The sequence below is a fragment of the Tiliqua scincoides genome, chromosome 2 (genome assembly GCF_035046505.1).
Source record: "Tiliqua scincoides isolate rTilSci1 chromosome 2, rTilSci1.hap2, whole genome shotgun sequence".
Taxonomy (NCBI): Eukaryota; Metazoa; Chordata; class Lepidosauria; order Squamata; family Scincidae; genus Tiliqua; species Tiliqua scincoides.
Genome location: NC_089822.1, coordinates 212597293 through 212885650, shown reverse-complemented (window position 1 = coordinate 212885650; position 288358 = coordinate 212597293). Strand labels below are relative to the sequence as shown.

General features: G+C 42.3%; 3 protein-coding genes across 5 annotated transcripts; 1 reads left to right on the top strand and 2 right to left on the bottom strand.

The window, feature by feature from the left end:
* The first annotated feature begins 6720 nt into the window (after window positions 1–6720).
* VGLL4 (vestigial like family member 4) lies at window positions 6721–115444 on the top strand. Of its 3 annotated transcripts, none has more exons than XM_066617213.1 (5): window positions 6721–6790; window positions 79029–79215; window positions 105304–105520; window positions 110129–110252; window positions 112417–115444. In XM_066617213.1, the coding sequence occupies exons 1-5, from the start codon at window positions 6727–6729 to the stop codon at window positions 112686–112688; spliced, it is 864 nt and encodes a 287-aa protein (XP_066473310.1). In that variant the 5' UTR covers window positions 6721–6726; the 3' UTR covers window positions 112689–115444. The 3 variants fall into 3 exon arrangements, with proteins under 3 accessions (XP_066473310.1, XP_066473308.1, XP_066473309.1); XM_066617211.1 differs by lacking the exon at window positions 6721–6790 and adding an exon at window positions 45280–45766; XM_066617212.1 differs by lacking the exons at window positions 6721–6790; window positions 79029–79215 and adding an exon at window positions 91778–91856.
* A 10535-nt stretch (window positions 115445–125979) lies between these two features.
* Window positions 125980–271818, bottom strand: ATG7 (autophagy related 7). Its single transcript, XM_066613855.1, has 18 exons — window positions 271530–271818; window positions 268982–269036; window positions 267110–267227; window positions 264424–264501; window positions 262564–262680; window positions 257068–257217; window positions 255171–255259; window positions 252909–253030; window positions 251228–251318; window positions 249011–249155; window positions 248006–248164; window positions 240850–241044; window positions 239334–239537; window positions 237410–237525; window positions 235778–235853; window positions 229538–229618; window positions 207457–207579; window positions 125980–128393 (listed from the first exon to the last, which is right to left on the bottom strand). Exons 1-18 carry the CDS (start codon window positions 271690–271692, stop codon window positions 128361–128363), a joined length of 2115 nt encoding a protein of 704 aa, XP_066469952.1. The 5' UTR covers window positions 271693–271818; the 3' UTR covers window positions 125980–128360.
* Window positions 271819–281741: 9923 nt separating this feature from the next.
* HRH1 (histamine receptor H1) lies at window positions 281742–283190 on the bottom strand. The gene has a single exon (XM_066617342.1). The coding sequence runs from the start codon at window positions 283188–283190 to the stop codon at window positions 281742–281744; it is 1449 nt and encodes a 482-aa protein (XP_066473439.1).
* Window positions 283191–288358: the final 5168 nt, after the last annotated feature.

The following is a 288358-nucleotide window of genomic DNA, read 5'->3' as shown; positions in this document are numbered from 1 at the left end:
GCCACTGCTCTGGAGCGAGCCGGCGGCGCGGGCGGGCTGGTGGCTCACGCCCGGCTGCGCAAGAGCGGCTTGGCGGCCCCTGGAGGACGCAGCCGGCCCGCTCCAGCCTGGGCGCTCGCACAGAGCGCTGAGCCCCCAAGACCGTCAGGCAGCCCCTTGCTTCACACGGCAGCCCTCCTTCTTCCCAGCCCGTGCATGTCTACTCGGAAGTAAGCCCCGTGATTGTCAGTGGAACTTACTCCCAGGTAAGCGTGCATAGGGCTGCAGCCTCACAGCCCAACCCTCTCCACGCTTTCCTGGGAGCAAGCCCCACTGACCCAAATGGGACTTGCTTCTAAGTAGACATGCATGGGCTCGGTCTGAAAGCCTGCCTTGCACGTTCCCTTGGCAGGCGCTGGCCGCTGCCGGGGCTGCCATCCTGTGCGTGCTGCTTCCTGAATAGCCCGCCTGGGATCGCTCCACAAGTGCTTTCATTCCGCTTGAGCATGTTTGCACCTCCCGCTTTGTGGCCAGCGATGTGCTCGCTCAGTGTGGCATGCACAGAAGTTATCCATGCGGGAGCCGTGGGGGGGGGGGGTTGGCCAATGGGGGGTGAGGCGGAAGGTGGTGTGCGTTTCTGCATGGTTCCTGCCATCCACCTCGTTCCCGCCCTCGCTTCCTTTGCCTGGACTTGCTGTAGATGGAAAGCCTGGCAGGACTTGCTGGTCCACAGACTTCTATGTTGGCAAAGTGTGACTTGCTAAATCTTGCAGTGGCTGGTGTTCTCTGGCTGCGATCTATGCACTCTTTCCTGAGAGTAAGCTCCATTGAAGACAGTGGGACTTAGAGTAGACAAGCAAAGACTTGTGCTCTAAGGGCCCAATCCTACCCAACTTTCTAGTGCTGATGCACCCACAGTGCAGTCTTGAGGTAAGGGAAAAAATGTTGCCTTACCTTCAGAAGGCCTCCTTGGCTGCCCGCCCACTGCAGGATGCAGTGTATACCCCATTGGCACAGCTGCATCAGTGCTGGAAAGTTGCAGAGGATTGGGCCCTTAGTCCATTATCCCTGGCATGTGGGTGTCTTCAGTTACCTTGTGGCTCTCTTTTATAATGTGGCTTCTGTTATTTCATGACCTGTTCAATTTGTAACTTGACTTTCTCCTTTGTCTCTTGGCTGGATTTATGACTTCATGCCAATGGGAGTCATGCAATGACTTTGTAGTATTGTTCAATACTCTTTGCAATCCTTTGTCTAGCTATATGTACTAAAGGGCATCTCCTGATTTGGCTTACGTGAGAATTGATCTGTCAAAAGGATTTCCCCTCCAGTGAATGGTATCTGCCTTGTTGATGGACACACCTTCCTCCTAACAGCTGTGATGTAACTTCATTTAAATTTAGACAGTTCAGCTTCTGGTGTGGCATGGAGAATTTCTTAAAGCAAAACATCACCTGAGTTCCAAGTCACTGGCTGAAGAAATTGCTGTGTCTGCGAAGCTGCTTCCTGCCCCAATGGAATGTGAAGCTTGTAGTGTTCTGCAGAGCCGTGTTTTTCATAAACTGGAATATACTCCTGATTTCATGGCTAACATTCGTGGGATCTTCTAGAGAGCATTCAGAGTCCATTTGGCAGAGAGTGCCTTGTTTTTCATGCTGCATCTAAAACACTCTCTTCATGTTTTCTCACACAAGAGCAGTTGGAGCAGACTCCTCCAACAGGGTGAATTGGCAACATGATGGAATGCTGTGTCCTAAGGAAAGAAAACTAAACTAACCGGCCTGGTTTCGAAACTGAATCTGTGCAGGATTCATTCAGAATGGTTAACAAGTGCAGTTAGTTTACAGTGACAGTGAAGTAGGTTTGTAGGAGTGGAAAGACTTGAAAATAATTTAGTCCAACCCTCTGCACAGAAGTACAATCTGTTCTAATTAATGTTTCTAATGGATTTGCATATTTTAATTGAAAAGTGAAGACAGAGTGGAAAAAAAAACCAATAGTTCCTGTCATGAAGATAAACTAGAATGGTTGTTAGGTTTTGTTTTGTTTAATTTCAGGGGCGTGAGGGACAAAGACATTTGCTTAAATACCTTTTGGGGGGCTAAAAACATGCTTTTCATTTTATTTGCTGGCTTGTGGATGATAATGGCTTCTGAAAACTTATAATCTTGCTTCTCTGAAGTCGACTCTCCTGCAGCCAAACCTCTCTAAAAAATTGACTCCTATCCAAATTATAATTTGGTACAGTCAGCAAAGAAGAGAGGCCAAGGTGTTCCATTCTGTGAGCTGTTGGGAGATTAATATCTTATATAAATTTTAATTTCTCTTCTTCCCTTTTTGGGGAGGCTAATATAAAGTATTGGAAGTGCCAGGAAGGTATCCATTTTCTGTAGAAAAGAGAGAGATGTGACATTCTTTACCAGCAATAGGGTTTGTATATACTGTTGGCACCCTTCAGTCTCGGAAGACTATGGTATCGCGTTCTGAATAGTGGTTCTGGAACAGAGTGTCCTCTCCAGTGCATGTAGCCTGGGTAAAGTAGATATGGAGTATAGACTGTTACCCATGCAGCAAATCCTCCCTCTCCACGTCGCTGAAATGGTCCAATGGAAAGGCAGAGGCCAATACTGTTGGTTCCAGTGGCATTGCAGGAGTTGCCAGAACGTGATTGTGTTCAGCCATGAACTGCCTCAGGGACTCTGGCTCCGGATTTTGCCTCGAGGTTGACTCCTGAAGCCTTTTCCATAACTGGATGTAGCCACAAGGCAGTGGAGATTTGGGATCAAAGTTTTCCTTCTCTCAGATGAGCTGCCTTCCCAGGCTAACCGAGTCCCATCTACCTGTGGCTGTTTAGTCGCCTCTTACAAGTACTGCCAAACCAACGGCCTATTCTTATCCCCAGCCCCCAGGGGAAGGGTTTGTATAGTCAGCAGGGTTAGTTGAGCAATGCCAGTTTACTCTTTGTTGTGAGCACATTTACAGCACAATCCTATGCACATCTACTTAGAAATAAATCTTATTGTGTTCAGTGAGACTTATACCTAGGAAAGTATAAGATTGCAGCATTAGGGTAGTGCCAGACCAGATCTGTTTTGATCAGTGTGAAAGAGAGGGAGCATGCTTCTTAAAAGGAAGGGGAGGAAAGCAGGTTATAAATGCAGTATATAAATAAACAAAAACAAAAACTGTTCTTTTAATTTATTTGAGATTTCCTGTGAATATTTGTCATACTGATGTGGCAGGAAGATGGAGAAAGGAAATTTCTAAAATGTAGAGATTGACTCTTCCCTCCAACTCATCACCCTTATCAGACCTTCTAAGCCAGTGATTCTCACACATTTAGCACTGGGACCCACTTTTTAGAATTAGAATCTGTCATGGTCCACCGGAAGTAACGTCAGTGACATCATTAAGCAGGACAATTTTTAACAATCCTAGGCTGCAATCCTACCCACACTTACCCAGGAGTAAGTCCCATTTACTATCATTGTTAAAAGAACATAGACAGTAGCTTGTTAAAAGTACAGGTCTGTAACATTTCCCCAAACACAGTCACATACCATGGTAGCATCAAGTCTAACATATTAAAAATAAAATATTGAAATGAATGGGGACCCAACTGAAATTGGCTCATGACCCACCCAGTGGGTCCCAACTCACAGTTTGAGAAACTCTGTTCTAAACTGTGTAGGATCAACATATGAAGGGAGGAGGGTCCGAGTTGTAGGAGGCAGGCCTCCTCTCTGATCTTCAATTGTTGATTAGTTTTGGTTGTCCAGAATCTACACATGTGTAATTGGTGATCAGATTTTGCGTACAGAGCTTATGGGCAGTATAGCATGTATATATCTAGGCTCTGTACACACAAAACTGATCTGTGTGTGAAAGCTGGAGGTAGGATCTGCTTCCAGAATCCTAATTGCCTCCTCCACGTATTAATTCTTCACAATATAGAATGTCTGAAAAGGGCTATTATTCAACCATGTAGAGGCAGGCAGAGGCATCAGTAGTACAAACCTCCATAGGTCATTTTAGAGCTGCTGTGGGCTCCATGTGAGGAGCAGTTATCCATCTCTGCACATTGTTACCATTCATGACAGAAAGCCAGCAAGAACATCAGTAAAACTGATGTGAGACAAGCTGTTGGGTCTGGGCAGATATGCTGAAGTGTATATGGGGACAAAGATCTATTTGGTCTTGGAACTGCTCTGCTTTGTAACGTATATTGTGCCTCATTCATTTTGAAATATTGGTCTCTGTATTTTGGAAGAAATATTTGTGTGCTCTTGGCAGCACTGGGAGCATATTTCAGATTCTTAGGCCCCAGCTACAAATTTGTATGCGACTGGGACATTTTCAACCCTGTTTTCTGAATTGGAAGTTAAATCATCTGAGAGATGTATTGCATAGTAGTATGAGTTGGCTTACCCATGCAGTGCTCCTGGCATTTCAGTTGGCTTAAATCAGAGCCAAAAGCAGGGTTTCCCTGGATCTTCTAACAGTTCAGGGTCATTAAAAACAACAATGAGGTTGGCAAGGTAGCTGGATAGTCGGACTGTTACAAGCATTTCCCTTCCCTGATTATTCTTAAATAAAGACAACAGTGCTGTGATTTGGCTGCTGTAGATCCAGCTAATTTAGCTGAAGGGCTGCCATGAAATGAGCAAAAGTGGTGGGCCGCAGTTCAGCTACTACTCCCTAAAGTTGCTGCCAGGTAGTTCTGTTTCCACAATGGCCCTAAACCTCTTTTGCTTCTGGTCTGGCAACTGGATTCCCTGATTGCTTATGGAAGAGAATGGGATGGGTAGAAAGCTGGAAATTCCCCTTGCAGAGAGTGCAAGTTAGTTAGTCATTCCAGCATAACAGCCGTGATAAATGCCTTTTCAGCCTGGCACTGGTATAAGTGACCATGAAGAAGAAACCGCCCAGTTTATTTGCATATCTGACATGTTCATGATTTAGTGATGTAGGAATTATTTTAAAGAAAGAATACGGTAGAGACTGAAAATGCAGTTGTGTTTTCATTTTTGATAAACTCTTGTTATAATTTGATTAACCCAGTGGTTTTCAAACTGTGGGTCGGGACCCACTTGGTGGGTCACGATCTGATTTCTGATGGGTCACGAGAAGCTAGTGGCAGCCATCTTGGAAGATGGCAAAAGACCTAGGTGGCACCATTTTGGAAGTGGGCAAAGCCTGGGCATCACCATTTTAAACTTCCCGGCATTGAGATGTAACTAAGAGCAGCTTGCACATGTGCAAAGAAAGCAGCATGCCACTTTTCCCCAGAAAGCGTGCTGCTGCCGCCTTCCAGCTGGACCTCTGTCTGTACTTGGAGGCTTCCCTCAGAGGGACCAATTGCAGCCAGCCAGGCTTCTCCCCACCAACCTTTGTCAGCTTGGCTGCCTTGGGCTTGCAAGACAGAGCAGCTCCCCCCTCCCTGGAGCTGGACTGGGCTGGAGAGTATAGGTGGAGACCTGAACATAGGGCTTAGGTGAGTAGAGGCAGACCCATGTGATCTCCCCTCTTGTGAGCCTGCCTTGAAAGCAGCATCTCTGCCGCTGCCACCACCCCATTGCCGTTCTTGTCCTCTGCATCACGACCTCTCTCCCTCTCTGAAATCGCCTGGAAGCCACGATCCTTTCCTGCCCTGGCTTGCACATCCTCTCTTCATATCTTTGCTGGGGTGAGGGGGGATCCCTGATTGCCTGGCTGCCAAGAGAGCAGCCAGGAGATGGGGGAGGAGGGAGGGCAAGCCTGGCATGTGGGAGCGGAAGCATCCAGGGAGAGTGCTGCTTCCCGAGCTGCTTTTCTGATGGTGCACCCTTCCCCTCTTCTCTCTCAGGCTGCAATTCTGTCTACTCTTACCTGGGAGTAAGCCCCATTGCCAATAATGGGAGTCACTTCTGAGTAGACGTGCTTAGGCTTGGGGGAGATGAGGGGAAGCGTCCCTGGTTATCTTCCTACTGAGGGGGATACTACTGTTTTTATTGCCTTTATTTAAAAAAGCTCAAGCTACTTCTTGTATTGAGGTGCATGAGTAGGGTGCACTTGTTTCTGGCTAATGCTGAGTACAGTATCAATCGCCACATCAATGTTTGTTAGTTTCAAGCACAATACAAGAAGTAGCTTGAGATTTTGTAAATAAAGACAGAAATAAAAACAGTAGTAAATAAATACACAAATATTTTGTTCCAGATGTAGTTTTATTTTTTGCTTGATAGCAATGGTAGTGAGGGCAGGGAGAACTGGAAGAAGCTTCTGAGCTGGAATACTGTCTCTTGTCATTTACAGTTTGAGTTTCTAGGCAAGAACTTCCTGCTTGATGACATCACTTCCGGCTCTGACATCAGTGATGTCACTTCCAGTTTGATGATGTCATTTCTGGCGATGACATCACTTCCAGGTTGCTGACATCACTTCTGGTGGGCCCCAGTCAGATTGTCATTCTCAGAAGTGGGTCCCAGGCTAAAAAGGGTGAGAACCACTGGATTAACCTATTTTTGCCCAACCCACAGGTGTACACATTTGGTCCCTGTTGCATATATGCAACATTGGGCAGAAATGACTTCAATACTGCATATGTAGTTTGTAGAGTTTTTTTTGTTTTTTTGCAGAAGTCCTGACTGAATAAATCTTTGGTTTGTTGTTTCCTCTTATTTAATGAAAGAGAATTTTCTCTCTTTCTGTTATGTTAATTCTTCAGAAAGTAATAGCATTTCTCTTTCATTCAGGATCCTGCCAGGAATGGAGACTCCATTGGATGTTTTATCAAGAGCAGCATCCCTGGTGCATGCTGATGATGAAAAACGTAAGTTCCAAGTTGAGCTTTCATCCTGAACCTTGTGGCAGTAGACATTGTTTTATACTCTTAGGTTTTTCCTATTGTCTGCTGCAATTTGTATGTAAATGAAAGGATGATGATAATTGTTTTGGCATGTATGGAACAAAATGCTCTAGCTGATGTTTTGATGCATCCGAACTTTATTCAGCACATTCTTTCTCAGTTGGTTTTGTGTGTGTGAGAGAGAGTGTGAGACAACCTTGAAAATTCTGATAATTAAAAAAAGCATCTTGGAAGTTAGAGGGAAAATGTAACATAATGTCTGAAAGGAGTCAGAGATATAAAACAGTTGAGAATGAAACAAACTTAGGCCACAAAAGAGTATGTTGTCTGTGTATTGTTGGGATGAAACAGCATCTACAGCCCTTCTTGTTCTTAGTTGATTAAGACTGGCATCCATCACTCTCACATTCTTGCTAAAATAGTGTCATATTGTATCGTATATTATACTGCACTGTTTAATGCAGTATCAGGGAGAAGTGTTGATTGACTTACAGAAAGTTGGTGATTTGCTCATGTCCTATTGTAGGGCAGTGACTTGATTGGCTGTAGAAAGATCTTTAGTTGGTTTATTGTGTTTGGTCTTAGGATGCTTCACTTTCAGCTGAAAAGTGGATTTCCTTCAATGAATGAGAGAGAAAATAGATGTAGGAAATTGGAACACTTCCCATTTCAACTATGGCAAATACTGTGTCTGTGTCCATTTCCAACATGTTCTGTGCATTGTACAAATAGTTATCAAACAATAATGGTGGCTGCTGGCCCATTTCATCTACTGTAATCAGTACTGTATACATTCATGAATGTATTTACACATGATTTCTCCCATCTGCTTCATAATACTACTGTTGCCTGGCTTTGCCTTCTTGTCTGATTTTATATGGAGAATTTCTGTAATTAATTTTGAAAACAAGGCATGAGTTGTTCGGCTGTTATTACACTGTCTTGTTCTTTTATTGGTTTGTTTCTGCTGTTTTTGGTAAGCCAGGTATTCCATGTATATTTTTGTGTATGATGGCATTATTCCTTTTAGTGAATGATGGCATTATTCCTTTTAGTGACTGGGAAGATCCCATTTTGTTAGTTGCTTGCTAGTGCGATTCCTAGTATCCGTTGTTCCCAATTCATTCATAAATGGAACTTCATATGTGTTCACCCTTTTCCCTTTGAAGACAAATTAAAAGACTGCACTGAGAATGTTGGGGGAAGAAGCTTAATTGTACATACTACCTCATGAAAAGCCTGATGGGCTTATCTGGTTCCTCATTCAAATAATAATACAGGTATTTCTATACCGCCTTTCTTGGTCCTCAGATTTCTCTTTGGACTTTATTCAAGGCGGTTTACATAGGCAGGCTATTTAAATCCTCATAGGGATTTTTACAATTGAAAGAAGGTTCTATCTTCCAAGAATCACAACATTCATATGTTTCTTTCTGATCTGGTTTCACATTCTGGCCTCCATCCTCCAATGCTCAGAGCAGATGGAATAACTTGGCTCAGCTTGTTAGCTGCTTCAAGGTCGCACGGTGCCGGTGGCCTCGAACAGGCGACCTGCAGATGTTATCTTCAGGCAAATGGAGATTCTACCCTCTAGACCAGACCTCCTGCCCTTTGTACTTTGTACTGCCCTCCAAAGCCTTTGTACTTCTGATTGCAGTATTAGCCATACAGCACAATTCTCTGCACTCAGAAGTAAATGCCAGTGTGTTCAGTGGGGGTTTACTCCCAGGACAGTGTGCATAGGATTTGCAGAGCCTCAGGGCCCAATCCTATCCAACTTTGTAGTACTGATGCAGCCACAAGGCAGCCCCCAGGTAAGTGAACAAATGTTCCCATACCTTGAGGAGGTCTCTGTGAGTGCCTCCCCACCAGGATGCAGTGCACTCCTCATTGGCACAGTTGCACCAGCATTGGAAAATTGGATAAGATTGGGCCCATTGTCTCCAGGAGCAGAGAAATTTAGGTTGCAATCCTGTACACAGTTTCCTGGGAGTAAGTTCTATTGAATTCAGTGAGACTTATTTCTGAGTGTACATGCAAATGATTGTATTGTTAGAGGTGCCCTTTTCCCATCAAAGAAAAAAAAAATCATGGAGTTTCTACACAGTATCAAACAAATGTAAAGTCAGTGTATAACCCCTCTTGACAAATCCCACATTCCCATCAGGAAAAAGATATTAGAGTACAGATCTGTAACATCTGGCTTGTAGATACTAAACAATCACCCCTACAGCCTGCTGGGAGTGAGCATATAAACCATCCTAATGTACTAGCAGCTTTGTTTTCTCAGGAACGCATATAGATGAAAGAACAGTAAATTGTGGTGTTCAGAAAGAGCAGTATGGTCTAGATCAGTGTTTCTCAAACTGTGGGTCAGGACCCACTAGGTGGGTTGCAAACCAATTTCAGGTAGATCCCCATTCATTTCAATATTTTATTTTTAATCTATTCGACTTGATGCTCCCATGGTATGTGATTGCATTTGGGGAAATGTTACAGACCTGTACTTTTAATAAGCTGCTATGTATATTCTTTTAACAAAGATAGTCAATGGGACTTACTCCTGGGTATGTGTGGGTAGGATTGCAGTCTAGGATTGTTAAAAATTTTCCTGCTTAATGATGTCACTTCTCGTCATGACATCAGTTCTGGTGGGTCCTGACAGATTTTCATTCTTAAAAGTGGGTCCTGTGCTAAATATGTGAGAACCACTGGTCTAGATCTAAGTATTTAGGATTATTGCATGTACTTTTTCCATTTCAAAGTAGGAAACAAAAATAATAAAACAAAGTAAATCAACAAAATAAACTAACTTTAAAAACGCCTTCCTTGAAAACTAAACCTCATACAAAATTCAGATTTTTCTAGTGGGTTGAGATACTTGTTTGTTGAAATTCTTTAAACTATCATTTCCTTGTTAGGACGTCATGAGGTGCCATGGTTTAATAAGTCAATAAGCTTTGCATTTAGCCAGGTGCAGGAGAGAAGGGGGGGAAGGGAGCACCCCCATGCTTTTAGATTTATTCATGATCCAGCAAACTGGAACCAGGCCACTGTTGTTGCATTTTCACACCAATAGCAACACATTTTGTTGTTGTTAATCATTTCAATGGCATCACACAAAGGAAGCTGAAAGGCAGGCATTCTTCTCCATGAATTGTAGCAAGTATAGACTGCCAGATTGAATGGGAATGGTTAGGGCAGAAACAATTGGCATCCTCAAAGTGCACTGTCTTAACAGTCAGTTGAACCTCTTATGAGCATCTTCCAAAACAGATGTGAAACATCACTCAGTACGTTATGCTAATGAGCACCAAGTGCACTATGATGCCTAAAAAAAAAGAAGCACTAGGCACTAGAACACAGTTGTTCCATTTTCCAGTCTATTTAACACTTTGAAAACGTAACTGTCTGGGTAGTGTTTCTCCCAACCAAATCAGACTATGCTATCAACATACCAACTTTGTGTAGTTTCTAATGGAAACTCTAATGTTGAATTAGAGTTTGGACAAGTCAGGAATTTCCATGAACTTCCAATCAACAGTCTTAATTTTTCAGCTTTTTGTCTGTGGCGAAAATCCTGGTTGTAGTAATAGCGTTCAATCCTTTTCATAGTAAGAACACAGCCAAAACAGTAGTCACTGCTTGGTAATGATCACAATCTGGACTGTGTGTGTGCGTGCATGATGGCGGCTCCAGTTGCCACCTGTCACCACCCTCTGCCTTCAGCATTGTGTTACCCTTGAAGTGCTGTTCAATGGATGCCTCTCCCTGCATTCCATCTCTCAGTTCATTACCTCACCAGTCACCTGTGTTATTAGTGCAATTGTAGTCATAGGAGTTGTGATTAATATTTTGTTCAAGAAAAGTCTAGGGTAGGTTTGGATGATACCACCAGAACCAGCCTGTCCCCCTGCCATCTTGCTTATGTTCCTACTTCCAATTTACTAGTCTGGGTGGGCTGGCAGGTATGAACATCTCCAGTGCCCAGCAAGGGGATGAGGAACAACCAGTGTGAATTTTGTGCATGTGCCTCTCTTCTCAGCAGCTCCTTGCTATTACCTTCTTTTTGGTTCTCTTTCATTTTTCTCCATTCCCTCATCCCACTCCTTCCCTCTTGACCTAGTTTAGATTGTAATCTTTCAAGCTAGGAAGTCTCTTTCTCTCTTAACAATAATTGTAGGGTGCATCTACCTGCTCTGTACATCTGGGTTAGAGTGGATTAAAGATAAAAATGTTAATACTCAAAGCTTTCTATATTAAAATGAAGAATATAAAAGCAATCTTCCTATAACACGCAGTACAGTGCTCGTTGAAATAATTTTCTTTGCCTAGCCAGTAATAGCAAAACTCCAGTAAAACTCCTCCTTCAGTGTCTGCTTTTTTAATTTAGTGTTAAATGCCAGAAATCCTATAATAACAATTCTGCCTCAACATAATGAATCATAATTCTACTGCAGTGTGTAAAATAAATTTGCCTTATTGATAGTTCTATTACAGCAGGTTTTGCACTTGGCATATTGTGCAGTGAAAATCTGCTGTAACTGGCCACGCAAAGAACATTATTGGCCATTAAGTCCATGTTTCCTACTTCAGAGGACAAGTATCAGAAATCCATGCAAATCGGAGAGTTCAAACAAGTTGCAGCAAGTGAGTGGATCGGATCATGATGGTATATTTTTTATTGTCTGTCAGGAGAAATAAAACTTATGGCATGCTGCTGATAAGTAAACCATAAACTTCAATAGTAGATGAATGTCCACACTCCCAGCACAGTTGATGCTGTATTTAGAAGAGAGACTGTCTGCTTATAATAGAACAGTTGTTTGATTTAGCAACCAGTATCTTTTTTTAATTCCTTAGAAATGTCTACCCTACCCTAAAATTAGATCTAAATAGTATCATCTGTTTGGGTCACAGTGGCAGAATTAGTGAGTGAAACCATCCTGTTCATATATTTGTTTTTCTTCCATCGTTTTCATGACTCGGTCATTAAGCAAATTTACCTGGCAGACATGCTTTGAATAACCAATAGTGTCTGTCTTATCAGCATGGTTTAAACTAGGAGTTGTAAAACCAACTGCCAATAATATCTGATGTAATCATTAATGAATGTAACTTGTAACAGGAGCACAAACAAAGCACAAGGCAAACTTGTTCCTGCAAAGTTCAAGTCTGTTGACATAGGTGCATCTGAGAGGTGTTTGGAAAGATACAAAACAATTATGGGAAGTTTAAATAACTGGATGCAGGGGTTCTTTTCAAGAAAGCTGTTACAAGTTCAAAGCTTCTATAATGGTTGAAGTAGATTACATATGTGTGTTTGTGTATTAGACGAGTATGTTACATATGGGGAATATTTACTGAATTGTGTCCAAACACTTTGTTCTTGTCTTCTGCTTGCACAAGAGAGGAAGGGATGCATTTTTCTGTGATTCCCCCTTTCCCCTACAGCTCCCTGTATCCCACAAAAAAATTGCCCCTAAGAGTTCAAGGACTCTCTGGAGCAGATTTTCTAGGGGATGGAGAGGGAAGGGGGAATTGATATAACTTGCAGCCACTCTCTTACGTGAGAGAGGGCTTGTGAAATTGACTGTTCAGATTCAATTCATTGTCATTTGCACCAATTTAGAACTGCAAGGAATGCAAAGGAGACTTTGTGACAATGAAGAGAAAAACCTGACATGAACTTTGTCACTTATCTGAGAGAGGGTTAGGTTAGCCTTATCACTTACATTACTCTCATTTCATGAGAGTGGCTGGTTAGGGGCCAAGTCAGACAATACAGCAAGGGTGTGCAACCTTCACTAGAACTCAGATACCTAATGAAATTATCAGGTGAATTTAGAGTATGAAAGTACTTAGAGTACTTAGAACCAAAGAAAGTACTTAGTCAGGGAGCACATAGTTCATGGATTTCAGTGCCACATGGTGTTGTTGTGACTATTAGCTTAGATTGAGTGTCAAACTCATGTCATATAAGGGGAAAATTAGCATTTATGGTGCCTGCTGAGGGCCAGGAGTGACATCATTAAGCAGGAAGTGATGTTTGCAAATCTTGAACATATTTTCAAGATTTGGGAGACCCCAATTATCACATGGGTGATTACAGATAAAGAGCTTCTGCAGGCCATATCTGGCCTATGCCTTGAAAAATGGATAAATATGCAGGTTGGGACTCATTATTCAGGAGGGTTCCTTCCAAGAACTCACATGGATGGCAAAAAACGTACTTTAGCAAATCAATTTAAAGAACAAAGTTTCTTTGCTTGGGAGATTTAAAAACAGCCTTGCTGACCTTTGTAATGCACACAGAGACAATCAGTCTCTCTCCAGAAGCTTAGGCTTCAATCCCTCCCTTCACCAGGAGTCCCAGTGAGGGTGAAAGAATGGAGAGGGTGATAATCTCTGCCATTTAACCTTCTTTCACATGCTCAGGGGGAAGGGAGGAGAGAAGCCTGCAGAGAGAATGATTGATGGATTGTCAGCAGCCTGCCCTCTCTGGCATTATTAAAGGACTATTTTCCTTTAATTTAAAGGGCCCTTCTCATCAGTTTTGAGATAGAAAAATCTGTGAATTGTATTACTTGTATGACTGTCTCTCTGCAACAGTAAAAAGCAGTTTTTTAAACTGTAATTTTAAAGGGATGCATTTTTCCCCTTCTCCAGGGATCAGCACATTCCTTCTCATTTGTAGGGGCCATTCGGGTTGAATCAAATCTGTGTATAAAAAGGCTAGACCTGTACAGATTCATGAGAGAATAGTTCTATCAATGGCTATCTTTGCCATGATCATCATATGATAATGATCATATGATAATGATGATCATATGATAATTCCAGATTCAGAACCAATATACTAGTGTTTCCTGAACCTACCCTGGTCACAGTGCCTTTAGCATTACAGTAATTCTTTCACAGTGCCCCTACAGTTGCATTGCTGTAGGGTCTGCACACAATCAGAACTTCTGGAAAAATCTTCCAGTGCCCCTGTGAATTTGCTACAGTTTTCCATGGCACACAGTTTGGGAACTGCTGCAATATGCTATGAAATCTGATTTGCTGGGGTCCAACCACATGGGATCTCTCTCGTTTTTGTGCCCTGGTTTTGGACTTCCAGAAGCATTTGATTGGCCATGGTGAACAACAGAAATCTGATTGGATGAACCTTTGGTCTGATCCATCAGAGCGCTTCCTAAATTTTATATTTACTTCGATGTTAACTAATCATTTTTAAGTTATTTAATATTGTTCTGACTTTATTGTGAGAGAAACTCAGTGCCATAAGGTAGGAAATAAAATAATTGAAAGATGCATACATAAAGTTTCACTTCTTTTAAATTTGACATCAAACAAATGTTGTTTTGGGGGGGGTGGGAGTGGTGGGTGGAAGAGAATATGCACCAGGTATTCTAGGAAGCTGGGATACAGTACATTGATCAACGTATTTAATTACTTAAATAATCTGTTCGTTCCTTCAGAATTTCTTTGGCTGCCTTGTCAACTAGTGTAAAGTACAGTAGTGAATATCCAAGCAATTAAACTTGCATAAAAACTCATGAAATAAATTTCATAGCAATTACAAGCAATTCATAACAGTAACTTGGATGTTCCTAATGTTAGTTCAAGGGTCATTCACTGATTGTCTACAGCAAGGGTGTCCAAACATTTTGGCAGGAGGGCCACATCATCTCTCTGACACTGTGTCAGGGGCTGGGGGGGGGGATTAATTCACATCTAAAATTTAAATAAATTTACATAAATGAATATATTAGAGATGGAACATATAAATGAATAAAGGTCTTGCAATAGCTCAAGGCCTATAAAAGTCCTTGCACAAAGCAAGGCTGGCCTTTCCTTTGATGCCGCTGCTGCATCACAGGCATGAAACAGCGAGCAGTGGAGGGAGCCCTCGTCCCACAGCTCACACGAGAGGTCAGTCACCCTCACACTGAGAGAAGCTGCATTGGGCCAGCATGGGCTCCAGCAAGTCTCCAGAGGGCCAGAGACTCATTGACGACTTGGGGCTCCCTGCGGGCCGCATTGGGAGTCCCTGAGGGCTGCAAGTGGCCCTCGGGCCGGGGTTTGGGCACCCCTGGTCTACAGTGAACCACACTCTGATAAATTTGGGCTGGTGCCACTCGGCTTGAATCAGCCCCTATTTGACAGGTTCATTTAAAACAGCTAGCTGTTGGTGCGCCATCATAATGCTTGTTGTCCTGTCTAACTAATGTTAATGTTTTGAATATTTACTGTCTGAAACATGATTATTGTGTGTCCTTATTAAAGCCTTGAATAAAATACAAAACTGCTGTATCAGTTTGGGCTTGTTCACTACTATAACTTGTGAGTCCAATACTGTTAGTATGATTTGTTAGTAATTTACCAATGTATTGTGTTGTGCAGGCTGCCTGGTCAAAATCACTGAAGTCCCTTGATGAAAGTGCAGCTGAGTAGCTTTTAATAAGCTAGTAACTGAAGGTTTTTCAGAGCAGGAAGAAATATTTTCCCAGTAGCAGCATATTCCGTTCAGGCAGCTGTCTGTATCCATCCTTTTCATTTTTTCTGATTGCTGCAGTTTTGAGCAAAGCACTAAAATTCAGACAATAACTGTTGAGCTGTGCATCTAGCAGAACAGGATTGTTAGGGTTAGTGCATTTATGAAGGAAGTGAACACAAATGTATTCTGACACTTCTCACTAACTAGCCTACCAAATGCTTAATTGAAATTACTATCCATGGGATTTTTCTTGGCCCTGAGATTAAATTCTGTTCACAGAAATACAGACATTGTCTACATTCACCCCTCCCCCAATAAAAAAATGTGACAAAGTTTAGATTAAAACTTTAGATCTACTTTGTGAAATAGATGCCAGTTAGCAATCTGTGTAAACCTTATAGTGGGTTCTATCTCTGGACACTCCTCTCCCTTTTGTGTGGGTGTTTAACCTGGAAGAGACAGCAAACTACAGTCTATTCCCGCTTCAGGCGTTTTCGCCCTGACTCAAAGCTTTGCATTGGCTTTGGCAACCTATATTTTTCTGTACCAGGCCCCAAGGTAGAAGCTGAATTGCTATACCTCCCCCAAGTAAGAGAACCTTTGAAGTTAACTATGCAACCCAAGCCCAAGGGGTCACCAGCCAGCATCCCTAAGCGAGATAGCCGCTTGAGTTTAGTTCCAGTTCCCCTGTGACTCTTGCTTACCTCAGACCTCAGCAAATCCCTGCTCTCTTGCACTATACCTACCTTTTGTGACTCACTTGGCTAACAGCACCGCACCTTTAGAATAGTCTCAGGCTGGTGAAAAAGCTCATTAGCAAAGGCCAATTAGGTGAGGAACAAAAAATTCCTATGCAGTTCCTCAATGAATTGCCAGGTAGTCTCAGACTATTCCAATGGGAGTGTTGGAAGAGATTGCTGACAGGCTCAGCTAAACTGATCTTGGACAGTGAGCAGATAGCACAACCATGTTGAACATCAAGGAATGACTCTTTGCTTCCTCTCCCCTAATCAGCCAATGGGGTTTTAGGGATTTCCTGCTTTTCCTGGATCTGGACCTGGATTGATGCAGACTTGGCCCAACCTGAACCCTCTGAAGGCAACTGGAGCTGTGCTCCAGTTGCGTCTGGAGGGCTTTCTGAAGCCCGCAGAGGTTGTGCGCATCTGCCCATGGCCTCTGCAGGCCCTGTAGTACTAAAAAATGGTTCTGGTTTCCTGAGGGAAACTGGAAGTAGTGTTTTTTAGCAGCACTGGGCCATTCTGAAACCCACAGAGGCCGGGGACAGTTGCGCACAACCTCTGCAGGCTTCAGAAAGTCCTCTGGACGCAACTAGAGCGCAGCTTTGGTTGCCTTCAGAGGGGTCTGGTTGGGCCAAGTCTGGATCAATGTGGGTCCAGATCTGTGGAAAGAAAATGCATGGATACCGAGGCCCCACCTGCATATTTAAATCTATTTTATCCAGCTCTTGCTCATTAAAAAATTGCAGATAAACCCAGACAAAAGTGACTAACATCCCAGTCCTGTGCTTGAGATACTCCAGCATATGTCCATGTATGCCAGTGACGGTCCATTGGCCCAAATGTCTGCCTACCAGTAGATGTCCCACGGACACCACTGCAATGTCAGAAAAATGCCCTGTAATGTAACCCAGATGCCAGTGTTACACTGTGGCTGAGAGGCCAAAGCAGGGAGGAGATTGGTGCTTAATGTGGGAGAGTTGAGGAGAGGAAGACATGCTTGTGCATGTGGTGTCCTCGTGGCATCTCCCCATTATAGTTGGTGGTGACTGTTGAAGTGTTGCTCATTTCTGCGAGCTGCTGGGGGAGCATCACCCCAGCAGTGGCCACTTATTGGCCCTACTCCTGCCCCACCCTACATGCTGTGTTCCCCTGCTGGCTATTATCTCAGGCTGGGTGGATACTTTGACTCCCTGAAAGTTGCCTTCATGACAAACTAACATCACAGTAATGATGCATGAACATTATGACCTTGCTCCATGGGTGATGGGCTGTGTAGGGATTTCCATGGATGCTGTTGCTATTAGTGGGAGGGTTGTGTTTTTATTTTTCTGGGGAAGGAAGGAGAGCATTCATTAAAGTGTATTAGGGCTGCCTCATTCAAAGAAACTAATCATTTTATTTGTAAATAAAGACATAGATAAAAATAAATTTCTTGATTTTTATAAAAGTTTTGTAAAGCTAGGTGAATTCCGATAGTGTCATTTTTAAAAGTGGGTCCCAGTACTAAAAAGTACTGGGAACCACTCATCTGTGGCATTCATTGGGGGTCTTTGTGTCTAAAAATATTTTCTTTAATAGCAGGGAGTATATTTGTCTAGTAAGACAGATTCTTTCCATAGCGTTCTTATAGAAGTCTTGAGCTACAAGTTTCGTATTTAACAGAATTGAAACACAGTTCCTTCCCTTGAAGCACAAGTCCATGCCCTCAAATAACCACTTGTAGTTTTACAGTCACACCCGTACTTGTATGGAGGCAGTTTTTGCACAGATGAATAGGCGAGTGGCTATTTTCCAGCTTGGCTTCTCTTTTAAGCAAATATGTATAGGCTTGTGGCCTTTGTGCATTGTGCACAGGCTTTCTTCAGTGTTGGTGTCAGATTGCTGGGGACCTGAGGTAAAGACCTGCACTGGGCACACCCTGCTTGCTCTCTAATGGTGTGTTGGGTGCTATGATGAGTAGGGGTGGCCCCTCAACTGGTGTTCCACCTGGCCAACCTCTGACACCATCCCTGAATGGCCCCTTTTTCTTTCATTTTTATGCAGCAGTGGTAATTTCTGTGATGCCAGATGTGGACCTTAAGCTGGGAAACAGACCAATCCTAACCTACTTTCCAGTGCCAATGTAGCCATAATGCAACCCCAAAGTAAGAAGAAACATTCCCTTACCTTGTGGAGGCCTCTGTGACTGCCCACTGCAGGTTGCAGTGCATGCCCCATTAGCATGGTTGCTAATGCCCTATAGCATGGCTGGTTAGGATTGGGATGCAAGAGTGGGTTCGAAGTGCAGGATTTGCTAACCCTTCTAAAGGTTGTTTTTCATTTGTGAGCAGCCGCCTTGCTTCAGGAAGTAGTATTCAAGCATGTACGCTTTATTCGAGTTCAGTTGTCTGACAGCAACAATGAGATTAAACGTCAGATAAGCCTCCATAATTCCCTCTATTTGTTTGCACATTAGTCTGCATCCTGCTCAGGTTGCAAGTGGAAAGGAATTTCCCTGCAATGTGTTCTGTTTTTCACTAGTTTTGAATTCATTGAAGTCTGTTCTAATAATTTCAGTCTGCCTTCGGTTTGTAGAAAGGGTGAGATAAGAATGGAGGAGGACCCCTTCTCTAAACCCAGATTCCTTTGTAACCTGAAACGTAGTATAAGTGTTAAGTAATCTATAGTGGGAGAAAAAGGCATGCCTCTTATTACAAGGATCTAGTATAGGATCCAGAGATTTTCCAGTGGTTCCAGTCTGCATGTGGGAATGCTCTTCTTGATAGAAAGCGGGGTCACGTAATCTGAAGAACACCCTGAGGAGGGGCTGCTCTACTGGCCTGTGTGTAACAGGCTATCTAGAACAGTGGTTCTCAAGCTTTTTTGCACTGGGACCCCCTTTTTAGGTACGACAAACTGTTGAGACCCATAGAATGCATCCCATAGAATGCATTGTGGCTTCTCTGTGCCATTGCAGATCAAGGTGGTAAAGCCAAGTTAAATATTTTCAGAGTATTTGCAATCTTCTTCCCTGTGTGGAGACTTACCCATGCATGCATAGGGAAAGTGCGACTTGTTCCCAGCTGCTAAATTTCGCAAAACTAGTTTGCAAAGGGGCCGCAGCAAGTGCAGGGAGGATATCTTTCGTAAAGAAAGCATACTCATCATCAAATGATCACTCCATGAGCAACCGCTAATGCTCAGGATCTCACTGTGTTCTCTCTCTCCCACCACACATTCTCATGTTCTTAAGCTCTACCTTTCGAGGTGGCGGCAGATTGTTGTTCAAAAGAACCTTCCAAGATGGTGGTGCCCAGTTTTTCAAGATGGTGATACAAAGCTCTCTGCGACATGAAAACTGGCTCATGACCCCCAGGTTGGAAACAAATGATCTAGAACCTAGAACGCTTCAGAAGGTAGTTGGAGGTTGTTGTTGAACCTTTTATCCACAAAAAGAACCATGAATATATGTCCCCTACAGAATAATCCAGACTGCATTCAGAACAGATTGTGCCTGATGACTCTAGCAAGCGAGCCCAACCACATCTTAATAAATCACAAGTCTAGTACTAATCAATCGGACAAGGGTGTGCATTTTCTTTTCTGACACTGAGTACAAAGTGAAACCATATATGCTGAGTGCCTCCAAAAGTGTACTGGGCGCAAGCTGCCAAATATTTTGGCCCCATCTAAGGAAACTTAGTTGGTCCTATTATCATGAATGTGTCCCAAATGAATTTAGCAAGATTTAGGTAGAACTAACTTTTCTGCATCAGGGCCTCTTTGTGTAGTCGTGGCTGTAATTAAATTTTCAAGTCACCGATTGTTGTAGACAAGTGTTGCCAGAACCACCATTCAGAGCGCGATACCATAGTCTTTCGAGACTGAAGGTTGCCAACAACAGGATTCTCATGATTTAATTTCTAAAGCTGTAACATGGAGAATTCTCTAAAGGAAAATTTGGGAAGAACTCAAATGAATTGCATCTGAAAAAATGCACAGACTTGTAAGTTAAATCCACTAGGAAAAGCAGATATTAAAATTAATTTCCAAAATACATGTATAATTCTTACATATCCCAGTTACTTGACTTTGAAGAGAAACCTGTTCTTAATACTAGGAATGGAAATTAAACACAGCTTTCTTTCACAAGATTATTTGCAGTTGCTTTGACTGAATATTTTGCTCGTTAGTTTGTAGCCACCTGTTGCCTCTTGTCATCTGCTACAATTATAAGAACTTTAGAGCAGGGATGAATTTTTGATTGAATTATATATATCTGTATCCTATCTCAAGAAAAAAGAGGTAGAAACCTCTAGATGTAAGCAAAATAAAAAGAATACCTGCTTAGCATGTAAATTTTTGGTAACTTTGGGCCCAATCCTATCCAATTTTCCAGGGCTGGTACAGCAGAGCCAATGGGGCGTGCGCTGCATCCTTTGGTGGGAAGGCACACATCAAGGCCTCTTTAAGGTAAGGGAACATTTGTTCCCTTACCTCAGGGCTGCATTGCAGCTGTACCAGTGCTGGAAAATTGGACTGGGCCCTTTGTTTAAACCAGGGGTCTCTAAACTTTTCAACCAGAGGGCTGCCTCAAATATCTGGCATGGTGTTGAGGGCTGAAAAAATAAATGTTAAATATAAAATTTAAATAAATACATTAGAAAACCTCAGAAAGCTTAAGGTCTTCAGATGGCCCAAAAACATCACTTCTGATTTTTCAGGAAAACCAAGAAGTGATGCTTTTAGACCTTTAGAAGGCATTCTGAGGAAAGGCGCGTGGCCTCCCTGGCCCTCAGAACACCCTCTAGATGTGACTGGAGCACAGCTCTGGTCACATTTGGATGAGCGGGCCAGAGGCTTGCAAGGGACCAGAGGTTTGCTGCGGGCTGGATAGAGGCTTACCGTGGGCCGCATCTGGCCCCTGGGCTGGTGTTTGGAGACCCCTGATCTATATATATACATTATCTGTCTGTTGTGGTGCTTTTGCTCAGGCATAATAGTGCTAGGCTGGCAAGACCTTGGCAAGAACCAGCTTTTTTGGCCTAGATGTGTTGGGTATTTAACAGACCTCTAGAAAGGAACCAGTTTGTATGTGAGGACTTTTTGTATTCCTAAAGAGAGACATAATGGTGCACTCATATTTTTCAAAGCATAATAACAATGATGCCTAACACTTGTATAGTAGTTATAGCCCAATCCAAAGGTCCATTTGAGCAATCGCAGCCTCCCTGCATCGGCTCCTGTTGCGACATCCCAGTCTGAAAACCACTGTGTTAGTGTGTTGTCTTACTCAAAATCAACTGTTCGAGCATAAAACTTGATGTGACTATAAATATGTAAGTACACTTTGAGTCTCATTATTACAAGGGTTCTGTCCCAGGACTCACGTGGATGGCAAAAAACGCACTAAAGTAAATCAAAAATAGCCTTGCTGACCTTTTGAAGTGCACACAAAGGCCATCAGTCTCTCTCCAGGCGCTTAGGCTTCACTAGGAGCCCAGTGAGGGGGAAAGAATGGAGCAGGTGATAATCACTGCCATTAAGTGTTCTTTCACATGCTCAGGGGGAAGGGAGGAGTGAAGCTGGAGGGAGAATGATTAATGGATTGTCAGCCTATGCCCTCTCTTGCATAGTAATGAGGCTATTGTTAAAGGACTGTTTTTCTTTAATTTAAAGAGTACTTATCATAGACAAATCTGTGGATAATTAGGTTATACCTGTAATCACTTGCATGATTCTCTCTCTAAAACAGTAAAAAGCAGTTTTTTAAACTGTGATTTTAAAGGGATGCATTTTTCCCCTTCTCCAGGGATCAGCACATTCCTTCACATTTGCAGGGGCCATTTGTGTTGGGTCAAATCCATGTATAAAAAAATTCATGTATAACAAGGTTGGACCTGTAGTCCTTCCAGATGTTTTTATCTTTAAATTAATTAGCACTGGGGTGGGGATGTGTGAATTGGTCCAAAAGCATGGCAAGTAGGGGGGCTTTAGTTCTTCACTCCCTCCATTGTTCCAGTTTCAATTAGTTCCCCCAGTGTGTGGTTATTTATTGAAAAAGCATCCATTGGCTTTCTATGAAAAGTTTCCTCAGTTATAAATTGCAGGTCAGCTACTGGGTTTGGAACAATGTCAGGGCAAAGTATTAAAGCCCGTCACTGTGATTTTGTTCCAGTGTATCCCCCTGTACTATTTATTTTAAAAAACAGACGAACCTAAAATGACTATTTGTTTAGGGTCATGTCTAGTTTGGTCCTTAGAAAATTCAAGCAAACAAGGATGTAAAAATCAACCTTCTCATCCAAGAACTTGAATCTGTTGTTGAGTCCTAAGAATCAGAAACATGCTCTTCCAGAAAAATGGATGAATTGGTATTGCTCTTTGTTTTTCCAGTCAGTTGAACATTAAGCAATAAAACTACAGACTATTTTAGAACACAGCAGTGAAACTTTGTATTCCTTCCAAGCAGATTGTACTGAATGACTGCAGTTGGAGAATGTTATAAAATATTGTACCCAACAAATACCTGCATGCCAACATGGTGTTCTTGTAACTGATTATAATGTTACAGGGCAAAGAGATGGAAACTAGTCAGGGTGGATAACAATAATTTGGTTTTGTTTTGCTTCAAATTCCAAAAAATCAGATTGTTTTAATTTAAATTGGATTGTTCTTAATTTTTATTGTTAAAATGCTTATTGTTTCAATAAAGTCATATGTGATGGTGGTTTTAATTGTAGAGTTATTGCTCAAAGATTGCAGGTCTCAGTTTCTCTTATCTGAATTTTGTGCTTTAAGAACATTGGGGATCAGAGAGTGGTAGAATGATTGGATTCCTCTTTAAATCCAGATAGTGAGTGTGGTCAGTTGAATGTCTGTTCTCATCCTTCGAGATTGTCCATCATAGGTATGGGCAAAATGTCAGTCAGGTGAGATTTTAATGGACTGTGGTCTCAAAACCTGGGCAACTTTAATTCTAATTTTAAAGAAAATGGCCCTTCTCCCATATAATATGTCCTGCATGTTCATTGGAGAGTGCATGGGTAATATGAGATAGTGTAGTCATAATACTGGGTCTGTAATGGCCCAGTACTGAAGCAAAAGCATGATTTCAATAAGTCTTTTTCCCAGAGTAAGAGAGTTGGAGAAATGCCTGTTGCAGTTTCATCTTTTGGCTGGAGCCATGGAGGTTTAGTCTTGTGGGATCGCCAGATACACACACTGTTCTGAATGCCTTGTTATAAATACAGCATTCATAGAGTAGTACTGGAGCTTGGATACAAGAGGAAAAAGAATGCAGTCCTGACTTTTGAAAAGAGTCCAGGCACGTGACACTTACTACAAACTTGTCAGAGCAGTTTTCTTTCCTCCTCTGCCTACTAGTTGGCCCTAAGAGGAATTCTGACTCAGCTTCCTCATGGGAGCTGTTGCTACATTACAGCCTCCCCCCCCCCCCAAAGTGCCTGAGGCAGCAAAATCAGGAATCCAGTTCCCAGGTTTCATTGCTATGTCTCATAGCTATTCCCCCCCCCCCAATCCTAAACATGCCATTTTGATTCCATAGTTTCCAAATCCATACTTTTTGTAGTATCAGAATAAGTCCAGTTTTGCCTCGCAGCTAGACACTGCCTGTAACTGTGGCACTAGAGAAAAAATGGAATGAGAGTAAAACAAGGGCAGAGTAGGTTCAGAGTTGGGGTAGGCACTGTCAAGTGTTAGGAAAATGATGCTCTGCAGTAGGAGGACAAAAAAGGGGACTTCTTTGGAGGGCCGAGGAGAAGAGCAGTTGCTGTAAAGATATTAATTAGTGTGTGGAGAACAAGGTAAAACTCACTGGCTTGAGTCTGACTCCATCTTGTAGTCTGCAGCCATTTTGCAACAGCTGTTGGAACAGAGCTAGTTAGAAGGCTGAGAAGAAGGCACTTTAACTTGACTCTCAATTCCACCAGTGGGCAGCTGATAATGGGCTGGATCCTGCAGATGTTCGTAATTGGAAATGCTTTGCAGCTGTGAATCTCTGGTTGAGAGGGGTCAAAGTGAGTGACTGACAGTAGATGATGAGACCATTTTCCAGAGGCTTCAGCAGGTCCAAATCTCTGGTTGGCTTAGAGAGAAGTTAAAGTATTTTTTAGTTTGTTTTTTTTTTTAAAAAAAAACCCTGTTTGGGGAAGGGGGTGAGCTGCCCCTTGCCATTCTGTCACGGACGTCTGTTTCAGCTCTGGTACAACAGGTAGAAGAACTAAAATGTCTACACACAAATACTATATGTAACATTTCTAGCAGCCTTCGGAGCACAGGACCCTATTATTAATTACTATTAATAAATGTATTTCTAGATCTTTATATCATGTGGGTCGCAATAGATACTGCATTGCACACTGTTGCTGCCAAGTGTTGGTTTTTTTGGTTGATAAAGAGTCCTGAGGGTAAAGAGTCTATGGCCAAACCTGCTTACAAATCCCTCCATTGTACATGGAATGTGTCCAGACTCAACTACTGCAGATTTTTTCCCCCTTGCAACAATCACTTGCCCTGCTTTGTAGACTTGCTCCTTTTCAATGCCATTGGATACCTCTGGTAGCAGAAGAGGATTTGGGGTCTGAGGTGAAATAGCAACAGGGCACCTGCTATGGATGTCAGTATTTTCAGTGATGGTTTAAAGATGTAAAGCTTGTAAGAATTTCCCTGCTGAATCTGATAGTGTTCCCTATTGTTTTTTTTCTCTCATCTGGTAACAAGAGCTATACTCTCTCTGAATTATGGAAGCTCCTCATAGCTGTTACAGTTAAGTAATTTTCTTTGCAACTGTCATCTTATCATGAAAGCTTTATGAACATTTAAAATTCCTCGGTGTATTTAGCAGTATCGGAAAGTATTTCATGTCTTGAAATAGGAAACAAAGGCAAAGAAACACTTTTCTTTGTGCTCTGTGTGCAACCCCACATATGGATTCAGATGTTGGAGGAAGAGTGCTAGATTCTTGGCTAAAGCTTTATGTTGCTATCAGAGATGGCTCTATGCAGGACCCATGTCTGTGCTGGCCGAAGTGCCTCTTGAAGAATATCAGTTATGGATAAGCAACCTGTGTGTTCCTTTGTTTGAGATAATAAGAAAAAGAAAATACATGCCAGATCGCCCCAATGTTATGTGATCTGCATTGCTTAGCTTGTTGTTTTCCAGGCTCATTTCAAAGTGGTGATGATAATTAACTTTCAAGGTCCTCAGTGACTTGGAACCTATGCTTAAGCATCTCCTTCTCCCTTATATGCCTTCCTGAACACTCAGATCATCTTTAGGTAGGGTTACTATACATCCTGGTTTGACCAGGATTGTCCTGGTTTTGCAACCTTGTCCCTACATCCCTCCTGGTTTGAAATTCTGTCCTAGTTTACCCTAGGCATTGTTTAAAGAAAGGCACCAGAAAGGTGCCAAAATGCAATGGAAGAAACAGGTACTTTGTTGGGAGAGTGTGAGTGCCAGGGAGATGAGAAGGGAGGTGATGAAGAAGTCGCAGGGGAGGGTTAGGGTACAGGCACTTTCAAAGGTGTGCGTGTGTATATTTGTGTTCCATGTGGCACGCCAGGGGGCCAAGGCACTGCAGCCTGCCGGTGCTGCACCGCTCTGTGTGCTCTTACCCACAACTAATCCCATTCAGCCCCATCAGGATTCCTCCTGGTTAGTGAACACAGGACCAGTGCCCCCACCTTATAAAGAAGATGGTTTGCTTGCTCCCCCTCCACCGGAGCCGCTCTGTTCCCTCCAGTTCATCTCTCCCCTGGTGGGGGGTGGGGAGATGGCTCTGAGAAACTCTCAGCAAACCCTGATAGAAACACATCTGCAGTCCCAGGAGCAGACGTTCCCTTCCCAAATATACCGTCCCCCCCCAAGTCACAACCCCTTCTTATGCCCCTCTTATTCACTTGGTGGAACAGGGTTGCCTTCCCCATCTCTCTGTAACTTGCCTGCTAAATAAATTCACTTGGAGCCCAATTTTATGCATGTGAACTCAGACTCAGTCCCATTATAGTCAGTGGGGCTTATTCCTATGTAAGTGTGGATAGGATTTCAGCCTTGGTGGAACATCTGCCCTTTTTTCTGCAACCAGCTGGTTCCACTACGTGAATTTATTCAACAGGCTGTAGAACAGTGATTCCCAAGGCTTTAGGAGCCTTGGGACCATTGAGATACAGGTTGGGAACCAGTGTTGAAGAGAGAAGGGCAGATGGATGGAAGAGGAAATGGGTAGGTAGGTAGGTAGATGTCTCTCATGTGACAGTTTACAAATTCCAGGGCAGGGAGCTGCTTTTGCTTTGAAAACAGTGAAGAAGCTGGTGGCACCTAAATACTAGCAAATTCATTGCAGCATACTCTAGATCAGGGGTCTCTAAACTTTTCGGCCAAAGGGCCGCATCAAATATCTGGCACAGTGTCGAGGGCTGGGAAAAAAATTAAATATAAAATTTAAATAAATACATTAGAGATGGAACTTAGATGAATGAATAAATGAATGGACTCAAATGTCAAGGACTTCTCCAAGCATGAACACAGTCCAAGAAATAAAGCACAAGCTTAAATGAACCCCCGTTCTCCCACCCCTCAAGCACGACTCAGGTTGTGTTTGGTCATCGGGTCCAGAGGCTCTCAGGGAATCAGAGGCTGGCCACAGGCTGGATAGAGGCTTGCCATGGTCGCATCTGGCCCCTGGGCCGGGGTTTGGAGAACACTGCTCTAGATTATAAGCCTGTGAGCAGGGCCTGTTTCAGTCTGTAATTTTTGGTCCGTTCCTGGCAATTTGAGAGAGAGAGTAAATACAGGTGCAGCCTTGTTATACACAGATTTGACTCAATGGCCACTGCAAATGAGAAGAAATGTGTTGATCCCTGGAGAAGGGGAAAAATGCACCCCTTTAAAATCAGTTTGAAAAACTGAACAGTCCTTTAACAATAGGCTCCTTAATGAGAGAGAGGGCAGCTGGCTGACAATCCATCAATCCTTCTCTCTCCAGCAGACCCCTCCCTTCCCCCTGAGCACTGAAAGAAAGGTGATCCCTTTGCATTGGTGAAGGGAGGGGCTGAGTGTAAGCTCTCAGCTCTTTGTAAGCTCTTGGAGAACAACTGTTTGATGGATTGTCTTCTTAATGACTCTTATCTTACATCACAAAGGTCAGCAAGGCTGTTTTTAAATCAGAAACTTTGTTTTTTAAATTGATTTGCTATAGTGCATTTTTTTTGCCATCCATATGAGGGCTTGGAACAGAACCCACAGAATAATGAGGCTCAACCTGTAAAGGTTTTCACAGGAGGAGGGACAAGACAGGAGTGCAGGTTTCCTCCATGGTGGTGTTACACACACCCCTATTGCTGCGCCTGGTCATACTCTAATTCAACCATTTTCAACCACTGTGCCGCGGCACATTAGTGTGCCCCGAGTGGTCCACAGGTGTGCCACAGGGATTTGGAGGAAGATCATTTCTTAGTAGGGCCAATGGGGATGTGAGCTCCCCACTGGCAGCCTGGTGTGCCTTGTCAATTGTCAAAAACCTGATGGTGTGCCTTGAAAATTTTAATGCCTTATCAGTGTGCCATGAGATAAAAAAGGTTGAAATAACTGCTCTAATTGGTCCTGGGCGATTTTGGTAGTAGTACTGAGTTTATGGAACTTCCTCCCTTTGGAGGTCTGTAAGGCCTCCACTCTTCATTCTTCAGGGTGAACTGTCAAGATGTTACTGTCTCTTGTGCCTTTGTTTGACTACTTATTTGACTACTGGCATTGTTCTGTTTTTCTGTTTGTTTTTTTTAATCTTGCCTTTTTGTTTTTTGTTGTTCCCTGATTATATTTTCATTTTGCTATATGTTGCTTTTTGGTAGGAATGACTGCAAAATACAAGCAGTAGGGATTAAAAAGATGATTATGGAAAGAGGGATTTGGAAGAATCTTCTCCTCTCCAGTGACAGCTTATAAGTGTTTTAAAGTAAATAAATGTCAGTTATTTATGTCCATCTGACCTAGTGCTTTTTCACATAATAGTCTTAGATGTGACATCTGTTTCCTGCACACTTTAAAAATGTTAAAAAGCAATTGACGAGGGCAAGGCTCAACAGGAGTGTATCCCTGGTGCCCTTGCAACCATGGAGGTACTACTTAATGCTCACCTGTTGCCTCTTTCCCCATCTGCTGCCCTTTCTGCTCCCTCACCCCATCTTTTTAGCTCCCCAGAGTGCAGGAAGTGTGGAGAGCAGAGGTCAAAGCATTTTCCTCTTCCACTCCACTCCCTTCCCATCCTGGCAGGGCAGAGGGACCAAAATGGGAGTGTGGCACTGGTGACACAAAGTATGTACATGCCCCTGGGCCTTGGCACCCATCCCATTGCCCCCTTGCACTTTAGAATTGAGTACCTCTGGTCTAGGGATTCTTTTGCTCTAAGTGGATTTTGGTAGCATTAAGCATTAAGCACAGCACTTTTCTCTATTAGCTTCCTTTTGCAAAAGTAGTATGCCTCACCCATAGCTGTGAATGTCCCAACCATGGCATGTGAAGTGACCTGATGTGGAATTTTAAAAGGAATGTGTTCCCTTAAACTTTAAACCTGCATGAGGAAAAAGAGGTTAATACCCCTCCTGTCACTACTTACTCAGTGTTTAAAATTTAAGGCAGCAGCAGTGAAGGAGTGGCATCAGGCAACAGACCCAGATGGACTAGCCCTGGTTCCTACAAAATTAAATAATAAAAAGGATGGTTAGAGGAGTTTTCAAATTAGAGCTGGAATGAGAAAAGTGGATTGTATAATGTAATTAAGTGTGCCATGTTTAGAAAATGTCACTGTGTTACCCTATCTTATGAATGCTGTAGGATAAATGGGTTGTTGAGTTAGGTATGCCTGCACTTGTCTTAATTAGGAATTGTTTTCTGCAAGATTTCATTTAATTTTCTCAGTATTAGCTTAATCTTCTTAATCTACATTTAAGAAGCAAGGTCTAACATTTTGCTCCCAGAATGCGTTTAATAAAACATTTTTAAGCGAGTAGGAAAGAATGTATTTAATTTCAATTCATTAGTGTGGCAAACCTCTTCTTTTCACTTCAAGCCCCAGCAATTTTATTCTTTTGCCATAGTTACTTTTGTGGTATACTGTTCTATAGGAGTAGTTCTGCTGCACACATTATGTGCAAGCTCCTGATTTTAGAAGTAGGCTACCTCAGAATGCCAAATGCAGGGAAGGACACCAGGACGCAGAATATGTCTTGTCTTGTGTGCTTCCTGAAGCATTTGGTGGGTCAAAATGAGATACAAGAAGCTGGACTAGATGAACCTTTGGCCTGATCCAGTGGGACTCTTACGTCATTTTCATGCATTGTGTATATGTACAATCAATTCTCATTATCTGCTAGGGTTAGGTTCCTGGAAACCCTAACAGACAGCAAATTTGCAGATAATGGGGTTATATACAAGGGGTACCTGGGGGGGGAGGAAGGGGTACTTTCCCTGCCATCAGAAGAATCCATTAGAGACTCTCAGGGGAGTTCACAGTGTGCAGCAGGAAGTTCCAAAATATTTCTTAATGCTGCAGAAACCTTCCTGAGGCTGCAGGGACCTTCAGAATAGTGCCTGCAACCAGCACAGATCCTTTTGAAAGAGCCAGAGGAAGCTTCTGTCATCTGTTTTAAAGAGTTCAGTGCTGCTCGCAGGTGCCATTCTGAAGGTCCCTGCAGCCTCCAGTAGGTCTCTGTATAGTGGAAAATGAGAACAGAGTCTCAGATAATTACAGATTGGTAGCAACTCTTCCACTTGTGTTGTGGATAAGCAAATTCGCAAATAATGAATTTACATAAAAAGAGAACTGACTATATACATGTACAAGTGGACCCTGTTCGTGGAACCTTCGTGAATACTGAATTTCACGTGATACAAAGTCACATGAAATTCAGGATCCACCAAGGTCTAAATGTGACTGGAGCCTTCCTCCGGTTGTGTCCGAATCTGTTCTGAGACCCATGGAGGCCATGCACAGTCTCCTTGGGCCTTAAAATGGCCTGCGGAGGACCTAGAAGGCCACATTCAGTTCTTGGCCGAAAACTAGAAGTGCCTTTCTAGGACCTCCGGAGTCCTTTCTGAAGTTTGTAGAGTCTGCGCGTAGCCTCCACAGGCCTCAGAAGAACCTCCAGAGGTGACTGGAGCAGAGCTCTAGTTGCCTCCGGAGGGCTCAGGTGGGGCCAAGTCTACACAGGTTCTGGGGACCCACGTTGGGCCAGATTCACGGACAGAAATTCCATGAATAAAAAATTTCTGCCTGAATTTCTTATACATGTATCCATTTATATTGAAAACCAGTGTAGGAGGGCTGACCTGTTCATGAGACAGGGTGAAGTTGACTGTTCTGAATGGTGGGCTGGCGAGACTGACAGGCTGGGGTGCCCTCTACGCTGCATCTCTACTGCCTCCAGCAGCCCATCTAGCTGCTCATCCTGCCCTGATGTTCTTCTCATGTAAGGAGAATGAGTGAAGGGAGGACACTGGTGGTGATGGCGGCCTGCCCTTTCCTCCTGGTTTTAGAAGTAGGCTTCCTTAGAATGCCAGGTGCAAGGGAGTGGCAACAGGATGCAGGTATCTTATTGTCTTGTGTACTGCCTAAGGCATCTGGTGGGTCACTGGGAGATACAGGAAGCTGGAATAGATGAGCCTTTGGCCTGATACAGCAGGGCACTTTTTATATTCTCCTCTTTCAGTACTATGGTTGCAGAGAGCCAGCAAGAAGATTGCAGCAGGAAAGCCAGAGAAAGAGGTAGGGGGCTACTGTTATCACTACTACCACTCTCTTTATAATTATGGAAAAGAGAAAAACTTTTTACAGGAATACAGAAGGGCCCCCAAATTTGCAGATTCACTTATCGGGTCTGAACCCCACCCCTCGCACTCTCCCTCTGGAGATGAGGGAAGCTCTGCTCCCCTTGCCTCCAGAAGGTCCTCTGAGCCCAACAGAGTCCATGTCTCCGTCCATGGCTTTTGCTGGGCTCTGACTGAGCCTGACAGTGAAAAAAAATTCTGGTTTCTCTGTGAAACTAGGTGATGTTTTTCATGCCTTATAAGGCATTAGGAGGCCTGGGAAAGCTCAGTCTGAGCCCGGCAGACGGAGTCCAGACATTTACAGCCTCTGCTGGGCTTAGAGGATCCTCCTGAGGCAAGGGGAGCAGAGCTCCCCTAAACTGCAGAGGGTGTGGGGTGCCATTTGCCCGTACCCACAGTTTCACTTAACTGTGGGGTGTTCCAGAACGGAACTCCTGCGGATACGGTGGAACGCCTGTAGAATTGTGACAAAGAGTGTGACGCTGGATCCTATTCTGACTTTCTTCTTCAAGACTGGCTGGGCTGGGGGAAGAGAACCTCTTCCGATTCTGCTTTCCCAGCCTGATTGAGAAAAGAGCCAGGAAGAAGAGTGCCACAGCTGCTGTGAATACAGGAGTAGGGGTGCGTGTGCTAATGTACACCTTGAACATAAGAGCCCTACTGAATCAGGCCAAGAGCCCATCTAGTCCAGCTTCTATATCCCACAATGGCCCACCAGTGCCTCTGGTGGTACTTGTACAACAAGGTACCTGTATCCTACCGCCACTCCCCCCAGGGAGCAGAAAACTTTTACAACTTCAGACGTCAGTTGGCATGGCCTAGGCCAAGGGTCGGCAACCTTAAACACTCAAAGAGCCATTTGGACCTGTTTTCCAGAGGGGAAAAAACCTCAGGAGCCACAAAACCCTTTTGACATCTAAAATGAAGATAATACTGCATATATAGTTTTTTCCCCACTTTTATGCTCTTATAGGTCCCATTTTAATAATGTAGCCCCCTCTTGTAGCTTTTAGTTAGTTTTGTCATACATTCTTGTCCTGTGTTTTCAGATGCCTGGTCCTCTATGGTGTTTTGCGTGATTCCAAGGTCATTCTCTGCCTGGAGAATTATGCCCACTTTAAGCAAATTAGCTCCCCTTCATTCCTCCAACAAATGACCCTGGTTCTGCCCTGCACTCCTGCTGGACCCCACCTCCAGGGTAGCTTGCCTGTTCAACCTGCAGAGGTCCTCTCTCCTGGCAGCAGCCTCCCACCACTACAGCAGACCCTGGGTCCTCAGCAGGTCTTGGGCACAGCAGCCACACTTCAAACTCCAGTGTCCATTAGTCACAAAGTCAGACAGAGTATCCAGGGCAGAGTCCAAAGTCAATAAGCCAAGTCACAGTCCAAAGTAAGTCAGTCAAATCAGTCAGAGTATCCAAGTCAAAGTCAATAAGCCAAGTCTCCTCTCCAACCTGCACTCCTTCTCCAACCCACACCCCCTTCCTCAGGTGCTCCTTATATCCCTGAGGGCCCTATTGCCTTCAAGTGGCTGCAGCAGTACAGCACACTCTGCTGGATGCCCAGGCCTTACCCTTAAAGGGGCCACTGCTGACACCACATCTACCTCCTCACCAGATCTTCCAGGATTCCAATACATATGGTGGTTATGACATCTGCTTATCTTACATGGATACTAAAGAACTCTCCCCACCTTCCAGAGGCACCCTGCTGGAAGGAAAAAAGGACACAGACTCCAGAGGTGGGGAAGAGAAGAAGGGGGGGGCAGCCACAGGCCAGCTTCTGCCCTGCCTGCCTGCCTGCCCTCCCTCACTCAGGCTGCAACCCTCTCCACACTTTCCTGGGAGGAAGCCTCACTGACTACTTGTGAGTAGACCTGCATAGGAGGGGGGCTGAGGCTGCAGCCCTCCACACCTTCCTGGGAGGAAGCCCCACTGACTACAGCGGGGCTTACTTGTGACTTACAGCGGGGCTTACTTGTGAGTAGACCTGCACAGGAGGAGGCTGAGGCTACAGCCCTCCACACCTTCCTGGGAGTAGCCCAGGGACTACAGCGGGGCTTGCTCATGAACAGACCTGCCGGGCGTGGGCTCCCACTCACCCGTCCTTGCGCTTGGCCTTGAGCAGGCTCCAAGGCTGCCATCCCAGGCACCTTTTCCTGGGAGTAAGCTTCATCTGCTGTAATGGGGCTTACTACTGAGTAGACACACAGGATGTCTCCTCTGCTGTGGAGGAAAAGCCTCTCCTCGCACTGAGTGGGGACCTGCTCAGGGAAAGGCGGGCTGCAAGGGCTCAAAATGGCTGAGGAGGAGGGCAGCTCAGGATTGGCTGGTCGTCTGCCATTGGAGGAGGGTCGTCTGTTGGACCCTGAGCCATTCCAACAGAAAAAGCCAGGAGCCTGCTGGATGCTGATTAGCTGAGCCTGCTGGAGAGTTGGGGAAGGGAAAAACAGGGAGCTTAAGCCTGCAGAGCAGGCAAAATTGAAAAGGGAAACCAATGCGGGGCAGGTGGGGGTGAAGGGAGAGGAGGGCAGTGAGCTCAGGGGGGTGGAGGGAAGCAGCCTGCCTTCCCAACACAGGTGCCTCCTGTTACCCTCTTTGCCACTTTCACCGGGAGGAGCCGCAGCAGACAGCTGAAAGAGCCGCATGTGGCTCTAGAGCCGCAGGTTGCCGACCCCTGGCCTAGGCCTTTGTTGGCTAAAACCCAGGAACTCTGTGGCTTAGCCATAAACTCACTAATAGCCCAGTCCTTTGCAGAGTTGGGCATATATAAGCCCTTGTTGTTAATTGAGATTTTAGTAAACCTGAGCCAAAAGTTATTTTTTGAACTATTGAAGGCAGGAAAATTCTCCCAAATCCTTGAACCAATAGAAGTCAGCTCTGAAGCTCTTTATCTGTATGGGAGGCAACGGCAGCCAGACTGTGACCAGACTGTGAGAAGATGTAGTCAATTCTTGAAAGACAGAACTTTTCTGTTCGTTGTAAAAACTCCTTTGGGGGTTTAGAGAAAGCCTGCCCATGTAAACTGCCTTGAATAAAGCCAAAAGGAGCAATCCAATGGCCAGAATGGTGGTATATAAATACCTGTTATTATTATTTTATTTTTATTATTAGATTCCATTATTTAGTAGTTGAATATAGTATAGCATCTATACTAGTGTATTCTGGGGCGACAATGGGAGGAGCAAGAAACCTGGAAGTGGGTCTTAAAAGCTGTCTTTGCACTGATTTTTTTTAAATAAATCAGTGGATTTGTATGTTTCTGTGGACTACTGTCCACCGTCCCCCTTTGTAACTCCCTTGTAAAAAAAAAGAGAGAGAGAGAGAGAGAGAGAGACTCAGGCAGCAGTGCAGTGTACTGCATGTTGCCATGTTTTATGTTGAATTTGTGACCTTCAAGCAGAGATTGACCTGTTTGTCCAGTGTAGAAGGGCATTGTACTCCACAGCTGGCCTGAGAGTCACTATTTTGCTATAAAGGGACACTCCAGAGAGATACTGATGAACTATAATTTATCTGAAAGATTAACTGTATTTGGTTTGGTTTGAAGAAAGATAAAGCTGTCCCACTCACGACATTGTTAGATAACTTGGTTCAGCCAGATGTCATACATTTGGCTTCATGTAAGAACAGATGCTGACTGAACTTCTTGCATTCCATGCCCATTTGGGTTCAATTCACTGATTTAGGCTGTAATAGCTCACCATTCATTGTTCCTCCTCAGTTCATTAACTCGGCAAAGCCAGGGTGACTGCTTTAACTATTCATGTTGTTGTAAATGGTCACTGTACTTTACCACCTTTCACAACTTTGTTTCTGTTTCCTCTGTCCCCAAATGTTCATGAATATATACTTGCCCATTGAGAATTTCACTTCAGACATCTGAAGAAATAGACTGTAATCCAGAAAAGCTTTTGCTCGAATACATTGGTTAGCCTTTGAGGGGCTAAAAAACTCTTTGTTCTTTTTGCTTCAGCAGACTAGTTGGGCTGTCCCTCTGGTGGTAGTTACCATAAACATATTCTGGTGTTCTCAGTTTCATAGCTTCATGTGGGCCTGTTTGTGGGCTTTCCCAAAGACATCTGGTGGGCAATTATGGGAAAGAGGATGCTAGACTAAATGGGTCTTTGTTCTGATCTTATCCAACTCAAATTTTTATGCTCTCTTTTGACAGTTGTGTGTATGTGTGATTCAGCAGCAGTTCTAGGAGAGCAAAGAAATATGTGCGGTTTTCCCAACTACCTGTAGGTGACAGTGTTGCATTAAAGTTGGAGAAATTATTTTTTTAAATTCTAGAGGCATTATTACAGAAAATAAAGAGTTTTGTAGCTCTTCAAAGACTGTGGCATAAGCATTCACATGAACTAGAGTCTTTGTGAGATGCATGACATGTAGGTAACTGGCAAATGCATATTCACCCATGAATACAGTGGCCTAAAAAGGCTGTAAAATGTAAGGCATGCTGGTAGTAGTTCAGTGGCATTTCTATGTCCAAATGTTTGCAAGACAAGAACAAAGGGACCCATTCTCCAAAGCAGCTACTGTTAAATTAACACAGGATAACTTGAAAAGTTCTATTAACACCTGCAGTGGGAAAGGTACTCACACTCCCAATTAATGCTGCATAGAGGGGAACATGTGTATGTTCATCATACCTGCTGCACCATATTTGTCAAATTGAAGATGTTTTATGCACCTTATGAAGCTTTGTGGTTTTAGTCCATGAAAGTTTTTGCTACAAGAGACACCTTGAGCATTTCCCCAGAAAAAGGCAGGGGATGAATGCTGATATACATCATGAAGTTGATATTATCTGTTAGTTTTTAGGCTGCTCCAAGCACTATAGCATTATAAAATTTTGTAGCAACAAAAAACCCAAGTGGTAAATTCAGAGTAGCTAAACTGAAGAAGTGTTGTCAGTAAATGAAATATGCTGGTATTTGCCTTTCTCGTGTTCAGAGCATATTTTATAACCGCATGTGCTTAACGATGATTACATTTCAACCTGAGTTCCTTGCATATTGGTTTCATTTCCCACTGAATTGTTTTATACAACGAATCGTAATTTTTTCTTTGGAAAAAACAGATGAAGCATACTTCTTGAAGGAACTTTCCAACTTCTTTGCAATAACAGTTATTAATGTGTGAATGGTTGAAAGTGAATACATTACTTATTTGTTTCTATTATTTGTCTGATACGTAACATAATCAAACACTGATTTTACAGTATCATTTTATATGGTACTCTTCTGCAGTAATGATGGTTTGAGATGATTAATAAAACCAGATCAAAACAAAATAATTAAAAGAAAACAGTGTAGCAAATTTGATGGAGCTAGAATTCCAGTTATCATGGGGGATAAGTGACTTGGTGAGATGAAGGGGGCTGGGCAAAGTGAGAGTCAGTGTAGGAGCAGGAATACATCTGAAGGAGGCTATTGGTCCGAGCACCAGTCACTCTCATAAGCTTTTTCACTGTAGCTTTTTCACGTGTAGCTTTAACCCAGCCTTGGGATCCTGTAACCCCATAGTCTGGGATCAAATGTTTGTACGCCAAGTCTGTGGTTTTCTATGAAGCTGTGGCTGTATATAAGACCTACTTGATATGGGATAGATGTGTTCTTTGGGTGGACATGGAGGGACAACAAGGATCATGTTGTGGACTAGGTCACTGAGAGACTACAAAGCTCTATTGTGAGCTTCTTCTGTAAATGCTTTTGTGGCTGATTAGAAGATCTTGGGACTGCTTCTTGATCTTCAGAAAACTGGTAATGGCTGGGACTGCTGATTTTGGCTGGTACCCCAGTTGTGCCATTTCCTAGGCAAATCAGATATGACTATTGTCCTATGTGCCGAATTGAAATACTGTAACAAGCTCTGTGTGAGACTGCTTCTGAAAAATATTTGAAAGCCTCTGCTCATTCAAAGTGCAGTTGCTGGATTACTAACTCAGACCTGATATATGAATCATACAATTCAATAATGTATCATTATCTTCAATAGCTTCCAGTTTGTTTCCAAGTCAGGTCCAGTTCTGTGATGTTGTCATGGTGTTCCTCTCTACTGTTACTGCACATTGGCACTTTCCTTGTCTGAGATTGCAGAATTATAGGCCCTTTCATGTCCTGAAATGAAATGAGCAAAATATTGAGAGATTGAATGAAAATATGCCATACTAAGTCCATAAAAGGGAAAGCAGGGAAAGCAGCAACACAACACCCAGGATCCTGTCAATAAGGGAGGCTCAGAGACTAGCATGCACTTACCAGTCCCTGCTGCAGCTTCCCGGGGGTGTGGGGAGCCCGGCGCAAACCTCCGCAGGGTTCCCCAACCTTTAGAAAGTGAAAGCGGAGCGATTCATGCTCCGCCTCTGGTTTGCAGTCGCAAACCCCAGCACCCCTGGGAGGCTTCAGCAGGGACTGGTAAGTGCATGCCAGTTCCTGTGCCCCCATTAGTGGTGCAATCCTGGGGATTGCGTTGCTGCCCCTGCCCCTTAAGGGAGCAGAGTCCAGGGCCCACAGGCTGGGGTATCGAGATGTTTTTCTTATATGTCAGTGGTTCCCAAACTGAGCCATAGCTCCCCAGGGAATCACTCCCCAGGGAACCACTGAATCCTCATGAAAAACGTGCTGCCCTATACAATGTACAGGATTGTAGCCCTAATGGGGAGCCCCATCCAATGCCCAGTAGGTCAAGGGAGCCACCAGTTGAAAAAGTTTGGGAACCACTGCCATATGTGAAAATATGCAGTAAAAAATATGAGACCTACCTAGTACAATTCCTTGATCCCTGATGCACCCTTAGCTCCTGCCAAAACTACTGTACTTTCAAACTAAAAATCTGATGGACCAGCACAATTTTTGCCATATTACAGATAATCTGGTTGGTTGGTAAAGGAGATAGATCGGTCAGAGGGAGGAGTCAACAGCTATTTTTATATCCTTTCATGTAACGCTACTTGTAATTACAGTGGGCATATACCGTATTTTTCGCTCCATAAGACGCACTTTTTCCCCCCAAAAAAGTGGGGGGGGGGAAGTGTGTGCGTCTTATGGAGCGAATACTGCAAAACAAACAAACAAACAAACAAAAAAACTCCACCCCCGGCCCCGCCCCCTGCCTGCTCTGCTCGTCTTCCCAGGAAAGTGTGGGTGGGATGGCAGTCTTGCTGAGCAAGCCCTCCTGTCTACTCAGAAGTAAGTCTCAGAGTCACTGGGGCTCACTCCCAGGAAAGCGTGGGTGGGGTGGCAGTCTTGCTGAGCAAGCCCCTAGAGCAGGGGTGCTCATTATGTCGATTGAGAGCTACCAGTCGATCTCCAGGCGAAATGAGTCAATTGCAGGCTTCTCTCCCGTCCAAGCATCCCTAGGAGTGAGCCCCTGGCAGGCTTGTGAGCCCAGGGAGGGAGCCTAGGGAGTGAGCCCAGGGAGCCCAGGGAGTGAGCACCTGACGGTTCTGTGTGCAAGGGGTTTTGCACTGGTCTTGCTGTGATGTCTATACAGAGATCTTCTCTTCCCCACACCTTTCCCCTGCTTTTGCACTGGTATGTATGGAGATCTGCCCCCCCCCCACTTCCATCTGTTGGTTCTGTGTGCAAGGGGTTTTGCACTGGTCTTGCTGTGATGTCTATACAGAGATCTTCCCTTCCCCTTCTTCCTTTCCCCTGTTTTTGCACTGGTCTGTATAGAGATCTGCTTCCCCCCCCCTTGTATTGGAATCCAGGAAGATCTGGTGAGGAGGTAGATGTGGTGTCAGCAGTGGCCCCTTTAAGGGTAAGGCCTGGGCATCCAGCAGAGTGTGCTGCACAGCTGCAGCCACTGGAAGGCAATAGGGCCCTCAGGGATATAAGGAGTACCAGAGGCAGAAAAGGTTTGTGGGTTTTGAAGGAGTGCAGGTTGGAGGTAGGAGAGGAGACTGACTGGGTTTATTGAATTTGGAATCTGACTGTGGATTGTGACTGGACTTGGATACCCTGATGGATTTGACTGACCTACCTGGAACCTGACCTTGGACTGTAATTTGGCTTATTGGCTCTGGACTCTGATTTGGTAACTCTGATTGATGGGACTGATTTACTTGGCATCTGTGGACTGGAACTGGACTCACTTTTGCTTGCTGCACTGGTGAGTTGCACAAGGGGGACTGATCAGCCTTAAGCGGGCACGAGGCCTAGTGGTTTGGAATTTGGCAGAACATCATTGTAGCAGAAAGATAATGTGATCCCCTATTTGAGTGCACCTGCTTTTGTGAGCTTCATAAATTCTGACTCTAGCAATGATGAGTTCTTGGGGTTTCCAGAAAACTAGAGTACTCAAACCTTTTAAGTCTCTCCATTTGTTAATGACAGTGATAATGGTTCTTAATGCCACTGTTGACTGCTGTTCACTTTACATGGTTCAAATGTTATTCTGTTATAGTTTATTAAATATTTTATTACACTATTTGGTTCAGAATATTTTTTTCCTTGTTTTCCTCCTCTAAAAACTAGGTGTGTCTTATGGTCAGGTGCGTCTTATGGAGCGAAAAATACGGTAGTTATTGTCTTCCCATGTGTGGCTCGTTTTGACCCATTATGTCCTCTATCGTGACTGCTTCACTGAGGCATCTTGAAGTTTAGTGGGCAGGCTTAAGAGTCAAGGTCTTTTCTGTGGTGGCACAATGAAATGCTTTCAGAAGGAAATTGTTTTGGCCTTATTGTTGCTTGCCTTTCAACAAGCAGCAGACGTATGTTTCTGTCAATGATCTATTTCAAATTTTTTTTTCTTTAATTGTTCTGGTTTTTATTCTGATTTTTATTTTTACTGCTGTCTTCATTTGAATACTGATTTCTGTAACGTTATGTTTTAATTTTCTATCATATTTTTGCCCACTTTGTAGAAAGGTAAGAATTTTTTTGTAAGTAGAAATGAAGAGCTTGCTTTTCGAATGTTTGTATTACTTTTTTAATTTGGGAAATTTAAAAACGTGTGGAACTTCTTGGGGGTATGTAAGGTGTTGCCAATGCTGACTTTGATGGGCTGATTCAGTACATGACAGCTTGTCGTAATGCATTCTGGGGAAGAAGTAGCAAAGTCCAACTACTGATGCACCCTTCTAGAATGCTTTACAAGTCCTTTGACAGACTAGAAATATTGGCACATCTTGGTTTGAGGATCTTTTTTAAAAAATAAAATGAAAATCCAGGATCAAAGCATTATGGTGGACTTACCATATCATTCAGTTCTGAGCTCTGGACACAATCCTTTCTCCAGTCAGTTCTCACACAGTATCCTTGTAAGAACAAAAACTTCAAGGGTAGATTCCAGTTATCAAGCAACTTGCTTTATTGCCAAATTGCTTCTTACAATTAGAACACATTCTGTGATAGCTGAACTTTGTTTACTTTGCTTCAACTAATACTGCTTCTTATTTTTTCCTCAAGGGCCCTGATAACTCCCTGACCTCTTTCTTCTTTTTGGCAGCCTTTTGAAAACTGCCACCATATCCCTCCTTAATCTCTTATCTACATTTGTGATTCTCAAACAGTGCCATAGTTTATGCTGCCGCTACCACCCCCAAAACTGGAACACCTCTGTGGGAATTGTTCACAAAGACAGGCATCAGTACTATATTGCACATCTAGAATGGTATTGCCATAGCACAGAAGAAACAAGGACACAGAAGTTCCCCCAGGGCGTCAGTGTCAACTAATACAAGTATGCATAGTCAGAAACTACAAAGCTTCCCATATTGAAACTGGATAGAGAAGGAATCAGTAGTTTGAGAACTGAGCTGGAGAACTAAGTATTCTGAACCAGTTATAAGGCAGATGCACAAACTGTGCAAGGAAAATGCTCCTCTTCCCCTCACAACAGTTTACAGCTTTGTAGGGAAATCCATTTTACTCTTTAATATCCCAGGTTCCACATGGTGTTAGAATGTAGCCATTGTTTTCTATTTATAGTCAGTTATCCGCTAGGGTTAGGTTCCTGAAAACCCTAGTGGATAGTGAATTCACAGATGGGGTTAGGTACAAGGGATAGAGGGAAGGGGTATCTTCCATGCCATCAGAATAATCCAGCAGAGAGACCCTCAGGAAGCCAGCAGAAGTGCCAAAATATTCCTGAATGCTGCAGGGACCTTCAGAATGGCACCTGCGACCAGTGCGACCCTTTTAAAATGAGTAGCAGAAACTATTTTAAAGGGATCCATACTGGTCACAGGCACCATTCTGCACCTTCTGCAGCCTCCAGAAAGTATCTGCATAGCAGATAATGAGAACAGAAGTGTGAATAACTAGAGAAGGTAGCAATCCTGTCCCTCGCAGATAAGCAAATTCGCAGATAGCAAATTTACATATAAAGAGAACTGACTGTGCATGTTGGCATGGCACCTATCATCGCCTGCCCTGGCAACACTATACTGATCGAATGCTGCCAGTGCCACAAGGGTCAAATGCCAAATCTGTCCTAGCAAAGCAGCAGTGGGTCAGCCCTTTCCAGTAACATTTTCAGCTTCCATAGAAACACCAATACAGCCTGTTATCCATGAAATGGCATCCTGACGCTAGTATCATCATGATATTGGCATGTCTTGCTGTGTAGTCAGTGCGTCATCCATGTGGCATTGGTGGTGATTAAGGAGCCAGTCACTGTATCCAATCAGCCCAAACTCTGGTAAGTAGAAAAATGCTGCGAAAGGGAACCGAGCAGGGGGCAGGATCAGGACCAATGAGTGCCCAGTACTTGACGGACACCTCCCCCACCAGCCACTAGGAGGAAACATCACAGGCACCATCTCAACCATAGGGAAAATGTCTCAAGGTCAACACATGCAAATGCACACACAGCATGACAAGGATGCCTCTGTACCCCCACTTCTTGGTCAGCTACCTATGGGAATCCAGGTGAAACATAGCTGCCCTCTGAAGCCAGGGGGATGATGGCAAGGTATAGGGCCTTCTTGGTTGTGGCACACCTCTGGAACCAGCTGCCAGAAGACCTGAGGGCAACCTTCTCATTACATGGTTTCCAGCGGGTTTGAAGACCCATCTGTTGCCTGGCCTTTGAGGAGGTAGGTACGCCCTAGGGACCCTTCTGAACTTTTATGTTGCTTTTATGCTATGTTACATGCTAATCTGCTCTTTTATTGCTGTTTTTTATTTGAATGTTTTACTGTGATGTTTTTATCTTTTATGTTCTGTTGTACACTGCTTTGGGTTTCTAGAAAAGTGGTATGTGTGAGAAAAATAGTTAAAGGGATTACAATGTTATAAAAAAGCAGAGAAGCTCTTTCTAAAACCTATGTGGGGGGTAATTGGTCTATACAGTTGTTAAACTCTCCTCCTCTGCCCCTCCCAGTTGACAGTTGGTGACTGTTATGCAAATAAGTGGGTTCCGATTGGCTGCACAGCTGGAAGGTTTCATGAGACCAGCATATAAAAAAGAGAGCAAACTGCATCTTGGGGCGCAGAGTTCTCTGTGGGGCAAGGAAGGAGGCTGGCAAAGAGCCTCCAGGAGAAGGGCTCGCAGGGAGAGACCTCACCTGTCTGGAGGATCCACTTGAGCTCCAGCCAAGACCCAAATGTCCATCTGTGGTCCGTTACCTACCAGAGACTGCTCTGCCCAAAGATCCAGCTTTCCAGCAGCTGACTACCAACCAAAGGGGAAAACCATGCTTATCTTTTCCTTCCAATAACCTGCCCAGCAGAGGCTTTAGGAAGGGGGATAGCTAGGTATATATTCTGGGGGTCTTTTTTCTATATAACAAAGCTTATCTCTTTCTCAATAAAAGTCTTTGTTCTTGTTCAACTTCACCCCAGTGTCTGTGTGTGGTCTGTGCCTGTCTATTACCCACCTTGTTTAAAGGTGGCTCTCACTGTTAGGGCTTAATTCAGCAGCCAGTGACCAAACAGGCCATGAGAAATTTGGTTTAAGATATAGAAATATTTTAAATAAATAAAAACAGGGGGAGTTAACAGGGTCTTGAAAACAGCATCAGTCTTTCCTACAAGTTGAGATGTATACTTGGTATTTATGAGGGGGAGTGGTGCCAGCCATCATAGCATTTGTGCTGCGGTGACCTGTTGGGGGTGGCAGCACAGTGAATTGGACCATTACCTTTCCCTCTCAAGGGGAGGCTGCAGTGGAACTCTGCAGAGGACCAGTGTTCAACCACCTGTGACAATTATGCAGCCTTGAAAGGGGTTCTGATGCATATTTGGCCAGAAGTAACAATGGTTGGAGCCCTTGGAGCAGGCATTCTCAGCTCTTAGCTGTTGCAAGGGATGGTTAGGCAACACTGTTCGTTGTAGAGACACATGTGATAATGTTGAGGAGTCAGGAGGTAGAGACATGAGACAAAGATGCAGCATAACTGTGATGAGGCATGGAATCTCTCCTCCCCTTGCCTATCTGTGTGGGATGCATTGTGCTTGCTTCTCGTATTGGGGCAGTAAGGGAGTGGTCCAGTTTGGTTTCTCTCTGTGCAGTCCTCCTGAGGCAGAGTACCTGCAATAAGAATTCTGATTCTTTGCAAACTATTTTGCCATGCATGTTGTGAGACAAAAGGGTTGTTTGTGTAAAGCATTTACTCTGTGCACCATGTGCCCTTTCACCATAGTTTCCGTCACCAGATTTTCCCTTTGAGAGCCCGGAGAGGTCATGCCACACATTTTCTCATCTGAATTCTAGTCTTACTAGCAGGGACTTCTATACTGGGGCTGGAGTGCTGTGATTCGCTACCAAATGTATTTGGTATTCTATGCATAGGAAAGTGGGTTGGGAAGGGGATTGGCAGAAGGTGCAATTTTCTGCTGCTTTTCCCTTTCCCAATGTTTCTTATGGGCTTGCTCCTGACTACTCCAGCTCTGTTGTTGGCACAATGTTTTTCTGGCTTCAGGGACATGTCTGTTATGTGAAGAGGGGTTAGGATATGGTGTACGTTGACCCTTCTTGTCCCTCATTTGTCTTTCCCCCATTATGCCCCAGTCTTCTTCCAGTTTTGACCTCACCACCAGCAGAGTTGCGCTGGCATCCATGTGATGTCAAACTCTATCAGCATGACACTTTTCTAGCATTGTGCCAGTGTCCATGGTTCATCTATTGGTGGGTGGGCTTCTGTACTAGTGTGGCTATCATTTTACCAGAATACATGTGGATACAATGGCATATCTTGAGATAGGTTTGAACCTTAAGTCTAGTAGAAAAAAATATAAAAGTACAGAGGAAATTACAGTACTGTCAAAATCTGATTGCCTGAGTTGTCCCACCCCCGCCAATCATAGTTTTAATAAATAAATATTGTTTCCAGGCATTAATTTACTATAAATGAGCAACAATTGATTTTTGTTGATACAGGATTCACATAATGACACTCACTACAGATGTTTAATATCTTTATATTGATGCATGGAAATCATCTGAAAACTAGGAAAATTTGGGATCAAGATTTGAAGTATAGGAAAGCAAACCACATCCTGAAATGAGAACAGCAGAGAGAGAAATCCCTTTTGTTTCTTTCAAGACAGAGTAGGCTTAAATAGGAAACCCCCCTAGATATTAAAATAACACTTCTGAAACATTAAACAAAAATGGTCATGGTTCTGAAGATGCTTCAAATGTAGTAATTTACTGACCAACCATACTAGCTTCTGCCTTTCCATTGGACCATTTCAGCGACGTGGAGAGGGGGGATTTGCTGCATGGATAACAGTCTATACTCCATATCTACCTTACTCAGGCTTCGCACACTGGAGAGGACACTGTTCCGGAACCACTATTGAGAGTGCGATACCATAGTCTTCCAATACTGAAGGATGCCAACTGATTAAACCGTACAAAACAATCATATCCTGTGCTTCTTTTAACTCAAATGGAGGGCCATCCAAAAATAATCCTTACTTTTTTACAAAAGACTTACAGAATTGTTTAACAAAGATATACCATGTTTAAAATTTTAGCAGTATGTGATGCTGAAGAGAGATTAATTGTGAGTTACAAACATTTTAGTAGTAAAATTAAATGGAAGGAATATATGATGTAAAAATCAGTGAGAAAAGAAAGCAAAAAGTGGCTCCTGTGTCAGATGCTCAAAAAATCCTACCAGAAGAAAAAACTTCCTGCCTGTATATTAAGCTTGCTTGTATTCGACCCAGAACTCCTCCTTATTTCTGTTCCCCTCCCCCACCAATACTGAATTCTGCAGTGGCAACTGTGCTTCCTGCAAGGGCAGAATCTGGCACGGCCCCTTCTGTGCAGTGCAGCTCCTCCTCCTCCTCCTATGTCTTGCTTTCAAACACTCAATACGTTTAGAGACTGATCTTGTGCAGAAAATATCCCTGACATTTGAAGAGCTCCAGGGATTCACTGAGCATGCTCAGTCATCTCTGTCTGCTAGAAAGAGGAAGCTAGTTTACATAGGAGTCATACCAAGCATAGCCTGCATGTCAGTGCAGTGAACTTGCAGCAGGCTGTGAGGAGAACGAGCATGTCTTTGTCCTAGGAAATCTTTGCCGTTCCATTTTGCCCCCCCCCTCCCTGGTTTGGAGATAGATCTGTCAGCAATTTTGGTTGGAATTGGGGACACAATACACTTTAAATTCTTTGTCTCCAGTTTGAAAGCTTTGGAAGGGGATTTCTTCTTTCCTCATTCCGCTCCGTTTCCCCCCCTTCAATTTGCTTTTTGTATACTTTGTTTTGCTTAGTCGGAGGCTGGGCCTTGAGCTTGTGGAACAGGGAGAAGAGCCGGGAGCTCCTCAGCATTGTACGCGGAGGGTGGCAAAAGCAAGCAAGCTGGTATTCTTTGCTAGCCCACTCAATGCTTTTTATGAAGATGGACCTGTTGAATTACCAGTACTTGGACAAAATGAACAACAATATTGGAATTCTCTGCCAATATGAAGGTAACTTGGATTCCTCTTGCAGAGGAGCTTTATGCCTTTGGAGCTCTGTGTATAGTTTTCGCTGCATTGTAGTTCCCCCCCCCCCAAACAGTGTGTAAATAAGTTTTTAAAATGTAGTCTTTGTTTTCATCTGTTGGAAATGTGGTTGATTCCCTTCCACTACCAAAGCTGGACACACACTGCACCATTTTAAAATAAGAGAGTGTGTCTTAAATATGAAATGTTTATCAGAATGAGTGTAGTTGGGTGAGGGGATTATTGCTGAATGTGTTTCCAGCCATGGAAAGCGTTGCAATGTGCAAGCGGTTTTATCTTTTGATAGTCGTTGTTGTCCCACACATACTTCACTTTTTCATAGAATATACATGTATTGTCGTAAAGATTGAATCATAGGTTGGTAGACTTTTCTGGTTTTGTTTTTGTCTGACTGTGTTTAGGGTGTAATAAAAGAGATTTTATTAATCAAGTCCGGGGATCGAAGGGTGTCTGTGCTGCAGAATACAGAGTGGCCCTTTGTTTGACTTCTCATTTCCTGTACAGCTCTGAGAAAGCTCTGACACTGAGGGCTACCTCCCCTTCTCTTCCCCTCCTCAGTCCCATATCTCCTCTCTCAGGAACCGCGTCAACAGCCTGTCTCTAACTGAAAGAACTACACAGCCGCTAGAAACCATAACTTTATGGTCATCTTTTGGGTGGTTCCTCATGTTTTCCTCTCCCCATTCCCACCCCCACGTTTGTGTTTTGCTGACATAGGTGTGTTTGCTCTGAATAGTCTACTTTTACATTAGCAGGGTCCCCCCCTTAGATCCTGGCAAGAGTGGTTGCTGTTTTTTAACTCGTTGAGCTTTTATGTACGTGCAGTTTGAAAAAGCTGTAATGGCTTGGCTTAGCAAGAAAAAAAAGGCATCACTGAACTAATATGTCTTGGCACTAGGGCTGATTTGCTGTTACCACACACACAAATGTTGCACAAATCCCTGTTTCCAAACTTTCAGTAGGAATATGTTCTGTGTTTCTTAAGAGAGTAACTTCTAGTGAAGATGGTCAAGGAAGAATTTTTCAAAATATACTTTAATTGTAATTCTACTAAGGTGAACTGTGGATAAATGAGGCCTCTTCAAAATGTTCACTTTGGAAGCATGTCAGAAGGCCTTCATTTTCAGATTATTGTGGGGGGGGGGGCAATGGCTTGTATTATTTTCTCATCTGTTTTAGAGATGTGATTGCAACCTCTATTTAAAAGTGCAAACATTTGCGGGGATTGTTTATAACTTTGGAAGAATGGGGGAGGGAAGGAAGGTGAAGCTAGAGATGGACATGATAGTCAAATATCCAGGTTGTCTTGAGCGGTTGCTTGCTTTCAGACAAGTTTCCCAACTCTTTTTCCATAAAGCAACAGTATCTGCTAGTAGTACTATAGTCCTTTTGAAGACACTTTTGTCTTGAGTTTGTAATGTGCCATCCCTGCTATTTACTTACTATTTACTTACTATTACTATTTACTATATTGCTTCTTCTCTCCTGTTATCTTCATCACTAAAATTAAACAAGTATAAATTAACGGAGAAGGAATCTCGGAAGGGTTTTATAACATATAATTTATACTGTTCTGGGTTAAAAATTGTGAACTTTGCCACATGGACATTGAATGTTCCTCCATTGTATGTTCCTCCATGCCAGTGCCATAATTTCCTTTTACAGAAGGATAGCAATGATGGATGCCTCGGGCTGCAATTTAACTGCTTTTAAGTATCACTGATTCTAGTAAGAAAGTAACAAGCATGGTTTAACTTGCACACACTGGGGGGACATAAGATTTTGGTTGGACTTTCTTAGTTTTTCACAGAGATGTTGATTTGGAACAAATGCACTTCCTTGGGTATGTTTTTGTTGAGAATCATACTAGAACTTATCCATTCCTTGCAGGAAAGGACTTTGCAGATGCAAGTCTTGCATGACAATAAAATTAGAAAGATATCCAGAACTGTGTTAACTTGGTAACTTAAACCATTTTTGCATGAAGGGATATTTCAGCATAATGTCCTTTGTACATTGCTGTTACTGTCTAATGCCTCTACTGTCCTTTTTAAGAGAGGAGTTAAACTGGAAAGTGAACAAGAGAATAGACACTTCTTTCCTGACCTATTTGTTAATATTAAAGTTTCCAGAATAGTCTGCTCTGTATCTTCCCAGGATACAGAGGACAGTATCTTTGTTTCTTCTGTAGAAAACAGAATAGAGAACTTGGAATATACTTGCATGGCTTCCCTGAACATAATCTTCTTTGCAGAGAATGTACATAAAGAACTTTAAAGCAGTGAAATACACCCATTTGAACACTGTACTCCTATGAGCAAGGCCTTTCACTGTCTGAAGCTCTTAAGGGACTTTCTAAGTTACTGTTTTTGTTGACTCTCTTATATACTCACACTCAGACACTCACACACAAATGTATGCAGAGTACATGTGTGTAAGTGTGTGCACAGTTGTTCATTTGCAGGAGGGATCCAGCTGCCTTTTCTTAAAGTAGCTTTTCCATTGTTAGAGGTGCTACAGTTTACCAACACTCAAAACAGCAATATGTTGTTGCTTGGGGAAATATGATTCTCTTTTCCCTCTCTCCCTCCCCTGCCACTATCTGGCATGACAGTTGTTAATGTGTTGCCTTGTGGAAGGTGGTTGTGCACCTGCTGTTGCTAGTTATGATATGAAAAACCCAGCTATTTTGTGATTCCTCTATCTTTAAATTCTTTGCTGGATGAGTTCTATCCCTCCTTTTACATTTCAGAACTGGATTGCTCATTCATTTATATGGATCTGCTGTAAGCTGTGCATGTTACAACCTTTCCCTCAAGTTCCTCCAGTGACTCTTCTTCCTATAGAGTGCACAGCCATATAAGTATACAGTTGTTGAATTTCTTCCTTTCTTTCAAGAAGACCAAACAGCAACCAGTCTACTTCCTTACTGCAAGGCTATTGCCTTGTTATAATGCACATACAGGATATGATACCATGGTGAACTTGAAATATCTCACTATTAGTAAAAGGTGGTTGGGGAACGGCACACTGAGTAATCTTCTGGATAAGTTTTTTGTAAAGTATTTTTGCATAGCTTTGGGCAAATTGCCAAACCTCATCTTCATTTCCCCATCTCTATACTGGGAATGATATTCATAAACTTTAACATGAGAACATAAAAGGGATCAATCTTAAGGAACTTCCTAAGATCTAAGTCTCCATGCTTTCAAAAGGATTTTATGGTCTTACTTGTGTGGTTCAATCCTTCTATGTTGAATTGTACCCTAAGATTACAGGACACTTTGTTCATGAAGGGTGAAATATAGTGGAAAAGTCTTACGCACAAGCCATTGCTGTGAAATCAGTCCTTGTTAATGTGTTCAGTGCTTCTGAAGAAGGCAACGTACCAAAATGCATAGACTAAAGCACATTGTAATTTTTAATAAATGTTTCTACGTTCAGTGTCTTCTGAGGCTTTAGTTTCCTTGGTTTTATGCTGTCCCCTTTTTTTTCTATCCCTGTTAATGTCAATGCAGTCCGCTCTTGTGCCTAAGATTGTGAGTCACTGTAATCTCCATAGTTGGGACTTTGTGCATATTCCCTAAGTGTCCCAATACTTCCACCATCACTGTTCCTCCTCCTCGTCTTCCCATTGCAAAACTTGGAGAGGTGAAAAGGAAGTGAGGAAGTTAGAATGGTGGCAGCCCAGGGCATCTCTAGAGACATTTTGGTTGCTGCCATTTAACTCTCCTCACTTCTTTTTTGGGAGAAGAGGAAGGGAAGTTGGCCCTGGGTTATGCAGGTAAGCCACTGTTGGGAGGGTGGGTCCTGGGGTGCTTCATGCACTCACTTCACCTGGACAGCTCTGCCCTGTTTATGCACTTTTCTGTTAGATTGTACCCCAAAAGTACTATTTAAATATGGTAGATCTGAAAGCCTTCCTAGAAGTGTGAAGTTGTAATTACGTCTACATTTATTTGGAGAAATGAATTCTTAGTGTTACAATAAATGTATTTACTTTTTCTTCCTTCATGGATTTTGATTTTGCATTGTTAGTAACTCCAGATATTGAGTTGAATTAAATGGATATGGTCAAGCATGTTCTGTTTTATGCACAGGCCTAAAATGCAAATGATATTATATGTAAGAGACTGGGGGAGAAACACACACAATCAACTGCTATTTTTCTCATTATACACAATTTTGGTATTCTTTTGACCCATCTACAGAGATCTTTTACTTCAGATACTGTTTGCTTAATCATATATTTGGGGTTGGAGTCTAGTTTCTACAATATCAGTCAAAATAATGCAAATAATTTGGTCCTTATGTTGATAGGAATAGATGAAAGTGTGGCTCCTGTGGGGAAAAATTTTTTTTTTGGGGGGGTGGTTTTTTCCCCCTCCAATTTAATAGGAAACCATCTGAGTGTAGTTGTGATTTGAGTTACTGAAGGTGAAACTGTGGTTTGTGTGAAACGAGTTGTATTAAATAAGTTCATCCAGCAATGTGCAGTTGCAAACAGGGGAATAATATTCCCCATTGTAATATTATTACAATAATAATATAATAATATTATTACAATAATATTTCCTCTTTGTCCATTGTGACATGAACTGAGGCCCAGTGTAGTCAGAAAGGATAAAACACTACCAGTGAAAATGGCTGGCAGTTTGGAATCTGCTTGTAAAATTCCTGGTTGATATAGTCAGAGTGTTGGGTTGATATTCCTCAGTGGTCAGTTTCCTAATGGGAGGTGCTTGAGATAGATTTCTTGTTATATCTGAAATGTAGAAAGCCACCAGAATAAGTGACCCCTAAGCTAAGGGGAGGGCTCATGTAATATGCATAGGAATGTAAGGTATATGCATAGGAATAGAAAAATTTGCAGTTTGGGAGATAGACTGAAGCTGAGCAAAAGAGCTGAGAGCTGAGGAGGGGCAGGGTTGGTTGTGTGTGTGTGTGTGTGTGTGTGTGTGTGTGTGTGTGTGTGTGTGGAACTGATGTGAGGTAGTGAAATTGCTGCTTTGTAGTAGTTTGTATGCTGCTTACCTCAACCTATTGCTGAAGTTGTGTACTTATAAATAAGCAAACCACATATTTAAAAACACCTTAATTCTCCAGTTCTTCAATTCTCCATGTGTTTTAAAATATAATTCTCTATTTCTTCCAAAGGAAGCCAAAATCAAGCAGTATTGCCCTAGAGCATCTCACTGGTCATGGAAGAGGTTGGCATGTGATAGTATTGCGATGTGAGTCCTATATTACATGGCGAAAGGATTACTAGACAGCTACTGCTTAAAAAATCTTTCAACTCAATAGACAAGATGGATCAAAGAAATCAAGGAGTCAAACAAAGATTTGCTTAAAGTGCAGAAGCTTGTTGGGTCAAAGGTATAGAGTAAAATAAATTAAATCAGTATTATTGGTTAATGTGTTTGTACTTTAAACCACTGGATTTTTTAAAAAAAACTGAAGAGGGGCAAAGATACTGCTCATCTTAAATTATTCAATATGGTCCTTGAAGGGTGCCCCCCAGTAAAAGTACTAATGCTGTAGATTAAGTCGTCCAGAAGATAATTTTTTAAAAACAACTCTGGAATAACTATAACCAGTGGCATAACTGGGGGGGGTGCCCATGGACACTCCCATGTCACTTCAGGAGCTGCCAGCACCAGCTGTCTCCCTGTCCTGAGGTCTTCTGAGGGCCAGAGAGACCGTATGCAGCCTCTCCAGTCCTCAGAAGGATTTCTAAGGCCTCTGGAGGGCCTGAAAATGTCACTTCTGGTTTCTTGGGGAAACCTTTAGATTTTCTGGCCCTTAGAAGGCCTTCTGGGGAAGCTGGAAAGTGTGCTACTTCTGTGGACCTCAGAAGGCCTTCTATGTCCTCTGGAGCATGTTAAAACATCACTTCCAGTTTCCCCAAGAAACCAGAAGTGATGTTTAAGACCCTCCAGAGGCATCAGAAGGCCTCAGGATATGACCAGTGTGGGGGTGGCATTTTCCTCAGTGGGGGTGTGTGTGGCATTTTGCTCTCCTGGCCTTGGGCAGTACAGGGGCTAGCATTGCCACTGACTATAATTGCCTATTGATTTCTCAATGGGTCACGGTGGGGGTGGAACTTGTTTTGAAGAAATGGAAGAGCTGATTGGGTGTGTTATTGCAATCGTACTTTTAGGATCAAGCATACTTTTTACCTGTTTAATCTGTTTTACCTATTTCATGTTCTTCTTTCTGTAGGCCAGTCCTGTGGGGCACTGAGAGAGTAGTGAAGTTGGTAGGTATCAGAGCAATAAAGAAAAAATGGCAGAATGTTGGCATTAAAGTACAGTAGCTAATACCTAGTATCCACAGTTTCAGGTATCCGTGGGGGGAGGTTTCCAGAACAGAACCCCCATAGATACGGGGGCATGCCAATGTATTTTAACTTCACTAAAATCCAGATTTTTTTTGTTCACTTTGAATACTTGGTTATTGGATGTTGATGTCTAGGAATATGAAAATTTGTCATCCTCACGTATCAAATTTGTTGCACTTTGAGAAACTTGCTGTTGTAGTTTGAACGCTGGTTCTTAAAGCATTTGAAAACTCTCATTCATATTCACTGAGGGGAAAGGGTCACAAAGTTGGCCTTACTTAGGCTTTATATCAAATGACTGGCACTTGGTGGTGAACTTAAAGTGCAGAAGCTTTAAGAAGTGGAACCTCTAGATTGTGTTATGCTTTGGAAACTCACTTTTAGTTTCTAAAGGCTGTTTTGTACATTATTGCTTCCATTTGGAAACCAACATAACTACTTCCACATAGCGATGCTTTGTGGAGTGCTGGAATATATGGTATTGTGTATGATCAAACTGATGGATGTAGAAAGATGCCTATGAATGTTAATAGCCCTCGTGATGAACTCTTCCATTTTGAAACAGTGTTTGATATCTTCTGTGTGGAGGCTATAACATTTGTGTCACCCTGGCTTGATTCGGGAAACTGATTTTATACAGTTTCTTAGAGAGTGAAATGACTGTTGCAGTTGTGGCCAGCAGTAATCAGTGGAGATACTGCTTGTGAGAACTGGATCTTCTTTGTAAGGGCTGCTCATGGTACTGTAGCAAAATCAGTGCAATCGATGGTGACCCATAAAAGGGAGGTTTTGGTTCTTTCAGCTGGTGTCCCTGCATGAGCATTGCCAGATTGTATGTATGGTAGTGGCTCCTGTACATTTCAGAGCTTCTTGAGTTGGGTCTGGAGTTTGAAGCATGCCATAGTCTTTAATACATATGTGGAAGCATGAAATCTGATAAATAAAGGACATTTTGTAGTAGCTTTGGTTTATTCTGTGAACAGGAGTTCATGAATTTAGCATATAACCTACTGTTCATGCCTTCTGTAAGTGAGGCAAAATCTCTTAAATGTCAAATTGTGCCATTAAGCTGTCTTAATGGAGCATGAAGATGTGGAGTCTCTGTAGTGAAGGCAGATTTTGCTGTCCTTTTGCTCTTTTCCAGTGTTTTGTATTGTAGCATTCTCCAGGCCCTATCTTAAGTGAGAAATAAAAAAAATGCAATAAACAGCAGAGAACTCCCTTTAGGCATATAGAAGGTATGACTATTTTGAGTCTCACAACATCTTTTATGAACAGTCTAGAAGACTAGATTTTATAACAAAGGAAATTGAACCCATATGTGAAGACCCAGTACCACTATTTTTTTATTCCAGTTTTGTATGACATCTTATATTAGTTAGCTGCATGTTACATAATTACTTTACTTACTTCCTGTAGCAATGAAGCATTACTTGGCTGCAAATAATGGTTGGCAGGCTGGATCAAGGCAAACAATTTTTATGTATTTTTACTGAAACATTTTAGTTTGTAGATGTCCAATATCAAATGCAGAGCCTGGGAATTGATCAGTTTGCTTAAAGGCTATCTTGTTAATTTGCAAGTCAAATTTGTTACAGTGCCTGGTTTCTTTGTATGCAAATCCAAGAACTTTGGAAGACATTTGACAAAGCTTAAATTTCTCCAGATCCCAGACAATGTGCTGTATTGTGCAGAATATCTCTTACATAGCAACTGAAAGCTTAAATAAGTCTGCATTATATGCCAACTAAACTATGAATATAAAAAGTGGTATTACTTAATGTTTCTTCTAAGTCTGCTTTGTATTGTACGTAAATTGCTTTTTATTTTAAAAGATTAGTATAGAAGGAGCTTTTATGTTTTACTTCTGATGGCATAGGTATCAGGAGGGGACATGCTGCATGTAGAGAGTGTACCAAGTAACTTAGTACACTCTTTTTTCTGAAATGGTCATCACTAAGGACAGAGACAATAATTCTTCACAGGTTATGGCATTAAAGAATGCAAACTTATGTTTGTGCAGAGATGCTTACAAAATTATATTGTCTGCGTTCAGAGTGAAGAGGCATTCTGCTAATTTGAATTTTTTCCATCATTTAGTCTCTGCTTGTGCAAGTAATCTGTCTTGTCACCCTGTAAAGTAGCATAGAATTATTGCTTGATACAGAGATCTTTTGTTTGCCTTCCCTTTTCAGTGAAAGCCTTTGGAAGCACTTGGAAGATAATTGAGTGTGTGTTACATGGACGTGCTGGTTGAAGTCACGTATGCACAACTATGCTGCCAAGTGCAACTTCTTTGATAGTAACATTTGAAAAGTTGATCTTTACTTTCCACATAGTATCCAGTCTACATATCATCTTGTCTTCTAAAGATAAATACTTTATTTTGTGATTGACAAGGAAATTGCAGTTAACCTTATTCAAAAGTGTAACTATGTTGCCTTAAAACTTGGTTAACTGCCTCAGTTGTGGAGAGAACAATACAGACTGCTTACTTTTCTGATTTATTTTTATTTTTCAGAGGTTAATGTCCCTCTTTTCATGCAAGTGTAACTCAAGGTGGTTTACAACAGAATAAAAGAAAAAATTAAAAATAGAAATATATAACTATATAAAAGTAGCACTGTAAAAATAATTTAAAAAATAAGATCTAAGAATAGTTCATAGAACCCAACCTGCAAGAACATCCTCTTCAAACATAAGAACATCAGCCAATCTCAGTGGCAAGGCTTGTTCAGAAAGCCATGTCATTTGCTAATGCCTAGAAGAGTCAAGTGTGTATATGGGAGAACAAGCCATGAGATTAGTGCTATTCCTGAGAAGGTGATGCTCCAATTTCTCAGTTGCTTTTACTGTGTTTTTGCACATAGGGAGAACATAGTGATCCCCACCTTTTTAAAAAAATCATATATGCCATTCTGTTGGCCATTAAAATGCGTAAGCTGTTGTTATTTATCAACCCAGCATTCAGCAGGCTATGTTCCCTTTTCCTTCCTTGTCCCTGAGATCTTTATATTCTAATTGCAGTTCTTGGACATGAAATTCATCAGGGCATGCAATTAACAACATTAGATAATCAGAAAAAGGGCAGAATGTGTGTGTTTCTTGTTCTTTCCTAAAGCATACTGATAGGTAAAAATTTTTCAAAGTGGTATTTGAAGAAAGCCTTTGGGAATATCTCCTCTGATGGCCCCATTAGAATGAATAGGAGCTTCCACTACAGTGGCCGTGCAGTTCAGTGCTCTAGGACGGGGGTCTCCAAACCCATCCCGGGGTCCAGATGCGGCCAGCGGCAAGCCTCTATCCGGCCCGTGACAAGCCTCTTGTCCCCTGAAAGCTTCTGGCCCACTTGGCTGAATGTGACAGGAACTATGTGCTTGTTGTCTCTGGAGGATGTTCTAAGGGCCAGAGAGGTTGAATGAATGAGCCCATTCATTCTTTTATTTCACTCATCTAAGTTCTATCTCTAATTTATCTATATAAATTTTATATTTATATAAACACCTCAACACCGTGCTGGGTATTTGATGCGGCCCTCTGACCAAAAAGTTTGGAGACTCCTGCTCTGGGATTTTAAATTTATGAATCACATCTTCTAAGAGCCTCAATCTGTTTTTTCCATTGTGTTTGAGCTAGCAGAAAAGATGAGTGTGTACTAGAAGGATGGCGGCAGGAGAGACTATTCCTTGGAGTAAGTAATACAAAAGTCAGAGAAAGTATATGATCCTTCTGAAACAATACCAATAGTACTAAAAGATGGCCAGCCCAATTCTAACTAGCGTTGGTGCAGCCAAGCCACATGGCCTGTGCTGTACCTGGTGCTAACTGAGAACAGGAGAGGTGGAGATCTCCTCAGGATAATGGAATATTTCCCCCTTACCCTGAATAATGCTCCAGCCAGACTTATAGGGTTACTTGGATCTCTACCAGCTACTCAGCTGGTGGACATCCAAGTGGCTGTATGTAGGGCTGCCTGGTCTGGGAAGGGGGTTAGGATACAACAGAGGGCTCTCCCAATCCTGCCGTCCTCTCTGGGCCTGATCCACACCCCTTCACCCTTCCCTGCCCAGAAATGCTCTTTTTTCTGCTTGGCACCTGCCTGCACCAGTGGCCAGGGACTCCAAATGCAGCTCTAGTGGGGCAGCACCTGCCACTCTGTCAGTGCTTCTTACTTGTGCTGTGTCACAATGTGCCTTACAGCACATTTGCAGTACTTTCCATCAGTGCAGCTGCCACTGCGCCGGTGACACGAACACATAGGATGGTATTCTGCAGAAGTTAAGTGTACAGTACATGATTCATAATCCAGTACAGGAAGCTACTTCCATTGACCTGGCAACAGCCCACTGTCATTTGGCTCTTCTGTTCTAAGAATTGTGTCCTCATGCAGCCATTTCCTTCTGGTTGCTGAAAAAAGGAGAGTTAAGACACTAAAGCCCTCTCCACTGGCCTAATAAGAACCAAGTAATACCGTAATTAGGCCCAAATCAAATGACACATTCTTTCCTTGTTTTCCCTGGCTTTTGCTTTCTTCCCTTTTCTCTGTCTCCCTTGTATCTCTTTTTAGATTGGAACATTCTTCTCATTCTGTGTACAGTGCCATACACATTGATGCCACTGCATTAATAAAGAAATCTGTTTTCTGGTAGAAAGATTTTGATTTGTTAAAAAAGTTCATTTGGGCACTTGAAAGTTAGTTCAATATGAAAGTTCCCTTTAACCATAGAGCAGGGGTGCCAAAACCCCAGCCCTGCGGCCACATGCGGCCCTTGAGGCTTCTCAATGCGGCCCTCAGGGAGCCCCCAGTCTCCAATGAGCCTCTGGCCCTCTGGAGATTTGCTGGAGCCTGCACTGGCCCGACGCAACTATTCTCAGCGTGAGGGTGACTGTTTGACCTCTAGTGTGAGCTGTGGGATGAGGGCTCCCTCCACTGCTTGCTGTTTCATGTCTGTGATGCAGCAGAGGCAGCAAGGAAATGCCAGCCTTGCTTTGTGCAAGGCCTTTTATAGACCTTGAGCTATTGCAAGACCTTCATTCATTCATATAAGTTCATCTTTAATATATTCATTTATGTAAACTTATGCAAATTTATTCAAGTTTAATAATAATAATAATAATAATAATAATAATAATATAATATACAGTATTTATATACCGCCTTTCTTGGTCTTTATTCAAGACTTTATTCAAGGCGGTTTACATAGGCAGGCTTATTAAATCCACGCAGGGATTTTTGCAAATTGAAAGAAGGTTCTTTCTTTCAAGAACCACTACATTCAAGGTGTTACACTCCGATCTGGTTTAACATTCTGGCCTCCATCCTCCCACGCTCCGAGCAGATGGAACAGCTCAGCTGCAGCTTGTCAGCTGCTTCAAGGTCGCACGGTGCCGGTGGCCTCTAACTGGCGACCTTGTGGATGTTAATCTTCAGGCAAATGAAGACTTTACCCTCTAGACCAGACCTCCTGCCCTAACCTAAATAGAAGTTTAAAATGTAAATTAATTCTTTTTTCCCCCCCGGCCCCTGACACAGTGTCAGAGAGATGATGTGGCCCTCCTGCCTAAAACTTTGGACACCCCTGCCATAGAGGTGGGCAACTGGCAGAGTATCCTTCAGTATTGCACTTTCAGTCTGTATTTTGTAGAGTACTAATCCACCCACTATACCAAGGAGAACTCGTGTGTGTTACATGAGAAGGAGATTGGGGTGCAGTTTTTATGATTTATCGGACCTTTAACGTTTTTCGCATGTCCCTGACTGAGAAATTGAGGCCCATGGCTGTATAATATAATACAAAGAGGAAGCAAATAATTTCCAATTGTGCCAAAAAGTGGTCCCATTGAAAACTGGAAACTCTTCTCTAGTACATTATAATGAAGGGGTGGGAAGAAGGTGATGCCTACTGAATTTAAGCATATTGGCTTTTTGGATTAGATGCAAATATTTATAGCAAGGATTGGAAATTCTTTCTTATATGTTAAATCTTGATAAAAATAATTTTAGATGTTCTGTACTGACATCTGGTGTGCATTGCTGTTGTTCAGTCACCCACCCTGCCCCCAGCTTGCATGCTGTGGCATCTTAGAAAGCTATCACAGTCATTCTGTGGTTGGCTTAAGTTAAATCACATGGAGCCAGCTAGAAGAATGCTGACATACACAATTTTCATGCTGAACACACTGAAACCACAGACTGGAGTTAAAGAACTTCGCACTGTTTGAGTCTAGACACCAGGCTGCAGTGAAAAAGTGAACAAAAATGTCTGTAACACAAGTTTTTCCCTGGTAAAATTGATAAACTTTGCTTTTAAAATGGAAAACCTAAAACTTTTAGGGATCTTGAAAATTACTGAAGATGAGGACCTTAATACAGTAAATCTGCTTGAGCTTTGGGTATAGTACATATACACTGAACTCTTGTCAGCTGCATGCTGATAAACTCATCTAAATACTTGGCTATTTTAACGTGAGTAGGCTTCTGTCAAAATATGGAAAATGCATGGAGTGAGTATTTAAAAATACTTGCATTGTATTCTTGCATTTGATTGAAAAACTCTGTCTACAAGTAATTCAGTTTTAGAGCATCTTTGTGAATTAATGACATGATCAAGGAAGCTTATCTACTGGTAAAATCTGGAATTTTAAAATATAATTCTTTTGAACTTTTGTCTTCCTTAGCTCTGGTTAGATATCTGGCCTGGCTTCCAATAGTTGTAGTTTTAGTAGTAGCAGTTTGCATCTTGATCCACTGGCGTTCATGCCATATTTCTTGTTTCATCTTATATCATTGGAAATGTCCCCTTTGTTTATCTATTCAAATGGAATGAGAGTTATTCTAGCACATCATGAGGGGAACTTAATCTGAGATGTTAATTTGTTTGGAGATTTGTTTTGACACTGCCTGTTAACAAATCTAAACTGCAACAGAGTGTGAGAAATGTCTATGAGTTGACTGTGTCTGCAAATGAGAGCTGAGAATAAGGCTTCTGGAGCTGCATGACTGTAGTGTTGCTGCCCAAGATGATATGCTGGGCATGCAGAAAGATAGGCCCATTTAGAAGTGACACAGTGCATAAAAAAACAAGTTTACCTTTGCAAGGTTGCATGTGACCTGCATCAAGTTGAAACAAGAGTTGATCATTCCTACAAATGCCATATTAACATATCAGTAATCCATGACTCTGGTGTGTGTGCTGTTCTAAGCACTGCACATATAAGAAGTAGCAGCCCAGTTTAAATGTGATGGCAGTTGTTAACCTCCATGAGAACCTGATTGGGCTAAAGAAATGACCATTGGGCTTTGGTTATTTCTAAGTTAGACTACTATGATGAATTGTACATGAGACTGCCTAAGAAGAGCTTTCAGAAATGTCAGCAGGTTCAGAATAATTCAGCCAGATTATTAACTCTAGAGCAAACTGCATCTTCCTAGTTTTTAAAAAATTTGCTCTGGCTACCGGTTTATAGTTTTGATCTTTCAACCCCTTAAGTGTTTTGGGACTGAGGTTGTCTGAAAGTATGCTTGCTCTCGTATAAACTGGGTACTGGGTGTAGGAAGAAATTAAGATAGTTTCCTCTTTGGAGATGGGGGGAAACAGAGTAACTTAAGCAGCAGACCCCCCCCCCTTTTGGGTATCACCCCAGGGAATCTGCCTCACCTGGCTGACTGCTAATCAATAAAAAGACAAAGAGGCAATGGCTTGTTAAAGTTGCAAAGAAGTTATTTACTTAGTTTCATTGAGTATATATTTACAGCATCTGGTTAGGATCAGAGGTTCAGCTAATACTTAGGGATAGCAAGGCCCTAGAGCTGCCTAGCCCTGCATGCCTTGTGCTCAAGATGGCATGGGCTTCAGAGCCCTGGTGTGCACATCTTAACAAGTCAGTGATCAGAGGACAAAGGAGAGGTGTTCAGAGGGGAAGGGAAGGATAAAGGGGTAGGGTCACACCCCACAAGGATCATAAGGAGAACAGATAGAAAGGTCAGGGTCACTGTACCATAGTTTGACCCCTTTTTAGACAACATCCTGCTCCCTCTGGACAGCAGATGGAGTTGCACCAACTCCAACACTGGGAACAGGACCTCTTTTGGGGTGGCATCCAGGTTATAGAACATTCTTCTCAGGCGCATTCATTGGATGCCTATGATGTTGTATTTTTAGATGCTCATTGAAAGCTTCATTTCTCCAAGGTTTTGGCAGCATTTTATTTTTGATGGTTTTCATCATTTTTTGATGTTTTACATACTGCTCTTTTTGTTTGTTTTTATTAGAATGGTTAGTTTGCTTAAGAATCTGTGGTAAGCAATCTTGAGGTCAATATTGGTGGATAGGTGGGATAAAAGAAGAAGGTTTAATTACAGAAACTCTACACTGGTTTGGTGTATGCTAATAGCTAGTCAGTAACTGTTCGCTTGAGATGCTAACAGATACGCTCCAACCAGATTGACAGAGCAATTCCTACAATCCTAGGCATCCTGCCCCCCATGGCCAAACCAGTCATGAGGTAACTTGCTGTGGCTTGCATCAGCAACAGATGGTGGGGGGGACTATGGGGGAGTAGATTTGCATGGCCCTTCACCTCATGTCTGAGGTGACCAGGCAGGAGGTCTGGTCTAGAGCAGGGGTGTCCAAAGTTTTTGGCAGGAGGGCCACATCATCTCTCTAACACTGTGTCGGGGGCCAGGGAAAAAAAGAATTAATTTACATTTAAAATTTGAATAAATTTACATATATTTACATAAATAAATATATTAAAGATGAACATATGAACGAATGAATGAAGGTCTTGCAATAGCTCAAGGCCTACAAAAGGCCTTGCACAAAGCAAGGCTGGCCTTTCCTTTGCTGCCGCTACTACATCACAGACATGAAACAACAAGCGATGGAGGGAGCCCTCAACCCACAGCTCACATGAGAGGTCAAACAGTTGCCCTCACGCTGAGAGCAGTTGTGTTGGGCCAGTATGGGGTCCAACAAATCTCTGGAGGGCCAGAGGCTTATTGGAGACTGGGGGCTCCCTGAGGGCCGCATTGAGAGGCCTCAAGGGCCAGGGTTTGGGCACCCCTGGTCTAGAGGGTAGAGCCTCCATCTGCCTGAAGATAACATCCATAAGGTCGCCAGTTCGAGGCCACCGGCATCGTGCGACCTTGAAGCAGCTGACAAGCTGAAGCTGAGCTATTCCATCTGCTCTGAGCGTGGGAGGATGGAGGCCAGAATGTGAAGCCAGATCGGAATGAAACACCTGAATGTAGTGGTTCTTGAAAGAAAGAACCTTCTTTCAAATTGTAAAAATCCCTATTTAATAAGGGATTTAAATAAAGCCTGCCTATGTAAACCGCCTTGAATAAAGTCTTGAATAAAGACCAAGAAAGGCGGTATATAAATACCTGTTGTTATTATCATTATCATTATTATTATTATCATTATTATTATTATGTCTGCTACCTCCTCCCTCCAGCCTGCTATGCATGTGAATTGCATTGATTCACTTCATACTTGCTAAAAGTGAGCAAGAAGAAGATCCACTTCCATTCTCACCCCCCCCCCCCCCGATAAGGGAAGATTATCATGCTGAACCAAACCTGAGAAGTGCAGGGTCGCATCCTTGTCACTCTCAACTTCTTGTCCACCAGAAAGGAAAGGCAGGAGTGCTCCCTGTGGTGATTATGGTAAGTAAATTGATTGACCCCTGCCTGAGTTTGTAAGCCCATTTTTTCCCTACTGTGTCTCACAAATTTGTCTATTGATTGATTCAAAATCTGCTCTATCAGTTTGCCACTTCTTGGCCAGACACAATTTCCTTCAGATTCCTGGCCTAGTTTAACTTCCTGCCAGTAACTGCTTTAATTATATACAACAATGACCACTTTTCCAAAGAAAGCAACCTTTGGCCATTAGTTTGTACTGCCTTCCTGTAACTCATTCTTGATCACCAACCAGATAATGGATTGGAGCACTAAAAAGTAGGTATTCAGATTTGGTAGAAATAAAATCATTTGTTGATTGAATTAACCTTCACCAAGATGTAGAATCCTTAACTCTAATAATAAATTGTTAATACATTCCTAACTTTATAGGGCTTCATTTTTAAGAACATGTTTTCAGAAAGGTGAAAGGTGGACTTTATTCTTTGGTGGAGTGCATCCCATTCCACTTAGTACAATTTAATCAGGATTGCTTCATATTGTGTCTGAATCCTCCTCCATAGTATAAACTTGATCCTACAGTGTAACAGCCTAATCCTATGCTGGCCATCGACCTGCAGTTCTGCAGTGCCAAAACAGCTGCCACTGTTTCCCACAGGGCCTGCAGTGAACATTGGTTCCCTTATGCCATGCCAGGCCCTCGCAGCCCTTGTTGGTCTACTCAAATCTATACCAGCTCAGTAGCTGGCGCAGATTTGAGTAGCACGTGTAGGGTTTACAGGCACAGGGAGGGACAGGATGCCGCAGCAGCCAAGGCTGCCATCTCCTCCTCCCAGGCCTGAACTGTCCCCTGTTCTGGGGGAGAAACGCCTCCTCCCTGCCTTCCCTGCTTGACAGGATACTCACCATTGGTGGCTCCCCGGTGGTCATTCCACCACTGTAGAGGCTCAGCGCCAAGTGCTGCTGGCCTCTCCACCAGTGCCATTCCTTTCCCGGCCACCACAATGTGCTTTATGGCATGTTTGCAACGGCTGTTGCCAAGGTAGTTCATAGGAGACTGGTGTTGCCTGGCAGTAGCATTGGGCTGTTAACTTGCTTCCCTGGTGTGGTTACTGAAGGCCCAGTCCTATCCAACTTTTCACTGCTGGTCAGCCCTAAGATAAGTGAACAAGTGTTCCCTTACCTTGAGGAAGCCTCTGTAACTGCCACACCCCCCCTTAAGCAGGATGCATCATGCACTATTGGTATGAATTGCATCAGTGCAATTGGATAGGATTGGCCTTGTCAAGTTACTATAGCTATTGGATAGCTGCATCATCTTCTGGCCTGTAACAGGGGGTGCCTGCCTTGGTACTCAGAGAGAGGGGTTTGTTTGCTTGCTTTAAAAAAAATTGCCCTTGTGAATTGTTAACAGCTGTATTTCCTTCCCCCTCTACTCCATATGTTAAAATGGCATTGTATCCAAGTAAATGCTCTCTGTTCCTTATTTGTATGGGCAATTTTTTTTCAGATGACTTCTGGAAAAGCCAAACAAGAATACAAGTTGCCATAATTGGATGAATAAGGTGTTTGATAGAATCCTGAGAAGTTCAGCTTAAAAAGTAAGGGTGCCAAAGAAAGGGAGCTTAGAAATTCTAAGCACTTACAGAAGGATGTGCATGTGGCACATAATCTGGGTATAATCTTCAGAGCACTATAGGAAGGGCTAAGTAACTGAATACCAATCAGCCATTGAGTTCTTCTTGAGTCACACACAGAAATTTTAGGGACTTTCATAACTATTTTCTGAAAATCGTTTTATATTTCATCAGTCTTCTAAAATGAGTCATATTGGGAATTGTGGTCTAGCAGTGTGGCTATTTGAATTCCATGTAGTGTTTTCTTAATTTTTTTTGTCTTTTGCTATGCCCTTAAAAATAATCATTCAGTGTATATATTTTATTTATAGTAATAATTAAAGAAACAATAAACAAACAAAATAAAATACATAAAAATAGATAAAATATAAAAAATTAGAAAAAATAAAAAAGGAAACATTTTTTAAAAAATCATTGATATATTTTGCATCCTTTGTAGTTTGCTTTTGTATTTGCTTTTTGTGTTTTGTATTTTGCTTTTGTGTCATGACAATGTAACTACCTCTGTTTTTATGAGAAGAATCAATACTACCTTATGTGACCAAGAACTAAAACTGATTTTCCTCTATCCTTACGAAGTTTCTGATTCACACCATTTATTGTTTAGCTTGGATTTCTCAGTAGCATGGTTGTTAAGTGCTATCCTGCCTTTCGCATTAACTATGGGGGGGGGGTCACTTGCTAGACTTCCTCTCTACCTCTACTATTCAGATTCATAGAAGCAACACAAGGAGTAAAAAAGAACAGCTTGGTTTGTGTTGACTCTCGTAACACAAGATTTTTGTGGCTTGTATTGCAGCAACTGCTTTCTTTACTGGTGGTGTTTTTCCTCAACTTTCAGAGGGACTCCCTGCTACTTTTGTAGGCCCAAGTTAACCTTGTCTCTCTCTAGGACTATATAGTTGTTGTGAAAACTGAATGTACAGTCCATAACATTGACACTCCTACCGCCATATACCCAGTGGAACAAAATATTTGCAGGTGTAAAACTAAGCCAATCAGAAGAATGGTAGCTGCCTGAAATTACAATGACATGGAGGCTGCTCCATGTGGTAAGGGTTTAACCCAGGGGTCTCCAAACTCCGGCTCGGGCCAGATGCGGCCCGCAGCAAGCCTCTTTCCAGCCCACGGCCAACCTCTTGTCCCCTGAAAGCCTCAGGTCCACTCAACTGAACATGACCAGAACTGTGCTCTGATTGTGTCTGGAGGGTTTTCTGAGGGCCAGAGACATTCAGTAAATGAGCCCATTCATTTATTCACTCATCTAAGTTCCATCTCTAATTTACTTATTTAAATTTTGTATTTACATTTTTTTTTTTGGCCCTCCACACCACGCCAGATATTTGATGCAGCCCTCTGGCCAAAAAGTTTGGAAACCCTTGCTTTAACCTGAAATAATTCCCTATCCCATTCTAGCTTTTCATTACACCATCTAAATCCTTATTTTCTCCTTTTGTAGTCCATAACTCTGTGATAAAAATTGCTACAACTTGTGTAATGAGCCATTGATATTAACAACTTGTCACATCAACCATCCTTCACACAGTTGTATTTTCAAGCAGTTACCATATGTTGATTGCATATGTGATTGTATGGGAATTCATGTACACAGACAGGAGGGCTGCAAGCAAAGACAGATGAGTCATGGGTGCAATGTGTGAATCTGGGATAATTGAAACCATGGCAATTAAGTCTTCGGATGGGGGGCCTACTGTAATGGTTTTGCATTTCCATTCTCATGACAATTTCTTGTGCTTGGGTTGTGCCTGAAGAGAAGCAAATTAGGGGCATCCCTGGTCCCATTCCCCCCTCCCCATGCTCAGAAAGATTTTCATAATAGCACAGAAGAAAATGATCCTCTTTTCAAAGTATGACAGAATATTCTGGTTGAACCATAATCAGTTCCTAGTTACAAGATCCTAGTCACAGGTTGGGCTTTTCTTAACCATTCTCTGCTCTTGTCCAAAGTGAAAGTCTCAGTGCTTTTTGCTGATATTTGTTTTGGCTGGAAGTTACTGGAAGTTATTCTCTAAAACAGCAAGCCTTCATGAATTAGACAATTTGTTGTGCCAATCAGAAGATACCAGTAAACTAAAGTTGAACTATGAAGGGAACAAAGGATAGAATTTTAACTGTAGCTGATCTTCATGTTTCCCAGTTTTTTCTCCATGCCCTAGCAATAGCATGGTGTAGAGTGTTTAAAATTGACTTTAGCTGAATATGTTGAATGTCTGAGACTTAAGAAAAGCCTCATTCTAAAATGCTGACATTTTCATTTTCGGTTTTCTTCTTAAATATTTCCTGTAGGTTACATTCAAGGGGAAAGTCAACTTTGACAGAACACTTTAACATTTTATATTGGGCAGCCCAGTTCAATGCAAGGCTTATGTGGATGGATCTCACAATCCATTAGTGTAAGCCCCGTTCTAATGGTGTGAAGGTTGTGCCACTGCCAAGTGCTTTAAAGTCATTTTTTTGCACTTCAGAGCCACTGGTGCAAACAGCCAGAGGCCTTACACGTGCACCAGCAGTTTCCAGATTCTCCCTCTGGAGCAGGTAAAGTAGAGGAGGGAAAGGATCAAGGCAGTGTCTAGACCACACTGGAAGGGGAAGGAACTTGGCAGCAGTGTACACCAAGAACCTATCACCCTTTTCCTATCCTGACACGTCCCCTGATGCTCCTCGAACTTACACCAGTTAAATAGCTTGTGTAGTTCCTAAGAGACCCATTGATGGCCAAGTGGCCTACAGGGAGATAAGTTAAAAAGATTTTTACTTACCTCTTCTGGGCGGCCTTGTTGTCCCACCACCACCGTAGCATGCATTGTGTGCTGTGTCAGTGGTGCTGTATGCTATGGGCAGGTTTGGGATAGTATTGGACTGAAAAAATTAACAGCTGGTGGAAAAAATAGATATAGTTATTTGGATAGTGAGGGACATTAAATAATGGTGTTATTTAGGGCAACCTCTACTTGACAGTCTCTATGTTGAAACCTTATTCTAAATTCATATATTCAGTCTAAGTATATGGGCTCTTTTAATGAAAAGTTATTAAAATAGAGATTCCAAGAATCTCACCAGAGAAAAAGATCTTTTGGAAAGGCTGAAAGGAATATTACAAACCTCCAGTGTAGATTGAAAAACAGGAAATTAAAAGGGGTTCACTAAATCGAATCATTAAGAGTGATGAAAAGAGGTGGTTTTTGCATCATCTGAGAAGACTTTGACCCAAAGTTGTCCAGATAAGTTGCTCCTTCACAGTAGAAAGAAGGCCAGCTGTTCTAGTCAACCTCTCCTGCAACAGAACAAAATACAAATATTTTTTTCCATAAGATAAACCAAAGTTGATTTCACCATTTCAGCTCCTTTTTTCAACTTGTAAAACTGAGACTAATGTTTGGCATGGCAAAATGTGTCGAGATACCATGTGACCCACTATGATGCTATAATGTCAATTTATGTTTTTCTGTTGTAATCTTACTCTTACAGAAATTTACTTTTGGAGTGGATAGGCCATTGTTAAGCTTTGATCATGCCACCTAATGACAGACAGGCCTTTGATCAATTTACCTTTCCTGTGTCTTGTTTCAAGCCAGTCACTTCCTTGGATAACAGAGAAAAAGATGATAGGGATCCAGTAATGCTATGACTTTGGAAAGCACTAGTAAATTGAGCTCCATAGCTAATATGTTACATACCTAATGAATAATTCTGTTTAAGTTGTTTAAAATCACAGACTGCTTCTTAGGCCAGGTGATGCTAACTCATGGTTTAGTACTATGTGAATGACTCTGAGGGAACCATGGGTTCACATGCTGTCCCTTCTCTTTGGTATCAAGAGAGGAATAGGGAAAACTTTTGCTTTAAAAGAAACCACAGAGCCATGTTACACATGAACTTGGGAACTACAATTTGTTAATGAAGTAGAGTTAGAAAAAGCTATTCTGTAAGCTTATAACAGGATATCAGATCACTGACTTGTTTTTCTAGTTATTCTATGAGCCAGACTTAGTTTGTTTAATTTATTTGCAGGATTTATATCCCACCTTTCTTCCATACTGAAGGGGTTTCAAGGTGGCTAAGGACATAAAACTTGCACAATTCAGTAAAAATAATACTAAAAACATAAAACTTAGAATTTTTACAAACAAAGCAAAGAACGTGGATCACGCAACTGTTAAAATACATATCATTAAAAGCTTCAGCCCACAGTATCAGTTAAGTCTTCCTAAATAAAAAGGTTTGGGGACCTCATGTGTGTCTTGAGTACTCATTCGCCTGTGTACATAATGCAGAATTGCAGTTTCTTTTAAAGCAGAGGTTCTTAAGCTTTTGTGCTTCATGCACCCTCAGGAAAAAATGTTTGTGATTGTCCTGAATGTGATTCTCATTGTTTGTGATTCTGCATATAAGCTCTGAAAGCAGCCATCTTTGCAAGTAGCTGTTCTAGAGAACAATAACTAGATATGTATCCCTATCTGAATTGCAGTGTTTATGCAGAGACCCCATCAAACTGACTGAATGCACATTCTGATATACCATCTTCGGCTACCCATTTTTCACTACTATTTGTGCTAGAGGTAGACGGGGAATTGTATCAGTTTTCCATATCATACAGAAAGTACAAGTTTCTGCCTCCCTATGTACAGTAGTATGTTTGCCAAGTTTAAGTTTCCATTTAAGTTCTAAGATGGGGAAGGAAATGAATATTTAAACATTGACCTACTGCGATAATTAGAAGTTTTTTTTAAAAGAACTTCCTTTTTATAAATTTCAGATCTGAAATAATGAGTATACTCTCCAGTGATTTCAAAGAAGTTGCTAGTAAGATATTGTGATCAAAGAGGTTGCTAGTAACTTAACAGCACATTTCAAAAATTATTTATTTATTTATCTATCTATCTATTTATTTATTTATTCTATGCATATTTACTCAGAAGTAGGCTGCACTGAGGTCAGTGGGCATTACTTCCAGGTAAGTGCGGAATGTTTACTAAATGGATTTACAGCAAACTTAACAAATGACTGACAGCCCAATCCTGAGCTGCCCAGTGCACAGGGCTGCAGCAGTGCCAAAAATGGCTGCCACCCCATTCTGCGCTTTCCAGGCAGCTGCAGCCAGCTCCTCAGGAGAAGGGGACTTTTGTCCCCTTCCCCCAGGTAAAGCAAGTAACTCTGCAATGGGTTACTCGATTCTACGTCGACCCAAAGGTTGGTATAGACTCAAGAGCTTCCATGTCAGGCAGTGAGCCTGACATGGAGACTCTGGATCTGGTGGAACACTTCCCTCCTGCCCCGATCCCTCCCTGGGATCTGCCTTCCCCATCCCAGAATGCCTCCGCCCCCCTTTCCCCACGCCCCCCACCTCTCTGCTGCTCAGCGATCCATGTAACTGACAAGTGGTGGAGCTCTGGCACTAGCCTAGCGTTGGGCTAGCACTGGTAGAGCACCAGCGCTAGGGCCCACAAATACACCTTATGGCATGTTTGCAACAGTGCGTGCTGGTGGTGAGCCGGTGTGCCGAGCTCAGGAATGGGCTCTAAAACATTTGCTAGCTAAAAAATAATTTTAAAATCAAATCCTAGAGAATCCTTTTGAAGCGAGGGAGCAACAGTTGTATGGGAGATAGTTTGTTTTCTTGGACACCTCTTGCCCTTTGGGCCGAACAGCTGTACACTGTCAGTGGCAGTTAAAATGCAAATTGTGAATTAACTCTACAAAATCTATAATAGTGGGTTCTACGTGGGTCAAACCTAGCACCTTTTCGCTGTTGAAACTACTGTACGTTAGAATGCATATAAGACTACCTTTGAACTGGTTGGCTTCAGTTGCCTATTCATGAAAGAGCTGAATATGAATGACAGAGCACTGCCTCAGGAAGGAAGGCATCACATTAACTAAGCATAGCCCCGTTGCTAAGATTGCAGGCATGCACTCATTCACACTAAACTAGGTATCTAAATACCTATGTGCAGGGGCAAAAATAGGGCATCGAGTAGCACTGCATTTGAAACCTCAACTTGCAAATTATGGAGAAGCTATATGTTGACATGGAGATAGCATATCTTGCAAAGTATCTCATTTCTGAAATGAAAGCAGGTTTTTCTGTGTTGCAGTTGCCAGTTTCTGAAATGCCCTGTCTTAACTTTCATCCTGTTGACTGCATATGGAATTTGTACACATATTAGCTATAATGTCAACAGAGATGTGACTTTTTACCAAAAGTATCTTTTCTTCTCCAATATCATAGTATTTAGTGCAAAGTACTAGATCGCTTTTTGGGGTTCATATGAAAAGAGTTGCCAACTTTGAAGAAGCCTGTCTGTCTCTTTCATTGATTCTGTAATGTACATTGATTAGCAGGTGCTAATGTTTAGCTCCTGCCATAAAGATTCAACTGATTTCTGCACATCAATCCGCTGTTAAAGGGACTAGGACAGGACAGGCTGAACAGACAGGATCATGTTCGGTGTGGTTATTAGGCTACTTTATTTAAATATGGTTATGTGTACTTGTGAAATACACTGTACTGCCTACATTAAAATGGAATAGCCACTGAAAGCATAGTACTAATCTCTGAATTCATAAGGTAGGAGTAGTTTCAGATGTAAACATAAGGTGCTAAAGTCATCATATAGAATTTTTCACATCAGGCAAACTGATGGAAAACCTTAAGCAGCTGAACTGGGTCTTGATTGGAAGGATAGGGACTGTTGGCTAGATGGGCAGAAGGGGAACTGGTCATGGTAAGTATCATGGCCTAGTTCTCACAGAGATGCCAAACCTGTATCTGCACTGTGCTGTTGCAGATTACAGGTTGCAGCTCATGTGCCTGAATGTTTCTCCTGACAAACATTCCTGTGTATATAGAAAACTAGTACCTCAGGGAGATGTCGAGGCCAGGATATTTCCTTTGTGCAAGGAATGCTTTGAAGGGAGGAGCTGTCAGTCATGTGAACCACACCTGCAGTCCAAAGGTTTGCTCCTTCAGTGAGAAGTATATGTACTTGGTCAGGTGACATTCTGTTTCTTAAATCTTGACGAGAGTTGAGGAGCAGGCACACTTGTCCTTCATTGTCTGCCTTTGTCTTGTCTTAGCTGGGGAACAGGAGTGATCTGCTTCTTACGATAAAATGTGTGTACAGGTGAGAGGAGCTGCATCCTCTCCGGCCCAGCATCTTGCTAGTACTAGAGTCAGATGGTGGGGGGAGGACTTAAAGTATTTGGATGGGGTAAGGTTTTGGGGATTCAGCTGTCCTTACTCGCATGCATACATTTTTCTTGTTAAAACAAAAAACAACCAGACTCCCCATGCCCTGTGTTAAATGTGAATGGGGACAGTGTGAGAATAGACAAATACAGCTACTCAGCATGCCTAGTTTTGCCCTTTTTTTCAAGGTGTGACACAAGATAAGTCTACCAAATGTCCATCTTCCATCCTTAACTGGTTTTAATTTTTTAATTGTTTTAAGCAATTCAAAGATGATTTTATGGAGTTTTCAGCCAGGCCATGTAAAAATATGACTCTGAGAGCACAAGCCAAACATAGTCATTGCCTGCACAGCAGTTGCTGCACCAGTGGAGGGTATTACAAAAGTGTGTTTGTGGCACCCAGGGAGCAAGCAGCACTGGCAGGGAAACCTGCGCTGCTCTACCAATACTGCATCCAAGCCTACTGCCCAATGGAGCAGGTAAGGTCACACCTGGTGGTAGCAGGACGGTGGGGGTGGAATGGAGATGGAGAGGGGATGTTCTGGGGTGGGTAAGGGCAGAATAGGGTGGATTGGGCATGGAGAGAAGGTGGGATTGGCGAAGCAGACCTCTACCCTATCTTAACCGTCTTCTGGGCCTGCTGGTATTACATGGGGCTGCTCAGTCGCAGATTTGAGTAACCTCATAGGGTTGGCTGGGGAGATGTCCAGCCTGCTCAAGAGATGTGCTGGATATAATGAAGGCTGTGCAACCCTGCTGCACCAGGGCAGTTTAGGATTGAGCTGTGAATCATTGGCAGATCACAGCTGACTGTGATCATAATCAATCTGGCTTACTGGATTGATTATAAGGAAAAATATCTACCAATAACTACAAGTTGTTCTGTATGTGAAAGGGGGGGGGGGGAGATATTGTAGTCCTTGGCAAGTTAAATATATTCTTATGATCTTATCTCAAATCCATAGATCAATTTTTCAGGTAGAAAAAAATTCTGTGTGTTAACTTAAAAATGACCATACCTGAACTGTGTGCATCTTGTTCAGTGAATCTGTAGCTGTGTTGCTATGCTGATAATCTTACTATAAGTGCAGGCAGACAATACGTCACATTTTATCTCTGGTTATCTTGTTTATACTTTGTGTTGCCTAACATTCCAGGTCTTTAAAAAAGTTGATGACTAGAGCTATACGCTGAGCTATTCGAGAGATGCAGATAGGCCGCGCTGCAGCCCAGCTGCTTGCTGAAACAAAGAGAAGCATTCTGAGTGGTGCGGCGAATATGCATTGGGTGTGTGTGTGTGATTCTGTTGTAGACCAGACACAGGCCTGTGCAGTAATGAATTTAGAAGACTCGGGCAAGGCCCTTGGGATTTTTTAAAATCATTTGTTTTATCAGTATGTTACCTTGCCAGTGGGATGATGTCAGTCTGTTTACCATAAAATGTGGTCAGACAGAGAGAGACAAATGCAATGTGTGGTAGCATTTTGTTTTGGTAGGCTGGGCTGTGGTTTTTCCATCCCATTTTTGAAACTCTGATGCTTCAGAGAAGGAAATATTTTAAACTACATTTTGTGTACAGAATAGAGGGGGAGAGAAAATAGAGGGAGGGAGAGGTTGGGTGCTGTATGCTGTGTGTGTGTGTGTGTGTGTGTGTGTATTTGCTTGCTATACCCATTTCAGTGCCTACAGTAGTTCACTTGACTGTGGGGAAAAAAATTGCTTTAACCACTCTTATGGCACAAACCTGCTGACAAGTATGTGTCACTGTATTCAGTGGGGCTTACTCCCAAATAACTGTTTAGGATTGCAACCTTAATAGCATAGTTTTTAAATCTTATAAATATATATTTTAAAACGTTTATATCCTGCCTTTCATTCTTTTTGAGAAATTCAAGTTGACTTACAAGGCTAAAAGCATAGTAACAATATACAGCAATAATAGCAGTATCCCCCCAAAAAACAACAACAAAGAAGCCCCAGCATAAAAATAAAATAACAAAGCAGAAGAAACCACAGCAACCAACAATATCACTTACTACTGATCAACTAAAGGTAGGCAAAACAAAAACATTTTAATTCCCTTTTAGAATGCCAGCCATTAGAATGCCAGTTCTAATGGCCAACAGGAGAAAGTTCCAAAAATTGAGCCCCACAACCAAGATGGCCCTGTCCATGAATCACTGTCAACTGTACTTCTCAAGGAGTTGGCAGCTGCAACAGGACCTCTGTAAATATTCTTGTGAAATGGGCAGATTCATAGAAAAAGGAATGGTCCAATTATTTAGATCCCAAAAAGAACATAAGGGCCTTTGGATTGTGCCTTGAAACGTACAGACAGCCATGGCCCATGGAGGTGGAACTGCAGGGATATGTTATAGTCACAACCCCTGGCTCTAGTGAGCAACCTTGTGGCTGCATTCTGTACCAGTTATTGTTTCCAAATATTCTTCATAGGCAATCCCACATACAGTATGTTACAATAGTCCAACTTTGATGCCACTACTGTGTGGATAACCATAGCCAACTCTGACTGATCCAAGAAAAGTCACAGCTGATGTACCAACCTGACCACCCAAAGGCAGTCTTGGCTACAGTCAGTATCTAGGTAGTCAGGCTCAGAACCTGGTCCAAGAGTTCCCCACAACTGCAAACCTGATCCTTCAAGGGGAGTGCAACCTCATTTAGAACAAGTTGAAATTCCAGATACTGGGTGACAGGTGTTTATGCTCAAGGCACATCTCTCTAGTCTGGATTCAGTTTAAGTTTGTTCTCTCTCATCCAGTGAAGAGAAGGGGGCGGAGTGGAATTCTTTGACTTTTCCTACAGCAGAAGTGGTGATGTCATCAGCAAGAATGGTCAAATGCTGCCTCTGGAATTTTTTTTCAGATGATCTTATCTGAAAAGAAGAATTGGCCTCTACAAGTGGCAAACTGAAACGTTAGTAGTAGTAGTAGTTAGTAGTAGTAGTAGTAGTAGTAGTAGTAGTAGTAGTAACTTTACTGTCATTGTGCTACAGCACAAAGAAATTTATGCACCTTTGAGATACAAGCATAAATATATACTACAATTCCAACAATCACACTCTATACACTCACCCACACATTCTATACAACATGCATCATAATATAAAAACAGTATAACAGACCATAATGCCCAGGAGCATGGTAATAACTATATCGCCTTATTCAACGTAATTATGGCTTTGGGATAAAAACTGTTCAGGAGTTGTGTGGTGCGTGCTCTAATAGTTCTGTATCGTCTACCTGAAGGCAACAGTTCAAAGAACATAGAGCCGGATGGAAGGGGTCTCTCAGAATACTATATGACTTCTACAGACAGCGAGATGTATAGATGTCCTCCAAAGCTGGTAGATGAAGGTTGATGATGTGCTGCGCGATCTTAATAATTCTCTGCAGAGCTTTTTTGTCCCCTGCAGAGCAATTTCCGTACCACACCAAGATATCATAGGTTAGGACGCTCTCAATGGTGCAACGATAGTAAGACACAAGCAGCAGCTGTGACAAATTTAACCTCCCAAGCTTCCCCAGAAAATATAACCACTTTTGTGCCTTTTTTTATCAACATGCTGGTGTTAATGGTCCATGAGAGGTCCTCTGTGATGTAAATACCTAGGAATTTGAAACTAGCACCATGTATAATGGTGTGTGTACATCCCTCTTTTTAGACACAATAATTGTGTCTGTGGGCAGGAGGTCTGGTCTAGAGGGTAGAGCCTCTGTCTGCCTGAAGATAACATCCACAAGGTCGCCAGTTCGAAGCCACCGGCACCGTGCGACCTTGAAGCAGCTGACAAGCTGAAGCAATTCTATCTGCTCTGAGCGTGGGAGGATGGAGGCCAGAATGTGAAGCCAGATCGGAATGAAACACCTGAATGTTGTGGTTCTTGAAATAAAGAACCTTCTTTCAATTGTAAAAATCCCTATTTAATAAGGAATTTAAATAAAGCCTGCCTGTGTAAACCGCCTTGAATAAAGGCGGTATATAAATAAAAGCGGTATATAAAGCGGTATATAAAGAATGCCAGCGGTATATAAAGAATGCCAGCCATTAGAATGCCAGTTCTAATGGCCAACAGGAGAAAGTTCCAAAAATTGAGCCCCACAACCAAGATGGCCCTGTCCATGAATCACTGTCAACTGTACTTCTCAAGGAGTTGGCAGCTGCAACAGGACCTCTGTAAATATTCTTGTGAAATGGGCAGATTCATAGAAAAAGGAATGGTCCAATTATTTAGATCCCAAAAAGAACATAAGAGCCTTTGGATTGTGCCTTGAAACGTACAGACAGCCATGGCCCATGGAGGTGGAACTGCAGGGATATGTTATAGTCACAACCCCTGGCTCTAGTGAGCAACCTTGTGGCTGCATTCTGTACCAGTTATTGTTTCCAAATATTCTTCATAGGCAATCCCACATACAGTATGTTACAATAGTCCAACTTTGATGCCACTACTGTGTGGATAACCATAGCCAACTCTGACTGATCCAAGAAAAGTCACAGCTGATGTACCAACCTGACCACCCAAAGGCAGTCTTGGCTACAGTTGTTGTTGTTGTTGTTGTTTAGTTTTTTTGATGTTAAGTGAGAGATTATTTTCTTTGCCCCACAATAACAACTCCTGTACTTCCTTCCTATAAGCAGACTCATCATTCCCACTAACAAGCTCCACCACTGTAGTATCACCTGCAAATTTTATAATTATAATTTATAATTTGTAACATAATTTATAAGTTAAGGGCTAGGCCAGTGGTTTCCAAACTTACTGGGATCATCTTTTTCCTGGCTGCACTTAGTTCTGCCATCTTAGATAATCAAAGATGGCAGCACCCAAATCTCACATGATCCAAGATAGCAGTACCCTGGAGAGTCAGTAGGAGGTGCATCCAGGAACTTCCTGCGGTGCCCCGGTGAGTGTGACATGATGCCCTAAGGTGCCACAGTGCACAGTTTGGGAACTAGTTGTCTGTGCCTTTGACTAAGAGCTGTCTGAGAGAGACATTATGTCATTCATGTTATGTTTAGACTATGGTTCTATTCAAGCGTACATGGGAGTAAGGCCTACTGAACACAGTGAAGCATGCTTTTGGGTAAACATGCATAGACAAATATTCAGATTTTAAAAAAAAATATTTATCTGGGATTTTTTAGATTATCTTTTTCAGTTAGTATACATTTGCTTTGGGCTATTGAGATCCTCTTCAAGAGTTTGGAATCAAATGAATTAGATTTTTAAATGAAATGTAGTAAGTTCCAGAGTAGGAATAAGTGGCAGGAGAACACGTATTTCTTTATTAGGAAGTTATTTTCTTGCCATATAGTCTCAGTGGGGAGTGGTTATGGAAAGTGTGAGTATGGGGGTGTCATGATGAGACCACCAGTAGGCTGCATCTATAAGCCTGCACAGACTCCCCTTTCACTATTACAAGGACAGTGGTGCCAGGCAGATGCAGAAGTGACGAAGTTCAGCTGGTGCTGGTTCAGTAGAAACATTCAAAGCAGATCCAAGAAATTTAGTGTCCAGGGTCTTTAAAATATGAACCGTGCAATATATTTTCAGGTATATGCAGGAGCTGTTTAATTGTTTAGCACTGTTTTGAAATAGCAGTTGTGTCTAACATTTGACATGGGTGGTGAGGAAGAAGGTTCAACTTCATGGCACTAAACCCTATTTCATTTCTGTTGCTGAAAATAAAGTACTGTCAGATGAATAATGGACATTCCTATTAGATTTAGTTTTCTTCAAAGATCAGAAAACTTCAAAGGTGACCCTGAGTATGTAAGCGGGATGAAAGTAATGTGGGAAATATGACTGTTTCAAGTGACCAAGGTTTCATCTTTTGAAGTTGGTGCCAACTTGTCTCTCAAGGATTGCAAAACTGAGGGAATAGTCTTTCTTGCAGCTTTGGCATAGGTGATAGGAACAAATTTATTAACTATGAAACAAAAAGATTGCTGTCACAATGTTAACATAGTGCATGCGGTGAATGTTGTATTGCATTATCTTACATATGAAGGACATGAAATTCAAAATAAGAAAGATGTCTTTTTTGTTGAGCCTCTAATGTCGGTGTAGGGAGTCTGGAACTTTTGAGCTTCAGGGAGCTTTTCGAATGGAGTTCTGTTAGGCTACATGCTTCTACCCAAGTTGATTCAACTAGAGAGATTTCTTCCCGTATCTGTATTACCCTCACAGATAACATGGTATCAACAATGTGTATCAAATGACAAACACTGAAAAGAAATGCAACTTTGAATTGTATGGATTAGAAGGTTTAAGATCTATAAATATCTCTCCCCTAAAGCCAGTACATTGGGAGGAGCAGCCGAGTTAATCATAATCTGCATACTAATTCAGCAGGATGTCTAGATATTTAACTAGAATGCCTGGCTTGCAAGCATTTTTTGCTTTAGTATTCACATGGAAAGTTACAGTTTAGCTTGGTGCCAGAGCCTTGAATAGAAGTCCTGACTTGTGGTGTGTTTATAGGCCACAGAATATTTGCAAGTTTATATCTTGCCTACTAAATTGGCAAAGTGTTTATTTTTACTGGTAAACACAGTGGAGATTAGTCCCTTGTGGCTTCTTTCACAACAAAATAGTATTTGTTACATAGTTATTGAACTGTGCTCCTCTTTTTATAGGTCAGGTCGGACATGAAACTGGATGGTAGCAAACATTTCCTTATGTTTTATGAGTTACTAATGAAGTAGAAATGTACTAAATTTTGTAATTATACTGGGAGAAAAATGGTTTGGTCACCAGTGAGGAAAATGACATAAATCCCTTGAAGTAAGGTAACAGTGTATAAGTGTGTTATGAAACATTGTCAGCCTATGGTTTCAGTATTCTATGCAAAAGTATGTATGAAGCACAAAGAAGAACTTGCAGGAAAGATGGTTTTAAAAAGAGTTTCATTATGCAGTACTATGTCGAGTGGGTACTCTGCTGATACTTTTTAGCCATAGGATACTCTGTTGATATTCAGTGGTTGATAACTGCTAAATTAGAATGCACATCTTCACTGTTTTTGTTCTTCTTAGAATTTGAATGTCCGGGACTCTGGGTTTTAACCACAGGATCTGACACTTGGGTCTAGCTAGCTTAATGAGATACCATAGACTCTGTGCATGCGCATGTATGCACATGCAATTCTTAGAGCCTCCACAGGTACAAAATAGATTAGGTGTGTGCAACATCAGCCAATATGGTCTATCTGGACTAGTCAACTCTGGCCTGAACATCAGTAACCTGACATTCAACCCTTTCTTATCTACAAAACTGTTCACTTGCTGAAGTCCAAGCTGAATCTTCCAGCTCAAGCCACTGACATCAGTATTTGTGGTTAAAACACACCTTCCAGATCTAGATTCAGGCTATGGAATCTACCTGTGGCCCTAATTGGTCCTGACAGATCCCTACAATGACATCCCAGAGGCATCTGGAATTATAACTGCTCTTAGTGGTAATGTTGGTGGATCTAAGTCTGACCCAGTGAAGCTGAACGTCTTCTTTCCTTAAGTTTGTTGCCAGGCAATTGTGGCAATCCAGGCAATTTCTCTGGCAATAAAATATTGTTATAATCAATTCATATTTGTAAGTACTCATGTAGTATACTTGTCATGCGATTATTCCACATCACACAGGGCATGGGAATCATTCATTTTACAGTGTTTCATGTTAAGAGACTCACATGGAAGGCATGGATTCTGACTCTGCCTTAGTTTGTTAAAGCATTGTGATAATGTGTTGACCATGGCTGTTGACGTTGCTCAGCTTTTAGGAGGAAAATGGTTAATTGCTGTATGTTTCAAAGAAGCATTTTTTAAAACATGTTTTTTCCAAGCATATCAGTTTGTATTATCAATGGAACAATATTGGCTTGGGTTGAGAGAGAGGGAATGAATGAAACCTTAGAAACTAAAATGTATAAAGCTGATCACTGTGTTGATATCTGAAAGTAATGAATTCCAGTGTTGGATTGTTCCTTGCTATAAAAGTGGACTGTCTGCCAATAAAAATACTTGTAAGATTATTCATCAGGTTTGACTTTAAGGGTACTTGAGGTGAGTTAACCGTACTTCTCCACCCCACCTCTTCAGTTGCTGTTTTATTCCAATATTTATATTTTAGAAACTGAATCCTAACTAGTGTTTGGTTTGTGAAAGTCATGTTTTATTTTAAGCAGTTGAATGTTAACTTCTAGCCACATTTTAAAATGTCTTGAACAAGCTGGCAAGGTAAGCATCTTTTGGAATGTGAAGTTCTTACTTTAAAGACGTGCAGTTTATACCCTGTTGATACATTTGTAACTTTTCCTTTATAACAACAGAAACAACAAAAAAAGCTTTGTACATCTGCTTTTTCCCTAGGTGAAGCTGCTCTACGAGGGGAACCCAGGATGCAGTCGCCAGTATCCTCTGTTGTAACCAACCATAGGACAGGGCCACCCCTTGTTGGTCCTTGCAAGAGGAAGTTCAGCATGGACCAAGGAGATGATGAACTAGACTGTGAAAATGAACATGTCTCTAAAATGAATCGAATGTTCAGTCCCCATCTGTGAGTTTTTATTTTATCTTTACTGGTTTTTGTTTCACAGTAAATTAATGAAAGTGATCATTGTTTATAAATGATTTTGAATTGTGTTTTGTTTTGAAAAGTATTCTACATGGATCACACGTATGTAACATAATGGAAGTATGCATTTTAGAAGGCATGGGACTGCTGCCAATAGCAACAACTCCTTGTTGAACTCTCCCCTTCTCCCTGTAGCATGTTAGTACCCTGTGCTGTGCATTTCCCTGCCTGCCCAACAACTCCCCCCCCATGCGCGCAGCTGCTAAAGATGGAAGGAGAAAAATGCTTAGTGTCTCCCCACACCCTGCTGCTACAGATCCAGAGGGAAAAGTGTGTAGTGTGTCCTTCCCCCCCTACATTACATATTAGGGAAAGTATCACACGCCAAAGTAGATATGCCTTTGTAATGTGCTCTTATGTCTATTTGTCTTTGGTTTATATGCTGAGTTGAAACCCAGGTATTTAAAATATTTTTACTTGCGATGGGCTCTGCTGTTTTTGATCCTCACAAAGGAGAAACTGAACAAACAGCCAGATAAGAACAAGGGATTCTAAACCCCCTCCCCCCACCTTATTTCTGCTTGCTTCTGCTGACAGGAAATTATTGGGTATGTTTAAAAATACCGTTCCTATTTGCTTTAACTTTTACCCTCAGTAATCTCGTATGCCTTAAGTCTCCCTACCTAGAGAGGAGAAAAAAATACTTTTTTTTTAAGGGCCTGGAAATTTTGAAACAGCTGTTCTGCAGACTGCACTCTGACAGCTGCTTAGGCTATGGTTATTGCTAAACAGTTACATGCTTCCATTTTCACTTGCCAACATGCATTTTTCACTATGCAGGTAAAATATGGATTGTTGGAAACAGTTTTCCTCTGTTCCATCTATTTTCTGTGTTCATTCCAAAGAATGCTGTAGTAGTTGGCATGAAGTAGAAGCTGAAAGAATTCCTTTCATTCTTGACTAGAGGAAGTGATTGCAATGTTTCAGTCAGAGCCAGCTTGATAACTGTGTGCTGTTCCCTGCAGCCTCAGCTCAAGAAGCTCTCCACGTTCCACACATTCCATTCAGCATTGGATTGTTATGTTCAGTCATAAGATGTGGACTGAGGTATTTTATCCTCAAATAAATTGCAGCAGTGTTAGTCAGAGGCTTGTAGACTGCAGGCTTGGAATTTGCTACAAAGAAGGTTTCCAGTGCAAGAGCAAAAAAAAAATCTTACAAACAAGGATTTTTTTAAAATGTGCAATGTTTACACTGAGTTAGCTACTTCAAATCACTCCTTAGAAAGAGAATTGTGATCCTGATTGTTGTAGCAGTTACCTCATTTTAGATGGGAGAAATCAGGGTGTGTTTCAATTGTTGATTTTGGGAACAGAGGGAACATGTTTCCAAATTCACATAAATAGTAGAACTAAAAGACAACTTGCTTCTATTTAGAGTGTCCCATTTTTGTGGAGTTGTTTGAAGCTTGAATTGCCAGAGCCATATGAAATCTTCTAATTCGTATATCCAGAAACCATAAGAGAGAATTTCTATGGAGTACTCTCAAAATGAATATTTGCATTTATATATACATAAGCAAATTTGTGAACCAGGGCTAATGTGTACCATAGTGATAATATACATCCCTGTGTATGAGATTTGGGAAAACGCAGGTGGAAGCAGAGGACTACTTGATCGTTGTTTTGTGTTGTTCCTGAACCAAAACATGATACAGAGGTCTTATGAGCCATTAGTTAGCTCCAAGAAGGATTTTTGTTAGTGATTAAAAATAAAGGAATTTCAGCATGTATGAGAATCCCAGTACACTGCATATAATTATTTTTAGTATATTCTGTTTGTTTTGGGGGTACTGTGGTGCAGTTTGCTTAGATGAAGCTCCATTTCCACAGGAGCGGTGATGGGAAAAATCACTTCTGGGTGAAAGCAAAAATGATTCAACAGACTGAGCTACATGTTTGCAGTCCTGTATCAACTTTGGCTAGTGCAGAAAGTTGGAATTTGCATTCTATTTGCTGTTCTTTTATCTTTGGACAAAATGATAAGTGTAATTGGTGGCTGTGTTTTCCTTTGAATTCAATTTTTGACATAACTTTTTAAAATACTTGTTCTCATTTGTACTCTTTTTTTTAAAAAAAAATATTGAATTCATGGGAGTGCTTTGCAGCTGTTTCACATTATGTTAAATCATGCTTATGGTAAAAACTATACCTTTCAGTGAGATACACTCCATAAGTTGCTGACTGTAACTTTAATAGGCAGTGTTTATCAGACATTTAACAAAGTCTGATCTACTATAGGTTTTCTCTAGGCATGGATGAAAATACAGCCACTTTGTTACTTCTGTATCCAACCTATACAAACCAGGTTGGATAAACTTAAAAAAAAAAACTTAATGTAGCGAACTTTAAAAAGTACTTTGAAGTAAGCTTCAAAACTGTAACAAAGATATCCAAAATACTGTTACCTGTATTTCAGTATGGGACCTGTCTAGTGTACATAAGACCGATCTGGAATGGTATACTGTAGTTACCTGGCAACTACAATGCCAAGTAAAATATATTATTCTTTATTTCTGTATGCATGCACTTATACATTTAGCCTCAGGTATAGATTTAACTGTGTGGCAGAAGACATGGTTGATAGTAGCTCTTCAGACTATGCAAGGAAATGAAGATTATCAACCAAAGCCACAGGAATGGACTTGGTGTATCTTGCACATTTCTGAAGAAAGAGATTGGCAGTACCCAAAACCAGTAGGTTTCATGTTAGGCCTGAAGCTGCAGAGTGTCTGCAATTCCATGTTTATTCCTCCCAGAAGGAAAAGTGGAAAATGTTAATAACTTCTCTAAAATATTAAGCTGAGTAGTAATAATAAACTTGCAGCACTTCTGCAAATCCTGAGCTGCACTTGGTCCGGCACAAGTCCCTTGTGCCGCAAGGCATGTATGCACCTCCTCGTGAGTCTGCTAGGCCAGCGAACGGAGGCTGGAATAAGCCTCCGCGTCAGTGGAGACTGCACATCTTGAGTCGGCCGAGCTTGGCCAATGCAAGACTCTGGGGTGGGTGGGGAGGAGGTGGGAAGGGGCAGTGGGTGGCTCCGGGGGCGGGTGGGAAGGTAGTGGGAGGCGGGTCTGGGATCCAGCAGTTATGCTGGATCCCAGCCCCCATTCCCAGGGAGTTCAGAGCAGCTTTAAGCTGCTCCGCTCTCCTCTGACTTGTGCCACTTCAGGAGGTGATGCACGTCCAAGGAGACCATAGGGGCCAGGGTGGCTTACCCAAAGGTAAAGGAAAAAGTTTCCCCTTACCTCTGGCTGAGCCACTTTGGGCACCTATCCTGCACTGGATATAGTGCAAGCCTCTTGGCTTGCCTGTTCCAGCGCAGGATAGGAGTGCTCCCTTAGTTATATATGCCTAATGTTAAAAAGGCCCTGAATTTAAATGTTTCACATATCCTGTTTTGCCTCTCAGTAATGAATGATTTGATTTTTGAATACTATCCAGTGGTTCTCACACATTTAGCACCAGGACCCACTTTTTAGAATGAGAATCTGTCGGAATCCACTGGAAGTGATGTGAAAATCCATGACCAGAAGATCCAGCAGGAAAATTTTTAACCATCCTAGGCTGCAATCCTACCCACACTTACCCAGGACTAAGTCCCATTTACTCATTGTTAAAAGAATATACGTAGTAGCTTGTTAATGTACAGGTCTGTAACATTTCCCCAAATGCAGTCATATACCATGGTAGCATCAAGTCTAATATATTAAAAATAAAATATGGAAATGAATGGGGACCCACCTGAAATGGGCTCACGACCCCCCTATTGGGTCCCAACCCACAGTTTGAGTAACACTGCTGTAAACCAGAAATCCCTTCCTGGTCTTTTGGTTGAAGAATGGGAGAGGACCTATTCCTATTCTCACCTTAATCATGGGGTGACTTGATATACTTTTAGATATGCATCTGGTTGATTTGAAAGCAGCTTAAAAAATGTCTGGATGTTGCAGTGTAAGTGTGATGCTAATGAAGTGTTGTCCTTTTAAAAAGAGGTCTCAGCCCTGACCTATGTTGTGTGGGTTTCTTGTTTGTCAGGCTGGAGGTATTTTCTCATTTTCACAGTTCAGCTGAAAACAAAGGCCTCCTTATCCTTGCAGAGAGCTCTGAAGAGCTGACATCAGCCTTTTCCCAGCAGGCATCATTACTGCCTTAAGAGTCCTTGCAGAGAGACAGAAAGCTTGATAATTTCTCTGTAGGCCATTTTCTCTGCCAAGTAACAAATGCAACAAGCAAATACTATGGGCACTAAAGTGTTAAGAAAATAGGGGAAAAGTAATACCAGCTTGTTTTGTTTCTAGCTTATGCATATGTGGCTTTATCCTGGGTTTGTTGCAAGCTATGTAGCCAGGCTTCATTCAACACCTCACATTTATTTTAGGACATTATTTTTCATGCTATGGAACCTTCTTTAGTTAGCATGTTTGTGCCATAGTAGAGTAAATGTATGGTTGAGATTCTTCAAGAGTTTTCTGAGTTCTTTATTTAGTTACTGGTAATGTTGAATGTGCATTGTTTTGCATTTAAAGCTAAATTGCCAAAGTTCAAAAAATGGCAGAGCCACACCATAAGGGAGTTTCAGGTCCACCCTTAACAGCATTCTCTTGCCTTTTCCTCTGAGTGCTTGTGGCAAACGCAACTCCTCTCTACCTTCCATTCTGTAATGGCCAAGGCCAGCACCTGCCCTCCATAATGAGAACTTGGGCATAAACCAAGATCACAAAGACCAGGCCCATCCTCCGACACCTTGATTATGCTGCCCCTGCAGTGATCATTAATGGAGAAGTATATCTCTCCCAGCCTGATTATTGCCAGCTATGAACTTCGGCAACAGCCCAGGAGTGCTCTTCCATTGGCAGACAACTGACATATCTTGGCCAATTAGCACCCCACGTTCCCCAATATAGCCTCCCTACTCTAACCCAACATTTGCTTGACCCTCGACCTTCTCCATACCCCACACCATTCCACAAAGCTCGTAAGTCTCATTTTACTTTGTCTATTTTACTTGTGTACTTTGTTTACTTTGCACACTGGAAATAAAAAAATCTCTGCGCTTGACATGGGCTTGGCATACTCCTTTCCCCCAGTCTTTAAAAGAACCACACAGGCTGTGGGCTGGTTCGAGGTACATCCTTTCCCTCTTCTGCAAAGGACTACGGCAAGCTCAGGGTGGATGAGTGTGCCCCAGAAAGACATAGCCATGCACTGTTACTAACCATTGATTATCGCTGTACTGACCAGTGTTAACATTGTGGGCATCAAATAGCTGTTTAGGGAGCTACCAAAATTCCATTTCTTCTTTTTTTTTTTTTAAAGTCCCTTTTCATCCTCTCCTGTCCACTTCTTGAGCAATTGACCCTTAAGTTTGGGTCTTTTAAAGTTTTGATTTCTTTTCTTTTTCTTTTTATGGTCTATTATACGTGAAGCTATTTTGGTTTAGTAAGCATTCATTTTCATCAAAGTAATTAATAAAATGATATGCCAAGCCGAACTTGTGGTTGAAACTGAACTTGTGGCTTGCCTGATAATGGAATAAATGCAATTTCAGTGATGTATTACAATAATGGAAGTTAGACTGGGTATGGGTGTTTGAAAAAAAATTTTAGGTTCCTGTTTGGAAAGAACTCCTTCTATCTTTGTGCAATTAAATTCATGGCTAACTTCAGCCTTTTCTTAAGTTGAGAGTCACATTTTTTCTAACTGATAGTGATGTACCAACGCTTCACTGCGTTCAGGTGTGCTCATGGCTCGGTCTGTAGATTCTCTACCTCCAGATATATTCCAAGCTTTGAATAGCTGGGTGAGTGCATATGTGTGTGCATTGAAGAGCAAGGGAAAAGATCATGGGTTACAAAGGCCTTATTTGTAGTGTATTGACTATACATTGAAATGAGTGAGCTTCATACAAGTTTTAATCTAATTTCTGATGAAATTTTTTCCAAGTTGCAGTTTTGAACTTCAGTACACTATGAACTGTGCATATTTGGTTCAGAATTTGATGTCATGGGCAAAAAGGTCTGGTCTAGAGCAGTGGTTCTCAAACTTTGAGGGAACTTTACTCCCTCAGTAAGTTCTTGCGGGGAGGGTTTAAGGGGGACGGGGGTTGCTTTGCACTTTCAGAAGGCAGGGCTGCAGCAGGCTACAGGAGGTGCGGGGAGCACTGTGCAGGGCTGCGCAGTGCTCCCCAAGGCTTGGAATGTTAGCTAAAAGTGGGCGCAAAGCACCTCCTGCAAAGTGGGAGTGCTTTGTGCCTGCTTTTAGTGAAAGTGCCAAGTCTCGGGGAGCTCTGTGCAGGGCTGCCCACACCTCCTGTAGCCTGCTGCAGCCCTGCCTTCTGACCCCTCGCCCCCCTTAGCAATGCGATCCTGGGGATCATGTTGCCACCTTCCTCCCCTTCCCCCGCCCCTTAAAGGGACGGGGGAAGCGTTACACGAACTAGTGGGTTGCGACCCACCAGTTTGAGAACCACTGGTCTAGAGGGTAGAGCCTCCATTAGCCCGAAGATAATATCTGAAGGTCACCTGTTCGAGGCCACCGGCAGCTCCGTGAATGGTGAGACCTTGAAGCAGCTGACAAGCTAAGCTGAGTTATTCCACCTGCTCTTTGGTGTGCGCGAAGAAGCGTCTTGGCTGCCCTTCAAGTGAGTGATGAAGGAGCTGCTTGTCAGCCAGCATGGGTGACAACTGGGGGTCAGAACTGATACCAGACCGTGAAAGATCCATCTGAAATGTTGTGCAGTTCTTGAAAGATAGAACCTTTCTGTTATTGTAAAAATCCCCTCGGGGGTTTTGAGATAAGTGAACCGCCTTGAATAAAGTCAGAGGAGTAATCCGATGACCAGAAAGGTGGTATATACATACCAGTATTATTATTATGAGAATTTCACAGAGTTGTGTTTTTGTTTTGCTTAGAAGTTTTGATCTTTTTTGTTACATAGCAACACTTTGGCAAATTTGTACATACTGCCTTCTAAAGGCTAGGTATTCTTGCACAGAGAACATGTTTATGTAGTGAAAAGTATGCACACCTCATGAATGAACTGAACTTCTCTATTACTTGGAACTTTCTCTTGCTATGTTGGGAAAAGTGATCAGCCATGTGACTGGCACTCAAGTCTCACCTAGATAGTACATTGCTGACTGCTTCCTAGTTCTTAACAGCAGGATGTAATGCTAAGAGCCAACAGCATGTGCCCTGGGGAGTATCCTTTGTCATCCATGCTAACTTAAAAGGGCAGGCAGATCTGTTGGTTCACATGTTAGAATGGGATGGGAATGTAAGGGTGGTGTATACCAAAACTGAGTGTTGATGTGCAAATGCAGCACACAGACCAGCTTATCGGGAAGAGGAATTAATACTTTATTTTTCAATTGTGGGTCCTGTTGGTCCCTCACATGGCAAAGATTTTTCAACAGGAAACATAAATGGGTGAGTACATTTTGAGCCAATCTAAATTCTCTGCATTTTCTCTCTGTTCCTGGTCTTTTCTCTAGTCCCTACTTTAATAACATGTTCCCATGCATGTCTGGTTAGTAAGTTTGATTGTGTTTGGTGGGGCTTATTTCCAGAAAAGTGTGTATAGGATTGTAGCCTAAATCCCATGAGGCAAATGGCTCAATTTGGAGGAAGGAGAGGTTTTTCCACACTAGTTACAGAACAGAGTTGCATATCACTGAAAAAAAAAGGATTGGATTGTACCAACTGGAATACACTGTAGTTAAACTCAGTTAATACACTGTTAATACACATGTAGTTAATACACTGTAGTTAATTCTTACTTGATGATATAATAATAATAAGTTACAGTAGTAATATCTGTGAATATCCCAGGTTCTTGGGAAGGATCTTATATTCAACAGCCAAATCCGGCCGCCAAAATCTGGAGGACTGTGTATAAGAATGATGATAATTATAATCAGGACCAAACTTATTTATGATGTCACTTGCAGCATTTAGTCCCATGAGTGTGTTTTACATAAATAGGAGACAAAAGTCTCTTCTCTGATATGACTTGAGTACCAGGATAATGGCAGGAGCAAAGGGTTAAAGTCCCCCTCCACCCAATTAAGTTTGTCCCCTTAATATGTGATATTTTACCTACATGGGTATATGGCAGGAGTTCTTAGACTTAGAGTTCTTGGGAGTAAAACTCCCAAGGTAAGTTTGTGCAGGGGCAGTGAAAAAGGCAGTGACACAATCCTAGGTATGGGCTGCTGTGGGGCATGGGAGCTTTTTAAAACCTGCCTTACCTGCTGCCAGGGTCGGGGGATGCAAGGAGCCCCACAGAGCCCTCTGCTTGTAGGAAAGTGAAAATAGTGATTGCAACCCATCTACAAGACTATGCAAGATTGTGTACATACCTTTCACACATACTGTGTTTTCCCTTGCAAGCAATCAAAGTTGTACCTAAGTTACAAGCAACCAAATACATTCACCTACGCTCTTCATAGATCATGTTGTATATGAGTATACACAGGTGTCTTTCCGTCAGTGTAGGTGAAACATACTGCGTATCTAACCACATGCAGATGTTTTGCAATTTTGGTAGATATACATCTTCTGGTCCTGTTTATTTCAGGGAAACCTGGGTGCTTGTAAGCTGCATCGGATTGCAACCACAGAAAGACCCAGCCCCTTTAAAATTGTACTCAAATTTTGCTCCACAATCTTACAGTGAACAAAGTTTTAAACTTGCTACTTTTTGTTCAATCATTTTCCCAGATGTTTCCTGAAGTTTGACAGATGTACCATTTACTAGAAAGTTTCGCTCTTGGGAGTTAGAATGTTATGGACACGGTTGCTATAGACAATGACTGTAAAGTCGGGTTTGGAAGAAAACCTTATGCTTGCTTCTGGTTGAATAAGAATTTTTTCCCCAGACTAAAAATGATGGACTTGAGAATATCCTTTCATTTTCTCTTATACTGTAATCTACAATTTTTTTTCTTCCTAACTGGCATTAATTCTCTCTAAAACTGCCAAGTGTTAACACTTGCTCAGGAGCAGAATTCTGTTGTGCTAAAAGGTTGCACAAGTTGTTTTGGCTCTGTCTCTGAATCTTTAAGCCAATTAAGGTACTCAGGTTCAATATTTGACCCTGATTAATCTTTTTTATGATTGCCACCTCTTTATTACCTCATCTGAAAATAGATATGGAGAGACTACAAGCCTGCAGATATCTTAAAACGTGAAAAGGAGATGAGAACCGTAAAGGGGTCATTGGTAGGATATTAAGGTGGTTTTTTCTCTACCAATGGGGAAAAATATTTTTGATTAGTTATCATTAAAAGTCTTTATGTATTTTTTTACATTGCGTATAAGTGAATTTCGGATTTGAACTCAAATGGGAATGGTATTAGTTTTTTTTCTTTTCTTTTGTTAAGTTATTGGATGTGTACATGTAAAGATATATATTTTTCTAATTTTAATTTAGCCTCTCTTTTATTTTCCTGTTTACCGACATTATATTTTCTTGTTTTATTTCTTACTTGGAAAAAATAGTTATAGGACAATGTATCAAAATATTTTTGTGGTAGTGGGACAAAAGATCTCTTCTAATCTTGCCTCTTTAGACTCCAGCTGTTAATATCAATGCAGAAAGGTTTTAAAAAGCCAGAATGGCTCGGCTTGGCTCTGCTCCCCATTACACCCCTGAAAATTTGCTTCTTTGAGTTGGGGAATTAAATGGAACAGAATAGTTTGTGAAAGGGCTGCAGGAAGGAGGGAAATTACTGAAAAATCGAACACGCGCACATTTCACAAGTTGAAGTACCTTCTGTTTGTGCAACTGTACATTTACATCCAAATTATTGAACAAAGAAAGCATTATTTTCTTAATAGAGGCTAATTATTTTGTTATTTGGAAACTATATGTGTTCTGTCCATCAGGACAAGGGTAATTTCTTCACCAATGCAATCAGCACTGAACACTTTCGCTGACTGCAGCCTGATTACAAATCTACAAATTTGTACTCTGACTACCTGGTAAAGTATGCAGTATTCATAAATCAGATTAGTGACTTAAGCCCTCTTTTTATTTTATTGTTTATATTTGGCATATCTATAAATTGCTAAAATTCTGAAATTTGAGATATCACTTCTTGTGTACATTGAGATCTAATTCATGTATTTTAAAAACCAGGAAAAATCATTATAGTGTACACTGGTTTGATAGTGAATTGCTTATCATGAGCTTTTGTCTCATCAAAAAAGGTGACCACTTATGTGTGTAGTACTTCTTCCCAAGTGCTCAGAACACATCCCATACATTACTTAGAGGTGGTTGCATTTGCTATATGCTACTTGTGGACACCACCAGAAAGTCCTATTCTGTGGCCAGCCTTCTGTGTGTTGAGAAGTGATGCTTAAATGTCGTTATTGCACGTATTAGATGAAACATGTACAGTGTGTGCACATCAACAACAGTTGCTGTAGGGTTCTGTTTTTTGCTAGCTTATTTGTACCACTTTTGTGTTCAAAACAAAATTAAAGCAGTATGTTGTATTGATAGAAAAATGCCTCATGTTATACAGCAGGGGTGTCCAAAGTCCACATCATCTCTCTGACACTGTGTTGGGGGTCTGGGGAAAAAATAATTAATTTACATTTAAAATTTGAATAAATTTACATAAGTTTACATAAATTAATATATTAAAGATGAACTTGTATGAATGAATGAAGGTCTTGCAATAGCTCAAGGTCTATAAGAGGCCTTGCACAAAGCAAGACTGGCCTTTCCTTTGCTGCCGCTACTGCATCACAGATATGAAACAACAAGCAGTGGAGGGAGCCCTCATCCCTCAGCTCATGAGAGAGGTCAAACAGTCACCCTCACACTGAGAGCAGTTGTGTCCGGCCAGTGTGGGCTCCAACAAATCTCCAGAGGGCCAGAGGCTCATTGGAGACTGGGGGCTCCCTGAGGGCTGCATTGAGAGGCTTTGAGGGCCGCATGTGGCCCCAGGGCCGGGGTTTGGGCACCCCTGTTATACAGTGTCAAGGCGTTTGAATTTCATTGCCTACTGTGTGAACGCCAACAAAGGATAACAACTGTCCTTTTGGTAACAACTGCAGTGGTCACTAACTGAAAGTTTATACATGTTTACTTGGAAGTAAGCCTCACTAAGTTCAGTGTCTCTTACTCTCCAGTAAATACATATAGGAGGATTGCAGCCTCAGGGACATTACGCTCATATGTAATCTAACAGATCATGAAGTAGACCAGATTTATCATCTATTACAAAGAGATGAGACTTGAGCCTGGGGTTTCCAGCTATATAGCCTACCCTTTGTTTAACCACAGTACTTTCTTAGTGGCATGTGTTAACTGCTTTGCCTGGGGAGGTGGGAGCATACGTATCCCTCACATTTGCCATATAATTTGTCTGTGTTGATTGGATTGGAAGTTATACTTGGGATTGTCTTCCCAAAACAGGTCATTTCCTTTAATGTTACAGTTTACACCTGTAAAGTAATAAAGCACTGTTTGTCAGATCTCGTTCCTTTCTAATCCTCTTGAAACCAGATAATGAGGTTGAGCTAAGTTTCTTACTTCAGATACATAATACTTTCTAGAAAATGCACACCTAACTTTCATCTGTGTGTTTGCCTTCAAGGAAATAATTGCATTATAGTTTGCGTTTTCCTCTCCCCCTTTGAAAATGAGTGTGGGGGATTGATTGAACTTAAAATGTAAAATTGTGCCCTCAATGTGTGTACAAAATTTCACTACAATATCTTTGAGTTGGGCTGAGTTAACACATTAGAAATAGTCAGACAAACTTGCATATGGAATGCAGATCTGGTCAGTAGTTAATCCAAAAGCCACACTTTGCTCAGTCAGTTAAGATTGACTAGCAGTGACAGTGGATTAAACACCCACACCTGTCTGAGTAACACCTAGAATGGCCACTTGGCAAACTTAGCCAGTGTTCCAGGCTGCTGCTCCTCTTTCTATGCAACATAAATCACATTATGGAGAGCATCCTTGAGAACCAAAATAGTGCAGTGATTCTGGTGTTAGACCTGGAAGATCCAGGTTCAAATTACCCCTCAGCCACCAGGCTTTCTGGGTGACCTTAGGCATCACTATCTCTCAGCCTCACCTACCTCACAGGGTTGTTGTGAGGACAAAAGAAGGAAAGGAACTATATATTCTGTACCATCCTAAGCTCCTTGGAGGAAGAGTATAAAAATGTGAAAAATAAATATGATCTCCCTGTTTCATTGCTTGATGGCATAGTGCCATAGTGTGGGGGGGAGCAAAAGCCTATGTTTTAGGCTTATTGCTTTTACACACATGGACTCATGCATGTGCACATGCATACGTACCTGGAAAAAACATACAAATCTTTGTTCTGGGTCAAAGCTTTCCACAAAAGTGATGTTTTGCTAGCATTGAAGAAATCGGCATAGAAAAGCTTTCCTGAGACAGACTCTTATTTTGACATGACCTCTTCCTGCTGAGCTTTTTGTGCAGAAGACTGCTTGCCAAGTTTGTGAGGCCCAAGACTTTCTTGTGGGAGGACGCAGGGCTGTCTTCATGCTCTTTGGCAATGATTAAGGTGAGGTTAGTACAGAAAAGAATGGGGGGGGGGAGCTTTCATTTTATTCCCCAAGCCTTGCTTTTTCAAACCAGATGGCAATGCCATATTTTCAGCTGTAATTAATTTAAACTCTTAAGTGCTGAACAGAGAAGTGTATGAGTGAATCAGTAGCTCTGCTTTGGAAAAGCAGTAGTGATTTTCTTTCCAAATATGCATCAGATTCATGCTGCTAGCACTTTAATTACCCACCTCCAAAACACCAAGCCACAGAATTTACTGAACAGTGAACTGTTTACTGTCAAACTTAAGAAACATAAAGGGAGTTATTTATTTTTTAATTGGAAAGAGAGGATCAGGTGGTAAAGAACTGTTGTAGTCATCATGTAACAGCCTGCAACATGTAACTGCATTTTGAAAGCCAGGGTGAGGAGTTGTGTGATCTATTGAACCATTCACCTATCACTTTTCCTACACAGAATAATCTCTATGATGGTTGAGGTGTTTTGTGTTGTTTTTTGTCACCATGAATGCATTAATTGGGCATCCAACACTAGTAGTTTTCAATAGAAGCACCCCCTCCCCAAGAAAATAACCTCACATTTCAACATTGCAGCAGACACATGTTTTTCTGCATGGGGTTTATTACTCTGAAGGAAATAATGAATATATGAAGTAGCTCTTCTTGCCAGAATTTCTCCTACCTTTGGATAGGAGCGAGATGGATCTAAACCATTTTCGTTTAGTGTTTTTCCTAGAAGAAAAATTGCAAGAGAATTTCATTTTGGAAAAAGGAAAGAAGAAAAACTTGCTGTGACTGAAGTTTTTGATTTTACGTAGTTATTTGACAACTTCCTTTTAGTGGGAATTTTGCTGGACTCTGCTATTTTTTGTAGTTGCCACTGTGCAGAAAACATTCCTAATACACAGGTTCATAATGTGTGAGAGAAATGGAGCTGTCATTTCAAATTTTCTGCTTTGTTGCCATCCTTCATGTGAACTTTTTACAGTGTCCAGATTTTCTTTTTAAATCACTTAGTTACAAGGCAGCTTGTATAAAACACCCCAAAATTTAGCATATGCTCAAAATCTCCAAGATTGCTTATAAGTAATCTTGAACTTATACATGACTTTACATGACTACAGTTGCTTTGCCTGTATGGCTACATGCCAAATTATGTTGCTAAACCGAATTCCATTTACGGCCCTCCCCCTGCCTCCAATGGTTCAGCAGGCAGCTGACTTTCCTGCTGTAAATGTAAGGAGTTGTATGTGATTAATTATAATCCCAGAAGATAGGCAATGTGTGACCTCTGTTCTGAGTTTTACTTTTGTGTAGCTCCTAGGCTCTTGTTCAAAATCCAAAGAATTACAGATTATAAAGAAAACAAAACACACCAAGTGGAAATTTGGTTATGGATTAAACAGTGAGTAATGATATTTCGTGTCCATCTGTGGGTGAGGAATAGGAAACCCAGATTGCAAGGGAAAGGCACCCTCATAGCAACTGCCATGCAAATGCCAACACCATAAGTTCTGGGGCAGAGAAAAGACTTTGTTTCCATTCCCAAGTTACAGGCATTACTAAAATTGGAGCATGACGATACTGTGACTCACTTGTTTTATTTAGCTGTGTTCTATAGGTGAGGGTGGGATGGAAAAAAGATGGCTCCTTCCAACCCTAACACATTGAGTGTACATCCCGGCCCAAGCCCCCAAACTGGAAAGTGATAGTGAGCCTTGTCTCCAGTGCTCAGAGGTGCTTAATATTGGATTAGGGTTTGTATACATTTTCAGTGAAATATCTCTTGCATTGTCTCAAGAATCACACACATGAACCTATATGAAATTTACAGGGTAACATTTTGCTTCTGTAAGATAAATCTTTAATTATACTGGGCATTCTGAACAGGCAGGTGAGGAGCATGTATAATATGGGTGTCGAATTGGTTGGAGTGCTAAATTCCCTACTTGGAAGGTAGTTGGGGAATCACAGTCATTTTTTCTGTCAAAAATGCCAGTTACACTCAGACACTAACAATGAGTAGTCAGAGAATATTGTTCTGCACCTTTGTCATTGTGACAGAGTTCTCTATATAAGATTTGATGCACGCAGCTGCTGTTTCTGGGTACAGATGCTGTTGTCCACAGAATATTGCACAGAAATGAACATGGGAGGCTTACTAGACTTATTCTTGCTTGCAACTATTTTTTATGACACATACATAATTTATTATATGTGTCTCAAATAAAAAGACATCCTTCACCTTGCATTAGCCCAAATACCGTAGATACTCGCCTATAAGGTGATAAATTTGCACCCAGAAATGATGGGAGAATCGCCCCCTCGTCTTATCTGCGCAGTCACGCAGGCAGACTGAGGGGGCGAGGGGCCATCTGCACCCTGCCTCATTCAGGGAGGGACTCTGCGGAAGGAGGGGCAGCGGCGCCTCTTGAGGTCTTGCGTGGGGTTGTGGGATTCCTGGCAGCCTTGCCTCCCGTCAGGTCCCCCCATTGTGCAAGGACCCGGAGGAGCCCTGGAGGAGGCAGGGCGGTGGGGGGACAGCCTGCTGGCCTGGCGCTCCCCCGCGCAGCTGCTGCGTGCACACTTAAATCCTGCTGCCGATCCTGCAGCATCCTGCGCTGCCTGCTCCCCAAGAGATGCTCCCTGGGCAGGGGCAGCGTGCCTTCCTCCGTGCCCAACACAGACGCAGCCGTGTGCTTGGGAGTAGGCAGCACAGGTTGCTCCCTGCCCTCCATCAGTCTGGTGACGGCGTCAGTGGCAGCCAGCAAGCCCCTGCTCCGCTCCCTGCCTCCGCGCGTGGCAGGACTTAAGTGAGTACATGCAGCAGCTCTGAGTGGGCGCGGGGGAGCGCTGGGCCAGCAGGCTGTCCCCCCACAGCCCTGCCTCCTCCAGGGCTCCTCCGGGTCCTTGAGCAATGGGGGGACCGGCTGGGCGGGAGGCGAGGCTGCCAGGAATCCCAAAACCCCACACAAGATCCCAGGAGGTGCTGCTGCACCTCCTTCTGAAGAGGGTCTACATCTGAGTAAATCAGGTGCTGCTTTCCAATTTCTTTCACGCCCCTTCACCCCCCCCCCATCTGACTTCCTGCTTGATGAAATGAAACCCCATGTGCATCTAAATCTCCCTACTGTGCAGTGTCTTCCCTGGGCTCCCCAAGACTCCCTGCATGAGCTGGCGGAGCTCCCTGAGACTCTTTTTTTGGAGTGTGAAAAGCTCCAGTGACCAAAACCGTTTGAGAACTGCTGTACTAAGAGTTTAAATCGCAGGTTGTATAAGGAAATAGTGTTGCTAGTCTGCACTCCAACTATCTGCACAAGGCTGGTTGTTGCTTGTGGCTCTAATCTAGGTTATGCTTCTGGTACTTTGGGAGCTTATGTCTTCACACCAGACATTAATGTCCAAAGTGTCTCTTGCACAAACATGAGACTTGCTAACTGGACAACTGGTGGGAACAATTTTTATGTCTGTTAGGGTTGTTAATGTTCTATATGTGAAACAGCAGGGAGGGAAATGCCTCTATTCCTGTCCTTCCTCTCTGGCTTGTTACGGTCAATAGGGATTGATAATGCAGTAACACATGGATAAGAGACACCACTCCCTCAGGAGGAGTGGAGTCTTCTGTTCTGGTGCTGCTGAATTCTGTTCTGTAATCACAACCAACTATCCTGCAAACTAGAGTTGATGGAAGAACGCCTATACCCAAATTTAAGGAGAGGTCATCCCCTCCCCGTGTGCATAGGAACATAGTCAAATGGGAAAAGCCAGCTGCCTTATACTGAAAATCAGACCCTTAGTCCAGGGGTGTCCAAAGTTTTTGGCAGGAGGGCCACATCATCTCTCTAACACTGTGTCGGGGGCCAGGGAAAAAAAGAATTAATTTACATTTAAAATTTGAATAAATTTACATATATTTACATAAATAAATATATTAAAGATGAACATATGAACGAATGAATGAAGGTCTTGCAATAGCTCAAGGCCTACAAAAGGCCTTGCACAAAGCAAGGCTGGCCTTTCCTTTGCTGCCGCTACTGCATCACAGACATGAAACAACAAGCAGTGGAGGGAGCCCTCAACCCACAGCTCACACGAGAGGTCAAACAGTCGCCCTCACACTGAGAGCAGTTGTGTTGGGCCAGTATGGGGTCCAACAAATCTCTGGAGGGCCAGAGGCTTATTGGAGACTGGGGGCTCCCTGAGGGCCGCATTGAGAGGCCTCAAGGGCCGCAAGTGGCCCCAGGGCCGGGGTTTGGGCACCCCTGCCTTAGTCCATTTAGATCAGTCATGTCAACACAGACTGGCAGCAGCTCTCCAAATTTTCAGACAAGTCTTTTTCTCTGTTCTAATTTGGAGATGTCAGAGATTGAAACTGAGATCTTCTCCATGCAAAGTGTATGCTCTGCCACAGAGCCATAGCTATGCCCTACCTTCACTAATAGAGTTACCTCCTGTTGATGTGTCTCTTCACACTGATGTGTGTTCTTAGTTACCCCACACTTTTCTTCTGCATTAAGGATACAATGTTGTTTAGGATCTGAGCAGCAATGGAGGCATAAGGAATCAAGCTAGCTTGCAAGTGAGAATCTGGAAGGGCAGGGTAGGGGATAACGCTCTACTCACTTGTAGCAAAAAGAAAGGAGTTATTCTCTCCTGTTTATTGTTAACTTCTCAGATTACTGATGCAGCTGACCCTTTATGGATCCACTATGTGGTATGGATGCCAAACAAGTGACATGTGTTAGCAAAATACGGTACCGCTTTTGCCTTAGCTGTGGATATGGAGGCATTTACATGCCAAAGTTTTGTTTACTTGTATATTCCCACAAAGATTTTTTGGTTACATCAGTATTACATATTTCTGGCATAAACAGACCGTAAGAGATTGTATTCTAAATTCTGCAAAGGGCTACATTTAATCCAGTGCACAGAAGGACCAAATTGGAAACTTTCCAGAAGTGGTTTGTGCCTTTGCTTTTCATTGGTAGTCTTCACATTTGTGCCCTTTCCTTCTTGACAGTGAGAATTCATATGAAGGTAGTAGTCTACCAGGCTGCACATGCCTATGTTCGTTTATTTATGATACGTCACTGGCCTTCCAGTTTAGAAAAGCTGTCTTTCCTTGTACCATGGAAGTACAATAGCAGTAGGCTCCCAGCAATAGACTTCCAGAAGAATTTACAAGTTTAGTTGTAAATTAAACCTTGCAAGACGTGTTTTCCATGTAGAAATATTACGACTGAAGCTTACCTTGACTAAAAGTTGGTAGTACATCTAATGTCAGAATGCAAGTCTTAGAAACCAAAGGCAACTGAACATTATCATACTGTTTTAGAAAATACTGTGACTTTAAGCTGATGTAGTTACCTAAATGATATACTTCTCAAACTTTTTTTGGACATCTGTTAGTTCTGTATGCTGTTATATTCTATGAGAAGAAAACCGTTCAACAATAATAAGTTGCATGCAATATTTAAAATTAGACCCGCTTGCAAACCTTTTCTGCCTCACCTTTTGTTTTAAAACTTTCTTGATGGACATTGGAATGGATTCATCCAAATGAAGGAAGGTTTGGCATGAATCTCAGTTGCTGCAGTTCTTCACAGATAAAGTTGTGTTTACTACTGGGTTTTTAACTGGGTGGCCTCTTTCAGGATAATTATGTTTGTATATAAACAAATCAAGTACATCAGTTTATTTCCTTTTCCTGGCTTGGACTACACTCTTTTCTTACACAGAAAAAGTTAGTTTTTACGAGTACGCATAGACATAAAATGTCAAGTGTAGCTTATTGACTGTGCGAGGGAGGAGATTCTTAAGTTTGGGTTTTCCAGATAGAGGATATTGCTTGTGTGTCTAACTAATGTGTTATGTATTTGACCTATAGGTTTACTGTGGTAATAAATTTAAACAACTAAATAAATGTAATAACTAGGTATGTAGTTTTTTTGTTATAAAGTCTGTGCTTATGTGTGTTTTCTTGTTTTCACTATGTAATTAGTACCATTTAGTGTTTTAAAACTTGGAGACAGTTAATTCAAAAAAAGATTCTGTGTCTGTAGGTTTCCTGCCTGATTCTTCTAGGTTTTTCTGTAAAATTGAGCAGAATTGCTATATAAGTCTATTCTAGTATTGTGTAATGGTTTTAAGAATGCAATAACTGGCATCAGGATTACTCATTTCCTCTTCTAGTGTTTTAACTACATATATTAGAAAGGTGCAGTATAATAAAATGGCTCCTCTTGCAAGATGTTAAGACCTCTGGATAGAGTCAACAAGAAGGATTTCCAGTTGGCTAAGAAAACAAAACACATGTCCCCTTGAAACTTCCTTTTCTGCATGGATTCTGCTTGGCTTCAGTCTTGACTCTTTAAGAATTTTGACCATTAAAGTCATACTATGCTGCAGTTCAAAATAGGAAAACGCATTTTGTCTGGCAGGCTAGGATGTTCAACACTTGACTGGAAAAGTATCATTTAATTGACCGCCGAATAAGCTTCTGGCTGGCACTCTAAAATTCTGGGTGCCTTTATTGAGCCATGTACTCAGTCTGAGGCCAAATATGAAAGCTAACCACCTACTTGACGCTTCTTAACATAACTGAATGGCAAAGAACTAGAACTCTTGCCTGCCACAGTACTTTGTGAAAGTTTGTTTGCCACTAGTTTAGTTACACATTGCAGGCCTATGTGTACATTTTTAGTGGAACAGAAACTGGTACTTGGCTGCAAGAATAGGTGTTAATGGGTTGTTTTTTTAAATTTGTGCTGGAGGTCCCATCAGAAGAGAGCAAATTTTGATATCCTTACTAGTTTTTGGACAGTTAATGACTACTTAAATACAGTAGCTTCCAGAAAACTAAATTCAAGATACACTGACAGTGGATCTTTCAGCAGAAATTACTGAAAAAAATATTAGCCTGTTGCAGGCCTTTCAGGATGGTTAATCATTGAATAAGAGGAAATTGTGAAGTAGGGAGTTGGGAAAGGAATCTTGTGGGCATTTGAAAATGGGCTATTAGTCTTGCCATACCATTATATGAAGAGTAATGATTGTATTTAATTAGATTATGTAAAGAGCAAATTACACAGGTATTTAAAGATGAAACCTTCTGCAGGGTTCCCCAACCTTTTGGAGCCTGTGGGTGCAAGAGGAGTTCTGAGAAGAGATGGAGGGTACCATTGGTTGCCAACAAAATGGGGCCTGGCCCAAAGTAACTGTACAGGAGGCAAGCACCCATCCAGGTACATGAGCACACACACATTTTCCAGTCATCATCCACTACCAGTACCATCTCCTCATCTTGCCACTATCATGTTACCTCTGCTGGCCCTGCTTGTCACGCTACTCTTTGAACGTCTGCTTAGCCTGGTGTGCGGTGGTTCTGAGGGGAAGGTAGTGAAAGAGGATGCGTGGACAACAGGAGAGGGACGTGCTGTATGTTTCACCCTTCCTCTGTGCTCCTTCAGTCACAATGAAGCCTACATAGCAGGTGGGATGGAGGCTAGGCTGTGATGGCAGCAATAGGAGGGCATCACCAGATTACTCCAACACATTTGGGACTCCTGTCCTACTGAACCTACACATGCAATAAGAATGAGATGGTAGGAAGGACTTCATTACTTCAGGCAGGCTTTCAGTGGAACTTAGGGCAAAAGTACAAGTGGCAGTAAACATGTGATTGTACCTGCTTGCTTTTTGTAACTTGAACAGCAGCTATGAGGTCCCCACAAGGATCACAGCAAAGGGTTCTCCCTCTCCCATTCTGCAGCCCAACCATATTTCCTCCCACAGCAGCTGTCATTTAAGCAAGCAAATCTGCCCCAATTGCATTTTTAACATAAGATGCCTTTTGGCCCTTAGTCATGATGAACTTGAGTGAGAGCCATATTTGGCTGGGTTGGATGACACTTTAGCACCTCTAGCAGCCCCACACAGTTAATGATGTACATGCTCAGGCTGTGCATGAATCCTGACACCACCCTGCAGTATTTGTTTTGCTAATCATGTGGGGCCAGTTCAGACACAAACCTAACTTGCCCTTGGGCCAGCACAAGTCTCTTGTGCCCAGGAGGGTCGCAAACGTATCATAAAGTACATTAGCACCTCCTCAGGAGTCGACTAGGCTGGTGCAGGGACGTGCGCTGGCCCACAGAGGCTGAATCCAGCCTCCATGCCGACATAGTTACGGAGGCTTGCATCGGCCAAGCTCAACTGACATGCCTGGGGGCATGCAGGTGTGGGGCAGGGGTAGTACCTGGCAGATATGCCGGATCCCAGCCCCGTGCCTGAGCAGCGCAGAGTGACTGCAGGTTGCTCCACTCTCCTTGGACTTATGACACCACCAGAGGTGGTGCAAGTCTGAGGAGACCCATGGGGCCATGGTGACATACCCAGGGGTATTGTATTGGCAACCTTCAGTCTCGAAAGACTATGGTATCACACTCTGAATGGTGGCTCTGGAACAGCGTCTAGTGTGGCTGAAAAGGCCAATTCAGGAGTGACAATCCCTTCCACACTGGGAGCAAGTGCAGTCTGTCCCTGGCCTGTCTCCCTGGCTATGGGCCTTCCTTCTTTGCCTCTTAGCCTCAGACTGTTGGCCAAGTGTCTCTTCAAACTGGGAAAGGCCATGCTGCACAGCCTGCCTCCAAGCAGGCCGCTCAGAGGCCAGGGTTTCCCACTTGTTCAGGTCCACTCCTAAGGCCTTCAGATCCCTCTTGCAGATGTCCTTGTATCGCAGCTGTGGTCTACCTGTAGGGCGCTTTCCTTGCACGAGTTCTCCATAGAGGAGATCCTTTGGGATCCGGCCATCATCCATTCTCACGACATGACCGAGCCAACGCAGGTGTCTCTGTTTCAGCAGTGCATACATGCTAGGGCAGGGGTGCTCAATAGGTGGATTGCGATCTACCGGTAGATCGCGAGGCAAAATGAGTAGATCACGGAGTGCCGACCCCCCCCTTTAGGTGCCTCTGGGAGGAAACACCGGGAGTAAGGCCCATTGTACTCAATGGGGCTTACTCCCAGGTAAGTGTGGCTAGGATTGCAGCCCCACAGCCTAATCCTAGGTATGTCTATTCAGGAGTAAGTCCTGTTATACTCAGTGGGGCTCAAGGTACACCAACATACATTGTACACATAAATGTTATATGTTATGATGGCGCGAACATTGTAAAAAAAACTCTGGTAGATCTCCGGGCCTTGCTGGGTTTCAAAGTAGCTCTCGAGCCGAAAAAGTGTGAGCACACCTGTGCTAGGGATAAGGGAAGAGTTTTCCCTTACCTCTGACTGAACCACTTTGGGTCCCTGCCTTGCACTGGATACAGTGCAGGCCTCCTGGACAAGATAGGATTGTGCTACGTGTGTCTTCTGAGCTGCCTGTGTGTATTAAATGCATATATTTTAACCGTTAAAGTGCATCAGAAAGATTAAAAGAGACCTCCAAATTGATAGTCACCTGGTCAGCTTTGTAGTGTAAGAACAGTCTCTGAGTGACCAAACAGTCAAGCTTTCCAAGAGTTGAGGGTGTATGTTCTGTTTCTTTTATTTTTATTTTTCTCTTTTTTATTTCCCTAACTGAATTTAGGCGTGTAGGTCACATCCTCAGCTCAACAACTGAGATGGGGTTTTGTTTAGTGGTTGGTTGTTATTTTTACTACTAGACTGTGTAAATGAGTGTGTTGCTAATTGTCAAATGCATTCATGATTTTTCATGAGGCATGTATCTTAAAATATGGGTAATTTCATTAGAGGCTTTTTTTTTTAAAGAAGAGACTATGGAATGGTAGCTTTTAGTCAGCCGCTCATTTGGCTGCTCCTCTAAAAGGCTGTGTGCTGGAAATGAGCATAAGGGAACAATCCCCTTTTCTGGGCCTCTCTCTCTCTTTCCTTCCTTAAACAGTTGGCAAAGTTAGTCTGTTTCTCCAGCATGGGTGTGAATTACCCATTGCACTGTTCCAGTAAACAGAAAGGCAGCATTAGCCATTCTACAACACAAGAATTGTTGGGGGACAATGTGTTGTAACTTCCACTTGAATCTTTTAAAGGCCTGGGCTCCAAACACTGCTTTTCATTTAACAGGCAATGATGAGAATGTGCTGCAGTTTTGTTCTAACAGTCAGGATGTGTGTGGTTTTGGTATGTCATCCATCTAAGCACATGATGCTTTGGTAAGCACTGTAGCCTGGGTTATGATTCACTGGGGAGAATTATGGAAAACAATGTCTGTTTTAAACACAGGGAAAAGAGACGATTCAGGGGGAGAGATTTCTCCTGTATCATGTATAAAGGTTTGTGTTTCAGTATGAACTGTTCATGCATGAAAATATCCTTAAAGCTAGTATTTTAGAAAAACTAAAAGCAGGGGGCGTGTTGGAAACAACAACAAAACTCATAGGGTCAGGAAACTGGCACTTTTGTTAAAAAGTGAGCCAAATGCATACATATCCAGAGATGACAACAGGCAAAGAAAGCCCCCTTTATTAGGACCGTCCAGTGTTCATGGTTCAGTGTGTGAGTTTGTAACTTACACATAACTCTTTCTCCAGTAGATGTCCTTTTATTTTATATAGTATAGCAACAAAGCAGGGGAAGATGTTTGAGTGAGGGCATAGTTGTAAGCTGACAGCTCATTTCTAATATAGGAAGTTTTTGCGTCCTTTAGGTTAGGGCTGTGCTTTGTGTTTAAGATCCTAAGTTGCACAGAGACATGCTAGGACAGGGAAGGAGTGGAGGAGCTTCTTTTGGAAATACAAAAATAGCAGGAGCTTATAAGCTCTTTGTAAGAAAAAGAACAGAAACAAAGAAAAGCCACTCCCAGAATAGCTAAAACTCTCTCTCTCTCTCTCTCTCTAAATCTCTCTGGCTAAAGCTCTCTCTAATTTGGTTCTCCAGAATACTGCTCTTGCCAGCTAGGAGTGCATGGCAATAACAGGTTTCTGCATGAGTACAGCTACAGAGCTCTTGGGAATATCCTCTTGCTTCCTTTTCCAATACAGCTCAGTATAAAATCACATGAATCTTTAGTCTGTAGGAATCTCTTTATGGAACAAAAGTACAGTAAATGGCTTACCTGTAACAGCACAGTCAATGTTTATCTCATTAACAACTTCCTCACTGTTAGAGGTATGTGCTACCTTACCACACCCACAATGGAACCACTCAGACAAAGAACTTTCCAGGTATCTCCTCCAGTGGTGTTGGAGCAGCCATGGAGGTGATGGCAACTGTACTACTGTTACAAAAATGCACAACTTGGTAACCTTCCAGGACTACTAGGGCTCTAGTTTTTGTAGCCTGCCTAGGATTGCAAAAACTGGGGTGACTGGGGAGTCGCCTAATGCTTGGCAGGCCATAGTACTGTGTGCTGCACTTGGCTTGATGTGTCACAAGTTAGTCAGGCATCTTCTAGTGGTACTTATAAAGTCTTGTACCAGAGGATGCCTCTTAGGTGTATTTTGATAGTTTATTTAATAAGTTCCATTTTTAAAAAATTACTTCACAATAAGCATGTCACAATAAACATGTCACAGGGAGAAGGGAGAACAGAAAGAGGGTCTAACTTTATAATCATGTGGGCTAATCCAGTGTTTTGTGTTGCCTGTCCTTAGCCATTAGTTTCAGATGGGCAAGGTATTCAGGCTCTTGGTGTATTGAAAGATGAAATGCTGGATGCTATATAAATTAGCCCAAAATGGCATCACAATGGGGATACTTTGCTTTAAGAAGGGCTGCTCTTTACTACCAAGTTTTCTACTAGCAATCTGTGTTATGTAAAGGTCCGTTTCACTTGCTGCCCTCACATCTTTGGCAACCATAGAATTGGCAGAAGGATCTGATTAGCTAAGGTTACCTGCAAAGTGACTAAGGGTGATCTTGCTAAAATGTGGCCAAAGTGAGTTTTCTTCTTCATTAAAAATTCAAGAGGTGGAGGATTGGGGGGGGGGGCCACTGGTTTCAAATTGTGTTCATGGAATACTATTCCTCTCTTATGCAGGTTTCTTAACAAGATCAATAACGGCATGCAAAAGTTCCTGAACGTCAGCTTGCCCACTATTATCAGTTTCCCCCTGCAGTGTATAGTGAGAAGTGTACACTTAAGGCACACTCTCAGCTCACAGAAAGGCCATGCCTTGTGGGCCTATATGAAATGAATTTATAACCTAGAATATATTCCAAAATCTTCTGCAATGAGCAGGGCTCCATAGCAGGTGAGCAGGGTTCCTTGGCAGGCAAGCGAATGTGGAAAGGGTTTGTGGAAGGCTGCAGTTTTAAAAAAACAGTGGTTACAGGGCACTACACAACACCTTTTTTCATACCCAATGGGTGGATTCAAGGAGGTTATTGCTACAGTTATGCTGCTTGATTCCCAGACAACCTAATTTCCTTGGTATTCTTCAGTCTTTGAATCGCTTCACATGACAACCCTATGATATGACAGTCACTGCACAATCCTTGACAGTTTTGTGTATGGCCTCAGTTTCTTTATATGTTTCTGAGTGGTGGAGGAATGAGAACCTAATTGAGAATGATGGGGAGTATTATATAGTTTTTCCTCTTGAAAAAGCAAAACAGTAATTTTGATAATGGTTAATGAATTATTGCTTGGGCTGAAAGTTCTGTATGTCTGTTATAGTCTGCAAATTACAAGTTTTTTTAATAATCAGTGTTTCTTTGAAAGAATTGTATGTGTTAATGAAAAGCATGTGCCAAATGTACTGATACTTTATAAACAATTTTTTAAGTGCAGTTATAACACATAATTAGTGTGAAAAAGCTATATAGAGATCATTTCAGTGGTTCTCCTTAAACTTATAATGACTTTAGATATGTCATCTTGTGGAAATAGCTGGGTTATATGCAGGTTTGATGGTGTCAGTATTCCATCACAAAGCTGTATCCTACTGTCCAGTCCTCTGTTCTCTGTGGGCCTCTTTTTATAAGAGTGCACCTAGGATTTAAATGTATACCTTAAACATGCCAAACAGGTTTTTTCAATGTGCATCATGCAGTGCAGCCATCAAAGGGGTGGGATTAGATACAGCTCCCTGTTTGGGTGTACAGTCTTTGTAGTGAACCCAAGTTTATTACTGTGTAAAATGTGAATCAGCTTAGTTTGTGTGTATTGCACAAGCACCCCTTTTGTGCAGCCCTGTGTTTGATGACCTGCTTGACTGTTGTCCCAGGACATGCATATAGTCATAGACTTGGAAGGTTACCAAACAGGCCAGCAGTACCCAAGATCCTTCTGCTGCTCTAGATGGTTTATGGTGCCACAAAGTGGTGGTGAAGAGGGTTGCTGCGAATGGTGGTTTGGAGGGTGAATTTGTGTGCTTGAAAGACAATAGACAAACAAAAAACATGCTGAAATGTTTTCTTCCTCTTCTTCCAGAGTGTGCTCTTTGAATAAATGTGTATGATTTACATAATGGCCTGCTTCTCTCTTAGAATGAAGACAGCTAATGGAGACTACCGCAAAGAGCACAGGGAAAGAAGCCGCAGTCCAATAGAACGCGCTGCTGCACCAACAGGGAGCCTTCATGCTAATCACATGTATGCCTCAATCCCAAACATGGATCAACCTTTAGCACTGACCAAAAACAGCATGGATGCTACCCGCTCTGTAAGCATTGCTCCTACAATGACGGCGATGGAACGGCAGCAGGTACTTGCTTTCTTGATTGACAAGGCACCTACTCTTCTGGTTGGCTGTTTTGCTTATACTGGTAAAGTTTTTCATGCTGTATTTGTGCTTGATTGCTTATTTTCTGCCAGTTTCAAACATGCTGTCCCCTGCTGTCACTTGAAAGTTGAAGTGGTGCAGTCCAGACACAGTCCTCCCATGCATCTGCTATTGGTGTAGAACAGGCCACAGTTATAGCTGAGGACAGACTGGTGTGACGAGGTGGTGGTGGCGCTTTGCAGCTTCTTCCCCCTCTTTGACATTGGATGGAAGGCGATAGCAAGCCAGTCTGTAATGCTGTTCTTAATTCAAGAGGTTGATGGAGGGCAGGTTTCTCCCTTTCTCAGAATTCCAAACAATTGAGGACCCATCAGTCGGTTTGAGAGCAGCATTTGCAGTGAAGGTGGGGAGGGGCACGATGCCAGCAGTTGCTTTTCTAGGAATTTTTAAAGAACAGCTAGATATTGTCTTCTATAGAAAGTTATTTTAAGTCTAGCCATAGTATGTTTCACAACAAATCTTCATTGAAAAGCAAAAACGAGTCTGTAGGAGGAAAGAAGGGAGTTGCTTGTACTGTTTGGGGGCAGAATGTCTAGGTGCTCTTTCACCAGGGAAGATAAAGAACAGTGAGGGCCTGTTCTTCACTCGTGGTGCAAAAAGCTGTGGAGTGGTGGTCCCAGTCAGGGTGACCAGATGTCATAATTGCAAATCAGGACAAGGCATCCCAAAATGGAGGATATCCCTAAAAAGTAGGACGTGTCAAAATAAAAGCAAAAGCACTTGTATATTGATTTAATATGGTTAATTTAAACACTGTATTACTTATTATTAAATTTTAAACTATATTACATATAATTTATTACTTACAAGAAGGCTATGCACAGCTTGAAGGTGCCCTGCTCACAGGGAAAAGGAGGAGATTTAAGTTCTTTTCCGGGGCACAAGGCTGAAAAAAAGAGGACATTTCCTGGAGAAAGAGGACACCTGGTCACCCTGGTCTCAGTGCAGAGCCTGTAACACCCTTTTGCCTTCTTTGTGCTGATGGCTGAGAGAGCCATGTTTCCAGCTCCTGCTTGGAGATGAGAACCATTTTTCCCCTCCAGGTCTTCCTGTCCTGTAGTGTGGAGTAAGTGAATTCTTTTCCCTGTCATTCTTCATGCCTCTTTCTGCTCCTGCTTCTCCTAATGGAGAACATTTTTAGGACAATTCCCACAATAGCTGTCTTCACTTTTGCTACCCCAGCTTCCTTTTAGTCTCTGTGCAGAGCGGTGACTCCCAGCCTGCTGCCACTTCTCCGCTATAGTCTTCCCCACCTGATGGAGAATAAATAAACTGCTTTAAAGTTAGTGTTATATTGTATACTGCAATCTAAATGAACTGGGATGATGGCAGAAATGCCTACACATGCAACAAGATTATTCTTCTGTCTTTACTACAACGGTTAATACAGTTAACACACATGCCTTTGGAGCTTAGGATAACTTGTCATGAGTTTGGGGACCTTTGACTGCTTAATCCGTCAGCATTATTCATGTTTCTGTGGCCTTCTTTGGCACTAGAGGGTCATTTCATGCTTTTCCTGCAATCCTTGCATACTGTATGCATATCTGGGATGTGAGCTGAACTCCTGCTGTAAAGTGCCGGCATTATCAGTTGGCTTATTATTTTGTGTAACCCACTGTACAACCCCAACTGTGGCTGTTCTGCAGATACCTCCGCCTCTCCATGGTTGGTTCAGTGATGACAGATGAGGAAGGGAGAGGCTTCCACTGATGACATTAGGGCTCTTTGATAAATCTTACTATTGTTTCTCAACTTGCTGGCCAGCTCTGGCACCCTCTAAGTACTTCAGAAATTGTTTTTACTGGACAATACCCTGGTGATAATGGCCAGAGATTTTAAAATGCGGTTGAGTTTGGAGCATAGTTGGTCTATCTCAAGCATGATGCTTCAGTGGGACTTGTTGATATTATAGGAGAATGTTTAGTTGGGGTGTGTTTGTGTGGACACAAGCATGTTTAAATCAACAAACACAGTCTAGCAAACAGTAGTGTTGCATAGCCTTCATTATTTCATAAGGTTTCCGTACAAGGCATCTCTAGGGCATCTGCATGGGTGCTTCCTGTTTTGGAAACCACCCTGTCATCCTATCCCACACAGCTTCCTTTCACAAATGTGATTGGGCCGTATGGAAGCTGCTCCCATAATGTATAGTTAAGATATGAATTAGCCCATACCCTGCATATGCTGTGTTCCATCTTGCTTTGAAGAATACAAAGTGATTAATTCATTGGGTGATGTAACCTTTACTGTTCCTGATTCTCCTTTGTATAGCTTAAGTATGTTTGACTTTGCTGTTGGCCCAAGGAAGGTGCAAATATAGCATTTTCTCTGTAGAAGTTGGGCACACAGCAGCAACCTGTAGCCAGACTGATGTTTCTGCAGTCTAAAAACAGTAGCACCTTTAATCTTGCAGAAAAATCTGTTTTCAGGGTGCCTGTATTCAGGTAACCCTGTCAGCATGACTTGTAGCTAAAACACAGGAAATGAGATAAAAACTTGTGCTCTGTTTATGCCTATTGCTTACTGATTCTAAAAAGTTTTTTAAAAATTATCCTGACAGCTCAGGTATTTGAATTTAATATTTCAAAATCAGGTGTGGGTTCAAGTCCCACCTCTGTAACAGATTCATTGTGCAGCTTGCTTGCTTACTCTTTTTTTCCATCTGCGAAATCAGGAAAATTGTGATTTACTTAGGTTTGTTGTCTAGTGCCTTCTGGGAAGTCAGCCTTTGTTTAGACAAACTAAAGAATAACATGAATACTGAAAAATGATGATGATAATCTTTTTAATGATCAAGTCCTGTTGATGTTGATGATCTCAGGTGCTGTTTTTGTCTTTTGGGTACGCTACTTGACCTCAGTTATTATTTGAGTGGAAGACTCCATGTTGGTACACAGCAAACACTCCCAAAAGCTTTGCTGGTGACTTTTTCTTATCTAAGGTGTGCTAAAAAGGTTTGGGCACAAGTTGTACTTGGGTTGGATCCTTATACTTCAATGAGCAATTCAGGACAAATATACCATAAATGTAAATACAGCATAAATGTAAAGTATCTATTTTTTATGTGAAAATGTGACATGATTTCTTATTGCAGAAACCACTCGATATGGTATCATGAACATGTTTAGTGCTGGTCTTGTATGAAGGGAAAAACAAAGAACAGGGAGTGTGTGGGGCACGGCTGCCAAGAAAGTCATCTTGTGTTTAGTTCGATCCCCTTTGCAGTATCTAGTTTAGCTTATCCATGATTGCTGTTTTTCCCCATTCCCACTAGTCAACAGTGTGGACCAGTGAGGAGGAAATGCATAGTGTGATGTCAAAATACGGCTAAGTAGAAGTAGATATTATAGAGAGGTTGGGTAGAAGACAGAGGGCTGTTGTTTTCATGGACAGCCCTATGTGTTTTGTATCTTATGTTGCAGACTTAGGAATGGTTTACTAAGTGACAGCTTCTCAGTGGTTTCACTCTGTGACCCTATGGCAATCTCTTGCTTCATGCAGTCACCTTTCGCTGGGTTCAAGATACAGGGAAAGGAGTGGGTAGGCAAGACATGAGCCCCAGACCCAGAGGGTGAGATGGAACTGGTTTAACAGGCCCTTCACCTGAAGTCTGTATGTCTGACTTGGGATCAGTTGATACCAAATGGATTGTGTTTCTCTAGATGAGCAGCCCTAACCCTCTTTGAGGCATATAGCGATGAGGACAGATATAATGCGTATTGTTGGCATCCTTCAGTCTCAGAAGACTATGGTGTCACGCTCTGAATGGTGGTTCTGGAACAGTGTCCTCTCCAGTGCGTGAAGCCTGAGTAAAGTAGGTATGGAGGATAGGCTGTTACCCATGCAGCAAATCCCCCCTCTCCACGTGGCTGAAATGGTCCAATGGAAAGGCAGAGGCCAATACGGTTGGTTCCAGCGGCGTCGCAGGAGTTGCCAGAACGTGACTGTGTTCAGCCATGAACTGCCTCAGGGACTCCGGCTCCGGATTTTGCCTCAAGGTTGACTCCTGAAGCCTTTTCCATAACTGGATGTAGCCACAAGGCAGTGGAGGTTTGGGATCAGAGTTTTCCTTCTCTCAGATGAGCTGCCTTCCCAGGCTGACGAGTGATCAAATGATAAATGATGTGATATAATGCGTGATCAAATACATATCCAGTACCAATTCTGCCTTTAGTGACCCTCTTTAAACTGCTGTAATCACAGTAATTCCTACCAACCACGCCTGTTCAGTTCACCAGTCATGATGACAGATTGAATGTAAATCCAGGAACAGTCAGAAATATTTGCAGGGATAAGGTCTATACCATGTAAACCAGGTTATGGAAACAAGTTAAAACAACTCTAAGGAACCTTGTTCTCAGTAAATATTCTGCCCAGATAGTTTGATTTTCTTGCAAGTCCTCACTAGCAGCTTTCAGGCTGTTATTTACATTTTTTATTTTGTATTTTGCTCTGTGTTGAGATGAAGAACTGTTCATTTTACTTGGGGAAGCAGCTGTATTGACTGATCTTTTTTCTGGCCCTCAGAACCGACCATCTGTAATCACATGCGCCTCCGCAAGCAATCGTAACTGTAATCTCTCTCATTGTTCAATTGTGCACAGTGGATGTGGTACTGCCATGCCGGCTAGTTACCGGAGACCATCTAATAGTAAGTAATGCTTCATTTCCACTTCTTTCCTTCATAGTACTTGAAAGTACATACAGCCATCCAATAACTAACACATGTAATGAATTAAGCAGTAGTGTGGGATTGTAAAGGGGAGGGAAGGAGTATGTTAGGGTCAAATTAAATGTGTAACTGTGTACTGGAATGGAACTTTTATTGGGATCTTCCTCCCTGTTTTTGGCAGTGGGAAGTTTGATTCATGCCAGAATTATTGAGTACACATATTGGATAGAGAAAAATCTAGATTCCATGGTTAAATTTGTTCTTTCTCATTGTAATTGGAGACCTTAGAGCTGGCATTGCTTCAATCTTGCTTTGGGCATATTTTTTTAAGTCTGATTTCTATCTTACCTTTTGCTGTCTTGTATAGGATTACATGCACATCCAAGGCATTTAGTGTGGTATATAGCAGAAGTGCAATACTAGGCCCAATTAACTCATTAAAAGAACATACTCTTGGGTAAAACATATGCTCTGGTTTGCATAAGAGAAAGTCCTCAACTTCTCTTGATTTTGTGATGGTCAGTATTATGCAGGAAAGACGCAAAATATATACCAAATATGGAACATAAATGAGTTTGCTTTTTCTAAGAGAAAGTGAACAAGAAAACACAAATAATATAAAAGGCAGTTTATGTCTTTATAATAATAATAATAATACAGGTATTTCTATACCGCCTTTCTTGGTCCTCAGATTTCTCCTTAGACTTTATTCAAGGCGGTTTACATAGGCAGGCAATATAAATCCCCATAGGGATTTTTACAATTTGAAAGAAGGTGTCTATCTTTCAAGAAACCACAACATTCAGATGTTTCTTTCTTGATTTGGTCGCATGTTCAGGCCTCCATCCTCCCACGCACAGAGCAGATGGAATAGCTCGGCTCAGCTTGTCAGCTGCTTCAAGGTCGCACGGTGCCGGTGGCCTCAAACTGGCAACCTTCAGATGTTATCTTCAGACAAATGGAGGCTCTAGGAATGGATTTTTAAAGATTCCCATTCTCAGGTCTTTTGAAACCATTCTTTAAAAACCACATGATTTTCTGATGTCCAGCTCTCCTATATTCTGGCAATAGTATTGCATATATACAAATATTCTATAGGAGGGCAGTTATTAAGAACATTTATATGCCACTTTCAACAAAAAAAGTTCTCATAGCTAAAGAAATGGTTCCCTGTTCCAGAAGGGCTCGCAATCTGATAAGATGCAGGCAAACACCAGCAAATAGCCACAAAAAAGACACTATGCTGGGCTGAAGAAACACAGTTAGTTGTTATCCTCCTGCCTAAGTGTAAGAGAAATGCCACTTTACAAAATCACTTTGCCCAGCAGGGGTTAACTAGCAGGTAGCAGATTTATGCACAAGATCGTGTGAATATGCAAAAGGTAGTTGAAGACATGTAGCTCAGAAATTAAATTTTTTTTTTAAAAGAGGAAATTCTTCAGTGATAGATTATGCTTTTTCTTACTGCTCCTTCTTAGGAAAAAGGATTTACACCTGATATCTTCCTAAAGAATTTGTTTTTAGGTAGTAAATTTAACAGAAAACTGCATCAGAAGTCCAGGTCCAACTGATGTCAGAAAAATGAGGGATTGAATTAACCCTCTTTCTTTCTTCAAATACCAGTTGTAAAACACACACATCATTGTCTGTGTGATCTACTTTTTGTCCTAGAGACATTTTTTTCTGTTCATCTCCAGCAGTGGTTCTCAACTGTGGGTCTGGCACCCACCAGTGGGTTGTGACCCAATTTTTGGTTGTTTGTGAAACTGACAGGGCAGATTAAGCTATGTGCTTCAAGGGTTAAATAAGCTCCTTCTTGGGGGGGAGCACTGCTGCCCATTATAGCCACCCCTGTAGTATTTATTTATAATCAGGCAGCAATGTCTAGGGCCTCTAAAAAGTTTGGGAACCACATATCCCCAGGCAATGGATGTATTTAATTTGATAAAGATTTAAATTTACTATTCCTAGTTTAGTAAATATCATAAAACTTTCTGGATTATCAACATTCTTGTTTCTTAAAAAAATTAAGAAAAGTTTTCAGAGCTTACGTGGAATGCTGCAAGGAGAGCTACAGGCATTTTAAGTTAACCATCAGTCACTTGCTTCTTACTAGTTTCTGTTGTTTCTTTTCTCCATGTAGCCACCACTGCCTGTGATCCAGTGGTAGAAGAGCACTTCCGTAGAAGCCTTGGCAAGAACTACAAGGAGCCAGAGCCAGTGACAAACTCTGTATCCATCACAGGATCGGTTGATGACCACTTTGCCAAAGCACTTGGAGATACGTGGCTTCAGATTAAAGCTGCAAAAGATGGTGTTTCCAGCAGTCCTGAATCTGCCTCCAGGAGGGGCCAATCATCTTCTCCTTCCTCCCATATGGTCAACCATAATCATTCACCTTCCATAGTCTCATGAAGAGAGGACCACAATTTCTTAATCTAACGTGAATTTGCATGGTTTGACTGAGCCTGGAACAGGGCTCAAAATTAAATAGTATTTGGGAGGGAGGGTTTAAGAGGTGATTAGTTTTCAACACACATTTTTGTGTATTTGCTTGGTTTTTATACAAGTGTGCCCTAAAAAGAAGATAGCAGGACCTATTTGATTAAAAAGCAAATTCTATTATGTAGCACTCTATTTTCCCTGCCTCAGTTACCAAAGAAACCTCTGATGCAAATCTGCTGCCCCCTTTTCTAAAAAAAAAAGCAACAAAAACAAAAAAAAACCACACAGAAGCAAGTTAATGGGCAAAAGAACCCACCAAACATAAAGCCATTATGTACAGTTGGTTGACCCAAATGCTGTGTGCTTTGATTAGCTTCTTGAAACTAGAGATGATCTGGTTTTTGCTTCCATTGCTCTCTTCTCCCTTTGTGAAGTAACTTTGTATGTATATACTTGAAAAGAACTGTCATGTATGATTTGCACTATTGGAGGAGGTCTAGAGTTGCCTAGCGACATCATGCACGATGCTTATACTCGGAGGGCAAACTGCTTTGAAAAAAGTCTAAGATGACATTTCTGTTTCTCTTTAAAGCAAGAAAGCAAAATAGCGTAGGAAGGGGAAGTCTCATACAGGTTATAGGTCTTTCTCTCTTTAGATTTCAGGTGCTTCGTGCTTGCGACTGGACTGCATATTTGACCGACCATGGGCATTTACACTTTTCTGAACACTGCAGTTTGTTAGACTAGAGCTGAGGTCAGAGGGTTCAATAGTGCTTAAAGATGCATGTTTTATGAAAAATAGCTGGTATCTATTAATGTATAGACAGTAAGAAACATAATACTTATTAGCCTTTGTTGAGAACTAGTTTTATTTTATTTTTTTCAGTAACAGTCCTAGATAGACTTACTGCTGGTACAGTTGTACTCTGTTGTTTGTATTTGATATTCACTTTAGTAGCAGCCAGCAACCATGGACAGCCTCGGGTCAGGCCTCAAATGAAGCAGTTTCTACTCTCCCCAGTGCTGTGAGCTGTTGGATGCCATCATTCTGTTCCTTCTTGAATAAGCAATTGACACTTGCAGCAGCATCTGCTTTGTAAGAATTGGGTGACTAAAATTTTAAAACACCTAATTTCAAGTTCAATGAACTGCATGTCGTTAGTTGGAAAGCTAGCTTCAGTTAGTTGTGGAAACTGCTCCCTTAAAAAAGAAATTGTCTAAGCAACAGATTGTGGATGCAATCTTTTTGTTTTTGAGGCTCCTTAACCTAGGCAAAGGCACCATACATTCCTCCATTTAAAAATGACTTTTTATAAAGGTGTTACTTGCATTTATTTCATCTGCTATGTTAATAGCCGCTAACTAGGTAATAGAGGCAGGCATAAAGAACAGGCTTGAGTTAGTAGTCATGAGCTTCTCAGCTTTTTGTTTAAGTGCAGCACTCGCCCACTCCTTACCTCCCCCACACATTCCGCCATTCCCCAGTGCAGTCTCATCTAAGGCTTTTTAAACTGGGTTACCTAAAAAATAAACTGGCTCGACTGAGAGAATTTAGAAATAGCTGAAAGACAGAACTACATGTGATGTATTCTGGACTGCGTAACAGTATTGGGTCCATACTGGCTTTTACATTTTTAAAAAAATGTTAAGCTATTTAATATGAAAAAGGCACAGGGTAGAAAAGACCAGATGACCTGTTTTGTTTTTGTTTTTCCATGTTGAGTGTGGCTGGCTAATTTTAAAAGCAGGACAAGGGCAACAGAAGCTCCTCCCTTATCACCCATTTCACTATCATCTTACTGAGTAGCTGATGCTCAGTCTGCTTTGGCATTCAGTACCCTACTCCCTGTAAAGAAAATGACAGAAAAACACACACTTTTTTATATAGGTAACTTTAAGACCATCGTTACGCTGTGCGTAAAGAATGTACAGAGAAATTTGTAGGTATTTTTTGAGGAACAATTAATTTGTTAATGATATGTAGCTATTTAATTTTTCCCTTTCCTTTATTGTAATCATTCTCTCTTTTTTTTTGGTCTGTTTGGAGAAAAAAGTTGATCTTTTTTTGTTGTAGATGTGTCTGTAATACAGTAAAAGTGCAGGAACACAGTTATTCTATGAGAACACTGCATTAGCAATTAATAGCCACTAGTGTGTTATTGCTACAGGCTACTGAGCGGTCTAACAGGAAAGTACTAATGACTGTAGATGGACTCTGTGGGATCTGTAACTCCTTTGACATTTCTTTTAAGCACAATATTACAATGTCAAGTTTACTTATCTGTGATAGGTAAATGGATTTGTGGGGAGGCACAGATTGCCACCTCAGTCCTAACCACACAATACTTCTAAGTAATTTGTGTTCAGTTTGGTGGAAAGTACTTCAAAGCAAGTGTTTAAGATTATAAACTCAGTGTGATAAGTCCCGTGTATAATCATTTAGAGAAAAGAAAGATACTCCATGGGAAATATTGCTTTGAAAGCCAAAGGGTTAGGGTGGGAGGAGGAGGGGGGATATCAACCTCACTGTTACATGAAGTTTTATCACAGAGCCATGGTTTCTACAGTTCAGCTTGAACAATGCTCTCCATGTTTGTAAATCTGTAATATATCATTCTTTTGTGGCCTTGTTTCACCTGGAGATTTTTAAAAAAGGTTTGGCAGGCCATCTTTTTTTTTGTACTTAAAAGTAGCCTTAATGAACAATAAAGTGCTCTTAAATCTCACAGATGTGTGCATGTGGTGTTTTATTTCACACAGCTGCCAGCAGTTTGAGCTAAAAATCAAAACATCTGAGACACGTTTTGTCTTGCCCCATTCCAAATGATGCTCACAGAATAAATCTGCAGTGCCAACACCTGTTAACAGTGGTGTTTAAAGGGAGGCCCAACTGAGATCTACGTTTTAGAGGCTCCTGGACACAAGATGCAGAAACAAGTCCTTTTCTTCCATGGCAGACTTTTTATCATGCCACAGTCTAAATTTTCCTTGAAAGATGACATCCTAGTATCCAGCTGTTGTGTTTGCAAACAGAGTTTATATTTGTCAACCCTTATGTGAGCAGAGAAAAGAGCTCTGCAATCCATTTGTTCAGTGCTCTTTTCATGCACTCTCATGCAACAGAGCAGATGCCTCAGGAATGCCAGCAAAAGGAGCCTTATTGTTGCTAAGATGTAAGCTGTCCCTGGGCACTTGCTGGAGTTGCCATGAAAACATCATCACAGTGTTGCGAGTGGGGGTGTGTGCAGCAAGGATTATATGGAGAAGTGTTCTAAAGGGCAGCCCCACTCATTCTGAAGTCTACTTCCTTCTAATTATTCTAAATGTTCAGAAATACCTCTTTGAATATTGAGGACATTTGCACATCTGGCACCTGATAGCTGCCTGATACACACTTTTGATTGCTACTGTACTGACCAAGGCACCTGACCCATTATATTTGAATTTTTGACACACGGTATGCTACTACACATGCTACTATCCAAAACAGTGCCCATATTGTTATAAAATAAACGTATCCTCTGCCCATATCATCACTATGATTCTTAAATAGATAGAGTAGTAACAATAGATATGCATGCTTCTTGGAATATCAATCCATCCTACTATTTGGAGCTATTTGTTTACTTTGGATTGTACAGTATGCCAAATTTTATGCTTTTTGGCTCACAATCCAAGTTAATGTACTTGCACCCATTTGCTTTGCACCCTCCAAGGCCATTTTTCTTTTGCCAGTGTTGTTCAACACATCACTTCCCACTGAGATACTCAGCTGAACATTGACTTGAAGGAAGCTCAACCTGATAGGGATCTAGGTGTACAGTTCACTGCTATGCATCAGTCTTGGAGATGCTCTAGATCCAAGAACCAAAGCACCATGGAAAGCCTGGGTTATTCCACAGGGTTGGTTCAGACTTGGTAAGTTTGGAATAAGTTGTGAGAGAGCCCCAGTAAGACTCTGTTGCAGGTTAGCTTGTTGGTTTCCATTTGTTCACATTAAATGTGACGTTCTCCTGTTAAAATATCCTATTCAGTGTTGACTGTGCTCTTTGACCTGTGACATAATTGTTGTATGTTAGACTTTTTTTTTGATGCTCAGTACTGGAGTTCTGGTTACTCTGGTAGAAGGTGATTAGAGCTTTATTTCTTTTTCATTCCACATACTAACGTATATGGAAATAATGCAATACGGTGAATATGTATACCATAGATACTCGCCAATAAGGCGAGAAATTTCTACCAATAAATCAAGACACCTAGTCTTCTCTGCAGGTCACTCGGGTCGGTTGTGTCTCAGCAGCCAGGAGAAGCTTGGAGGCGCTTTGAAAGTGCCTGTGAAGCATCTGAGGGACATTTGAGTGATTGCAGACAGCTTACAAACAGGCAGCTTTGTTACGCTTTTGTAGAGCAGTGGTTTGTTCTCACTCCTTCAGCACCGGAACCCACTTTTTAGAATGAGAATCTGTCAGGACCTGCTGGAAGTGATGTCATGACTGGAAGTGACATCATCAAGCTGGAAAATTTTTAATTTTAATATTTTATATCTATATATGGATTTTTTTAAGCAATTCAATGCAATGTTCAATTATGTTGCTTTAAGGCGAGGGATGGCACACAGTATTACAGAAGTACCTTGTTCATGTGTTCAAAAAAAGTGGTGTGGTTCAGATTCTCCCCCCCCCCCATAACAGCTGAACACAGATGAGGCAGTAACTAGGTAAATAACTTTTTCTGGCAGCGAGAGACCTAGTATCCGGATTTAGCTAAACTGTTGGAAGTTGGCAAGGATCCATTACTTGGGTCCTTCACTTTCAACTTTTTTGTGTCCCCATTAGGAGAAATCTTCCTAATAGCAAATTATGACATTGCAATTACCATCTTTCTACAGCGGGGTATTTATATCCAACTGACAGACTTCTCTGTTAGCTGCAACTGGCGTGGGAGGAATCCTAAATGGATATTCTGGTGTTCACATATAACAGAGGTTGAAAAATAGAATTTCACTGACAATAGGCTGATTTTGATTTATGACAAAGCTGTTAGTCAGTGCCACCAAGAGCACACTTCATCCCATTGCCACAAAGTCATTTCAGCCTCTCTCATGTGATGCATGACTATCCATTGTTTGCCTGTATCTTCTGATGTCACATTCCTTTGGTTATAAGGCAGCTTTCATAAAGGCAATGGAGGATATCTCATGTTTTCCATTTGAAATTATGTTAATGTACTTGACCTTTTATATTTCTTTATTTCTAGTCCTACAACTGCCCTCTTGGATTAAATATGAGCTTGCAGCCTTTGCTGAATTGTCCTGTCATGTGACTGCTTATTGGTGAGGATCATACTTATCCAGCATGACAACAGAGATATCTGGGGGTATAAATGTAAAAGAGAGCAGCCAACTTGTGCAGGGTTCTGGGAGATTGTACAGATCCATGGCTTGTGGTGGTACGACATACTCATTATGGTTATCACTACAAATGAGTACAGTTCAGTATACACATGCCTGCTCATTGCATCATTAACATCTGTTAATGCCAAGACAATCAGAATGTTCAAAATGTACTCAAGCCTTAATGGACTTTGCAAAACAAACAATATTTAAGCAACAAATAAACTGTAGGACCCCCCACATAGTTTCTCTGTATCATCCCTGCCTTCATTAAGAAGACAGAAGTAGCCTTGAAAAGATAAGCAATAATAATTTTTTCTGCCTGCTGGAATTACCTTAGACTGTATTAGCTTCAAGTGGTGACTTGCCTGCATGAAGTAACCATCAAAAGTCAAACATCACCTGCACCACCCAGACACAAGTCTGCTTTAATGGAGACAGTTTACCTGTAAGCTGTGAGTCATCAAGAGACATACATGCATATTTGAATCAACTCACCATATCTGACTTGTAGTTGCTCAACAACATTGTTGTCTGAGGTCATGTTCCACAGCTGTTATGAAAATATGAACAGCAGAGGTCAAAGGCAGTTCCGGTTATTGTACAGAAAACCTTACCTTGATGAGGCACCACCCAACTGCAGGGTGCAGCATGTGCCCCACTGGCACAGCTGTGTGTGTGCTATAAAACTGTTTAGGATTTGGGCCTTAGGTTACTGGTAGTCTAATTCTGAGGCACTTTGAGGTTGTTTTGCACTGCTCACCCATGTCGATGATCCCAAAACGGTCAGATGCTGCTTAGTTTAACATCTTGCCCTAGAAGTATTGCTAATTCCCCCAATTTGGTTCAATTAGAGTTATAGTGTGTGTGCATGATACATGTAGGAACACACGGGTGTGGATAAGCAGTGTTGGCAACAGTGGAAAAGGCACCATCCGGTGTTGATTGATCATGCTAATAGGGAGGGAGGAGAGAGCGAGAGAAGTGTTTCACAGAGGTGCTCTCAACAGCCTCTCCCCAAGTATCTATACATAGAAAAGCCAGTATCCAACACTGCTTGCATGCTCAGTGCCCCAGAATGAAGCTCCGCAGATGACAGGATGCTTTCTATGTGCTCCATAGAAAGCAACACAAACTCAATCCTCAATGGCTTTTATCAAGGAAGTGAGCTGGTTTCAGTCTCCCAGAGGTGTTCTTGAGTGTACTCCTTGATTTTCTCCTATAAATCAAGGCAGCATTTATTTGAGGACGCAATCGCAGTGGCATCCAAGCCCTCTAGTCCTGAGCCAAAGAGTCTCAGTCCCCACTGAAAAGGTCCCTTCAGGGGACTGACGTGCATCTCCTGTGACGTACTTCTCTCTACTGTAACCTCGCCTATCCTACTGATGGACATTTTGCTACCACAACATGTTGACAACTTTGGCCTGAATGGTGAGTTCCAGTCATAGTTAGACATTTTTTATGCATCTGGTTCTTTGAAGCAATTTCTCATCACAGCTTCAGTCATAGCATAGCTGACTGTTGTTACTGCATAAACCAGCTAAAATAAGCAGCTGCTCTGGGCATCAGTACTGGAAGTTCAGCAGTGGCAGAGAAAAACTGCCTTTGTGCACAATATTTTATCACATGATGGTGTTTGTTCCAATTCCCCCACCCCCATCCTGCAAGCCTGCGCACAGGGCACTTGAGCATGATCACAACTTGTTATTGTAATCCCAGTCTGCGAAGAACAGCTACTTGTTAACTGGTTTTTCTCTCCAAAACTATGCTTTATATCATTTTGCTCTGAGTTTTTAAGCCAAGGTGCCTTACTCATAGGACTGTGCTCAGTCCCTTCCAATACAAAACATGGCATGAACAAAGGGAGTACCTTAAACCAGATCGGATAAATTGTCCGCTTAGAGATGTATCCTTGTGTAGTTAATGCTCTGGTTTACAGCAATGAAGATTCGGTCTACTGACTGCTAACCTAAGCCAAGGGATTGCAGCACTGGCTTAAAATTTGCTTAAGGGTCTGTTCATACTGGCCCTGTTCATATTGTTGAGGCCCTCACACTACTTTCTTAGTAGCAGAATGCTTAGCAGAATGCCTGCCCCTTCACATGTAACCAATGCATATTTGGTTTTTACCCACTTTTACAACACCAGAACCAGGGGACAGGCCCTGAAATGGACTGACAGGAGAGTCAGAACAGGCAATATACCCATCCTGTAATAAGCTGTGGAACTCCTTGCCACAGGCCTAGATGCCTTTAAAAGGAGATTGAACAGACTTATGGAGGAAAAGTCCCTTTCAGGTTACATCAGGATGGCTGAATCCAGCCTGGGGGCTTTAGAGGTACCCTCTTTCTGAATGCCAGGTGCAAGGAAATGAAACCGGATACAGGTATGCTATCAGAGACAACTAGCGGGCCATTGTGAGATACTGGAAGCTGGACAAGATGGGCCCTTGGCCTGATGCAGCAGGGCTCTTCTTATCATCTGTGGCCACTGATGGCACTACATGTGTTACTCTTCTCATGTGCCAACAAACTCTCTTATCACCAGAGATAGGTGTGATCATTAAGGCAGCTTCAACCACACAACTGCTGCTGCCCCATTACAAACTACATCTGGTCATAGAATTGTGTTTCAGCAGTGACATCCTGAGACTAAGTTGCTTGGTCTGGGCCATTTATTCAACTGTGCTTACCAGTCCATGGAGAGTTCACTGCTCCCCTTACCCAATCTTCTATTTAGCCTGTAATGCTGAGGGAGTTGTAGGTTTGTGCTTACGTGGCAGGGAAAGGATATCCAAAACTACATTCCTGGCACTGGACAGGACTTTCCCTCGCTTCACACCTCACTTTAAAAACCACACACACCAAGCACTAGACATGCATTTATTCAGGAGTTAGTGAACTACTCACACTTGAAATACTGCTCTTATAGGCACCCAAAGCAAGCTGTCAAAGCCCGAGCCAAAGGTTAATTTCCGTAGAGAGGGAGTTGGCTTTGAAAGCACTTTTGCCTTACATTAAGCATGTTTCCACTAGCTGGTCTTAATTCGTAGCTCCACACCCACAGTTAGACCATACTGGTTTGATTCAGAGTGCATCCTCTGGCACCTCTGGTCAGTGCCAAGAAGCCACACATTTCTGTTTGTTCGGATGATTAACTCACACACACTTAGACTAAGCAAATGGCTGCGGAGCATAAGCTCAACTGTGGTTTTCAAACTCCCAGGGAGCTTGAAAGCTGCAGTAAGTTCTTGCAGGGGTGGGGGTGGGGGCAGCCACGTGCTCCCTAGGATCATGCCACTGGGGGGGCTGCAGGGGCTTGGGAACACTTACCAGAGCCTCCTGGGGGTGTGGGGAGCCCTGCAGGGCTCGCTGATGCTTCAAAAGTGAAAGTGGAGCGATCGCGTTCCACTTCCTGGGGAGCGCGCCACTGACTCCTCCCTGCCTCCTGGCTGCCCCGTCCCTTAAGGGGAAACAGGTCAGGGCCCATGCCCCAGTCTGAAAAAAGCCCTGCCCTAAACAAAATCACCTATCACCTTGATTTTTCTTCACTAGCTGTGGAAGCATGCATTTGCTTCCTTAATACAGGAACAGTTTCTTGCTCATCAGAGGAATGTGACATGCAGGCTAGAAGTCTGCACACTAGCGGGAGAAGACTAACTAAAAGTTACCCGGAAGGACAGTTCCTGCTTTCTTTTAACATTCTGGTGCAGAGAATTATGGATAATTGAAACCGTGATACCAGATCTATGGATGCGGGGGGAATGCCTGTGTATTGAAGATTTGAGTATTGGTTGTTCTTGTCAGTGGATAGCTAATTTTAGTACAAAGTAAACATAGATAGGCTCCCAGTATAACTTGAAATTATTTCAAAATTCATGTATTGTTTTGCAGTATTTACAGCATACTAGATGCTTTTTTAAGAAAAGAACATGACTTCTGCCTGATGGGGGAAAAAAAAAACTGGGTTAAAATATTTGAAAAGAACTAACCCCATAATTTGCCACAGAATCTAGCCCTAAAATAATTGACTCATGAATTGAAGGTGGTCAAAGAAAGTACAGCGCTGTTGCCTTCATTTTGCATTCAAGATATGGTGGGGAAAGTCATGCTAAGTTCAAATTCATACAAAACTGCAGCAGTGACCATATGGTAGCATGTAGCAGTGTTGACTGGCCAGGATTCACTGGTGCCATATTTTAAGCTCTTAGTGTGTTCTCTTACATGTATTTAGGGAGAATGCATTCATTAATCCCTGGTCAAGGAGGGATTCAAGGAGCTCAGAAAAAAATGACATATAGATTGCCAGGCTGTTTTTGATTTAGGAAGCTTACAAACCATACCTGCCTAGCTTAGCACTAGGCCTGCAGTGCCTGCGTTCTGACCATTGTCTCTGCCCTGGATTATAGGAGGACTATGGCGATTGCAACTGATTGGAGGGGGCACTTTGCTGACCAGATCTGCTTTCAGGAGAGACTGTAGCTTATCACTGAAAATGTATTTGTGGTTTAGATCAGCTCTGTTTGCTAACTGAGGCCCATGTAGGGCTGTGTTTGTACTGTAACAGACTCCTGAACTGCCAGACACAATACCCTCCTTCTCATTGCTAGAAATAGCAAGGGCCTACCACTTCACAAATGTTAGGGAGAAGTAATCGACATGGACTGCTGAAGTGGGAGTGAGGAATGAGAGCAGCTCCCAGTTTTACACTGCCCTTCAGATCAGGAATAGAACAGAAAAAGGGTGAAGGCCCAGGCGACGTACAGCAAAATCCCAATACCAAGTCTGGCTGCTCCTCTGAAAGTTATTTTGAAAGAGACCAGAGAAAATCCCTACATCTTCATTTAACATTGTCACTGTGCAAACGAGTAAGCCTCTGTTTTGGAAAAAAAGGAAGCAAACATCAGGGGTGCCACAGAGTGGTTGCAAATGCTGGTCGTGTGGAACAGCTACCAGGAACACACAATTGGCGTGGATGCAGTTTTTTGTTTTTTTTTGCTTTCGTTCACAGGGCCCCCTAAACAAACAAGAACCTGCTTGAGAGAAGCTAAAAGCAACCAATGAGGAGAGACTGCACATCTCAGCCAATTGACGTCTGCTGATGTCCACGAAACACAAACACACCCTAAGCTGGGGAGTCTGTGACAACTGTCTTGGTAAAAGTGTCTTACAAGTGACAGAAATGTGCCTTTTTACTGCATGAACCACAAGTTCCCTAGGATAGACACAGCAGTCTCTTCAAATATTGCAGCTATATTTTGGGCACCTCTCCTATTCTCTCATCTATCATTCGCACACACACTTTAGCTTCCGGGCTAAAGTTTACATTCTTTCTCTCTCTGTGCTTGTATTTGTAGGTGTACTTATGCAGCATAAGCTTACAACCAAGAGCACTTTTGCATTTGTGTTAAATGTCAATGTGGTAGCTAAGTGAGCATTTCTTAAGGAAGTCCCACTATCTAGCTCCCTTATGCAATGGCAAAATTGTGTGAAAAGGCAATTGTGCACATACACAGGATGACATTGACTACAAAAACTCCTTTCTACATAATTCTATCATTGCACAATCAACACCTCATCAAGTGACTCAATCCTAAGGGAGGTTTTGAAGGTCAGTCTTTGCTCCAAGTGACCTTTGTGCAACTTCATTTGTATTCAACTGTAGCTCATCTGAATATTATTGTGCAGTAAGTAAATCAACCATTGTTACTCAACTCTCCAGTGCGCAAATACCAGAGCGTGATACCATAGCCTTCCGAGACTGAAGGATGCCAACCAACCAACTCAACTCAACTCTAGGTAACCCATGAGAATATTGCCTTGTGTGGTTTGTGGGGGCAGCAGTATTGTCCACCTAACACTTGTCCATAAATTTCTCACCTATAATTGAGAAAAAGTGCTGAATGTGTCAGAACCGACTTCAATTTCAGCTTCAATTCATTTCCAAGTAGCCCATGTGGTAGGCTGTGTTTTGCAGGAAGGCACATCGACTTACTCCTCAGTAATTATATGCCAACATGCCCAGGTTAACATAAGTAGCTAACAATAAGGACAGCATTTCTAGCTAGATGCAGTTAGGGAGTGCATTTAAGGTTTTGTTAATTGCTTTTGTTTGCTCTTTCCACTCCAAGTGAACCTGCAGACTTCCCTGATGTAGTGACCCAAGTGGTTACCTGGGTCCCCTGCTAGGGGTTTAAAGTTACTGCATTCAATTTGGACAATTATTTCTTTGTGTCCATCCAGCCACTTTAGCCAATTTCACCAGTCTGCTTATTGTACTTATTCCCACCCCTTGTTTTGTTTCAATTCCTTTAACTGTTTTTTTTTTTTTTTTAATAAACTGGTTATGTTTCAATGCCTACCTGGTGTTTTTCACTAGTAAGTCAGTGGATTGTTATGTCAGATAGTTCACCGGTAGTAGCTGGTTTTGAAACAAGAATCTTTGTGTTCGTGTTTTCTTGGGAGGGGAAGTTTTTCCCAGACAGCCCCCCTCTGCCTGAGTTTCTTGGGCTGTGATTATGTCTGCAGAAATACCTACCAACCCCCACTCATTCAATCACTGGCCCAGTAAATTGGTAAAGCTGAAAGAAATGAACTGAGTAATAACCACTAGGTGCTATGCCCTTGGTGAGCTTCTGGCTTCCCTAACAGCAACAACAGCAAGAAGTTCTTATGATGCTGGAAAGGGAAAATGAATTTTAAAAATGACTACAGGACTGCAGGGAAACATTCTCAGCCACATAATTCAATCTGTGTTCCTATGCAGAAGTGTTCAAGACAATTGACTGTTGTATGACCATACTCCAAAAGAGAAAATTGAAGTGAAGCAATATTAACAAAATGAGATTCTCAAGTGAGGCAAGTGACGTATTCAGGCAGCTTGTCACAGGCCCTACTGAGTGCCAGCAGTGACAATCTTACTGGCCTTGGTTTATCCTGGGTGGCCATCCTCAGACAGAACAAACCATGGTTCAAAACACAACTGGAACATCATTCTCCTAGGCAACACTTATTCAGGCTGATGTGGCAGGACCTTTGGCTTCAGACCTACAATGCCAGACTGCAAGCATGGCACGCAAGCCCGTTGGCAGCCTTTTACACCCTGAGAATCTGAACTAGAAGTGTTTCTGTGCACAGATAACTATTCCTACACAATGAATCAACTTTGTTGGACAGGAGAGAAAATTTCTTGTATTCTATGAATCAGCCAAATTAAGATTATGAGAGCAGTATGGACCTGGCACTTCACTGCGAGTGCCAGAGCACCTGCCTTTTCTGTAGAAGGACCCAGGCTCAATCCCTATCACTTTTTCTCCAAGAAATAATCACAGAAGAGACACCTCACACAGCCACTGCCAAATGCAGTCCATAGTATTGGGCTATGAACCTCAATACCCCCTTGAATCACAATGCAGAACTGATCCATTTTCCTCTGAAGCTAATGAACATTTGCCTGAATTATATTTGATCACAATACATCATGTGCAAGTGGCCAAGCGCTGTCTGACAAAGGGTGCCACTTGCACAGCTTTGAAAGTTCACCACATTCATATTAATCTCAGACTAACAAGGTAGCCTTAGATAAAGCCAGTTGTTCAACACAAAGCAAGCGTCTTAAGGGCTGAGACAATGGTCCATTTTCAAGAGGAGTTTTATCCTCTCTTTAGACTTAGGAAGGCGCGTCAGCAAAAAACAAATGCAACCCACACCCATTCCTTCCCCAAGCTCAAATTTCAACTTCCTCCAGTATAGAGCTACAACAGCAGATGAGAAGGAGATGCCAAGAGTCTGCCCTGTGTATACAAGGCATTGAATAAAAGTGCTTGGAAGTTCTTTTAATATGTTTCATTCATTTGAATAAAAGCTTCCATGATGTCCCCTTTAATTAAGCGCTTTAAACATTGTACAAAAAGAAAATTATTTTAGAAGTAAGCAAGTTAGCTAGCAAGAGTGCCGTTCTGGTTTGTCAGTGGAGAGGAAAAAACAATAAAAGTTAAACAACAGAAGGTTTTCCAAGTCACACTGGAGCACTTCTGCATAGCACAGACATCTGGAAAGCATATGTACAGGAAGCAACCTCAGCCTTATACAACTCTAAGCAAGGAAACATCATATTACCCTGTGCAGAAAATGACATATCTAGCTATATAGCTCTATGAAAAAACACCAATAGTTGACCAATTCAATCTTGATCATTCCACGTATGAAGATAGGAGACTCATGGGAGAATAACCCTGAGACACACCAGTCTGTTTTTGACTCTCAGCTAATCAAGGTGGTAAAATTTCAAAACAGTTTCCTGTTTCACTATCTACGAATGACGTCTATGCTGGTGACTCAGTGCAAGCTGCAGAGTACTAATTTTTCCCAGTGCATGTTCCAATCTGTCATCAGAGGAACTGAATTTCTTTGGCAAAGGGAGCCTAAAGGCTATTACGCAATTCATTTCATTAGTTTAAATTAAAAGATTGCCCTTGCATGCGAATGGGAACTACACTTTCCATTCCTGCTGTTGCAACCAGGCACCATGGTAGTGTTAACCATCTCTGACTGCATGCTTCTTCCCCAAGCATAGAGTACTTTAATTACAAGAAAAGATTTTGGTCATTTAGCCTACTGAAATATAATTTAGATTAGTCAGATTCACTGGATAGCGCTCCTCCATAGTAACTACAAGGTAGCAAAGGTAAAATTAAAATCAGCAGATTTGTCATCGTAACAGAAACAAAACCATATACGTATTTTGCTAGTTGAACTACAAGCATCATTAAAATTGAATTGTTTGAATGTTAAAGTAATTTGCCATGATTGGAACTCTCTCTGAGCCTCAATTCAGATCTGTGAGTGCAACTTACACCCAGGTTAAGAAAATGATCCAATTTCTGTATGTCAAACTTTGGCACAATGAAGGACACAAAATATTTCACATGCTGATCTGAACCTTTTGCTCGGCTATTTCATATGTTATGCACTGGAGGGAATGGTAGAAAATATTGTAAATAGTAAATAAATGTCCTTAAAATATGCACTAAAATTGGAAATAGAGATGCTGTATCCCTTTACTGCTCCACAGAACTCTTTAAGAATTAACATTTCAGAAACCGGATCCCTGGGTATGATTTTGAAATAATACCCAGATCAAAAAAGCTACTTTATGGCTCTCAAGAGTTTGAGAGCGTCCTTTGGAATTTTTGAATTTTTCTCTCTTTCTTCATGGTGTATCACAAACTACTTTTGAAACTACCCAAATTTCACAAGGCTTGCCATGGGGCTGGAAGCAGGGGGAGCTGCTGTTTCAGAAAACCAACTCCAGAGCTCCTTTTGACACACAGAACTACTGGCACAGCTATGGATCCAGGCATATGAAAATATTTTACCAAGTGTTTCAAGAATGGGAGATTTGCGCTGCTGATTATAGGGAAATTGAGAATGACATACAAGGACCAAGCCATTCCCTTCCAAACACAGACCAGCACTTGCAATAGGCCAGGTTTATATTACCAGTCAGTCTCTAGAGTTAGGAAGCTGCTGACCAGATGGGAACCAATTTGCAAACACACTACCACCGCACCAGAGACTCCAGCCATTACTTTCTCAGTATCCGAGGGAGAGTCAAAGTTTGGCAACATGGAGTCAATCATATTTCATCATTGACGTCAACTGTGGTAAAATTCCACCTCCACTCTTTAAAGGCCCTAAAAAGTTTTGTAAAGAAATCCGCACCAATAAGAGCGAGGTGACTCACAGAATAGCTAGAGGGCTATCCTGTTATAATGTCTCATTGATATACTAAGCATGTTAAACTTATTTGGTTTTGTAAATAATAATGCTGCTAACTTCTGATTGACCCACTTGGTAACAATTACACAGTGACCGCAACTCCTTAAAGTGTTTCAAAAGGTCATAATTTGTACATAACATATCCCTCTAAACCAGTATTCAAACGAGTAGAAAATGAAACAAAGAAGTTTACTTAAGATACACTTAAAATATAAGCTGTATTTAGAAGCTGAAAAAACATAGAATCTGACAGTCTTACAGGAAAGAGATCATAAACTACAATAAAGAGTTTCACTCATGATCACATTGCTTATTAAAATAGCAAAACTGTCCATCCTGATCAGAGATGTGGATTATATTTGTTTATATTTGCAACAGAGTATTACACAATTGTTAAACTTGTCAAGTGACTGATAAGACAACACCAACAGAAACTAAAGTAGGTCATCTTCAACTTCATTAACTGGGCTTTCAGAGTGTTTCATCATCGCTTATGTCCCAGATCTGTAACAAAATAGGAAAAATGTCATTTGGTATCTTATTTTTACAATAATGTTTGTTTCAATTTAATGCTGAAAATATTAATTTAAAATTTCCATTTTTATACTTGCTAAAGAAAAGACAGAATTGGTCTGGTCTTCTTCAAATTATGGAGAAGCAGAAGCCAAAGTCAGAGTTTTGAGCATGGGCAAACTTTTCCTGCTAAACATCACATTGGAGAGAAGGCAGTGACTGCCACAAAACTATCCTCCCCAAATTTATTTTATTATTTATTTAAAGGAATTGATGAATTGCAGATTACTCAATTAGCAACTTTTATAAAACTGGTAATACAGTGCTGCAGAGCTCTCCCTCCATTTAATCAGTTGGTATAAACTAATGTATGTAAGTCCAGTGTTGCAAGAGTTATTAACTTGGATAATACTAATTCATGACGATACCTCTGTTAAGCATAAAAAAAAAATCTATCTTTTTGACCTTCTGAACTTCAACCTATGGGTGTAATAATGGGTGTAATGTGTATGTAACCTTTTTTGTTTGTTTGTACGTCTCATATGCCAATAAAGGTAAATATATCAATGAATTTAAATAATTTATATCCTGTCTTTCTCGTGCACTCATGGTGGCTTACAGGATAAAAGACCAGTACAGATTTATAAATTTAAAACAATAAAACATAAAAATGACTATAACAATAAAACAGAATGGAGGGCTGCATTTCATTAATTAAAACCATCATCACTCCACAAGTATAGAAAGCATGTGACATAAGAGTATGGTATACAGTACAAGAATGAGACCAGATACAACTTGATCCATGGGTTTTCTAAAGTCTCATGCAAAATGGTAATGAAATTGTCAGAAGGAACAGTTAGTTGACAAAATGGGAAACATTCATCAGGACCAAGATATGGCCATCACAAATAAAGAGCGGCAGACTCAAATTCATGGTCAAGGACACAGAAAATAAATATGAACAAATTATTTTGAAATAGAACCTGTCGGGGTTTCCCTCCTCCCACAAGCCCCCAACTTACCCAGGGAGAAGGCTTCTGGGCCAGAGGATCAGGGAGGAAGCCGGTGGAACATGGGGCCACCTCCCCATAGGCTGCTGCCTGGGCACTCCTGTGGGCGGCAAGGCACAGCAGAGGAACACTGCGTGCCGAAGCCCCCGCTTCGCCCCCCTGCCTTGGAGGAGGGAGACAGGATGCAGGCCATTCGGCTGCTGGGCAACCGCCCCTCCTCCGCCTTGGGGGGAAGGGGAGCACTCCCTCGCCCAACCAGCCGGGGCCTGCCATGCCGGGCAGGGCACCTGGCTGTGACACCAGGAACCCACAGCTGGACCTCCCTGAGTTGTCTGCAGAGCTACAGGACCCAGGTGGGCAGGGCCAGTCCAGCCCCCAAAGGCAGAGACCAGAGCAGAGGCAACAGCCTTCCCGGCATCTCAGGAGCAACCCTGGCAGCTCCAGGTGAGAGGAGGTGGGAGGGAAACAGAGAGAGGAAGGGGGGGAGTTGTGGTAATCCCAGGGGAGGGCAGTCCCAGAGACAGGCCCTTTTTGTACCATCCCTGTGAGGGAAGGGGCGGGGCCAAAAGGGAGGGGTCTGCCCTACATAAACCTGGAGGCCAGGGATGACAAGGCAGTTGGGAGTCAGGAGAGCAGGCAGGAGGATCTGCTGCTAGCAGCCCCTGCTCCTGACTGGCAAATGCTGCCAACCCAAAGAGGGGGAACCGGGTGACATAAGCCCCCCTTCTTCTGGTGAACTGTTCTGAGGCCTCCACAAGGGGGTCCCCCTCGGAAAGGCCAGGCGGGCCCTCCCCTCCCCCCACAGGGAGGCCTCACAGAACCCAAGATCTCATTGGAGATAATCAGCGGTAAATTTATATCCACTTTAAGCAATACTTGACAGAATTTGAAAACCAGTCCTCTGTTCTTTATAGTATGAAAAGATAACGAGCACAAAGGAATATTGCCAAAAAATAGGGATCGCAAGCAAGCGGCTTGACTAGGAAACACTGTCACATTCAGAACTCTGCCAAATAGATCTTTCCTATTTCAGCACAGACACAAACAGGGATGGCTTCCCCAAGCTGTTTGGATAGTGTGAACTCATTTCTTCAGTAAGACATAGAAATTAAAAGGTATTTCATATCTGTTTTGTTTGGAAAGTAATTTTTGTTTAATTTTTCATTTTGGTAAAAGAAAAAAATCCATTTAAATACACAATAGAAACAGAACAAATGACTGCAAACAAAGAGCAATACCACTATCAGTATCACTACGAGGAGAAACCAAGATGTTTCTGCTTTTTCCAAACAAAATAAAACAAAAAAGGGAGAAGGAAAAAAGGCAATAAAGATAGTTAAGTGATTTATAGTATTGTGTATTTCACACACTATACAGTATGTATGTGTCTAGGAAAGGCTTCCAAAAATCCACAAATACACTGCTCAAAACAATAAAGGGAACACTTAAACAACACAATGTCACTCCAAGTCAATCACACTTCTGTGAAATCAAACTGTCCACCTAGGAAGCCACACCGATTGACAATTAAGTTCACGTGCTGTTGCACAAATGGAGTAGACAACAGGTGGAAATCATAGGCAAGTAACAAGACACCCCCAACAAAGGAGTGGTTCTGCGGGTGGTGACCACAGACCACTTCGCAGTCCCTATGCTTTCTGGCTGATGTTTGGGTGACCTTTGAATGCTGGCAGTGCTGTCACTCTAATGGCAGCATGAGGCGGAGTCTGTAACCCACACAAGTGGCTCAGGTAGTGCAGCTCATCCAGGATGGCACATCAATGCGAGCTGTGGCAAGAAGGTTTGCTGTGTCTGTCAGTGTAGTGTCCAGAGCATGGAGGTGCTACCAGGAGACAGGCCAGTACACCAGGAGACGTGGAGGAGGCCGTAGGAGGGTAACAACCCAGCATCAGGACTGCTACCTCCGCCTTCGTACCAGGAGGAACAGGAGGAGCACTGCCAGAGCCCTGCAAAATGACCTCCAGCAGGCCACAAATGTGCATGTGTCTGCTCAAACGGTCAGAAACAGACTCCATGAGGGTGTTATGAGGGCCCAACGTCCACAGGTGGGGGTTGTGCTGACAGCCCAACACCGTGCAGGACGTTTGGCATTTGCCAGAGAACACCAAGATTGGCAACCTCGCCACTGGTGCCCTGTGCTCTTCACAGATGAAAGCAGGTTCACACTGAGCACATGTGAGAGACGTGACAGTCTGGAGACGGCAGGGAGAACGTTCTGCTGCCTGCAACATCCTCCAGCATGACCGATTTGGCAGTGGGTCAGTAATGGTGTGGGGTGGCATTTCTTTGGGGGGCCGCACAGCCCTCCATGTGCTCGCCAGAGGTAGCCTGACTGCCATTAGGTACCGAGATGAGATCCTCAGACCCCTTGTGAGACCATATGCTGGTGCGGTTGGCCCTGGGTTCCTCCTAATGCAGGACAATGCTAGACCTCATGTGGCTGGAGTGTGTCAGCAGTTCCTGCAAGATGAAGGCATTGATGCTATGGACTGGCCCGCCCGTTCCCCAGACCTGAATCCAATTGAGCACATCTGGGACATCATGTCTTGCTCCATCCACCAGCACCACGTTGCACCACAGACTGTCCAGGAGTTGGCAGATGCTTTAGTCCAGGTCTGGGAGGCGATCCCTCAGGAGACTATCCGCCACCTCATCAGGAGCATGCCCAGGTATTGTAGGGAGGTCATACAGGCACGTGGAGGCCACACACACTACTGAGCCTCATTTTGATTTGCTGTATGGACATTACATCGAAGTTGGATCAGCCTGTATTGTGTTTTTCCACTTCAATTTTGAGTATGACACCAAACCCAGACCTCCATGGGTTAATAAATGTGATTTCCATTGATGATTGTTGTGTGATTTTGTTGTCAGCACATTCAACTATGTCAGGAACAAAGTATTTAATAGGAATATTTCGTTCATTCAGATCTCGAATGTGTTGTTTAAGTGTTCCCTTTATTGTTTTGAGCAGTGCATATCCATTTATCCTTGCCATCTGTAAGCCACTCGCTCAAAAGTCAATAAAGTCAAAAGGTCTTCAATCCATTGACCAATAGTAGGGGGCACTTATCTTTCCAATTTTGCAATATCAATCTTTTAGCTACCAAAAGGGCACAAAGAGTCCCACTGTTAACTTCCGTGATAAGGGGAAATAGTTCATAGGTATCAGCAAATGTGAAGTGATTGTTGCAGAACAACATCACTGAAGTAAATAACTTCTCCCCACCCCCAAAGTACTTCTGAACATGACCAGAGCATATGCATAAGAGGGGTGTCCAAGATATTACAACAGTACCATGGTTTGATAGCAATTCAACAATTGCGTCAGTTGCGCTGGAGAATTTTTTGGAAGTGGAAAAAAGCTCTTGCACATAAATGCCTGGTTGAAATCACTTCACTGTTACCTCATTCTAGGCTAGCTGGATGAGGACTGGGTTTCCTCATGATGTACTTCAATGATCTACCTCATGGAACACACACAGCCGGAAATAATAATAATAATAGTACAGATATTTATATACCGCCTTTCTTGGTCTTTATTCAAGACTTTATTCAAGGTGGTTTACATAGGCAGGCTATTTAAATCCCCGTAGGGATTTTTACAATTGAAAGAAGGTTCTATCTTTCAAGAACCACAACAGTCCAGGTGTTTCACTCTGATCTGGTTTCACATTCTGGCCTCCATCGTCCCACGCTCAGAGCAGATGGAAATGCGGTAAAGGAGTCAGAAGGGAAGGCTACTCCTGCTGAATGTTTTACTTCCTCACTTTCATCAATTGGAGATTGATACTGGCATCAATAAAACTGGATTCACCGTGCTATATTATTTGTTATATAAGTATAAGCTCATCTGATACTGAAACCTATTCAGCATTTCCACCAGTCAATACTACAAAACTACTACAATACTACTACAGTCAAAACTACTATTGGAGCCAAAAAGGTGTATGCAAAGGGATGACCCAACTGCTGCACTGACTGCATACACAGATACACACCAGTGTCAGCATTCAGGACTGTGCGCATTTTAAATTGCCTTGCAGCCCAAAATTCTCAGCTGCTGCAACAAGTGTTCTGGCAGCAAATCCTGCCTTACAGCAGTCATAAAAACCACTCTGAAGCCCCACACTGGCAGAATGCCAGAGGAGGTCTGGCATCAGCCCTCAGTGTGGGAGCATATTTGGGAAAGGTATGCTAACCCAGGCAGGTTGGCAGGAAGACAGAATAGGGAGGAGGAGAGTGGAACGGGATGGGGGATGATACTGGGCAAGGGAAACTTGTGCTGGATGCTTTCGCCCCTCTGACAGCAGCCAGCATGTCCCCTCTGTCTCCTTGGACTTGCTCTAAAGAGCTGGCTCAGGTCCAAGCAGACCCATAGGAGACCATGGCATAGCCAAAAGAGCAATCAGAACCTTGCCCTACTTCTCAAGCCTCCTTGGTAGAAGCAGTGGGAGGAAGGATAGGATTGGAACTGTTAGTTGTTTAAATAAATTAAATATATTCAACTGTTAAAATATAATAAACTGATGAAATATAAAGTTCTGTTATAAGATGCTGAAATTAAACTCTGTAATAAAAATATCGCTTTTTAAAGTTCTACATTACAATAGCTTCCAAAAAATACAGTCAATTCCCACTACCCGTTAGGGTTATTCTTGCAAATCCAAGCAGTTGTGAGTTTGTGGTACACCTGATTTCCTGTGGGATCAATGGGGTTCCATACTGGGGATTTAGAGAGGTGGGAGACTGACTTACCTGCTGCTGAATTGAAAGCACTCTGTGTTACTCACAGATGCCATTACAAATGTCCCTGCTACACAAGGAACTTCCTGAATGTATCAGGGACATTCAAAATGGCACTCGCAATTGACATGGAACGCTTTGAAGGGTCAGGGAAAGCCTCTGCACCAATCCCTGCTGCATTCAATGCAGGCACATTCTAAACAGCTAGAAGTCTAAACATTCTAGAATGCAAGGATATTCTAAACAATGCCCGAAATTGGTGTGGAGTGCTTTGAAAAGCCTTGGAGGCTTTTCCCATTCACTTCAAAAAGCTCGGTGCAAGCAAAGACTTTCCAGAGCCAGCAGTAATCTCCGTTAGTGAGACCCACTTGCAAATGGCACGGGGTGGCCTCAATGTAGCTCCTTGTGGATATGCAAATCCACAGGTAGTGAATTCGCATATGCCAAAGATTGACTATAATTCAAGACAGTGTTGAAAAGAATTCATAAGGGGCAAAACTGGATGGGGAAAGGGTGGAATGCGGGCGGGTGGGTGGGGAGGTTGAAGGAACGGGTGGATATGGTGGCAGTGGAAGATGATGCACGCTGGATTCTATCCCCTTTGTGGGCAGCCTCCATGCCCCCGTCGCCTCACAATCCCAGCAGGATATTGTGCACCTGTTTTTTGGCGGCAGCTGCACCAGCAGAAAGAGGAGGATAGAATAGGTTTTAAATCTACTTCTTAAAAGCTATGCAACCACTGAATTTGAATGCTACTCTCATTTTTAAATATTTTAATAGTGGGCTTTTGAAATATTGCTTTGAGATTCTTCATGTTACATCCATGCAACGTTATAGGCATATTTCTATTCATGTTTTATGAAAGTAGAAGAATTTTCTTGTACAACAGGAAGGAGTGGGGAGAAAAGCATTGTTTTCTCTCCTTTCCTGCTCATTCACTGCTGCAAAACAATTTTAGGTGAACTTAATGTTTTTGTGTGGAACAATAATGGCTTTTCACCTCCTTCCTGCAACAAATGTATGTGAAAAAAATTACTAAAAGGGAAGTGGAAAGACAGACAAGGATCAATGAAGTCAAATGTAAGAGTAGTAGTAGGCAACCTTCAGTCTCGAAAGACTATGGTATCGCGCTCCGAATGGTGGTTCTGGCACAGCATCTAGTGTGGCTGAAAAGGCCAATTCGGGAGTGACAATCCCTTCCACACTGGGAGCAAGTGCAGTCTGTTCCTGGTGTGTCTCCCTGGCGACGGGCCTTCCTTCTTTGCATCTTAGCCTCAGACTGTTGGCCAAGTGTCTCTTCAAACTGGGAAAGGCCATGCTGCACAGCCTGCCTCCAAGCGGGCCGCTCAGAGGCCAGGGTTTCCCACTTGTTGAAGTCCATCCCTAAGGCCTTCAGATCCCTCTTGCAGATGTCCTTGTATCGCAGCTGTGGTCTACCTGTAAGGCACTTTCATTGCACGAGTTCTCCATAGAGGAGATCCTTTGGGATCCAGCCATCATCCATTCTCACGACATGACCGAGCCAATGCAGGCGTCTCTGTTTCAGCAGTGCATACATGCTAGGGATTCCAGCTCGTTCCAGGACTGTGTTGTTTGGAACTTTGTCCTGCCAGGTGATGCCGAGGATGTGTCGGAGGCAGCACATGTGGAAAGCATTCAGTTTCCTCTCCTGTTGTGAGCAAAGAGTCCATGACTTGCTGCAGTACAGAAGTGTACTCAGGACGCAAGCTCTGTAGACCTGGATCTTGGTATGTTCCGTCAGCTTCTTGTTGGACCAGACTCTCTTTGTGAGTCTGGAAAGCATGGTAGCTGCTTTACCGATGCGTTTGTTTAGCTCAGTATCGAAAGAGTGTCAGAGATCGTTGAGCCAAGGTACACAAAGTCATGGACAACCTCCAGTTCATGCGCAGAGATTGTGATGCAGGGAGGTGAGTCCACATCCTGAACCATGACCTGTGTTTTCTTAAGGCTGATTGTCAGTCCAAAATCTTGGCAGGCCTTGCTAAAATGATCCATGAGCTGCTGGAGATCTTTGGCAGAGTGGGTAGTGAAAGCTGCATCGTCGGCAAAGAGGAAGTCACGCAGACATTTCAGCTGGACTTTGGACTTTGCTCTCAGTCTGGAGAGGTTGAAGAGCTTTCCGTCTGATCTGGTCTGGAGATAGATGCCTTCTGTTGCAGTTCCAAAGGCATGCTTCAGCAGGACAGCGAAGAAAATCCCAAACAAGGCCTGCACAAGAACACAGCCCTGCTTCACTCCGCTTCAGATGTCAAAGGGGTCTGATGTGGAGCCATCGAAGACAACAGTGCCCTTCATGTCCTTGTGGAAGGATCTGATGATGCTGAGGAGCCTGGGTGGACATCCGATCTTGGGGAGAATCTTGAAGAGGCCGTCCCTGCTGACCAGGTCAAAAGCCTTCATGAGATCTATGAAGGCTATAAAGAATGGCTGTTGTTGTTCCCTGCATTTCTCCTGCAGTTGTCTAAGGGAGAATACCATATCAGTGGTGGACCTGTTGGCTCGGAATCCGCACTGCGATTCTGGATAGACGCTCTCTGCAAGTACCTGGAGCCTCTTTAGTGCAACCCGGGCAAACAGCTTTCCTACTACGCTAAGGAGAGAGATGCCACGGTAGTTGTTGCAGTCACCCCTGTCGCCTTTGTTCTTGTACAGCGTGATGATGTTTGCATCCCTCATGTCTTGAGGTACTCCACCTTCTCTCCAGCAGAGACAGAGGATTTCATGCAGCTCAGTGACGATGATCTCTTTGCAGCACTTTAGGACTTCAGCAGGGATGCTATCTGTTCCAGGTGCCTTGCCAACGGCAAGGGAGTCCAGGGCCACGTGAAGTTTTTCTAGGGGTGGTTCACTGTCAAGCTCCTCCAGCACAGGAAGGCACTCAATGTTGTTCAGCGCTTCTTCAGTGACTACATTTTCTCTGGAACATAGCTCAGAGTAGTGCTGCACCCAGCGTTCCATCTGCTGCACCCGATCCTGGATGACCTCGCCTGTGGCAGACTTCAGAGGGGCAATTTTCTTCTGTGTTGGACCTAGGGCCTGCTTGATACCATCATACATCCCCTTGATGTTGCCCATGTCAGCTGCTATCTGTATCTGGGAACAGAGCTGGAGCCAGTAGTTGTTAGCACATCTCCTGGCAGTCTGCTGGACTTTGCTGCGAGCAGCTCGGAGAACCTGCAGGTTGCGCTCACTGGGACAGGCCTTGTATGCTGCTTGAGCTCTCCTCTTTTCCTCAAAGACTGGTGTCAACTCCTCAGAGTGGGCTTCAAACCAGTCTGCCGACTTGTTGGTCTTCTTGCCGAATATGGACAAGGCGGTGTTGTAAACGGCATTCTTGAAATGTTCCCATCTGTTGGATGCGTTTCCGTCGGCCGGGCCTGGAAGAGATTCCTCAAGCGCTCGTGCAAATTCCTCCACTTTTCTCTGATTCCGGGTCTTGCTGGTATTAATGCGAGGTCTTCCTTCCTTTTTCGTGTGATAGTCGCTTTCTTTGCAGTTTTACTCTGCTGCACACCAGGGAGTGGTCAGTGTCGCAGGCAACACCCTGATAACTGCGTGTGATCTTGATGCTGGGAAGGGTGGAGCGTCTGGTGAGAATCAGGTCGAGCTGGTGCCAGTGCTTTGATCTTGGATGTCTCCAAGAGACTCTATGTTGGGGCTTTGTGTTGAAGAACATGTTGCTGACACAGAGTCCGTGATGACAGCAAAACTCTAGCAGGCGTTGGCCATTTTCATTCATCTTCCCAGTGCTGAACTGACCTAAGCAAGTGGGCCATGAACTGTTATCAGCACCAACTCTAACATGGAAATCGCCGAGGATGAACAATGGCTCTTTTACGGGGATCTTCTTGATAGTGGTGGCCAGGTCATCATAGAATTTGTCTTTGGCTTCTGCTGGAGATGACAGAGTCGGTGCATAAGCACTGATGAGAGTGACAGGTCCTGCTGATGACTGGAGCTGCAGGGACAAAATTCTTTCACTTCCCACAGTAGGTGGGATGATGAATTCCAGCAGAGTATTTCTGACCGCAAAGCCAACACCATGTTCCCTGGTTTCGTTTGGTGGTTTTCCCTGCCAGAAAAATGAGAAATTTCTCTCCTTGACAGATCTTGAATCTGGCAGCCTCGTCTCTTGAAGGGTGACGATGTCCATCTACAGTCTGCTCAGCTCCATGTCAATGACAGCTGTTTTGCGTGCATCGTCTATTTCTTGCAGGTCATCAGAGAAGCCAGGTGTCATTGTCCTTATGTTCCAGGTGCCCAGCTTTAGGGCAGGAGTTTTCTGTTTTCTGTTGCATGGTGCAGAGTTGTCGATCCGCTTGTCGGTTTTCACCCTAAACCCCATGCACCCCGTGAGGTTAATGGACCGTGGCGAGGCAACACCTTACTGGCTGGGGATTGCCCAGCTTAAGGCGGGCGGTAGCTGCCCAGTGAGATGCAATGATCTCTCCCACCGTCGGAAGCAGCCCCTAGCGTCACGCTCTACGGCAATCGAGCGAAGACTTATAACCGGTAAACTGCTGCTTCCCATGTTGTGCCGACGCCGTATGGCGAAGTTGGAGTGTCCTCTCCAGTGCGTGAAGCCTGGGTAAAGAAGGTATGAAGGATAGGCTGTTACCCATGCAGCAAATCCCCCCTCTCCACGTCACTGGAATGGTCCAATGGAAAGGCAGAAGCCAATACGGTTGGTTCCAGTGGCAGGAGTTGCCAGGGTGTGACTGTGTACAGCTGTGAACTGCCTCAGGGACTCTGGCTCCTGATTTTGCCTCGAGGTTGACTCCTGAAGCCTCTTCCATAATGAATGTAGCCACAAGGCAGTGGAGGTTTGAGGTCAGAGTTTCCTTCTCTTAGATGAGCTTCCGGGTAGATGGGACTCGTCAGCCTGGGAAGGCAGCTCATCTAAGAGAAGGAAACTCTAACCTCAAATGTAAGAACACCATAGCAAATTTGTACAAAGAAATGCAAAGGTTACATGCGTAAAATAACACCCTATTCTTTGAACCTCAGATGTTATCAAATCTAGGGTGTCCACATCCATTTTCTATAATCCAGATCTCTCTAACTTAATTTCATCAGTAGTACAGGCTTTCACCATAAGAGCACAGGAATTGCCTTGCTGGATCAGACTAATGGAATGCAAAACTGTACCTATATAATCTATATAATAGCCAGATACATCTCATCATTCAGGCTGGGTAAAGGAAAACTAGATGGAATATACAGTAAAGTCACACTAGCCATTTCCACAAGTGGAGAGCATTTGGTATAAAGACTTTATGCACCGCTTGCCTTGAAGAAAACGCTAGCATTTGGGGCTATGCTGAACTCTTTGCAGAACTTCCAATATATCAATTATGCAGTTTTTTCTGACACTCTTATCTCAGGTACTGTCAGGGCAGCAGGGGAGGATAGCCCTTGCTTTCTGGATAGCAGAGTGGCACAGGAGTGTAGGGAGATAGCAAAAGAAGCAGGCAATCCCAAACAGAGCCAAAGAAGCAGACACAGGCTTGTTTGTTGCAGAAGCATGTATTGGTAAAAGGAGCAGGCAGAGGAGTAGTCAGTCAAACGGTCCAGAAGTCAGGGATACAGAGAGGCACAGTCAGGATAAGCAGTCCAAGTCAGTACACATTTACATTTCACTCATTCATAAAACTGATACTTTTTGACCTACGAAAATGTGTAAAATATATGAAGTGGCCCTGGTACTAAAAGGTTAGGAGACCCATAAGAACAGCCCTGCTGGATCAGGCCATAGGCCCATCTAGTTCAGCTTCCTGTATCTCACAGTAGCCCACCAGAAGCCCCAGGGAGCACACAAGACAACAAGAGACCTGCACCCTGATGCCCAAGGATGCTTAACCCCTGGGCTAAGCAATCCAATTTTCTTTCCCTGCTATCTTCATTGCTTCTTGCCCATAATTTTTTTTCTGCCTTTAGTTCTCTTTATTCCCCTCTTTACACCTACTCCATTCCATTAGTTTTGTGCCTAACATTTCACTCCAAAACTTGAACTCATTTACAATGCTTTTTTCCTGGTTTCTGAACCCCCTCCGTTTCTCTCTCTCTCACACAGATTCACTTTCTGAGCTTACAAATCTTCTCTCTTCCTCAGCACTTTCTTCTCAGCCGTTCTTTCTCTTGCAATTTTAATCTTCTTTTATTTGGTATTTTCTAACTGACCAGACAGAGCTTGCTTCTGCACTTGCAAAATACCCTCTCTTCAGCCTTCTGCTCTAGCACCCATTTTTCGGCTCTCTTTCTTTTCGTAACTTCTGGAACATGTTACCTACTCCTGCTCACTGGATCCTCTCCCTTTTTTCATAACCTAGTTTTCAGCCCTTAAAGTCCACTAACTGCTGTCACTAAAATCTCTAGTGTCTCCCTATCTTCTGCTCTCAACCACCTTTGATTCTTCAGCCATCCCCTTTGCCCTTACCTTTCTTTATAATCTTGGTTTCAGTATTTTGGCATTTCTTGGTTCCAGGCCTCGCTATCCACACATTTTTCTACCACTGGCAATGTCCCTTTCTGCATTCCTTTACTTATGTCACTGAGAGTCCTATTTTTGGGTGCTGACTTTTCACCATGTACAGGTTGAGTCTCATTATTTGAGAGGGTTCCATTCCAAGAACTCAGGTGGATGACAAAAAACGCACTACAGCAAATCAATTTAAAAAAACAAAGTCTCTTTGCCCTGGTGATTTAAAAACAACCTTGCTGACCTTTGTAGTGCACATAGAGTCAATCAGTCTCTCTCCAGGAGCTTAGGCTTCAATCCCTCCCTTCACCAGGGGCCCCAGCAAGGGGGAAAGAATGGAGAAGGTGATAATCGCTGCCATTTAGCCTTCTTTCATGTGCTCAGGGGGAAGGGAGGAGTGAAGCCTGCAGAGAATGATTGACGGACTGTCAGCCAGTTGCCCTCTCTGGCATTATTAAACTGTTTTCCTTTAATTTAAAGGGCCCTTCTCATCAGCTTTGACAGAGAAAAATCTGTGGATACTTAGGTTATACCTGTAATCACTTGTATGACTGTCTCTCTGCAACAGTAAAAAGCAGGTATTAACTTTTACCTAAATACTGATGGCATCCAATTATATCTTTCTTCTCCCTCTTCTCCTATTCACAATATTTTTAGATATAACAATCACATCAAACACAACATTAACTTGATGAACCACAATGGACTCTTTCTGGTTACATACCATTTTTTGTACAAGTAAATTTTTGCTGCTGTGCCTAAACCCTCAAAAATGAGTTGCACCCTACTGGCATAATCTGGCACTTAAAGAAATATGCACAAATGGTTTGTCTCAACTTATGAACACCACTCTTCCTTACTATATGCAATAAATGCTGCATTTACAGCTCTTCCCGCTACTCATCTAATCACATCCATGTACATTCTTTGCGTGTTCAAAGCTCATTTAGTGAAGAGATTCAAATCTAATGCTTACTCATCCAGAAAGCATCCATGCTAGATGAAAGCAGACTGCGGAACTTTGTAGCTTTTCTGGCTTAAAAGAAAGAAGGTCAGAAAGAATGTCAAAGTTTAGTTCCTGCTTTTTTTAATTACCAGAGGTTATGTGGTCAACAAGGAACAAAACTGTACAGTGGTGTGTTACTGTAAGCCAGGGGTGTCCAAACTTTTTGGCAGGAGGGTATACATCATCTCTCTGACACTGTGCCGGGGGCTGGGAAAAACAAATTAATTTACATTTCAAATTTGAATAAATTTACATAAATGAATATATTTGTGATGGAACTTATATGAACAAATGAAGGCCTTGCAATAGCTCAAGGCCTATAAAAGGCCTTGCAGAAAGCAAGGCTGGCTTTTCCTTCACTGCTGCTGCTGCATCACAGACATGAAACAGTAAGCAGTGGAGGGAACCCTTGTCCTACAGCTCACGCAGTAGGTTGAACATTCGCCCTCATGCTGAGAGCAGTTGTGCCAGACCAGCATGGGATCCAGCAAGTCTCCAGAGGGCCATAGGCTCATTGGAGACTGGGGGCTCCCTGCGGACCAGATTGGGAGTCCTCGAGGGCCGCAAGTGGCTGGGCCAGGGTATGGACACCCCTGCTCTAAGCAAAAACCATTATTACTGTCAAGTGCAGTGTTTCTTAAAGTATGCTCCCAGGATCCCTAAAACCCACTGAGGGGCTCAACGAGCTCAATATAAGTGACCGCCATCTGCCCTTGCCCAGTTTGCACATCCGTCCCTTCCCTCTCCTCTATTCATGGCTCTCCTTCCTCATTCCCCTTCTGTTCTGACTCGTTGCCAGTATTTGGTGTTGGACTAGGTACTGTACAACTCTACGCATGTGCTGGTGATCCAGGGCTCCCTGAGACCCTGTGCATGTGCTGGCAGGGCTCCCTGAGATTCCTTTTAGAGCAGCCATTTTCAACCACTGTCCCATGGCACATCGATGTGCCACAAATGGTCCCCAGGTGTGCTGTGAGAATTTGGGAAAGGGTCATTTATTAATAAGGCCATTGGGGGATGTGAGTCCCCCATTGTCAGCACAGTGTGCCTTGTCAATTGTCAAAAACCAATGGTGTGCCTTGACCATCCTAGTGCCTTGCCAGTGTGCCATGAGATGAAAAAGGTTGAAGATCTCTGTTTTAAAGTGTAAAAGATGCCAGAGACCAAACAGTTTGAGAACCACTGGTTTGATGATTAAGAGTCAAAAGGAGATGCTGAGAGAAAAGAGCACAAAACCAAAGTTTTACACTAAGAGTATGGGAGCAGTAAAGAAGCCGAGTAGGAACAAATTATGAAATCAAGGAAGAGAGACACAGAGGGAAGCAGGGATGGGAAAACCCAGCGCGGCACAATTTGAGTCGCGTCTAGAGTCTCCGCTCCTGCAACTCAACTCGAATATGGGGTCACTTGCCAAGTTACTCCTTCATGACTCAACAGAACTTGAGTTGAGTTGCCTCCCCCTTTAAAAAGCCTGTTGTGGCTCCGCAGAGGGAAATGGGGCTGCTGCCAGGGTGTGTGCACGTGTTGCAGTTCACTTTAAACACTTCCCTGCTGTCCCTGCCCCTCTGTAAACAGGGCAGGAAGGACTGTGACAGAGTGGGGACAGAAGCAGCAAGAGGGAAGAGGGTCACAAGCAGCAGTTGTGAGGCTAACCAGGACGAGCCAAACCTTAGCAGCTCTACTCAGAAATATTCCCACTGCAGCCAGTCATTCAATGAGGCTTCCTTCACTCAAGTAACAACAGAGCTCACAGCAGCCTTCCTCAGCCAATTATAAGGCAAGGACGCCCTTGGCGCCTCCTCCTTCCCTACCTCAGTCAAAGAAAATACCAGACTGCCCTTCCTTTGTCCAATGATCATCAAAGGAAAAGAGAGCCCAGTCCCACCTTCTGCCTCCCCCCCCCCAATGCAAAAGCAAACATTAACCTTTCCCTGCCTCCTGGCTGGAACCTCCCTGCTGCTCACCCAGTTTGTGAGCCCCATGATGTTTTTCACACTGTGAAAACAATAAGCGAGCACACCCAGACACAGGCAGACTCGAGTCAGCATGTGTGGGGACAAGTGGCAAATCAGGGGGCCCTTGACTCGAGTATTTTTCTGAGTCTTCTTCGCACATGACTCGTAAGTCAGCGAGTCAGAGAAAAACACGAATTTTTGTGACTTGAGTCCAAGTCATCCGAGTCAAGTTCCCAACCCTGGAGGAAAGAAACAAGGAGCAGTTGTAACTGGACAAAGCATGAGATTGGAATCTAGTTAAATGAAACAAACTGGAGGTAAACACGGGCATATCTAAAGATAGGAAAAATCAGATGAGCAACAGAACTCTGAACAGAAAATTGAGAAGAGGGAAAATCTTGTCAACTCAACACAAGAACCAGGACCAGTATGTGAGTGACAGAGAAGGAAAAGAGCTGTGTTTTAGCTCGACTGTAGAGGAAAACGAAACATAATCTTACTGCAGAAGTAGTATCTTGAGTGACAGATTGAAACATACAAGCCTGCAATCCTGTCCATAATTATTTTGAAAGAAGTCTCACTGAAGTCAGAGAGATTGATTTCCAGGTAAATGATGAAAGGATCAGGCTGTAAAATTACTTAACCAAGTCTGCTATGTATTTCACTGCAGAACAAAATAAGTGTCCACTTTTGATCACCATGTCAAATATGGCTACAAAACACTAAACAATTCTAAGGAGCTTAACTTACATGTTAAAAAAACTGGCATTTAAAGAAGTTGACACTTTTCAGCTCACCAGAGCACCAACACACCAATGATTTCTTCAGCAACACAGTTATTACATATTATAACATGCTGCAGAGCAGTCAGCATTGCTGAATATGCTGCAGATGTGAGTCAGTACCTTAAAGGCTTCCAACTGCTTACAAGCCAAACAGCTTGTTTCGGCTCTCAACACTCTCCCCATATGGAATCTACTTTGATCTTTTAAAGCCATTATACAAATGCAATTATGTTCATTTTATGGGATCAACAGGGACTAGAGAAAGAGCATACTAATCCCAGTGTGAATGATAGTGTGAGAAGCTACTCTCTGTAATTTGAATATAGGACTGCAAAGATCTTCAGTGTGTTCCTGAAATGGATTATGGCACAAATCTGCAAAACAAATTTTCTCTATAAACATCTTAATACAACCAGCAGATATGTAGCACTAGTAACATTCCTGGCTCCATTTTTCATAGATGTCCTCAATTCTGTCTTAATGTATTTTGAACAGTTAGAAAAATAAGGAACTCAGCGTTCAGAACAATGTTTTCTAATCTGTAGGACAGAAAGACATACTTCTGCTGAAAATTCATCTATAAGAATGATTTGTTTGTGTCAACACACACACACACACACACACACACACACAGGCTGCAATCCTGACCACACTTTCCTGAAAGTAAGGCATTGAACAAAATAGGACTGACTTCTGAGTAGACCTGGTTAGGATTGTGCCCAAAAGCATATAACTGTCCTTCAGATATTTGAAGAGCACTATCGTATCCCCTCTCAGCCATGCTAAACATATTAAGTTTCCTTAGCCTTTCCTCATAGGCTTGTTCTCTAGTCCTCTGATAACACAGGCCTATAAAACTGACGGTCAAAAAGGTTTTTCCCAAACTTTATGGTGGTTTGATATGAATTTGGGGTGCTGATTCAAAAAATGGCATCCGTTTTGCCCTATCACGTCTAGCTTTGGAGATATAGTATAGCTTCATTAGTGAATGGTTCAAGCAGCCTCCTCATGAGGAAGCCATGGTGTAGGCTTCCTCATGAGGAAGATGCTTGAACCATTCACTAAAGAGGCTATGCCATGTCTCGAAAACTAGACGTGATAGGGCAAAATGGATGCCATTTTTTGAATCAGCACCCCAAATATACGTAGGAATTGGTGTAACATTTAAGGAATCAAAATGTGTGTTGGCCTGTGTAATCCTCACTGCTTTTTTTTGAACCTGCTCCTATTTTGGTTACATCTTTTCTAAAGTGTGGGGCCCAGAACTGGACACAGTACTCCAGGTGAAGTATAACCAACACAGAGTGAACTGGAATCACTACTTCTTGCAACTCAGAAGCTATAGTTTTACTACATGACTTGCATGTCCCCACTGTTGTGGTTTCTCTTTCCATTTTCCGGTCCTCTTCATCAGCTTACTGAGCTCAGGACTTGTTTACTGCTAGGTTCTTTGCAGCTTGCAGTAAGCACAGCCCAGGATTAACCATTACACAAAATAAGCACATGCTTATTTTGGCATCAAGGGAAGGGGGGCATCAAGGGAAGGGGAAGCACCACAGAGTTTTTTCCAGTGCCAATTTACCATGGAGCATGAAGCAAAAAAACCACCCCAGTTAATCAAAACAAAATCTGGAAAAAGAAGGGAGAATCACTGAACCCTATATTAATTCAAAATTATTTTATCAATTATATATATATAATTTCGAGCTGGTGCCAGTGCTTTGATCTTGGGTGTCTCCAGGAGACTCTATGTTGGGGCTTTGTGTTGAAGAACGTGTTGCTGACACAGAGACCGTGAAGACAGCAAAACTCTAGCAGGCGTTGGCCATTTTCGTTCATCTTCCCAGTGCCGAACTGACCTAAGCAAGTGGGCCATGAACTGTTATCAGCACCAACTCTAACATTGAAATCGCCGAGGATGAACAATGGCTCTTTTATGGGGATCTTCTTGATAGTGGTGGCCAGGCCTTCGACCTGGTCAGCAGGGATGGCCTCTTCAAGATTCTCCCCAAGATCGGATGTCCACCCAGGCTCCTCAGCATCATCAGATCCTTCCACAAGGACATGAAGGGCACTGTTGTCTTCGATGGCTCCACATCAGACCCCTTTGACATCCGAAGCGGCATGAAGCAGGGCTGTGTTCTTGCACCAACCTTGTTTGGGATTTTCTTCGCTGTCCTGCTGAAGCATGCCTTTGGAACTGCAACAGAAGGCATCTATCTCCGGACCAGATCAGACGGAAAGCTCTTCAACCTCTCCAGACTGAGAGCAAAGTCCAAAGTCCAGCTGAAATGTCTGTGTGACTTCCTCTTTGCCGACGATGCAGCTTTCACTACCCACTCTGCCAAAGATCTCCAGCAGCTCATGGATCGCTTTAGCAAGGCCTGCCAAGATTTTGGATTGACGATCAGCCTTAAGAAAACACAGGTCATGGTTCAGGATGTGGACTCACCTCCCTGCATTACAATCTCTGCGCATGAACTGGAGGTTGTCCATGACTTTGTGTACTTTGGCTCAACGATCTCTGACACTCTTTCTCTTGATACCAAACTAAACAAACGCATCGGTAAAGCAGCTACCACGTTTTCCAGACTCACAAAGAGAGTCTGGTCCAACAAGAAGCTGACGGAACATACCAAGATCCAGGTCTACAGAGCTTGCGTCCTGAGTACACTTCTGTACTGCAGCGAGTCATGGACTCTTCGCTCACAACAGGAGAGGAAACTGAACGCTTTCCACATGCGCTGCCTCCGACGCATTCTCGGCATCACCTGGCAGGACAAAGTTCCAAACAACACAGTCCTGGAACGAGCTGGAATCCCTAGCATGTATGCACTGCTGAAACAGAGACGCCTGCGTTGGCTCGGTCATGTCGTGAGAATGGATGATGGCCGGATCCCAAAGGATCTCCTCTATGGAGAACTCGTGCAAGGAAAGCACCCTACAGGTAGACCACAGCTGCGATACAAGGACATCTGCAAGAGGGATCTGAAGGCCTTAGGAGTGGACCTCAACAAGTGGGAAACCCTGGCCTCTGAGCGGCCCGCTTGGAGGCAGGCTGTGCAGCATGGCCTTTGTGAGTTTGAAGAGACACTTGGCCAACAGTCTGAGGCTAAGAGGCAAAGAAGGAAGGCCCATAGCCAGGGAGACAGACCAGGGACAGACTGCACTTGCTCCCAGTGTGGAAGGGATTGTCACTCCCGAATTGGCCTTTTTAGCCACACTAGACGCTGTTCCAGAACCACCATTCAGAGTGCGATACCATAGTCTTTTGGGACTGAAGGTTGCCAACAGTGTCCTTCCTCTGTCACCTAAATGTGTTTCCTTGTCTTTAAAACTAATTTAAGAAATGTTTAGGAATATTTCCAACATTGTAAATAAGATCTGAACTACTTTCACTATAGTTTGCCAACTGAAGGTTGCCAACAACAATATAAATTCTGTTTTAAAGCAACAAATGGCTTAAGAAAATACAAGAATTTAAAATATCATTCAATATTTAAAACAATTTAACTGCACTATAGTTCAGGTCCTAAATTTAAAGATTGTACTATTTTTTAAAAAATAATTTTTTTTTGAGAAACTACATCCCCGGTGCCTCAAAAAAAAAAATAAATGATTTTTTTTTCTTAAATAGTACAATGGTTTTCCCAGTAGTAATGTGTGGCTGTGAGAGTTGAACCATAAGGAGGGCTGAGCGCCAAAGAACAGATGCTTTCGAATTGTTGTGTTGGAAAAGACTTTTGAGAGTCCACTGGACTGCAAGGAGATCAAATCAGTCAATCCTACGAGAAATCAACCCTGTCTGTTCATGGGAAGGACAGATACTGAAGGTGAAGCTTAAATACTTTGGTTATCTCATGAGAAGGAAGGACTCTTTAGAAAAGATCCTGATGCTGGAGAAAATTCAAGGCAAAAGGAGAAGGATGAGAGGATGAGATGGTTAGATAATGTCACGGAGGCAATGAGCAAGAATTTGGATAAACTCCGGATGTCAGTGGTAGACGGGGAGGCCTGGCATGCTGTGGTCCATGGAATCATGAAGAGTCAGACACAACTTGACAGAACAACAACATACACATGATACATATCATAAATATGCATGATTATAGTATTGAAGAGGTGAATATATTTTAACCCTATGAATCATCATGGATGATACGATACATACCTTAATTTTACCATTTAGTATTGTTTTTATTTTGAATTACATATATATGGGGGCACCATAATCTTTTCAGAGCACATGGCCTCTAAATGTCTTAATCCAACCCTGGGTAAGTACCTCTCTTAGTCGTGCCCTGTTCACCACAAAGCCTACTGGGATGTATACAGATGAGATGTTACTCCACCTCCAAATTCCTCTGCCTTCCATATCTAGATATTTTATTGGATGTGGTATTTATTGTTTATGGGTCCTTAGTTCCCTGATGGCTCATTTTACAGTATTGTATTGGCAACCTTCAGTCTCGAAAGACTATGGTATCGCGCTCTGAAAGGTGGTTCTGGCACAGCGTCTAGTGTGGCTGAAAAGGCCAATCCGGGAGTGACAATCCCTTCCACACCGGGAGCAAGTGCAGTCTGTCCCTGGTCTGTCTCCCTTGCTATGGGCCTTCCTTCTTTGCCTCTTAGCCTCAGACTGTTGGCAAAGTGTCTCTTCAAACTGGGAAAGGCCATGCTGCACAGCCTGCCTCCAAGCGGGCCGCTCAGAGGCCAGGGTTTCCCACTTGTTGAGGTCCATCCCTAAGGCCTTCAGATCCCTCTTGCAGATGTCCTTGTATCGCAGCTGTGGTCTACCTGTAGGGCGCTTTCCTTGCACGAGTTCTCCATAGAGGAGATCCTTTGGGATCCGGCCATCATCCATTCTCACGACATGACCAAGCCAACGCAGGCGTCTCTGTTTCAGCAGTGAATACATGCTAGGGATTCCAGCACGTTCCAGGACTGTGTTGTTTGGAACTTTGTCCTGCCAGGTGATGCCGAGAATGCGTCGGAGGCAGCGCATGTGGAAAGCGCTCAGTTTCCTCTCCTGTTGTGAGCGAAGAGACCATGACTCGCTGCAGTACAGAAGTGTACTCAGGACGCAAGCTCTGTAGACCTGGATCTTGGTTTGTTCCGTCAGCTTCTTGTTGGACCAGACTCTCTTTGTGAGTCTGGAAAACGTGGTAGCTGCTTTACCGATGCGCTTGTTTAGCTCGGTATCGAGAGAATGAGTGTCGGAGATCGTTGAGCCAAGGTACACAAAGTCATGGACAACCTCCAGTTCATGTTCAGAAATTGTAATGCAGGGAGGTGAGTCCACATCCTGAACCATGACCTGTGTTTTCTTCAGGCTGATTGTCAGTCCAAAATCTTGGCAGGCCTTGCTAAAACGATCCATGAGCTGCTGGAGATCTTTGGCAGAGTGGGTAGTGAAAGCTGCATCGTCGGCAAAGAGGAAGTCACGCAGACATTTCAGCTGGACTTTGGACTTTGCTCTCAGTCTGGAGAGGTTGAAGAGCTTTCCGTCTGATCTGGTCCGGAGATAGATGCCTTCTGTTGCAGTTCCAAAGGCCTGCTTCAGCAGGACAGCGAAGAAAATCCCAAACAAGGTTGGTGCAAGAACACAGCCCTGCTTCACTCCGCTTCGGATGTCAAAAGGGTCTGATGTGGAGCCATCGAAGACAACAGTGCCCTTCATGTCCTTGTGGAAAGATCTGATGATGCTGAGGAGCCTGGGTGGACATCCAATCTTGGGGAGAATCTTGAAGAGGCCGTCTCTGCTGACCAGGTCGAAAGCCTTTGTGAGATCTATGAAGGCTATAAAGAGTGGCTGTCGTTGTTCCCTGCATTTCTCCTGCAGTTGTCTAAGGGAGAATACCATATCAGTGGTGGACCTGTTGGCTCGGAATCCACACTGCGATTCTGGATAGACGCTCTCTGCAAGTACCTGGAGCCTCTTTAGTACAACTCGGGCAAACAGCTTTCCTACAACGCTAAGGAGAGAGAAGCCGCGGTAGTTGTTGCAGTCACCCCTGTCACCTTTGTTCTTGTACAGCGTGATGATGTTTGCATCCCTCATGTCTTGAGGTACTCCACCTTCTCTCCAGCAGAGACAGAGGATTTCATGCAGCTCAGTGACGATGATCTCTTTGCAGCATTTTAGGACTTCAGCAGGGATGCTGTCTTTTCCAGGTGCCTTGCCAAAGGCAAGGGAGTCCAGGGCCACGTGAAGTTCTTCTAGGGTTGGTTTACTGTCAAGCTCTTCCAGCACAGGCAGGCACTCAATGTTGTTCAGTGCTTCTTCGGTGACTACATTTTCTCTGGAATATAGCTCAGAGTAGTGCTGCACCCAGCGTTCCATCTGCTGCGCCCGATCCTGGATGACCTCGCCTGTGGCAGACTTCAGAGGGGCAATTTTCTTCTGTGTTGGACCTAGGGCCTGCTTGATACCATCATACATCCCCTTGATGTTGCCCGTGTCAGCTGCTATCTGTATCTCGGAACAGAGCTGGAGCCAGTAGTCGTTAGCACATCTCCTGGCAGTCTGTGGGGAGATTTTGTGTGGGAGTCTGTGGGGAGTCTGTGGGAGTCTGTGGGGAGTCTGCAGTCTGTGGGGAGATAAAATGTGCCCCATTTTACAGTTGGGCACAAGTTTTAAATGGGCTGAAAGCTCTATGACAAGCTGGTATCAGGATACATCTTTTTAAAAAGATACAATTTTCCTAAAAGCTACCAGGGCCAACAACTATCTTCACAAATTATGAGACAATGGGTAGCCAGAGAGATATACCACAGTTGATCAACTACAAAACATGTATTAGCATAATACCAAGATGATAAACCAGAGAACACTTCTTGGGATGATTTGTCTCACGAGCAAAGCCCGCTGGCTATCTTTAACAGTTTTGTTTGGATTTATGTCCTCTCCATAAGCTGTTTTGAGAGGCAAATTTCAGTGTGTTAGATTTAAATGCAGGAATACAGGACTGTACTGTATAGCAATAATGCAATGCCTTGGACTGGCAAATGCTCTATTCCAAAGTAAACAGGCTACAAGAACAGCTCTGATCATCGCTCTCTTTACTTTGGCAACCTTTAACACAGCTCCCTAAATATAGATCTTGTTTTGTGTAGATTGGCCAGTTCTTGCAACAGTGACCATTAAAATGCTCGATTCTGCTGTTCGGCTCCATATACGAACAGTTGAACCTTAACCCTTCTCAGCAATATACAAACTACTGGGCTCAGAGGTTTATCGTGACCTCTTGTGTGAATATTTTGCAAGAACTAGGAGAGCAGCATTCATTTGCCCAAGCCAGTTTACTATTGACACCTATAAAATCAACTAATGGAGTTTTGAAACCTATTTTTTATGATCTCTGCAAAATTTAAGGCACATTTCCCCAGATATTACAAAATGTGAACCACCTTTTTAAAAGGTAGATTTAAAAAAATCAGCATCATACAGGATAAAAATAACAGAAAATGCAAAGACATTTCTTAGCATTGCTGGTCTCTCATTTAAGTTGCACAAACAAATTATGACATTTGCTTGATAAGATCCACCTTGTTCAACCAGACTTCTAGAGTATCTTCTCTGATCCAGGAATGTTCCTTTTACTTTTACCACAACTGCCAATATGATCTTCATCACCAGCATTGTCCTAGTGACGAGCTCTATATTTATTTGGCCAGCTTGATAGTACTGGTTTCTGTATTATGGTACCCAGTCTGCATTCTAAGAGCAGCAAAGCTTGCAAGACAGTCAGCCTTAACAAGTATGTATCCAGGAATATCTGTAGATCTGACATTTGTATGTAGATTTCTAGATCTGATTTCTGCCTGTCATACCATCACACTGTTTTTCCCTGATCAGGCCCCTCTTAGGAATTTTCTATCTGGCCTACCTGCCTTTTTAGGATTCCCTACTCAGATATTAATATATCTTATTATGAGGTATAGGTTAGATTATTTAGTTCTAAGGCAAGAAGAAGGCATCCAGGATGTTTCCAGCTGTAATTGGTGCAGCTCTTGGAGGCCTAGAAGATATGACCTTATTACCAAGGCAGAATCTGATTAACAGATTGTGATTGTCCAGCAGAGCAGCAACCTGGAAAGGGTGGTGGACAGACGTTCAGGGGCCTTGTCAGTTCACCACCCTTCCAAGGATGCTGCTCTGCATGAACATTTCAGATGGTCAGGTTGGGTTGCCCCAGCTGACACCCAGCGCCAAAACCTTGGATGAACTCCACCAATGATTTCATGTAGATATAAAACAGTGCAAGGTTGGAATGGTACCCTGCGGCACCCACATTCCAAAAGCCATGGGAATGTCTCCAAGTTCTAGCCCAGTCAACTGACCTGGAAGGGCACCATGGTTGATGGTGTTGAGAGCCATCAAGAGGTTCAGCAGGACCAACAGGTACAAACTTCCTCAAGCTAGAACTCAGCATAGATCTTATCCACTAGGATGACCAAGGCTGTCTCCAACCTGAAGCCTAGGCTGATGATAGAGTAAAAGTTGGAGTGAAAGGATAATCTGCTTCATTCAGGATTGGCTGGAGCTGAGACACTACCTCTTGCCTGATCATCTTGCTTAGAAAAGAGAGGTTCAAAACTGGCCAATATGGTGAGGTCTGGGGAGGGTTTCTTCAGGAGGGAGTAAACCACAGCCACTTCAATACTGCTGGCAACATCCCTCCCTCAGAGAATAAGCAATCATCCCACTTCACAAGCCACTGTTGGGCAAATCGTATAAACCAAGCCAGACAGACAGAAGACACCACACTCCAAAGGATTCTGTCCATATACTTAGGTTGTACAAGATGGAAAGTACCCCGGACCAACAGACACCACAGGGCCATTGTTAAACATTGTAAATGTGGAGTTTAAGTCATGATAAATACGAGTAATTTCAACCTCCCAGATCATCAGCCTCTAGGAGCTGACCATTCAATTTGGTTCCCCACATCTGAAGAGCACACACACACAGGGTATCTCAAAAAATGTACATACATTTTTATGAGCTCCCTCTCATACAAACTTCACTGTAGAAAACCTGCAAAAATTGAACATCTAAGGGAAGTAACTGAAAAGATGTGTGAAACCATTTCAGCACACGTTAGTGGATGAATGCAGATCCCTTTGTCAACTATGTCACTGTTGTATAGATGCCAACGGGGAACATTTCAAGCACTTGGTCTAATTTATTAAGTAACTGGGTGAAGCAACTACTTCTATGTACACCACATGCAGTTTATGTGTGAATTATAGCATAACAAATTTGACACTATAAAGTATGTGCACATCTTTTTGAGATGCCCTGTGTGTGCGTGCACATGAAAATTTCATTTCTAAATTATTAAAAAAACCTCCAGGAAGGCAAGTCTAGGACACTGGTGGAAACTGCTACTTCGCTGGGGGAATTCCCACAATCCTTTTCTCTGCCCCTCACCTAGTTCATAACATCCTGGCAAAACAACAAGGCCTGTGTTCAGGCCCCATTACATTTCATATCAATCATGGCAGCTCACTGCAATTCATTCAAAGCTATCCAATGGCTAGCTACAAATCTTAGCTGGGATAGGATTTTGGCACCTTTTCTGGTAGATGAGAATTGTGAAAATGGATACTTTGATCTGTTCTCTGTCCTTCTCCCTAATCCAACATAGCACGCACACATACATGTGCATGCACACAGGGCTATTTAAAAGATACAGAACATATGGACAAATGACAGCAATTTCTGTAACAGGGACATAGCTGACAGTGAAGTTGTCAAATTGCTGCAAAATTCTGAAGGGCATCAGAGCCTTGTCAGACTTGGATTTGGCAACCCTAATTCAATATCTATACCAAAGATGGATCCAGAATTCTCCCAGGCTATTAACTTGCCTCTTCAGAAAAAGGCAGCTCCATCACTTCTAAATCATATGGAATACCAACCATCATCGTCTCCTCCCTGTCTGAATCCAGCTTTAGGTCTTCCTGAGGGGGAGGCGGGGGGGGGGGGAAGAAGCCAGCCACTGTTGATTCAAAAGAAAAGCTTTCATTGGGAACAAACAGGATAAGCCTGAAGCTCTCTTTAAACAGTGCAAACAGCATATCCAAGCTGAACATTACCTGCAACACACTCTAGGCTAAAACTATGCAGGAGCTAGCAGATGCTAACTTGTTCTGAGATGTTGACAAGATGGAAGGGCACAAAACATCTGTCCAATTACTGTTTTCAAATACAGCAAAGTTTGCTTTCTTGCTCAGTGCAAATATATTCTAAAACTAGGATTAAAACAAATTCAGAGGTTATGAAAATACTGACTTTTTAGTAATTTGACAATACCTATTCAATGCTACTTAAAATGATAGACTTCCAACAGCCATCACAAAATTTGACAAAAATACACAGAAAACTCACAGTAAGGTTAGAACATGCTGTAGCTTGCACAGGGTCCTAGTCGCTTTACAAGATCGATTTCACAACAATTTTAATTGTTCAGACAAAATGTGTTGAGTCATGTCTGTTGAGGCTAAACGATGTTGCAAAATATCTGTACAATGTCTTGCTACACAGACCAATTGCTTTTCATGGGCAGGTTTTTAAATAGCTACCTTCCAGCCACAATGCACCACTTTACAGGCATCTTCACAAAAAGACCCTTACTTTTAGAGAAGAATTTGCAATAGAGAATTTACAATATGAGTTGTTGAGTATTTATAGCTTATGTATAAGATTATGTGAAAAATGCATTTCATATTTTTGCAAGCAACATATCCAGTAAGGAATCTGGATATGAAGGAATAAACTTCCATCAAAAATACCATCGGCCTTTGTTTGTTTGTCCCTTGTCTGTCATTTATCCCTCTTTATTCATATGTAAAGCCTTGTTCTCTCCTACTTAAATCTCTTTGCCTTCCCCATAATGAAGACTGAAACGGTGCTTCTGGGGACAAATGGCTGGCTGTGGGGCAGTTTTGCCATTATAGTCACTGGCAAAGGAATGCCCCAGTGAGGCTACCAGCTACTGAATCCATTATAAACAGTAGCTCCCAAGTGGTGAATTCCTGAAAACAATTCCCCCTATCCACCCATGACCTACCAACCAAAGAAAGGTGGGTAGAGAGCCTCACCTTCAAAACCGAGTACACGTTAGGAACTGATGCCCAAGTCTGAAGTTTCTCTGCTATAATCTAGCATATTGTATGAGTCACAGCTTCCTTATGAAACCTGATGACACATGCAAACGTTTATGATTCATTATTGCATGTTCTGTCTAAAGCACATTTTGTAGTAATGGAGAAATCACATTTTACAAGCAATCATGCCACTAGCATCCTTCTGAGCGCCATCCGCCCAAGTGAAAGGGGGGAGGAGAGTGACATGCTAAGGTTCTAAGGCTAAACATATTTAGCTGAAACTAAATATGCTGTACCAAGTAGAGGTGCCAAACCATAGCCATGAATCACCATGCAAATTCAGACATGCATCCAAAAGCGATATCAACAAAAGTGTCTAGGAAATGGTCAGCGCCGATTCAAGTTGAAGGCATGGGGCTATTATGTAACTGTTTCTCAACGCGAGTAGGGTGAAGAATACCATTGTCACCGACATATTTTCCAAAAAACAAATATTTTTCATGTCTCCATTCTTGGTGTAAAATACCCACAGAGAAAAGAGAGAGAGAAAGCCCATAATTTTAATCTTAGCAGGATGACTGCTTGGCTCCACACACCAGCCCCAAGAGAGCATACAAACTGGTCTCCCAAGATTCCACAGAAGCAATATTTGCCTTAAAGCCAGGGACTTTACAGGCATTTAGTTTGGCCCTTGGCATCATAACTAGTTGAAAGGTCTTTTTAGGGCACACTCCATCAAGCACTGAAGCGCCGCAGTCTCCATTCACTGCAGCTTGGATTTTGCAGACAGCCACAGAAATGAATGTGGATGTTACAAATAAGCAAGTTCTTTAAAAAACACTGCAAACAGTTTCCTACAAGGATAGGGATCTTCTTCAGTTACTCAATTGCAAAGTATCTTCACACAAATACAAAAACTCTGGCATGGTTATCAATCACATTTCTAGTTCTTCAATAGCTGCATCTGATATGCATGTATTCACATGAGAACTGCTATTGTCCTCCTTCAAATAACAGAGTGAGATTCATGTTTTAAACCTTGGATGATTACAGTTGGCTGAACTTTGATTTTCAATTGTCCACTGAGAAACTGCCACTTTGCAACAGTCTGTAGGTGCAGGAAAGACACAACTTCAGACAGAGGTTACTACATTAAACTGTCTGATACATGAGGGGCATCTTCTCTGAATTTTGGGTGTTTGCTGTGAAACTTAAAAAAAACTGGAAGGATGGATGGCCAGATGGCTAATTAGGTGCCAAGTGGTTGGAGCACAGCTGAACAATTACAGGAAGATCAACAGTTGTCACTGTGATAAAAAGGGCTGCTTCAGCGTTCGGTTATTGAAGTCATATTCCCAAAGGCTGTGCAGTGGGAATTCCAATCAACTTCTGAGAATAGGCCTTTAATATTGTTGTGTCTGTTTTGGCCTTAGGCTGCATATTAGAAATGATAAAAGAAGTTCTTTCATACTTTTAAAATCTGAGCAGTTGCACTGCCAGTATCAACATGACAAAACGCTTTTGGCTAGAGAAACAGAGCAAAAGCTCTGCGGTAAGTACCCGACAAGTGTGAACAAAAACTTTCCTAGCCAATCAAAGCAGGGCCTTATCTCATTGCACAACATTTTTTCCCTTTTTATACTTCGGCTGGATTTAGTAACTGCTGCTTTGGCAGTAATTACAGAACACATTCAGCACAATTACTCTCTCATCAGAAGGTGAAGTTTTGTTTTCAGGGCCTTTTTTTCAGTCAGTTCTGTGCCAGTGTAACCAGAATGCTTCCTGCGTAGTATGTGAAAGGAAGTTACGCAGTAAAGAAACATAGTCAATATTTCCTTTGAATGGGAAAATGCAAGATTTTTTCTTCATTGTGGGCAAAAGGACATGGTTCTAAATTTTCCTGTTGAAATACTATGAAATCATTTCCAAGGATAGGATATGAAATTAAGTCTCCTTGCTAGGCAGAGAATGTAACAAACAGCCTACACAGGTATAGAATAATGGACAGTAGTAAACTGTGCTTGAAACCAAGGGCCATCTCAAAAGCAGTATGACATGAGAATCAGTTGTTAAAAAAAAAAAATAAGTCAATGGAATATGAACTGGGCTGGTGCAAGCTCCTTGCATGATTTTAATCCCCTGTCCAATGCATAATTCAGAAATATCTTAATGAATCGTCTACAGTTTTACACTTCTACATCACTGCTGCATTAATGTGCATGGTGATGTACAAAGTGACTAAACAGTATGTACAACTGCACTAGTATAGTATCACTAAGTTTCTATGCTCCCCCTCCCGCCACCCAGCAAAAAGTACATCTGAGGGACAATTCAGTTTGGAAAAACTGCCCAGGGACAAGGGATTAAATCCTTCTCTCCTAATATCATAGCTCCATCTGATCTTTTTTCTCCCCACCACCCTGAGTGTTTACTTTGGCTTGACTTAGTGGCTTGACTCAGGAAGGAATGAGTGGAAAGAAAAAGGAGCACAGCAAGACAAAATGGCAGACTGCACATCTCAACTATGTTTTCTTCTAGTTCCTCTCCTACTTGACGGCATCTGCTCCTCAGGCAGGAGGAAAGCTTCAATCACAGCTGAATGAAATACCACTTCTTGGCTAACTTCTTAAATCTACCTTTCTTCTTTAACTTTGTATAGGTCAACAGTCAAAAATAATATCCTTAAAATAATCAGGTTTTTTTTAGCATCCTCTCAGTCAAATTTCTAATAAAGACACTTATATCAATATCAACAACTATAAGCAACAACTTTATGTCCTCTGCTGTGAAGAGACTGGGAAGTACTCTGTGTACAAAAGTTTTCCATTCAGAAGCTCCATTAAATGATTTTAGGTCACAACTGCAAGAAAATCTAAATGCACACACAGACTACATTACCAGAGACTCAAATTGTAAAATTGCTATAGTTAAATAAGTTGTATAAAGTCCAAAATCCCTGTAAAAGAGCCATTGTTCATCCTCGGCGATTTCAATGCTAGAGTTGGTGCTGATAACAGTTCATGGCCCGCTTGCTTAGGTCAGTTTGGCACTGGGAGGATGAACGAAAATGGCCAACGCCTGCTAGAGTTTTGCTGTCATCACGGTCTCTGTGTCAGCAACACGTTCTTCAACACAAAGCCCCAACATAGAATCTCTTGGAGACATCCAAGATCAAAGCACTGGCACCAGCTCGACCTGATCCTCACCAGACGCTCCAGCCTTCCCAGCATCAAGATCACACGCAGTTATCATGGTGCTGCCTGCGACACTGACCACTCCCTGGTGTGCAGCAGAGTGAAACTGCAAACAAAGCGACTGTATCACACGAAAAAGGAAGGAAGGCCTCGCATTGATACCAGCAAGACCCGGGATCAGAGAAAAGTGGAGGAATTTGCACAAGCGCTTGAGGAATCTCTTCCAGGCCCGGCTGACGCAAACGCATCCAACAGATGGGAACATTTCAAGAATACCGTTTACAACACCGCCTTGTCCATATTCGGCAAGAAGACCAACAAGGCGGCAGACTGGTTTGAAGCCCACTCTGAGGAGTTGACACCAGTCATTGAGGAAAAGAGGAGAGCTCAAGCAGCATACAAGGCCTGTCCCAGTGAGCGCAACCTGCAGGTCCTCCGAACTGCTCACAGCAAAGTCCAACAGACTGCCAGGAGATGTGCTAACGACTACTGGCTCCAGCTCTGTTCCGAGATACAGATAGCAGCTGACACGGGCAACATCAAGGGGATGTATGATGGTATCAAGCAGGCCCTAGGTCCAACACAGAAGAAAATTGCCCCTCTGAAGTCTGCCACAGGCGAGGTCATCCAGGATCGGGCGCAGCAGATGGAACGCTGGGTGCAGCACTACTCTGAGCTATATTCCAGAGAAAATGTAGTCACCGAAGAAGCACTGAACAACATTGAGTGCCTGCCTGTGCTGGAAGAGCTTGACAGTGAACCAACCCTAGAAGAACTTCACGTGGCCCTGGACTCCCTTGCCTTTGGCAAGGCACCTGGAAAAGACAGCATCCCTGCTGAAGTCCTAAAATGCTGCAAAGAGATCATCGTCACTGAGCTGCATGAAATCCTCTGTCTCTGCTGGAGAGAAGGTGGAGTACCTCAAGACATGAGGGATGCAAACATCATCACACTGTACAAGAACAAAGGTGACAGGGGTGACTGCAACAACTACCGCGGCATCTCTCTCCTTAGCGTTGTAGGAAAGCTGTTTGCCCGAGTTGTACTAAAGAGGCTCCAGGTACTTGCAGAGAGCGTCTATCCAGAATCGCAGTGTGGATTCCGAGCCAACAGGTCCACCACTGATATGGTATTCTCCCTTAGACAACTGCAGGAGAAATGCAGGGAACAACGACAGCCACTCTTTATAGCCTTCATAGATCTCACAAAGGCTTTCGACCTGGTCAGCAGAGATGGCCTCTTCAAGATTCTCCCCAAGACTGGATGTCCACCCAGGCTCCTCAGCATCATCAGATCTTTCCACAAGGACATGAAGGGCACTGTTGTCTTCGATGGCTCCACATCAAACCCTTTTGACATCCGAAGCAGAGTGAAGCAGGGCTGTGTTCTTGCACCAACCTTGTTTGGGATTTTCTTCGCTGTCCTGCTGAAGCAGGCCTTTGGAACTGCAACAGAAGGCATCTATCTCCGGACCAGATCAGATGGAAAGCTCTTCAACCTCTCCAGACTGAGAGCAAAATCCAAAGTCCAGCTGAAATGTCTGCGTGACTTCCTCTTTGCCGACGATGCAGCTGTCACTACCCACTCTGCCAAAGATCTCCAGCAGCTCATGGATCGTTTTAGCAAGGCCTGCCAAGATTTTGGACTGACAATCAGCCTGAAGAAAACACAGGTCATGGTTCAGGATGTGGACTCACCTCCCTGCATTACAATCTCTGAGCATGAACTGGAGGTTGTCCATGACTTTGTGTACCTTGGCTCAACGATCTCCGACACTCATTCTCTCGATACCGAGCTAAACAAGCGCATCGGTAAAGCAGCTACCACGTTTTCCAGACTCACAAAGAGAGTCTGGTCCAACAAGAAGCTGACGGAACATACCAAGATCCAGGTCTACAGAGCTTGCGTCCTGAGTACACTTCTGTACTGCAGCGAGTCATGGACTCTTTGCTCACAACAGGAGAGGAAACTGAATGCTTTCCACATGCGCTGCCTCCGACGCATCCTCGGCATCACCTGGCAGGACAAAGTTCCAAACAACACAGTCCTGGAACGTGCTGGAATCCCTAGCATGTATTCACTGCTGAAACAGAGACGCCTGCGTTGGCTTGGTCATGTCGTGAGAATGGATGATGGCCGGATCCCAAAGGATCTCCTCTATGGAGAACTCGTGCAAGGAAAGCGCCCTACAGGTAGACCACAGCTGCGATACAAGGACATCTGCAAGAGGGATCTGAAGGCCTTAGGGATGGACCTCAACAAGTGGGAAACCCTGGCCTCTGAGCGGCCCGCTTGGAGGCAGGCTGTGCAGCATGGCCTTTCCCAGTTTGAAGAGACACTTTGCCAACAGTCTGAGGCTAAGAGGCAAAGAAGGAAGGCCCATAGCAAGGGAGACAGACCAGGGACAGACTGCACTTGCTCCCGGTGTGGAAGGGATTGTCACTCCCGGATTGGCCTTTTCAGCCACACTAGACGCTGTGCCAGAACTACCTTTCAGAGCGCGATACCATAGTCTTTCGAGACTGAAGGTTGCCAATACAAATAAAGTCCAATATCAATAGTTTTACCCTACTACTATAGTGTATTATTCTCTACTTAACAAACAGTTAGTGCCTAAGTATATAAATGGACAGCACAGAAGTAGTTTATGAATGGCAAGAATATGTTATATATTCTATCTTTCATGTATTTACTGGCCGTGAAAGCTGTGCTGGTGGGTGTGGGTCAGCCTGCCTATTTGAATCTTAAAAGTCTTGCTCGAACAGGTTTATGAAGAAACAAACTTTGACTTTCATTATAATCTCTCTCTCTCTCAGATCTCAATGAGTGCATGATTTGTGTTATATAATTTGCCAAGCTTTTGATTTCTATCATCTTTGATGAGATCATAACATTCTAAAATACAACACTTACTAGTTCACCCTGTTTAAGAATGAAAATATTGCAGTTCATATTATAGTAGTCTGGTGATAAAATGCTGCCTTGTTAAGCTTCTTGTTAAGAAATTTTGCACTTGAACCAAAAGCTGCTGCAGCATAAAATTCCAATAATTCATTATGAGAATGTTTGTAGTAAAAAGGAATGATGTTGAACACTCCAGAAATCAACAACATTTGTCACAAAAGAACAAAAATTTCCTGAAGGTGCAAGTGCAACACTATGCCATTATCAGCAGTACACTGGTGAATTCTCTGGGAAACCTGTGTATCTGAACAGTAGCACTAATGCTTATGGCCTTTGGGATTACCTGTGTAATGACTAGATGAGAATGTTGGATTATGCTTCTTATGGATGGAAAAATAATTCTGGAGGCTTACTGAGTGTCACAATAGTGACAAGAATGCTTTCAGTGCCCTTTTCCTCAGAACCTTGTTTACCTATCCCTAAAATTGAAGTTAGCCATCATATTCCCAAGAAAGAAACCTGAATACATGATCAAGTCCCTCTGGTTCTGTGAAATCAGTTTTATGGCATCTGTGTCCAGGAGATGCTGAATTGTGTACAGGGCAAGATTGTGTTCTTCCCATTTGTGGACCTTGGTAAATCCTTGAACTAAGTCCCGAGTTATCTTGCTGAAGTTCAGGAATTACATTTGGAATAGTTTCCTTCACCCAAACACCCTTGGTGACAGTTTCTCACTAGAATGCAAAAAAGAGTCACTGTTTTATTACTCAAATGGGATAGATGGCACAGGGTATTCTGATGTTAGGACATGAAGAGGGCTCCTGATGATTTTCATGAATTTCTTCTGAGCAACTGAAGGGCATCCCTTCAACTTATAGCAGGTGCTGTTTCAAGGTCTTGTTGACTACTGAGAGACTTTAATGGACTCTTGACTTTCTTTGCAGTAGGCAAGGTCTTCTTTATCTTTTAGTTTCTATCTACTCTGCACTACACTAAGGGCTGGTCAAAGAGTTAAGAGCTAGAGGTGCTCATTAGGTAAGCCTAGTTCCATCTCCCAGCACCCACAGCAGATATTCTTCTGGCCGTGATGTTGGCTTAGAGTCAATCTGTATGGCATCAAGGGCGGTTGATGGCAAGATGGACTGCTGGCAGAAACATTTTCTTCAGGATGTTGTTGGTCATCTTTAATGCAGACCAGGGTTTGAAGTGACTCCACTAATACCTCAAAGCTCTATTTCAGAACAGCTCCTGCCTGCTAGTCACAGGGATCTTTAGGCCCATCTTCACCTTACAAAGGAATGATGGTTGCTGAGGAGAATGTTGCCTCCAGTGCATTTGCAATAGGAATGTTAGGATGACAGTTTATGCTATCTTTGGTCAGAACATACAGCTTGTTTACTACCTCTGTGAGAGGCCTTAGATCCAGCTAGGTTGGTCCACTCTGCTTTGATGATTCTATCAAAGGATACTGAGAAAGAAATAGAGTGACTGGAAGAGCCCTTGAAGAAAGATCATCTTGGCCCTTTGGGATGCAAGTAATTCTGGTATTAGAGCTGCTGGTAGGGAGAAAACTGCTCAAAAGTAGCGGAACATGGCAAACAAAGGCCAGAGGCCAATAGAGCACAGGCATGCGCGTGCACACACACACACAAAGTTGCTCCTAACATCTGGCTTGGCTCCAGGATGAAAACGTGACAAGTTTCCCTAAATACATACTTCATCCTTCCATTGAAAAAAGTCACTACTCTGACTTACATCACAATATTCCTATTAAATCAGCTAATGTGCACAAGAGAATGGAAACAATAGTGGGTGGCGTTTCCTGGAAGGGAACAAGCCTACTCCAACTGATGGCAGTACTCCACCACACAGCTCAGTCTTCAGAGAAAAACTAGGAATGCAAACTGATCCTTCGAGCTAGAACAGATAATAATTGATCTCTCCCCCCAAATGAATGCATATTAATGTGGATAATAAAACAAACTTTTAAGTTTAATGTTTTGACTGCTGCCTTCTTGAGTAACATACAGCTTACATGGAATCACAAAATTGGAAAGGACCAAAAAGGTCATGGAGTCCAATCCCCTGCCAATGCAGGCTGTCCACAGCTACAAGAACCTTGAAATGGTTGGCAACCTTCAGTTTCGAAAGACTATGGTATAAGCCTACAGCACCTGGTATTCCCAGGTCGCCTCCCATCCAAGTACTAACCAGGCCTGACCCTGCTTAACTTCTAAGATCAGTTGGCTAGAGATCCAGTCGCTGGTTAAGGACCTCTAACAATGCAGAGTCTACACCTTCCAAGGCATACTGTTCCACTGCCAAACAGTTCGTACCATTAGGAAGTTCTTCCTAACATTTAGTCAAAATCTTCCTTGTTGCAATCTAAATTCATTTGTCCTGGTCCAACCCACCTGAGCAACCAAAAACAAATCTGCTCCATCTTCCACATGAAAGCCCCTCAGATATTTATAGAGAGTTATGTCACCTCCTAACTTTCACTTCTCCAAACTAAACATGCCCAACTCCTTCAGCCTGTCTTCACAGGATATGGTTTCCAGCTCACTCATCATCCTAGTCACTCTCCTCTGGATCTGCTCCCATTTGTCAAAATCCCTCTTAAACAGCAGCACCCAGAACGAGACACATTACTCCAGGAAGAGTCTTCATAAGCAAATACAGTGGTATCATTATTTCTCCATGTGCAAAATCCATTGCCTAGAAAGGCTTTCTTGGCACCTACTCTGATACAATTTCAGCACTGGGTAATGTGCTTTATATTTTTCTACATCTTTTAAATCCCTGAGGAGTTAAGGAATAGGATACAAATGTTATCCAGTAAACACACTTTAAAAGTGAACAGTATAATCTGTGTGCATATATTCAGTGAGGGTCCAGAGAACTACGTGCGAAGGTATCTTTGAGCTTGTATTTCTCACACTGTAACTGCCCTCTCTCCATAACAAGCTGCTTGTGAAACTGAGGGTGCTTTCAAAAGCAGTTTATGAAATTGTATGCCTGACATCCACAGGAAAAAAAAAACATCACTGAGCACACCCAAGACTTTGTGCGCTTCTGGCTCTTTAGATGCCTGCCCAATAATATTTAAATTATTTTCTTAAGAAAGACAGTTTTGCATCATAATTATACTATTTAATATTTTGAACATAATTTTTGTCTCATCAATTTCAAATCTTACTTCAAAGCAGCAGATATATTTGATACAAAAGCTAGTCATAACCAGCAGCATGTGAAAAATAAGAACCTAAGAAAAGCCTTGCTGGCTCAGGCCAAGGGCCTGTCTAGTCCAACTCCTTGTTGTTGGAGGGGCTGGCTAAGCAGACCAGCAGAAATACCTCCTCCAAGAGTCAAAATCATTTCCTACCACCCAGGCTGCTTGCAGTGAAAACAAATGGCACACATAAGAAAGGTGATGGAGGTGGAGTTTAAAATTAAAAAACAAAAACATTTATTCACAGTTCTTGAACACTTATATGTTCAGCATCTGGTTGAGAAGACACCAGAACCAGGGGACATCCACTAAAATTGAGTGTTGGGAGGGTTAGAACAGACAAAAGAAAATATTTCTTTACTCAGCATGTGGTTGGTCTGTGGAACTCCTTGCTGCAGGATGTGGTGACGGCATCTGGCCTGGATGCCTTTAAAAGGGGATTGGACAAGTTTCTGGAGGAAAAATCCATTATGGGTTACAAGCCATGATGTGTATGTGCAACCTCCTGATTTTAGAAATGGGTTATGTCAGAATGCCAGATGCAAGGGAGGGCACCAGGATGCAGGTCTCTTGTTATCTGGTGTGCTCCCTGGGGCATTTGGTGGGCTGCTGTGAGATACAGGAAGCTGGACAAGATGGGCCTATGGCCTGATCCAGTGGGGCTGTTCTTATGTTCCCAACAACTTTAAGGATGGGGAAAAACCTAGCTTGCTTATTATCCTTATTTTTGAGTATACTGGAAAAGTAACTGCCAAGAGAGCTCAACAATGCACATGTGTTCCGTTTGAAATTCAGGAAGATAACCAGTAACTGCCAGAGATGATTGGCAGGTTGGAAATGACATCATAGAACACCCCCCCCCCCACAAGATGTTCCATCATAGGTGGCTCCCACAGGCGATGTTGTGGCTCCCACAGGTGATGTTGCCCTGTATCTCAGAGTGATCCACCACAAGTTTCAGGGAGCACACAAGACAACAAGATACCTGTATCCTGTTGCCAGTCCCTTGCATCTGGCATTCAGAGATAGCCTACTAACCTGTAATAGATTTTTCTTCCATAAACCTTTCCAATAGCCTTTTAAAGGCATCGAGGTCAAGTGTCATCACAACACTCTGTGGCAAGGAGTTCTACAGATTAAGAAATATTTCCTGTTGTCTGTTCTGACTGTCCCATCAGTTAATTTTATTGGATGCCCCTTGGTTCTGGTGCTGTGCAAGAGCGAAAAGAACGTCTGCCTACTCATTCCATGCCTAATTTTATATGTCTCAATCAGGCGCCTTCTTTCTAGATTGAAGAGCCCCAAATTTTGTAGCCTTTTCTCATAAAGGGAGATGTCCCAGACCACTAATCATTCCAGTTGCTCTCCCCTTACACCTTTTCAAGTTACATTATATCTTTTTTGAGATGTGGTGACCAGAATTGACCATTTTATTTTCAACCTCTTTTTATGGATCCTGAGCATGGAGCTACCCTGGGTTGACATTTTCACCAAGCTTTCCATCACCACCCGAAGATCTCTCTTGATTCATCATAGCAAGTTCAGAAGCCACCAGCCTATATGTGAAATTATGATTTATTGCCCCGATATGCAAAATTTTACACTTTCTGACATTGAAGCAGATCTGCCATTTTTCTGCCCATTCCCCCAGCTTGATCCTTCTGGAGCTCTTCACAATCCATTGTAAATTTCACCACCCAGAAAAGTTTAGTGACATCCACATATTTGACCGTTGATGTTACTCAATGTTATATTAATAACAGGGCAGGAGGTCTGGTCTAGAGGGTAGAGCCTCCGTTTGCCTGAAGATAACATCCGCAGGTCGCCAGTTCGAGGCCACCGGCACCGTGAATGGTAAGACTTTGAAGCAGCTGACAAGCCGAGCCGAGCTGAGTGATTCCACCTGCTCTTAGTGTGAGCAAGAAGCATCTTGGCTGCCCTCCATGTGAGAGATGGAGCTGCTTGTCAGCCTGCGTGGGAGAACTGGAGGCCAGAAGGGAGACCAAACCAGGAAGATCCATTCTGAAATATTGTTGGTTCTTGAAAAAGAGAACCTCTATGATTGTAAAAATCCCCTTGAGGGATTTAGAAACGCCTGCCTATGTAAACCGCCTTGAATAAAGTCAGAGGAGTAATCCGATGACCAGAAAGGCAGTATATAAATACCTAGTTATTAGTTAGTTATGATTAATAGGTATGTTCGCAGTAGTAAATTACAGGCGCAATCCAAACTGCACCTTGGGCTGGCAAGTTGTTAGTAATCTTCCCTACATATCTACAGAAATGCAGAATTGGAGAGGGAAAAGGGAAGGAAGATAGGAAGGAGCTGCGTACTTGTAGGCTGAATGGCTTTTTGGAATCCGTAACAAAATTCCTCATCTACTCAGAATTATGCCTATTTGCAGTTACAAAGCTATGTCGTACATCAAGACCACACCTCCCCTGCTTCTCTCTCCTATTTCACATCCCTCTCTAGCACTATGTTTCAGGAAGGAAACAAGATCTATACTCAAAATAATTGCTTAATTTATAATTTACTGTAAAGTCAGTCACATGCCAGTAATTAAGTTGCATCTATCTGATGTTTGGACTGATACCCACTTTTCCATTTAGGCTTTTTCAAAGCAAAAACTTCAAACTAATTGATGTTTAGAGATGCAATATCAAAGAAATTTCACCATAAGATGTGCCTAATCTGCTTGTTCCAACCGGTAAACATAAAACTGCAAGCTGAATAAATGCCATGCTGGTGTTATAGAAATGCACACGAATATTTGCACATGAACGTTGTGCATCTTCATCAGCATCATCAACACCACTAACGAGCTTTAAATAAAATGAAAAAGGCAGGTCCCTGGAGTGAGAAGCTTACAATCTAGATATTAATATAAGGGAGAGCTTACAGTCAAACCCTATGCATATCTATTGACATTAAGTCCTATCAAGCGCAATGAAACTTAATCCCAGGTAAGTATGGATAAGACTTCAGCTTTAGGAATAATAGGAAAAAGAACTAAATGTGGCACCAAAGTCTATGCATAAGGGGCAGCAAGAGAGACAGGATGTAGTCAACTAAGAGGGCAGGAGAACTTTAGATAGTGGAGGATGGCAGAGCAGGAAGAGGAAACTGCACAGCAGGAGTAAAGGGGCTATGAAGCTGAGAGGTTAGGAAGGGCAAGTTGGATGCCCACAAGGAACTGTAGCACTGTTAGGAAAAGCACATGCTTTGCATGCAGAAAGTCAAAGGGTTACCCTGCAACATCTGCAGGCAGGGCTCCGAAAGACTCCATTTTGAAACCCTGGAGAAACAGCTGCTGGTCAGTGTACAGAACACTGAGCTAGGTGGCCTAATGGTCTGACTTGTTATTATGCAGTTAGCTGACTCATAATTTCATAAACAATCAGCCACTTTTAACAAGTTGATATTTGGGGACACCAATAACACAGATGTGAGACTTCATTCCTCTTGTGTTCCCTGGTTATTTACTCACTCTTCAGATGACATCCTGCTATAGTAAAAGTTTAGTTCACCAGCATCCACAGTGAACGGGGGTGGTGGTGGTGTTTACACAGTTAACCAAATACGCAGGTTCATTACACTTTTACTTAAAAGTTGCCCCCCTCATTTGCCAGCTGCCTCCTTCACTTATCAAGAATTAGCCCTGTGGTGCAACTCTGCCCTCCTTCCTTTCTCACAAACACTGATGAATGCAGACTCCATTTCCTAAGCAGGGCCATCATGAGGAAGGAAGTGGAAAGTCCCCATTCCTAGAGGAACTTGAAAGAAAGAAATGAGGGCAGAGCAGCACCACAGAGCTGAAACCTGTCCGATAAGCTTACACTGTATTTTGCTTCAGTAAAAAGGTTTCTGAAAACTGGGGTGCTGTTTTTAGTGTATTTCAATGGCGATTTGGTTTTCTTCCCTCATAATCCACAAAGGTCCCGTTCTTGTACCCCACATGGATACCAAATTCCACATGATATCAAATCACTTTGGGGTCCACTGAGCCCTGAATGCGACCAGAGCCTTGCACTGGTAATGTACGGAACTGTTCTGAGGTCTCCTCCACAGGCCTCAGAATGGCCTCTGGAGATCCTAGAAGGGCACCTCTGATTACTGGCATCGGTAGGGGGGTGCAGGCTGCACCGGGTGACACGCCGTGGGTGACGTGCCCTGGGGGAGGATGCGCTAAAATTATGGCATTATGAACTACTGTGTCATGCCATACACCGTTGGATGCGGAATATCCGGCGGAATACAATGCAAAAAACAGAATTGAAATAGCTCCTTTCCTTCAAAAGTTATGGCCAAAAAACCAGAAAGAAAAAAATGCATGGATCCCTATGGAAAGAGAAAGTGAGCTGTATCGCGCGTTTACTCGCTAGTAGTCATACTTGCCATAGTCCATCAGAAAGAGCAGGCTGAGAGGAATCCAATGACACCTGAATGGTCCCAATCCAATGAATGCAGTCCCCCAAAAAACAAAAGAGACAAGGCGGTCCCTGCCTCCCTCCCAGCTTTGTCTATTGAGCTTGAAATGAAGTCACATGGCCACGATTACTCGCGAGTAGGAGTACTTGCCATAATCCATCGGAAAGGGCAGGCTGAGAGGACTCCAAGGACGTCAGAATGGTCCTGATTCAAGGAATGCGGTTCCCAAAAACACAAAAGGGAGGAGGTCCCTCCCTCCCTCCCAGCTGCAGTCTATTGAGCCCTATGGAAAATGAAGCAGTCTCACAATTGCGTTTACTCGCAAGTAGGCAGATGTGCCTTGGCTGGTGGTCAGGCCAGGCAAAGGGGAATGTGAGAACACCAGAATGGTCCCGATCCGATGGAACAAGCACAACAAATGCTTCAGAAGGAAGCCCCCCCCCCCCCACTAAAAAGGACAAAAAAGAGGCTTCAACTGGTAAGGGGAATGTTTTCTATTTTGCACTTGCAAAGCCAGCTGGGTCTTTATCTTGATATGCCTGAAATAGAAGAACTTTAAACTGGGCACTGGGGAGGGTTGAAGATCTCACTGATTCTTTTTTGCGGGGGGGGGGGGGGGTTATTGCATGCAGGCTGCAGAGTAAGCCTCATTGACCACTATGGGACTTACTTCAGAGTATACCTGCATAGGATTGGGCTCACAGGCTGCAATCCTACCCACACTTTCCTGAGAGTAAGCCCCATTGACCACAGTGGGACTTACTTCACGGTAGATTCACTTGGTGAAACAGGACTGGCTCCCCCTTATTTAATTATTTATTTTATTTTAATTTATTTATAATTATTTTAATTTGCTTGATGATGTCACTTCTGGCCATGACATCACTTCCAATGGGTCCTGGACAGATTATCATTCTAAAAAGTGGGTCCCAGTGCTAAAAGATTGAGAACTGGTGCAATAAGGTGTTAGTAAGTTCACACAGGGTGTGTGTGTGACTCTACAAGTTTTCAAAATTACTAAAATCAGAGTTTGGAGGAATAATACCATCATGTTATATATCAATCAATGCACAATTCCATGCAGAATGCAATGAAACAAACCACATTGAAATATCTGTGTTCTAACAAAAGGTACAGCCAAAAAACCAGTGGAGTTGGGGTGATGGTACATCACCACGCCCACCACTTGGGGCGTTGCCCTGCCCACTGCATGGGGTGACGCACAGGCCTCCCGCACCGGTGGCTCGAATACTAGTGATGCCACTGCTTTTGATTTTCAGCTAAAAACCAGAAGTACTGTTCTAGGACCTCCAGAGGCTATTCTGAAGACCATGGAGGTTGCATGCAAAAAAAGAGCCCCAAAAGCATCAGAAGGCAACTTCTGGTCACTTCCAGAGGCTTCAGGTTGGGCTGAATGTGGCTCAACGGGGGTCCAAAGGACCTGTGCTGAGTCAAATCCACGAATCAAAAATCCATGGATAAGTAGGCTCAACCTGTGCTTTGTAGATTCCAGTCAAAACCTGCCTTGCATTATTCTCATTAATTATATACGCTAATGCCATGAACACCATTTCTTTTTTCCTCCATTAACTTTTCCTTTATCTTATCCCTTTTTTACCTAGGGCCACTTGATAGGAAGCAGTTTTCTAAACAATGTTTTAAAAATGAAGCAAAATGGTAACATTCAGCCTTAAGTAGTTTCTAAACGCGAGCATCACACAGACTGCAAATCGGCCAACTTCAGTCAAATAGCCATGTTCACCACTACAACCACTTCCAATACTTATGTACAACATTACTACTTTCCATTTCTTGTGAAAAAATAAAGGTTGTTTATAAGGTATTGAGGCACAAAACTAAAACGTAAACACTATAAAGTAAAATTAAGATCGATTCACTGAACACCTGCCTAAATAAAAATGCCTCTGCCTGCTTTCTAAACTTTTCAATTTCCTTTAACATAACATACAAAAAGAACTGTGTTTCAACTCCAATATAAAAGGCCTAAGGCATAGTTAATGCTGCAGTTGCCAAACACACACCAAATTTTATGTCAATTTTTGGGGAAGCCTTTGTACTGCATCAAACTATTCTGGAAGTCAATGAAAACAGTGGCAGAAGTTTTGTGGAGAAGGGCGTCTACTGGTATCACTCAGTGAAAGGAAGAGCAGTTGATAAGGAAGAAAGATCTTAGTTATGAGTATGACTGTAGTTGCAAGAATATTAATTGCTAGAAAAGGTCCTTTGTGGATAAATGATTGTAAAAAATTTGAGATGCTATCACCTAATTAGTAAATTATCAGCCATGGTGCACTGTCAAGCTACAGGGATAAATGCAATACAAGCATCTGTATGGACTGAGCCTTATTTATTTGTTACTGGCCTTGCTTCAGACAACATATAGAGACCAGGCTTTTTCTGTTCTGCTTTTGGGGAAGGGCTGATGGTTGGGTAAAATAAGCTGTGGAGTTCTCCACCTTTTTTGTGGTGTGCAGCTAACTGAACTGCCTTTGCTGTTTACTGTTCTCATTGTTTTGTTCTAGTCAAGGGAATTTGATGGAACATACGTGGTAAGCAGGTGTCTGCAAGTCTAAATGTTGCAAGTCTAGATAATGCTTCTTCCCATTGAGTTGACTGGAATCGGGGGTGGGGGCTCATAAGAAAATGTGTGTTACAGTTAATCGAAACTGACACTATAAAATCAGGTTACATGTAAAACTGAAACATGAACAACAAATTAAAATAAATAAAATGACTAAACAATGCAGAAACATGATAGATGTAAGCAATAATTCAGTACAGTTAACGATACAGTAGTGTTTGAAGTAGTATCAGTTGCTTCATCTTCAGCATATGGAAAACATTCAACTGGATATTTCCATTTCCTCTGACCTGACAGTACAGCTGAAAAACTCATCAGCGAACTATGACAGGCGTTTGAATGGAAAGCTAGGTAAGTGAGGCTTAATCCAGAGTCAAGGTTTGCAATAAAACTCCTAGATTGAAAATAGACACATGGATGCAGTAAGGGTTATTTTAGTTAGACAATGGGGGAAATGAACAACTTGCCATTCAATCTATTGGTCCAGCTCTCATATTTATGATGAGAATCAAGAGCCAAAAAAATGTTACCTTCCTCCCCATTTCTGGATAATTACTGTGATAGTAGCAGTATGTCTGTGAATACCAGTCGCAGGGCAATAATGGCAGGAGAGAAGCTGACTTCTCTTTGTGGGCTTTCCAGAGGCAGCTGGTGGGCCACTGTGGGAAATGATGCTGGATTAAATGGGCTTCTAGCCTGATAGGAAAAATCCTGCTATGTTCTTCTTATCCAAGGTAAAATAGCAAAGCTGCAGAATGGTATTTTCAGTGGACAGCTGTTCGCCTCTTTCTTGTAGTGACTTACCAAAGTATGGATTCAAAACAGTCCTATATTCTGTCTGGGAGTTCTTATATGGCCAGGGCCATGCTTACCTGAATCGCAGGGTCAAGATCTATTAAAATCTGGTTTAAAAGAAATCTTTGAACTGTATCAACCTAAAACTCAAAACCCTAAACCCAAAGCTCTAGGTTGGGGCAAGTTAAACTGTTGCATGTTATAGTCAATTTATAATTAACTGCCATTGCTAAATGACTGACAAGAGTAGAACAGAAAGTTTACTGAAGCAATAAGATCGGTGAATCTGTTTGGTCCCGCAAATAAATTTTTAGGTGCAAATTTGAAGGAGTGCATGAGAATTTTGACCTTCAAAACTATATTTTTTATGTTGCTTTCTACTAGGGAATAATTTTCATAAATGAAATTTAAGCAGAGTACTTACTTGTATAAACTATTATTCTTGACAAGAAACTTGGTTGGAGTTTGTTTCTTCTCTGTACATTTTGAAGAGGTCATACAAGTACTTAATTTTTGAAATATTACATACTGTCAGCCAATTGTGTGTCAAACAGCATTACCATAAGGTTCATTCTATACGATGGTCCACTGTGAAGGGGCACTCAAGGAGTTCCACTAGACAAACTTTGAATAAGAGCTTCTCTGTTCTTTTCCATGAGAGGGAACTGATAAACATAAGAACATAAGAACATAAGAACATAAGAACAGCCCCACTGGATCAGGCCATAGGCCCATCTAGTCCAGCTTCCTGTATCTCACAGCGGCCCACCAAATGCCCCAGGGAGCACACCAGATAACAAGAGACCTCATCCTGGTGCTCTCCCCTACATCTGGCATTCTGACTTAACCCATTCCTAAAATCAGGAGGTTGCGCATACACATCATGGCTTGTACCCCATAATGGATTTTTCCTCCAGAAACTCGTCCAATCCCCTTTTAAAGGCGTCTAGGCTAGACGCCAGCACCACATCCTGTGGCAAGGAGTTCCACAGACCGACCACGCGCTGAGTAAAGAAATATTTTCTTTTGTCTGTCCTAACTCGCCCAACACTCAATTTTAGTGGATGTCCCCTGGTTCTGGTATTATGTGAGAGTGTAAAGAGCATCTCCCTATCCACTCTGTCCATCCCCTGCATAATTTTGTATGTCTCAATCATGTCCCCCCTCAAGCGTCTCTTTTCTAGGCTGAAGAGGCCCAAACGCCGTAGCCTTTCCTCATAAGGAAGGTGCCCCAGCCCCGTAATCATCTTAGTCGCTCTCTTTTGCACCTTTTCCATTTCCACTATGTCTTTTTTGAGATGCGGCGACCAGAACTGGACACAATACTCCAGGTGTGGCCTTACCATCGATTTGTACAATGGCATTATAATATTAACCGTTTTGTTCTCAATACCCTTCCTAATGATCCCAAGCATAGAATTGGCCTTCTTCACTGCTGCCGCACATTGGGTCGACACTTTCATCGACCTGTCCACCACCACCCCAAGATCTCTCTCCTGATCTGTCACAGACAGCTCAGAACCCATCAGCCTATATGTGAAGTTTTGATTTTTTGCCCCAATGTGCATGACTTTACACTTACTGACATTGAAGCGCATCTGCCATTTTGCTGCCCATTCTGCCAGTCTGGAGAGATCCTTCTGGAGCTCCTCACAATCACTTCTGGTCTTTACCACTCGGAAAAGTTTGGTGTCATCTGCAAACTTAGCCACTTCACTGCTCAACCCTGTCTCCAGGTCATTTATGAAGAGGTTGAAAAGCACCGGTCCCAGGACAGATCCTTGGGGCACACCGCTTTTCACCTCTCTCCATTGTGAAAATTGCCCATTGACACCCACTCTCTGCTTCCTGGCCTCCAACCAGTTCTCAATCCAGGAGAGGACCTGTCCTCTAATTCCCTGACTGTGGAGTTTTTTCAGTAGCCTTTGGTGAGGGACCGTGTCAAACGCCTTCTGAAAGTCCAGATATATAATGTCCACGGGTTCTCCCGCATCCACATGCCTGTTGACCTTTTCAAAGAATTCTATAAGGTTCGTGAGGCAAGACTTACCCTTACAGAAGCCATGCTGACTCTCCCTCAGCAAGGCCTGTTCGTCTATGTGTTTTGAGATCCTATCTTTGATGAGGCATTCCACCATCTTACCCGGTATAGATGTTAGGCTGACCGGCCTATAGTTTCCCGGGTCCCCCCTCTTTCCCTTTTTAAAAATAGGCGTGACATTTGCTATCCTCCAATCTTCTGGTACCGTGGCCGTTTTGAGGGACAAGTTGCATACCTTAGTCAAGAGATCTGCAACTTCATTCTTCAATTCCTTAATAACCCTTGGGTGTATGCCATCAGGGCCAGGTGACTTATTGATCTTTAATTTATCAATGAGGTCTGAAACATCTTCTCTTTTAACCTCTATCTGACTTAACTCCTCAGTTAGGAGGGGCCGTTCGGGCAGCGGTATCTGCCGCTAGATCTGAAACATCTAGTCCTTGGAAATGACCTTCCAATGCATGGATTTTTTTTTTAATTTTCTGCTCTCCTAGCATGCACATATGCACATACTGTGATGCATTATCACATGCTGCTTTACTTTTCCAAGAATAACCTAATAAAATGAAAATACTTCATAACCATGAACTCTTGCATCTTAGAAGTCACACTTACTTGGCAATCTCCAAAAAGATCTTTTAAAATCTTAATTGTTTAGTGAAGGGGAAAGATAATTAAATAAAATATTTTCCTTTAACACACCAAACCTTTCTTCAAACATATTTTTAAAACTTACTATATATAAATTTTATTTACCATGGCCCAAATGCGTTTCACATATGTGAAGAAAATTGGCACTGACCACATGTGAAATAAACTCTTGGCAGGAAAAGTACAATCATGTGCCATTTAGGAGACTGGATTCAGAAGAAATGCCTTTTATTTTCTCCTCAAACTAAGGAACTGAGTAAAAGGAAGAGGATTTTTCAGGTAATGCTTTGTAGCAGAGCTATGTAAATCACCCTGAAAGCCTCATCCACTTAACTATCTCTGACCATCAAATCACTACTGATTCTGTGCCAACAAATAAAAATATAGGAGGAAATCAAGAAACTTCATTTCCATTCAAGTGACATTTGCAAAAGAAAAGTGATCTTTTCCCTACTGTCAGTTAAAAGAGCAAAATTCTAAATCAGCCATTCTTATCAGATAATTATATGTTCAAAGGATCTGGGCACATATTATTTGTAGCATTTATACTTGGGTCAGACCACTGTCTATGTGGTCTACCACAGGCTTCTGAACAGGAGGAAACCTCAAATGGAGCCACTCCTATAAGGAAGAGCTCCAAGTGACCATCATACAACAGGTGTGACATTTAAAGTCACTCCATTATCTGCAATGTAACACAGTATCTGCAACTGGTCACCAAGTGACATAAGAGTCTGGCAAAAAAAGAGTCACTAGTTTGAGTTTTCATGGAACTAATTTGAAATAGACATCTAAGACTTCCTTTTCAGAGACTGCTTTGTGGAAAGAGCCCCCTTGGCAATGAGAACAGTTCCAGGCATGAGGCCCTTTCCTATGTTATTCTGACACAGAGATTAATTCTGTAAAGTTTATAGGCAACACAACTGCATTGATCTCTATAGGGCAATCAAGTAAGAAGCCATTATGTGGATTTGTTTCCTAAAATATGGCAAAAGATACTTGCAGCACTACACAAACATACACACCCACACCCACCCCTAACACAGGTATAGTTTTGTTCTGAAAAATGTAACATTAATAAGTGAGAAAAATAGAGAATGGATGTTCTCTGTTCTTCCTACCACTCTGGCCAGGAAGATGTTGACCAGTGCCTGCTTGAAAAAGGAGGAAAAGTATGATTCTTGACCATTACTCACCAAGGAAATCATAATGCAAAACACAGGCAGCAACTCTGTCCAACGAGTGCTGATGATCACTCAGTCTCATAGGGGGAAGCTAAGAGTCACTCAAAAGAGCATTACCTCTAATAGAGGGTTTGATAATGGGGCACACTCCTTATAGGTAAGTAATTCAGCAGTTACCTTTTGCCATGGAAACTAGGAGTCAAAGCAGAAAGCGTATGTACGCCTGTGGATCTCACTTTTTCTTCCTTTCCTTACTGTTTTCATTAACTTATAACAGACCTGGCACAGTTTCAGTTTACTTTGCTATTTCAGCACCAACCATGCAACCTAGAAGAGCTCAACTACAATTTCTATGAAAATATCTTGCATTTTATTTTCTACACCTTCCAAGGTAATTGCATAAGGCAGGTAAGAGTACAGGAATATAACTGCTAATTCTATGCTAGTGATGAGTCTATTATATCTTCACCTGGATTTGCATCTCTTTACTTTTGTTATAACTTGATTCAGTTGCAATGTTCATTCATTTAAAAAATGCCTGCTAAAGAGTGAAAGAAGAACTCTTAAGGCTCACTTTCATTAAAAGCCTCAACTGGAAAAATGCCAACTAGAAACCTTGAATACATTTTCTGTCCTCACAATCCGTTCTTACCATTCCAAGGCATAGCATCTCAAGGATTAACTTGATGTGGGAATCAGCAGTGAGCTCTCATTTACACTCTTCTAAAATATTCATAGTTTCAATTATAGGAAGGGGAAAGGTGGTTGGTTAATAATCCCATTGTTTTAAAGCTGACCCAAGCAAACTGAACAGAAATACTGGCTAGTGCCAGCTTCACATTACACACAGCCCCAACACTGGGGAAGCATCGCACAATGCTCTAGCAACTGCTGGAGCAAAAGTGCCGTTAGGTGGAGAAGTAAGTGCCAGCTGGTGCTAGGCTTCTGCACCTGTGGGACACCAAGAGGAACGCATGGTGGTGAGTGCTCTGCCACTCAGTGGGGAGGCATTTTGGGGATGAGGTAGGGAGGTGGGAAGGCTGGGAGAAGCAAAACTGGGTGGGGAGAGGGGGCGGAGGGAGATTCAGGCCTGGGAGGGGAGCAGGCTGCCACTGAATCCTATCACCCTGAAAGCCCAACATGGGCTACTCAAATCTGCACCAGTGATTGAGCTGGTGCAAATCCAGGTAGACCCATAGAGGCTGCAGGTGTGCTACCAATACCTGCAGGTTTCCTTACCCTGAGCAGACCTGCAGCTGCTGCTCTGGTACTGCAGTATACAGAGGTGGCTATTTTAGGAGCACTGTACCATGTGGCCCCAGGCAAGTGTAGGATTGGGCCCACAATTAGCATGCTCCAATGAGGTTCACACAACTGGACAGAAAGAGAAAACTATCTAGAGGGGCCATTTTTCAAATCTGTTGTAGTGCAAGAGAAGCTGGTCTGCAAGACTGAAGCTTGGAACCAGCTGGGAACTAGAAACTGAAGATTGTGGAGAAATTGAGCTAATCACCACCATCACCTCTTGTAAATTCTCCCCTCCCTCTTTTCTTTGGTTACAATGAAAGATCCTCAATTCTAAGGCACTTTAGTGGATGAAGGCATGATATTTATTTATTGATTTATTTATTTATGGTATTTATTGAGTCTGGCTGCTGGCTTAAAAATTATAGCCCATATTTCCATCAAAACCGATGTACAAGACAGTTCACAAATCACTTTTCAGCTAGAAACTAAATGTTTGGGCAGGGCATCCCACAGTCAAGGCACCGCAACAGAGAAGTCTCTATCTCAGAAGACCATCCACCTTATTTGTGAAGGCAGGCTACACAGAGCAGGGCCAATGTCAATGAAGAGGCAGATTCATATGAAAGAAAGGTGGTCCTTCAGATATACAGGCCATTTCGGACTTTAGAGGCCAAAGTCAGCATTCTGAATTGTGCACAGAAATAAACTGAAAGCCAGCAAAGTTCTGTCAACAAGAGTGAAATATTATTTAAGCATCATGCATCAGTTAATAACTGACCTGTGTAGAGAATGTTCCATATCCTGGATTAATTGTAGGACACTTCATGTGTAGCCCCAAGTAAAAAGACATTGCTACAGTCACACCTGCACATTACCAAGGCATGGATGATTATGGTAAGGTAATTCTTTTGAGCCCTAGTAAAGTTTTTTTCAGCAAAAACCCTGTTTGTCAAATACTGTTACCTGGTGTTGGCAAGGCCATTGTTATTCATGTCTAGATCATATCATGGTTACACTATTCTAATAAACTTGACATCAGACTTTCTCTGAAAAGTATTTGGAAACTGTGTGGAATTTGGTGTGTAATGCTGCTCCCATAAGATTTTGCTTCTATGGGAAGATCTTCTGGAGAAGCTCTGCGCCATAGGCCCAACTCTAAAGTTTTGCTGACAAGCAAGCTGGACCAGCCCATTCCCCAGAAAGTTCAAGCTATTAAGATCAGAAAGAATGTGACATGGATGTTTCAAGCTTGTTTGTTTCATCATGCTCTCTGTCAGGAGCAATTTGGAAGAGGCTCCCCTACATTCGTCTGTTCTGTTTTTGTCTGTTACACTTGCTATTTTTATTATATATGGGTTTTTTGGTACCTTCTGTTTACCATGTTTTGTGAACTGCTTTGGGTTTTGTTACAGAATAGCAGGATAAAAAAGCAAAACCAAATAAAATATGGCTAGGAAAGTAAGATAAGGAATTATAGGGCAGTGGTTCCCAAACTTTTTAGCACCAGGACCCACATTTTAAAACAACACTCTATCAGAATTCACTAAGTTTACCAGACTTTAAAAAAAAAAGATCTAGAAGGAAATATTTTATTTATTTAAAAGTAATAATAACAAGAAAAAAAGACCCTCAAACATTTATCTCCCTATATTTACACATGCTTGCAGGAGCTGAGCTCTTTGTAGGGCAGTTAGCAGCTACAGTATCTATTTTTGAACAGCTTCAGAGCTTGAGGCAATTAGTTTTCTGATCTTTCCATCACCCTTTGGCTACCCACCAAAAATCAGGTCACTACCCACCAGTAGGTCCCAACATACTGTTTGGGAACCACTGTTATAGGGAAAACATGAAAAAACTGGGAAAAGGTTGATTTTTAAATTATTCCTCTATGCTTTATTAATAGGAATACATGAACACACCAACAATGGTGGGTTCTCCCGTTCTGTAGTTTTTGCCATAGATTAGCATGTAAGCTCATACTCCTGAAACAAGCCTGCTTGAAAACTGATCAAAAAGTTAGCACTGAAATAAAGGTTCATGTGAGACAATGGATTTTCAATTGAATGGAGAATGCTTCTCAAGAGAATTAATATACTAGAATTTCATCTGCATTGTAAAGCAAATTAGTACTCTACAATCCCTTTTCTTTAAAAAGAGGAAAGGGAATTTCATTCTAAGTCATAAACCTATGACCCCTCACTGAAAACATGCATAAATAGAAATTGAGAAGATTTTGATGATCACAGCTTAAAGGAAATGGTAATTACCATCAGAGAAACACCACATAAAACCCAGATCAACTAGCAGTTACTGTTACTATCCAGCCAAGGAAAATTTTGCAAACAAGTTAATGTCTCTGAATCTCCTAGAACTTTGAGAGTTTTTTCTATGAATATAAATATACTGGCCATATCATAGATTAATACTAGATTCAAATTTCTGCTTAAGTGCCAACAATATTTTAACTGACCAAAACTTTAATTCCTCCCTAGTAGCATGTAAGTTCTGCCATGATTAAAGCAACTAATTTGAGACTAAAGGCATCAAATGTCATGTTAATAGTATTACAACATGGGAATACCTGAGGCATCTCTCACTGGATTATTATTATGAAGATGAAAGCTACACATTTTGTAATGCAAGTGACAGATTAAAGTTAGAAATACTGAAAACACACACACACTAGCAACCATGCATCTTACAACTCTTGGGCCAAATTCTCAAATTGCTTGTTGAATTTCTATAAACATCAGTTGTTCCTGTGATCTTGGGCCCTGCAAGAAGTTTCTCCAGTGAACATACTTTGCTTCACAGAACCCGAGTCACCAACATTCTTCATTGAACAATTAGAATGGTGATGAATATGACATCAGAACATTCTAGCCAACAGGAGAAGGGGGTAGGATTACCAGCATTTGGTCAGTTGTTATGAGCATATTTGAAGAAGTATTGTTTTTTAAAATTTAAATATTCATAGGGGGTGAGCTTTTTAGAATTTGATAACAAAGCAGCTCAAACATTTATCATGTTATAAAACAGATTCAAGATGATCTAGAGAAATCTAAATACCTTTTAATGTTCTTCTCCTAATGAAAAGAGTGAAGTAGAGGGCAAGCCTGTATTAACATTGACCCTTATGGCACTTCTCAGGATCCCTTTTTCCCTGAGGGGCTTCACTTGGAAACATAAGGGTCAAGCTTGAAGCATAGCTTGAAGTGTGCACTGCAGGGGGAGCTGAGCTCTTTCAAATGGTTTGCCTGGAGCACACACAGGCTGCTCGATTTAGAGCTTTTCCCCTGTGCAGCAGGGTGCTGTGGCACTGCTACAGAAGAGCCTCACACAGAACTATCATTGTATGTCACAGCCCCCCACATTTAAAACATCAGGTACTTGATTTTTGTGGATGGAGTTGTGATATTTCTATTACCGTGTTGTTATTCTATTATGTAGCCTGGCAACGCAAAGGCAAAGCAAAATATAACATATATCATGGATACATCCAATAAGAGTGTCAAATGTGAAAATTGAACTCTGGAGGCCACTGCCACAAGGGCACCAGACAAACAAACAATAGTGACTATACAGAAACATTACTGACCAGGAGGGGCTAACTCATCTCACTGAGGTCATTTAACACTGTTATACTTCTGACCTTTTTCTCCAATTCATATACTTCTGTTAAACACAGGCCATATTTAAACATGACCCACAAAACAGTCCTCATTTAATTTCTCACGTGACTGGTATGTTCTGCACTGCTGCCTGGCTCTGCTCCATTTGGGTTTCAAACTGTCTGCCATGGTTTGGAGCTGGCTTTCTCTTTGCCTTTTTAGTTCCCAACAGTGGTTTCAACAGTCTCATTTTCTTTCAATTCAACAGTCTTCCAAAAGGATTGCTCAACTTAGTTTTGCTGACCACAGACAAACTATATGGGCTGTCCCCAAAGACTCAGCACAGACTGAATAGGCCAACTTTTCCCAACCCAATAATTATAGGAACAAGAATAAAGTGTCGTTGTCTTTGAAATACTGCTACCTATTGAAATTTGGTTAGTGTTTAACAGGACTTTTTGTTCCATGAAAATGAAATTAGAAAATTTATGCATTCTATGTTTGGTGATCATGCCCCTCTATCCAGCTTCAGGCACAAACTACAAGTTATGTGGCTCCTGACAACTGCTAAGTGTTTCCTTCTCCAGCCCAATTCATTGCCTACTGCTCACAGGGGCAGGGAAACTCAAAACTGCATTGGTGTTGCATAAGGCACCTTCTTCAAATTAAAAAAGAACCACATTTTCCTTGCATAACATGTTGTCTGGGTCTCACTTCCCCTTTTTGGAAATTTGTTTTGTAGCGGCCAAGAGACAGGTCCCTAAGGTCAATGTGCTTTTTCCCCTTACAGATATTGGTGCAAATGTTTTCTAGTCATCTTTTGTTGAATACTAGATTCCAAAAATATTTTTTTAATGTAATGATCTATGTACACAGCAAACAAATGATGAAACACAAATCTTCACATAATAATTGTTTAGGTTCCTTAATTATATAGGTTATACAGTTGGCCCTTCTCATCTGCAGCTTTTCATCTGTGGATTTGACTAACCATAGATGGCCACCACAGATGAGAAGGGCCTTTAAATAAAAGAGGGATCCCTTTAAATCACGATTTAAACCATTTCTGCCCAAAGTTGCATATGCACAACAGGGACCAAATGTGTACACCTGTGGGTCAGGCAGAAATGAGTTAAAAACCGCTTCTCTTACCATAGTAAAGAGGAAGATAGGTACTCTCCTGTGATTAGAATGGCTATTTACAGCTTGCACTGAGGTCATGACCCCCTCCCTTGGCCACCCCAGAATACAACTCAGAAGTGTTGTATCACTTCTGCATTACACTCTTCAGCCAAGGAAGAACGTCACCTACTTGTTATGACCTGAAAATATCCATTTTAACAGCCGGAGACTGCCCGCTTGCCAGTTTTAAAACCACAATTTAAAGAACATTATTTTTTGTTTTTTAGCAGATCTGACTACCCACAGTTTTCAGCATTCACAGGGGTTCCAGGAATGGGACCCCCCAAGGATGCTGAGGGCTGCCCTGAATTTTAAATAATACAGTTATATTCAGTAGCAAAGGGTTTATTAGAATTCAAAAAGGCATGATTTGCCTAGTGGTACTGGTTTCAAACTGTGTATTAGAGAAGGCTTGCATGTTATTTATGAAAAGAGGCCATCACTGAAAAAGGCATTGCTGAATTCTTTATAATGTCATTTTATCTATGTTGTGACATCAGCATATGCATTCCCATCCTACATCACTGGTGTGGGAGGGACTCAGGGTCATAGATATCATGAAATAACACAGAACAGGTGATCCTACACATTATAGGGCTGATATAAGGGAGAGGGGGGATTTGCTGCATGGGAAACAGTTTATCCTCCATATCTACTTTACCCTGGCTTCACGCACTGGAGAGGACACTCTGTTCCAGAACCACCATTCAGAGCGCGATACCATAGTTGTCTGAGACTGAAGGATGCCAACAAGGGATAAGGGTGTTACTTCTGTCAGTATAGTGGCATGCATACTTCCACTATAGTTTTCATGCTTGGTTGTGTGGGGGCTACAACACAACAGTCAAACTGATTCAGTCTTACCTAGCCAGTGGTAAACCCAACATTTCTTCACTCAGATTACACTAATCTAAGAGTTTAGACAGCTGCCAGCTGGAAATTTTGTGCAGGCATTCCCTTTGCATATAAAGCATTGTGTGAACAGGTTGAGCCCAAAGGTGGAGAAGAGAATGCATGATCCTAATACCTCACCATGCAAACAGAAGTTTGAGCTAGCCAGGAGGGTCACTACTCACCACCTATGTATGAAATTGAAGTGCCCTGATATACTCTAATATAAAACTCTAATATACACTCTACAGTGGTTCTAAACTGTGGATCGGGACCCACCAGTGGGTTGTGACCTGATTTTTGGTGGGTTGCAAAACTGACAAGCTGATAGCTGACAAGGAAAATGTATTGAGCCCTTTTGAAACCAAAATGGAGAAGTATGTTCACATTTACTCTTACACCAGAATGGTCCGGATTCAATGAATGTGGAGCTCAACAATGCTCCAGGAGGTGGTCCCATCTTCCCCAACAATACTAAAAACAAAAACAAAGCATGAGCAGCTGATAAGGTGAAACTTTTTTTTCATCTTGTAAAGCTACGAGTGGGTTCAGATAGAGTGTCGTTTGGAAGAGTGGGTCCCTGTGCTAAAAAGTTTGGGAACCACTGCTCTAACATAAAACTTTCTAAAGAAGTGTATGTGCAGAGAAAAATGCACACACTGTGACCATGAATCAGTAAACATGGACTATAAGAATACTCTAAAAATGTTGCATTTTAGGACTTTTCTCTAGTCATACATCCTTCTGTGTTCAATTCTGTTAATCCATAGGAGGTGGCATTCATACAGAACACAGTTACTTCATTAGCATTCAAATATTCAACAGTTTACTAGATGCAGACTTGCCTCAAGATATTCACAACACCTTTGGGTAAAGCAACACCACTACGTGTTTATTGAAATCGACATCTGGAAATAATTTCTACAGCTGCAAGCAAGTTTTTCGCTCTCCAAGTCTACAGGGGCCTATATACCAGGCAACTGTTCATGTATATATGGATGTACTTCCTTACAATTTATGTTCTTAATTACAGCAAAAGTTTTATCTGCATGTTAGACTATCTTACGCTTTGTATGAGAACAGAACCATCCCAGAATAACCTACTTCTTATTCACTGCAATGAAACATACAGCTAAATACATACAGTGTATTTACATTACATCTCTCTCCTTAGCGGCATCTCTCTCCTTAGCGTTGTAGGAAAGCTGTTTGCCCGAGTTGTACTAAAGAGGCTCCAGGTACTTGCAGAGAGCGTCTATCCAGAATCGCAGTGTGGATTCCGAGCCAACAGGTCCACCACTGATATGGTATTCTCCCTTAGACAACTGCAGGAGAAATGCAGGGAACAACGACAGCCACTCTTTATAGCCTTCATAGATCTCACAAAGGCTTTCGACCTGGTCAGCAGAGACGGCCTCTTCAAGATTCTCCCCAAGATTGGATGTCCACCCAGGCTCCTCAGCATCATCAGATCCTTCCACAAGGACATGAAGGGCACTGTTGTCTTCGATGGCTCCACATCAGACCCTTTTGACATCCGAAGCGGAGTGAAGCAGGGCTGTGTTCTTGCACCAACCTTGTTTGGGATTTTCTTCGCTGTCCTGCTGAAGCAGGCCTTTGGAACTGCAACAGAAGGCATCTATCTCCGGACCAGATCAGACGGAAAGCTCTTCAACCTCTCCAGACTGAGAGCAAAATCCAAAGTCCAGCTGAAATGTCTGCGTGACTTCCTCTTTGCCGACGATGCAGCTGTCACTACCCACTCTGCCAAAGATCTCCAGCAGCTCATGGATCGTTTTAGCAAGGCCTGCCAAGATTTTGGACTGACAATCAGCCTGAAGAAAACACAGGTCATGGTTCAGGATGTGGACTCACCTCCCTGCATTACAATCTCTGAGCATGAACTGGAGGTTGTCCATGACTTTGTGTACCTTGGCTCAACGATCTCCGACACTCATTCTCTCGATGCCGAGCTAAACAGGCGCATCGGTAAAGCAGCTACCACGTTTTCCAGACTCACAAAGAGAGTCTGGTCCAACAAGAAGCTGACGGAACATACCAAGATCCAGGTCTACAGAGCTTGCGTCCTGAGTACACTTCTGTACTGCAGCGAGTCATGGACTCTTCGCCCACAACAGGAGAGGAAACTGAGCGCTTTCCACATGCGCTGCCTCCGACGCATCCTCGGCATCACCTGGCAGGACAAAGTTCCAAACAACACAGTCCTGGAACGTGCTGGAATCCCTAGCATGTATTCACTACTGAAACAGAGACGCCTGCGTTGGCTTGGTCATGTCGTGAGAATGGATGATGGCCGGATCCCAAAGGATCTCCTCTATGGAGAACTCGTGCAAGGAAAGCGCCCTACAGGTAGACCACAGCTGCGATACAAGGACATCTGCAAGAGGGATCTGAAGGCCTTAGGGATGGACCTCAACAAGTGGGAAACCCTGGCCTCTGAGCGGCCCGCTTGGAGGCAGGCTGTGCAGCATGGCCTTTCCCAGTTTGAAGAGACACTTTGCCAACAGTCTGAGGCTAAGAGGCAAAGAAGGAAGGCCCATAGCCAGGGAGAGAGACCAGGGACAGACTGCACTTGCTCCCGGTGTGGAAGGGATTGTCACTCCCGGATTGGCCTTTTCAGCCACACTAGACGCTGTGCCAGAACCACCTTTCAGAGCGCGATACCATAGTCTTTCGAGACTGAAGGTTGCCAATACAAATTTACATTACATACAGTGAATACAATTTGCTTAGAAAGTTTAAACTTCAGGGAAGTGATATTGAGTAAATTCAAAAGAATTTTTAACAACATTGATAAATATGATTAAATTCTGATAAGCCAAACTAAAATTATTTTGTTCAAGTAGTTGTGGCCTTCTCTAAGAAGCTAAAAATATCAGACAAGTATTTGTAAAATTAAACCTGCTGAAAGATTGATTTTGCCTTCAAACAACTAAAATGTCTTATATGAAGACAAAAGAAAATATACTCAGTGTGTGGTTGGTCTGTGGAACTCCTTGCCACAGGATGTGGTCATGGCGTCTAGCCTGGACGCCTTTAAAAGGGGATTGGACAAGTTTCTGGAGGAAAAATCAATTATGGGTTACAAGCCATGATGAGTATGCGCAACCTCCTGATTTTAGAAATGGGTTATGTCAGAATGCCAGATGCAAGGGAGGGCACCAGGATGAGGTCTCTTGTTATCTGGTGTGCTCCCTGGGGCATTTGGTGGGCAGCTGTGAGATACAGGAAGCTGGACTATGGCCTGATCCAGTGGGGCTGTTCTTATGTTAAGAGCCTTAAAAATAGTGATCTTGTATCATTTCAAATAATTAATACAGTAAATTACAAGGTGTACCATGCCCAGAAAATGATGAAAAATGAACATTGCGATGCCCCAGCCCAAGGGCCCTGGATTCTTTCCCCTAAAGGCTGAGGTATACAATCTGTGTGTCCCACCTCCCTAGTGAGGCGTGGCTAGCCTCCAGGGGCATCCCCAGGCATCTTGGGGAGAGAGGTGGCTGCAGCTGCTCTGCTCAGTTCAGGTGCACTGGCTGCCTCCTGACTTGCTGCTTTTCCGAGGCTGAGAACAAGGTGGGTGGGGCAGTGTGAAACATGGTGAGGGGAGGTGGGAGAGAAGGCTGGCTGGGCAGGCAGAGGTGCCGCATCTCATCATGGTGCTCTCTCCATGTGCAACCTCGCCCCAAGGACCACATTTCCCAGTGTGTCCCTTGCCCTGGGCATCCTGGGATTGGTCAAGGCTGGAGGAGAGAAGAGTGCGGAGATGCTGCATCTCAGCACAGGGGTGCTCCTGGCAGGCTTCAAACTGGGAGGGAAGAGTAAGTACAGGCAGTGCAGCACTTTCCTCTGCTCCTAGTGGGGGGTATCCAAATGCCCCAGCCTGCATCCCTCTGTCTTGCCTGGGGGAACAGGGGTGGCATCTGCATGCTGGCTGTATGTGTGAGCAGCCCCTGTCTACTTTGGGGTGAGTTGTAATCTTGCTGTATGTGGCTGAAATCCTTTCCACACTTTCCAATAAGGGAGTAAGCCTTATTGACTCAAATGGGGCTTACTTCTGAGTAGATGTACATAGGCTTGGGTCTGTGTCAGTTTAACCCAGGATCTTCACCTTTCTCTTTCCCCCCTTCAAAAAAGAAAAAAGCCACTCTTGATGACTTTGTCTCCAAAAATTGATTAAAAATAAAAATCCCCATTCCTTTTTAGCCATTTCCCTTTTTCCTCCCGCCTCCTTTTTTGGGGGGGGAGGGGTACTCTGTTGACTGCTATTGTAAGACAAAAGGCACAATCCTAGCTAGGTCTACTCAGAAGTAAGTCCTATTGTGTTCCATGGGACTTACTCCCAGGAAAGTGGGGATAGGATTCCAGCCAAATAGTCTCTAGGTCTCAGTTTGCATCAGTTTGCAATTAGCAGATACACACAAAACAAAGTCTTCCCCTCCCCCAGCAAATTCATCACTTCCCCCCTCCCTTTCCAAAACCCTCCAGGTATGCTGCTAACAAACTCAGGGTATAATCCTAACCAGGTCTACTCAGAAATAAATCCTATTTTGTTCAATGGGGCTTACTCCCAGGTAAGTGTGGTTAGGATTGCAGCCTCAGAGTGCTGGCAGCCTTGTTTCTGGTGTATAATTGTAACACCTTCATTCCCATTATGGGGGTAACTGAGGTGTGTTGTAATGGGGAGCCGTGGCCAATGGCTACAAGGATCAGGGGAGGCACGAGTCGGAAAAGTTCGAGAACCACTGCCTTAAGGGATGGGACGGGGGGGGAGGCAGCGATGCGATCTCCAGTATTGCATCTCTAAGGGGGCTGCAGAAACTGGCATTTACTTACCAGACCCTGCTGCAGCCTCCCAAGGGTGTGGGAAGCCCTGCATGAACCTCTGTAATGCTTCCCAAGCGTCAGAAAGTGAAAACGGAGCAATTGTGTCCCAATTCCGGTTTTGCAGAGGTGGGATATGATCGCTCCGCTTTTGCTTTCTACAGCATGGGGAGCCCTGCAGAGGGTTGCATAGGGCTCCCCGCACCCCCCAGGAAGCTGCAGCAGGGACTCGTAAGTAAATGCCAGTATCTACAGCCTCCTTAGCAACACGATCCTGGGGTCGCGTTGCTGCTTCCCCGCCACCCCTGCTGCCTTCCCTGCTCCCACACAGGCACTTACTGCGGTCCTCAAACTCCCTGAGAGTTTGAAAACCGAAGAACTAGGGGACCAAGTATTCCAGTGATTCCCAAACTTTGGTATCCCATGATGCCTCTGTGTGTGCGGCTCGAGGAAATGACTGGCAATGTTATCATTGCCAGTCACTTCCAGGTTCTGAGATTAGCAGGACGCTAAAAAGGTCTTTCAGAAGGCTCCATGGCCTTCTGAGGAGGAGAGACCATATGTGACCTCCCCATGCTTCAGAACACCAACCACAGCCTTCTCAAAAGCTTATACATTGTTCCCGTTTCCAGTTTGGCTATCAAGTGTGGCCCCCCAGGGAGAGCCTTGTGATGCCCCAGGACGTCGCAATGCACAGTTTGGGAGACATAGCAAGTACTCGTAAGTCCAACAATCCATGCAATCTGATCTATATTGGGCTCATGCTTCTGAAAGGGTTTCGGAGTATGACACACCTTTAGACTTCCCAATACTCATGAACAAGATGTTACAAACATGTCTACTTCTGCCCAGCAAGCATGACTACTCACCAACTTGCAAGCAGCCTTTGTAGGCCATCAGAATAGACACATCTCTTCTCTGCAACTCCTCTGCACATCCTTCAAGTTCCACAACATTCAGTTCAAGTGATTATTTTTGTTAATGCAGCTTCTACCAACTTCTCTAGACCCCATCATGATTTTCTATACTCTGTCTAGCCAATGGAGGGACCATGACTGGCCCGAAAGTGGAACAACAAATCTGTCAGTAATAAAAATACTGGAGCTATTGCCTTCAGTAATCACTGTGTTGTCCCTGAACCCACGTAGGCAGCATGAGATTCTTTACCCAACATGCTACAATCCTCTAGTTCTGGGGTCTCCAAACCCCAGCCCAGGGGCCAGATGTAGCCCATGGCAAGTCTCTATCTGGCCCACGGCCAGCCTCTTGTCCCCTGAAAGCCCCTGGCCCACTTTGCTGAACTTGACTGGAACTGTGCTCTGGTTGCATCTGGAGGGTGTTCTAAGGGCCAGAGAGGTTGAATGAATGAGCTCATTCATTCATTTATTCACCCATCTAAGTTCCATTTCTAATTTATTTATATAAATTTTATATTTAAATTTGTTTTGGCCCTCAAAACTGTGCCAGACTTTTGATGCAGCCCTCTGGTCAAAAAGTTTGGAGACCCCTGCTCTAGTTAAACACACCAAGGGAAGATTTAGCAGAAAAAAGCTGGTTTATTGCTGGTTCCAGAGCAAGGTAGCAAGCAGGCGGCAGCCTCAGATCATGCGTAAAGTGCCAGCTGGATGCAGCCAGTTTTTTATACTCATTTCAAAGCAGTATGTTCAGCAGGCAAAAAGTTCAGAAAATTTCCATCTCTGCCTTACTCAAGCTCCCCCTTTACTCTTTCTGTTGGGGTTGTTGCTCTTGCCAGATAACACAGACTGGCTCTGTCTGGTCTTCAAGGACAAAGGTACTGGGGAACTGGGACTAAAAGCACTTAGTGAAGGTATGAAGGCAAAAGGTTTGTAAGTTGGCTCTGTGTTATTGTTATAACAAAGGTATTGGGTGAGGGGCAGCACACAGCTTTTTGCTAACAAGCATTTTAGGACCAGAGGCAGAGCTGATGTTATAATGGTGTTACTTTGGCCAGAGTTTAGCGAGAGCTCTTGGCTCACTGCATCAACTGAGAGATTGATGTCAATTCCTGGAAACCCCAGACCAATCATGGAGATTTTGACTCCCTAGTTGGAACTGTAGAAACAGAGACTCCTGGACATGCCAATGCAGTTTGTGTTTGAATGTGAGAATTCTTAGGAGCCTGTGCATACACAGTTGCTCATAGTCTAACCTATAAAGCTATTACATATACGGCACTGAACAGAGGATCAAAGAAGTACCTGCAGGTAGCAGGTTTCTTCTAGTGGTGCAAAGAAGCAAAATGTGGTCCCTGGAGAAGCCAGAAACATGTCTTGTTTGCCAATGCCCACTTGACTCTATATTGTCATATACTTATGCAAGGCATCCCAAACATGTAAATGGCAGGATATAAATAAATACATCAGCTAAACAAATATTTGTAAAATTTGAAACTATTAAGGACCAAATATAATAGTCCATTAGCTTTAATAATCCTATAGCAGTTAATTACTGTTAACATATAGAGAAGCCCAAACTACGATAGAATAAACAGATGGAAAACACTATCTCCAGCATAACATAATTCTGAATGAACTCAAGTCTGTAAAAATAAAACAATCGTTTTTAATGCAATTCCCAATTCCTAAAATATAAAGGCATAAATGATATTGCTTCATGTTTTTTGTGGCACCATATCATTACAATGTTGCAATTCAGTTCTACAGTAAAACTATAGTTACATTCACTCAAATAAAATTGTTACAGCTTATGTTTCATTATGCTTGCAAGATTATTGTACTGACCAATTGCCCCCTTGTGATTAGTTAGCTGTTTTATATCCCAGTCGTGTGGTTATATGTCTAAGTTACAAGTGGCCTGGGAAGAACAGAGACAGGAAATACAATTAAAAGCATTGCATGGTGGTTTAAGACTGTACAAAGGAGATTTAGATTCTCCATATCCATTGTTTATTTCAATTTCCTGGGAATGAACCCACAACATACATAATGCCTACAGGGGTTTTAAGATAACTTTTGGATGTCAGTTGTTATTTCTAAACTAAACGACATATAAAGTTAGCATTTCTTTGATTTAAAGTCTTCAAGTGCATAAAAATGAAGACAATTCTACTTATTTAAAGAAAGCCTTCTTACTACCAATTACTGGGAAAAGGGTAAGAAGCAGATTTTGCACCTCATGCAATACACAACTGTTCATATGCTTTCTGAATTGGATGTTAAATCAGGGAAGGACAGTATACAGAAATAAAATACTTCAAAAGATAATACAGTTTAGTCTTGGTTTTTATTTCTATGATAGAGTTTACAAATCATTTTGCAGGGACTTCACAAATCTCAACTTGATTACTAAGTACAGCCAACTCCATACACACACAGGACCTAAAATGAAAGTACTTGCAGGAAATAGCAAACTATGATTCATGAGCCACAATGGACCCTTAGATGTTCCAAGTGGGCTTGGCTGATCAAAAAAGTGGAAAAAGGACTAAAAATGACCATAGGAGGTCAAATAAGTAGAAATGTATGGTTGTACATGTGAAGGCAATCTGAAAGAAGGACTGCTGCTTCTAACATGCACACATCTCACTTCTGCCTTTAATAAACAGGTTTTGCAGGTTTTACTCAGCTCCGTGAACTTGTCAAACCACACACTGCAGTGTCACAAATGGGACACCCCTGGAAGGATTACCTTCTGTAAACTTCTTTCTTAAGAATGATTGTCCTGTTCCTGCTTAATAGACATTTTCCAGAGAAGAGCACACACTGGGGCCTGGGGTCAGCAAGTCAAAGGCAGCTGCCTGCTGCTGGGACAGGAAAGTATAGCAGTAGGAATTACAAAGGGGCCTATTTGAGTTGAAAGGACAGCAGTGATGAGGGCTGTGCATTTTGTGGTTCTCTGTTCAGTGAGGATTTTGGTATACAACTGTTCAAGTGCTGAAACTTGGACAGGCCCCAGTGTACATCACAAACATTTTTATGTAAGTAACACTGTAACCTACTTTCATGGAGCCAAGAGGGTGGCAGAAGCTAAAACTTATATCTATAAAACACTTCACAACAAAGCACAAAATTGCAAGGGATTTTACAGCTCTTAAATGTTACATTTATTACTGCATCACTTTTTATATGTAGGGCTAGAGGGAACAGGACACAACTGCACTCTCAGCATACAACTAAGCATGGATATAATGTATGTGCACCCCAAATTTATACATAGTGTGCTGTGCAAGAGAAAACATTTTGTGTGTTGCAAAGCTTAGTGACTCAGCTTAGTGCAAAGACTCAGTGACTAAATGGGAGGAGCAATCTAGATTCTGTGTGCATCTATTTTTTCCAGATATCTTTGTTTAATCTATGCTTAATTCCCATAAACACACCCCTCCAGTACTAACATTAAAAGCAATAAAACATCACTATTTGGTATTTATGTAGCACTTTTCCTGAGTGTCAAAAATTATTTCTCATTCAATAATTATAGCACTAAAAATAATGTCTAATATTTTAAGTGGATGCAAAAGGAGATTAAGTCTAATTCCTGACTAAAAATGGTCATGATGGCTATATGGAAGTACCATGCTTAGAGGGGGGATGCCACTGAATACCAGAGGAAAGAAGGCATTTACCTTCAAGCCCAGCATGTAAGCCTCTTACAGAGGAATCTGACTCAATGTGAGAAACAGGACATGGGACTAGATGGACTTTGGGTCTGATCTAGTAATGTGCATCATAGGTTCTTACTTTTATTTAAAACACTAGACAGCACTAAATATTGTTAATTTCTAAGACTTAATCGCATTTACTATTAAAGATTGTGTTAGCATGTGCATGAAAGTAAATTCTTATTGATAATCTATTGTATTCTCCTGTAGGTTGTGGTTTCTTTAACTTCATGAATGTTATTTTTTCCTGCTTTCCACTTAGGATAACCTGCATAAGGCCTGTGAATCAGGATACAGTTGAAGCATGGAAAATTCAACTGTGAAACAACAGATTAGACTGGATAACCTGCGTTTGTTCACATTTTAAAGAAATTACTCCATAGTTTTCCAAAAAATGGTTATATCATTTATGTACTAAATATGTGAATATCTACTTATTCAGTAAAATAGCTACAATCATAAACCCAGGTGTGAGAGCAGGAACGTTATGATCTGAAATACCTCATTTTATAGGAATACACTGTCACAACAACTCAGGCAATCACAGGTCTGCCTTTGAGACAGCTCTATTCTTTCTTCTTACCATTTCTAAGCAACAAGGATTTACTTGGATTGTGGCATATGAGGACTTCTTTCTTCTTATGAAAACACAAGTGCACAAACATGGTCAGTACTGCAGATGTGATGAGAAGCAATCTCCAAGAGATTAGAGTCATCTATAGGTTCTTTTTCCCCCTAGAGGGAAGTCATTTGAAAGTGTCATAAGAAATAGGTCTTGGCAGAAGCAGCATCTTCCTTTATATCTGGGGTAGCATTTCATAGCCAAAAATAATAGAACCTTCATAACACAGACTTTCAATTATGACTATTTTCTTTGGCAATTGACTGATGTTGAAAAGCTCTGTAGAGTAGCTGACTTGTCAGCAGGATTAGAAAAAATACTTCAGAGAAAGTAAAAAAAAACATGAAGCAGGTAGAAGCATTCACTATGTGCCTACTGCAGTCATATGTTGGTTTATGGTTAGAGTTAAGCTGCTGGCCATTAAAGTCCTAAACTGCTTAGGACCAACATAACTTAGAAATCACCTTTTAAAAATATTAGACTGTCCAAACTGGATCAAATTACACTACAACATGATTGGCCTAGGCATACTTGGTTTTTCCTTCCCAATAGGTGTGTGACCGAGTGATCTGGACTGGGATCACAGAAGGGGCAAATAGTTAAAGCCCTTTATGACATTTTCACAGCTGTTGTAAAATTTTGAAGTTTTTAATTATTTTCATGACTGTATAAACAAGCTTCAGCATAAACAGTGTAAACTGCCTAGACGCTGCTTTGTACATCAGTTGCAGAAATGCGGTTAAATTTTTAAAATGCATAAACAAAAAATTCAGAGGTAGGGCCTGACATGTCTGAAACAGGGATGACTACAACATAAAATTTAAAAATGCAAACACCCTTGATTTTCAAAACAAAAGGTAGAGGAGGGTTTTTGTGTTTTTTTTAAAGTTCTCTTCAATTGACATTCTGCCAGTCTTTAAAATTCTCTGGTCAGATCGTATGTTTGAACATTCCCCTGCATTAAAAATGTGCAGCAGGTAATAAAGCTAGGTTAAAATGCTACTCCCCATCATGCTAATTCTTCATGTATATGAACATTTTCTTTTTACATGGGGAACATTAAAATGCAATAATCCTCCCTGTTGTTTCCCCCCACTCTTTAAAAAAAAAAAACATTCATAGCTATCACTTCAGCATGCAAAGCCCATTGCTTAAACAGCAGCTTGCACATACACAAGCTTCCCTATTTACGAACATTCTGCTTACAAACAAACACTTTCAACACCAACTTCTGGTTTGCAGCCAACACTGCAAACCAGAGTATGGAAAACATTTAGGAGCATTCTGTGTGGCTCCAAACTAACAACATTTGACATGAAACTGGCAGCATCCCAAGTGAATCTGACAGCTACAGCAACAGAGATGGGGCCTTACTGGGCTTACAGACAGACCCCTGGAACCTAATTGTTCATTAACAGGGGAGCTTCTATAGTGAAAGTAGTTCAGATCTTATTTACAATGTTGGAAATATTCCTAAACATTTCTTAAATTAGTTTTAAAGACAAGGAAACACATTTAGGTGACAGAGGAAGGACACCGTTGGCAACCTTCAGTCCCAAAAGACTATGGTATCGCACTCTGAATGGTGGTTCTGGAACAGCGTCTAGTGTGGCTGAAAAGGCCAATTCGGGAGTGACAATCCCTTCCACACTGGGAGCAAGTGCAGTCTGTCCCTGTTCTGTCTCCCTGGCTATGGGCCTTCCTTCTTTGCCTCTTAGCCTCAGACTGTTGGCCAAGTGTCTCTTCAAACTCACAAAGGCCATGCTGCACAGCCTGCCTCCAAGCGGGCCGCTCAGAGGCCAGGGTTTCCCACTTGTTGAGGTCCACTCCTAAGGCCTTCAGATCCCTCTTGCAGATGTCCTTGTATCGCAGCTGTGGTCTACCTGTAGGGCGCTTTCCTTGCACGAGTTCTCCATAGAGGAGATCCTTTGGGATCCGGCCATCATCCATTCTCACGACATGACCAAGCCAACGCAGGCGCCTCTGTTTCAGCAGTGAATACATGCTAGGGATTCCAGCACGTTCCAGGACTGTGTTGTTTGGAACTTTGTCCTGCCAGGTGATGCCGAGGATGCGTCGGAGGCAGCGCATGTGGAAAGCGTTCAGTTTCCTCTCCTGTTGTGAGCAAAGAGTCCATGACTCGCTGCAGTACAGAAGTGTACTCAGGACGCAAGCTCTGTAGACCTGGATCTTGGTATGTTCCGTCAGCTTCTTGTTGGACCAGACTCTCTTTGTGAGTCTGGAAAACATGGTAGCTGCTTTACCGATGCATTTGTTTAGCTCGGTATCGAGAGAAAAAGTGTCAGAGAGGACAGAGGAAGCAAAGGAGGACAGAGGAAGGAAAGTAACTGTAAATCAATAGTGTTTCTCAGCATGTGGATAATGAAGCAAATAGTCCATGTGATTCTGTCAGCAATCCAACAGAGCTCTTATGCTCTTAAATGGAAAGAAATTATATTCACAACATCTTTCAGATACTATCAATAGCAGTCATTGCCACATCTTGCAATAGTGAATTCCATAGATGAATGAGGTCCCGTGTAAAGCACTTCCTTCTGTCTGTCCTGAACCTCCCATCAATCTTTTTACATAGAAAAAGCATGATTCTAAAGCTATAAGGAAAGAAGAAAAGCTTATATCATATATGGTCCTGGGAGCTGATCCTGGGGTTGCTGTGAGGGTTTCCTTTTTCTTTTAAGTTTACAAATTTCTATTCTGTATACCTAGGAAAACCTTGAAGACTGCAAAAACCCTTATAGTATTTTGGGTAAACAATTCTACACCCAAACCTATAGGCATTCAGTCTTCTGAGTTTACTCTCAAGAGGGAATGATGTGTGTTGCATTTGTATGGCTGGCAAATCAGAAGCAGACACAAATAAACACTTTTGCTCCAGGTATGTCCATTTCAACACAATTATCAAAAGGTAGGGCCAAAACTATGCCAATACAACAGCATTCTATAACTCTAACTCTACAATTCTATACAATAACATTCTATAACATTCTGTGGTATTACTGAAAATGGTATATAAGGTTTCCTTGAACTATAAAGTGCTGGACTATTTTCCTTTCTGAACTACAAACATTTTTAAAATTATGATCAGGATTTGATTGAAAAGATTCAAGTCCAAGTATCTCGATGTGTGAGGAGAAAGGCAAGGAAGATGTTGAAAATGTTAATTGGTTTGCTGTGCTCTGGAATCTTACAGTAAATGTAGCTGGACTTTCTGCCAAATGCAAGCTTAAAAACTATTCTCTCCAAGATACTTGTAATAGTTTTGAGTGTCTCAATCTCGATATTGTTTACTCATACTGTAAGTGAAATGCTCCACTGCAAATTGTGGATGGAATCCAAAGATCCCCATGCATGAATAGCGGTACTTTCACTCATGCAACAGGGTTGCCAATTCCCCCCTCCAAGCAGTAGTTTGTAGGGGTAACCTGGCAATTTAAAAAGCCACTCCGGGGGAGGGTTAGGGACCCACTAGAGCAACAAGCAATGTTGACAGGGTCAGTCTGCAGTCTGAAGAAATAGCTGTTGATGCTCCCAATCTCTATGAGCAGAAATGTCTTCCTTTCACATATGGGCATCTTTGGATCCAACTCATAGTTTGCAGTGAAGCATTTCAATTACTGTTCAAGTAAACAATACTGAGGCAGAGTCAGCTCAGAACGATTACAAGCATCTTGGAGAGAATAAAATGGTTCCTAAACCTTAACTTGGCAGAAACATTATAGTATGTCAGAACCCAGCAAATTAATAAACATTTTCAGCCACAGAAAACAAATGAGAAGCTCTGAATAAAGAAAGGGAAAAGAATGAAAAACAAGAAGAGTGTGTGGGATAATGGCCATCAGAGAAGCTTTGAGAGAGAAAAAACCACTGCAAGGAATTGGTCATTCTTCAGGTATTGAACATGTGTAAAAGATTAAATATAACTCTCAAACTTCAGTTTAGCACTGAAAACTTGCCAACTGCTTTTCCACACGTGACTTCCAAGCTGCCGACTAGGAATTAAGCTACACACCACAATTAAGCTACACATTGTTGAATTTGAGGGTTTGCAAGTTTTTATGAAACTTGAATTTTAAGTTGACAGAAGAGGGGATGGACAAGCGGGGGAATCCTAAGAAGTTGTAACCATTTAGGCGAGAGACTACTGAAGCATAGTACAAACAGAAAGGAATTAGCATCCTGGAGAGGTTGAGGAGGACATGGCAATGGCTTGGATGCGGAAAGAGAAAGAAAAGGAAGAATCTTGGATAATGCCAAGTTTGCATCTGAAAGAGAAATACAATCTATGTAGTACACAAAGAATTTGACAATCTTGCTGGAAAGACAGACTGCATGATTCACATTGATTTGTGGATGCTTCTTTAAAAAAGGCGACTTCTTTCTATTTGAGCATATTAACTAGAGGCTGTTAAAACCCACTTCCTCTTTGGCGCTAGCTCTAAAATCAAGTCATATACGAGTGAGTATAACTCGCCAAATAAATCAGTTCAGGACAGAAGCTACTGTCCTGTAGAATGGAGAGAGTATAAGCGGTTCTCAGTGTCAACAATCTCCAGTGGAACCAAGACTTTGTGGGAATTGTTGCTGGGATGAGCAGCCACAACTATTATAGAACCATATTTCTGATGAAACTATAAAAAAACATCTCTAGCTGTTTATAAAGCGACACCCCACAGAAGTCACATTAAAACTAGATGCAAGGAAAACACTGATTTTTTGAGATTTCCAAAATACATTATTTCCCAATCCCCAATATAAAATGGGAATTGTTTAAAATGTTTTACTTGATCGGTCAGTAAACTGTCATTTCAAATTAGCTACAAAGAAACCAAGTCAAAAGCTATGCAGATACTGCAACAGCCAAGCAGAGGCAGGCAGGCGTGAGAGTGAGTGTCCAACCTTACATCAAGGATACATAACATGTGCAAGAAGCTACTTAACAGTATATATCTACTATGCTGAAACTATTAGAAAGGTTCACTTTTGTGCAATTCCAATTCTTGCTTTTCATCTGTTTCTCATGTTACTTTCTAAATTGCCATTTCAAAAGAGATACATTTGCAAACCATATTAAACAAAAAATCTTACTCAACAGAAGGAGATAAAGAACATAAGAATTGGCTTGCTGCATCAAAACCCTCTAGTCAAGCTCTGGCCAGCCAGATGACTCTGAGCACTGACAAATGAAAATTTGACTCCTACATCTGGTATTTAGAGGCATACTGCCTCTCTGTCTCCTGCATCTGGTGAACAAACAAGAACAGGCCATTATCTCCAGGGAGATGAGGAGGAGGAGAACCCCAGGAAAGCATTCTGAAGAGATGTTCACAGTAGGCCTGATGCAGCAACTCTATGCAATTTCATACAATGCAATATCAAGAGAAGTGAACAGCAAGACTTCCTCCCACTTTGAAACTTAAGATGCCTGTGGCAATTTCCAGCATAGCACTATGAAGACCCACATTGACTTTTGTGAATTGATGTCTTCTCACCCTCAGATCATGTCAAACTGCACATACGAGGGTCGTCCAGAAAGTAATGCACCACATTTTTTTTCTCAGCCTACAGTAATGGTACGAATGCAAAACTTTAGATATACATTATTTGAATTTTCAGGAGTGCGCACACAAATTTTTGGTTTCTTCAGACAGATAGCGTAGCTGCAGTAGTGTTTCGAAATGGCGTCTGTAAGTGATGTACGTTACAAGCAGCGTGTCGCCATTGAATTTCTCACTGCGGAGAAAGAAACTGTTGGGAACATTCACTAACGTTTGTGTACAGTTTATGGAGAATCTGCAGTCGACAGAAGTACGGTTAGTCGCTGGGCACAGAGGGTGAGGCCATTAGAAGGCAGTTCGGCAGAGCTCCAAGATTTGCAGCGTTTGGGGCGGCCATCCACGGCTGTCACACCTGACAAGACGCAGCTTGCTGATGTGCTCATTCGCGAGGACCGACGCATAACGACTAGGCAGTTGGCGCTGAAGCTGTCAATCAGCAAAGGAAGTGTGGATGCAATCATCCGTGCTCTTGATTACTCAAAAGTGTGTGCACGATGGGTTCCGCGCTGTCTTACGGTGGACCACAAATCTCTCAGAAAAAACATTTCTTCTGAGTTGCTGAAACATTTTGAAGATGAGGGGAAAGCGTTCTTGTCCAGGATCGTGACAGGTGATGAAACCTGGGTTCACCATTTTGAGCCCGAAACAAAACAACAGTTGATGGAATGGCGTCATCCTCAATCTCCACAGAAGAAAAAATTCAAAGCAACTGCTTCCGCCGGTAAGGTCATGATCACTGTGTTTTGGGACTGTGAGGGCGTCATACTCATTGATGTGATGCCAAGAGGCAGCACCATTAATTCTGAAGCTTATGTGAAGACATTAACCAAACTCAAGAAGCGCTTCCAGCGACTTCGGCGCCATTACAACCCAGGTGAATGTTTGATTCAACATGATAACGCTCGGCCTCACACAAGTTTGGGGACTTCGGAACACATCACTAAACAGGGTTGGACTGTGTTACCCCATCCACCCTACAGCCCTGACCTAGTTCCCTCAGACTTCCACTTGTTTGGGCCATTAAAGGATGCCATTCGCAGAAGACATTTTGAGGATGACGAAGAGGTGATTCGCACAGTGCAGAAATGGCTTCGTGACCAGAACAGGGAGTGGTACCGACAGGGCATACATGCCCTTGTGTCTCCCTGGAGGAAGGCCATAGAACTGGACGGAGATTACGTGGAAAAATAGGGAGTGTAGAAGAAACATCATTCTTTCTTGTGTCTAAGTTTCATTGTGTTCAATAAATAATTGTTGAAGAAAAAAAAATGTGGTGCATTACTTTCTGGGCGACCCTCGTACAACATGCTCTGTCATACATATGTCTGATACACTTTTTGGGTCTGCTTGCCTATCAATAGTCAACATAGAGTTCCTTGAGAGGGGAAGAAGAAGAGGGACTGAATAAACCAACTTTCTTGCTTTGCTTCTCTCTCTGCTATCGTCTATTCTACACAACACACAAAGACCTTCTCTGGGTCGTGCCTGGCTGAGTAAGATTAACAGTATTGTGAACTGCACGCAAAAATCAACTGGCTGCCTTCTGCAGAAACAGCCTTGGTCACTCTGTTGAATGATGTACGCTGGGGACTGGACAGAGTGTGTGTGACCCTATTAGGCCATGGGCAGCCCAATCCTGAGCTGCCTGGGGCGCCCAGGCTCAGCGGCACCGAGAAGGGCTGCTGCCAAATCCTGTGCCTGCCGCGCTACTGCAGGAGGCGCCTCGGGAGAAGGGGATGTTCGCTCCCCTTCCCCCGAGTAAGGTAAGCAGCCCTGCAATGGGGCTACTCACTTTACCGTCGACCATAAGGTTGGCAGTAAGGTAAAGGCGCTCGTGTAGGGCGCACAGCCCTGCACAAGTGCCTTGGATCCTGCACGGATCCTCCTCCCTCTCTCCCCCGACACACCTCCCACCCGCCCCCTGGCACGCTTCTCTCTGCCCCTGCCAGCCTCCCCTTTATCTGGAATGCCTCTTCCCCGTCCCTGTCCACGCCCCTGCCTCCCATTCCACAGCTCTGTGGTCTGGGAAACTGCCAAGCTGGGCTACTGCCCCGTGCTAGCCCAGCACTGGCTGGTGCTGGGCTAGCACCGGCGGGAGACAGGTGATGAGCCCTGCAAACATCCCTTATGGCACATTTGCGACTGTGGTCAGCAGCATGGCTCTGTGCCGCCGACCACAGGATTGGGCTCTTAGTGGCTTTCAAACACCATCAGCCTTGGTATCCTGGGTCGGTTGGCCAGTCAGGTACTTGTAGACACTATTTTACAGAGGCTTGATCACTTCTGGCCAATAGATTCAAGAAGCTGGTGTTAAATAGACTATGGAAACCTCATAGACTGAAGGCAATAGGAGACTGGATGAGAACTAACAAGCTGAAATTAAATCTGGACAAAACAGATCCTCTTGATTTAGAATTCTGTAATGCAGCGCTATCAATCTGTTCTGAATGATGTTGCAAATTCTACAGGAGCAGGTTTGCAGTGTATGGATCCTCCTGGATTCTTCGCTGTTCTTGGATAAGCAAGTGGTAGCAGAGGCCTGATGGGCATTTGCCTAGCTTAGGTTAGTGTGCTTATTGCATCCTTGTCCAAGTCTTTCAGACCTGACTACAGTGGTGCATGTATTGGTGACATCAGGACCTGACATTTATAATGCACTTTACAGGGGGCTGCCCTTAAAGACCATTTGGAAATTGTAGTTTCCATCTCAAAGCTACTTCTGAAGCTGGATTGAAAGCAATCCAGATAATCAGTTTCATTCAGGAAATTCCAGAGCTGAGACCACCACTACCTGCCTAGTTACCTTGCTCAGAAACAGGAGATTAGAGATTGGCCAGAAATTCTCCAACACACTGGAATCTAGGGAGAATTTTTTTAGGAGAAAAGTGAACCACAGCCAGCTTCAAACCGTCAGCAACACCTCCTCCTTCAGAGATGCACTCTCCCTGTCCATTTGATAAGCCCATTTGTGCAAGGATCAAGCAGGCAAGTGAATGGACTCATGCACCACAGGATCCTATCTGCATCCTTCAGAGTGCAGAAATGGAAAATAATTCATAATAATAGGACTAACAGATGCAGATAGATCATCAACTGGAACTGTTAATGAGGCATCCAAGTCTTGGTGGTTTTAAGTCACTTTATCTGCAAAGTATCTCGCGAATTGATCACAGCAGGAGTCTGAGTTGTTCCCATCTCCTCCCTGAGGGGCCCAGCGAAGCAGGCCCCAAGCAGCCTGGAATAACTCAGTCAGATGGCTTTCTGTGGATGCAATGGTGGCAGAGAAAAAAGTCTCTTTGCTGTCATCACTGTCATGGAAAACGCTCTATCTCATGCTTGGTTAGATTAGTCAAGTTTTTCATCACTATCGCCAAGGTGCCTGTCAAGCCATTTCATTGCATGCAGCTCCCCAGAAAATGAGGGAACCTCCTCCCATCTACTCAAACCAAGTCTCAGTTATACACACCAGGGTAGTCCCTTGGATCAGGCATAGCTTATTGTTCACTCACCTAGCATTATACAGCAATAGTTTCAGGTTAAATGGGTCACTGCTAGGGATATCAGTGGTCTCAAGGTGGGGGGGGAATACAACCACTACCATTCCTCACCCTAGGAATGGTGGCATTAAATATATATTGGGGGATGCTATGAGTAATATATGACTTGCGCTGCAATCCTATGCATACTTTCCTGGAAGTACTTTCCATTGACTACAATGGTTTTACTTCTTCATAGACAGTGCCCATTGCACGACCAGCCTGTCACATCCTCCTATGCACAGCTCAGATTCCTAAGTCAGTCACAGTGTATAGAGAGAGCTTTCCTTCACTTAGGTGGGAAGAAAGGAAGGGGGAAAAAGATGAGAGAGTGCTTTTTATGACAGTGCCACATTAACTACTATGCTGAAAACGGTTAGAACTTCCAGACACTAACTGCTTGCCTATATCCTACTAGCTTTAACCTGGCCTTAAGTGTGCTTGACTTTATCAGGACTGCTCTCCTAGTCTTTTAGTGTTTATGTATTGAAATTGCTCAGAGTAATGGGGGCAGATACAACAGAGAGTGCCTAAAGAAACATACATCTAGGGAAACAAGTTGTTAAATGCTTAAAAGCAGTAAAGCTTCTTTTAAAACAAAACAAAACTCACAATGAACTTGCAGTTGGACAGGCAGTTCCTAGTCATAAGACACTGGAAAATTGTGGTTACCCATATTTGGAGGGGAAAAATTGCACTCTAACAACTATTCTCTGGTCATCATTCAAAACCAGTTTCCTGTAACAAAAAATGTCAAACTTCAACATTCATTCTCAATGCAAAAAGCTTTACAAAAATCATATCAAAAAAACTGATACTTACCTTGGTTGGTAGAGAGGCCCCATTCAACGCTTAATCAAATAAAGAAAGGTGCACTAACAGTCATATAAGAATCAGGAGATGGTCTATGTCTGCTAATCATGCTTTTATCCCACCTTCTCCCCAGGAGGGTCTAAAGATAGAAACATCTGGGAGGAGTCAGTCCTGCTGAATCCTCAAATCATAGTTCCATCATTATTACTTTTGCATGGGGACAGACCTTCTGAGTCACTTGGGTAAGGTTAAGACTTGAACTGTAATTGTAACAGAATAAACTAAGCCAAGTGGGTGATTTAAAATAAAAGAGTACCAAGAAAAATGCAACTCCTAACCCACTGTACCCACTTTTGCCAGACTTTCAGGCAGCCCTTCAGTTACTCACAGATCTATTACCCTTCTCAATCTGCCCAACTATCTTTTAACTGCCATTGCCCAACATTCAGTCTTTGATTCTTCTTACCACCAACCAATCCCAACTCTCATCACTTCTACAAACCAATCACCACCAATCCTAAGGCGTTCACATTCCTAACCAGCCAATAGGAAAGATGGGTTTTTTATTCCCTCTGCAACCCAAAGCTCCCTTTTCTGACATACAGGTTGTGCCCTGTGAAATCAGTGGGAAAATAGTTTTAAAGACCCACTTCTAGGTTTCTTGCTCCTCTATTGTCACTCCATAATGCGTTGGTATAGACATTATACCACATTCACCCACTACATGGGGTGAATAATGGGATCTAATGGAATGAATTTATAATTATGTAACAGCATGAAGGTAGGAAATAGGATTTTTCTTATCACAAGGCATTTAAAGGTGGATCTCGGTATCAGTGGTAAGTCAAATCAGTGGATGCTAAATCCATGGATACCGAGATCCCATCTGTATAAACTTTTATTTTGAAAAGAAAAAGAGATTAGATTAAATCATGCCTTCTGCATGCAAAGCAGTAATCTACTCAAAGGAAGATGGTTTTACACCCTGTCCTAGAAAGTTAAGCAATAAAGGTATGTACCAGTACTAGAGTCTGTGCAAGCAGAGACATGAGAATCATTACAGAACCTCATCTACTCACTGTGCAAACTCTTCCATAAGCACTAGCAGCACAATTTCTCTTCAGTCCATCATCCTTTAGATCCAATCAATTTTCGATAAATCAAAAATTTATCCTTTCATTTTCCCCACCCACTGTTGCCAGAGGCAAAAGAACAGAGAGAAACCCTAACATTAGAGGTTCTTGACTCACTTCTTAGTAATCCCCCAAGACAGCAGATAGGTTCTTTCCAATGTGTGGAACATACAAAGTCAGAGAGCAGGGGTCCTGAAAAAATGAGGTCTGGTGATCACCAGCATTTCTCAAAGCACAAATACTGTAGTCTCCAAGCCACAATGAAAATGGAAGAAAGGGCTAAAAACCTAGTAATGTTTTCCCTACTGTCAGAACTTACTGAAAAGGAAAGCCCCTTTTTAGTTTTAAACTCAAAACTGAAACTGCAAAGAAACCTCTTACTATGTGTACAATTTACGCTTATGTATGCATTTAGTGGTCTAGGGGGAGCCTTGTAGCTCCCTTGGAGAGAAAGTAGTAAAATAAGATTTAACACACAGAGAAAAAAGGATCAAATGTTGTGACCAGGAGGAAAAAATTTGCAACTCCAAATCTAAGAGAGGCTGGGTTCCCTTCTTCACCTACTTCCCATCTAAAGGAACCTCCAAAGACTGGAGTTTCCTCAGCACAGAAGTCAGATGATATATGAGTGATCTGGAAAGCCAAATGACCAGGCTAACCTAAATCCTCTGTACAGACACTTGGGTAGTGGAAGCTTCCTTGGGTGCCTTTTGGGGAGAAAGATGGAATACAAATCTAATAAATACATAAATAAGGCCTGAGAGGCTGTCAGGGATGAGAGGAGAAAGTCTTAGTTTCTCTGAACAGAAAGATTGGACAAGTAAAATCAAATTTAAAAAAGGAAAGGAATGGTGAAAATGAACAAAACAGGCACTTGCCCTTCGATCAAAACAGGTCTTAGAGGTACACAAATGACAGGTCTTATAGTTAGCTAAACAAAAACAGGTATCAATGTTAGAGGAAAAAACAGTTCTTGTAGGTCAAGGTAAACTGAAAACAATAAAATTCAGATGCAACTAGCTAGACATGGCCTTGCCTAGGTTAGCACTCACTTTTGTGGTAATTTTCTCATTTCTTCAACATCTTCCCCAGGCTAGAACCTGAAACAAATCCAGCAATCCTCCAGTGTGTCAGAACCAACAACAGCCCAAAGCAGCTTGGTACTTTGCCTCAAGTCACTCTGGTTAAAAGTGCCTTTATTCCTTCCTAAGCAACTATTGTTTGACTGCTACCAGATAAAGATGGTGACCAATAGCACAAAAATAGCTGATGAAGATGCACTATCCTTAATGGTAGAGAGTGAAAATGACTGCTAGAGTGCCTTCCATGTTAGACCTACCTCAGGTTTTCACTAAGGCAGCAGTTCTCAAAGTATGACTTCCTGGAGTCTCACAAGCAGCATGGAAGGGGATCACAAAGCTTTGAGGAACTAGGCTCAATCTCTGGAATCTCCAGTAGGGTTGGAGAAGACCCCTGTCTGAAACGCCAGAAAGCTGCCTATAAGTAGTAATACTACATGGAGCTAGATGGACCAACCCTCTTTCTCCAGGGATACTCAAAGTGTGGGTCATGGCTAGCTGTAATTTGAAGGGGCAGTGTCACATGCATTTTTTTTTCTAGGGGTTGCAATAACAAAGTCTGGGAAAACCTGCCTAAAGGAGGCAAAAGAAAGAAAAGGGACACAGTGACAGAGGACATATGGAGCATGAGTGTTTTAGTTTGGAAGACTTTCAAGCATCCTCCTGCACAGTGCTCATAAGGTAAGAAACAAGTCTATAAAAAACACCAACAAGAATAGTATTTTTTCATATAATGCCACTTAAGAAGCTTTATCCGCAAAGAAGCACATGTGACCCAATGAGCAAGGGCATACAACTAAACACCGTTAAACACTTTGCCCATGTAACCAGAGGATCTATGATTCTAGACTGCATGCAGAAGCCTGCAGTGAAAAAGACCAGGTACAACTGCTACTTAATCTCACACATAGCATGGTGGGGTGGGGAATTAGTCCAGAGCAGACCTTTTAAATTGTCTTACAAAGAGTTACGGGTAAAAGAAAAGCTGGCATGGAATGAAAAGCCCCATTAAAAAATCACTATTAAAAGATAATGTATCCATCTTAAATTTCTTGTTCTCTAGGACTAGCATGAGGTCAGCATGCTATGCACATTGATGGCACAAGATAAAAGATACACAACAGTAAAAACCATACAGTGCAATCCAATAAAAATTTTAGTAGCCATTGTACTACCCGATTACTAAATTTGTTAAACAGCTTTTGTTTCAGTAAGACAGCCATAAGCAATCGAAAAATTTTTCAACAGTTAAACATAATGCAAGATGTTCACTTTATTTGCCTATTTCAGCAATTAGAAGGGTCATGGTGTCAAAATTCCAAAATGGAACAGAGGCTTGACATTAACTCAAATATGAACTAAGAAATTTCTAACATAACATTAAAAGCAGCAACACGAAAGTCATTAGTGAAATCTTTGTTCACTCACAGTTTCTGGTTCTCATCACCAACTGCTATCACCCACACCTACTATATCTACCTACCTATGGTTTGTGCTTTAGTTTCAAATCATAACCACCTCAACACATCTAGTAGGTTTAACAAATTCAAACAGTACAAAGGCATATTTTGAAGTTACTATATACATATGGATTTAAGCAATCCAAAGAGTCCAATTTAAGAACATCTATCATATTACTGAAGCTGAAAAAGTAGTATAAGGATCTTCCGCTTTCTTTGTTGGGCCTTTAGCTTTGACATATCTTACCTCAGCAGCTTGGGTCTCCTGATGCAACAGTGTCAGACCTGTGAGATCTTCTAAGAAGGAATGTGAGGAATTAAAAACCTTTGCTAGGAAACTGAAGCCTTCCCTCTCATATTGATCAAGGACCTGCAAGAACAACCAGACAAGATAGTCATCCTTTCCAAATTATTCTAGAATGAAATCAAAGAAACTTGTCACATTACAGACCAACAAAGTAGTGTGAGCATTAGTAAAAAATTACAACACAATGAACAAACTCCTAATTTAACCTTGAACAGCATATGAAAATATTTTTGCCTATGCTGAAATGATAAAGTCATGATTACACACACTGTTATTTACATATTCCAATACTCATCTCTTCAGAAACCAATACATAGGAAATGAATTACTAATGCTGATTTAATCACATCTATTTGTGACATCCAGCAGTGCCTCTTGTAACCAGTGCAATTTATTTTCCCAGGTGCAGCTGTATATAGCAAGTATTATCTCTGTTAATCTCTGCATGAAACAAATCCAATGAGTGACTCATTGTGGGATATTTTACTTCACTTTAAATAAAAAACACAAACATTCAATGCTCTTGGCCTGTGCGCCATTAAAAAGAAGCTTTTATATCTTTTGTCCCATTTACATACATATTCAGTGAAAGTTAGCCAATGCTCTGTATTATTTTAGTTGCACCCATTGCTTGCCCACCCCTTTTGGAGTGGTTAACAACTCAGCTAGGCCTTAAACTAGGAAGCTGTGATGAATGATTTTCAATTGTAAATCTACAGGAAAATAGATCTTTCACATATGCCCCTATGAGCTTTGTTTGAGGACTGTTAATATATTTTAGTTAACTCTACTATATGGCTAATTATTCAAGGAGCCCATGATTTTGAGTCCAACCTAACTGCAGATATCCATTTTGTAGTACAAAGAGCAAATGCAAGTTAGGCTTCCATGTAATAATAAAGAGAAGAGCAGAAAGGCAGCAAAATACAAAGAAATAAATTAACCTATAAATGACAGGTTTTGAGCTGCATGTAAATAGAACAGGCACTACCATCAAAAATCTTCAAATAAATCTATTGACATGAATGGATGGGAAGAGAATCAATATTGACTTAAGAAAGTAAATATTTTGGTGTCATCAGTTCTATCACTGAGAATCACTTGAATGAGAGATTGTCTGGAAACCTTGTGCAAGTTCCTCTGAGATTCTTGTACAAAGAAAAGGTTTTAAGCATCAAATAAAATTTGATACTGTATATGTACTGATCTGCAATTTGAAGGAGTCAACTATTTGTTTACCACCACCACAACATAAAATGTTTAATATATATACTTGACCATATTGTCTTGAAGGTGGTGTAAAATGATTTTTTTTTTAAACATCGTAAGACAACCCTTGTACCTCTCCGTCTTTTATCCCTTCTGGACCAGAAGCTCCAAATTTGGGTAAAAAAACTGAATTTTAATCAGGCACTGAAAAAATTAAGTAATGCTAGGTGTATAGATCTGAGGAAGGAATTCCATAATTGGGATTCCAACCACTAAGGCTCCAACCCTGGTAACCACCCAACTCACCTCAGAAGATGGAGACAAATGGAAGAGGATCAATAGCACAGTAGGTACTACTCTAAATAGAGTAGTTCTTGCCCAAGCAGAAAAATTTCAGCAAAGACACTAAGATATAATGAAAAGTTTGATTTGGATAAGAGAAGATGGGCAGAATAGACAAGGTAAGCTGTGGGTAGGTCAGCTAAGGAAATGCTTCATCAAAGAAGTTAATTTTCAGGAGGATCATGAAAGAATTCACAGAAGTGATTCCAAGAAAGAGAAGAGCCTATATCAAGCACAGAGAAAAACATGGCAGAAAACTGGACAAAGGGAATCAATGCCCACAGGAGCTGATAATACTAAAATATTACTGAGTAGGGGGAATTTCAGAATAAAAACACCCTGTAAACTTAAGAAGCTTGTAGTACAAGAGAGAATATTGAACTGAATGAATGGATTATATGAAGAACAAGTAGAACAGCACCCTTGTCATATAGCTGTGGTCCTCGAGAAGTCCTACTACAGCATACATTTTTATATTTGATTCATGGAAAGGGTAAAGCAGAACCCAGGACATTATGGATGCTAGCTCCTATAAAGAAAGGCCAATGGGCTCCAACTCACTGTGTGGTGGGAGTTTTTATTGGTCTTATATGGTTTCTTTCCAACAGATGTATGGCAACTTTGAATATTGTAGATAATATAATCCCAATATGCTTCTCAAAAGACTGCAAAGAAAATTAGTTCTACTCTTGAAGAGTTAAAATGTACCCAAGTTACCTTTCTGTGTTCCACAAAGTCATCCAGATGTGTAGTAATTTTTTGCAGTTGTCTCTGTATTAGATGGTTTACAGAGAAATCAACTTATTAATGCAAACTATTATTCATTACTGCAATTTTATTAGTCTATCTCAGTTATCATCCTCAAATATGTTATTTACATACTTTGTTGGAAGCACAACACAGAGTGCATAACACCTGTGGCCAGATTCGTGTATAGATACATAAGAGTCTTAGACAAACCAATGTCTTACAAAGCAAATGGCCACAAAACATAGTGACTCAGATTCAAGGATCCCCTATATGAGCAGGTCACTTTCATTGCACAGGGGTGGATGGGAAAACTACCAATTAGTCTTCTACTGTTCCCTAAAAGTTGCTCCAAAAGGTGTGTGTGTGGGGGGGGGTGTTTTCTGGGACAGTGTGCCATGTGACACAGGGGACTGCGATAATGTGGGAGTGTGAAAGAGAGAGAGAGAACTGGTGCCCCCCATCTTGTGCACAAGTGAAGATATCATTTGATTAAACAGAGTCTTTAGATCCAACCATTGCTGCCAACCTTGGTTAACATAGCAAAGATATTTCATATATGGTCGTGTGCCACTTAATGACGGGGATTGGGACTGCGATCCCAATCATCAAGCAGAGCTTGATGCAATCTGAACCCTCCAAAGGGGAGGGGATAGTCAGTTCCCCTCCACTCCTGAGGGTTGTCTGAGCCTCGCAGAGGCAGTGCACATCCGGGTACTGCCTCTGTGAGGCTCAGACTGAGGGAAATCGCATCTCTTGCATGACTTTTGGTTTCATGGAGGAATCTGGAAATTGCACAAGACGTGATTTCCCTCAGTCTGAGCCTCGCAGAGGCAGTGCTCGGACATGCACTGCCTCTGTGAGGCTCAGACAAAACTCAGGAGGCAAGGGGAGCAGAGCTCCCCTCACACTCAGAAGGTGGGGGAGTGAGCCCCCAATGACCATGGGACCACATGTGGTCGTTGCATGTGCGATCCTGGCGTTAGCAGGAACATCACTAAGGGACACACACCTGTACTCAAATGCTAAAGAAAAAAAGGGGGGGCTGAAATGTCAAAGATGGAGTTATTTTTTCCTTATGTTGAAGAAGTAATCCCTTAAAAGCTTAAATGCTTATGCTCAGGAGATCTCTCGTATTACTTTTGTCCCTCTATGTTTCCAGGTTTATCCCCAGAGAAATGAATTTCCATTCCTCAGGTTATGTTCTTTTTCAGAGCCAGAGAACATTGGCATCAAGCCAGACATTTATTCCCTAATTTCAAACAACTACAATTTCAAATATGATTTGAACCTTTCCAACTTTTTTTTTTTTTTTTTGCCCAATGGGCCTAATATTTTCCCTTGGCTAGAACTGTACATATGAACTGCCATGCTTTATTTCACATATATACACTCCTTTCCCTCCAATATTCGCCTTTCCCTCAAATGACCCCTTGAATGTGCCTGGCTGTGTATGTGTCGTCTCAGATAATGCGCCTTTACATCTATGCACCTGGGCTCATATCCAAAACACTCAGGACTGTGTGAACATCAACCTGGAAGGGAAGGGAATTCTGTTATACAACTGAAATGCTACTTTCTTTCTTAGTGTTTTTGACTTTAAACACAACAAGAATATACAGGTCAGAGTCCTCCTCTTGGGAGTTTAAACCTTAAGTCGCAACAATTCTGCATTTCAGACAAGGACAATGCTCACAATCTAACAGTTACTTACAAAAATTGCTCAACTTCTTCTCTGAACTGTTTCTATGGCATCTGATCAGGACTGTGCTAAGAATCTGAGTTTAGTGATTATCTCAAATGCTATGAGGGTTATGCATCAATCCATTGCCTCGCAATATTTGGTCTACTACCAAATATTGGTAGGTGTCGCACTACAGAAGTAAAAAAAAACTATCCTTGTATTATGATAAATTCAGAATGTATTTACTTTGATTTATCAAAAATTCCAAAGTGTATCTGCACTTAAAAATGCAATAGATCTTAAAGCATGTGGGTATGTTCATCATTTGATGGCCTGCATGTGCGAATTAGCCACCTCAAATGAAATACAGCAAGCAGAATTCTGACATCACCTAAAAAAAATGACATGCTTTTCAACAAAACTTGTTTGCACATGTGGCCACAAGTCTTCAAGTGCTGAATAATCAAGAGAAGTACACGCACAGTATGTGTGAACCAGTGAGGACCCTGGAACTACACATTATCCAAACCACATTGCTGCCACCAAAACCAAGTTCTTCCTCTCATGGTGTTCTATAAGCAGTAAGACCACTAGATGTTGGAGGGGGGAAACAAAAGTTGTTTTTAGTTTTACCTCAACATGGTGCCCAGAGCCTGTGAACTGTATACCCCCTCTCTTCAGTAAGATTTAGTATATCTTACTTCATGTCATGATGTGCATTTCTCTGCACTTACTTCATACCGCTGGCTGCTGCCAATGATCAGATCTCCTTCCCCACCAGTGGCGTCACTAGGGTTCGCATCACCCAATGCGGGATGCCAGCACATCACCCCCATGCAGTGGGCAGGGCAACACCCCAGGTGGTGGGCGTGGTGATCTACCATCTCCCTGCCCCCACTGGTTTTTTGGCTGTACCTTTTGATAGAATAAAAGATATTTCAACGCAGTTCGTTTCATTGCACTCTGCATGAAACTACGCATTGGTTGATGTATAACATATGGTATTATTCCTCCAAACTGTGATTTTGGTCACTAGCGGTGTCACCCCCCCCCCAGGGTGTCAACTAACACCTTATTGGTGCAGTTCTCAAACTTTTAGCACCGGGACCCACTTTTTAAAATGACAATCTGTCCAGGACCCACTGGAAGTAATGTCATGGCTGGAAGTGACATCATCAAGCAAATTAAAATAAATTATAAATAAAGATTATTTTAAACAAGGGGAAGCCAGCCCTATTCCACCAAGTGAATTTTCTCTGTAGCCTGCCTGCAATAACAGCCCCCCCCCCCCCAAAAAAAAGAATCAGTAAGACTTTCAGCCCTATCCAGTAGCCAGTTCAATTTAAGTTCTCATATTTCAAGCATATAACTATCAGGACCCACCTGGCTTTACAAGTCTGAGAGCCCAATCCTATGCCTGTCTACTCAGAAGTAAGTCCCATTATAGTCATTGGGGCTTACTACGAGGAAAGTGTGGATAGGATTGCAGCCTAAAACAGAAAAAAATTCATTTTACCCTGTCAAACCTCTGTTTTATTCTTTTTTTTTGGGGTGGGGGCTGCCTTCTGGAGCTTTGTTGAGCTCCAGTTCCATCAGATCAGGACCATTCTGGTGGCCTGACATTTCCCTTTGCCTGACCTGCCTGGGAGCCAAGGCACAGTTGCTTACTCATGAGTAAATGCAACCATGCGGCTTAGTTTCACTTTCCAGAGGGCTCAATACATTCGCCAGCTTGGAGGGGGGGACCTCCTTCTTGGGTGGTTTTGGGGGGCTACATACATTGAATCAGGACCATTCTGGTTTCATTGGATTCCCCTCAGCCTGCTCTTTCTGATGGACTAAGCAGGTTCACCTACTCACAAATGCGCGATACGTCTCCATTTCACTTTCCATAGGGTTCCATGCATTTTTTGTTTTCTGGTTTTTTGCTAATAACTTTTGATAGAAAGGAGATATTTCACTCTGTTTTTTTTACTGCATTCCACTGCAAATTCCAACGGTATATAACATGATGGTATTATTCCTAACCACCACAATCTTAGCACGTCACCCCCCTTATGCATCACCCAGTACGGCCCGCACCCCTTAGTGAGGCTACTGCCCACCACTTCTCGGCTGAAAAATTGGACTCACTTGATGGCCAAAGAGGGAGCCCCTACACCTTCCTCTCCCCACAATTCACCCCTTTCCCAGCACAAAATGATAATAATGTATTACTGCCACCAAGGCTAAAACTAGACAGAGGGGAGTTTCTTTGGAGTTTCTCACTCCAGGATGCATGGTAGGAGCTACCAATCCTCAGGGAGTTCTCAAAAATAGCTGAAAATAATGTAGGGCCAGCAGCATGTAAAGCAAGAATAACAAGCAGGTGAAAGATCACAATAAAAAGGAAATTTATTGAATCCTTGGGTAGAAGCAAAGAATATAAGGTAGTTATGAAACAGATATATGTGTGAAAAGACTGAGGGCCCAATCTGATCCAATTTTCTAGTATCAGTGCAGCCGTGACAATGGGGTGTGCACTGCATCCTGTGGTGGGGGGTAGTCACAGAGGCCTCTTCAAGGTAAGGGAACATTTGTTCCCTTACCTTGGGGCTGCATTGTGGTTGCACTGGTGCTGGAAAGTTGGACATGATTGGGCCCTTAGACCATTAACAACCTTGCAATAATTCTGACAATGCACTGGTAAGAAAGTGGGACACTGAGTTTTCTTACTTTGTGATTGCATACAATGTGTGATCTGGCCCTCTGGATGAATCTATCTCCTAATGAACAAAATGACCAGCCAATCTATTATTACCACAACCCTTTGGTTTTAAATCACAAAGTATTAAGTTTTGTACAACCAAAACTCAGAAGGTATTAATGACAATAAACAGGGTATCAAAATGTGACCTTAATGCATACTACCAAGAAAAAATTGGTGCTAATTATCGTTAATAGGACTTGTTAGTAAGATTAGAGAATAAGGAAAAGATTTTTATAACCGCAATACATGTGGAAGGAAGGAAAAGGGATTATTCTTTTTAAACAGCTCATCTCAAACCCCCACACCAAGAGACCACACAAGCATTCTCTGCAGGTAGCAAAGATTAAAGCCAGCCCAAACTACTAGCTAGCATGCAATTCCAAAGAAAGACTTTCCAGCTGAGTCATTCCCCCCCGCCCCCCACTCTTCTCTTATTTACAACTGTGTTATGGAACAAGAATCTGAATACACAGTTGATGGCATGGGTGCACATTTCCAGGCCATAAGAATTCATTTCTGTTACCCAATTCTCCAAAGAAAATTAGCAAACATTGTATGTAGCTCATGCCTCCTTGTTTACAGTGTCAGATATGGACCAGGGAGATGTGAGTTTTAAGTTCCACTTCTGCCATGAACTATTTAGATGACCCTGGTAAAGTCACATTATTGTTTCCCATCAATTGATAGTTTCCTGTACAGTTATGAAGATCAGAAAGATAAACATTATTATTTTCAATTTGCAAACAGCTTTATGAGAGAATAGTATAACACAAAACATAATACATACAATAAGCCTATTCCATTCTTATCTCTCCAGTTCACACTAATCTGTTTCTCTCCATATATACAAATCAGATCAGGAAAACACCACAATTCTCTTAGGGCTAGATTTGAAACTGATAGGAGACCCTTAGCCCAATCCTAACCAACTTTCCAGAGCCGATGCAGCTCTAACCCAACCCAAGGTATGAAGAGGCCTACCTGACTGCTCCTACACCACAGGATACAGCATGCACCCTGACAACATGGCTGCATAAGCTCTGGACAGTTAGTTAGGAACGGGTTATGAGATGTAAAATGTGATGAACATTTATTAATAAAGCTTTTACCTCTTGAAAATGGTTCATCAACAATTTCAGCAGTATGTATTTATGCAGAGGCATCGCTAGGGGGTGCGGGTCGTGCCGGGTGACGCGCACGGGGTGGTGATGCGCTAAAATCACAGTGGTTAGGAATACCCCAACATATTATATACCATTGGATGCGGAATTTCGAGCGGAATGCAATGCAGAAAACCCGAGTGAAATATCTCAATTCTATCAAAAGTTATGGCCAAAAAACAAGAGAACAAAAATGCATGGATCCCTATAGAAAGTGAAAGTGAGTCGTATCACGCGTTTACTTGTGAGTAGGTGAACTTGTCTTAGTCCTTCGGAAAGGGCAGGCTGAGAGGAATTCAACGACACCAGAATGGTGCTGATCCAATGAATGCAGCCCCCAAAAACACCTGAAAAGGAAGTCCCTCCCTCCAAGCAGATGAATGTATTGAGCCCTATGGAAAACGAAACTAAGTCTCACAGTAGCATTTACTCGTGAGTAAGCAAACGTGCCTTGGCTGGTGTGGAAGATCAGGTGATGAAGAGTGCAAGACTACCAGAATGGTCCTGATCCTGTGCACCTGGAGCTAAACAAGTGCTCTAGAAGGCAGCCTCCCCCTCCCCCGCCACTAAAAAGGGTCAGAACAGAGGCTTCAGCTGATAAGGTGAACTTTTTTGAGACTTGCAAAGCCAGGTGGATCCTGACAGTGATCTGGTTGAAACAGAAGTTCTTAAATTGAACTGGGCACTGGGTAGGGTTGAAAACTTTATTGCATGCAGGCTATAGAGGAAATTGACTTGGTGGACCAGGGCTGGCTTCTGCTTATTGAATTATTTGTTTTACTTTAATTATTTATACTTATTTTAATTTGCCTGATGATGTTACTTCCACCATGATATCACTTCTGGTGGGTCTTGGACAGATTGCCATTCTAAAAAGTGGGTCCCAGTGCTAAAAGTTTGAGAACTGCTGCAATAAGGTGTTAGTAAGTTGACACCCTTGGGGTGTGTGTGACACCACTAATGACCAAAATCACTAAAATCATAATTTGGAAGAATAATACCATCATGTTATATATCAGTCAATGCGTAATTTCATGCAGAATGTGTTCTATCTTTGTTCTATCAAATGGTACAGCCAAAAAATCAGTGGGGGCAGAGTGATGGTACACCATCACGCCCACTACCTGGGGTGTTGCCCCGCCCACTGCATGGGGGGTGATGTGCTGGCATCCCGCACCGAGTGACACAAACCCTAGTGACGCCACTGTATTTATGTTAAAACAGTCTGCCACTGAAGTACAAACTTCTACTGCATCATTTATAGTAAAATAGTATTTTTAAAAGTGCGTTCACCCAAGGATTCTGACACTTCCAAACTATGCAACTAAGAACATTCATAATTTTTGCTAGTATTGTTAACATGTAATTTAGTTTAAAAGAAGTTTTATAAAATAGTTTCATAATTCTTGAAGTCATAAATCAGTTCTCAGAAGAGCATACTGATATATTTTTTTCCTAAAATTAAATTTGTCTTGATGCAAAAAAAAATTTCTGTGGGACTCACTATTTAATCTTCTTCCGTTTCAATGCCATTTTATAAAATTAAAACCACCATTTAGTATCACTCCCTAGGGACATGATTATTTCAGTTACAACAGGAAGCAGATTAACTGACTACAAATGGACATTTATCAAAGGGAGTTTCCCTGCCTAGTATATGAATGTGGTTGAGGAAATAGAGGATATGTGAGGCAAGTCCCTCTAGCAGCAAAGACTCCCTCTAAAAACACATGACAGTACTCCTTGATGAAAAAGCAATTATGATACTTCACAATTATGTATTTCATGGGCCAAAGGGCAATACCTAGTCCAACAGCAATTTACAACATACTGAAGTTGTGACCCAGACTTGAAAAGTAAGTAGAAGCATCTTTTGGCCTATGTCATCAGCAAATAAGAGGCTCTGAGGGGTTGTACCCCATTTCCCAGGATGAACATCACACCAAGGAAAATCATAACCTAGCCCCACAATCAGCCAGAGAACAGTTTGTTTCGCTCTGAAAGAATTCTGCTCCAGTTGCCCAGAGACAACAGAAATAAGTCAGAGTTCCTCAATTATTTTGCATTGTTACTGTTAGACATTTTAGAGGTCATTTTGATGGAAAGGTGGGGCACAATTCTAAACAGCATTTTGGAAGGGGGAGAGAAAATCTGATAATTCTCACAATTATATCAATTTATGATTATAGTAAGGAAGTGTTTCTCAAACTGTGGGTCACGAGCCAATTTCAGGTGGGTCCCCATTCATTTCAAAGTGTATTTTATTTTAATATATTAGACGATGCTACCATGGTATGTGAAAGCATTTGGGGAAATGTTAAGGATCTGTATTTTCACTGTGTTACACTTTTCACAATGATAGTCAAAGGGGCAATGGTAAGTGTGGACAGGATTTCAACCTTTGAGATATTTGGGGAATTTTTAAACCCATTTTTGCCTGGCTCACAGGTATATACATTTGGTCCCAGTTGCGTATATGCAATGTTGGGCAGAAATGGCTTAACTAGATCAGCAACTGCTTGGGAGGGTTAGGAGAGTTATTCTTTATTTTAAATACATTTTTAAACTTATACTATTATTTACTTAAACTTTTATTTACTTAATTTAATTTAATTGCATGGGAGTATTAAAAATTCCCTGCTTGATGATATCACTTCCAGTTGTAATATCACTTCCAGTGGGTCCCAACAGATTTTCATTCTAAAAAGTGGGTCCTGGTGCTAAAAAGTTTGAAGATCACTGCAGTAAGCAGTTAAACTGAATTTATTGCACTGATTACATTTTTGTCATTTCAGTGATTCTGTAATGAATCAACCACCTGAGAGTGAAGAGAAAGGACAGGCAAGTAACCATCTTCCAACAATGAGATCATCATTGCTTCTCCTGCTCAATATAACAGATTCTGATCATGAGAACACAATCCCTGGTAACGAGATCTAGCCTTGAAAGCTTGATCTGCGTACATCAAGGGGCAATCTCTCTGCTTCAGTGGTTCCTAACCTTTAGGAGCCCATTGGCCACTGAGACAAAAACTGGAGTTGGCATGGACCATTTGCAACCAGGGCCTCCAAGAGGAATTTTATCAGGGGGTACAATGTTTCCTTTGCATCCCTTCTGAAAAGGGAAAGGAAGGGGGTAAAACAGGGCAGGGGGAGCATGGTAATAGCAAGAAGAGTCTTTGGAGCCCAGGTCTACTCCGCTTCCTAATGCATAGCCCAGGTCTGCCTGCCCGCACAGTGTTAGCAGCTAGATACAGTAATACAGAAAACCAAACAAACAAAGTCTCTAACAGTTTTTAAATATCAAAAATCATTGCAGAAAATTAGTTCATCATATTTAGGCTCACACTAGAATGGAAAGTATGTACCAAAACGTACTTCTGCAGCAGCTGTAGTCCCAATGCTGTGCCCTTGATAAACTCCTTCAGGGTAAGCAGATCCACAAACCAAAGAGCTACTGTAGCAGACCAGTTTCGACAGTGTTCAGGAGTGTCATGTATGCATTCCTTCGCCCAACACATATGGCTTGTGGCTGCCGCAGCTGCTGTATGTCTATTATCCCACATGGACAGAAAGTCTGGGTGACACTGGAAAATATAAGATCCCAGGAAACTTCTGGGGGCCCTCCTTTGGCTCCTGGGTCCCCTTTTTGATCCTGGACCCAGGTCAAATTACCCTCTGGACCCCCTCTCATGGGCCCTGCATGCAACCACCAACATTTCACACATAAAATACAATTAAATTTATAATACATATTTATTAGATGTATTATTTATAGTGAAGATTTGTGGGTTGCTGCTTTGGTTGCTGGCTGGGGACAGTTCATTATCCACCCTCTCTGGTGGTTCGTGGGACCACAGAAGTAGTCAAAAGAAACTTTTTTCCCTGAAACTTCGTAGACTTCTAAGGGTCATTGTGGACCACCTGTGGTCTCTGGACCACAGGCTGGGAACCAGTGCTGTACTTGGACAGTGGAAGAATCAATGTTGTTTACATATGCGTTCCAGCAGATTTATACTCAATCCATTTGCTTCTTTGTTGATTCATACAACATGCATACTGATAGATTTGGTGACAAGTCAGATAGTCTTCCCAACATTAACGGATAAATACACAAAATACTGTTTTCTGAGCAGCCCCCAAACAATTATTAAACATTTGCATTATGAGAGAAACAGGTGCTACAAAAATACTGGAGGATGTCACTGCTCAGAAAAGCTTACAGAGTAGGAAGAGACTAAACAGGCACAGAAAGTAACTAAAGCAGGACAACAACCCTAGTAGCAATAGACCCCTCTCCTGAAATTAAGCCAAGTACAGCAATATTTTATCCTTCCAAAGTCATTTGCAAATTTTAATATTCCATGCAATTAACTCCTGTACTCACCATTCTTTATTATGAGAATATATGAGTGCATACATGAAATTACATCCGTATTTATTACATCTATAAATAGCCACTATTTAACTTTTATGACTGCCATAATAAAAATAAAGCTTAGGAAATCAGACTGCAGGCCAGGTGCAAACAGGAAAAGGGGATGGGGTAGGGAAGGAAAGGTTCTGTGCTGAAGCACTTGGACAGTTATAAGACCACAAGCCAGCAATGGCATCATTTTTGGCCGTCGTCCCCAAACTAGTGGATACTGAACTGTCTCCTCACTTTCCTGTAATTACTATTTTAAATAAAAACAATCAGTGTGTGGAAGAAAATGCCTGTGGATGATGCAACTATAAGAGCTTCCTGTTATTAATCCATCTATATGAAAGACTGCTGTTTGGATTTGCATAGGGAGATCTACAGTGATATGAAAATGCTTGGTCTGTTCTCCAATGGCTGTAAAAGTACTCATAAATGTCAATACTGAGAGGCAATGTAGATTATTTTTGTGGTGTGATTAACGGTAAGAAGTAGTAACTGCCTACTGTATGGCATGCTCAGAAAGGTAGATTGCCAAGCAATTGCAGCTTTGCCCCCCCCCCCCGTCTCATTTTATTTCAGTTTCCACTTTTGGATTTGCAAGACTCTCTACAAGTTTCAAATATCACTCATTTGTGTCATTCTGGCTTGCCGTGCTCTCAAGAGAGTCATATGCTGGCCCCATTTCCTGGCATGGTTTTCTGTTCATTATTCCTATGGAAAAAGACTTTCATGCCATCTATGTTGGGTAGATTAAAAATATGCAGCACTTATCTAGCTTCAGAAGCCTCTACTGCATAATCCCAAAAGAAATAAGTGGCGTTTACACAAGAATGTTCTTAGCTTTTCCAAATACAGAAACCTATCAAAGACTACATATTTTTTAAATGCCTCCATTATTTTTATTATTTTAAGACCTGTTCTTTTCTCTTTTTCTTCATTCTACCCTTTTACTTGGTCCTTTGCTCTCCCCAAAAGATTATCATGGCACCTAAGGTCAGGCTGCAATTCCGCTTTTTAACACAGGCCACATTATAAAGATCAATATTCATTAACTTAATTGGGCTTCATGCAAGAAACTTCTTAGTGGATTGTGCCTGCTTAGTGACATCTTGACTTCTACTCAAGCATTTTGTTCCTTGACAGTTTATTATTACAGAGCAGCTCTCTATGGCAGAAACAACCCCTTAGCAGAAAAGGCTAGCTACTCTAGAAGAGGCAGACCAAACAATAGGAAGGAAAAAGCATCATAGCCAAGTCACTGGCATACAAGTCCAAGAGGAATTATAAAATGGTAATGGATGCGAGCCAACAGCCCACCTCAGATATTTAGACATAGCTAAAACCAGCTGGTGAAGGTTGTTTCAGCTTGGTTTAGGATAGGAGGCTCCATGACAAAGCGCTTTCAGCCAATACAATGACAGACAAGACATTACACCCATAAAGACAACCATTCATCAAGTGGCAATTTACTACAGGGGACATGTAATGATTTGGTATGCTAGTTCATCTATACTGTCCTGCAAAGCAGCGAGGAAAACCTTGACCACCAAACTTCTGTGACCACCAGAAATTTAGAAAACTGAGGGAGTAACTCAAAATTTTGAGGCTCAAAATTATGCCAGGAAAGGACGAGAAAGTCACTGAATTAAATGAAAAGTCACTGAATTAAATGAAAATTAAATGCTGTGTTTCTTAACCTGCATCTTCAAGCACAGGCTTTAAAACTAAGAAAGGAAGTTCTGAGTCTCGAATCTTGCCCAATTGTAATGAATAAATGAAGCTGACAAATGCAACTGTCTAAGAAGAGTATTTACGTACAATATTCAGCGTGATGAAAATCTGACTTTACAAGTTCTGGAAAAGAACTACAGAAGCCATCCCCACCCACCCACCCACCCCCACATACCCTCTTCTCAAATTTGGCAGTAGTTCAGGGATTAGTGTCATCACAGAATACATATGTATTTGGTTTTTACCCATTGATTACTGTGCCCTCATTATAAATCTTTGTTTTGGAGGGGTTTGAAAGCAGGAATTTTTCATTTTAGTAAAAGTAAGGTTGAAGAGGCTTCTAAATTACTTGAAAAAATTGTACAGAGAAATAAAGGAGAAAACTAAGATCACAGCAATAGAAGAAATTCTCCCTACCACCCATATATACACTGGGATGGATCTGAAAGTGCAAGCAGAATAGCACTTTCATTCATGGTCCCATAAATTTTGTGAAGGCAGCTCATCTGAGAGAAGGAAAACTCTGATCCCAAACCTCCACTGCCTTGTGGCTACATCCAGTTATGGAAAAGGCTTCAGGAGTCAACCTCAAGGCAAAATCCGGAGCCGGAGTCCCTGAGGCAGTTCATGGCTGAACACAGTCACGTTCTGGCAACTCCTGCGACGCCGCTGGAACCAACCGTATTGGCCTCTGCCTTTCCATTGGACCATTTCAGCAACATGGAGAGGGGGGATTTGCTGCATGGGTAACAGCCTATCCTCCATACCTACTTTACCCAGGCTTCGTGCACTGGAGAGGACACTGTTCCAGAACCACCATTCAGAGCGTGACACCATAGTCTTCCGAGACTGAAGGATGCCAGCAGCAGAAATTTTGTGAATCCCCCCTTCCACTGGAGGCCCTTACAACCCACCCATTCTGAAGGGTCTCCCAACACTCAAGAACAGATTATGAAGGAGCAGAAGGGGTGCAGAGCAACAAAAGGACAGATAAGACCTATGGCATGACCAGAAATCTCCTCGTGCTGGTCTGGACCCCACTCTTCAAGTAAAAGAAAAATATAAAGTTACCCTAACATTGTTCAGTAGAGCCATTTATACTATCTCAAGCCAAAGTCACACTGGAACAAAACACATTTTGACTACTAGCATTTTAATCCACTTCATTATACAAGACCACACCGCTCCATAGACAAGAATTATTTTTAAAGACTGCCATTCTAAACACTTTTGAGATAATGCATATGGGATGCTTGAAGCATCTGAAATACAATACTAAATAATGAATTCTCTTTTTGCTACACTTTTGTGAAGTTTCAGAGTAGCATCAATTTTTCAATAAATGCTATCATCAGTAAATAGCAAGCTGCCTCCTTAGCAATGGCCTTTCAGAAATAAAAGCCTTGATTTCAGACATCTCACCATTCCCCATAGTTCTGTTTAAACAAAGCCAACCCCAACTACAAATCTATACAAATTATCCAAAATGCTTGTGAATGTTACCTTCCCACCCTCTTGCCTCATGAAGATTTCTGGAGAACTTGGAAGTTTGCTTTTCTTACTTTTTTTTTTTTTTACATACTTCCTTACTTTAGCTTAGTCCTAAATAAAGCACTACAAATTATATCAGCACTTTCTATCAAAACAGCAGCACACTAGTGCCTACTAGTGCCTAGCTTCTTGATCCTATTTCAGATAGGGCCTTCAAAGTAAAAACAAAAAAGGGGAAGATTCGTCCCTGAATCCAGCAGACCACCCTAGGATCACTGGAGGCAGAACGATTTATACAACACTCATGCATACTATGCTGTGAAAAAAGTGGGTGGGACTTAAAGGGGAGCAGAGAGGGAAGTGAGGCAGGAATAGACACTTTTGCACTACCTACCTTTAAAGCCAAAGAATAATGTATACTCAAATGACCTTCAAATAAAAGCAAAATCTTATTTCTGAGATTAATAAGACTATTGGGTTCTTTGTGCTAGGAATATACCCATAAGAAAAATCAGTTTCCATTTGTTTGAACTTAACATATTCCCAGTAGAATGCCTGCAGGATGTGAGCCTAATTACATACATCAGTTGCAAGCTCTTCTGCAAGACTGCCATATGACTTGCGGTGTCACACCCATTTCATGACCCAATTCAGAATGGCACAGGAGCTCCGAAGCATTATTGGCTCAAATTATGTGGCACAGCATGCAAACATTACAAAAATGAAAGAAAAGACCATAGAGGCAATATAGGGACAGGATGAATGTAGACATTAGTAGCTATAATAGAACAAGCAACCATATTGAAATAGCAACACGGACTGGTCCCAATACCTTCCAAAAGACACAATTATATGATGGAATAGATTGCCTCTTCTATCAAAAGATGTGCTCTCTGGGCTGTTAGATATTGTTCTTTGATGCTCAAGTCACTCCCCTACAACCTAAATGTTTAGTCTTCTAAATAATCTCTTGTCTTTAACAGAAGGTGACTGAGCTGCTAAAATCTAAAAAATAGATCTAAAAAACAGATCGCCTCAAGAGAGGCTCTTTTTTTGTTGTTGAAGCACAACACTATGTAGCTCACCATATTTACTTACAAATATTATAACACTGGCTTTACCTGATAGATCTCTAAAGCAACACAGCACTAGTCACTGTTTTTCTAACAGTTTGAACACCCTTTTCCAAAGCCTGAAAAATGAAACCTCCAGCTTTAATCAAAGAGAATTAGATTACATGTTCCTAACAACAGGAGGATGTAAATGTAATGGTGAGCCAGAAAAAGACTTATCAAAGGATTTGTTCTTATGTTAAAAGAAGAACAGAGGAGAAGGGAGAAAGAACTGCCATTTCCCCCTTCAAAGCTCACATAAGAAAGTCCTCAGTGACAAATAGCTTCCAAATGAGAAAAGTGGAAATATACGTAGAAGGGGAAGCTACAGGAGCCAAACTTTCAAGCCCAGGTTTTAAGCTTTGTAATCTCCATCTCTGTACACTCGCCAACAATATAAATGACTATCTAATTTATGTATCTGGAAGCTTTTAAAACCTTCAGAAGATAAAAAGAAATACATTGCAAATATATATAAAGTTATATAGAGCAGAAATGTATTACTCATGTAGCAGAATGGAGTTCTCCTTTCGCAGTTCTACTTCTCACAATGTCACACTGAATGACAATGTAATTTCCAGGTGGAATGGAAAAATGTTGGCTCCTTGTGCCTAGAAGTGAATCATTCTCTTTAATTGTACCATCCCCCACTAGAAGAAAGTTCTGAGAGGGTTTTAAGAACTCTAAAAATTGAAAGGCATTACACACTAGTGGGGGGATGGTGGCAGGACCTAGCAGAAAGCACAGAATTCTTGGCTCAGTTCTCTCACTCAGGCCATCAGAAGAGGAAGGGATGAAATGGGAGCTAGCAAAGCCAGGGAAAGCTCTGAGGGAATCCTCCCTCCTACAATTGCCTCTAGCCTGTAAATGCTCTCTCCAATCCAACATTTACGTCCTGCTTAGCCCCCTCTTATTGGAAGTGCCAGTCAAGACCAGGAAATATGCCTCTGCTGCCTATCAGGTTTATACCTCTATCTCATTTATGAATTCTTTGTCCATTTGGCTAGTTTGTTTTTTTCCTCTTAAGCCATTTCTGCCCAACATACATAACAGTGACCAAATGTGTACACCAGTGGGTCTGTCAAAAATGGGTTAAACATACTGCCTTAAAAAAGGTCCAACAACAAGAATGAAGATGCAGTTTTTAAAAAAGATTCAAGTACTGTAACTCACTTTACAGAGATAATGGGTATATAAGAACTTAAGGTTATTCCTGCAAAACAGCGCCCTGAAACTCTCTTCACAGTAACTATACATGTGGGACTTGAGATACTTACTCCATAACAAATTTTATAGGCAGCTGCTAAGCTTTCCAAGCATAGTATGCATATTGGTAACAGAGGTGGAGATTTTGAGACACAAATTCAAATCAAAGTTGGTTTCTTATAGGAGCCATCCCAAAATTCCTCAATGGCTACTCCAAGGAAGAAAAAGAATTTATCTGGCATGCAGCTGGTCTGGAACATATTTGCCTAAAAGGTTATTTGAAGCATGAATATCTACATACCCCTCAAAATCCAAAACAATGAAGGTTCATTTCCATAGGTTTTTGTATACAACTGCCTAACATCCACTTTAAAATATAAATATGCAAAATGAAACACAGGTTGGTGGTTGCATCAATAATTTTTAATTTTTTTAGTAGTTTAAAAAGACCAAGGAACTTGGACTCAAGAACATGGGGAACAAATCATTAACTTGATGCATTAATGGGGAAAAAGGTAATTCAGTGTGTCACTAGCAACCTAGATGATATAAGTCAATACGGCATACTTTTATGCTAAAAACTGGAGTTGATTGTGTAAATAAATGTTGTGCTTCTACTGTAAGGAAATACATGTAACCTTGAAGCAACCTTTCCAGCACAAAAGTAATTTAATATTCTCACCACATGAAAAGTGATCACTATGGGAATAGCACAGCTGTTAAAACCCAAGTCAGATTTTATTAAATCATCAAACCTGTTTATGTAAAACAGGGCTCTTTTAAAATGACCACAATGGGGAAATCATTTCCTAACACAACCCTTCTCCCCATTTAAAAAAAAAATATTTGCATACTCCTTCAGTATTTTACTGAGCAGAAGGACTAAAACAAAAATCAGTACAATGCTACACATTTCTTCTAGTTTTGAATGTGCAGAGCACTTTACATCCAGTAATATGATATCAGTAATCCATAAAACAACTCCATAGGCTTGATTTGGATTCACATATACCAAATGGGGTTAAGAGCTGAGCCAACAGGGGCTTGCCTAAGGTAGTGAGAAAATTCACAGCGAGAGCGACATTTGAACCATGGGCTTCTTGGCTCCCATCTCACACTCTTAACTAATTCTACAAGGGATTTAAATAACAAACATCAAGGGTTCCCGTTTCCCCCCCCCCAAATCTTTCTTAGAAACACTTCAAATTCAAAAAGCAACTGTAAAGGTGAGGGAGTATCAAGGATGTGGATTTCAATCTTAATGAAATATGCTAATTACATTAAGACGACTGACCAACATTCCCATACAACAGATTCTACAAAGGAAAAGCAATATGTTTTCATATCTTATATTCTGTCCATGCCCCTACTCCAAACTATCTTGGAGGCCCTGTAACATATCTGATGTATGAAGGATGTGTTTTGAGTGAAAGTGAAAAGAAATGCCTACACTGAATCACTAGTATGATCAATCAATAGCACATATAAGAAAGCCAAGTTATGGGTCAGATCTGCTCAGCGACCATAGCAAAATATCTCCAAACCCTGGCCCAGGGGCAACCCTGGCCCTTGGGACTCCCAATTTGGCATATTGGGAACCCCCAGTCTCCAATTAGCTTCTGGCCCTCCAGAGACTTGCTGGAAGCCGCGCTGGCCCGACGCAATTGCTCTCAGCGTGAGGGTGACTGTTCGACCTTTTGCATGAGCTGTGGGATGAGGGCTCCCTCCACTGCTTGCTGTTTCATGTGCGTGATGCAGCAGTGGCAGTGAAGGAAAGGCTAGCCTTGCTTTGTGCAAGGCTCTTTATAGGACTTGACGTATTGCAAGACCTTCATTCATTCATATGAGCGCCATCTCAAATATATTGATTAATGTAAATTAATGTAAATTTATTCAAATTTGAAATGCAGACTGGTTAAATGCACGTGCATGTGTGTACACACCCACATGCATACGAGTACTGTTTCACCAAATGTCACATCAGCAAAGCAGTTTCACAAGTAAAATTTGGCACTCATTTTTATCCCACGCGCATTTGGTTAAACGGTTGAAGAAAAGCTGTCTAGACCAGGGGTGTCAAACTCATTTCATACAGAGGGCCAAAGTTAGCATTCAGGGCTCCTGCTGAGGGCCGGAAGTGATATCGTTAAGCAGAAAGTGACATCATAAAGCAGCTAATGGCCAGAAACCAGACCTTGTTCTCATATAGAAACTCATTAACTGCAAATGACAGAAGAGAAAATACAAAAATTTTGATCATATTTCAAGATTTGGGAAAGCCCAATTTTCATGCTGGTTGCCGTTTCAGCAGTAACACCTCAGCGGTTTAGAGCCTGAGGGCCGGATAAAAAGCTTCTGGGGGCCGCATCCGGCCCCTGGGCCTTATGTTTGACACCCCTGGTCTAGACCTTGTGCTAAGTGTTAAACTTCTAAGGGCGCAATCCTAACCCCTTATGTCAGTGATTTCCAGCACTGACATAAGGGCAATGCAGCTCCAAGGTAAGAGAACAAACATTCCCTTACTTTGAGGAGGCCTCCATGAGTGACACCCAACTGCAGGATGCAGCACACATCCTATTGGCACCGCTATGCCAATGCTGGAAAGCACTGACATAAGCGGTTAGGATTGCACCCTAAGTAACGGAAAGGAGCCTAAGTGGTACCCTAAGAAGAACTATGCAGATTTGCACTAGTTAAATTAATGTGAACAATATAGTCTGGTGGGAATAGCTGCATCAGCTTCCTTACCCCTTTTTTTGTGCAAAATGTCAATGACTTTGCCGAAGCATGATCCAGCAAAAGAAAGAACAAAAGGAATGGGTTTGTGGAGGATGGAATGTAGACAGTGAAACAAAAGAATTGGATACACAGAGAGAGGCCAAAAAGAGTACAGCAGTGTCTCCCTAAACCAGGGCTTTTCAAACTGGGGCATCGCGATGCCCCAGCCTGCGGGCCCTGGCCCCTGCCCCCTTAAGAGGCGGGGGCAGCCTGGAGGCAGGGAGGAGGTAGCAGCGCGATCCCCAGGATCATGCTGCTCAGGGGGGCTGCAGGGGCTTGGGTACAGTGAAAGTAGATGCGGAGCAATCACAATCCACTTGCTTTAGCAGAGGCAGGGCACAATCGCTCCGCATCTACTTTCACTGCTGCTGGGAGCCCTGCTGCAGGTCACGCCGGGCTCCCCACACCCCCTGCAGCCCCCCTGAGTGGCACGATCCTGGGGATCGCACTGCTGCCTTCCCCCGCCCCTGGTGCCTCCCCCCTCCTGCCCACGCAAGAACTTAGTGGCTCTCAAACTCTCCCAGAGAGTTTGAGAACCACTGCCCTAAACACTAAAAGACAAGAGCTACTTGACTTAGAGAAAATGAGTATGGTAGCCCCAGCTGAAAGGTATGATGGGGGGAAAAAAGGATCAGGTCACTAGTTGGCTGGATATCATTCCTTTTGATGTTTTCTCCTACTATTATGGTGAAGGAAAACACTCTCAGTTTGGTAATTGCTGCATTAGCTACTCAAACTGTTAGTCACTGAAATATGAAGAGGAGAAGACACCACTGAACATGTTGCATCAACTAAGACATGGAAGTGGGAGAAGAGCTAATTGAGGAGTGATGATAATAGAAACACTTGTTTTCCAGGACAATTTCCAGGGCTTATCTGCTGGAAGGTCAGGCACACATTTAGGATCACTGGGCAAAGGATAAACCCAATATTCTTAAAAATATTAAATCATCTGTCTGTGATACTGGAGATAGATAGGAGCAGTGATATTTCATTCACACAAAGCTAAAGGAGGAAGGATCCCAACTATCAGACCACATTGTACTTTACACAATCATTTTGCACTTCTTTCGTCTGCCAGATAGATTTCTTTCATTTACAAAAAAAGGGGGGGAAAGAAATTTTAGACAATTGACTTGGCAGTCCAATACGGTACTCAAGAAAGCCAGATAATTATCCAAGGTTATATTGGCCCCAACAGGGTTTAATCTGTAACACAATACAGAATACTGAGTGAAAGTTCACATCACAATATAAAGAAGGGGGAAAAACCTTCTTAGGAACCCAAGTTTAACACACTGTGGAACATATATACAAAATTCTGACAGAAGAAAGAATTTAAAAGTCATCCTGGGTGTCAAAACATTTTTCTTTTTAAACTCAGACTTACTTTGGGAGAACAGGCAGTACACTTGTCAAAAGCCAGGCTGACAGGAAGGACGTTATCAAATCTTGATAAAAACCCTCGAATCTGTAAAGAAACAGACACACAGAAATGTCACATGACTAACAATACTGCACTGCCAAAATTATGCAAGTGCCACCTCTCGAAAGAAGCCCAGTCAACACATACTCTTTTGGTGGTGAGTTTTTGCTGGCTCCAAACAGGCCTATCTGCTTGAACTGACTTGGCAGGCTCTGGCTTTTGGTTATACAGGACAGTTCACATGCAGAATGATTTCACTGCCGATAGAGACACAGCTCCACCTGCAGTTCAAGCTTCCTGCTGGCAAGTCAGATTCAGAAATGGAGAAACCATGACAACAATTAACAGGAGAATGGTATTAAACACACAGTTCAGATAATGCTGTACAGTAATTCTTAAAATGAAAGGGCACCCACTATCTCTCTTCTTGTTGTTTGATGCTAACCAGTACCGTGTATTACAGAAGTGTATGTGCGCACACAAAATTTTCAGCCTATCAGCTTTAACAAGCACTTCAGGAATGACAAAGAAGGCAATGCAATACTATAGGCCAATAAAAAGGATCACCTTTCTTAGTTCATCTTTCATTTCTCAGTGGCCAAAGCAGTTAATATCACTCAAGCAAGTGATATTCTGGTTGGCCTCTGTACCATTTTAAATACGGTTCTTTTATCAGTCATACTGGTGCAAAATAATCTAATATGGAAAAATATTACCAGCTCCTGTATTACATCAACATTTTTGGGGGAGGCGATAGCTCATCTGCTATTTCCAAACTGCATGCAACATCAGACTCTAGCTAATCCTTGCAAATCTATTCCAGCACAACAGGAACATCTAACTCTGGACGGTCCAACGTTCAGCATCTGGGGGACCGCATGACCTTTGCATGACCCCCAGTTGTTCTAACCCAAAAGTAATTGGTGGTCACCCCCAATTACTTCCGCATTCTGAGCCTGCTAAAGTAGTTTGGCAGGAGGCGGCAGAGGTGGGTGGCACAGGAGGGGCTTTTCAATCTCCCTGCTGCAACATTCTCCAAAAGAGAAGCTGGACCAACATGGCAGGGGGAACGAAAAGTTTCTGAAGTGGGAGGAGGTTGAGGGAGCTGCAGTCAGGCTTTGGGTCTCCAAAGAGAGCCTCATGGGTCACATGCCGCTTGCAGGCCTTGTGTTGGGCCATCAGCTACAACTCTATGCATACCTACCTGGGAGTACATTCCACCGTGTTCAGTGAAGTGTATTTCAATGTATAGAATTGCACTACAAGTGTGTGTCCACTGGACTATATCACAGCATTTTAACAGTATAGTCCTAACTATCTGATACCTTTCGCAAAGTACTAGTATTACATGTCCATTATTATTGTTCCTTATAATATCCTCAATGTGATTATCTTACTGTGGAATATTTGAAGCTTAGGCAGTATTTTAACATTATTTAACTAGGTAGGATATCTGCAACTTGAGATTACATTTACAGGTTGAGTCTAATTATTCGTGAGGGTTCCGTTCCAAGAACTCACATGTATGGCAAAAAACGCACTAAAGCAAATCAATTAAAAAATAATAAAAATAATAATAAAACTTTATTTTTATCCCGCCCTTCTCCCAAAAAGGGACCCAGTCTCTTTCCTCCTGTGATTTAAAAGTCTTGTGGACCTTTGCAATGCACACAGAGACAATCAGTCTCTCTCCAGGAGCTTAGGCTTCACTAGGAGGCAGCAATCCCTCCCTTCAGCAGGAACCCCAGCAAGGGGGAAAGAATGGAGACCGTGATAAGCCTTCTTTCATGTGCTCAGGGGGAAGGGAGGAGTGAAGCCTGCAGAGAGAATGATCGATGGATTATCAGCTGGCTGCCCTCTCTGGCATTATTAAATGACTGCTTTGACTGTTTTCCTTTAATTTAAAGGGCCTTTCTCATCAGCTTTGAGATAGAAAAATCTGTGGATACTTAGGTTATACCTGTAATCACTTGTATGACTGTCTCTCTGTAACAGTAAAAAGAAGTTTTTTAAACTGTGATTTTAAAGGGGTGCATTTTTTCCCTTCTCCAGGGACCAGCACATTCCTTCTCATTTGCAGGGGCCATTTGGGTTGAGTCAAATCCGTGTATAACAAGGCTGGACCTGTACATCAGTAGTAGCATTAAGTATAATAATTACAAGCTGAATGCTTTAAAATTCCAGTAATTTGGAGGTAATTTGGGTATATGCTATATTACTTTCCCTCTCAAGAAATACAGTTAGTGTTTCTATTCACAACTTGCACTACACCTACATGACCAGTGCAAGAGAAATAACCACTTTCCCCCTCTTTGGGAGATTCGCTTTAAAGGGATTAACTGGTTCTTTATATAGCTGGCATCCACTTTGCTTGTCTTAAGAACAATCAAGAGAACACTGTGAATTTTTGTTCCAAAACAAACACTGTGGGCAAACAAAAATCAACTGAACTGGACTTCTAAAAGTTGAAGAAACTAAGCAGTAAGAAAAAGAAAAGGCCCACATCTAAATCTATAAAGGCACTATCCCTACCACAAAATAGTGCCCATTAAAGAGAAGGACTTGGAGAATCCGACAGATGAGAAAATGTTTCAGAGCTCCAAAAAGGGGGGGTGCTCAAAAAAATAAATTTAATGTAAAAAAAAAATGCTACAAATGCTGAATTTATTTACAATCCAAGGCCCAATCATTTTTACAGATTCTTAAAACACTACTTCTCAATGCTTTTGACTAGATCGCTATGCTAGAAAGACAGTCAATAGCACAGGTATTTCAGCATTCTGATTCAGTTATTATTACAGTAAAATGTCTCATTAGAAGATGCATTTTGTCTTAGAGTTTGAGACTGCAGTTGTCATCTACTATGAAAAGACTACAGTCCTTTCATAGTAGATTAATCAAGAGCATGATATAGGCTTGTGCACTCCCTACCTATTTCTTCCACAAGAATTCCCCTTCCTTCCTTCCCCACTGTTGACCATGGTGGAGTATTACATTTGCACAGATGTTAACCATAGTTAATTAAAACAAGCATTTACAAAGAAGATTCAGACTTGGTTAAAAGCTAATCCCAGATAACATCAACCATATCAACTATAGATAGCGTTTGTGCAGATGTGGTCAATGCTATACCAATGTTGATAAGGAAAGAGGTGAGACATTTGCTCAGGAAAGTAAGAGGAGACAGTACATTGTCTCTACTCACTTCCAGTCTCTTTACAATGCACAGTAGGTCAGTAAATTACATGTACACCTGGGTCAAGAGGACCCTTCACTGGAGCATAACAGCCATCTGCTATATGCACAAGATCACCACAGATACAGAAAGAGTAAGTAGCTGTACCAGAAACAAGGCTACAGAATTAAGCAACAGGATATTCTACACCAGGTGTGTCAAACATAAGGCCCATGGGCTGAATGAAGCCCCTGGAAGTCATTTATCTGCCCCCCTCATTTGCAGCTAATGAGTTTCTATGTGAGAATGAAGTGCTCATTTCTGGCCATCATCTGCTTAACAATGTCAATTTCTGCTTAATAATGTCACTTCTGGTCTTCAGCAGGAATCCTGAATGCTAACTCTGGCCCGCTGTATGAAATGAGTTTGACATTCCTATTCTACATTAAAAGGAAGCAAAACCACACTACAGGCTTTACTGAATATGCTTTTTAAAAAGAATGAGTACTGTCTCTTGGTGCACAATGTGAACAGTCAACTTGCTGAGCATTTAGATTATGAGAAGACTGATGAATGGCCAGAGGTCCTTAGAGGACTGGAAGAAAAATATAGCTATAAAGGAAAAGTGAGAAAGAAAGATGGGATTATAATTAGGTTATGGTGAACCATCTAGATTCTCCTTAATTCAGACAAGCAAGAAAAACAAAAACGTTCTTCCTCTTAATTCAAAATAGGATACACTATACACAAATAGAACTGGGATAGTGTTACATCCCTGTAGCCAGCAGGAAACCGTCTGTTGATATGAGAGAGGGGGAAAAAACACCCTGACCCTACACAGGATGACATTTTGCAAAGAAACTAAATAGTACTGTGCGAGTGACCCTCGTGCAACAAAACAGAACTTAAATTCTGACTACTTTCTGCAATACAGTTTATACAAGGCAAAAAAAAAAAATACCTTGGCTAACATCAAGCAATTTCCTTGCTTAAAAGAGCAAAAGGATAACTTTTAAACTCTGAATAATGTTAACAAACAAAAGGACAACTGCTAGGGCAACTAATGGATAACATCTTTCTATGAATACACAGCTTCACAAATAATCCACTTTTGTTTTTAAATTTACAGATACAAGGTAAGCATCAGTTAAACATATATTGGTTGTCTAATGTCCACCTTTAAAAACCTTGTAACAAAGGAAAAAAAGCACCAAAATCCCATTTTCTACTGAAATAATTACAATTTCTAGAGACGAATCCAGACTTTTCTGTGCCTTTTCTGTGTGTACTTTTCCACATCCCCCCATTCCTGACCAGGAAGTAATTGTTGTGATGTCACCGTCACTGCAATTACTTCCATGCACTGCCTCCTCTGTTCCCCCTTTGAAAAAAGGGGAACAGAGGAAGCAGCCCAGGCCCCAACGGAGCCTTCCGTGCTGCTTGCAAGTGGCATGAAAGGCTCCATCAAAGTGTTCTGAGGTCACTGGACAGGACAGGCAAGCACCATTTCCAGGAGGCAGGGAGTGCTCCAGCAGCCCCAAAAGTGCTCTGATGGAGCCCTTCGCACTGCTTGCAAGCGGCGCAGAAGTCTCAGCCGGGACCTGAGAAGCGGCACGTGTCTCCTCCGAAATCGGAAGAGGCATGCACTGCTTCTGCGCTGCTCTGAAGGGTGTCCCCTTCCGTCCCTTTCCTTAAAGGGGAAGAGAGTGAGCCATCCTCAGACGTCACTGAGAACTACACTGAGAGCAGCTGCAGTATCGCAGCTGCTCTCAGCGCGGTCCCCTCACTGCTCCGAGTGCTGCTTTCCTCTTTCCTGTTGAATGGGAGGAGATCAGCCCTCAAAGTGGGCCGCTCCCAGCATACTGTTTTCAGGCCAGTCCCCCTCCTCCTTTATAGGAGGAGCGGAGAAGGCGACTAGAGGGTCAGTGCCCTAGGAGTTGTGACTTCCAGCGCGCTGATGCTTTAGGATGCCCTCTCATCTCCTCCTATAACGGGGGGGGGGTGATTACCTCTCTGGCAGCTATTCTGGTCTGCCCCCTCCTCCATTGGAGGAAGAATTTTTTTTAAGCAATTTTTTTTTTAAAGCAAAAGAAGTTGCTGGCTTCTTTCGCTTTAAAAAATAGACAAATGGGCAGCAGGGGGTTGAGGCTGGCAGAGGTGCCCCAGAGGGCCCCCAATTGCCCCCTCTAAGTCTGCCACTATTTCATTCCATTAGATTCCCTTATTCATTCCATCTAGTGGCTCAATGTGGTATAGAATCAAAACCAGGGGTGTCCAAACTATTTGGCAGGAGGGCCACATCATCTCTCTGACACTGTGTTGGGGGCTCGGAGGGGTGGAAGAATTAATTTACATTTTAAATTTGAATAAATTCATATAAATGAATATATTAGAGATTGAACTTATATGAATGAATGAAGGTCTTGCAATAGCTCAAGGCCTATAAAAGGCCTTGCACAAAGCAAGGCTGGCCTTTCCTTCAATGCTGCAGCATCACAGACATGAAACAGCAAGCAATGGAGAAAGCCCTCATCCCACAGCTCACGCGAGAGGTCGAACAGTTGGCTGACAGCTGAGAGCAGCTGCATCAGGCCAGCAAGAGCTCCAGCAAGTCTCTGGAGGGCCAGAGGCTCATTGGAGACTGGGGGCTCCCTGAGGGCCGAATTGGGAGTCCTTGAGGGCCAGGGTTTGGACACCCCTGATCTAAATTAATGGGAGGCAATGGAGGAGCACGAAACTTGAAGTGGGTCTTTAAAGCTATTTTTCCACTGATTTGGTAAACACTGATTATTTTTATCCACTGTGGGTTCCAGAACCCCAGTGGATTACATGGTATGACCTGTAAAAGAGAACACATAATCCAAGCTACTAATTCTATGAGACACCTATATTACTACAATTTAAAATCATAAGGTTTAATTTCAAGGAGGATGTACATGAATAGAAAGGCGCATCCTCTCTTTTCTGCATTGTTTACTGAATATTCAAAGAGAAACACAGTAACACAACAGTATTCCTGGATTACTAACCTGGTGAGGCACAAGCCCAAGGGAGGTGGGGGGTTCATTCATTCTGTCATCGCTACTACTAGCAACAGCGTAGCCACTAAAAAACGAAAAAAATTGAAGATAAATATCTGGCCTGCAGAATTTGAAACTTACTCCCAAATTTAAAACCAGAATAATCAAGAATTTTTTTTTTGGCTGAAGTAAAATTAGAAGATTATCCAAACCTCTTTGTTAATAGGGAATTAACTGATAACTGTATTGGTTTCAATCTGACACAGAAAAAAATACAAGATTTGCCTTATATTTGAGATACAGGCAGCCCAATCCTACCTTGCACTGGAACAGGCACACTAGTTGGCCTGTGCTGTATGCAGCGCAGGGTTGGGGCTGGCTACAATGCAACCTGGGGCAAGGGGAATAGATTCCCCCTTTCCCTGGATAATGTGGCTGCAGCCAAAATGGAACTTCTCAGATCTGCGGTGCCTAAAGAGATGGCACAGCTCAGAGCAGCCCGGCACTAAACTGGGATGCCCGGGAGAGGGGGTTAGGATCTGGCCTAAGTGCTGGATTTTGGCTCCACTCCCTCCCAGGCCTGCCTGCCAGTGATGCAGCAAATGAACGTGTAGCTCGGTGCAGAGCTCAAAATGATGCCCCAGCAGTTCATCACACACTTTATCTGCCACCTCCCCCAGGCATTGGCATAGCTAAGGCATCTATTTGCTACCTGAGATCAAAGAAGATTTTGTAGTCCCCCCCCACTCCACAACAAAATCAAATTTAATTAAGTAAATAAATAAAATGTGTGCCCCTTATTGGTTAGAGAACTGTGCTGGGGTGAAGAGCGACGGTTATTCTTTCCCTGCCAAATATAAGAGGAGCACCACTTGAAAATGTGCCTCTTTACCAGTTAGCAGGAATAGCTGTTATTATGATACATGGAAATGAGAGCCAACTCATATTAACACCTTATTGGTTCCATGCTGTATCATAACAACATCTCACTGGCTCTCAGAACAATGAGTCTCATAGGTCAGTATTGAGTTAAAGAAATCCACGTTTTGTTCCTTAAGGCAGTTGTGTTTTCATTTTCTGGTTAATTGGTCATAACCTTTGATAGTATACAGATATTCTAATGTGGTTTGTTGCAATGCATTCTGCATACCTCCTCCTGCAGTGGTGCAGAAGTGCCTTATGGCACTTTTGTGGCACACAGAGACTGGTGCAAGGGACTTGTGCCTGCCTAGGGCGCAGTTTCAATCGTGCTGTTAAGCACACTTTGTATTTTTAGAAAACAAAATATATTTAATACTTGTCTGTTTCCAATTAAAAATGGCTACATGTAACTCTCCCAATACTTTCTCGGAGATTTTACAAATCAATTTTTTTGCATTTGCTCTATTCAAAGTCTTCTCTGCAATGAGCAATAACTACTTGCAAATTACTAGATTGCTCATACATGGTTATAATATCAGTTACTTGTTCTGTTCCTAAATCAATGCCTCTGAATTAATTTTAATTAATTTCTTTCAGTACAGTTATAAAGGAACTAAAAACCTAGAGTAGGGAAGTTGCGAACCTAGAAAAGAATAATCTCCCCCCTACACACACACACAACTTTGAAAGCATTATCTCATCCCCACAGTTATGACTTACCCTTCTGGATGTTGTAAAATGGATACCATTAATTCTACCGCAAGGGCTCCTGCTATCATGGCTAATCCCGGCCGACTAACTGTGCATTGCTGATCTAATGTCCGATCCCTGGTGGACTAGAAAGGAATGCAGTTTTCACAATGCAGTACTTCTAGCTGATTCATGTACAGTATAGCATTGCACTGAAAAAAGACACTAATAAATTATTGCAATTCATGCTCCCTATAGATAAGATTTTCACATCTCCAATATTTAGGATTAGAGATCAGTTATTCAGGTAACCAAAAAGTATAAAGCTTGCAATGAAGGATATGCATGTCTCCGCTCCTGCGGGTTCAGACTTAGGGTATAGCATGGCAATGAATGTATACCAAGAAACTCAAGTTACAAAGGCCCTACTTAACAATTTACTCTCTAGATGAAAAAAAAATTAACATACATGTTCTAAAGAATAAGAATCGTTAACACACAACCTAGATTATTTCAAAGACATTAGTTCCATAGTTCAAAGAGCGCTGTTAATGCATTTTTAAGCAGCATTGTCTCAATCAAAACTTACTTACAGCAGCTGTACACCGCTTGAGTAAGGGAAAGGAGCTTCCCCTCAGAGGAAGAATGAGTCTTCTCATTCCAACCAGATACCTGAGGGCACACAATCTACATCAGATCCAGGGGACATCCACTAAAATTGAGTGGTGGGAGAGTGAGAACAGGCAAAAAAAAAAATTTCTTTACCCAGCATGTAATTAATCTGATTGTTTTATTTTATTGTTTGTGCATGTGTGTGTGTGTTCTGGATGTTTGTTTGTTGTTCTGTATTTCTATTATCTATGCCAATAAAGGTCTTATGTATGTATGTATTAATCTGTAGAACAGGATATGCCACAGGATATGGTGATGGCACCTGGCCTAGATGCCTTTAAAAGGGCATTGGACAAATTTCTGGAGGAAAAGTCCATTGAGGGTTACAAGACATGGTGGTTTTAGAAGTTGGCTACCTCAGAATATCAGGTGCAAGGGAGCAGCAATAGGATGCAGGTCTCTTGTTTTCTTGTGTGCTCATTAAGGTATCTGGTGGGCCACTGTGAGATATAGGAAACTAGAGGGGCCTTCGGTCTGATCCAGTGGGGCTCTTACGTTTTTACATTTTACACCAATAGTTCCCCCAAAATAGGCAAAATATGCCTTGGCAACATTTCAAAACTCTTCCCTAAATTTCCAAAACTAAAAGATAATGTTTGCATCCTTCCCTCTGAAGTGAAATCCAGTTTCTTTATGATCTTTGATTTCTTCATATTCCCAAAACGGTCTCCAAACAAAACAATTCTTCTCCAAAATGTCTTCAATAGTTAATCACCCTTCTTCCCATCTTCAAATCTTGTTTCATCCTGTTTAGCCCAGTGACATACAGGGGATCAAGTTGTTTTGCTAGCAAACAACTTTAGGACTTGTTTGGCTGTAGCAGGGAGACAACACTGGAATCTGCCATGTACTGAGTCAGATCTTTGGTTAGTATGAGCAAAACGAGTTGGCAGTAGTTCTCCAGGAATTCAGAGAGGAGATTTTCTCTCCCTACCTGAAGATGCCCAGGATGGAACCTGGAACTTTGCAAAGCAGGCACTCTACCACTGAGCTATGGCTCCTCACCAAAGCTGACATTTTTTCACTAAGGTTAATCAGAGTCAAAGGTTTGATCAGTTTGGTCAAACACCACAGCTGAATGAAACTCATTTCTTCATAGAAATATTTTTCTCTTCATATCCAAAACAAACTAAGTCACTATATCAGCACCTTGTTTGATTCTCAAAAATAAATAAAATTAAAAATGTTTATTTTAAATGAAGGTGTTTGAGAAATAAGGATCTTTGCAAGGAAAAAAATAAAAGCTACCCAATGAATAGCAGTTTACATGAAGTCTACTTACATCTCCTGGAGCTACAACATCATTGCAGAAGTAGCAGCCAAGTTTATACCCAGGAATATTTGAAAAGAGTGATGATCCCAAAAGATCAGCTGAGCCACAAGGATTATTACAGGGAGAATCGCCCACTTCTTGATTTCTTGGTTTCTTTAAGCCATGCCTCATCACAACAAATGTGTCGAATCCCAATGCAGCATTGATGACCAACTTTGCAAAATATCCAAAAGAAAAGAGAGTAAAGTTCAAGTCAAATGCAAAGAAACAAGCTTATTTTTATATGCCAATATTTCTAAATATTTACAAAATAAAATCCTCTCTGAAACAGTTGGTTCATAGGCAATGCCAAACCTTGGTACAACCTGAACTAGCCTTGAATTACCCTTATCCCTCCCATTTCCTTGTACACTTTGGTTCTCTTCCTCCCTACCTTCCGTGGTTTGTGAAACACATCCAAATCAGCAAATTTTGGTTTGCACTTGCTCTGCAAACCAGAAATGAAAACCAGTTTGATCCTCATTTCTAGGTTCGTCTGAAATAGCACGCTATAACTTGTTGCAAACCAGGAAGAAAGGGAAGGAATTGTGACATGCAAGCCTAAAGATTTTTAAAGGGTCATTCACATAATGCTTTGGCACTTCATTTTTATTTTCAATCAGTTTGAAACCATCATCTTTGTTACAGTGGCAAAATTGTAACACCTCAACTTAAATTTCAGTTTGTGAAGCTTATATTGCAATCCTGTACATGATTATTCATAAGCAAGTCACACTGAGTTCAAGAAGCCTTACTTCAATACAAGTGCATAGGATTGTAGCCTTACAGACCCATCACATCTGTTGATAAAAAGATCTTGCCTAAACCTTGCTATTACATTCTTTAGCAATCTATGTTGGTTTAATTCAAGAATATCACAGCGAGTTTATATTTTACAAATATCTGAAACCACTTTGTGTTTCAGTTTGTTGAAATCCATCCCTTATTCTTTCACAATTGAAGAGAACAAGGGAGAATGTATCAGGCCCCCAGGAAACTATTCTTACCAACAAAACCCATTTTTCATCTTAGTTTAAGATGAAAACACTTGGGAGATTCATTTAAGATGTTTCTGGAAAAAAATCAACCCCAAAACATAAAATTGGCCCCTCTAAAATGTCACCAAATATGCATGCATACAGAGTTTCTTCAAAAAACTAAGCCAGAAGCATAATGTAAAATTGTTTTTAAACTTCTGATATATCATTGAAGCTGAACTGCTAGCATTCTGTTTCCAATACTGCTAACAAAAGAGTGACAAACTAAATTGTTTGCCTTATGATAATCACAATTTTCAGTCAGACAGATTTCAAGCAAGAAACAGGAAAGAATACTGGGCTATAGGAAAAATTCTGCAGCTGAAGAGTCTGATTCATACTTTATCAGCAATCTCAAAAGCCTAGCAAATCCTTTTGAATAAGCTCTAGCAAACTATGGAATGCTGCTTACTGTATTGTCTGTGATTCTAACCAAATATGTATGCTACCTTCCTCTTGCTGGCTGCAATAACAGCAGGAAGCCATCGGCTTTCCCTGGTGTCCATCAGTAAAAAGATGACATCATGCACATCAATGAGCTTTTCCAGCTGTGCCACATCCTTACGAGCCTGCTCCAAGGTCACTTCAGAGAAATTCACTGGGTGACCTGGCATTGGGATGCTCATATTAAAACCTTCAGCATTCTAAAATCAAAGCAGACAGAAAATAACCACGTGAATGAAATAGTTTTATACAAAACACAACTTTAAGATACACCTTTTCAAAGCAGAGGAGAAAACTATGCTTTAATATTGTATTGTAAATTCATTTGTCAATACATTTAAAATAATTAAGCCCATTTTCCTGGGAGTAAAACACAATGGGACTTTGGAATGGACATGCATAGAAATGAGCTGTAAATACTGTAGTACAGTGGTATTCAGACTGGGGCGTCGTGATGCCCCAGCCTGAGGGCCCTGGCCTCTGCCCCCTTAGGGACTTAGAGACCTTAGGGACCCTTAGGGACTGCCCCCATCAGAGGGGTTGCAGGGACTAGGATGTACTCACCAGTCCCTGCAGTAGCCTTCCTGGGGTACGGGAGCCCTGCGTGAGCGCCTGCAGGGCTCCCCAGCTGCTTGGAAGTGAAAGTGGAGTGATCGCTCCACTTTCACTTCCAAGCAGCTGGGGAGCCCTGCAGGCGCTTGTGCAGGGCTCCCTGCACTCTGGGAAGGCTGCTGCAGGGACTGGTGAGTACATCCCAGTCCCTGCAGCTCACCTGAGTGGTGTGATCCTGGGGATCGCGTCGCTGCCTTACCCCTCCCCTGCAAAAACTTAGTGGCTCTCAAACTCTCTCAGAGTGTTTGAGAACCACTGCTGTAGTGTAAAAAGTGCAACAGCTTAATGACAAATTAGAAATAGTAATTTAGTATTTACTCTGCCTGTTGTCAAGATCAAGAAATCATTGTTCTCCAGTAGTCAAACTGGATGGCAGTTACGTTATTACCATTACGTTAAGCCCCTCCAACTTCTGTTTCATTTTGAAGACCTGCCAATTCTTTCCTATCTGAGCCCCCTCCCCTTACCTAGCTCTCTAGCACTCAGGTGCATGCCTTCTAAAGTGAAACAATCAAAACAAAAAAACACAGCACTCTATCAGCACTCTGGAACAACACTAGCTCTGCTTCATCCTCTTGCATGTGGGGATGGGGACATATCACTTCCTAAACCCAAAGCTAGTAAACCAGTTAAGTAAAAGAAAAAATTTTCCCAAGAGACCACATCTGAGAAAACCAGTCTCAGTTTCTTTCATTTGCTGTGTGTGAGAAAAACAGGTGTATAAAAAAGCTAATGCTATAAGAACATAAGAACATAAGAACATAAGAACAGCCCCACTGGATCAGGCCATAGGCCCATCTAGTCCAGCTTCCTGTATCTCACAGCGGCCCACCAAATGCCCCAGGGAGCACACCAGATAACAAGAGACCTCGTCCTGGTGCTCTCCCCTACATCTGGCATTCTGACTTAACCCATTCCTAAAATCAGGAGGTTGCGCATACACATCATGGCTTGTACCCCATAATGGATTTTTCCTCCAGAAACTCGTCCAATCCCCTTTTAAAGGCGTCTAGCATTTTAAATGCTAAAATGAAATTGATTCAGCTCCTCTCAATTCTGGCACAAGAACAACACTAGTACTTCTGGACTCAACTTAGATCCAATTAAGGCACCTAAACAAGAAAGGACAATGAATGTACACATGTGTACACCCCCCCCCTCTATTTACTAGCAAACCATAGTTTTTATACATCATAAAGATTAAAATACAAATTGCCAACCTACAGAACCAGCATTCTGGAAGACGAGCCGCAAACATTTTTAAAAGCATAAGCAAAATAAGCAACTTCTAGTTCTTTTACACTTATAAATTATGTAGTGCATGTGTCAACGTATTCAGAAGACATTTCAGAATCAAAAAACCTACAATGCAATCTAATTCATCAATTACAAATGATGGTGTTGAAAAACAATGAACTTACACATCCTTTTATCTGCATGCACACGCGTGCACGCACAGTAGGCTCATGGTTTAAAACTACAAAATCAATACCAAGTGCAGAGGTGCCTTGAAAGAGCATATAAGATATTCCTGAAGGAGAATTCATCATTTGTTGTGTAGTTTAGTATATTGAACAGTAGATGGCACACAGTCTTTTCTATTATAAATTCCACACACAGTGTTACAATTCTGCATTAAATGATGTGAATAAAATGTATTTACAGAATACATTTTTTATTCTGAAGCCAGTGAGGAAAAACACATTTTTCAAGTTTTGTATTCTATTAATATTTAAAATCAATTTAGCATTTGTTTCGTGTTTATATCCATATTAATACTTCTGTTAATGACAAGCCCAAAGTTTTAACATCTCAAACACAGAGTACATTCCACTTTGTGTACTCATATATTGAATATTTGTCATACCTTTAAAAGTGTACAAAACAAAAATATTTCATGGCCAAAGTTTACTCTAAACTATCATTAATAAAGAGGAAGAGTTAGTATCTTACATTACATCAGTTTTATGGACAGAAAGTTGACATTTCACATCAGCTAACTAGATCTACTCAGTGACTGCTGCCTCTTCAACTAAGTACTTTTCTCATACATGTGAATAAATAAATGTAAAAAATGAACTCAAATGTTAATATACAGAATTGAACTTGGGAGGAAAACAAATGTCAATGTAAAATTTTAAATAAGAAATAATTAGAAGTGTAAATCAGAAAAGAATTAAAGGAACTGCTGGCCTGCCATGTTTCCTGCAAGATAAAAAACAACATGATGTAAGTAGAGATGAGTGAACAAATCAAGGTACTGATCCAATTCATAGTTTAAAACCCATTCAGCTTAGAACAGTGGTTCCCAAACATTTTAGACTGGCAGCTGCCTTGATCTACTGGGCCACTGGCAATGGCTCCTCATTATTTATTTATTCAATTTGTAATCTGTCTTTCTCCCTGGAGGGCATCCAAGGCGGCTAACAACATTTAAAAGTCATAAAATACATTAAAACAACAATAAAATAGGTAATAAACAACCAGCAGCAATAAAATCAGTAGTAAAAACAATTAAAAGCAGCCATTAGGCATTAAATAATAATAACAACAACAACAACAGGTATTTATATACCGCCTTTCTTGGTCTTTATTCAAGACTTTATTCAAGGCGGTTTACATAGGCAGGCTTTATTAAATCCCTTATTAAATAGGGATTTTTACAATTTCAAAGAAGGTTCTTTCTTTCAAGAACGACTACACTCAAGGTGTTTCATTCCAATCTGGCTTCACATTCTGGCCTCCATCCTCCCACGCTCAGAGCAGATGGAATTGCTCGGCTTCAGCTTGTCAGCTGGTCCAAGGTCGCACGGCGCTGGTGGCCTCGAACTGGCGACCTTGTGGATGTTATCTTCAGGCAGACAGAGGCTCTACCCTCTAGACCAGACCTCCTGCCCAGGTTTGCAGGAATAAAAATTAAAGGTTTGCTGGAATAAAAACTTCTTCAGGCCTCACTGGAAGGTTAACAATGAAGGAGAATTAGGGCTACAATCCTATACAGCAGGTTTTCCAAAAGGATTCCACAGCTCTCCTGGCTGGTTCTTGCAGCTCCCCAGCGAGTCAGGACTCACAGCTTGGGAATCACAGGCTTAGAGTGATATAGCAAAGTTCGAACATGTTTACTGTCAAGCTCAAATGAGTCAGCCATTAGGAGCTGATGAAACAACTAGGCTCCTAAAACTTACAACACACACAGGAAACATGATTGTCATAATTGTAAATTGCAATAAACCATAAGTTTGTGAATTTCTGGTGCAAGTTTGCCACCACATTTAAAGAAACCTTAAAACATTAGCTCAACATAGCAGTGGCAAATCCAAGTAAAGAACAGCATTAGGAAGAGAAGTACCTTAGTTATGCATCATCCTCTATTTTTCAGCAATAAGACTGAAATATAAAGGAGGAGGTTTCGCAGAATAATAATAACAACAGTATTTATATACCGCTTTTCAACTGAAAGTTCACAAAGCGGTTTACAGAGAAAAATCAAATAACTAAATGGCTCCCTGTCCCAAAAGGGCTCACAATCTAAAAAGATGCAAAAAGAATACCAGCAGACAGCCACCAGAACAGACACTGCTGGGGTGAGATGGGCCAGTTACTCTCCCCCTGCTAAAAAAAAAGGAGCACCCACTTGAAAAAGTGCCTCTTACCCAATTAGCAGGGATGTAAGCATTCGGATACAGTTTTACCATAGCATTTCCAGCTTGCTCCTATCCCGAATGCCTGGTTTATGGTACTTTTTTTTTTTGCAAAACATGATCAGGTCCTCCAAATTCTCTAAAATGACAACATAACCTCCAAGTGTAGCAGGCTCAAGGACATTGTCTAAGGGAAAGCCAGTTATGTTCCATTAAATCCATCAAGCCCCTGGATGAACCGAATCCCTTGCAAGTGAACTAGCCACTCAATTTACATACATTGCTATTAAAATTAACCTGTGGCAAGTTATAACTGTAATTTCCTCAAACAAACAAACAAAAAACTACAGGCAGGGGAGGGAAGAATCTGACTGTGCCATGGAAAAAGGGAAAATGCAACCAGCAGCACATTCATGAACTTGCAGTTACAGTTTTGAGAACAGGGAACTGAGCCAATGTGCGTGTTCCCAAATGGAACAGTTAGATCAAGTGATCAGGGCAACCATATCTATGCCTTTGATTGCACAGTACAGTGCTTCTCAAACTGTGGGTTGGGACCTACAAGGTGGGACGTGAGCCAATTTCAGGTGGGTCCCCATTCATGTCAATATTTTATTTTTAATATATTAGACTTGATGTTCCAATGGTATGTGATTGCATTTGGGGAAATGACCTGTACTTTTAACAAGCTACTATGTATATTCTTTTAACAATGATAGTCAATGGAACTTACTCCTGGGTAAGTGTGGGTAGGATTGCAGCCTAGGATTGTGGAAAATTTTCCTGCTTGATGATGTAACTTCTGGTCATGACATCACTTCTGGTGGGTCTTGAACAGATACTTATTCTAAAAAGTGGGTCCCAATGCTAAATGTGTGAGAACCACTGGCACAGCATGTTCTGTGCTTGGGGGTGAGGACTCGTAAATCATTGAAATATCCTGTGAAAAGTTGCTAATGCAATAAATGGAGTCAGATTGTCCCAATATCTAAGACACCTATGAGCTGAATCAACCTAAACTGCAATAAACCACTAGTACAGAATCAACTAAAAACAAGCAATGTTTCACAATATTCAATGTAGACTGAATCTAATTATGACAAGAATTATGACCAAATCTAATTATTATTGTTTGCCACGAGGGAAACCCATGATGAACTGATTTGGTAGCATCTGAATTTTAATATAAATAGTAGTGGCTTTCAAGCAACACCTCTGGGTAGTTTCCCTAACCTACTGTGTCCCCGTACCTCTACTTGCCCCTTTCTCAGAATACATTCCAAGTGATATATGCAAGAGCTGGAGCAGTCTGCAACCTCACCCCATGAAGCATTCTGAATTAATGCTCCACTTCTAAGTTTCGTTCCAGGAAAGCCAACACTCCCTTAAAGAGGCAGTAACTTGCTCTCATAATGTCTGGACAGACAGCACCCGAAATACTGTTGTGTCAGAAATGGATGTCTGAAATAGCAAGATGACATGTTGTCACCAAGGCCCAGCCCGGGTACCATGGGTCTCCTCGAGAGACCCCTGTCTCCTCAGGAGCAGGGGAGCCAAGTGAGTACAGCCCAGATCCAGCCCCATGCAAGGGGACTCCCTGGAAGCAGGGCCTGAGATCCCATGAAATCTCAGGTCTATCACATGGCCAGAAGGGGTGGGGCCAACTGTGGGGCTCATAAGGAGCCCAGCATCCATAGGAAGAGGTTGCTCCTCCTTGGGCTCTGGCTTTGGGAGGGCAGCAAGGGGAGGTGCAAGTGCCTCTGGACCCACCTCTCAACCTTTACCTGCCCTGGAAGGGATCGGAAAGGCCCCTTAGTTGAGGCAACCAGCCCCAAGACTCCAGGGGGTGAGACCCCTGGAAGCCCTGGGGGATAGCTGGCCCCAGGGAAGAGGGGAGATTCCTGGAGCTGAGCTTGCGAGGGGCACTCCTGGAAGTCCCCTGCCAGGTCCCTGACAACCCAAGGGGGCCCTGGGGAACATGCAGCCAGTAGACACCCCAGTTGCCCCATCACGAGGGGAACCGCAACCAGCACCTTGGGCCAGAGAGATTTGCCACCAGAAGCCACATCTCCGTCCAAATCAGCAGCCCAGACCAGAGGTGCAGAGACCCCGAAGTCCAGCTGCTACACCACCAGACACACCCACCCTTCTCAAGGAGCAGTGGCCCACTGGCCCTGGACACTCTAGCCAAAGGATGGCACAAAGGGGAGGGAATCCCCCACATTCCTTCATGGAAAGACTGAGGCACTACTCATGCTAAGGATTAGTACCCGGGGTTCTTGTGAAGCAACAAGATCCCAATGCATGTAAAAGCCCGAACCCGATTAAACCATTTCTGCAGACCACTTTCACCGGCTCCTTCCATGTCAGAGTAAGTCAGACACTACCTGTAAATGCCCCCGCAGGGGATGGATGCACCGCATGCCTCCTCCAAAGAAATCGATCAGCTTTGTCATTGCATCCAAAATGAATTCCAGAGATGCTCTGCTGGTGTTTGCTACCATGGGATGACAGCAGAAATTGTCTTGGCTGGAAAGGGGGCTTTTTTGTTGCTCTGCAGGTAATATGGTATGCTAGGTGATCTTAGCTTAAGGCTTTTCTTCCTTTATTTAAATTTTTCCTGATGAAGAGTACAACATAGCTAGACACCTGTTTGGTTCACTAACCCTACAATAATGTACTTCACTGCCTTATTATTTACATCTTTTTATTCTGATCACTTCCAGTTGGTTTAAGTTCAGTTCTCCTTTTCTGCAAAAAGCTAGCTATCTCACTGTGTCATTTGATCAACATGATTTCCCTGTGGGGTAGTTCTCTTATGAAGAAAGAGTTTAGAAGAAACCCTAAACAAAACTTCAAATTCATAAATATTTTGATCATAAACGCATATCTTAAGTATTTCACTTACCACTCCTGGGAATATTTTTTGAAGTCTTTCTGCTGCTGCAAGTGCTTTGGACTTCCCACCACTAAGACAGTCTTCAAACTCATAGAGAGGCTGCCGTACAGGATTGGAATAAGAGATTTTTGCATTGTCCACAAATGTGATCTTCCTGACTCCCCATCCCTACATCAAAAGACATAGAAAAATGAACTACGAACAGTTACATGAATATAACCCAATTCAAAAGTAACATTGTCAGCAGTAGGGACCAGTGGATAAAAATCAGCACATGAGACCAGGACAGACTGTTTTAGAATGATCAGGGACATGAGCAATAGGTTGAAATGCTGTTCCCTGTACAACAAAAGGCCCAGTGAAGGTCGCATATGCATAGCAGGTTTGCTGCATCCCAATAGCTGGATCTTCCATTGCTTTATTACCAAGTAGACTGCTCGAGTAATGCCAGCATAAAAGTTGCTCTGAATCCAAGTGAGAATGCCAGAGAGCCCATTAGCAGGCCTATGTCTTGGCAGAGATGGCAGCACAGAAAGTGAATCCAGCTACATTACTTCAGGTTCTAACAGAACCTGTTGATCCTTAGAAGGGTGATCCATCTGTTGCTCACTAAAATACATACAGGAAGAGGAAGCACAAGTGGCAAGGAACTCAAATGTCCCTTCAATCTGTAAGTTAGCAATAAATATCCAGTTATCTACTTTTTCACAGATCTTGCACAAAATATTTATATACTGCTTTTCAACAAAGAGTCATTCATAAAGCAGTTTACATAGCAAAACAAATAAATAAATAGCTCCTAGTCCCCAAATTGCTCAGTCTAAAAAAAAAAAAAAATTTACAGAAGAATCACCAGCAACAGCCACTGGAAAAGACTCCATGTTGGGGTGAAGAGGGACTGTTGCTCTCCCCCTGCTAAATATAAGAGGGCACCACTTTAAAAGGTGCCTCTTTGCCCAATTAGCAGGGGTAAATTAGCAGGCGTAATGGAGTAACTTTAGCTTCAGTACTTGCCATCAAGGTTCTGGCTACACTACAACCCAGCGTACCAGCTCCTAGGAGAAGACACTTTACAGATACAACTTTCTCCAGGTCAAGGGTAGGCACTAACCGCCAGCACATCAATTTGAGATTGAGATCCACCGATGATTCAGCCAACCTAAACAACAGAGATTAACACAAGATATATAACAGATGTATACTCTCCTCCTGCACCAGAAACAAACATAACATTTTATGGCAACTTCAGCATTCTGCAGAAGAAATCTCCTCCCCATTTCTGTTTTTCTTTAAAAGAAAAATTATTCTGTGTGTGTTTTATTGCCTTTTTTCTTCCTCAGCATTCCAGGCAATTATATCCTTCAAGAAAAATGAAGTTCCAGAAATACAAAGCTTATGTGCCAACCAAAGATGAGGAGCAAAGGAAAAATAGCTTTCTTTCTACGAGGCTTGAACAAACTCATCACTATAATGTAAAAGGCCGTACAAGCAGCTCTGTTGCATAAATGTTGATAATTGTAACATCAAGCAGTGATTTTTCAAATGGAGTCCTGGGAAACTGTGGAGTTTTTGGAAGTGTATCTGCTTGCCCAACGCTGCTGATCTTTCTGTATAGTGTAAAGCCAGAAAATGGTCTTAGGTCAGAGAGGGCAACGATCAGGCTCCAAGGACCTGTCCAGTAAACCACTTGATATGAATGTGCACTCAAAACATTTCCCCATCACTAGAATTCTCTGCAGGGAATTCTTCTAAAGATACACTGTGGTCCTCCGAAGGTAGAACATTTGAAAATCACTGATACCAAGAGGGTCATCATCTTAAGTTTGGGGAAGGGCTCACGCTTTGAACGCCGACAGCCTCCAAGTTCAATCCCTAGCGCCTTCAGGTAGGACCAAGAAAAACTAGCCAGTCAGTGTCAACAGGACCAAGCTAGATGTACCAAGGGTTTATAACAGCAGACATATACCCACGCGCACATAAAAGAAAGAGAGTTTTCTGGTACCTAAAAGACTCGAAGTGCATTTATACACAGATCCTGTGCTAATACTTTCCCTCTCTTTCAGAGATTAAAGCATACAGGTTGAGTCTCATTATTTGAGAGGGTTCCTTTCCAAGAACTCACATGGATGGCAAAAAATGTGCTATAGCAAATCAATTTAAAAAACAAAGTCTTTTTCTTCCTGTAATTTAAAAACAGCCATGCTGACCTTTGTAATGCACAAAGAGTCAGTCTCTCCCCGGGAGCTTAGGCTTCACTAGGAAGCAGTAATCCCTCCCTTCACCAGAAGCCCCAGCAAGGAGGAAAGAATGGAGAAGGTGATAATCACTGCCATTTATACTTCTTTCATGTGCTCAGGGGGAAGGGAGGAGTGAAACCTGCAGAGAATGATTGATGGATTGTAAGCCAGTTGCCCTCTCTGGCATTATTAAATGACTGTTTTCCTTTAATTTAAAGGGCCCTTCGCATCAGCTTTGAGATAGAAAAATCTGTGGATACTTAGGTTATACTTGTAATCACTTGTATGACTGTCTCTCTACAACAATAAAAAGCAGTTTTTTAAACTGTGATTTTAAAAGGGGTGCATTTTTTCCCTTCTCCAGGGATCAGAAGGGATTCCTGCTCATTTGCAGGGGCCACTCGAGTTGAGACAAATCTGTGTACAAAAAATCAGTGTATAATAAGACTGGACCTGTATTCATTTATTACATTGTATAATAGCCATATGTGTTGACTGAGCCCCATACAATATTCTCATTCTGAGGTTTACAAAGTTGAGCAGGCCTTACATAAAATTTGCCTATTTATGTAATGAATGCAAGAACTGAACATTCTTAAGTGGTCAACATTCATAAATTTGAACAGGCATGCACACAGGATGACAAAATACTCAGTTAATACTTTGGAGGAGAAAATATTCCATTCCAATTTACAATCAAGGAATACATGGGGAACTTTGCACCTGTGAAAGTTTGTCCTTTGTGGAGAGTTGGTAAAGTACCTCATCACCAGCAAAGTTTTATTTCTCAGGCCCAACAGAATGCTTTACCATTGTTATATCTGGCAGAGAGAATATCTACAGAGGAAAGGAGCCTGAAAATTTGAGGTGTGCTGTCCTTTAACACTGTTGCCCTTTGACAAGGATTACATACAATCCTGACAAGGATTACACACAAGGACTACACTATACATTTCCCCATTAGAAACAGATTACAAAAGCTTGTATTACATACCTTTTGGGATCCATACACTCACTTAAATTGACCATTCTTGGACCCATAGATCCTTTTTGATTTTTCTCCCATCCAACAGCTTTTGGACAACCTGATTAACCATTGGATACAAACCAAAAGCTCTATGTGAACATAAGTTTGCCTTGTGAAAAAATTAACAAAAATACACTCTATAACCTGCAAGTTATTACACAGTTACTACTGTTCTCTTAACAGTATTCTCATGTTTGTCTAGTACTTTACAATGATTTATTGGAAGTTCCATATCTACTTTACCCAGGCTTCGCACACTGGAGAGGACACTGTTCCAGAACCACCATTCAGAGTGTGATACCATAGTCTTCTGAGATTGAAGGATGCCAACAACAATTGGAAGTTCTAGAATACCTTGCGAGTAAGCATTTATTTATTCCCCAATCCTATCTGTGCAGTATGCTGATGGAATACAAGGTCTGCCAGTGTACTTCATGGGCCACTGTAGGCCCAGAAGGCTGCACTTTGCCAACAAGGCCTTGCAAATTGGCCATTGGCAGACCTCATTGGATACCAACAGAGAGGTAAGTTCTGGGGTGCAATGGGAAGGTGAGTGGTGTCAGAGATAATGGTGTCAGCAGGATAAGATATAAAGGGCGGTAAAGGTCAAACCCAGCACAATGAATTGAACTTAGAAACACAAAGGCAGACAGTGAATACAAAAAAAAGAACTAGTGTGATTTTTCCCAACCAGCAGGACCCAGAAAATAATCTGACCACCATATTCTGCACCAGTTGAAGGTTCCAGACTGTCTTCAAGGACAGCCCCAAGTAGACCATGTTAGAATTGTGTAACTGTGATGTTATTAAGACAAAGATTACTGTGGCCCAAGCTACCTCATCTAGGTAAGAGTGTAGCTCAGTTTTTCTCAACACTGCTCCCCCTTGCACCACTTGCCGCGTGCTGTCCTCAGAGGTACCACCGGACGTAACTGGCAATGACATTATCACCAGTTACTTCCAGATTTGGAGACTGCAATGGGAGCTTCCAAGGTCAATCAGAGGCTCAAGGTGGACAGGTAAGCTTTTTCTTGTGCTTGAAAACCGCACCTTAGAGTACTGCCCACTGAACTGAGCTTCCTATAGTCATTGGAAACTACCATTGTGGTCTCACTGCCAGGTGGTGGGTGCTGTGCTTACCACCCAACACTGCCTGGCATACCATCAATTGAGAACCCCTGATGTAGCCAGCTTGCCAATTGAAGCTGGGTAAACGTGCTCCTTGTCACAGCTGCAACCTGGGTTTCCAAGGTCAAGTCAGGTCTAGAATCATACCCAAGTTGTGAGCTTGATCTTTCAAGGGAAGTGCAATTCTGTCCAGAATAGGTTAGAGACCCAAATACAAGCCAGCAACCACCATCAGCCCCACACTCAAAATATTCTGTGTAAACAATAGTCACTAAAGCTTTGCACAGCAGTTCTTGGGAGATGAAGATAATAATTTTATTCTACCCTACACCTGTGTGTGTGTGTGTGTGTGTGTGTGTGTGTGTGTGTACCCTTTACCATTTAGTACCTCATAACACAGACAGAAAATAGCACTGCACTTCTTTCACCTTTACAAGAATGGAGGAAAAATAAAATCCACAAATTGTAATATTGTTACAGTGCTTTAAATATTCCGCCACTAAACTCTCAGAAGGATTACCTGAACTCTGCTTCATCTGAGGAAGCTTGATTTCAAACACTGTGCTGTGTGAAATGTCTCTTGCTCCTTGCATGGTCCTGTCTCGGAAGCAGAGCACTTCGACTGTATGGAGATGGCTGCCCCTGTTGTAGATAACAACTCAATGACAACAGTGTGACTAGAATGCCAAAATTAACAACCAATAAGTCACAGGAAGCAGTGCCAAAACAATTTTCCCACAAGATTAGATTTGTTTATATCAGCCCTATTTATCAGTAATAACGTCACTTAACACAAGGAACAGCAAAATTAATCAAAGTCATAGAAGCAATTTGTGACAATAACATGCACTGCTAACAACATGGCAGAAGAACATAAATCCATTTAAGTTGTTTAATAGATGGAAACAATAGGAAGATTTGTAAATGAAAAATTTATTAGTGAAATCCTTGGGATACCTCTCAAAACTGGGTTAACTAAAACTTGGTTTGAGTTTATTACTCAAAACTGGACTGTAAAGAAGTAGCTCCTTGCCTTGATAGCACTGTGAAAAACCTTGATGGCTCCAGCTCAAACCAAATTATAGTTGTTAATTGTAATTAAGTTGTTAAGAATGTTACCAAACTTCGTTTCAACCACAAGTAGTATTAAGTCTAAAACTATAAATATTTCACATGTAAATTCATGGGAATGTGGAAAAAAATAGTCCCGCAATCTGCAGAATGGAACAGCAGACACTGCATATAAGAAAAATCAAGGCAAGGTTCAAGTGTACATGAGAGCCCAAGTGTTCAGAGCCTATGTGTGGTGGAAGAGCAGGACTGCAACTGCCTGTCTTGCCTCTGGGCTCAGTGGAAGCCTCTGTACCAGGACTAAATGTGTGAAGCCCAATGCACGTTGGCCAGTATGAGCAATAATGAACCACCCTTGGAAGGGTTTCCTCCCCAGGAATCTTACTGGGTAGTGGTTAAGCTTAAGCAGAGCTTAAATGGCTCTCCTCCCCTTAAACCATTTAATTGTAGTTTAGACCACTGTGGAGCTGTTCTCATGAGATTCCAAGTAGTCTAAACTACAATAAATTCCAAACCCTCAAAAAATTCCTCTAGTCAGCTTAACCATTTAAGCTCCTTAAGCCATTTAAGGAGAGGCTTAAGAGAGCCTCCTACCTCTTAAGCCATTTAAGCTCCTCTCTGCCTGCGCCCTGTTCGACTCCCTTCTGGCAGGACCTCTTCCATGCCTTGGAAAGGCCGCCTTTCTAGCCCCCCCCACTTCAGTCAGCAGCTCCCCCGCCAGCAAGGCAGCCTCAGGGGGCACTCACTGTTGCCTTGGGTCATCTTACCTTAGGCTCATCACTCATCTTACCTTAGGCTGCAATGCTATCCACTCTTTCCTCGGAGTAAGCCCCATTGGCTATAATGCAACTTACTCCTGAGTAGACATGCATAGGATTGTGCTCAAAGGCTGCACTCCTAGTCACACTTTCCTGCGAATAAGCCCCTTTGGCTATAATGGGACTCTATAATGAGTAGACATGCATAGGCTTGGGCTCTCATGCTGCACTAAGTTCCATTGACTATAATAGGACTTACTTCTGAGTAGACAGGCACAGGGATTGTGCCCTTACTTCCCACAAGCACAGGACTGCACCATGGGGTTGGTTTTCATCCTTGGGGTTTGGGAATGCAGTTTTGTGCCTGGGATCTTTTCACTGCAATACAACGTGTTGTTACACAATGATTGTATAATACACTATCAGACACATAGAGGCAATGCTCCCACAGCTGAAATTCCTCAGGTTAAAAAAAGGCAGGAATGTGGCACAAAACATTACTTCATTAAGGGCACAATCCTATGCAGGTCTTTTCAGAAGTAAGTCCTATTGTGTTCAATGGGTCTTACTCCCAGGAAAGTGTGGATAGGATTGCAGCCTTTGAGCAGAATCCTATGCATACCTACTCAGAAGTAAAAAAAAACTATATATGCAGTGTTATCTTCATTTTAGATGTCAAAAGGGTTTTGTGGCTCCCAAGGTTTTCTTTTCTCCGGAAAACTGGTCCAAATGGCTCTTTGAGTGTTTGCTTACCCCTGGTTTAGACTGTTTACATTCCACAAGACATTATGCTCATTAGTAGGAGTTATATAGCCAATGATACATATGTAAAATCCAAAGTATTAAGGTACAAGAATTTAGTAAAATACTGTACTAAGAAGCAAGATCTTAGTGAGTGTGGTTAGCATTGCAGGATTTGAGAAAATGATATTCAATATATCAAATAATAATACCATCTATGGGCTATCAGGACCAATAAATTTCTCAGTGGCCATCCTGGATACTGGGCAAAATTACAGGGGTCATAAACACCAAGCGTGACCTGCAAGATACAAACAAAAAACCTCCCATTAACACACTGCAAGATATAAAGAGTTCACATTTACTGAATGCTATTTGCATTTATTACATGTACATCATAGTATTATTCATGAAGCCACAATCTGGTCTTGTATGTAGAAAGTTCAAGGTTTATCCTATCTATATAGGTTTAGAAGAGACTGTGTCCCAAAACTCTAGCAACCCAGAGCTAGTCAATGCAGAAGATACTAAATGTGGTGGACCAATGAACAGATTTGATATAAGGCAGCAATGCTACACTGCATTGAAGAAGGAAGATCTGCTTGCAGGAGAAGGCTGGAGCCTCCTTTGGGACATAACAGGCCGAAGTCCTTTCTTATTCATAGGTATTATGAATAATCATCGTAATCAAAGTCAAGATTCACTGTTTTGGTTTAACTACTGTAATGGAAGATCAGAAGATCATCAGATGGATGATGTGCGATTCCATGTTTTGACAGCTGTTTGACAGCTCTGGGAAGGGCAGGGCTGGCTCCACAGCTGTAATCAATCAAGGCCAATGGAGACCTGGATAGACACCTGAGCTTCATTTGACCTTGATGGGACTTTGAATGAGCTAAGGAGGTAGCTCACAGCTGAGCTGCATTTGGACTGCAAGAGGCTGCAGGATAAAAGGTAGCTTCAGAAGGAACAAAGAGCAGACCAGAGGGCACACCTGAGCCAGAAGGAACCTGACCCAGGCCTATGGGAGAAGGGGACTGCCAGGACTCTGCTGGAGAACACAGAAGAGAGGACTGCCAGGACCCTGATGGAGGAGACACTCTGCTGGAGAGGAGGGACTCTGCTGCAGAAGACTGGATTGGGAAGACTGGACTATGCTTTGGAGACTAGATTGGACTTGGACTGGAGGCTTCAGACCTTAACCCACTGAGTTAAGTGGAGCTTTGGTGAGGGAAAGCCTCTGGACAAGAGGATTTGCAGGGATTGTATGTGTTTATAGCAATAAATTTTGTTAATTGCTCAACGGATATGGAGTTCTGTTCATTTCTTTGCACACCACAGTTGTTCTTGGAAAAGGAGGGTGTTAATTAGCCAAAAAGTGGGCATTAAAAGGGAATTGGAATATTTGGACGGAACAAATTGATGTAGTCAGCAGGACTGCAAGACAAATTAGCATAGTCGGCAGGATAGGGAAAATTGGGACAGGACAGCTACTTAGCCAAAAGTTTTACATTTAGCTCTGAACAATGAACTACTGATTTCAGAAGAGGTGACAAATGCTTCCTGATATCTTTTGCAAACATCTAACTAAGAGAGATTGTCTTCCTTCTTCATCCAGTCCAGTGGGCACCAAAGTCCAGCCTGCAGGCTCGATCCAGTGAATGCTGTGATCCTTCTCCCCCCCCCCCCCCGAGGGAGCAAAGCTTACTGTTCTGCCCAAGGGGTCTCCCTGTCTAACCTCAGATCACCCCCAACCTTTGCACCAGCCAGTACCACCTTTGTACTTCTGGGGTATATCACTCCAACAGCATGTGCGGATTTCCAAGTACATGCGCCTGACGAAGCTCAGGAGCTATCTGCAGCGCGATAGGAAGGCCTGGAAGCAGAATGGTAAGCTCTGTTCACACTGGGGATGCCTTTACTGGCACGCAGCAGTCTCTACTTTGAAGACTGCTGATCCAGTCAATGAAAAGCAGAACCAGCCTGAATGTTCTATTTTTTAAAATTCTATGGGTAACATTAAATCAGTACAGATGAATAGGGCCTAGAATATTAGTTATTCTTAGGATAATTTCAGTCACAGCTTCCACCATTCAAAATCTTCCTTACCTTCTCTTTTTGGTCAGGAAATAAATCACCCCAGTTTTTAAGCAATGACACTTGAACAGAATCATCATGATACTTGATTAAAAAATAAGGTAGAGCTGTAAGACCTTCGACCTGACAAAGTTCATCATATGCACTTTGGAGAGCTTGAATCTAAAAGGAAAAAAGAACCAATTTATTCCAATTCATAATGTATTCTGAAATGTTGCTTCAACTTGTACATAATCGTTAAATGAATATCAGTGCAACTCTATAAGACAACCACTGCAATTTTGTGTACTTGATAAGTTCCATTATGATCATAAGCAGCTAGTATATAATTCTCTATAATTAAATCTTGTTTGTTTTATTTTATAACTAATTACAGTGATAAGTACTAACTGACTTCATTTATTCATGACTGAAGTTACTGATGATACAGCACAGTGTGAGTACATGTTACACAGTCACACTGCTGAAATTAAGCAGACCTAAGACTGGTCACTGCCTGGAAATAATAAATTACTACACTGAGCTTCCAAACCTGCTCACAAAGCACATATGAACAAGTTCCATTGATTCCAAAACTTTGTTCTTAAAGAAAAACAAAAAAACCTGAGAACAGAAAAGGGTACGGGGAAGATCTGAATGCACAGCAGGGTTTTTTGTTTTGATTTTTCCCTAAGCACTGAACTCCAAGCCACATCCTAGTAGTGTTTATTGAGAAGGAAATTCCATTGGTTTCAGCAAATTTCATTTTTGAGAAATTATGCTCAGATATAACTACAGCCTTAGAAAGTTTCAAAAGTATGCTGCAATATTGAAATACAGGAAGGAAGGCACAGAATACAATAAGCCAGTGGTTCTCAAACTTTTTAGAGGCCCTAGAGCAGCCATTTTCAACTTTTTTCAGCTCATGGCACACAGTTAAGGCACTAAAATTGTCAAGGCACACTCCCAGTTTTTCACTTACATTAAATTACTATATTACAATTAATTTTTAATTAATATAATTAATACAATCATTACATGACAAAGGGCACAAGCCTAACCAGGTCTACTCAGAAGTAAGTCCTATTTTGTTCAATGGGGCTTACTCTCAGGAAAGTGTGGTTAGGATTGCAGCCAAACACTTGGGGGGAATGTGCCTGTAGGACTTACTTCTGAGTAGACACACCTAGGATTGGGCTATTGGTTGCACTCTTTTTTCTTAAATACATGAGCAGGCAATTGGCAGTTCTCTCTCCTCCTCTCCCCCACCCACCCCCTCCCACAGGGACATTCCCCCCCTCATCTCATAATTGCCCTTAGCACCTCTCCTACTATCCCTCCCCTCACTGGTCCACACCTTCCAAAGGTCCAGAATCACTTGCCTCACATCCCCCCCCCCCATTGCCTGCTCCTGTATTTCAGAAAAAAATATGACTAGTAGACACTTTGCCCAATCCTAGGCATGTCTACTCAGAAGTAAGTCCCATTATAGTCAATGGGGCTTACTCCCAGGAAAGTGTGGATAGGATAGTGGCCCAATGCCCCTCCTCTGAAAGGCAAAGGCAAGGCAGGGAGGGTTGCTTTGGGGAGCTGCAGGCAACTGTGGCAAGGAACAGGGACTTTCGTGGACCCTCAGCCAGCCCATTCTTAGGCTGGTGACCTCAGCAGGCTCACTTGCTTCCTACCTGCTTGCCTGCCCGGGCTTCTTCCTTCTTACTCCGCCCAGACCTCTTCCAGGCTTTTCTGGTTGCCCAATCAGCAGGTAGGGCAGACAAGCGACTTGATACCCAATCCTAGGCATGTCTACTCAGAGTAAGTCCCATAATAGTCAATGGTAAAGAAGGATTGGGTTGCAGCCTTCCTCTTGCTCACAGCAGGAGATGCAAAGCAGCTGTAGCTGCTCCTTTTTCGATGCTGCCATGTGAGGGTCAAAGCAGCTGCTTCGCCTGCCTGCCTGCCTCCTCTGGCCCAGCCTGAAAACCACTGCCCTAGAGACTGCTGCCTCATTTAAAAATGCCAAGGGGTGTGGCTATAATGGTGATTAGGCAGCAGTGCCCCAACCCAAGTAGCAGCTTATTTAACCCTTGGTGTATATAGCCCTGTCAGTTTCATGAACCACCAAAAATTGGGTTACAACCACAGGTGAGTTCTGGACCCACAGTTTGAGAACCGCTGCATAAGCTGTTCTGTGCATGAGAAGCTCTCACATGCACATTTATTCCTCACTTTGCTGTAAAGCTGGATGGATAACTTTGGGTCAGTCATAATCTGTCAACCTAAGCTAAGAGAGTTGTGAGAAGAATACATTCCATGCAGGGAGACAACTATGTATGTGTGTTGCTGTGAGCCACTTGGAGGAAGGGCAAGATAAATATATACAATACTAATCTTTTTCAACATTATAGCTTCAACTCAGAATACAAGAAGAGAGGAGGCCAGGCCATGCAGCTCATACCATTAATAATTTATTACAAAAAAGGATTTTTTTAAATAACAAATTATTTACTAGACTGGGCTAAAGTTATTGTGCTTCTTGAGCATGATTTTGAGGGCACAAGAGATCATCAATGGCCTGAGACAACTTTGTTTTATCTTTTGGAACTTTTTATTATTGTTTTAATACTTTTTAATTGTAAAGTGCTTTGAATGCCTTGGCAAAAAGACATAAATATAGAAAACAAGATCATCATCAGCTGCCTCATTTTCCCATGTCCCAAATACCTATAAGGTCTTGTTTGCGCAAGACCTTGAGTTGTCAACTGAAATCATGGGCCATCTGAAGCGTTCATTAACACTAACACACAGTGAGTGCTATGCCCTGAAGAACTGTTACACGGTTGAAGAGCAGGTTTCTCAAGGTTAACTAGATCCTTATTTAGATTTACTAGCCTGAAAGGGTAAGAATTTTATTTTAACAGATAATGAAAATACTTAACATTTTGAACATTTAATATCCAATAAAATTGAACTACAAGTCAGTCCAAAATGACAGTTCCCTAATGATCACTGTTACATCTATTCAGTTACCACAACTGCTATTTGAAAATTCCACATTTATCAAGGTGAAATAAAGGGATATAAAAACAGTCAGTTTAATCAAGCACTCTGGTTCAGTGTGATATTATACTCAGTTTTATTAAACATCAGGAGCACTTCACACACACAGAATGCACACACAGAGATGCCTAACAGGAGCATGGTGGAGGAGAGAACATTTGCATACATGGGAACTCTTTGAAAATTAGCTTGCTCCATCAGTGATTAAAGTTAACACTGTGTAATATTTCAGGTTCAAATCCCCACTCAGCCATGAAGCTTCCTGGGTGACCTTGGGCCAGTCACCATTTCTCAGCCTCACCTACCACGAAGGGTTGTTGTGAGGACAAAAAGAGAAGAGGAACTATGTACACTACCCTGACCTCCTTGAAGAAAGGGCACTATAAAAATGTGAAAAATAATAAGTACAGGTGGGACCTCAAAATCCACTGATTTGGTGTCCGTTGAGCTGAATCACCACTGATACCAAGGTTCACCTTCAAATGCCTTGTAACAAGGAGAAAAGCAGCAAAATCCAATTTCCTACCTTCACACTGTTAATATAATTTCATTCCAGTAGATTCCATTATTGACCCTGTCTAGTGGCCGAATACAGTTTAGCATCTATACCAATGCATTCTGGGGCAACAGTGGAGGAACAAGAACCTGGAAGTGGGTCTTTAAAGTTATTTTTCCATTGATTCGGTATCCACTGATTTTTTTTAATCCACTGGGGGTTCCAGAACAGAACCCCAGTGGATAATGAGACACAACCTGTAAAATTTGAACAATTTCATGTTTATTCCACAGTCAGGGAATTAGAGGACAGGTCCTCTCATGGATTGAGAACTGGTTGGAGGCCAGGAAGCAGAGAGTGGGTGTCAATGGGCAATTTTCACAATGGAGAGAGGTGAAAAGTGGTGTGCCCCAAGGATCTGTCCTGGGACCGGGGCTTTTCAACCTCTTCATAAATGACCTGGAGACAGGGTTGAGCAGTGAGGTGGCTAAGTTTGCAGACGACACCAAACTTTTCCGAGTGGTAAAGACCAGAAGTGATTGTGAGGAGCTCCAGAAGGATCTCTCCAGACTGGCAGAATGGGCAGCAAAATGGCAGATGCGCTTCAATGTCAGTAAGTGTAAAGTCATGCACATTGGGGCAAAAAATCAAAACTTCACATATAGGCTGATGGGTTCTGAGCTGTCTGTGACAGATCAGGAGAGAGATCTTGGGGTGGTGGTGGACAGGTCGATGAAAGTGTCGACCCAATGTGCGGCGGCAGTGAAGAAGGCCAATTCTATGCTTGGGATCATTAGGAAGGGTATTGAGAACAAAACGGATAGTATTATAATGCCGTTGTACAAATTGATGGTAAGGCCACACCTGGAGTATTGTGTCCAGTTCTGGTCGCCGCATCTCAAAAAAGACATAGTGGAAATGGAAAAGGTGCAAAAAAGAGCGACTATGATGATTACGGGGCTGGGGCACCTTCCTTATGAGGAAAGGCTACGGCGTTTGGGCCTCTTCAGCCTAGAAAAGAGACGCCTGAGGGGGGACATGATTGAGACATACAAAATTATGCAGGGAATGGACAGAGTGGATAGGGAGATGCTCTTTACACTCTCACATAATACCAGAACCAGGGGCCACCACTAAAATTGAGTGTTGGGCGGGTTAGGACAGACAAAAGAAAATATTTCTTTACTCAGCGTGTGGTCGGTCTGTGGAACTCCTTGTCACAGGATGTGGTGATGGCGTCTAGCCTAGACGCCTTTAAAAGGGGATTGGACAAGTTTCTGGAGGAAAAATCCATTACGGGGTACAAGCCATGATGTGTATGCGCAACCTCCTGATTTTAGAAATGGGCTATGTCAGAATGCCAGATGCAAGGGAGGGCACCAGAATGTGGTCTCTTGTTACCTGGTGTGCTCCCTGGGGCATTTGGTGGGCCGCTGTGAGATACAGGAAGCTGGACTAGATGGGCCTATGGCCTGATCCAGTGGGGTTGTTCTTATGTTCTTATGTTCTTATCTGAATATTTTGATATATGTTAATTTTGGTGCGAGGATTTAAAAAGTGCTGCTATTGTTAGCACATCATCAATAGTAATGCTACTCCAAAATCTATGCAGTTGTATAATACAATGTGCATTACAATGTATTAAGCAACAGAATACAAACACAAAATTTAAGATAACTAAAAAAGTTTTGATACAAAAAGAACTAAGATTATCATATGAATCAGCACCTCTGAATTGTGTAAGAAAATTAAAAATTCAACATAAACAAATTTTGTGTTACACAGTGTAATGTTTTCAAATATGAAGGTACACCAAGTTTAGATTATAAGCTCCCTACTCTTTTGCTTGGAAAACTCTGTGAAGCCGTATGTGTATGGTGCCATAACACTAAATAATAAAACACTGTATTTTACAACTAATGAAAGCAAAAAGCACTTAACATTATAAGTTAAACGTTATCAGTTAATCACTATACCTGAGTGGGAGAAAACTTTGCACTGAGGCACACAGGCTGTTGAACCAAAGGGATACCTTCCAGAAGACAAAGTGCAGGGTAACAAAACCAATAATAGAATCGATACCTCTTTAAATCCTAAGGCAAAGAATTGTATAGATTAGAAAACTATGAGAATCACTATAAAAAGTAACAGCTTGGAACTGCTATTAGGTACAATTATTTAAATATTCATAAATGGCTAGTTTTAACAATACACAATGTGGTGCTATCACTATACAGTTTCACATATCTAGGCACCAGGGATGGGCACTTCATCTGAAACAACTCTTGTGAAAACACTCTGTTTTACGACTCACTTTTACTCAAGCCACAGATGTCGCTGACTCCAACTCGACTCAGGGCCAGTGATTCTAAAAAACAGCTGAGACTAGAAATTACTTGAGTCCTAGCCTGAGTTGCTATGTCTTGTGTGTGCATGTGTGCATGTTCTGGCTTACTATTTCACCACTTCTGCACAGTACCAGAGACCTTGTGGGCAATCCAGAAATAAGCATGCATTCTGAACAATGACATGGCAGCAGACATAGTGGGAGGGTAGGTTCTAGGAAGTGGGGGCTGGTGGTGATTACATACCAAGGCAGGACAATATAGACGGGAGAGTAAGCCCTTTGCCCCAGTGGCAAGCCCAAATGACAAGGCAGCAAGACAACGAGCAACAATGTGATACTATAGAGACAGGAACACGTGTTCCCATGTTATCTCAGGGATGGAAGTTCCATTAAGGACCTAGTTTATGATAGGAAATGTATAAGGACTCAGAGCTGGTTGACTAAGGAGGATTCCTCTAAGCCAGTGGTTCTCAGACTTTTAGGGAATTAACTCACTAAGTAGGGGCCAGGGCAGCGAGGCGATCCCTAGGATCGCGTCACTAAGGGGGCGCTTTCTACTTTTACTCATGTAGGGCTGCTGCGGCCTCCAGGAGGCGTGGGGAGCCCTGCACGGCCTTCCACAGGGCTCCCCGGTGCTTGGAACGCTGACACATAATCATGTGCAAAGCATTTTCTCATTGCATCACAAAGAGGAAGTGCTTTGCTCGCAATTATGTCTCAACATTTCAAGGATCAGGGAGGCTGCAGCAACCCTACATGAGTAAAAGTAAAAAGATGAGATTTTTAAAAGGGGAGACAACTCTAGTGCAGTCTCATTCCCGTCTGTCAGTGATTGGTCACACTTACACCAGTCTAACACATAAGGAAGATTAGAGGACTCCTGAGAATTTCTCATTCCGTATTCCCCCTCCCCCACAATACAGAAGGCATATATGCATGTCACAATTTTTCTGAGCATTTCTTTATGGGGGGGGGATTACAATACATATCCATTTTAATTTTTCCCTTAAAATGCTTTTATATCCAAAATCCAAAACAGTTATTTTAAAAAATTGGGGAAGTTTCCATAGCAATTTCAGGGACTCTTAAAATATTAATTCTGAGGAAGAAATATGGGTGTGATCCTCGTAATTTTATCCAAACAATGTCCCCATTTTGATTTACTTCAACTTTTAATCCACTATAATCCTAGAGCTCTAGACAAGTTATAGCTTACTCATTACTTAAAATTTTACATCATTTTTAATGAGACAAAACATTTGTCTACAAAAGTGTGTTGTTTGGTGGGTCACAATTCTACCTGAAGGCATTGAGGAAATAACTAAGTATAACCAAGCAACACGGATGAGGCCAGAGTCAACCTGCAATTTGAGAAGCTGGATCAGTGTCATCATCTATGAGCTATTCACAGTAACTAAGCATGGCATAGAATTTGTTGTTGTGAAATACTGTATTTAAAATTCTTTTTTAGTTTTAAATATTTACTTACTGCAAACGTTAATAGAAGAAATCTATTCAACAAAACAGGATTTTCAATGGCATCCCCTGATTTTATTGCATTCCATATCTAAAAGTGAAAAAATATGCAACATCAAGTCAGGTACTAGCAACTCTTATCCTGGTATCCACAAAATTAAAATAGTCAATCTCTAGATGTCAAGGTTACTCCAGAAAAACCTAGTCAGTTAAACTAGCTTATGCACATAGTAAAGGCATATATTTTGCATCAATTAAATCAATGAAAAGCTTCACTACAAGGCCTTTCTTGAAGAATAGATTTTATAGTACTTGCTTCTTTCTATAAGGCATGGCCTCTAGCACATAGGAATACATTAATAATCATTAACATTGCTGGATTCTCTATGGATGGACTTTGTGAGGGGAGGGGCAAAGTCCACAGAAATACCAACTGCCCTGTGAGGGGAGGAAGACAGGATTTTCATGCTTTTTCGTTGACTTCATAGACTTTTGCTCCTTTGAACCATCCTTGGGGGTCTCTTCAGTGGCCAAAAGACAGCATTAAACTACCCAGAACAAAATAAAGTTGATAAATATGCATTAACCTAGGATAATTCAGGGCCCAATCCTATTCAACTTTCCAGCTCTGGTATAGCCACAATGCAGCCCCATGGTAAGGGAACAAATGTTCCCACACCTTGAGAAGGCCCCAGTGACCGCCCCTCCCACACAGGATGCAGCACACACCCCACTGGCACAACTGCACCAGCACTGGAAAACTGGATAGAATTGGGTCCTCAAATATTTTGTGACCTTTAGGCAACACAGTTGATGAAACACAGGAAACAAGCAAAATAAATCCAAAATAATTATTTTGAGGTTTCTCACCTCAGCCTTCTCACTTTATTACTTGTTTACTGTGTCTATTCTTTCAAAACCTTCAAAATACCCAGAGAAATCTCTCATGTAAAAACATGCAAATTAGTGGTTCTACAACTTTGAGGACATTGTCAAACTCATTCTTCTATAGCATATCCAAAATTTAGTCAAATACGCACTGTTTATTTTTTGTGAATAAAATATGCTAGGAGTAGAATTTTAGCCCTAACAAAACTGAAAAACTTGCATTCCGGGGAGAAAAAACCGTCTGTTTATCTCAAATGCTGCTTTGTTTTGCTTTTTTGCACCTGTAGTGACCTTGAGGAGTGTTAATTTCCTGCCAGCAATGATTAACCACAAGAGACAGCCTGCATTTCTAAGCCTCAGAAGAGCTCTGAAGTTTTGCAAACATCTAATCAGTGCTATCAGAACTTTTCACAGCTCAGATTCATGTCTTCAGAGGTCAGGAAGCAGCAGCTAGACTTACAAAAAGATAAAACATGATTTTCAAGGAGGCAGAGTGCCTCTCCAGAGAGGAAAAACAATGCCTTACCAGTTCTAGCTCTAGTAAGCTTGCTCTGTGTATTCCTATCGGGTCAATTTCTCAGCAGGGAAGACTTTCCCTAGGAGATGGTATGAATTAAGAAGGTCTTACCTTACTTCCAAATTAACATATTAATTATTTATTAATTAACAGTATTTATATACCGCTTTTCAACTAAAAGTTCACAAAGCGGTTTACAGAGAAAAATCAAATAACTAATGGCACCCTGTCCCAAAAGGGCTCACAATCTAAAAAGATGCAAAAAGAACACCAGCAGACAGCCACTAGAAAAGACACTGCTGGGGTGAGGTGGGCCAGTTACTCTCCCCCTGCTAAAAAGAGGAGCAACCACTTGAAAAAGTGCCTCTTACCCAATTAGCAGGGTAAGGCAGTGTCGTGGGGCAGTGGGGAAGGCATTAGCAGTGGGGGCAGGGGGAAGGCAGTGTTGTGATCCCCAGGATTGCATCGCTCAGGGGGGCTGCAGGGACTGGGATGTACTCACCAGTCCCTGCAGCAGCGTCCTGAGGGTGCGAGGAGTCCTGTGTGAGCGTCTGCAGGGCTCCCCAGCATGCAGAAAGTGAAAGTGGAGCAATTGCGCTCCACTTCTGGTTTTGTGGAAGTGGAGCGCGATTGCTCCACTTTCACTTTCTGCATGCTGGGGAGCCCTGCAGATGCTCACATAGGGTTCCCCGCACTCCCAGGACACTGCTGCAGGGACTGGTGAGTACATCCCAGTCCCTGCAGCCCCCTGAGCGACGCGATCCTGGGGATCGCATTGCTGCCTTCCCCTGCCCCCACTGCCTTCCTCCCCTCCCCTGCAAGCAATTACTGCAGCTTTCAAACTCCCAGAGAGTTTGAAAACCGCAGGTCTAAAGGAATACTTTTTCATATGTGGGTGTGTGCCTAGTTTGTGCCAGAAGTTTTATTCTACATTTATTTTCCAAACAAGGCCTTTTCAGGGTCAAGCTCCTAGCTAAACTATACAATTTGCTTGCTTGCTGTACATTTACCTCCATTTTGTAGGGAAAAAACCTATTGGGGCAATAAGAACACCTCAGAGATGAATAAAGTTCCCCCCCCCCCACAAAAAAAATCAAAGGCTAACCATGGGCCAAAATTACACATAAAGTTACACTGTGATCAATGCATTTCTACTTATAAGCCCCATCGAGTTTAATGCAACTTTCTCTGGGATATGTATAGACCTGCACCCTTAGGCTTTCAACTATCACAATCTAATTGTTTCAGTTTCCGGTTCTGAATTCCTGGTACAGATTTCATATTTCAATCTTACCTCATTTGCTGCTTGCTCAAGAAGCAGCTTCTTGTCACAAGATTTGAATGATTCCAACGTATTGGTGTTATGCAATGTTCCCATAGCAGGGCAGCAGTGAGCAGGAGTTGGGGCATTCCTGCAGAAGATACAAACACAGAACCAGAGGCTGATGACTGTTGCAACACTGACAACAAACCAGAGCCATTAGTAATCTGAACAATTTTCCCCAGCAAATCTGAAAATAAGTTATGAAATCATTTCACCCAATTATACAAATTGGTGCATATGTTTTGTATGACACATTGTTTCAAACCAATCCTTTTTAAGCATATCTGGAATTCCTTTGCTGTAGAGAGCAAAGGAATGGGTAATGGCAAAGTTACAAGAGAGACAAGAGACAGGAAGTTTGCTGAGGCAACAAGGTCACAACCCAACCAGAAAAAAACACAACACTACATCTCCAAGCATTATTTTTTCCTTCAGTTTTACAGTACTACCACCAACCAAGATGCCAAAACATGACTAAGAGCATGACTAATGGGCATCAGTCCATTTTCACAAACAGATGTGTGTCTTCTTTGCCCAGTTGGAAAGAAAACTCTAAAAACAGCATCTTCCACTTTTGGAAGGCAATGCTCAAGGCTGTCCATCTTTTATTAAAAACACACCTACAAGAGGTCAGATTATAGTATGTCTAAGCTTCTATATTTGTGGCATTATATTATCCCTGTGCTACTGCTGAACCTTACACATACGTACACAGGTATTTATATACTGCCTTTATTTTTGCACAGCATTCAAGGTGGTTTACACAGGTAGGCTAAACTAAACCACCCTTTGTCAAGGAGGTTTTTACAATATGTTCTGGGGAAAGATTCCCAGAACCCTCAGTCACCAGATGTTGCCTTCAAAGTGTGGTTATCTCTTCTGGCTGTATGCCATCAAGCTTCAGAGGCATATATCAAGTCCAGACAGGTCCTCAAAGCTGTTCTCTGTTCTTTGCCAGTCTACCTTTACACACTCTCCCCTGCTCTCTCACTGAGGCGGCTCATCAATTCAGCAGCAACTCTTCTGCCACAACGGGTAACAGCAGCTTGTCAGCCTAGCATTCTGTCTCTAACCCAGACTGAGTCCCTGCTTAGCTCTTCAGGCAGTACAGTAGTTCAACTATCACACCACACCTCTTGCCTTATCTCGGTACTTTATGCCTGACTGTATCTGCTAACGTCCACTGCACTGAAGCACATTAGACATGAGTTATCCCAACCTTGTGACATCGGTTTGCTCCCATCCATTTTTTATCAACCCATTTTTGCCTGGCCCACAGGTGGTCCCTGTTGCGTATACGCAATGTTGGACAGAAATGGCTTTCAACCAAAGTTCAGTCACCATATGATGCATGTTTACCTGGGAGCAGGCATCACTGACTTCAACAGGAGTTACTGCTGAGAAAACAATCACAGGACTGCACTGCATAAGAAGCAGCCACAGTATAGACTATGCCAAGGAAGTGCCTCATGATTTCAGAACCTGTCACACTGATTTTCTCTCCGTGGCTGTAATGTTGTTATGTAAAGTTGCCATTGACCTGTACGTTCAGGGCCAGTGAAACTGAGCAAGATTTTCAGTGACCCCATCTATACCATGATTCCAGATATTCATGCACAGTCAACATAGCACATTTATTGTGTTTAGCCACACTACTGGGGCTATACCTGGATGTCTCTCACTGCCACAGTTAAAGGGCAAGGAGTCCTTTCATACCAAAGAGAACATCACATGTAACCTCCATATCACAGCTCAAGTTGTGGCTGCATGCACAGCTGGTTCCGATTCTCTTAGGTTTAAGAAGATGAAAACTAAAAGGTAGAAATCACTTAAATTACTTACACTTCAAAAGCACTAAATTCCAATGTTAAACGAGCAGGCATTCCAGCAGGGTCTCCTGGACAAAACACAAAAAATAATTTTGAGAAACAGTAGTAGCTATATGAAAAAGGGCATATCTGGATGATTCTTTCCCCCCACCAAGAAAGCCAGTTAGTCTAAAACAGTCTTTGACATACCTTGTCATGCTATTGCTTAGTAACTAAGCAATTCAGATATCCATCTCTGCTTTCTACCGCATACTGCTTTCATAACTGATTCCCCATCCCACAGTGCTTAGCACTGTAGAAAGGATAGTACTTTAAAAAAGACATATTTCCCTTGTCTGCCTATGCCATGTACAAGGAAAGGCAGACAGCCTAGATCAGACATATTCAACTACTGCTGTGTCATGAATGGTCTGCAGGTGTGCCATGGGAGTTTGGGGGAGGGTCATTTATTAGAAGGGTCATTGGGAATGTGAGCCCCCCATCAACAGCATGGTGCGTCTTGCCAAAAAACTGTTGCCTTGGCAATTTTAGTACTTTGTCAGTGCCACAAGATGAAAAAGGTTGAAGATCACTAGCCTAAACAATACATGTGGGAGTGATTCTTGTTGACTTCAGGGAGGAGGGTTGAGAAGAGCAACTGCCAGGTGCGGGGAAACAGCAGCTACTGAAGATTCCAGATGAGCAGTAAACAATAAAGAATTGAAGCCTCCCCCACAAAAGGCAGAGGGAAAGTTTATTACCAACCTGTGCTAGCTCTTAAAATCTGAAGTAAACCAAACTCTTGCTTATACAAAAAGAAAAGGCAGTAAGTGAGAGAAAGCAACAAGGAGTCTTATAGCACTTTAAAGACTAGCCAATTTATTTTCAGCATAAGCTCTAAGGACCACTCTTCCACAGCGCTGATCAGGGGATGTGTTATTAGGGCTTTTTCACTTGAACGTTCCTACAGATTAAACAGAAACCTCACTACTGCTTCTCCATATTCTTTCCTTTAACTTCTAACCTAGTTAAATAACAGTGAAGGTGGGATGAAACAGGATTAAGTAAATTCAGACCTTGTCACTCACTGAAGCAACAGAGGTACAGGTACAATTGTTCAATGTGATCAACACTAACAAGGCCTCTGAACATTGGCTGTTCCCAAAAACCCAGACTTGCAGCTTGACGCAACCCTAACCCTTACTCAGAAGTTCCACTCAAAGTTCAGTTCTACAGGAAATACATAACATTTAACCCTGACATAGCACCTTCAAGTGATTCAAGCACCTCAAATATGCTACCTTGTTGTCATCTTACAGCCCTGTGAAATGACTACTATTATATTGTGATGGGGCAGATGGGGGGGGGGGCTGAGACGGCCTCTGGTCAAGTTCAGAAGAGTAGAAAAATTCAAAAGAAGTACTTCCTAATTCATAGTTAAGTCTCTTAACCACTACTCCAGTGTCTCTCAACATCTGTGCTGTAGCACTTCACACTGTCCACCTATTTGAAGTACCACCTGAAGTGACTGGCAAGGACACCATTGCCAGTTACTTCTGCAGCATTAGGTTCATTGTAGTTGTTCATACAAGTAGCATGCAAATCTTAAATGGCTCCTGTAAGTTTAATTAAGTAGTTGAGTATGTAGTTGTGCTCTTTGGATTGTGTGTGATGTGTTTATGTCTGTTTTATTTCTGTGACTATGTCTGCTGACAACTACAGGCATAAAACAGTCATATCACCTATATGACACTGATTACACTTTATAAAAATGCTTTAAAAATGATTAAAATGATTAAACCTCTGCTAACTGAGTAAGAGGCACTTTTTCAAGTGGGTGCTCCTCTTTTTTTAAGCAGGGGGAGAATAACTGGCCCTCCTCACCCCAGCAGTGTCTTTTCTAGTGGCTACCTGCTGGTGTTCTTTTGCATCTTTTTAGATTGTGAGCCCTATTGGAACAGGGAGCCATTAGTTATTTGATTTTTCTCTGTAAACCGCTTTGTGAATTTCTGTTGAAAAGCGGTATATTAATATTAATATTAATAATAATTCTGTGTTGGGAGGTCAGCCATCATGCAATAAATAGCAGTAAGAGGCTCAGGGTGGGTGGGAAGGATTTTGTGGGTGTGGGGAAGCATGCTTTGGCACCTCTTAGCACCATCTGTTGTGTCATGTTCTTGGTCCAGGTATACCTCAAGCACCACCGACAGCACCCTGCAAGTACCACTGATGGCACCGAGAGGTTGAGAAAGACTGCACTGTAGTGGAGTATGTGTCCTTTAAGCTCACTAAGGCTTCCTTCCAAGAAGACCTGTGTAATCACTATATTTACACCAGGGACGTGTGGGGGTGGGGTGGCAGGTGAGGCAGAGCCTCCTCGCTGGAGTCCTTCAAAAAGTGCCGCCCACAACCCACGCGCTCTGCTTGGGTGCCTCCCACGGCGGCAGCGCTTTCCGAAGGACTCCAGTGGGGAGGCTCTGCCTCCCTACACGTTCCTGCCTGACACGAGGTGGTGTGAACTGGTCCTCAGCAGACAGACACAGGCGCCTGCGATGAGCAGCTGAGGCGGGCCGCTCCCCTACCATTGTAATAGTAGCCCCTGATGGCCTTGGGGGACTCGTCCAGCTTGTACTCGTTGAGCTTCCTCTGCGTGAGCTCGTGCCAGAAGCCCGCGTCCAAGGCGCTGCTGAAGGGCACGAACTGCAGCCTGGGCAGCGCCCCCTCGGCCGGCCCCTCGCTGGCCATTTCTCAGTTGGGCTCGCTGGGGGCAAGCTGGAGCCACTGGCTGGTCGAGCCCCGACGCTCCGCTCCCGAGACCGGCTTCCCCAGAACTGTCATTCTCCGTGCACTCGAGGCGCCGGAAGCGGCCGCAGGGCGCCGCTATCTTCGTGCGCATGCTCAGGCACACGCTGATGACTCTCAGTGTTGACGCAAGGAAGTCTGGTCTTTCTCTACCTCTATTGGTCGTCGTTCATAGGCTAGGTGAGCGTTGTAGAGGTAGGCACAGAAGGACGTTAGGTGTGGCCCTCACTTCCGAGGTTGTGCAGATTCGCCTGCCCAAGAAGCAGGCGGTCTCTCCTGGCAACCGCCTTCCTGTCTCTTCTCGGCACTCCCCCATTTCAGTGCACTGCAAAGACGTGCGGTGGGTGGGGAGGCAGGTGAGGCAGAGCCTCCCCTGTAGAGTCCTTCCGCTGCCCTGTGAGGCGCTCGAACAGCCGCAACCCACGCGCTCTGCTCTCTGTGCTCCATCCCTCCTCGCGTGGTTTGTGGGTGCCTGAGCGCCTCACAAGGCGGTGGTGCTTTCAGAGCACTCAAGTAGGGAGGCTCTGCCTCACCTGCCTGGGTTATGAGTGCTTGGACACATCACACAGCGGTGGTGCTTTTCAAAGGACTCTGGTGGTGAAGCTCTGCTTCACCTGCCTTACCACTCTGCATTATGAGCGCTTGGATGCCTCACACAGCGGTGGTACTTTTTGAAGGACTCCATTGGGGAGGTTCTGCCTCACCTGCCTCCCCATTCACCTCATGTTCCTGCAGCGGGGAACTCACTTGCAGGGAAGCGCTGGGGCTCAGCCAGCATTGCAGTTCTCCAGAGGTTGTCACAGCCAGTTGCCAGTTCTCCAAACCTGACCACTGCCCAGCTGGGCAGACACGTTTCATTCTGCTCTTACAACTTGGGACTGTGTTGGTTTATCCCATTCTCCAGGTCGACGGCAATGGGCCGCTGTGCGATGCATGGGGCAGTACTCATCCTCGAATGCCATTTACCTTTCCCCTGGAACAGGGAGGCTGCACAACTGCAGTCGCACTGAGTCGGATCGACACAGGATCCCGCCTCTGCTAAAAGACCTCCAGCGATGGTCTAGCACAGCGTTTCTCAGTAAGCCAGTGCGGGACTAGTACCACCAGTGGCACTTGAGGTGGTGTCTCATGGTACTCATGGGACCCCTGGACACTTGCCACCCAGCAGTGAAACCAGGAACAAGACGCAACAAACAGCGGTAGGAGGCTCAGCTTGGCAGGCAGAGCTCCAAAATATGCTTCTCCACACTCGAAAAAGCCCTCCTGCCCACCTTTGAGCCTCTTACTGGTGCTTGTCACATCGCATCTGGCCTCCCAACCCAGAAGCATCTGGTGATGATGTCATCCCTACTTACTTCCAGTGGTACTTTGGACCATATGAAGTGGAACAGCAGAGGACAAACCTAGAGAAACACTGGTCTAGCATCTTCCAAGTCACACTGTTCGACTGCCGAACAGTTCTTTAACATCAGAAAGTTCTTCCTAACCACACGCAAGTGTCAGTCCAAAGTGTGGCAGCAGCGAAGAAGGTTAATCCATGCTTGGGATCATTAGAAAAGGTATTGAGAATAAAACGACTAAACACTTTGTGAACCTTGAGCTTCTCAGGAACAGGGAAAACAGCCTGATATTCTGATAAACTGGATTCAGGATTTGAGAGTGTTAATTGGAAACATGAAATGTTTTCCCTTTTCCCTTTGGAATTCTGGTTCCTGCCTTCTGAAGGTGATTCTGATAAAGAGCTCTTATAGTTCACTTTGTGAATGGCTGTTTGATCTCTTTTTCTTCTCAAGTACATGCTTATTCTCATTATTCAGAAATGAGAATGAAGAATATGTGTTTGCTGTCTGAACTCTGGGTGGAGGATAGCTAGTTTGTCATTCATTCCTACGTTCTAAATGCAGTGGAACGCAGGAAAATTCTGGTGGTGGCAGTACCAGTAATGGACCTGCCCGGCTATGCGCCCTGGGGCAAAGGTTCGTGATGCATGGGGTTGTGAAGCTTCATTTGGGGGGGGGGTCATGGCAACCTTTTAAAGCCTGTGCAAGAGAGGGCTAGGATCCAATCCAGTGATGGTACTGCCTTATCAAAACTGAGTTCTTGATATAATCCTGCACAGCCTTTTCTCACTGTCTTGCCCTGCAGCTCTTAAGGGTGGCCCTGCTCAGGCATATGGTTGGCAACCTTCAGTCTCCAAAGACTATGGTATAAGCCTACAGCACCCGGTATTCCCTGGCTGTCTCCCATCCAAGTACTAACCAAGTACTAACCATCAGCTTTTTAAAATTGTTAATTTGCAATTTAGCCATCACAGTTCTTTGAGATTTATATTTTAAAATGGAGTATGAAAAATGTAAGAAAAATGGTTAAAGAAAAGGATTACAATGTTATGAATGAAGTAAAAAGTATCTTTCTCTTGGAAGACTATGCAGTCATAAAACCAATGTAAGGGGGGGTAATTAGTCAATACAGAGATAAACTCTCCTCCTTAGACCCTCCCAGTTGACAGTTGTAAACAGTTGGTGACAGTTATGCAAATAAGCAGGCAGGGGAGGGTTCTGATAGGCTGTACAGCTGGAAAGTTCCATGAGACAGCATATAAAGAGGAGAGCAAACTACAGCTTGGGGCACACAGTTCTGTGGGGCAAGGAAGGAGGCTGGCAGAGTCTCCAGGAAAAGGGCTTGCAGGGAGAGACCTCACCTGTCTGGAGGATCTACTTGAGCTCCAAATGTCTATCTGTGGTCTGTTACCTACCAGAGACTGTTCTGCCCAAAGATCCAGTTTTACAGCAGCTGACTATCAACCAAAGGGGAAAACCATGCTTATCTTTCCCTTCCAGTAACTGTCCAGCAGAGGGTTTAGGAAGGGGGATAGCTAGGTATATATTCTGGGGATCTTTATTTTATATAAGAAAGCTATACCTTTTATCTTTCTCAGTAAAAATCTTTGTTCTTGTTCAACTTCACCCTAGTGTGTAGCCTGTGCCTTTCTATTACCCCTGGCTATTTAAAGGACTGAGTACAGCAGCTAGTGTCCTAAGGGGGCATGAAAAATTTGCCTACCAGAAAACATCCTAATTAAAATAGATCACAGTGTTTTATTCCTATTTCTAATATAAACTGATACATAAACTTGTGACAAAGTAAACAGACTTAGGATCCAGTGTCATGCATTTGCTATATAGGTGGAACCTGTTTATCTGTCAATTTTATATCTGTGGATCTGGCTCAACATGGGTCCCCTGGACCTGCTTGGAGCCAGACCTGGCTCCACCTGAACCCTCCGAAGGTGACCGGAGCTGTGCTCCAGTAGCCTCCAGAGGACTTTCCGAAGCCTACAGAGGCCAAGCGTGTCCGCCCACGGCCTTTGCGGGCTTCAGAATACCTCATAGAGGCAAAAAAGCAACTTCCAGTTTCCAGAGGAAAACCAGAAGTAATGTTTTTAATGCCTTATAATGCCTCCAGGGCTTCCCTGGACCACCCAATGCCTTATAAGGAAACCGGAAGTTGCAGTTTCCTCTACGAGGCATTCTGAAGCCCAAAGAAGCCATGGACAGACTTCACTCTGAAAATTAGTTCTGAGGTGTTAGAATAATGGTGACCTGGTTTACAGTGGTTTTACAGACCAGATTGTTAAGTAGTTTGCACATTCACTGTGATGTATAAATCAATAATCGTAATAACTTGGGGAAAAAGATTTAATTCTTTTCTAACAATAAGAAACTGTGTTGTAAGAAATTGTTGCCCTTTAAATTTGATAAACAATGCAATTCTGATGCCTGAATGGCAGAAAAATCAATTCATAGATATAGTAAATTATATTTGTTTACTACTGATAGAATTGCAGTGGTGGGGTAGAAGAGTCAATATTCACATAGTAGATCCTTAAATCTTTCAGATGTTGAAGCAAAGCAAAGAAATATTAAAATCGTTATTTTCCCTACATGGAGACAACATGCAGCATTTTCAGTGTATTTTAAAGGTTTACCCTCCCCCCAAAAGGCATGTTTTGGATTCCACAATCTTGCCATATAACTTAATATGAGAGACAAAACTCAATATTGCATTAAACACGTTTTCTGTTGTTGTCTAGTGTTAAATGGCAGCCCAACTGACTGCAACACACGAACTGGTGGCATGGCAAGGGGCAGGGGAGATTTAATTCTACACCCCTCCATGGGCTTTATCTGGATCAGCTCCCTTCCCTCACAGCAGCTATTAACTGTGGGGAAAGTTCCCCTGATGTCAGCAGGAACTATTTTTCTAGGGCAAATAACAAATACACTGATATCTGGATTGGGGCCAGAGGATTTCTCTCATGACATGGTCCTGATCCATGGGCAGCCTGATCCAGAGGCTAGGTAACATTTAAAAGTATGTACTTACAGCACACTTGCAGCACACATGCTTAAAGTAATGTGTAGGTTAACCCCTGGAGGAAGTATTCAGAAGAATGAGGCTTCACCAACCAGATTTTCTCAGATGTTGTCACAGATGAAATACCAGTCTCACTGATAAAGCAATTGTAGACCCATTCCTAACTCATGAGATAATTACATTAATAAATGACCCCTTTAGGGCGCAATCCTAACCCCTTTCCAGCACTGGCATAAGGGCCAGTGTAGCTCTGAGGTAAGAGAACAAACATTCCCTTACTTTGAGGAGGCCTCCATGAGTGACACCCAACTGCAGGATGCAGCATACGTCCCATTGGGACTGCTATGCCAGTGCTGGAAAGCACTGACATAAGGGGTTAGGATTGTGCCCTTAGTTATATATTTGAATATTCCTATAGCAAATAAGACTTGGATACTTGACCATTTCAAGAATAAAATATTCAGCCTTGCACACAATGTTCAGAAGAAGACTAAACGACTGTCAGAAATAATAATTTGAGAACGTTTTGTCAACTGCTGTTAAATTATTTTTAATAAGCTTAATGCACAGTAAACAGTATTTATTATGTACAATCTCATATCACTAGATTACAATATACAGGAGTTAAACCATCTATGCCTGTGAACTATAAACATTTTACTTTAAAACACTGGAAAGGTCCATGCTTGTGTGTTTTCCAAGGGATTATTTCTATTCCAGTACTTGATGAATGTTTTCCACTCACAATGCATATCTTCCTATTGCCAGTATTTCTCAAACTGTGGGTTGGGACCCACTAGGTGGGTCACAAGCCAATTTCAGGTGGGTCCCCATTCATTTTAATATTTTATTTTTAATACATTAGACTTGATGCTACCATGGTACATGACTGCATTTGGTGAAATGTTACAGATCCATACTTTTAACAGGCTACTATGTATATATGCTTTTAACAAAGGTAGTCAATGGGGCTTACTCCTGGGTAAGTGTGGATAGGATCGCAGCCTAGGATTGTTAAAATTTTTCCTGCTTGATGATGTAACTTCTGATCATGACATCACTTCTGGAGGGTCCTGACAGATTTTCATTCTAAAAAATGAGTGCTGGTGCTAAAAGTTTGAGAACCACTGTCTATTCTATTCATCAGTCAATGGTTTCTTTTAACTCTTCTAATTTTTAAAATGATTGCTCACAAGTACCATACTACCTGTGATATAAACATGTGTAGCTCAAATTTTCTTTAATTACTATTATAACTTGGAATAATTCTACATTGCATCGGCGGTCTTAACATCCCTAACAATTGCTTGAAGTGGAATAGAATATACAGTATTTCAAAATTCTTGCAATCATGCCATTGGAGTAAATATTATTAATTTTTTGTCATTGCTACATTTGATAAAATTATAGAACATATTGTACAAATACAACCTGCTCTAGAGCAGATAAACCATCATGGGGGAGGAGGAAGGTGGATCATGACTGGGGAGGGGATGGAACAGGGCATTCTGGGGGAGGGTGGGTGAATTTAGTGGCAATGCCACTTGCCTGATCTTGTCTCTTTTGAAAATCTCCCTGCCCCTTCCTGGACATACACCACCAAAATAGGTGGTATATGTCCAAGGAGACCCATAGGCAACACCAGAGCTTATGCAAAGGTATGCAAATAGTTTTACTTACCTCCCATTTGCCTTCACATCATCCCACCACCACCACCACAGGATGTAGTACATGCCTTTCTAATGCAGCTGCATCAGTGCTGGTACTGGGGCATAGGATTGTGCTGTGAGTTTTTGAGAGAAGACTTTAAAATGTTTTCAGCATTAACAAAATTTGCTCATAACTGGGTTATTTGATTATCACCCTTCAAACCCTTTGTGCTTTTTTGCACTATGGTTACAATCCTATGCAAGCATTCTTGAAAAATAATTGGATTTAAACATTTAAGATTGCTCTGCAAGTTCTCAATTTGGAACTACTGAGCTGTATCCCAACTACTGAGCTGTATTTCCTTCCTTCTGTGAAAGGAGTCCTTGTGGAGTACTTCCACAGGAAGAAGGAAACCTTTGGATACAACCCACAGAATGTGTGTGTGTCGCTGCATTTTGTCATGAGACCAATTGCCCATGGGTAGCACACTTATTGTCCAAGACTATGCATGTATATTCAGTGGTAAGTCATATACATTTTAAAGAGACTGAGGGCTCAATCCTAGCCATTTGTGTATATTTTAAGCTATTCCCTTCACAAAGAGTTAAATGCTTCATTGAAACTAGTACTGCTTCCTGCATTCACTGAATCATTGCTTTTTGTTTCTGGAAGTTTGGTGTAATTTTTCATGGAATGTGCATACAATGGCCCAGCCTTTTCAGAAATTGATTGAAAAGAAACATGCCCTTTGGTGGAAAGCATATGTGTAACACTGAATGACACAATTTTTCAGTTCTTCAAAAGAAAGAAAATGTACATCATTCATCACTTACAAGAGTGAAAACAAAAAGGAAAGCAGAACAAAAAAACAAAAAACAATTTTCTTTTCCCACTAGCACATATACAATGTGGTGGAAATGAGTGTGCGTAATATCAAAAACATATAAGGCAGCATGCTAAATCTTTGGTAAAAAAAATTGTTTAATTGGAATATTGGAGGTAATAAAATAGAACATGTAAATCAACTTAAATACTATAAACTCTCTATTATAAACTCTATTTTTCATTATAAACGCTCTTGGATCCCCCAGTGCAGAGCAATTAGAGACAATGCCAAGAACACAGCCCAAGCAACTATACGTTTTTTCTAAAATAGAGGTAATTCTTATGTTCCAGCAACCCTCAAGTTATTCACAGCTAAAATTACTCCCCAAGTTCTATACAGAGTTCCAATTTGGATGAGCATTTGGGATTGCTCCTTGGAGCGGATCCAAAATCCTTGGTATGCCAGGTTATGTACCTTATGTGGTGCTCTGCCTCGAAGCAGATCTACTTTGGTTGGAGTCAGTGGCCTGGTTAAGATTTCTCAAATATTGGCTTAAAACGCACTGTACTTCTGGTCTGAATAACCTGCTTGTTCATCTCCTACAAGAACTGGAGCCTCCCAAGAAGATGCTCCTTTTTGAAAGGAAAATGACAACTATGGGCCTTGATTTAGATATTTTCGGCTCTTTCAAATTGGAGCAAACTTACCATCTGATTAAATGCAGACTACTAGATATTGAACAGCAAGATTTGCTGAGTGCTGCTAGTAAGATTTGCTCACCGCTACATCTGCATCTCCTGGTTAGTTGTGGACACATGGCTAAATACTTTTACTTAAAAAAAAACAAAAAAACCCTACTGAATGTAGAGTCCTCTCCCTTACAAGAAGTAATGCTATGCCCTCTGAGGTGCTATATGGTAGATTCAGAGGAATTCCTCTGGAGGCAAAAACAAGTGTTTGTTCCTTAGGTGTGGTAGAATCCTTACAACACATGATCCTATATTGTTCCTTTTATAAGGACCTCCATTCAGCCTTTCTTGAGGGTCTTCTTGACAGGAGGGCAGGTTGGGCTGATTCGGGAAAAAATATGGTTTATCCTTTCAGGGGGAAATGAAGACATCTCTGCAAATGTGGCATCTCTATTGAATTCAATTACAGGCACGCGTCACTTAACAACCATTCACTTAATAACAGACCACATATATGACAGTGGTGAAAGCACAATAAAGATGCTCTTAATGAGGCAATTGCTTCTCCTATAGCCTGCAGCAGAGTGTCTGTTTATATGACAGAGAGGCTCTTAATGCAAAGAAGAGGCAATCTAACTTTAATAGACTATGCAGCCAGCTACTGTCTGGCAGGTAGTGTATGTTTGCACAACAAAGGTAATAGATTGGACTGAATGTTCACTTAATGACAAATCACATAACAACAGGGATAAGATAAAGTATCACACACACCTGTATTAAGAGGAGGCAGTTAAATGCCAATATAAGGAAGGTTAGGGTGTTCTTTTTTAACTGTTTTTTGTTTTATATGTGTGCATGTGTGTATTGTAAGTCTATTATGCCAGTAAAGGTGTAATGATGATGATGAAATCTTTGAACTCTGTATGTTATATGTACAGTCCAGGCAGTTGGGGCCTTCGGTGCTAGCCATTTGATCGAGTACATCACTCACAGCAAGGGAGATGTGTCCAGGATGTAGACTGAAGGCCTTGCTCAGCAGTGCAAAGAGAAGCCCAAGCAGCCTCAGATGTGTCCAGGGAAGGGAGTTGAACCACCCAGCTTCCTCCTTCTGCTTTCTCCTCCCAGGGATCACAGGCAGCCACCTTCACAAGGCTGATGCCTACACTTTACTGAGCTCCTCATCAGCTGCTTGAGAATCTTTATATACAGGTCTCCACCCCACCCCTTTCCTGCCCTTAACATGGTGTGTTACTCCCATCACAAGCCCTGATCCTGTATGGTAGCAGGTTGTTGCAGCTGTGGCTACATGGCCGCATTGTTGGTCCATTATCTGGCAGGCTGTCTGAAACTCAGGTGCCTTGCAGTGAGCCTGGGAGTGCTTGCTTGTTGGGCACCGATCATGTTAGCTGACTGGGCTTGCCCCAGGCACCTCTGTGCCAGCCATCCATACTGAGACCTATCCCCCCTTCAAATCCCAGGACTGCCTCCCGGGTCTCCTCTAAAGGGTTGACATACATCCAAGGAGACAAGCAGCCTACAGAGAGGTAAGGGTTTGTTTGTTTTTTTACTTACATCTATAAGTTACCTTTACTTACCTCAGACAGCCTATAGCATACAGTGCATGATCTGTTGGCAGTGCTACACACTCTGGGCCACTGTAGGATAGGATAGGGCTCATTGTTTTATATTGTCTATACCTAAATGAAGGGTGGAGCCCTTAAAATTTCAGGGGAAAAGTAACAGAGTATATATTCTCATCAAGTTCTAGCATCATATATTCATTAAACAGCATGTCTGCAAGTGATGCATGTTTCAAATACATTCTTCATTCACTTGAAAACACAGAGTACAGTCAGATGATAGTGAATGCAATTCAAAGACATGGAATTTGTTTCTGAATTGTAGTTTTTATCAGGGTTTCCCCAAGTGTTCTGGGACATACCATTTCAAAGGGCAACTAAATGATTCCCGTTGTGTCTACCTGTCTCTAGATTGCATCAAAGAGTGTACCTTTGTGATTTCTCTAAAAATAGACCCCAGTCAAACAAAGCAATTGTACACAAAACTGGACAACCAGTTGTAAACAAACTGAGCACTGAATTTAACACAGAAACATCCATTTTGGCTTTGTATTTCATTCTGTCTCAAAAGTCTTGTTCTCCCCCCCCCCCCCAAAAAAAAACCAAAAAAAAAACAACAGCAATCCTAAGATTGAAATTCAAGGTTGCAGAAGTCCTGGTGAGCTTCTTCCTAAAACAAAATTCACAACTTAAGCATGTTTTGTATAGGAAAGAATGTGCTTCCTTCTATTTCTCCTTTTCCCCAGGATCTTCTAAAATTTGTTGCGTCTGTTGCTATATTTCCTTATAAAACAGTACTGGAAAGTATTTTTCATATCAATAGGTTGCTGCTAACTTTATTCCTCTAATACAATATTCTCCAAAGATAATTTAGGTTTTAATATGAAGGATCTTTTTGAAAGTCTTTTTAAAGTTCTCATTACAGAGTGGGTATATAAATGGATTTAATGTTGAGTTCACATAGCCAAGCCAAATGGTGAACATATGTAATTGAATATTTTGATAGCCTTTACAGAAGGCCATGACCATAAATAATACAAAATATGGACTCCAGCACAGCATAAAGGCTGCCATTATACAACCCAACTGTTTGGCTGCTTTTCTGTCTCTGTTTATATGCAGCCCTTGACTGTAGTTTGTGGAATAAGCACGCATTCTCCTCCATGTCTTTTTCAAGTAACTAAGACTTGTGTGGTCTTTGTTATTGTGATACTGCAGGAAACACCCTTCAGTGTAAGAACTTTGATCAAGAGCAAGATCATCGTCATTTCTACTGGAAAGTCTCTTGGTAAAGATATGTTCATCTGATACTCTGCTTAAATCATAGTTTTGGGTGCAAGGCATCTCTGTATTCTGAATGTCTTTCTTGACATGGGCACACTTTTTGTCCATATTGTCTACCTTTCTGTCATTCTGTCCATTGGTTGAAGGAAAGCAAGTAGGCTTCAAAGTGTCACTACCATCTTCTCGATGAGAAACAGCTGGCATTTTAACACAGCTGCTTCGTTGATGTTTGACCTCCATCAGGTTGTCATTTTCATTATAGGGATATTCTGTAGTTTTATTTGTACCCCTGGAAGAAATCTTTTGCATTTCATGTGGCTTTCCATTGTTTACAATGGACTTTTCTGAGGCAGATATACAGGATCCATTGATGAGCTTTCGATGCTGATAATGCCTTCGAACTGCCTTGTATATTTTTGCATAGAACCACAGCATCATTAGTGATGGCACATAAAAGTTGACCATGGCCGTCAGTATTTTAAACCAGATGATGCTGCTAAAATCTGTTTCACATAAGTTTGTATCATTAGTCCCCTTGTCAATTGTGGTGCTGCTGTTATTGGTGAAGCTTCGCCAACCAAGAATTGGAATTACCCACAAAAAAGAGAGCAGCCAAGATGTAGAAATCATTATAGAAGCTCTAGTTTTGGTCCGGTATCTGAGATATTTTAGTGGCTGCTGGATAGAACGGTAACGATCTATGCAGAGTACAAAGAGACTGAATATGGAGGCTGTGCTAGCCACATAATCCACTGACAACCAAAACAGGCAAATGTTTCTATCTATTAGGTCTCTCTTCAACAAGTACACAATGTTTAGTGGCATGACAGCTGCACCAACTATAAGGTCTGCACATGAAAGACTGACAATGTAAAGATTGCCAACTGTGTGCAGTTTCTTTTCTATTTTCACTGCATATAGAACCAAAATATTCATGACAACTGTGATCAATGAGATGCCACCCAAGACCAGTCCTAGAGGAACAGAATGTATCCTTGATGAATTCTGGTGCACGGTTTGGTTCATCACAGACATTTTTTTTTAACTTTTTCCTAAACCAGTGAGGGAAAAACCCTAAAGCCATGAAATGAATATCATTTCAGTCTTGTTCACTGAGTGGTCTTGCTGAGGTTCTTCCCAGGTACTCTAGAGAATCTGGAAAATAAAATAAATTATGAATAACAGACCAGACTTTAGAAAAATGACTTCAAATATCAACAATATTTATAGATGGGTAGATAAAAGTAAGAAATAGGTAAACTGAGGGAAGAAATGTTTACAAAAGAAGAACATAACTAAGGGCCCAATCATATCCACCTGTCCAGCGCTGATGCAGCCATACCAATGGGGCATGTGCTGCATTTTGCAGTTGGGGGGGGGGGAACAGTCACAGAGGCCTCAAGGTAAGGGAATGTTTTTTACCCTTGCCTTGGGGCTGGATTGCAGGTGTATCAGCCCTGGAAAATTGGATAGGATAGAGCCTTTAGAACAGCACCCAGATTTCCAATCTAGGGTGGTGCAGTGGTATGGGAGGTGGACTTAGACCTGGAAGATCCAGGTTTGAATCCCCTCTTAGTCATGAAGCGTCCTGGGTGACCTTGGGCCAGTCACTTTCTCTCAGCCTCACCTACCTCACATGGTTGTTGTGAGGGCAAAAAGGGAAGCAGCTGTGTACACCGCCCTGAGCTCCCTGGAGAAAGGGTGGTATAAAAATGTGAAGAAAAAAAATAAATATCAGACACCACTGTGAAGACAGTTCTTGTTTCAATGAACACATAATGCTGCATTGGACCATTGATTGTTTGACAACAACAGCATTCCAAGGTCACTGGCAGATGTGCTTCCTAGCATTGCCATTATTTCTTTACACTAGTGATTCTGGGGACCTTCTGTATGCAGGGTACAGATGAATGTGTGGAGAAGGTTGAATGGGGTTCCATCCATTGGTTCTGCTTCTGACCTCTGTGCATGTAAGAGACACGATTATGTAGATCCTGCCCACAAAATGAGACCGTTCATTTCCAGAGTACCAGACTGTACATAAGGAAACCTACACATGTTCAAATGCGTATGCACAGATTTCATGCAAATGTGATACTTGAACATGGAGGCCAGCATCGAGGCCAGCAGGAGTAATGCTGATCAATCCCCCCTCCACGCCTTCATTTGTGTCCAAGTTAACACCTGAAGAAGACAAATCAAAGCCAAAGTCCCAAAAGTGAGTCAACCAAATAAGCCATAAACACAATGAGGTTGTATACCAGAATGCATTTTCTTATAAAGTACCACGTACTACTTGTCTACTCAGGAATAAGTCCCATTGTGAACAAGAGAGTTTACCAATAGAAAAGTACGTACAGGAAGGCACCCTATGAATAGGTAACACAGTGGCTTTTTGGCTCATGAAAAATGTATTGAGTGCCTTGACAGCAAGTCCATAGCAGATAAAACACTGCGGGAGCTGTAGTACTAGCCGCAGTAGCATATAATGTGGCATTTTCCAGGACAATGGAACTGTTTAGGAAATATTTTTAATTTTGCATGGAGGCCCATAGCAAGTGAGTGAGTGTCACCAGGGTAGTTGGGACATGCAGCTCTTTACATTTTCATGTGCACATGCTGCAATATGATTGCCTGAAAGGCAATAGACCTGGAGAGTTCAGATCAAGGATAAAAACCAATGGAGTATGGCAATAAAATATTTGGTAAAAGAAAATATAATCACATAGAACACAGGGAAAGATGGAACTTCTGAAGAGCAAGTGTAACTTGAAAAAGGGAAATTTAGGTTTGAAGAATGTTGGTTTTGGAATTGTTAGATGTGCAGAAATATTTCAGGAGGGATACAAATATGTATCACTAGCAGAGAAAAACAGAGAACATAAAAAATGATGAAAAGATCAAAGACAGAAGTCATTTTGAATAGAAGTAGTAGAGACAAACTGATTGAACAACACCAGTGTCCCAGATAATTAATAATGTAAGTGATATGAAGCAGAAATAAACCTTGTTAAGAACTGTGCCGCATACAGGTGTTCCTCCAAATCCATGGAGCTGGTGTCCATGGATTCTATTATTCTCAGTTGTACGCAGCCCCTGCGCCCATTAATTTTATTTTGCTTCTTACTGCTGGCACCAAGCAAAAATGTCTCTTCCTTTTACAGACTGCTACGAGCATGCAAGCTTATGGAATGACATGCAGACAAGCAGCCTGAAAGTTAGAAGGACACAGACAGAACATTAACAGGAAGCAGGAAGTTTCCTCCATCCTGTTAATGTTAGATTAATCTCTTCTAGCATCCAAGGTGCCTACCTGTTTGTTGTTCTATAAGTTTGCATGTGTACAGTGTTCTGTAAAAAGAGGAGATATTTTTGCTTTTCACTACAGGTAAGAAGCGAAACAAAGTTAATGGGTGCACTGAGGGGCACAGAGATAAGGTTCCTTCTTCTCTGGTTTCCATATCCATGGGTGGCCTGGAACATATACCTGCAGATACGGGGGGACACCTGTAGCCCCTCTGAATAGTTGTAAAAGCATGAATGAGTCTCACCTCTACTGGTGTTTTTGAACTTGTGAAAATGTTGACAAAAAACTGGGGCAGTACTGAAAACGAAAGAAATCAAGCACTGACCCAATTCTGCTGGAGTAGCTCAATTATAGAGGTTTGGTGTTAGACAGATAATGACACTGTATTACACTGCAATGGAAAGAAACTGAGGAAAGGGCAGCTCATTATGAAAGTGTGGCATCATATATGAATACATGAGAAGGGTGAATCTGATGAGAAGGGTGAATACATGAGAATTGATGAATCTGATGAAGCAAACAGCAGTGGATTTAAGTGGTGTTTGCAACCTGAAGAATAGTCAGACTTCCATGGATGTGTTAGTCCACTGGATCATCTTGTGAGTCTAGAGAGCATTACGGTGATTATGATTGTTTAATCATTATGGAGAAAGTTATATAATTTTACAATAATCAAATTCAGTAAATTATGATAAATTATAAATTATGCTATTAAATATCTAAGGCTGCAATCCTAACCACACTTTCCTGAGAGTAAGCCCCATTGAACAAAATAGGAGTTACTTCTGAGTAGACCTGGTTAGGATTGTGCCCTCAATGATCAAAACCTATTAGAGGTGATTACTTTTATGTCCTGACTGAGCAGTGAAGCAGAAATATTCCTATGCCTCTGGTACAATGATTCAGAAGATGCCTCTCCTCATTTTCTGGACTAAGCTTCAGTAGAACCAACAAAGTGATCAAAAATATAGGTCTTCCTGGGGAATAATCACATGATGTTTGAAACTTGGAGGGGAACAGGGCTTCTTATTAAATGGCACAACAGCTACCAATGTTTAGCAATAAGGGAGATGAATACATCCATTGTAGAAAATATGCATTCAATAAAATAGCACCTTTTGTTAGGACAACTAATATTTACAATGTGGTTGTGTGAGCACTGGGAACACTCATTGGTTTTAATAAAAGGTAATATATAACTGTGGCTGCAATGTATGAACTACTGAATCAAGAGCAACCTGATTTTCACTATTAATGCTAAAGCGATAGAGTCCGTTTGCATCACATCCAAGGGTTAGGTTCTGAAGTCCTTTGGGGATAAGGGAGGGAACAGCAGATTCATTCCCCCAAGTCATGCTCACTCTGGGGCATATACTCAGTAAGCAGAATGGTGGGCAGAATCACTCTGCCTTTTTTTGGCTAAATGTGTATACTTGAATTTGTGCAAGTTAAATATGTGTTAAGATGCAATTTGACTGTATGTGGGTATTTCCAGATAGTACTGGATCACACATTGTTCACACAAAATTTACATGGTTCACATGACAACATCTATCAGTCATCCATTGATAGTACATTTGTACTTTCCTGTGGTTAAATTATTCCATTTACTAACAGAGAAACAGAGTAGTCCAATACTCCAGAAATGCCATTCTGAGCACTATAGGATATGACATGCTGGTGTAACTCCAATTTCAGTGGTGGCAATGAAGCCCCCCCCCCCCCCGGACAGTTCCAGTCCTGTCAGTGGATGCACCCTAGATTCCCATAGAAACCAACACAGATGGATGGGCAGGAGGTCTGGTCTAGAGGGTAGAGCCTCCATTAGCCCGAAGATAACATCAGGAGGTTGCCAGTTCAAGGACACCGGCAGCTCCGTGAACAGTTGAGAATGGCGAGACCTTGAAGCAGCTGACAAAGCTGAGCTGAGTAATTCCACCTGCTCTTGGTGTGAGCAAGAAGCATCTTGGCTGCCCTCCATGTGAGAGATGGAGCTGCTTGTCAGCCTGCGTGGGAGAACTGGAGGCCAGAAGTGAGACCAAACTAGGAAGATCCATTCTGAAATTTATTAACAGTATTTATACACCGCTTTTCAACTAAAAGTTCACAAAGCGGTTTACAGAGAAAAATCAAATAACTAAATGGCTCCCTGTCCCAAAAGGGCTCACAATCTAAAAAGATGCAAATGAATACCAGCAGACAGCCACTAGAACAGACAGTGCTGGGGTGAGGTGGGCCAGTTACTCTCCCCCTGCTAAAAAAAGGAGCACCCACTTGAAAAAGTGCCTCTTACCCAATTAGCAGGGGTTCTCATAGGGAGAAATGTTGTTGGTTCTTGAAAGAGAGAACCTCTATGATTATAAAAATCCCCTTGAGGGATTTAGTAATGCCTGCCTATGTAAACCGCCTTGAATAAAGTCAGAGGAGTAATCCGATGACCAGAAAGGTGGTATATAAATACCTAGTTGTTATTATTATTAAAAAACACCAGAAAACCCCATTTCCCACCATCACTTTTTCCTAGCACTTTTCCCAAATAGAATGCAGGATACAGATCACATGTCACAGCCAACCACAATACATACTCCCAAACTTTTCAGCATCAGAACCCAAATTATGCATGGGAAGGATAAAGTGGATAGAGAGATGCTCTTTACACTCTCACATAACACCAGAACCAGGGGACATCCACTAAAATTGAGTGTTGGGTGGGTTAGGACAGACAAAAGAAAATATTTCTTTACTCAGCGTGTGGTCAGTCTGGAACTCCTTGCCGCAGGATGTGGTGATGGCATCTGGCCTGGATGCCTTTAAAAGGGGATTGGACAAGTTTCTGGAGGAAAAATCCATTACGGGTTACAAGCCATGATGTGTATGTGCAGCCTCCTGATTTTAG

Bases quoted from the DNA above. Each gene is read 5' to 3' on its own strand.
- VGLL4 (XM_066617211.1), top strand. From the start codon at position 45,682: ATGCTTTTTATGAAGATGGACCTGTTGAATTACCAGTACTTGGACAAA. The intron at 79,216-105,303 runs GTGAGTTTTTAT...CTTCTCTCTTAG, and splicing joins CGAATGTTCAGTCCCCATCT to AATGAAGACAGCTAATGGAG. The intron at 105,521-110,128 runs GTACTTGCTTTC...TCTGGCCCTCAG, and splicing joins CGGCGATGGAACGGCAGCAG to AACCGACCATCTGTAATCAC.
- ATG7 (XM_066613855.1), bottom strand. From the start codon at position 271,692: ATGGCCAGCGAGGGGCCGGCCGAGGGGGCGCTGCCCAGGCTGCAGTTC. The intron at 255,260-257,067 runs GTAAGGAAGATT...TGTATCTTGCAG, and splicing joins TTCCTGACCAAAAAGAGAAG to GTCACGCTTGGTGTTTATGA. The intron at 128,394-207,456 runs GTAAGATATGTC...ATTTTGTTACAG, and splicing joins AGGAGACCCAAGCTGCTGAG to ATCTGGGACATAAGCGATGA.
- HRH1 (XM_066617342.1), bottom strand. From the start codon at position 283,190: ATGTCTGTGATGAACCAAACCGTGCACCAGAATTCATCAAGGATACAT.